Below are 288,358 nucleotides of genomic sequence, written 5' to 3' on the forward strand. Positions count from 1 at the left end.
TAACTCTCTGATATGGGCTACTTAGAGGCATAAACCAGCCTTGTGTTTAGGCTCTGCCAGAATAATAAAAATGGCTTTCCTTTATTATTTTTGCTTCAAGGGTCTAATCTAATCAACTGAGACCAACAGATCAGAATATGTAATGAGGAGGAGAGCAAGAATTTTACCAAGCTCACCTGTTCCAACATCATGGCTGCCCCTTGTTGAAACTGCACTCTGTGACACTGCAAAGACCACTCTAATGGTCCTGGCTCACCTGTGTGGCAGTTTCCCTTGGGAGACCTCAAACATAATGTTTTAATCCATGGGTCCTTGCAGCTTTTATGACCAAGTTTTTTCTGGCATTTGTCTCACCCTCTCTTCCCTGCACCACTGAGGCCTTTTGACCCCATCACGCAACTTGCACAATTTATTTGCCATTATATCACCAATGTGCTATAGGAAAATTGCAGATAATTTGGACCAGAGGTAAGATTTATATGTTAAGTTCTCCTGATTCACCTTAAAACAACCTGGAACCATTAATTTAATCATAGAACCATAGAATGCTTTGGGTTGGAGGGACTTCCAAAATCATCTACTTCCAAGCCCCCTGCCATGGGCAGGGACACATCTATATGGATGTTATGTCTTGAGTGTTGGGACTCTGAAGTCGTGGTTATCTACCAAGTTCACCTAAATTGTTTTGGTCCCTCTCCCAACTGCCTGCACCCTGACTCCACCAGCCAAAGCTACAAGTGCCATGTCCTTCCTGGGAGAGACTGTGGACTGCCTGTGCAGACCAGCAAGGGGAAAACAAAGAGCCCAGGAAAGCAGCCCCAGAATGGATCCCTCCTCACAACTGCACTGCTTGCATGTGCTCCCTCCCTGATGCTTGCTAGGTTAGTGCAGGGCTGCTGCTACACAGCAGTTCCTGACAGTGCTTAAACTACTTACCTCTCTGAGGGGAGGGCACAATGGGGGACACGGCTGAGGACACAGTCCAAGCTGTCTGAAGAGGACATTTGCTAGATTATCAGATAGTGAAAAGGATACTGTGAACTCCAGACCCTTCAGACATGGTTGATTCCCAACAGACTTTCACAGGTTCTTCCTGGGATGACAGACTCTGAGGAGGACTACATCAATTTTTTGGTCCTGTGAAGAATATATTCAGACAACAAAAATCATGCAGAAATAAAAAGAAATTTTTCTTACTTTCTTCCTAGGATGGTAATCTCTGTAATGATGAGATTACAGAGTGCTGTAATAATGTTTGGGCTAAGAAAGCAACACTTGGACCTGGAAATGATCCATCTTCTAAGAACAGCAGAACAGGTTCATGTAAAGTCCAGCAGAGATTACACAGTATGGATATGACTGTTCTGCTCCATCAGGATCCTCCTGGCCAGTGGTAGGACCCTGGTGTAGTCCAGCAAAAAGTCAAGACACACCATGGATGGCCCACTCCAACACATACAGAAGTGCACTATCCCCTATTGCTGCAGCAGCAGGAAATTTGTTATATGATATTTACATAAGAAACTGCACGCTGCTTGTTTGCTGACTGGTAAGAATTTCCTCAGAGAAGAATGTTCTTTCATCCATTTTCTGTGAGTAAAGGGGTGGGGGCAGAGCACACTGTCTGTAGCACAGCACATGGGAGATAGGTGAAGTGAGTGCCAGAGGTAGACATGAACAGCAGTGGCTGGAAATTCAAACTGCAGCATGTAATCAAAAGGCTGTGACTAAAATGGTACCAACCACATCCCCTGTGTTAAGCAGGAAAGAGGAGGATCACAGACTAGACAGAGTTTCCGTGGGCTTTGTACCCTCTGCATCATCTTAGGGAGAACTACTGAGGTTTTCCTTGAAAAGGTTTTTCATCAGAAGCAGCAGAACCATCAAACCCCAAAAGTGATGTGGACTCACAGTGTGTGCAGACACTTCACTTTGTGCAAAAAGTCCCCAAACTAAATTGACAGAAGGTCTTGATCTTACATCTCAAATAAACTTTCTGGTTAGTGGGCCATCAGTATTTCCAGTAAGTACTGTTTAATAGTTGATGTGTGAAGAGAAAACATCTTCAGCAGGGCAGATGAATGCACACTCACCAAAACATAAGTGGATGTGCAATTCTTTGACCTATACTGAAGGTTGAGATCTAGATCCTTGTTTAAGTCAATGTGAGAAAACACTGAAACAGTAAGTTCTCCTCTCCAGACTCAGTAAGAATCCATGAAGGGTTGCCATGTTCCCAGGCAGTTAGAACATGTCTATGAACGTGTAAGTGTAATTTTCCAATGAATGGAATTAGAATAAGGGATTGCATTGTGCCTAGGACAAGAGTACTGTTTGAGGTGTAGTACATTGAATTACAGAAAAAAACTAAAAAATTAGCATCCATGTTATTGAATATATCTAGAAGCTTCCTAAACATTGTTAGAAGACTAACTTTTTACTCAGAGATCTGCATTTAAATAGAATAAATAATTACAGTAAATTCACGAATACAAGCCGCACTGACTATAAGCCGCATCTCTGGGTGTTGGCAAATATTTTGGTTTTTGTCCATAGATAAGCCGCACACGAATATAAGCCGCTCTGTCGTTCGCAGCGAGGACCCGCGTGCAATTATTAACAGAACCGCGGGAGGGCGGGGTTTAGTGGCTGAGCTAAGGCTGTGCAGGCTCGGCCCGCTAGGGGCCGCTGACGGGGCCAGGTGGCCCAGCATGGTGCTGCAGCTCGGGGCTGGCCGCCGCTGCCACTGGGCTCGGTCACCCCGGGTCGGCGCTGCCCCGCGGTGGCAGGCAGGGACGGAGCTTCCCCTGCTCCTACGGCAGCGGCGGCGGGCGGGGACGGAGCTTTCCCGCGCCCGTGGCGCCGGCGGCGGGCAGGGACGGAGTTTCCCCGCTCCTGCCGCGGCGGCGGCGGGCGGGGACAAAGCACCCCGTCGGCTCCCCGAGCCACGGCAATGGCTGCGCGGGGCTCCCGTCGGCTCCCCGGGCCACAGCAATGGCGGCGCGCGCTTCCCCCCCACTCCCTGGGCCGCAGCAATGGCGGCGCCGGCTTCCCCCCCCCTCCCCGGGCCGCAGCAATGGCGGCGCCGGCTTCCCCCCCCCCCTCCCCGGGCCGCAGCAATGGCGGCGCCGGCTTCCCCCCCCCTCCCCGGGCCGCAGCAATGGCGGCGCCGGCTTCCCCCCCCTCCCCGGGCCGCGGTAGGGCCGGCCCGGGTCCCCCCTCTCCTCCCCGAGCTGCAGCAATGGCGGCGCCGGCCCCCCCCCCCCCCCCCCCCCCCCCCGTCTCTCCCCTGGGCTGTGGCAGAGGAGGAAAGAGAGCTCTCCCGCCTCTCTCCCCGCCCCCCGTTCTGCCTACACGGAGCCAGGCTCCACCCGCGGTGCAACAAAGTAGCGATTTGTAACAATCGCAAAATGCCGACTTTGCAGCTGCTCGGCTCAGCACTCTGGCAGGCACTTCTGAGGTTGTATTAGCCGCTCCTGATTATTAGCCGCATTTCCGGTTTAGGAGCAAAATCTTAGTCAAATTGGTGCGGCTTGTATTCGTGAAATTACTGTACATTCTATTAATTAGTGTTAGGGTTTTTTATGTCTTCACATAATGTGAAGAATTCACTGTAGTTATTTGGGGCTTCCTCACCCACGACCATATTTTTAATTCTGTGCAGAACCTCTAAGAAGCAAAGCTGTCACTGCCATCTAGTGTCTTCAGAGTAGGTTTCTGGAGATTATGCTAAGGAAAAAAAACCCATTCTCGTAACTTTGAATTCCTTCTCAAGTTTCTCTGCTACTAGTAGATCTCATGTAGTTCATGTAAACTCTTACTATGTTGCTGTAGTTTCTCACTTTGGAAAATTTAAATTATGTTTGCTTATTTTTCTCTCACCTGGAATACATATTTGCATCCTCTAAGTCCTACTTGTTCAGGATCATGTAACCAGTACAGAAAACTCTCTGAGGAGAATCTGACAGATTCCTTTTCTTGCCTTATCCTTTCTCCCCTTACAAATGATCATTTCTAGCAGACATCAATATGGATGTAAAAGATACGTTAACCAATAACTGTTCATGTGCTGGTCACAGAATCATAGAATCAATCAGAGAGTCACAGAATCAATCAGAGAGTCACAGAATCACAGGGTGACTAGATGCTGAGTAGGAAAGGACAAGGATCGAGTCCAGCTCCTGTCCCTGCACAGGATACCCCAAGAGTGCCTGAGAGCATTGTCCAAATGCTCCTTGAACTCTGTTAGGCTTGGTGCAGTGACGACTTCTTGGGTCCAGTGCCCAGTCACCCTCTGGGTGAAGAAACTTTTTTTAATATCCAACCTAAACTTCCCTGACACAATTCCCTACTATTAGGCAGGGACTATTCCATCCATCCCTATGATTAGGTGGATTTGTGTAGTTCCACATGAAAAACTAGCAACCTGGTGGGGAGTTATGAGTTCTGCTTGTATTACATCCTTGGAGACAGCTACTTCAGCCTCCTTGTGGTCCTTTCTTCACTCACATCCCAGGGAAACCAGTCAGTTGAGCCTCTGCCTCAGGAAAAAGATTTGTTTATTTTCAATTCTTGACAGTCTTGGGCAACATCCCATCGTGTCCTCACCAGTCACCCATGCAATGTTATTCTTGTGTGGTGACAGTGGGTCCCAGGGTACTGTGGAGAGTTTTCCTTTCTGGCTGACAGCAGCAAGAGAGTCCCTTTGGCTCTGTTCTCAGCCTTCCGCTTCCACAGCAGAAGACATTTTTTCCTTTTTTTTAATTTTTCATCAACCAGATGCCAGGAATTGGCAGCCTGGTACTCCTCTCAGCTGAGGCAGAGCTAACCAAGAACAACTCCCATCTCTCACTGGGGGTGCGGGACACAGAAGCTGGAGCAGTGCTTGGACTTGTGCCAAAGGCTGCTTCCAGGCAGCCCAGCAGCTAACAGGAATCTGCCTGTTTGGGCTGGATAGCAGCTGGATATGATCATTCTGAAGGCTTTTGGAGGTCCAGCTTCCTCTGCAGTACCTTTTCCCCCTGCCGAGTATTCAATGTTAACAGAAATTCACATAGATATGAATGACATTCATTGACGTCTCCCTGCTTCCCTGTCTGTATTTGCATTCCCTTATCCGATGCAGCTCATGTCAGGGCTTTGAAACAAGACACAGACTCAACAACTAGCCCTTACAGAAGATTCATTATTCTTTGGATACAATTTTTCACCAAGTCTTTTTACTGAGAAAAACGAGAAGTAAGTTTATATGTCCAGAGCCTTATTTCACTGCAAAAGTAATTAAATGAAACTTCAACCCAATATCAAACATTATTTTTTTCAGGCACATTCTGTCTCTGAAAAGTTTTTATATGAAATTGAACCAAATTGTGTTTGTTATGCTTAGAGAATTGCACTGACTTTTTTCCCAGCAGTTTTCTCAATATTTTATCATAAAACAGAACTTTGAATTTTGTTCATTTTAAGTTTTCATTTTGTAAAGGTTTTTTCCAGTTCTATTTCCATGCATTTCTTTTAAGCATAAGTCTGGAATTCATTAGTTCATAATTTTATGTTCAGAAGAGACCTTTCAATTTGTTAGGTTATCTGAACCAACCATCAGTATTGTATTAGCTACAGAATTAACTACACCTATCTCACCACTAAGTAAACCTGGCTATTTAGGTGTGTTTAAAGATATTAATTTTTGGTGAGTTTTGCTTGGCAGGTCTGGCTGATTGGTTGACTTAGAGGTTGTTATTGAGAAGTGAGAACAGGACAATGTAGTTTTCATTAATTGTTAATATTTAACATTCAAACTAATGTGTAACTGTTTTTTCCAGTGTTTCTTAATAAATTATTTCTGTAATGATATGGACTAATTTCAACCTAATTATTATTTTGCAGATTTGAGAGATCTTTCAATTTTTCATTCTTCTTTCTGCCTCCCCTTCTCTTTTCTATAAAATTATTTTTCTTGAAGGGACAAAAAATAAATAATATTTTTAAACAGAGGTGAAAAACTTAATGGATAAAATGTAGAAGCTAGGGATCTTGATTTCTTTTATCCGATAGCTCTGTATTGCTTCTGTGACAAGCAGCATAAAAAAATTCATTTAAGTAATTTCACAATGTCAATTTATTCTTCCAGTTTATTTAATATTACTTTTTAAAATCAAAGTAATCACAGTCCCACATCATTTGCATTGATTAAAACAAAACAAAACAAAATCTTACTATATACTGAAAAAAACTGATATAGATATTAAAAGAGTGGCCAACATGAAAAATATATTATTTTTAATATTTTGCTTTGAGTGTTCAGGTTCTCTTCTGGCACAGGCATAACCTCTATAAATGTCACTTCAGTTAACACCAGCTGAAAACATCTGGGTTGTGATACCAGATGTAGCATCATGCATGGTTGCAACTTGCATGATTCTCTTGTTGCTGCTTCCTTCTGGTTTCCCCATTATCATACAGGCTTATGATTTCTCCAGGGAGTACTTTTCCCTTTTCCTGCTTTCCTGTCTCTGCTTTGGAATGACATCTCACTGCTTCTGTACCTTCTCCTTGTTCTAAAGATGACATGGGCATCTGCTTTTAGGGGAACATTCCCATTCAATACAGTCAAATACTTTTGAATTCCCAAACCTCATCACTGCTGCTTGCTCAGGGAGTCACCATGGAATGCTCACTCATTCATTTCACATCTGAATCCCCAATACGTTAAAAGGAATTTCAAAAAGGGAAGAAAGATTAGTTTTAAAATATAAAGGTCATGTCATGGATTCAGCAGGTCTATTTCTTGGGACATGCTAGGAGATCCTTGAAATGTGCTAGGTGTACTCAGAATACTGGGAATCATTAGTGTTCATGTAAGTATGTGATGTATCCAGCATCACTTCAATACTAGACAAACTTCAAATGGTGTAATGCATCTTGAAATCCTAATGACTTCTTTTCTCCTTTCCTTTTAAGTCAAATCAATTCCAGACTGACATGCAGCTGTGTAAGTCCATATATACAGTGTACATTTGGTGGTAGGTAGCCTAGTACCTGTTCATAGAACCTTGCTGTCCTCTGGTAAACCTAAATGCCCACTTTATTAACATTCCTATGAGCTACAAGCTGCTCTGCAGCCTATGACATGGCACTCAGCTGTAATTAGCACCAAAATAGGGAGTTAGTATGCAGGACACGGACAATTCTTTGACTCCAGATGCTGTATTCAAACTGCAGTGGTCCATTGAAGAAGTAGAGGTAACCTAAGGAAAAAGAAAATTAAAAAGAATTAACACTAAGAAAGTGTGTTGTCATATCAAAATCATTCCTAAAATAGTAATTATCTTGTTTTTGGTTTTAATAATCCAAATGAAAAATTTTCATATTTAGACTGCTGAGCGAAATTTTTCAAAGATCTTAATTCCATTTGCTAGAGCTGGATCAGAGTTTTAAAATGACCAATATTCTTCAATCTTTTGTCAAATTCTTACTGCACTTTATCAGGAAAATACAGGGTTGACATTTTAATTTTTAAGACACTGACTCAGAAACATTCCCTGAAAAACTGGATTATTGCATTATAATACTTCTACATTAAGCATGTCACTTTAGGTTCCCTAAGCAAGGAGCTCTTTTTTTGACCAGAGCACAATTTAGGTCAGAAAACTGATTCAGTCAAGAACAGAAGTGTTGATGTGAAGAAATTAAAACTACAAATGCAGAATTTTCTACAATTCCAAGTTTCAAGGGCAATTAATTATCAGATTATGTACCATTTCTTTCATAGACTGCATCCACTTTATCACCAATTCCTGGGAATTCTTCCTCTATCAGCTTGGGGTAGCCTTCTTCCATAACTTCTGCCTCTTCATCATAACTATATTAAACACAAAAGAAAAAAAATCAGGGGATTTTAGCAGCCTGGGAGTTTGGCCTGTGCCCTTTCTATGTTTGAAATTAACCACCCCCAAAACAAGCCATCAGCCTTTCGGTGCTTTCTCTCTAGTGCAATGGCAAAATGCAGGGTGATAAACAGGGCACACTTCCACCAGAAATGGAACAAACACAAAGCAAATAGAGCTACATTTTCAGAACTGATCTATTAAGTATATATTTTATGGAGGTTATTGCACCTGGGGTATTGGTACTACAAACCTATCCTCAGGCTGCTTGGCCCAGCGATAGTGGGAAGGGATGGTAATGTTTTAATTATGCATGAGACCTGATTGTGAGACCTACTCGTGGACAGTAAAAAAGAGACACCCTAGGGTGAGGACAGATTTCATACTCACAGCATTGATAGCATTTCATGTCACATGAGCAGCTCAAGAAAGCGGGATGGGATATTTGTCTAGCAGGCATGGTCATATTAGAAATCCTCCCAGATTAGAGCACTTTGTTCTCATTCCTTACACTCATTCAGTTTTTATCATCTGTGCCCACATTTTTATAAAAGCTTTGCACACACCTTTACAACATGTTGCACACAGCTATAGCACCAATGAAAACCACAGACTGGATTGGCCAAATGCCTGGTTTGAACCAAGCTGCTGATCTTTCCATACGTCTGGACAGGTTATGATGGGGACACCAAACCTGACCTGTCTCCAGCTTACCTCCAGTACTTATTTCCAGTAAAAAAGAGAGTCTTGCCGGTGTCTTTGACATGTACGGCTGCATCTATTCTTTTCATTTCTTTTGGGAATCCCATTTCATATATCTTTTTAGGGAAGTCTTCAACTATGTCATAGCCATTCAAAGCCCAGACTTTCTTTCCTGAAAATATAAAAAAAGTATGAGTGAGTCTTTTGTAAGGACTCAGCTTTGAGAGAATAAAATGAGGAAACCATGATCCCTATTTTCATACAACAAGCAGATTCTTAGGTCACATACTCAGTAGGTATTAGACTATTTGTACTAGGATTCTGAGCATCCTAACTAAATTGTACATCTCCTAATTCACTGAAAATTTTATAGATGTGCATTAGATTAAACTTTATTTTTCAAGAGAGGAAGGTAGGATGTTTTATTCTTCTATTGATTACCTTTAAGCCACCTGTTGAGTTTGATTAAATATGTGTATTTTTCTGTCAACAACAAAATTGAAAACTCACCTTTAAACATGAACACAAGATCCTTGATGGGATTTTCATAAGCTGCATCTATTTTATTTGGAAGCTCTGGCCAAAAGGACTTAAGTAACACCAGTTCTGCCTCAACCATCTGAGGGTGAAGTCGCCAGAAAAACCTAGTTCAGAAAAGGAAGATATATTTCTTGTCATGCTGTAGAGTAGCAGTATTTTTCATGTGCTGTAAAATGTTGGATAGACAAAGCCCCTCTCAGACCTTTCCTTTCCTCACAGCTATCAGCTGCAAAACATTTCTGTCACAGTGATAATCTCAACCAATAACAAATTTTAAGTTTCTTTCATTTAGAGAAACACTGCTGTCCCATGTGAAGCTCTTGAATGCAGTACAACTTCACCCAAATGAAAGTAGATTTATCTTTGTTGAAGAAAGTCCCATGAATTTAAAAATGTGTATAAAAATGTCAGTCTTCAGCCATTTTACATTCACATAATATTACTGGGCAATCAAGTCTGTGATTGCATTATAAATCCTGCCTAAAAAGATATTTGATTCAGTTTCTTAAGAAATATCTATATTGATTTGTGCTCTTTTAAATGCACATTTACCCCAATCTTTAGCAAAAAACTGAAATTATGTTTTTGCTTGATTAAACTTTACCCAGTACCCACCATCCTTGACATGGAAGTGTCTTTACCTGTCCTTGAAGACCAGCATTTCTCCACGAAGTTCTGTTATTGCATCAAGTGATAATTCTACATCACATTTATCGGGTGTTTTGGGATGTTTTGGGTTGGGATCTTTGTCTCCAGCACCTGGGATGATAGCATATGATGTAAGCTTGACAATGTTAACCTTCTTTCTGTTAGTCATGATATTGAAAATCTCACAAGAGCGTGATGAATTACAAATAAAATGGGTACAAAATTTTTACTCCGAAAATCTGTTCTCTCTTTTCACTAGCTAAATGCATTCATGAACTTTGCAGTTCAAATGTGCTGCAAAGTGTTAAATGAACTTGCTTTCTTTATCCCAAGTTTTGAAGGTCTCCAAAGACTTTATGCTTTTCATAACGAAACATGGATAGTTCTGTTTCTACCTTTAGACTCTGTTTTACCATCTCTTTTCAGGCAGGTCAAAAAGTAGAAGGACTCTGGTCCCCATCATCTGCACTGAAGGAGGCAGGGCAGTGAACAACTGTGCTCTGAAGTGTTATTTTTTTTCCCTCTGAACTACTAAACCTAAGCATCTCCTGTTCCAGTGAATCATTCCTCATCAGTCATGACTGTTGTTACTGAACATCTGCAGCTCACAGTACATGTGCAGTGCATCTGCAGCAGGCTAAAATGATACAGGAGGTAAATATTACATATTATACAGACTTACCATAGAGCTCTTGGATCCCTTGCACATCGTCATCAGGAAGCACAAAACCAGTTTTTCCGGTGTATGTGTAGATTGGGAACATCAAAGCTCCAGGGTCTCTAGAGTGTTCAAGTCCCAGTGAATGACCAAATTCATGGGCAGCAACAAGAAACAAGTTATAGCCTATAACAAATCACAGCAAGAGTAAATGTGTATCTCCTTGCATCACCAGGCTTGACACTGTGCTTTAACATATGGGACAATGAAATGAGGCAACTGAATACATGGAAAAATTCTGCATAATTTGTAAAATCACAGAAGGGTTTGGGACCTTAAAGACCACCAACTCCAAACCCCCTGCCTTAAGCAGGGACACCTTCCACGAAATATAACTGCTTGTCATTTTTCAACTATGATGAGTTTTGCATTAATAAGCAAACTTTTACGTGGTACTTTTATTGAGTAGGGAGACTTCAATTTCTTGAAGTTTCTTTCAAAATGGGAAAGCTGTAGGGTGAAGTCTTGGTCCTACTCAAACCAAGAACATTTTGTGTTGAGAAATCACTTGCAGTAGAGAGTCCATATTATTTTCAGTATTGCAGAAATTAGCATTAATGCCAGGAGGGGGACCTAATCCAGTGCTGAAAAAAATTGTGTTTTGTTCTATTAAACTCTGTCCTGAATAGGCAAGGTGATAAATTTTGAAATTAAATGCGATCAGACCATGTGCAGTTATGTTTGCTATAGGTTTCAGTAAGCAATTCCAATCAGTCTGTGATCAGAACTAATTGCCCTTAGTGAAATGCCAAAATGACAAAATCTTGTTTGTGTCATTTTTTTTAAATCACTTCCCGTAGGAGTGTTATATCTTAAAATTAACGCTACACACATGTTAAACTTCCATTTTTGACTGGAGGTTAAACTCAGTGTTCTATGTGTGAACAGTGAACATAATGATGAACAAACAATAAACAGGTAAAACACACTACAGATATCAAATAGGGATAAATTTTCCATGTATCACAATTTCAAATAATCCCAGAGCTCCTGCTACCTTTAGAATCATCTGACCAAACTTCATCATCATCAAAATGAGCATCTCCTCCATAGTCTGGGCCGGGGGGAAAAGCATGTGCCAGTAATCCAGAGGGTCCATCAAAAGGGTAAAAGTCACCATGTTCTACGAAGCAAAATTCAAACCAGTTAAATTGCTCCATCTTATGTATATTACATTATAGTTTATTTATAAAATAAAAACAATTGTTTCTGCATTACCTTTGGTGCCAAAGGAGATCATGATATCAGCTACACCACTTCGTATTCTGGTGAAGTTCAGTGGCGTCACATCAGACCAAACTTTAAATGCTTTTTTGAAAGCTCTGTCTACTTCATTGCGTCTCAGATCTGAAGTGTAATTCATAATTCTGTCCAACAAATTAATATCTCCAGTTAAATTGTGTGAATTGAAGAAATATGCAATGCACTTTTATCTTACTGCACATCTCATTAAAAGTTTTTGCTCTTGTCCTATGAACTTATCACATAACAAGGAGCTTAGTAGCTGCATACAATATTAAATAAATAAATAAATATTTCTAGCATCACTAAAATAATTCAGAGGTATCTGAAATGATCCAACAGCTTTCTGTAATTGTTTTTCTATGCACCAGAAGATTTAGAAATTGACAGATATATTTAGTATTAAGTAACATCATATCAGTAACTTCAAAATTTTTTATGTCATATAAAATATCTCATGATTCTCACTTCCTGGAGAAGCAAAATATTATCCAAGATGATTTTCATAGGCTATAACAGTCCATATTAAAGCAACATTTATCATTAGCAATGGAACAAAGAGATTTTAGTGATTTCATATTTGGAATCTGCTAAATAAAGTCATTAATTGTAGTTAATTATAGCTGTTAAAAAATAAAGTCAGTCTGTAGATGTTGAAAACCCTATATATATGACCTTGCAGAATTAAAGGATAAAGTATCTACCCTGTGAATTGTCAGCCCTTCACCTCCCAAGGTCAACTTTCTTGAGGTCACGGTACAGGGATTTGTCTGACCAAACACAGATATCTGTATCTGGGATGTGAGATGGAAGAGCCTCTCCCACAGTCACAATACACGGACTGGTTTGCATCTACACCACTCTGTCCAGGACAAGACGGAAGCAAACACTAAACCAGGACCAAACAGAGCTAGGGAGTGACCCAGAGAAGTGCATGATCTGAGTCCCCAGCCCTCCTTCATTTGGCACCATGGGTGTGCCCTGAGTGTCTATATGGAGGCCAAATGGGAGCTGCCAGTTTACAGCACACCAGGTTTCCTTTCCCATGACAAAGTGCAATGCATAAAAATCATGTTTACTTCCATGGGCTGCAATGTACGATGGGAATACCCTTTCAAAAGTGGCGCTATAAGGATTTTAAACCTCATTTATTAAATTGACAACATTAGGTTTGTCAAACTCAAATGCACCCTTCCCCCATCAACCTCATGTACTGAGAAACCCACTGGACAATGCACCTGGAAAGAAGGTAATAACAGTAATAACACTCAAAGTACCAGCCATTTACCTGTACGTCAAATTCATTTTTGACCATTTGAGTTTTCTAGGGAAAAAGTTATATTCCCCCACATCTGGGACACCACATCTTGGTTTCTGCATCAGCTCATATGTTTCTTCATCTAGTTTGCCTGTCACCTCCAAGCCAAAAAAAGCTTGCATTTCCCGAAGTTTAGCTGCCATTGTGTTTCCACTCTTCCTCATTATGCCGGCAGGATTCGGATGGAGATCATAGTGAGTCCTGAGATAGCGCTAAGAAGGAGAAAAGGAATGATAAGCCAAAATTCCAAGCAGTTTTAACAGCACAGCTGGAACATGCAAATGAATTATTTTGCACTGTACCTCTGCAAACTGAAGGTCCTTTTCTGTGAATTCATGGCTGTCTTCAAGGGGAATAGGGATTGTCAGGCAAAATGACAAACCCAACAAGAAAAGGAAAACAGCTGAAAGTCCTGATTGGATCATGTTGGATTTCTGAAGTCTGAATCCCTGATGTTTCAGAGGGCAGCTACCTTTACTTTTATAGTCCCAACCCACTGAGTCACCACTTAGGGACAAGTTAAAACTTCCTTGTTGCTGGAAGTAAACATGCTTAGATGGCTGGTTTGTTTCTCCTCCCCTACACTGTGGTTTAGGCATCCGTTCTCCAGCTGAGGGCTCTGAAACTGTATCCTCGTATAAACATGAGGTCTCTGAATATTGACATAGTCTGCGGGAAGAAACGGGCAGAAGAAAACCACACTTTTTGATTGTTTTGCAGTAACTTCCACTGGCAATAACCGGCAACAATGCTGCAATAATTTACTTTTCTTTGCTAGAAAAATTGTTTTTTACCATTTGATAACCAATAAAAATACATAACAAGGATCATCATTTCTAAAGTAAATTCTGCAACTTTTCAGTTGTTACACTAGTTCAACAGCAATTTTTAGTGAAATAATATTATAGAGTATACAATATGATATTGTTTCTTTGTTTCTGTAAAGAACTATGACTCCATAGCATTAAAAGAATTTTACTTCAGAGATCCTTAAAGAGAATTTCTATCTATATTATAGGATAGTTTACTGTCTGGCATATTCAAAAACAGAAATGCTAAATACCAGAGAATTAGTTAAAAATATTTAAAAGCATTTTTTGTTAGTAATAAAGCAGGTCTTGTAGAGTGACTAATTCATACAAATTATCTTCAAAAAACCTGAATTCAATTTACTGTATGAGAGGATGAAAACCACAGATCAATGAGAGAGCTAATACTTTGAGAGAAGTGATCTACCAGCTACAGGAAGGCAATGTGTGTGTCTCAAATAACAAAAACTGTGATTTTTTCTTATGAGGTGGATAGTAGGATAAATCTGACATTATGACAGAGATGGTCATTACTACTACACCTCAAAAATAAAGGTTATTTCTATCTCCCCAGGATTGCCACAATCTCAGCTCCTGCTATAATTCGTGTCATGTCACCTACTGACAGGGGAGATGAGGTTTCTGCTGAATTTACCTGGCTCTTTCATGGATAATTTCTTTTGCCTGTATGGAAAACCTCAGGCAGCTTTCTGGTAGACACTGGTACAGGCATCCTGGAATACATTACCCTGAATGTTCCCTTGTTGACAAAACAGGAAAAGGACAAAAATCAGTGAAGCTGAATGTGTAAAAGCTCTGTTACTCAGACAATGATAGCTGTGTGTTTAATGGTGACAAATAGCAAAAGCAAATAAAGCTGAGAAGAATTTGTTATGTAGGCTGTTTCTGCCTCTCTGCCCATCTCAGCCACTGCTAAATATGGTTACACCACTTAGGAACAGACAACAGCTGTTAAAGCAGTTTGTATATTCTCCTTTACATTGCCAGTCAGCAGCGCTGAGACTTGCTCAGCAATGGACATAAAGTCTGTGAAAGAGTTATCCCACCTTCTTGAGAAATGCTGTCCCCTGAAGTGCTTCAGGCCAAGCACTGAATCCGTACTGCTGATGTCTCACTGCACTGCACTCCTTGCTAGTGCAGACTGACAAATGATGTGTGTATCCCTTTCCCTACCCTTCAATATTTCTGTATTGATATTTACAGCAGTGCTTTTAGTAATGTTGGGGTACCCAGATAAGCAGTGTTTACAGTGTGTTTCGCTTGCTATGCGTGGAGATTGGGAGCAGTGGTGTTGCTTTGTCATGTTTTTTGTGTCTGTAAGGAGTGCTCTCCTGGAGACCATGAAGCTGTGAATTGTCCTGCTCTTCACAGCAGTATCAGATATAGCTGAGGAATCAATGAGCAAAATGTACAGTTTAAAACTCCACAGGTAACATTCCTGTGAATTCTAAATTCTCTGGAATTAGGTTTCTTATACACAAAGAAGCACTTGTGTATCACTGTCCCTTACAAGATTTAGTTAAAAGTTGTTTATTCTGTGTCCAGTCCTTATATGGCTACTCTTTTTCAGCTCAGACATTGGACTCTTTGCCTCTGGAACGGGAGAAATTAATTTCTTGACCAACAGTTGCTGAAAAAATGTGATCAGTCCATTACATTTGAGGAGCGGATGATCCCAAATTATTCCTCAGTGGTTTCAGGTTTACCTTAATAAACACAGGTTACTTAACTACCAATTAAAGGCAAAACCAAATATTCAGAGACAATATTTTAATGATATAAATGTAGAAATGAAAAAAAAAATCTAGGTTGGCTCAAGAGTAAAATTTAAAAAGTCTTGGCTTACCCAAAAATGCTCCAAGGAGATGTGGAGCCTTGCTCTTAAAAATGCTTAAGCTGCAGTCAACAAAGCAGTAGTAATTATAATTGTCTTGCATGGAGAGAATGATTTATTAGGCACGAAAGAATGATTTTCCACTTTCTGTGATTTTTTTTTTCACAAATGGTCTGAAGTTCTTTGAAGTTCACTATGAAAGCTTTGCTTTTGGAACCTTCAGAGAGCTGCCCTGAGGCATTTTCAAGAAATATTTTAAAAACTGGGCAAAGTAATTAGAGGAAAAAACTAGAACAGGCAGCTTTTCTGAAAACAACTTCTCTTTGTGTAAGGAAAGATGAGTGAAGCCAGATCTTTGCTACAGCAGGACAATGAAATCAAATGAACAAGTGAAGAGTTAGTCCACTGTAGTGAACAGGTTCTGGTGTGAGTAGAAATCATACAAAGAGAAAAAAAAAGAAAAGCAGGGAGTCTGTAGTTGTTTTGTCACAGAGAGTAAATCAAAATGCTAAACCTGAAGCTGGTTTCTGAAAGGCTGTGCAGTGAGCCATGTGAGAGCATATTATGGCTGAAACACGTTTTCAGAACATTCAGTTAAATCCTTTGAGAGTCCTGGCAATGTAAAAATACAGAATCCAATATGTTTTCTTACACATTTTATTGCTTTTTATGCTACTTCAGTAGCCAGAAGCCTATATTGAGGCATGGATTTTTGTCTTCTGTAGACAGAGTGAAGAAACAATGGTGAAAAGGCCATGCAAACAAGTAAATAAAAGGCCCAAAGAAAATGAGCTGTATTACCCCTTTTTCTGAAACAGTGTCACAGATGTAGTGTATGATGGTATTTTTAAGGGAGATAAATTCTTGACTGAGCTGGGAACTAAGTAGAGACATCTGAAGTTGTTACTACTTTTATACGTAGTGACTCTTTAAAACCTCAAACAGAGGAGGTTTTATAAGTTGGTACTGATAAATGATAATGTCAAAGACAGTCAATGTTGGGCATTGTAAGATGTAAAATCTATGGATTGGGTGATGCTACTGTCCAAGTCAGAAAATTAATTTAAAACTATGAAGAAAGGTGTAAATGAAGTAAAAGCAGAAAAGCAGTCACCAGTGGTTCATGGACCTTGTGCTGACCCCAGCACAACCAAGCTAACCTGGAAATTTTTATTTTAAAAGCTCTGAAGCCCACAAAACTGCTGAATAGTAAGATTTCAACAAGCACTGCAAAATTTCTGCAATTCTGTCATCTTGTGGGTGTGGGTAAAGTTAGCTGGGTTGATGGTAATTTACACAGGCACAGCAGAGACTGGAATAATCATGACAGTCTTCCCCCCCAAGGAAAAATAGAAAATGGATGGAAGATGTGTCGAGAAGAATTGAAGTGCCTTAGGTACTATTTATTTGAAAACAAGAATTGTGCCAACCGTGTGATTTCAGCATACATTTTGCTAACATACATAATTGAAAGGTGTCTTGTTTTGATTTACAGTCTGTGTTTGGTGCCCAAAATAACAGTATGTAGTGAGTGTGGTGAATGATCAGTGACCCTGAAACAGTAGACACTTCACTTAAGAAAAATAAGCAAAAGTCAATGGTCCCGTTTCTTAACATTTCTTACCACAAGGCAGTTGTGTTTCAAGTGGAACATTTCCAGTGCCTGGGGCTGTGCCATCACATTCAGATGAGCTTCCTCTGAGAAAAAGGGATGTTATTCTGAGGCCCATTGTGCAGATGGTAAATGGAGTCTCAGAGTAGTTCCAAACACATGGAAAGAGTCTGTCTCTGCTTCTCCAGGTGGGACTCCATCTCTAGGACCAAGACAACTGAGCTGGGATGGCAGGGGATGTTACAGCAACCTGACTCCTTTTAATATTAAATGGCAGCAGCCCTGTGCCATTTGCTGGCAAAAAGATGTAACTGGGATGCTCAGAGATGTTCAATATGGTCCAGTGCTGGAAGGAAGAACCATATAAATCTGTTCTCAAGAGGCAATGACTCTTCTTTGACTCTTGTCTGCAGACTCTTGTCTGCAGACCCCATGGAGCAGAGGTGAAGGGCACCAGAGATGGCACACTGCTTTTTTGTCTGCAGAACTAAATTTGGACACCCTCCTGCATGTTGTGTCTAAAATCTCATTATAATCAGTGAAGTCAAAGCACTCTCTAATCCCTAGACAGCAGTAATTACACCGAGGTAGGCACTTTGGGATTATTTCAGCTGCTCCCAGATAGATTTCTAATGTTGCTTGAAGGACAGAGAGTTCTCTTCAGTCCTGTGTCACATCTGACTGTCTCATGCAGATGCCTTGGGTTCCCCCCTGCATCTCAACTGGCATTAGATGCCTTTCTTTAGGCTATTGTGCTGAGTCCCTCACAGCTCATAGAGGTACATGAAACCAAAATTTCTTTGTCCAAACAAAGTGACTGCCCAGATCAAGTACAAAATATCTAGTTATCTCTATTGCTAGAAAACTGTAGGCAAACTATGAGTTTGTGTCTAGCCAACATAATTTTGCTGCTCAGGGGAAGGAGCCGGTCAACAGTACAACAAAAACTAAGGGAAAATGAAACCTCAGGAAAAGAGATCCAACGTAAAAACATAATTTTGTATTTTTTTTAATTTTACATACATCATATTATTCCTATTTTTTAATTCTGATACATTTAAAGATCATCTTGGTGGCTCTGTGGATCTCTGACACCCACAAGTAGGTCTTAGTAGGTTTTGATGTATTTTATTTCTTATGTCAGCCCCAAAATACATATATTAGGTCTTTAAAGTATTTTTGTTTTAACTCTTCCATCATGGTAAAACATTCTCTGTCTTGTCAATTTACTGTTTAAGTACTTTGCTGTAACAATTTTAGCCTTAAAACTTAAGACCTTCACTATGAACGGATAATAGCCACTGTTCATAGGAGCAATGTTAATGGTAGTTAATTGCAACTGTTAAAAAATCTGCATTAGGAAGAAAAATGCATTTGATGATTTATCTATAAAGTGATTCAACATTTCTTTTTAAAATTTTGGGACTCAAGAGTTTGAATAAATTGCCCAGAGAAAACAGAAATTTTCCATGTAAAATGTTTAAGTAGAGTTTGAACTTTAAATCTGTGGATTCTGCACCTCCAGGAGGGACAAATAGCTCAAATTAATGTAATGTCCTCTGAAACATTTAGGTTCATTCAGTGTACTTACTATTTTTGAAAATTTGGGCCTAGGAAAAGAAGCCTAAAAGAAATACCCAAGTCTCCCTGGCCTCCATAAGCTCTTTTCTTTGGTATATATTAACATATTGATAATGAAGACTTGAAATTTCTGATTTGAATTTCTCTTGGTCACTTCTCAAGAGCACTATATGTTCTACACCCCTTAAGTAATAAGAAACCATAGCTGTCTCCACTGGATTTAGACATGTCGAACCAGTGCTGGCTGTAGTACCTAAAGCCTTGAAGGCCTTTGTTTTTCTAGGCATTGTAGGAATTCATAGAATTCACAGAATGACTAGGTTGGAAGAAACCTTCAAGATCAAGTACAACCCATGCCCTAGCACCTCAACTAGACCGTGGCACCAAGTGCCACATCCAGTCTTTTCTTAAACACATCCAGGGATGGTGACTCCACCACCTCCCCAGGCAGACCATTCCAGTACTTTATCACTCTTGCTAATATCCAACCTGTATCTCCCCTGGTGCAGTTTGAGACTGTGTCCTCTGGTTCTGTCAGCGCTGCCTGGAGAAAGAGACCAACCCCACCTGACCACAGCCACCTTTCAGGGAGCTGTAGAGAGTGATAAAGTCACTCCTGAGTCTCCTTTTCCCCAGGTTGAACAACCCCAGCTCTCTCAGCCGTTCCTCACAGGGTTTGTGTTCCCAGCCCCTCCCCAGCCTCGTTGCCTCCTCTGGACACGCTCAAGCATTTCCATGTCCTCCCTGAACTGAGGGGCCAGAACTGGACACAGCACTCAAGGCATGGCCTCACCGGTGCTGAGTACAGGGGAATAATGACCTCCCTGCTCCTGCTGGCCACACTATTCCCGACACAGGCCAGGATGCCCTTGGCCTTCTTGGCTATGTAGGCACACTGCTGGCTCATGTTCAGTCGGCTGTACCAGCACCCCCGGGTCCCTTTCTGCCTGGGTACTGTCCAGCCACACCATCCCCAGCCTATAACTCTGCAGGGGGCTATTGTGGCCAAAATGCAGGACTCAAAACTTGGACTTATTAAACTTTATCCCATTGGACTCTGCCCATCCATCCAACTGGTCCAAGTCTCTCTGCAGAGCCATCGTACCTTCCAATAGACACATGCTCCCAGCTTAGTGTCTTCTGCAAATTTACTAATGAAGGACTCAGTACCCTCATCCATGTCACCAGCAGAAATATTGAACAGAACAGGCCCCAGCACAGACCCCTGAGGGACACCACTGGCGACAGATTCCCAGCTGGATGCAGCACCGTTCACCAGCACTCTCTGGGCCCGGCCATCCAGCCAGTTCTTAACCCAGCACAGAGTGCTCCTGTCCAAGCCATGGGTTGCCAGCTTTTCCAGGAGTGTGTTGTGGGAGACAGTGCCAAAGGCTTTGCTGAAATCCAGGTACACAACATCCACAGCCTTTCCTGCATCCAACAGGTGGGTCACCTGGTCATAAAAGGAGACCAAGTCCATCAAACACGACCTGCCCCTCCTAAACCCCTGCTGACTGAGTCTGATCCCCTCGCCATCCTGTAAGGGCTGTGTGATGGCACTCAGTATGAACTGTTCCATGACCTTACCAGCTACTGAGGTCAGGTTAACTGGCCTATAGTTACCAGGATCCTCCTTCCCACCTTTTTTATAAATGGGTGTCACATTGGCAAGCTTCCAGTCATCTGGTACCTCCCCAGTGTCCCAGGACTGCTGGTAAATGATGGAGAGAGGCTTTGCAAGCTCATCTGCCAGCTCCCTCATCACCCTGGGCTGGATCCCATCTGGGCCCATAGACTTATGAACATCCAAGCAGCTCAGCAGTTCTCTGACTGCCTCCTCCTGTATAACACGGGGACCATTTTGCTCCCTGACACCATCTACCATCCCTTGTCCTGAGGACAAGCTGTCTTCCCACTAAAGACAGAGGCGAAGAAGGCGTTAACCACTTCTGCCTTCTCCTCATCTGCAGTTACTAAGTTCCCTTTCTCAACCAGTAAAGAACAAAGGCTGGACCTACCCTTCCTTTTACCATTAATACATTTGTAAAAACATTTCTTATTATCTTTTACAGAAGTTGCCATTTTTAGTTCAAACAGAACTTTGGCCTCCCTAACATTTTTCCCTACATGCTCTAGCAGCTCCTTTAAACACTTCGTGACAGACCTGACCCTCCTTCCAAAGATGATACATCCTCTTTTTATTCCTAAGTTCCTCCAAAACCTCCTTGCCCATCCAGGCTGGATGTTTGCCTCGTCGACTCGCCTTTTGGCACACAGGGACAGAAGAAATGCAGCTGAGGAACAGGACAGGTTTGGTGTGCGTTTCAAGGGTGAGAGAAAGCCTCTCTTCAGCACCAATGAAAAATCTGAGAGTTGTGTCCATTGTTCATAAGACATGTTTATATGTACTGAATGAGATATTACCTGACTCTTTCCAGAGGTATTAATCATTAAAGGTACAGGCTAACTGAACTGTATTCCTGATTCCTTATATTTTTGCAAGCCAATATCTATTGGAATTTCTGCCTGAGTGCCTTTTCAAGATCAGAGCATCTCATATATGCGCACAAATTTTCAGAATGACATCAAATGAATTTAAAAAGTTGCATTGACATTATGTGAAAGAGACAACATCGCAAATCTTTTGGAAAGGTGATTGTCCTTCACAGAAATACATGGAAGTAAAGTTTACTGTAGATTTTTGATTTGCAATGAGTTTTGTAACTAAAATCATACATTTTGAAAACATTAAGGAAAGGAAGTGTAATGTTTAAAGCCATGGGTTTTGTTTGCCAACCACATTCATGTTGTTTATACAGCTGGGCTTTTTACAGAGCAGTTTCTCAACCCCATTGAAAAAGCTCTTGAGGGTATGGAGGGGGGTATAAACTAGAAGACTGATGCATACGGTTTTATAAAAAGTACAACAAGCAAGTGGTAAGCTTAAAATTAAGGTTTGGATAAGCCGTGATGGATTACTAAAGGTGAGTTTAAGAAAACTCCTGGTCCTACCTAGCAAAGTGCATATTTTCAACTGTAAAGTGATGTGACACAGAAATAAATGTCTAATTTTTTTCACTACAAAGAAATATAATCAAAAGAGTGTTCTACATTCAATCAGAAATGTCACTTCCCCATCAAGTTCAAGGTGGGCCACCAACATGATGGGGATGGAGCACATTCACTGTGAGGAGGGGCTGGACAGATGGACTTGTTCTGTTCTGCCAGGAGCTGAGACAGCTTCCAGAGGACCTAACAGCAGCTCCCAGTGCCTGTGGTGAGGTTTCCTTAATACCAGTAACCAAACATAAAACTTAGGTATTTTGAAAACATCTTAGTGAATATGCTTATGTGACAATTTAGACATACTCAAGCTCCAACCATTACAGATTTTTGAGTGAGAATTAGTAAAAATCCCAGTAAACCAGGGCTCCAAATGTTGACTGTCACTTCAGAAATTTTCAGATTTCTCATGTTTAAATTTATCAGTCAATATCTACATGATATCAGCGAATTTTCAGTTACTGTGAAATATTGCTCAGAAAGTGATCTAGAAAAAGTAACTAGCCAATACAGTTTGCAAATGCAAATCAATGTCACTCAGACTCAGTTCTCAAAATAAGTATTTGCAATATTTTGAACATTTTACTAGCCTATCTAATGCCTTAACACTATCTTGCACACTAACACTCCTCTATATGAATAATATTAAAAGAGTATTTTCAGACATTACTCCAAATTTCTCTGCATTCTCCGATGTTCTATCCTTTTCATCCTGGCCTCTGCCATATAAATATCCTTCTGTATTCGCTTTCAGAAGAAGACAGCAGCTTCCATTCTTCTTTTTCACATGGTAGCTGTGGGGTGGAATGACAACAAAAGGAAGGAATTTCTGCAGTGTTTCTGATAAGTCATTAGAAATGAATTTTTCATCACGCTAACTCTGCTCCTACATCAGCTGAAAAATTCCATTCATGTGTCACCTAGCCTTGAGATTCAGCATTTTATCCTCTGTACTAGCAGATAGCAAGAAGGGCTTCTTTCACTTACTACTTCCTCTTTCCTCATCAGGTAGTGTGCTCTGATTCACTTCAGTGATAAAGACCAACTGTTAGCAATTCAAACTGGATATTGGGGGGTTAAAGGATTACAGAATAATAAAATTATAAGTATTATTGGTTCAGAGAAGAAGATTTGCAAAAACTCTGATGCTAGAAATGCTCATTCATATTCATGCTGAAAAACCAAGTTCAATATCTTTGGTGTTGCTGAGGTCATGGAGATAGTGCCTGGAGATCATGGTTCAACTAGAGTTACCTAGAGCCAGCTGCCCAAACCAAAAACGATCAGAGGGATGGAGCAGCTCTCCTGCAAAGAATGGAATCCACTGAGCAGTGCACCATCAAATCAATCTCTCTCTAGTTTAGAGAGCAGGGATTGTGGGGGTCTGTGTCAAAGGCTTTACAGAAGCCCAGACCAATGACACCTGTAGCCCTTCCCTTGTCCACTGCTGCAGCCACTGTACCATAGAAGGCCACTGGGTTGGTCAGGCAGGACCTGCCCAGTGTGAAGCTGTGCTGGCTGTTTTGAACCACTCCCACATCCTCAATGTGCCTTAGCTAGGAGTACCACACAAAACACAAGCAATATTCATCTCATTTTTGAGAATTGCTCTATGGCAGTTCATAGTTGCAGATTCATAGACATTAAAAATTACATAGGGCTTAAATCAGAACAGATTCTATCCCTGTTTCATTTTAAAATGGTTGGAGCATCTTCAGCTTTCATTATCATGATATTGGCAAGGCCACGAGACCGTCAGACCAAGGTCTTGGGAAAATTTCCAGCCACATGCTCCTGAACCTTCAGCATCTTCATTTGTTTATTCCATTTTTCTCTAGCCAGATGTGAAGTGGAATTTATTATATAAACAAATTAGGAGATATCTGTGCTTAGTGGTGCTGGAATCTTTCAAGTTAGTAAAAAATCTGGTGTCATATGTGGTTTGGTTTTTTTAGCATATAAAATTCCTGTCTGAAAGTGAACCATAACAAATGTTCAGTGAAAGTTTCACAGAGTTTATACATTAAGTTGAGCTATTGCTTTATGTCCTTTCAATGAAAAATAATTTATAAAACCTGTTCAAAGTTGACATAGAAAATTCTGGCTGTGAAAAAGTCTTCTATTACTGTCCAATAATGAGATCATTAAAATGTCAACAAAAGGTTTGTATATTCTTGTTTTTCTTTATTTCTGGATGAGGAAAGAGGAAGATTGAAGAAATAATTTTTAGCTTTATCTAAAGATGTAACAAAATGTGATAAAATATTAAGGTTTTCTCTGAAGGTTTCTTATCTAGAAATAATAACTTGAAACTATTGAAATAACTAGGAATTCACTTTTTTATCACTTATGTTTAGGAAACGTCACATGTAACAATTCCTGTCTTGTACCTGAACAAAAAGAACAAGTGTGGTTTCTATGCAATAATCCACTTGTCTTCCAGAAACTGAAAGTCTTCAGACGGATGATGTTACATGACAAATCTGCTTTTGGTTGTTAGGGAATTTGACTAAGAGACAAAATTTTACATCCATAAATAATAATAAATATTATAAATAATATTGCTAATAAAGTAGGAACTTGAGGTTCACTCATATCCCACACACATCACTCATATCTCTTGATTATGTAGTAAAGGGCTGAACCGGTTTCTCCTGCCTTTGTGTAAAAAGGGATCAATCTAGTTTTTAATCCTTTTTCACAGGTGGCAAAACAAAAACTCTAGAAGAGCACACTCTCTTCTGATTTAATCACAACATAAGGATTGTTTTACCTTATGGTGCATTTTTAGCTGCTATGCTTCGTTATCATTTACAGGAAAAGAATAAATAACAGGAAGAAAAGATCAATTTCCCATTCAAAGCTGACATGGCCAAAAAACCCCATGCGGCTAAACAAACTGTAAAATAAATTATAGGATATATAATGTGCTGTGCACCAGACAAATGTGTGGTTTTTTTCTAAAAGTGTGTGAATAACTGATGGTTTTCTTCAGTCAGAATAAAAAAAAATTAAAACCCCCAATGATTTCATGTGAAGTATTTTGTGTTTATCTTTCTTGTCAGAAGGAAAAAACCACCAATATTTTATGTTTCCTTAATGAGAGCTAAGGCTTAAACAAACCCAGTTTAAAACCCATGGGTAGTAAGTACAGCTATAAGATTCAGGGAAGTGATCACCCTCTCTGCTTGGCACATGTGAGACCACATCTGGAGTAGTGTGTTTGGATCTGGACTCTTTAGTGCACAGAAGATGCTACCAAGAGATTCAGGGGCTGGAGCACAGGGCATAAGAGGAAAGGCTGAGAAAGTTGGGTCTGTTCATGCTGGAGATCAGAAGGCGAAGGGGAAACCTTGCTGATATCTTCAGTTACCTGACAAGAAAATGCAGAGAAGATGGTGGCAGGTTTTCCTTGGATGTGCACAGAGAAAGGCAGGGAAACAGTGCACAGAGGAGGCAATGGAAACAAAATTGAACACTGGAAAATCTACTTGGGTGTTAGGAAAATTTTGTTTGCCGTGAGAGATGTAAAATGTTTGAAAGGGATGAGTTTTGGTTCTTTGTCCTTGGAGGTGTTTGAAATTCATATAGTCAAATCTATGAGTAACATGGTCTAATTAAATTTGAGGCAGTGGTAGCTTGTATGACCTCCCAAGGACCTTTCCAAACCAAAGCGTTCTATATTTCTGCATTTCTTCGAATGATGGTTGTTACTGATCCAGTAGATTGTTGGCAAATCTTTCGGAAGGCACCTGAGTATATCTGAGCTGCTGAGAAACAACATTCAGCACATTGCTGTTGGTTTGCTGCCTTTTATCTAGGCTGGATCATGCTTCTTCCGCCCAGTTCAGGTTTGTGACTATTATCAGGTCCACTGAAATTGTATTTTGTTGTGAAAAACATATTGGTTTTAAGCTTTAAATTTTCTCAGATTTCACAGTAGTTAGTCAACAATAAAATTCTAAAAACTAATCTTCCAACTTTGGAATGTTTCACAAGCATTAGATGATTAATTCTCATATATATCTATTACTCAACTAAGCATTTTTATGCAGGGTATATAGTAAAATTGGGAAAGATTGGTCCCTAACTTCAAAGTAATCTGTCAGTTCCATAATTTCTGACAGTTTGTTAAGTATCTTACTTTGGTCCTCAAATCCAGGTCAAGAAAATTCACTAGTAGGTGTAAAATAGATGATCCCAAAGCTATTAGTGAAATCCTCAATAAATATGAATTTACAGACCAATAATATCAGCAAACTCACTAATGACAGTCACAGTGCAAATTCTAGTGCATGATGCTCAAATGAGGTTTACAAATTAACTCTTCAACAAATAAATACAACAGAAGGGTATCCACTGCTAATGGTCTCCCAATGCAATCCCCATGTAATCACAGTGTGTTGGTATTCCAGCTCCAAATAAATATAAACTTAACAACCCAAAATACAGATATGTCTTTGGCAGGTTTCTCCCTTTAAATTCTGTGCCAGGCTCTCTATTGATTCGTACGCTTAGCACATTCATTTAAGGAAAAAAGTCAAAGCAACTGGCTCAAAAATTATTGAAAATGCTGTCTACAAATGCTTTGTAAGAGGATGAAGTGTTCAATATGGGCTACTCTTAATTCTTTTAGTCTGAAATGTACATGAGTGGGTGAGCACCATGTATATAAGTGTTAGGAAATGACTGGGAGTATAAAATGAGTAGGTAGGTTGCCAAAGCCAACATGCTGTTGTTATTGTGCCCACTTTAACTCAAGACAATTGAAACAGTTCTGTGATTTGATAAGACTTGATTAATGGTTCTATGAGTCGCCTAAAACTATGACTCAAGTCTAAGCCTGAAACTCAGTGAGTATTTTTAGATTATTAAAAAATGGGGAGAAAATTGAGGCAGGGAACTCCTTTGCCTTGTTTAGCGAAGGAATGAAGAGAAAGGTGTTTTTCACAGACACTTGAAAGCAGAGGTCTGTTCTGTGAGTCACTAGTGGATTTTCCACAATTACTATTAAAAAATAACTAGAAGAATAACAACAAACAACTCAATTGCTAAATGACTTGCAAGTTAAAGAAGGTTCAAATTAATCTCTTCTAAATATTAATTCTTTCTCTTTAAAGCAATAAAGGCTTAAACTCTGTCCAAGCACAACGGTGTTGTCATTTTCTCAAATACTTTAGCTGAATGATCCATTTGACATGATATTATTTTTAGTGCTTTTTTTTAAGTCTATAATTGTAGACAGACACTGCTCTAAACAACTTCTAAATATTTTGCAAAGAGGCAAAAAATGGTGTTAAAATGTTTGAAAGATATAGTTAATTTATTCACACTGTATTTGTAGGCAACTTACATTGGATGTATATGGTAATATGCAACCAACTTTCTCATTTTATCAGAATTGTTCCATAGTTCCAGGGGTCTGGTAAATTGAAAATTTTAAGATTAAATAAAAGGTGTGTTTTCTAACACAGTAATATGCAGACAGTAAGAACAAAGTGATATTTATGCAGATATGTAGATACTCAGTTATTTAGATATTACTTGAGAACTATTTTCTGAACAATCTGGATCTCTCTCCATATCATTTGACTTGTCTATGCAGACACTGAATATGTGTCATGGGGAAAATCCTGTTCAGTTTGCCCCAAATGCCTTTTATCTGGGAACATTCTGTTCAGAGTAATCATCTGTTTCTCTTAACATGTTCCAGTGATTCAGCCAAGACATTATTGATAACAGAAGCTGCAAAATACTTTAATAAGGGCATTCTTTGCTGATAGCAATGAAGCTACAGAGATGTTGATTTCTCTGAGGAGGTGCTAAATACCAGGGGCTTTTTGTTTGGTGTTTGAGTATTGTCTGACTCAGACTGAAACCAAACCAAAACAAACCATCACAAGGGGTAACATTACTGTCAGTCAACTTTATAAAGTAAGTGGTTAAATTCCAATGCAATGACCCCTGTCTTGATCAACAAGGGGCAGACTTCCAGTGGTAAAATGTTGTGCCTGTTCAGCTCAAGGCTAAACCCCAAACCTGTGATGGTAGAAGTGATACACATACTATTAGAATGGGCATGGCACCGAGGAGAATGAATAACATTCACTACAATTATTTACTCCTACTCAACCTGAGTTAATGAAATTTTTGACAGCAGTATTGGAAATAGAGGTTCAGTCATGCATTGCCCTGAATAAAAGCCAGTAACACAACAATTATGAATAACAGTGATTGCAGTCTTTCTACTGTAATATCTGATTAAACAGTTAGTTGAGGGTACTTTCCTAAAATGTATTCATTTGCTTTCCAGACTGTATTTATAAACATATGAAATTCTCTAATGCAGAAGGAGAGTTCTCAAAATTACCTCATTTTAGATAAACTTGGATTTTAGACAGGCCTGGGGTCTGAAAAATACACAGAGATGCAATAGGAAAGACCATATTTGCAAACCAGACAACACTTTATCATTTAGGCATTAAGAACGCAGGGCATTCAGATGAAACAGAGAAAAGTAGAAGATAGCTGTGTACACTGTTCATAAAGGGACATAGATTCCAAAATTAATTAGTCTAAATAATTTGTGTGGTTTATTTGGATGATTGCCATGGCACCAAGGGAGAAAGATTGAATGGAATTGCTTTCTCTTTGTCCTGTGAAAGATTCTGCATGTTGTTCCAGCTACAGTCCCAGACTCAAGTAGAGTTAATCAAGCAGCAGCCTTGTTAGTCAATTTATTTATTTTTATCCAGAAAAAGAAGATATAGAAGAAAAACTGATACCTGGATTTAAACATTTTCCTCATATATTTCCTGTTAATTTCTCTTGAAGGACTAGCTCTTTTTATATGATATTATGTTCAAACCTGTTCTTAGATGTAATTCGCTCCTGATAAGCATGTTGAAAACTAATTTTTTTGAGAAAGATATGGCTCAAGAAATTTTGCTTCATTAGATATCTAGAGGTAACTTCATAATTAACTATTTCCTGGTAGAAACCCCTTCCTAAATAAACTTAAATCTAATAATAGCAAAAGACAGTATAATTGTGCTCCTTGTCTGAAGCCGCTATCAAGAATAATTAATAAGTTTATTAGTATGAAATTATTAAAATTAAAGAGGGAACAAAGTGAAGGCAGAAGGAAACTATGGCCCAAAATTTGGCTTAATTCCAGTAATCCTAGGTGTCCAGGAGCTGATGGTCTGTATTATATCAGGAAATTAATTTGAAACAGAAGGTCCAGTAAACACAACACATGATTCACATCTTGCTACTGAAATCAAAGCATCTAGATATAAATAGAATAAGAAAAAATATTTAATGAAGCAGCAGATCCTGATTTCCAATGTACCTTGAACTTGTTTTGTTTTGTCCTCAATTGGAATGACTTTTTGCATTCCAGGGAAATGTTTATTTCCTATTACAAACCAAGATATTTAAAAACATCGGATATGAAAAACCCTGAATCTTACATGCGGCACTAGTCATCACAAATTAATGATAAAGAAAGGAAATACAACAGTCATTTTTATAGCAGCAGAGCAGCTGTTAAACACTGCTTGGCAGTTCCTACATTGTAAAACCAGAGATGTACTTACTGGAGCATAAGTTATGAGGGGCTGTAAATGTAAGAGGTTCTCTCTCTCTCTCTCTTTCTCTGGGTCTGTAGCTCATGAAGAAGCTTGAAAACTTCAGAAATGTGGATTCATATTTAGCATGTAGGGCCCATAGTTAATATCCAAGTGGATGAAATTGGATGCCCATTGAAAAACACTACTTGTAAATAAAGGGATTTGAGTCATGCAAACAGTGTCATCAAGGGTGAGTTTTTGTGGCCCAAGGGAATTCAAAACGACTGAGGTGGAATGCTGTGTTCAGCCTGTGGTATCTGGGACACAAGTACAGGTTAATTATCCTGTAGTTGTTTTGGCTAATAGAGTTGGACATTTTAGGTAAATTTGAAGTTCTTGTCAGAGGTTGGAAATGTTCCAGGACAGATCCTCAGGGACATTTTACCAAATCAAGGCAATGATGTCTCAAACATCTACTTGGTGATACAGAAACTGGAGTGTGGTGGAATTGAAAAAATGCATTGAATATTAATGACATTGTCAATGCTTTAGAACTAATGTTACTAGCAGTAATAGAGATTTCAAATATTTTTATTCAATTAACAGATGATTTTAAAAATATAGGTTATATTTTGAGTTTCTGGGCTGGATTAATGATGGATGTAGAGGACATTTAATTGTTCTAGATAAAACTGGCACATACTACCACTGGTACTTATGTTGTTCTACATCAGGTATTAACAGAAGCCCAAAAAGAATTTAAGACACCCAGTCTTAAAACTGGTGCTCCTGTCCATGTGAGTTACAGGACAAGATCTTGGATAACTTCAATGTGTATCATATGAAAACTTGGAGGTGAAAAAGGGATGATAGTCTGAAATAGGAGGGAGATTTTTCAGAGTGACAAAATTCTACAGAGAGTTAGTCTCAACAGTTGCACAAGAGAAACTTTAGTGATTATTAAATAATTTCTCTTTAGATCAGTATTTTGCCTGTTGGACTTCAGTAAAAATATTTTTGGTACATATATGATCCTATAATTTTCTAATATCACATCTCTCTGCTGTAAGGAGCCAACAAAGAATTTTAAGATATATATACAGTAATTTCATGACTATAAGGCGCACCCTTTTCACTAAAATTTTCCTCTGAACCCGGAAATGCGCCTTATATAACGTACAAAGTTGCAAAATTTGCCAACCCGGAAGTGCGAGTCTGCAACTGTCCCAAGCCAAGCAGAGCCCGCCCCGTGGCGGCATCGGGGCAGCGCCAGCGCTGGGGGAAGGCTGGCGGCGGCAGAGCAGCCCAGGTGTGGGGATGAAAGCCCAGCGGCGCAGCCCGGGTGGTGGGGGGAAAGCCTCTGGCATTGGGGCTGTGCTGGCGTGGGGGAAAAGCCCAGGGGAGCACGGGGCTCCCGGTGTGGTACGGGGCACCCGGACTGCCGGGGCAGTGCGGAGTACCCGGACCGCTGGGGGGCAGTGCGGGGTTCCTGGAGCGCCAGGGAGGCACAGGGCTCCTGGAGCGCCAGAGGGGCATGGGGAGGGAGGGAGTAGGCTGCCACAGAAGCCGCGAGCCGTGGCCGCTCCGAGCCCCGGCGCTGTGGGAGCCCCGTGCCACGAGGGGGAGGAGGCACCACGGCACCGCGGAGCTGCGAGGGGGAACGGCATGACGGCACCGCGGAGCCGCGAGGGGGAACGGCATGGTGGCAGTGCTGAGCCGCGGGGGACAGGCAGCATGGTAGTGGCGTCGAGCCAAGCGAGGGACAGGCGGCACGGCAGGAGCGCCGAGCCGAGCGAGGGAACGGCATGGCAGCTCCGCAGAGCTGCAAGGGGGAACAGCACCGCAGCAGCACAGAGCCACAAGGGGGAGGTGGCCCCACAGCTGCGCCGAGCTGCGCCAGCCAGCACCGGGGGCAGGCGGGAGTGCCAGGATCCACTGCACGAGGAGGGCGCCTGGGGCTGCGTTTAAAGGCTACGCTGATCTGTGAAAAATGTTTGCAAATTGAGCACCTGCCAGTAAACTCCATGATCGCGGGATTGCGTACTACTTTGTTACTTTGATGTGCATGGCACGGATCCTCGCTGCAAAAAAAAAGTGCACCTTATAGTCCGGTGCGTCTAATGGTTGTGAAATTACTGTAATTTTTCCTGGTTAACATTGTCTTTTTATCTTTAGTCTCCCTTTTGTAATTGCAGTATTTGAAGTGAGGTTGAGAACTATGTTTTCATATCTGTATTTTGGAAAAAGATATTGGAAAAAGATATTAGAAAAAGAACAGATGATTTGCAAACTCTTCTTTTGTCTGCTACAATAAAAGACAATTATTCCACCAATCTTCTTTTTTTTTTTTTTTTTTTTTTTAAATTTCCACAGATTTATTTATAGTAACTTCTTTGGGGTCCTATCAGGATAGCATCTTCCCCATCATAGACTGAGGACTTATTTTTCTGGAACAAAACAAAAAACAGTGAGAGTACAGTCTGAAAAAAAAGAGATTTTAAGAATTTTAGGGCAAATTACCTCCCAATGTCATTCCAGCAGTAGCTGAAAAACAGCACTACTGTTGGTTTCCTCCTGCCTGTGGATGATTTTGTGATGTGCAGTTGTGGAGTGCGATGGGAAAGAGAAGCTATTTGTGACTTTCCCATTAATTCAGTCCTGATTTTGGGAAGTAAGGAATCAGCAAACTTTATCTTGTTTTCATTGGGACCAAAGAAGGAAGAGAATGTTATTAGGCACTTTGGTAAATTTTTCCTTTATTCTAGCTCTGTTTTTTCCCCTGAATTGCTGCACTGGTATTGGCAAAAATATGCAGAGCGAATTGAAATGATTGAGAAAGCCACCGTGCCTGAACATCCCTGTCATGCCCCTGTGTTGCCCTCAGGAAATGGAAATTACAGAAGTATTACCATGTCAGTTGTAAATAAAATGTTTGCCTTGAAATAATCAGCCAGTGAAATGAAAATAATTCATCTTGCAACAGTGGGAAGACAATTGGGCAGCTGTGTAATCTTAGCAGAAAATAAGGCTAAAGTCATGGCCAGCTATACCAAACTCAGCCCCAGAAGAAGAGGTTCGGAGCAGCTCAGCTCCATTTGAGCCCAGCATGGGCTGGCAGAAGCTTCCAGAGGGTGCTTCTTTTGTTGGGCATGTCACAGGGAGCCTGCAGCCTGAGCCAAACCACAGTTCTGGGAATGGCTCAAATGGCTACCAGACAGCCTATGTGGAAGTCTGTGACCCACTTCTTGCAACACTGCAGTGCATAAACATACCTCCCTACCTGAACTCCAGGGTAGTTTCCAAGAATAATTTTTTGATACTTTTATCTTGATTTCCCCTTTTCTGTCCTTTTTCCTGCTGCCTGGCCTCTCCCCAACCCTGTTTCTCAATTGTCTCATCATTAAAAGTGAGAGGAATATATACCTGTCATTCATCCTAATGCTCTAAGATATTCATACACTTCTCTCCAAGGTACTTTCCCCACGAGAGCAAAAGCCTTTTTAAATTCCCTTTCTTTATGGAAGGCCTCAATGTTCTCCTTGTCACACCCAGAGGACTGAGAGGCAGCCCTGTTCCTGGAAAGCCTGAGATGGAGAGAGAGAAACCTGGAAAGAGGGGAACCGTGCCAGAGCATGCAGCAAATCCCTGTCTTCTGGCAGGCATCTCCATCATGGCCACAGGGCAGGATGCTCAACAATGGGAGCAGAAAAGCAGCTCACTCTCATTTTATTATTAAGGTGTTGTACTAGAAGGAAATCAGCTAATACAGGTTTCTGTACACCAAGCTTGTGGGTTTGATCCCTGGCTGGGCCATTCACTTAAGAGTTGGACTTGAACATCCTTATGGGTCCCTTCCAACTCAGAATTTTCTAGGAGTCTGAGAGTAGGGAAATATAATAATATATATAATTATATATATAATAAATATATAATTTGTATAATAAAAACACAAACCAAAGAACACCATTTTTTCTTGTAAGGAACCATGGCAAATGAACTAAATAAGGAAAATTAATTTCCCATGGAGTCTTTGTATGTTAGCTTTTATTTTTTTTATTTTAATATCTCTAGGATGTTATTTTTCTTAGTTTTAATCTACTGTTGAACATGGGTTGCTTTCTCTAATCTCTGAGGGAGTTCCAATCTCTTATGAGGGTTTCTCCAACTTCCTCTGAGAGTATCATATTTTTGCTGAGACATCTACTTCTGTTTATGACTTCTGAGCATGGTTTGTTTCTCATTAGCTGTATCTGGACTTCCAACTGGATTTCTGATTATGAATCTTACCAGAAAATTAACTTGAATAAATTAGTTATAAAAATTGCCTTGAAGCAGCCTCACAGCCCCAGAATCACAGTTACAGTTAAGCCCTGCAGAATGTGGATTAACCCTTAGCAAAGGCTGAAACATCACCATGTCGAGGTGAAGGTGCTGGACTATGAGGTACGGGACAGGTGGTGTGGGCACATCTGTGCTGTGTCCTGGTTGGGGAGGAGCCCCAGACACTCCATTCCTGTCCGTTTAATGGAGCAGTGTGGCTCTGCTGCATTTTCTGTACCCTTTGGGAACAGCCTGATACATGAGGCCGCACAGTCAATATGTAACAGCTATGCAATGGAGTGATGTTTTCTGGGCATACCCACAGGTATGATGTACAGCAGGGCTGTGGATCCTGTTGCAATTTACTTGGCAACCCTGAGACGTGTTGGACCTTTCCAAGGAAAAATCTACTATAATTCCTTCCCACGTTCTTCCATTTCTCACTTTGAATTGACATCTCAAATCTTGTCCCACTCACTATCCTGCTGCAAGATAAATGCCTAGTATGTATAGGGTAGTTAAAAACTCAGTTTGCATGCTGAGCTAGCATAGGGGTGTGGAGCAGAGCCCTGAAATCAGGTCCTGTAAGTCTTACTCTTAAGCATTGTGTAACTCAGCAGGTTTTTGAGTAACAGCATTGGTTTCTAGTCCATTTAGTATGGGTGCTGTAATACAGACTTCTGAGTGGCCCTTGCAGCTTTTCCTGTTTTCCAAACACAGGGATTTTCTTTCCTAGAAGCACGACTTTTGCCAAGAATGGTAACCACAAAAATTGCTGTTTACATCAGGAATTCAGAGGCACAGACAGCAAGTCTCCTTCTTGTCAGGCTAGGGAAGAGAAGTTTGAGGCTCTGGGATACCTTAGTGGGGAGGTTTGGGTTAGCGTGGGAAGAGCCCACCACAAGGAACACAACGCTAACACTGGTTTTTCTGCTGCCAGTAAGGACCACAGACTGCCACAGAACAGAGCGTTTCTTGGCCTGCTTTTGTTGTAACATACTAAGGTTTAAATGAAAAATGCACCTTCCTCCTCCAAATAAACTTTTCCCAGTTTGAGAATCCTGGTGGCTATAAACAGCAGGACTGACAGTAGCTGCTGACGGTAATCTGAACTAATAACAAAGAAATCAGCTTTGTGGAAAAGAGGAAAAACATGCCAACACACAAAGCAGTAAAGGGCAGGAGGAAACTGAGTGTGCTTCTAAATAGTTCCTCAGATTTGTGTCATTTGCTCTCCCATTTAAGTTCCATAATTCTGCTGTGAGAAAGCAGGTTTGCACAAATACAAACAAGTACATTGTGGGTTCAATCCTGCCAGGGTGCTCAGGAGCAGAGCTTTCAGGGTGGCAGCAGACCTTCAGAGCTGAGCCCTGGAATTCTAGGAATAACTCTCTGACTGTTCTAAAGAGACTAATTTCAAGTAATTGTAATTCTTCATGCATTGTATTAAAGCCAAAGGATCCAGTACATCTATATCCTATACTCAGCACCTTTGTATTCCTTAATCCACAAAGCACATTCTAGCCCTTCAGCTTTTCATGACATGTGAATTGTAACCTTTGTAATTTCTTCTTTGTTTAGTTCAGATCTTCGTAACTGAAGTTGCCTCTAATCTTTAAATGTTCTGTGAAAACCTTCATAAGAACACAGTTTACTTCTGGATTTCTTGCCTGACATATTTCCTCCCTTTCTTTTAATGTTCATCACTCAGATAATGAACCTGACTGCTAAATTCCAATAAGTTCTGCTAAGACTACTAAGTTCTAGTAAATTCCAATACCATTTAGATTTCATGCCTTTCAAGCATTTATTCTGCTATTTAGTGCTATAATAGCACTACCATCCTATTAAAGGCATTCAGTTATTTAATATAAATCATAAGTTGCTTATCAAATGAGGTATAAATTATCCCTCTGTGGTGTTTTTACAAGAATTTAAGTAAATACTTATTTACCTACATCTCAAATGTATTCTTTTGGTTTCTTCCTAATAAGTTTTACAAAGTTCTTCTGTATACCTTTAAATGTTTTAGAGATCTTTGGAAGTGAAAAGAAACATGATATAATTGTCAAGAGAAATGAATTGTGATATAATGTTTCATCCACTTATGCATAAGTGAAAATTAATGTGAAACAGATGCTTTAGATTAAAATAAAGCTAAAAATTACTCTCAGGTATTATCAACAATCTAGGTCATTATCTAGCAACTGTAACTGCTCTGTACTTTTTGTCACAGTTTTCTTTTCTCTGCTGTATAGATTATAAAATTGGTTTTGGAAAAAAAGAAGGAGAGTATGAGAATAATTGGTTTCAGAAAAGGAGACCACAAGAAAATCAGGGAAGTGGTAGATGCAATTTTTTGAGAAAATAATCCAAGTCTAATAAAATAATCTAAGAGTGTAGGACAGAGTTACCTCTAAAAGAAGCAAGAAAAATAAACTGTGCAAAGGTAAACTCTTCTGAAGTAAGACAAAGGTGAAAAGAGGTACCATTATAGTTGAAGATAGCTGAGAATAAGAAGGAATTGAATAAAAACACAAACACTCTTAACTATGAATTTAGACCAGTAGCAGTAGCATATGGGCATAAAATGAAAAATATTAATAGACTAAGGTATAAAATATTGTTGGGGGCCACATAAAGCAGTAAGTGTAAATTATACAGTTTAATTAGAAATTAAAGAAAGACAAAGTTCATTCTGTTGCTTAGCAGGTGAAAGAGGCATGTGGGAAAGTGAATCATCAATATATGTACATCACCATATGGGAGCACGAGGGGTTGCCAGTGAGACCAGGAATTCCATGTCTTTTTATTCAAATATAAATATTTTTATTCCAAAAGGTGGATAGAAGAATGGGGATTATGACAGCATATGTTACCACGTCTTTATACGTGTCCTGGGTGGCTTTCTTTGTCAATGAATTTGACCCTCTTTTGCAGACTTTTTTTGGGGGTCATTTGTCAATTTACTCATTCTGTTTTGGGGTTTGTTTGTTTGTGACTTCTTATTTGTTTTTTTTTTTTTTTTTTTTTTTAATATGTTTCTTTACTGCTGAAGGTTCAGGGGCAATGTATAGTAAATACTTGAGGTGCTGCAGGATTAGGCAAAATCATGAGCACCTTTGTGTCTAAGCTTCCACATAACTATGCACAGATGAACAGGCTATAACAGTTATGCTGTTCCAGCTACTCCTGGAACATGCTTTGTGTTTCTGTGATAGAACCTAAAACAGTAACAAGGCAGTACACTATTTCTGGGAAATTACAGAATCATTAAGGTTGGAAAAGACTTCCAAGACCATCAAGTCTGGTTTTTCACTGAACAACACCTCATCAACCAAACCATGGCTTCCTCAGCTGCTCCTCAAAGGACTTGGTCTCTAGACCCTTCACCAGCTATACCAATAAATGGCATTACATAACTAAAAAAAGCAATCATAAAGCAAGTTCTAGTTTTACCTGTGACTGTATGCTTCAAATACCGGTTATTCCCAATCAGGTTCATAAAATACATGCATTCAGATGAGACAGAATGATCTAGATTCAGAGTATAGAGCTGTTGAACTGAAAGCAGGCCTGTTTTAGGTGACCCAGGTTAGCGGCAATACTGGAAGAATGACCACAGGCTGCTGGACCAGACATCTGAAGGCAAAGTTGGAGTCATAGGCAAAGGAGAAATATTTCTGCATCCTCTTACTACGAGTTTTGTTTCACTTGTGAGTAGCTGCGGTTTCCTGTCCTGTCAATCATAGATGCTGAAAATTCCCTTATTTCACAACTTATGAATATTCCCAAAGGTATTTTGATGAGCTTTAAATCATTGTATTTCTTACATTTTTACCTGCCTAGATTGTTGTACACCAGCTCTAAGATCATAACCTCTCACTTCACTCAGGAACGTGTGGCTACCTGTTGTGCCAGCATAAACTAATGACGACATGAAATGGTTCCTCTCAGAAACTCCCAGTCTTAGTGAAATGAAGCCCTTTTGGATCCAGGACCTTTCTATTTATAAAAACAGCTTCTGGTTTCTGTTTTCTGGCATGCTGAGTAAAACTTGCAAGTCAGTTCTATTTAAAAATTACAGTAATTTCATGAATACAAGCCGCACAGACTATAAGCCACATCTCCGGGTGTTGGCAAACATTTCGTTCTTTGTCCATAAATAAGCCGTACCTGATTATAAGCCGCTCTGTCGTTTGCAGCGAGGACCCGCATGGAAAAAAGTTGCCAATTAGTAACAGAATCGTGGCTCGGCTCGGGCTGTGCAGGCTCGACCTGCTCAGGGCTGCTGACGGGGCCAGGTGGCCCAGCTCGGTGGGGTTGCTCGGCGGGACCGCCTGGGGCCGGCCGCCACTGCCACTGGGCTCGGTCACCACAGCCCGGCACTGCACCGGGGTGGCAGGCAGGGACGGAGCCCGCCGGCATCCGCGGCGGCAGTGGCGGGCGGGGACGGAGCCTCCCCCCACTCCCGTGGTGGTGAAGGCAGGAGGGGAAGGAGCACCCCTGCTCCTGCCGCGGCAGGTGGGGGCAGGAGCCCCCGCTCACTCCACAGGCCGTGGGGATGGCAGGAGGGAGGCCCCACCTCCTCCCTGAGCCGTGGGGATGTCAGCACAGAGCCCCCTGCCTCTCCCTTGCCTGAAGGAGGGAGCTCCCCTGCCTCCCGCCCTGTCCCTCGCGCTGCTGGCACTGAGCTGGCCCCACCCACCACACAACACAGTAACCAATTTGTAACAATCGCTAAATCCTGGGTTTTACTGGCAGGTGCTCGGCCTGCCACCCTGGCTGGCACTTCCGTGGTTGTAAATGTCAGAAAATTATTCACATATTAGCCTCTCCTGAGTATAAGACGCATTTCCGGGGTGGGAGCAAAATTTTAGTCAAAGTGATGTGGCTTGTATTCGTGAAATTACTGTACTTCAGTAGTCTCTTAGTGTACTGTGGAAGCTGCCAGTGCTTAATATTTTTAAAAGAATTATATAGAACCTACAGTATGGCTAATATACTGTCAAAAAGTACTAACACTTTATTTATGGATAAATACCTTTGCTCAGATGGCAGAGAAAACCCAAATATTTATACAAATTAAAATAGTAATGCTAACAATCTGATTTTGTCAATGGTTTTGAGTAAAAAATGTACCAGTATTGAAAACAGTAAATATTTGGTCATCATAGGATTTCAGATTTCAGGATTTCATTTGCCTGTCACAACGCATAGATGCTGATTCAGAATTGTGAGATAATGAAGCTGGCAGCCACACTGCTGAGAGAAGGGATTGCTAAGGAACAGGGTTTTGGGTTATAGCTTTACCTTTTATCCTTTTGGTGTATTTTATAATGAATATTGCATATTGGATATAATGTTGAGTCCCATGGTCACCCCTTAATTCATCTTCTTAAATGCACTAGAATTCAACGCAATTAACACAAAGAACAGAATTATAAGAGGAATGTTTTCTCCTCAGTTGTCAATATACAAAATTATTCAATAATTGAGAGCCATGCTGAACACTTAATGCTTAGAAGTGGGTATTGCAAATAGATTTTACCTGAACTTTAGCTTATATGGGCTGAAAACTTTTGTTGTTCTGCTCTTACCCTGAAACTCATTGTTATCACATACTTTTGAAGCAAGTTCAGGAGTTGTATTAACAAACCAAACATTTGCTAAATTTTGATCTAAGAATAACTGCAAAAAATACTATATTATGTGTTTATTGACGCCCTTAGAGCTTTCCCACATTTGTGCTATCGACTAAATCTTTTCTGCTTTGGGAAACCATCAGTGGGAGCCCAGAAGGATCTAATGTACTTTATTTGCGGGATCCACTTCTTTGGCCATAAGTACTTCCAGACGGAAGAAAAGAATACTATTTTTTACTCAGCTGCTCCGGGAATTAAGGGGTAAGGTTGGTAGCAATTTGAGTGTGATCACAGCAATATAGTCATTCAAGAGTGAAGGATCCCTCTCTGAGCTTCATAAATTCAATCTAGTCCTGTCCTTCACAGTACTTGGTGTACTGTGATATCATCAATATAATTTGTAGCCCCAAGTCCCAGAAAAAATGAATGAGGAGACTGGATATAATACTAGTATAATAGTATAAAACTAGTATAAAACTAGCAAAATGGCGACAGAAGTAGATACTTTATATATTCCATTCAAGTAATAAGAAAAATTATGATACATCTCACAAAACAAAACAAAACAAGATAAAACAGTAATGTGTAGTAAAATGAGCACTAAATCTTGATTTCTGACTTTATACCTGAACAGCTGTGACTTCACTACTCTCTGGAATTCAGAAGAAAAGGGTTTTTCCAACTCAAAATAGACAACCAAACCAGTCATTAAATACAGCTATAAACACACTATAAACACTCATAAAAATGGGCTGCCAAGCAGAGACTTACATTGAAACTGAGGGGCTGTAGCATGCCTTTGCATTGAGACAGGAGACACAAAGCAATCAAAGGAGCACTGATTAGTGCCAATTACTTAACACATAAATGTAACCGTAAAATAAGTAAAATATAACTGTAGTCCGTTCACAATATAGAACTAATTTTGTCTGTTCATTGCTTTGGTTTGTGCACCAGATTACAGTAGTTTCATGAATACAAGCCGCACGGATTATAAGCCGCACCCCCGGTGCCTCGACAATGTTGCTGTCTTTGTCAATAGATAAGCCGCACCCCGAATATTAGCCGCACTTTCGTTCGTAGCGAGAATCCGTGCGCAGCTTTCACAAATTGGCCAATTAGTAACAGGATCGCGGCATAGCGGGCTTTACTGGCTCGGGGCGGGGCCAGGCAGGCTCGGCCCGCTCATGGTTGCCGATAGGGGTGGATGGCCCGGCTCGGCGCTACGGCTTGGCTGGGCCGGCCGGGCGCTGTTGCTGCCGCCGCCGCCGCCAGGCTCCCTGCTCCCGTCTGCACTGCCACTGCTGCGTTTGCTTGCCCTGTGGGCGGTGCTGCTGCCGCCGCCGCTGCCAGACTCCCTGGCTCCCCGCTCCCGTCTGCACCGCCGCTGCCATGTTGGCTCGCCCTGGCCGGCACTGCTGGCCGCCGCACCGCCGGGCTCCCCCACGCTGCTAGCCCTGGTTCCCCTGGGCTCCCGTGCACTGCCAGCCCTGCTTCTAGGGGGCTTTTCCCTGCCGCCGGGCAGCCCCGCGCCGCCGGGCTTCCTGCTTCTACTATCCTATCCTATGCAATGTGGCTCCCGTGCACTGCCAGCCCTGCTTCTAGGGGGCTTTTCCCCGCCGCCGGGCTTCCTGCTTCTGCTATCTTCCCCTATGCAGTCGGGCTCCCCTGCACTGCTAGCCCCAGTTCTCCCGGGCTTCCCCGCCCTGCTGGCCCGGGCTCTGCCGCCCTCCCTGCCCCGCCCTGCTGGCTCAGGCTCTGCCGCCCGCCCCCCACACTGCTGGCCCCGCCTCTGCCAGGCTTTCCCACCTCAGCCGGGGCCGGCCGGGCTCCAGCTTGGCTTGGGGCTGCCGCGGGCTCTCACTTCCGTGTTGGCAGCTTTTAGAATTTTGTTAATGTATTAGCCGCCCCGGAATATTGGCCGCACGTCCGGGTTTCCACCAAAATTTTGGTCAAATTGGTGCGGCTTGTATTCGTGAAATTACTGTACTCCTGGATTACTGTAAAATGCAAAAAGGAAAAACGGACTGTGGCGCTTGCAGTTCTGGAGAGCTCATGGTTGAGTGACTGAATGGTAAAAACGGGGCTAGACAGAAACTCCCTGCCTGCAAACCAGTGCCCAGTCCAGCCACCCACCAATAGGGAGCAGGTGGCTTTACTTCACTTTGTTTTTGCCAATGTATTCTCTCCATAAAGAGTACCTGGAGATACAAAAACTTGGGTCTCATATTCTGCAGCTGAGCCAGTGTGCTCCTGTACCAACGAAGAGGTAGTCCTCTGCTTGAATTATAATGTAAATCATAAAAATAAGAGATGGGAAAGAATAATGTGATGAGTCATCTGATCATCCTCCTTGCCAACATAGGATTACTACCTACTGTGCCCAAATTAGAGTTTTGTGCCAAGTAAATTTCAGGAAACCTGAGTTTTGTAGAATTTTCTCTGGAAAAAATGTCATACTTCTTTCTTTTCCTTTTGAGATTAAATTTTCAGCTGTGTAATGCCACTGTCAATTACGACTATGCCAATCACTAAAAAATGTCCAAGCATCTTCACTCTTCTCAATGGTTTGAAAATAAACTGATTATCCAGCTTTGATCAAAAGTTGTACTTGTGGCTGTATGTTCCATGCTCCAAGATATAGAGATGATAAGAACAACTGAGAACTGATCTATGAACTAAGCTCTTTTTTTTTTTTTTTTAATTGTGAGAATTCATGGACACAGACCTATTTCCTACTGATATTTTTTTTCTGATACAGGTTTATGAGCCATCTTGTCAAAGGTATCTGGATTTTTAAAAATGCAAAGGCAGCAATGAGAGCTAGGTGCTAAGGTTCTCTATACATTTAACACCCACTTGCAAGGAAAACACTGGTGTGTTTTCGACACCAGTCATGCTCACCAATTCAGTTATCAAGTTAAGTGAAATGCTGAATAGAAACTTCCAGGAAGGACTGGTGTGTGTAGCTGGAATGTTTTAAAATAATTCGATTCTAATTGGTGTTTGCTAGTAATTATCTAGAATGCTTCAAATAGCTACTTTTGTGCTTCAAATTTATTTCTGGAATATTTATTCTCTATAATAAGATTTTCAATCACCTTAGCTCTTGCAAACGTATTCTGTGTTTTCTTAAGCCTTGAGCCAAAAGCTATATGTATATAAAGGTATTCCCAAGCTAAAATCCTTAGTGCACCAAGTCTGTTTATTCTATTATACTCTCTATGTATGCTATCCAAACACTTTATAAGCATATACATATAAAGTATTTATATACAAAAGTCAGGGAAAGGGAATTATGCTCAAGAAAGACAACTTCAGGATTAATTATCTGGAAGGCCTATTCCCAGACTCTGAACCCTGCTCAGGGCAGCAAGGTGTGAGCTCACTTTCCATGCACAGAGACAGCAGACCTCGAGGTAACACAACTGGGATTAAAATAAATGCCCAGTGCCTTTTCCCCAGGTCTTTCCTGTGCACCACTATTGTGCATCTCCACAGGGTACTGTGCTGTGACACAGCCCAGGTGGCACCTGGTCTGTGTGTCAATCATCTCAGTGGTTTCCTGGGGCTGAGGCACCACCTTGACTTGTTTGCACTCTAATTTTGAGCTCCACCACACTCTGCCATCCAGATGTAAGACAGTAACTCTGCTTATTGTTTGGAAACTTCCCTGAATCACAAAAACGATGCAGTTTTCCTATCTGTTTCTAATTTCCATTAGGAATCACTTGCATATTCATCACAAGATGCCTATCTCAGCAGTTGAATCAGCAGGGGAAAGAACTGTATTCCATTTCCTATGAAATTGTCTACTGCAGCATAGTTTGACCACTTAAATCAGTTCACAAGTCAGTATATTATGGAATGTTTTCTAAAACAATAAAATCCTTACATGTCATCTCCACTTTGCTAGGGAGTTTGCAGAATCATTAGAATTTTAAAGTAGCCAGATGATTGTTGACTATATTTTGATTATATTCTTGCAACAGACATGCCATAGGAAAAAGTGCAGGATGAAAGTCAACAGGAAAATGTGGTTGCATGAACAGGAACAGAAGAGTGGTTTAACTGGCTGGTCAAACTGGGTTCATGATTTATTTCTAATTACAATAGTGGCATATAAAAATAGTGACAGTGGCACATGTAGCCTACTATATGTAGCTATGCAGTAAGTGTTCAAATTTCCAGGTTGTTTAAAATTCTTATTTTATTGTAGCAGTCAGGGCAGAGTTTCACTTGAATCTTAGGAACTTAACATTAGACATTTTACATCGCTGAGTGGGAGAATTTATTTATAAAAGTCTAGCACATATCAATACTCCACATTTTAAAAAAGTGTTGAAAAATAGGAATATTTTAATTTCTTTTTCTCCGTGTACCAAAATGAGGCAAGGCAGAGCCCCCTCTCGGTGCGGCAGCGCTGCCTGCCCCGCACGGAGGATCGCGCAAAGGCTCCGTTCCCCTTGTCCCGTGTGCCTGCGCCGGATGCTGGCGGCAGCTGGAACACCGACGGCAGCTGGAACACCGATGGCAGCTGGAACACCGATGGCACATCGCTGGGGACACGGCCCCACCTCGCGGCGCTCCGCCGGCATCGCGCGGCTCTTACAGCGCAACACGCGGCTTGTTTCAGCCTCTACAGCAAAACGCGCTCCAGCGCTGCTCCGACACACAGCATCTGCTCAGCACCGGATCTGCTCTAAAAACGTCCAGAGCTGGAACTGCGAGGCAAAGATCTATCGCAGTGCTACCTCTAATCAATTAGTTAATTTTGGTTGCTCCTGTCCTAAAATGCATCTCTCCCGCGTACAGAAGCCAATGACATGCACAAATGAAGAAATCATGAGTAAAAGAAGAAAGGCATGAAGTTCGTGGTTTTCCAGCAGAAAATATTTAGCGAAAGCTCTTATAGTTTCAGTGTTTGCCAGTACGGCCATTTTTGTGGTTAAACAAAATTCTGGAATTATACAAGTTCACTAACTCATCACTGCCGCCTGAATTCTTTGGGACCAATGAAGGAGTTTCACTTTGGACAACATTCTCAGGCACACAGTGTGATTCCTGGGGGTCCTGCTCAAGGCCATGAATAGGACTCAATAATCCTGATGGATTGTCCCTTCCAACTCAGCATATTCCACAGCTCTGTGATTCATACAAAGTTTTAGCACAGAAAATGGGCATGTACCATGATAGATGAATTTACTTGGCTTCAGCTGTCTTGATTAGAAGAGGGATGGAATAGCAGACAAAAGCTGGGACAGGAAAGAGGCACATACACTTGGTGGGAAAGAGGAGAACTGGTAAGGCCAAGATTTTGGTGGTACAGGATATGAATCAACTTTGTACTTTGGAATAAAACTACCAAATGGATATAAAATATTTCTATATTTGTTTATTACTTGCAACTACAGTAATCATTAAAACAACAAGAAACTCCTGATTTATAATCCATGACAGGATAATAGAATAACTGAATACAGAACACAGCTTGGTACTAATAGCAAATTGACATGTTTAACTGGGCTTTCTTTAAAAAACACTATTGTAACCAAGTTGTATACAGACATCATCCACTTCTGAACTGAAAAAATTGGCATTTACCCCAAGAATACTTAATAAAATTGTGCAGCACCCAAGTAGGTCAAGCCCACAGTACTACTGTATTCATAGATGCATGGTTTTCAAAGAGAGGGTGGAATGAATGTGGTTCCAGACTATTTCTAAATTTCTTGGGTCACATGATACTATTCAGTAACTTCTGAATCAGTGGCCAGTTTACAAAAGAAGTAATAGAAAAGTATGATGATGTGCATATGAGTAATAAAGAATACAGATTAGAAAATCAATACAGCACATCATTAAATGATATACATTTTACAGCATTTGCTTCCTCCAAAATTTCTCAAGGAACCACAGACTTCTGAGTTTTTTGGGCTTGCCCATCACAGAACTGACGCATTATAAATAATGTTTCACATGACATTATAAATAGTTAAAACAAAGACTGATGAGTTACATCAGTGACATGTCAAGGGTAGGAAAAACATAAAATATTTGCCAGCAAGCATCTCCCTAAGATGTATAAATTTTAAAAGAGACTGCATTGCTTACTTAAAATATAACTGATAACTGTTATGACTTTACTGTCACCAAGTCCACTTCAGATGATATCATGAGTATGACTTCCACAGGAACAAAAAGATACAGAAACAGAGGGGGGAAAATGCCTTCAGAACCTATCCAAGACCTCAAGAACTAACAGTTTCACTGCCTTTATCCTATAGCTGGAACAATAATACTGGCCCAAACAGTCTATGCAGAAATGCTGATCTACCTGGTCTGCGTTCAGTTTAATAAAAAAACCTCACCTCATAAAGAGAAAAATAAGGAACTTCCTGAAAATGTTACTTTAGAAAGAAAAATCAGCATGAGATAAAGGAACTACTGTTATTTTACAGGAGAAGAATTTATTCAAAGTTTCTATTCACTGAGAAGGTTCACAAGTGAAATGGTCCTTAAATTTTTCAAGTTATATATGGACAAACAAAATAAAATCAGAGTTTTCTTTGAAATGAGCTCTTTCTATAGATATCAGATCAAGCCATAGGAACACTTAACACTTCATCCTAATTGGACAGCAAGTAAAATTCACACTTAAGCAACATTCATTATGCAGCAGTGTTAAGAAAGCCAACCTAGCCAGAATAGGTTGATCTGAATAGCAGAAGTAGGCTGTGTAGATGTGATTCTTCAAGTGAAGTAATTTCACCTGATTTTGTTTGTTCTTTCCAGTTTTCAACAAACCATAGAGAAAAAAAAAAGGTACAAGTTCTTAAAAGTTTGTCTAGGTCTGCATGTCTCTTAAAATAGAACAAAATCACAAAAGACAAAACAGAAATTATGAACAGAAATATGTTTGAGCACACTCTTTTCACTGCTGTGAAAACCATAATGTCTTTCCTCCTGGTGGCCTGGCCTCTCAGTTAATTCTTGTACCTGTGACACTGCCTTAAATCTGTTAATTCCATTTTTATTACACCTTCTGAATTTCTGCAGGCCATTTGTTTAATGAAAACCATTAAACTGAGATGGACTGGATGAGATCTTCAAGGAAGTTCCAAGTGCTGAACAAAGTAGTTTTAGACGGTTTTTCTTCTGTACAGGGTTGATCCGGTGTCCCCTGCTTTGTTTTGGTTACAGGAGAGCTAGTGATGCCGTCGCCCATGGGAACTGGCTTGTGACCCATCTGCTCTAATTTCCAAGAATGTGATGAACTCACCCAGTCCTTCTGATTCACTGTTTAATCAGCTGACAGATTATGCTGCATATATTCAGTTATAAACCTTATTTCTTCTGTTGAACTGGACTTAGAGTAGAAAGTGATATTCAGAGAATTTGGAGAGCAAACTTAGAGTGTGCCTAAACTCTCTTTGGTAGAGAGTGCACTCATCAGAAATCCAAGCCCTACTAAAATGAAAATTCAAGTTTATAACATTCACCTGAATTTCCCTGAAAGCCACAAAAGCTTACTAGGCTACTGGACAAAAAGAAGACTGTTCTCTGTCCCTGTTTGTGACTGTTGTTCCTGAGTGGCTCTAACAATTAGGTATATTCTGGGATACCTCATCTGTTTTGCCCTGAAACAGACATGACTCAGGCATCTACTGGCTCCTGCACATCAAAAGCAGCAGTTCTGGGGACCCCCATCAGCAGGTACTTGGACACCTGTGGAAGCAAAAGAAAGAACCTGGGGCTATTAGAGCTATAGTCACCTCTGTGGCTGGATATTGCATAGGTGCTCAAGATCTGCCTGAAGCCCTAGGAGGATCTGATGCTGGCTCTGAACCTCGCTCCAGAGGGAAGTGTCTGTTGAGGGAATGGTGCTCTAGGACCTCCTCAACACACCTTGCACACCAATGACTACTGGGAAAAAAAAAGCTTCATTTTACAGATGCACAGAGAGCTTCAGGGTCCAATTCAGGAACATGGGGAAACTATAGCCTTTATGTTACCAGAGCACTCTGCAAACCCACTTCCATCCACTACCTGAAGTTCTACAGGACACAATAATGACATCAATATACATACCTAAAACGATAGAAAGAGGTATTAAAATCACATGGTTGTAGAAGTTGCAAATATAATGAAGCAGTATTTCTTCTCTTTTTTTTTTGTAAAGGATTGTATGTGGGTATACCCTAACATTTATGCAAAGCTACTTTTTATCCACAGTAACCTCACTCTACAAAACTTCCCCCAGCCTCTACACTTTCTCACATTAATTGCACAGTTGGTTGTGCTTTGTGCATGTATTGCATTAACACATTTATGAGTGGACTTGAATAATATTGCCCCAAGTGTATTCCTTTATCTGGGATCAAAGGTGCATCCCTATGACACTCTAAAGATAGCCTTTCTAGGTCTCTTTTGAAAACAGTATTTTAAAGTCTTAGTCCTACTGATAAGTCTCTGATACTGGCTTCTTGGTGTACGTAGCAGGAGTCTTGTCTTACTTTGCTCATTTTCTAGCATGTATTTTGCAAGGAGACAGCCCTGAAGACTGATGGGTTCTGGTACCATTAAAAGATTCTGTGGAGCAAAATTTAGGTGTGGATTTACTTGTTAATGAAATCAATCTCAGTTTAAAAAACAAATGGCCTTTAAAAAAAGCAGCATATGCAAGATGTTAGTTAAATCCTTTAATCAACAGATGAGTGTTCACTGATTCTTTTCTAGTTATGTTTACCTAAAAGTCAACTTGCTCAGCTACACTGTTAAAAGCTCCAAATCATCTCTCTGTGTTAAAACTGAGAATAACCTGTTCCATTTCAGTATTCCAAAATATGATCCATTTTCCTTGAAGCCAAAAATAGAAAGTAAGGAGATGTTTACTTCTATGTTAGTCACAACAGTGGGTTGCACTGATGGCAAACATAAAAAAGGTCCATTGGATAAGGTAACATAGTTCTATTAACCTAATTAATTTCATTTAAAAAAAATAAAATTTGAAATGACTGTTCAGTCAGTGCCGCTGCTGAAAGCCTGAAATACTGTAACACATTCATAACACAGAGTCTGAGATCAAAATTTTTGGTGGAATTTTTTTTTAACTTGCTCTAGCTAGAAATCAATGTTTTCAATATTCAGTATTCTTCCAAAATCAAAATTATTCCTACTCCCTCTGCTCTCAGTCTCTTGCATTAGAAATACTGCTATAAAACTAGCAGATTTTCAGAGTTAGGTGTACTCATGTTACCTAAGTAAGAAACCACTACTTTCTTCTTGCTTTGTACCATTGGATTCTTTATGTAGAGAAAGACTAAGAACAATTAGATGGAAGGTGTAATTCTGACAAAACAGAGACATTTAACTTTGACAGTCAACAGTAACAGTCACATCTAAGTATTTCCTTGAATGGCCATAAAGCCTCTATTGTCTTTTATTGAAGCTAGGAAGAAAACCACAATTACAACTATAGAAGCATGACTTCTCCAAGATATTTACAAAACTCATTGACACTATGCACTGAAATATTGTAATTTTAATTCACTACATTTTATGAAGCTTAGCTTCCAACTCCATTATTTTCTGATCAATTTATTCAGTAAAATGATAACTAAAATAAAACTCTTACCTCTAAACCTAGTTTCTTGTGATTTAACTGTTTTGAAAATTTTCTTCAGGATTTTTCCGTTCATGTACTGGAAAGATACACATTACAGAGAAAGGGAGCAGGGTAGCAAGCTAAGGAGGGACAGTTTCTTGGTTGTGGGTGTCATTTCTACTTGGTCTACAAACTTGTGTTGTGTTTGCATAAAGCAAAGCTGTAAATTTACTTTTTTAGCATACTGCTAATTCACTAGTTTGGTCCTAAGCATCAAACACGGGCAATGTTTGTACCAATAAAGAACATCTAGTAACAACAGAAAGCACATACCATTAGGGGGCAAGATATACTTGTAAACATGTAAGATGTAAAGCTGTCCTCTGCTTCTTGAAGAGGTAGGCCAATAAACATAAATTCCTAGCCAAAATTACCCTTCCATGCTTAGATAAAATAACATTGAATGGTGAGGAGGGCTACTGAACAGTAGATGTACATGCAGCACCAATCCTAGTCATACAACTGAATCCAAGTCCTTTAATTTCTAGTTCTGAAGGCATGAAACTCCTAGAAGCTTCATCAGGAGTTCACTGGTCTTGTCTCCTGTGGACTCTGTTAGTGGAAACATCCAGGCATTAAATGGTTTCCTCTTCCTAGCAGTCACTAGAACACTATAAGGAGTTACATTGCTGCAAAAGAGAAATTATATTTTTGGATATTCAAATCTTAAAAGCAGGCCCTCTCATGCTAAGCATCTGCATAAACAAACATCCAAAGCCTGAAAATCCAGAGCAGGTAACTTCGTTTACATAAAGCAGTATATCTGCCAAAAGCTAACTATGCCAGAAACTGCCTGAAAACGTCCATTTCCCTGTACCTTACTGTGTCCCATTTCTGATCCTGTGAATATGTGGCATAATGTAGTGTGATAATCTTTATTTCTCACTGCCATATAACAAAGAAATACTTCCAACCTCACTGAAAACACCCGTTTCAAACTGTAACCCAAATGATGGACACAGGTCTGGCCTGCAATCCAATCCAAAAGTCAGCACTTCCTCTGTCTTCCGCCTGGAACTGTTCAGCAGCAAAAGCGTAGCAGTTTGTGTGCACTAATGACTGCACATAGAAAATTAATTTTAAAATATGTATTAAAATCTAAGACAGAAGGGCATAAAATAAATGTCTGTTCAATCATTAGGAATCTAATTTCTGGACAGTTGAAATCTTAAACTATTTGGAGAACTGAGTCCCTGTTATTTACTTCCATTATTTACATAACCAAAATAATTGTACAACTCAATTGGAATAATCATTGGTGAATTCAACTATGCTAGTATATACAAAATCTTTGAGTTAAAAAAGGCAAAAATATTCAATAAACATATAAACTAAACAAGACACGAGAATAAGAATTTTTCTCTCTGGAATTTGATACCATCAAGACTAGAACACAAGTTCTTTGTTTAATAATGTTTTTCATGAATATTGAGCAACTATAGATGATGTACTTAAATGGAAAAAATAATATTTCAATTGCAGAAATAGTCTAGTTAAAAGACAAGCACTATGCAAAGCAGAAGCACAGTGTTAGTAGAACAGTAGTATGATTCAATTGGAACAAAAGTTTTATTAACAACAAAGTACCCAGCACAATGAAATTGAAGCCTTACATGCTAGTGCATTAGCTGTCCAGCAAACTCTCAAATCAATAGAAAAATTTTATTCTGTTATTAAACAAAGACTATGAAAATGTTCCCTGATGAACATTGACCTTTTAAGGAAAATACAATGAGCATCAAAAAATAAAACAGCAAATAAAGGTTGTTTTGAAGCTTATTCCCTGCTTCAAACAGCTCCTAACACTTCAGATGCTTCCCCATGACTTCAGAAACCAGTGTTTTTTCATTGAGCAAAGCAGCATACTCACTATGCTGCAAATTTATGTGAAGAAGTCCTATACACTACATTACTAAAGCCATAAGCTATGCATTGAAGAAGTACACATTGCAATGAACTTCAGCACAGCATAGACTCAGTTGTACAGCACAGGCACAGCGAATATCCTCGTGGGACTTAACACATGACCTAAAATCGAGGGCCCATGAACAATTTAGAAATAAAGGAAAGTCAGAAACATTGGCAAAGGGTGGGCCTTGGCACATAAATATCGCAGTGATTCACTCAAGTGTCAGTAATAATTACTGTCTTCCCATAAACACTGTGATCTTCAATTCTACAAAGACATTTTTCCACATTAGAATACTCATTCTCTAAGCCAGTAATCACCATACCAAGGAAAAAAAGCCCAACAATCAACCCCAAACCATAAAAAGTCAGTCACTGGCTCTGGAATCAGGTTACTGAAGATTCAGGAAGGAAATAGAATTTCACTATCAGAACTTTTAACAGACTTCCTCCTTGGAAGAACCACTCCAAGGTAGAAAAAACACCATCAAGGGGTAGATTTGCATAGGACAGAAAGGTGACCAGCCACTTCCACAGTTCCAAAGAAGTACATATGATTTAGGAAAGCTGAGCAGAAGAGACTCTCCTTTCTAATTCTCCTTACAGCTTCAAAATCTTTCTGGGCAGTTTCCATCACATTGAACGCTAGATGGGAAATATTTATCTATTTATTTTTATGTATAAAACTGTGTGTGCATGTATTGAGGCTACGAGTCTGAAACAGAGAGAAAGCATACCCCTGGTTACACCAAGAGCCATGAAAATACAGGGGAAAGTGCCAGGATAGTAATGGATTTTATTTTGAGATATATTTCCTACTCTTTCCCCTACATACCATCAATATTTCCACTTCCCATCTTGGCAGTAGCACCATGTCATGACCCAGGACCAGTCCTCAGAGCTCAAACAGTGGCCTGTGCTTTGTAGTACTACTCAATCCTGATGCAAAATCCCGACATGCATGAGGGAATAAACCATTTCTTTTGTTTAGTAGATAGAACCAGTATCTGTAACTGTGACACAAAACATCACTCTGATGCAAGTGTCAGGTATGCAGAGAACCTATTCTTCATATAACAAATGTTCCCTTTCCTACTGTTGTAATATGAAAAGAATTAAAGCTATTACATTTCTCATGGATTAATGACGATTTTTTTCAGATGCGTCCTGACTAAAGTTTTGTCTATGTTCAAATTGACATATGTTGAGCAGTTACATGAGGATGAACTATATAGCTATTAATCATATTTCTTTTGTAAGTTTTAATTATTGAGAGACATTACATTATAGGATACTAGTTTTTTTTTAAATTAGAAAAACTGTTTTATAATTAACTGATTTTGAATGCTAAAATAATTTCACATTAAGCCTTTGGTAGTTAGAAGGCTAGATGCCACATCTACCACTTCATTTTATGGTAATTTAATTATTATAATAGGCACAACAAACCTTTCTGAAATATCCTAATATTTAAAAGAATAAAAAATACCTCAGTGCTATTACCAGAAAAAAAATTAGCTAGCTAGCAGTTCTGTGTTCTAGCCCTTTAATATACTATCATAAAATGAATAGTGGAAGCAAACAAAGTAATTCTGGAAACACTAAGGCAAAATTTAAGATGTATATTAGCTAGAATTGAAATCAAACAAAAATACCTTTATTTTATAAACAGCACTAATTCATGACTGAGCTGACAAAAATACATACATGGACAAACCCCTGAAACATAAGAGTGATTCTTTTTTAAATTGTCATTATTTGGGAAGAAGTTTAATTTAAGAAGCTAAAGAACTTCATGTGTTGAAAGCAACTTTATCAACACGCAGTTTCTAGAGAAACAGGACACAACCATTACTAATTTATAAATTATGAAAATGTAAGTCATTCAATAGAAACACACTGGAATCAACTTGGATTAAAGAAACAGTACTTAGCTCATCAAGACAAACGTGTCCACTCTAAGGCCTATAAAACAAATTCACTAACTTTCTTCTTCTGTCACTGTTATGGTCACTACTCAGGGGAAGAAGCTAAGGAGATCCAAATATGTAGACAGTGTCATACTCTGATTAAATAGGACAAAAACAGGAACAAGATTAAAGTTTAGAATCCAGATGATGTGATATACTGATTTCATTTTGGTGATGCACCTGGCAGTGGTTTGAAATTAAAATAGAAGTTAAGGTAACACAGGCTACATAACCTTGCAGAGCATGTTCAGGCTTTAATGCACATATCCATCAATTCAGTGCCCATTCTCACAGAGACAGAAAGAGATACAGGAAGAATGATAATCCAGATGAGATGGGTAAAGAAGTAACAAAACTCTTGCCATCACTTGTAAATATGAGATGCCTGCTGTGCATATACCACTAAACTTCTACTGGCTCAGGAAGGCATCATTGTCAAAAACAATATAAAGCAGAACCATGGAGGCAATAAACAGGCATTGCCTTAGGTCTGAAAGAGACTGAGGGAAGACAGTCCTGATGCAGGTATAACATCAGACCTCCACAACTAGGAAGTGTCAAGAGTGGAATAAGCTGCATCTACAAGAAAAGTAGTATTATTAACTCAAACATATGACAGGATGTCGTCTTTGATCCTTTCTGTAACGGACTCTGAAAGACCCTATGGAAGAATGCATTAGGAAACACCAAGTCCTTTCCTAAAAGCAGACACCTGACCCAAGAGATACACTGGGGAAGAGGCTGGGAGGGAAGGCAGCTGGGGAAGAGAGAAAAGCTCATTCCCTCTTCATTCACATGCACTGCAACAGGTTGTTGGAACTGTGTTTGTTCAATGAATAATTAATAGCAGTTAATTTCCAAGATCATGATGTTCTATCAGCATCTATTAATGTGGGATATAACCAAGAATAGCATTTGCTGTTACTCACAGTTACAATAAAGTCCTATTTCCTACATCTACACACAGAAGCAAAGAAAAAAGGTTAACTTAACAATGAGACTGATCCGTCTTGCTGGAATTAAGTTACCTCAGTGATTTTTTAAACAATTACACATACACAAAAACACATAAGGAAAAACAAAGAGGCAGCATAACAAAAAAAATTTCTGCCCTATTACACACCATTTTATTCATCATACTTAACAAAGCTAAGCCTGCAAAAATTGAAAATATCAGAAACATTAAATTTCTGGTCCCTTTTGCACTTTTTGTGCAGTCAGTATCAATGTATTAGCACAAAGCTTTTGACAGATACAAAAAAAAAACCCCTGGACAGAGGCCAGGGCCCTCATTTGGGCTACCCAAGATAGGTACCAGGCAGATATCTGTGGTCATCTCAAAAGCCATATTCAAAGTCTGCTATATAGAAAATTGAAATTATAGCCATTAGTAGAATTTAAAAAGCTAATTTCAACAGTAAAGATAAACTCGATCAAAACTACATATACAGTTAAAGACATAGGTAAACATACACAACTGTTTAATTCAAGATCACATTTTTACACAGGAGAAATACTACATTCTGATTCACCAGTATGGCTTTTTCCATAAATAGGTGGGTATTTTCAGACTTTAAACTGAAAACTGTTAGTTGTCTAAGAAAATTAGAAGTGATTAATTGTGTTAGGAAGAATTAATGCCAAGAAATGAAAGCGAGATTAATGTGAAATTTATAGGATTAAGACAGAAACCACTATGATTTAATTTCGGAAGACATTTCACCTTCAATTTAACTATTTGTCACACTGTGGCAGCATATTTCATCTGTGAACTTGCATCTTACAACACTGAATGATAAGGACTAACATTTAAAAAAAAATTCAATAGACTGAAATGCACCTGAGCAAAACAAAAATTAAAGTCCAAAGACTAAAGAAAGCATTTAGCAGAAGTCAAGTTTTGGCTCGTGGATATGCACAAAATTTAAACAAAACAAAACGAAACCAAGTTAACAGCTATTGGCACTTATCCACAATAAGCTGCAAGGTGATGTAATAAAACGCAGCTAATAAACATGATTGGTTCACAATGAAACTGTACAAGCCATTAATTCACATTGAAACAATACACCTGATTGCAGTTTTGAGCAAAGAACCCATAACTTAAAATTGTGTTTTATTCGAATTTGAAAAACTAGTTTAAATACATTAATCCCCAAAGTTTTACAGTAACTGATGATTTTCAATCACTCACACAACCACACTGTAAATCCCTGAAACATGGATTTATTATAGGAATACTGATAAAACCTTAACAGATACAAATGATACATCACATAGTGTCTTACACCTTAATGGCAAGTACTTGACCACCTAAGATTGGTAGGTGCATCACTCCTACTTTTATACTCTAATACGATCATCTAGGACCAAATGGTTTAAATGGAATTCACAACAGTTCACAGTTATCTAAAAGCAATGATCTTTTAAAATCAACCTATAAAAGATTCTCTTCTGACCAGTATTTCAAACTTTTGGAAAGAGAACAGCCTAGTGGGGACTAAACACAGTATGTGAGTCATTGCAGTGAACTTGAAAGTCATTTCAGAATCCGCATCCCTGAAGAGATTTAGCATACAGCAGGACATCCCTTGACATCAGTTACATGGTGCAGGTTTATCTGTGCATCTTAAGACCTCATTGTACCAGCAGGTCTCAGACTGTTGAAATTAATCTCATTCTGGCAGAAGCTTTCTGTGGGGTAGGGCAATTCCCAAATGAAAGGCACTCTGTTACGAGTGAAATCAGAATTATCAGCAATGCAAATGGACAACTTGTAACATATCGAAGGGAAACTGCAGCTTACATGAGGTCTAAAATTAGGTACTTTCTGTAAAACAGGTGAAAAAATATTCAGAGCAGCTGTAGTGCATCTGTTTACATGCACACAGACACTAGCCATTGTACAAGCAGAGATCTTCCCAGTATCTCAACAGTTGTTTATTTCCTCCAGTGCTTTTTTCACTTGGGTGCAACCAAGCTCCTAGAGTTCAAGGTGACTCACAGCCCACAGCCCACCACTGCAGTGTGTCCTGCAGCCCTCAGCAAGCAGACCTGGAGAGAAGTTGCAAGGGTGGTCCTCAGTAGTAGAACAAGAGCACAGGCACACACCACTAGTTGGTACCCCTTATTTCTCCTCACACCTTTTCTTTTTTTTTTGACAGCCTCCTTCTTAAAAAAAAAAAAAAAAAACACCTTGGGAATACAGCTTTCCTTAAGGACAGGAAAGCTCATACTTGTTAGTTTGACTAAGGGATGTGCAAAACAGAAGTAATTTCCCTGAGGCAAAGATCTCCAAGTCATGCCTAGTTTACATTGTCTAGTCTATTTCACTTGTTGAAATATTTGGCACACTGAGGCCTTTCTGAGTCTCCCAGTATAATCACAGTCTGTATTATACATTTATATAACAAAGCAGAAGTTGCAAATGCTTCATTCTCTCATTCTGGTTTGGTTTTTCACGTTTACTGATTAAAATCCCTTTCCTTCTCAAAGGTGCCATTGGGTCTCCTGGGCAGGGAGGTAGAGTGAGAAACTTCTACTGTATTTAAAGGCTGTCATGAATACTGAATGCCTAAAAGGGCAACCACAGTAGTTATTGTACTCAAAACACAGAGTAACAGGGTGACAATTAATACCCCGTTACACACAGCCTATTACTTGGTCAAAAGTAGGTGATAAAATAGTTGCTTCTTGATTTACATTATGAAAACCATCCAGAGAGGAAAAAAAAGTCATGTTATGAGTGCCTCCAGTCTAAAACACGTAAGAAGCAAAGCTTGAAACCAAGTCTTCCCAGTTTTCCCTTTTAAAATATAAATTGCACTTTTATACAAAGCAATCCAAAGAGCCCAAACAGCAGTAAAAATTGGAAGCTGCCTTGCTGTACCAAGGAGTATCTGTGTTCAGCATCTGAAATATAGGTAAATAGTTTTCAGCCATTCTGCACATAGAACCATCTGCTCCACACCTTTTTGCCTTGAAAGGGCCTGCTATTAAATGCCATGCCACTGGGTGGGGAAGAAACAAAGAAATAAAAAACAATAGTAGGAGTTTAAGGCCTTTGTCTCCACAAGGAGCTGAAAACTCTGGCACAACCCATGACCAATACTTACTATGAAAATTACCACACTTCCACACCCAGGGCTTCCAAAATCAGTCATTCTTTCTAACATTTGCCACACAAGACAATCACACCAACAGCAAGCAACAGCGCCAATTAAGCATTTTTAAGGTCTTCAAAAATTCATAGCAAAGGGCACTTCTGAGAAAGATATCTTATAGATTTGGTTTTAAAAATAGACACCACACTCACATTCAAGGGACATCCTTCACTTTTAGGCCTTTGTCACAAATCTGAATCTTTATTGTTCTGAAATAAATGCTATAAACATAAGACTCAAAACAAGAACTCCAACTTTCAGTCTCAGAAGAGGTGTGGTTCAATGCCCATATCACATGTAACAAGAAAGTCTCCTTAAAAAAGGAAAAAAAAATTACGGTAAAGTCTTTCTTATGAATGAAAATGCAATCCTTAGTTTTTCTCATTACTTTGTGTACAGGCAGGCACCAAAAAAAACTTTTGCATTTTCTTTTGAATTCTTGCTATGACGCTTGACGAACTTTCTGCCATTCAACAAATTCATCCAAAAGTACGGGCCCTGCAAACGGAAAAAACTTGGAATTATAACTGGCAATGTCTTTCAAACACCTTCTTTTGAAGAGGGTTCAAACTATTGGTCTAGGAAACATCCATGTCAATCCTATGGCAAAATATTCAGATTAGTACAAACATTCCAATCCAAGGTTAAGAAGTGCACAAAAACACTATATAGCGTTATGGAAAAACTGTTCCTGATATCTGACAGGTGGAGTGAATTGAATGGAAAGCATAAAAATAATCTTATAAATCTTGCAAATCAGAACAACTAATTCCTTCTTCCTAAAGTTTTCAAAATTGTGAATTAGAACATGGACCAAAATGGGACTTAGGCAATTCAGTCATGGCATGACTGACTACCAGCCAGGTGAAGACTTCAGCCCCAAGTACCAGCAGGTAGGCAAAAATTGTTAAGCTAGAGTTTATTATACTAGTACAAAATGAGAGTTTGCTGTTTATATTTCTACTTGCAAGTCTACAGTTGCATGCAGGAAGTACCTTCACTAGAACCTCACTGAATACAAGCTGGTTCAAGTAAACCATCATACTATTGAAATACTACACCCCTGACATACAATTAAGAGCAATTCATATCTGCAGCTTGAAGATGGATGGTTACCAGGGCTGTTTTTCTACACATTGTTGGGAAAAAAAATTTATACCTTACAGTATTGTTTCTTTAACAGAAATTTGTTTTGTGCAATTAAAAAATTCTCTGCTAATATTTGAATAAGCAAAACATTAAGAATACTTACATGCGCCATCTTCATCATAGTTGCTAAGATCTGCATGGACAGTTCTGCTGAACTCTAGTACATTGTACCACTGATCCTTGTTCATAACTCTATACTTCGATTGCTAGGAAAAGTAATTTCAAAATATTAAAACATCAAGTGGAATTTGGTATTCTGGCATCTCATTTATCTCATTTTATCTTCAATGAGTTCCTAACAGACAATTTAATGGGTAACAATGGTTATTACTTACTTGATTTTTAATTTAAAAAAATACTACACATGAACATATTTCATAATTATGAAACCACATAAAATGATTTCTTGGAAGATCAGAGCAGAATCAAATTTCCCAAAACCTGGAAATCAGTAAGTCACCACTCTAAGCTTCAAAAACTGATGTATTTTTGCCTTGCCCTGAAGCAAGGCGTATCTAGCTCAGATGTATTTCCAGAATGAATTATTAAAAAAAAATAAATCTTTTCTTCAGGGTACAATACATTATGAACATAAGGATATCTACTTTACAGTCTTAGTACTGTTTTGAAGCCAGGGAATAGTCTTGAGCCTAATGTATTCCACAACCTACACCCATTCACTTTAATCGCTCGTGGGCAGCTGAGCTGACCAAAATCTTCCAGATAGAGTCAGAGATCAAGGTACCTACACACTTTATCTGCACAAAGCACACTTGAAATGCATTGCACATGTAGCTGAAGAGACTAGTGGAGCTCTACTACTTACTTTTAAATTTGTATTTACAGCACAACCAAGATGGAATTTTAGTTGCCTTTGATAAGAAAAAGGGCTGGGGCACAGGGAGGAAGATAAGGATCTGTGATGTATACAAGAACATCAGTGTTTCATAAGAGAATTGGGAATGGAAAGGGAGTAATATGGACACATTCTTGAAAAAAATTAACAATAGTCTCACAGAGCAGTCCAACTACTATGCCAACATTCACAAAGTCAAGGAAACTTGTACCTCCAGGTATTGATAAAATACTGAAAACAGTGGCCAAGTTCTTCCAAGCAGAAGAGCTAACATGGACTTCGCAGTATCAATATCAAGACTTCGCTGGTCTTTTTCCTAATGTTGAATAAAGAAAGCACAGAAACCAATCAAGTACAAGCTTGTTGAATAAATTAATGAAAGAACTTTCCTAACATTTCAGCAGTCTTACCCTTGCAAAATCAAAGGCGTATCTGTAGATATTCTTAAAGGATGAAATGTCATTCAACTGTGACCGTAAGAAGTCAAATTTACTCTGTAATTTTTCTGTACAGTCACACCTTAAAAAAAACCAAAAAAAAGCCAAAGCATTAGGAGTTCAAAACACAACATTTAAGCAATGAAAAAAATGCCAGCAAGCATAAAAAATTAAAATCATGAAAACAGAATCATTAGATATCCAGGAGCTATACTGTAAAACTGACTTAATATTGAACATGCTCAACATTTGCAGCTTACTGAAATGATGAATGCTGGCTTCTGTAAGCAAGTTTTTTGTTTTAAATATATCTGCAACATAACACAAATAACCACATCTCAAATAATAGTCTTAATTCCAATCTCTGCAATCTATATTCATACACAGCAGTATCATATCTTCCAATCACTATGAAAGTTTGAAGAAAACATCATTCAGTGTGCATTAAGGGGTAAAATCTAGCTATAATGGGAAAACGCAAAACCTAAACATGTAGTTTTGAAGTGTGTGTTTACAAATGGCAGGATTGAGCAGGCACTCTGCAAACCATATTAGTCTGCTCATGTTTTATGACTGATAAATGCAAGCTCTGATAAAACCTTAATCATCTGAATTAGTCAGCAGCTATTCAACTGAAAAATCAAAGGCTGTATGAGAATGTACAGGCCTCCTAGACAACAGGATAAGGCTTTGGTAAAAATAACCCTTTGGCAGGAAGATCTTGTATTTTACTCAGCAAGGATTTTTGTTTCCAAGTAGAAAATGGGTCGGATTCACCAACAACGGGAAAGGAAAATGCAATTTAACCTTGCTAATCCTCCAGAAAACATTAACTCAATGGAACAGTTATAACAGGACATTTTATTCCTATAGAAAAGCTGCCATGACTAAAAAAGAATAAATTAAAAAAATCTACCTTGCCTTGTATCCTTCGTGAAGAAGCATACTTTCAGAAATGCAGCTGTACATAAATACTTCCTTTGGTCACGTGTCCCCCTTTTGGCAGCCTGCCTCTCAGAGAATACATTTGCACCTCTAACAGCTCCACATGGACTTGTCACACAGGCCCCCAGCAAGGGCCCTTCGGGGGTACTGTAGGTTGCTGAGATGCTGTGCTTTGATGCTGTACTTTGCCCACAGCTGATACTTCCTGTTCCTCAGATCTGCCAGCCTGTGTGTGCACAGCTGTCTGTCAGTCTGTCTCTCTCAGACTGTGACAAGAGAAATGTAGCAATTCCAACTGATGCAACCTTTTGTTATTTCTTGTCTCTAGCAGAATCTACCTAAAGCAGCACTGAATCCTACCCAATACTGGTGTTAGATAAATAAAGCTATTAGCTAATTAAGCTACATATTCAGATGACAGCTAATACATTCTGTGATAAACCATATAACAAATTGAAAAGAACTCTTGTTAAATTAACTTCGGTAAATTTAACTTATGTTAAAATTACTTTTGTCTTCAGCCACCTAGTTGGTCTGTATTCTACTATTTAACCCTTAAACCAGCATTATGCTATGCTAGAAAGGTATCATATTTTTTATTCATATCTCTTCTATGTTCAAAACTTCATACTGCCAACAATATTCTACACATTTGAAGACAAATCTAACTATTTAATCTACCTAAATGGTCAAGTTTTTAGTGTACTAGTAACATATATAAGCTATTTATAGTGGGTTTACCACACATTTTGCTAAATATAATTTGACTGAGATTATTTACCATATCATGGGTAAACAAAAATTTCGGTGTTCAAATTTCTTACAAACTACTTTGCTAAAATTGTTCAAATAATCATAAATCTAAGTGCAAAGTAAAATGCCAGCTATCCTCTACCATACTATTGGCAATGTGCATTTTAATACACAACTGATTATTTTGAAAAAGTTGGTATGAAAATGAGCAATTATTAAGTGTCAAGACTCCTAAGCAATTTATTATCAGTGCATTTATAATCAAACCGATCATGCTCAGACCAGCAACACTCTCTGGATCCTGACACATAGACATGTCTCTGTTAAAGCTGTTCAGGGCATTTCTGTACCTAGCCACTGACTTTTCTCCCAGAAAGAGACAAGGAGTTGTCAAACTCCGGTTGTATGGAGATACAGCTGCTTGTGTGGCTGCACCATAAAACAGATGACTGAGGTCACCCACACTAAGAATAATCTTCCTAATAACCAGAACAACCTTCACTAGCACAAGGGAATTAACACTAAACTCCTGTACAGACACTAGAAAAAGATGCAATTTCTCAGCGTCTTTACTGAAAAACAGCATTAAACAATGCTACCTCAAGATCAACAAAATTAGACATTAGCTTACTAAATTATCTTCTCATCCCTACATCATTTTTAACAGAACTCAAATTAGCATCAAAAAGTGGTTGTATTTTAATTTCTGTTGAGGTAGACAGATCATCCAAGGCATAGCTAACATGGACAAAGTGATGATTCATTTACTCCTAACTCAGATATTTCAATATATTATATTTCATAGCTATTCACATATGCTTGTCTTTTATAAAAAGAAAAATCCGTAAGATGTATACAAACATTAAACCAAAAGCATTTAATGTTAGTATATATATTTCTTCCTAAGGAGCTATTTAAAGTAGCTGAAATAAACTGCCTAGCAGAGGTACTTGATTCTCTCTGCTATGAAGAGAGCTTGCATACACACTCAAACACATATATGTATGTGGCAGAATTCACCCTACCTACACAATGTACTGGAAACCTCCCAGTCTAAGTTGCTTAGGTCTTACAGAGTCTATTTAGGGCTCAATTTACCTTCATTTTGACAGTATCTACAACCATCACACATTTATCTTTCTCATCTCTTAACAGCAAACTTCACCAGTGTATTACAAAACAACATGCAGAGAGACTGTCAGGCATCCAAATGCTGCCACCTAACAGTAAATTAGAGATAGATGTCCTAAGCTTCAAGTGTTGCCACTCATAAAGGACTAGCCAAGCAACCTCTAAGAGCAATTCAGGTGACCAGTCATTAGGTCTTAGGGCAAACTGGATACCTCCCTAGGCTCCATTACACTGCCTGGATCACCAAAGATTGCAATAAGAGTTTAAGAAATCCTGCTCTTGCATACAAATCAAACATTTAGGTATCTTACTATTGAGTTGAATTCCACCCAAGCCTGTTCATTAACTTGTGTGACATTTCATGTATTTTGATACAAGGATTCTACAACAGAAGTCTGGTTAGAATACACTGAGGTTTTAATGCATTTCAATCTCATTTCTTCATGCAAAAATCAAAAGAAAAAAATAGGCTGTACAAGTATGCAGTAATATTTTACAGTTTTAAGTGCAAAATCCTTTTCCTTCAAACCTCTGTCAAACCTTTCAAGAGAAAATAGATAACCCCATTCCAGATGGAATCCCATAATACGATCCTCCCTTCCTAGTAAGCAACAACAGTACAAGTTTACAGGTTTGTATCTTCTTTCATCATGGTTTAATCACAGCCAGCCACTAAGCGCCACGGAGCTGCTCACTCACTCACAGCCAAAACCCAAACATATTTTTTGGCCAATGGATCTTGAGCTGTGTTATGTGAGCATCTCTCCTTCAACCAGCTGCTTAGCCAGCTTATTAGAGAACAACAGGGGAAGTAAAACATACACATTAACTGCTTTAGGCTTAGGCAAGTGCTCTCAGCAGAACTCTGTTTCTATGAAAATGCACAGCAGCACTCTATTTTCAGTCTTAAACACATTTAGACTATAGCACAGCCAGCTCTGTTCTGAAAAGAAGCAGAAGATTTCCAGTCACAGCAAATTATTAGAAACAAAGTCTAAAACATCAGCTCTGAACAGCTGCTGATTTTATGTATCTTTGCGCTTGCATTCTGTGAGATTGGCTAACTCCTAAAATCTTCTATTTGGGAATAAAAACTAAGTCCTTCACATAAATGACCAATACCCATTCACTGCATATGAAAAATCACGCACCCAGAATTTAATCTGTCATCCTGAATTCCAGGCAGTTTAATCCTTCCAGCCCCTAATTTAATTTCTGGTGATAGTTACAAAATAATCATGCCATGTATCAGAAGCCTGATCCAAAATCAATTAAGAGTTAAGAGAGCCAGTCCAGAGTCACTTACTCCATAGTTTTGAATAATCAGAGGGTATCTGCCTGATACAATTTCCCAAACCCATCCACAACTAACAGTGCAAGGGTAAAATCAACACCTCTTTCCCCAGTATGCTCCAGCTGCAAGAGTAGCTCCCTACTTGTAAGACCGAATGCAGTGTCATAATAAGACACCCTTAAAACACTAGGATACCACAAGTAGTTACACAGGGAACAAACAAAAAATACCATCAGAACTAAGCCTTGCTAAAAGCTGATTACTTTAATGTAAGAAACAATCTCTTTAGGCAGGGCATTAACTTACCAAAAATTCAAATGCAAACAGAAAGAGCAAGAAGCTAATTTATAAATTGAAAAGGTGTTACTTAATCTAAGCATTAAGCATGGCTTCTGACATCCATCTAACAAATAATACTAAAAAGCCAAATTATCCATGCAGTCCTCATCTATAAAGCTCAGAAATCAGTAAAATCTTTCCAAAATATTAGTGCTGAGAAATGCTTATGTGCAAGTCCAGATCTACTTATTTACATCTGCTAAATAGAATGATATTTTAATGTATTTTTGTAAGAAAAGGAAGCCACCGAAACCTGTCTTAACTAGGTTTGGACAGTAACTTAATCCTTTGAATGAACTCATCAGACTAATTTCACAGTTGTGGACCAAAGTAAGACCGAAAAGCCAGCTTTTTTGTGTCTTATTTCCAACATATATGAAACAGAGCAAGAATAGTTAAGTTATAGGTACAAGCATAAACATAGAACATGGTATTAGATATATAAAAACACTCTTACTGTAATGAGGTCATTCCTTTTAACCATTCTTCCTTGGTAAAAAATCCCATGCTTTCAGCCTCTAGTTTCCAGGCTAAAACTAACATAATAATCTAGGAGAAACAAAATAAAAATAAGGGGAGGAAAAGGAGTCAGTACTTAAGAAAAAGCTGATTTACTAATGTACAAGAATAAAATTCTAATGCATTCAAACACTCTAGCAATTTTGGTACATGCTTGATTTTTGTATTTGTTACCATTAAAAAATTCAGCTATATACAAATTTTCCCTATTTCCAATTTTTGATATTTAAGTATTACTATACCCCACCCCGCCCCCCAAAAAAAAGGTTCCACACTAGACAAGTATAACTGATGTATTCAGCTGAAATGTCTTAGAGCAGCTCCTACAAGCAGGAAGATGAAAAACTCTGCTTAGTGGAGTTGAGTTTTACACAGAACTTAACCTTATCTAATATCCTCTTAGGTGTTATTAGCACTATGAAAGAAACTTACATTTTCAGGTTCAACACCGATGTCTTCACAGAATTTTTCCATTCCTTCAGGGCCTACAACTTCATCAGGACCTTCAAAGCAAAAACCACATCAGAGTGGAGTCTAAGTAACATTCACTGCTCACAAGGGTTATGCACAATAACTAGTCTATACTGCACCCAAAGTATGTCTAAAAACATCGAATTATGCCATTAAGTAGCTTTTAAGCTAAAACTACCTTATCAAGTGCAATTGTGTAGCCACGTATGGTATGTGCTACACCAGAATGTTTGTGCTGGGCACTGCCTCCCTATGACAGCAGATGAGCCATTTTAGTTTTTTATCTGAGTTTTCAAGACTCCATTGAATTTCCTACTGATGCAGTTCAACTCCAATAACTGTGGGAGTCAATTGTTTTAAGAATTTGGGTACTGCTACTCTCTGCTGAAGTTACTTTATGAATAATGTTCTTGAAAAAATTATTTTATCAACAATAAAAAACATTGATTTTGTCTGAGCTATTACAGATATTCTTCTTTTCAATGGTGCCAACATTATGGGTTTACATTAACAGAGGAGGGTGAATCTGCAAATAACGTAAGATTAGTTTTATGATGCTGAGTAATATAAACAAAGTGGTAAAAATAAATTGAAAAAATCCTGAGCATGTTAGCCATATACAAAGCAGAAAAAGGTCAAGAACTGCAATGAGAACAGCTTGATTAGAAACACAACAGTTAGTGTTATGCTGTAATTTCTCCATTTTAACACAAGTCTTTAAAATGCAGCAAAACAGTGCATTTAGAGAGTGCATACAGACACACTCTAGAGTGTTTTGTTCCTCTGATCTCTCTCTGGTTTCAGTTATTTTGACTAAGCCTGTTCCAAAAAGGACTCCTACTGGACAGCCAAATATTATTAAAGGGCCTGTCAACACACTATTTGATGTGTCTTGGATCATTACATTAACATTTAGTGAGTATGAACTCATGTAAAAGGCAAAAGTTTTAGCATCCAAAACAACATGCCACTTTACAACTTTTTAGCAAATTTTGCTACTTATAATAGGCAGAGTCCTTGATGATACCTGTTTTCACTTTATCTGCTGCCCGTGTAAGCAGAAGCCTCTTCAAGAGTTTGGATAATGTGCTTTGAATCACTACTCACTGCGAGATTGACAATAAAAACTATAGAGAATGGCTACTTTCACAGGAAAATAAAATGCAACTGACATTTAAGATCATGAACCCCTACCTCTTTAAAAATATTGTAAAAGATATTTTGCCTAGGTAAGTAAGGTCAAACAGTGTTAGACACAGAATGTAAAAAAAAAAAAAAAGCAAGTTATGAAGAGAAACACATACAAGGGTACACAGGTAATGACAAGAAATCATAGGTACAACTTATAGACAAAATTATACACACACGTACATGTTTATCTTTCAGTGGAAACATTTTATCTCCTATTGTACATAATTTAACTGGAATTCTATCTCCTGCTGGAAATGTGGCCTTTTTTGATTACTGGTTAACTAAATGTTGAACCTCTCACATTCAATTCTTGACTCAAAGACAAAATTTACAGACATTTAATTCTGAAGAATGTGCAAACACATGTATCACAAGAAAATTAATTTTGAATTAATATTTCCCTAGAAATGACTCTACTCCAGAAAAGTATGCCTCAAACCTAAAGTAGAAAGCCAATGACTAAACAAGAGTAGTTCATTGGTATGAAAAGACTGCAAGGAAATATCAGTCCTGATAAATAGACTCAAATCAATTGCTGGCAGATAAATCAGCAGCTCTCTCCATACTAAGATCTGGCAATTAACAAGTTTTTATCACCAACCATTTACAATGGACTTTTAGATGGGATTAGCTAAGAAATTTACAACAATTTAGAAATCCAGAGTTCGGAAACCATACAATTGGTAAATAAATAGCAGCAATAGTGTGATAAATGCTGCAAAATACGCTGCATATTCACTGAAAGCAGCTATTTGATGGCAATTGTGAGTTATTTGAAAGAAGCTACTTCAAATATTTTTGGAATGACACACTTGTTATTTAAAATATCAAAAATGTTAATACAACTTCTCAGATGGAAAAACAGTATAAACCTCTATTATTTTGTTTTGTGAAAGTGAAATCCAAGGAGCTTAAACCATGACCTACGTCATTAGCTTTCCAATATGATCACAGAAGATATAGTTAGATACATAAGTATCATTCTGATTATCTCTCAATGTCTTGACTTCTACTCGACAATTTCAAAGCAAGACGCAGAATCACTCAGTATATCCTGGTTCAACATTGCTGAACATCTATTATTTCATTTTAAAGTTATAAAGCATAAAGAAAAATAAGTCAAAAAGAACAAATACCAAGAAGGTGATAGCAAAAGCTATACTAAGTCTAGTACATGTTATAAGGACGGAAATACAGACATAGTTTCATGTCTACGTCAGCATAAAAAAAGCAAAATGCAAGCAGTATTTGATACATTGCTTTATTTAAAGCAAAACAATTTAGTTTAAAACATGAACGCATTGCATATTACCTGCATATTCATAAAACCAAGCCAGGCACTTTTTGCTTGAAAAATGTTCCTCTCCACTTATTACTTTACCAGATGCTTGTGATCTGCAGTAGCAAATGAAAACACAGGAATGAATAGTGTTATTTTGATGAGCATGTGAAACACAGGAAAAATTAAATTACACCACATTTATTATTAATCCTTTTAAATTGTTTTGTGAGGTCAATATACATCTACAGTTACACTGAATTTCATAAAAGGCAACTGTCTGTCATCCTCAATTCCAGTTGGAACATAAAACTACCTTTAGAATACAACCATCTCATAGCCCAAATTATTGCAACCATTACCTTTTTTGAAATGCAGAAGTACTGCTATCTCGTAGATATTAAACAAAAAAAACCCCCACACAGATGGCCAAAATATCACTCCTCAGTAATTCAAATGCCTCATTATCTACTTATATTTATACGTACAGGCATTTAATGTTAGGTCTCTAATAAGCAGCATGATCTTCAAGAGTGCTGAATATGCACAGATCCCATTAAGGTCAACAGAAGCTGCAGAGTTTGACATATTTAAAAGTCAGGTTATTTATAGTTAACCATCCAAATCTGGGAAAAAAAAACTCAGTCAATTCGTTTACATTATACATGTAAGTAAGAACCTGCAAATTCTATAGGTATTTGGTAAGTATACCAGAATAGTAGTGTGCAATCTGTGGCAAGACTGAAGCTGCTCAGCACACGCAGCTTCCCCCATCATTGTCTTCATTATGTAACACATAACCCAGTTTGCCTAGCAAGTGAATTCTGTAATTCATCACTCATTAAAACAATGCACAGAATTTCTTCCAGTAAAAACACTGACTACACAAAGGCATCTTCAGTCAGTAAGGAGTTGCAGCACCTTTTCAATGCATCCTCCTTTCAAACATAAATTACAGACTTTTAGAACAAGCTAATGTTATTTCTAACAATGAGGTGAAAGCTAATCATATGAGAAGATTTAAAATTATGCAGCTCCCACATTGCAATTTTAAAATTAAAACGTCAAGCAGGAGAAGAATGGTTCAATTCTGAGAGGGGTGAACAACTTTAACTCCCAATGTATCATTTTTAGCTTCGCTGGAAAAGAATGTAGCAGTCTAAGAAGCAGCCTTCTGTGCTGAAAGCTAGAATTAAAGGTGTCCTACGAACATTCATCCATCCATCCAACTGGCATTAGGAATGCAAGCCACCAGAAAGAGGCAGAGTCATATGGTATGCTATTGCTTATTGGCTTTATCCAGATTAACATAGATCTATTTGTAATCACTGCTTTTACTAAAGAATATTACCAATAAATTGTTGTGTAAGAACATGATGCCAAAAATGCTTGTGTATCTAACATTTTCTGGTCACCTAGCATGAACTCTCATATCATAGCTTTTGCCCAACAACTAGCTCCCTGTAGAATCTTTTTTTTTTTTAAGCTATGAAAACACTTTAAGTAAAAGAAATTAACATCATACAATTTTGATTAACAGTGTTCCAGAAAGACAAACTGAAACTGAATACATGCAAACAAGAGCTAAGATGAGCAAGGAAACTGAAAGCTGGCATTACAAACCAGAATAACTTAGCTTTTTTAAGTATAGAAAATAAATTATGAGAAAACAAAAGCATTCCCTCTAAATCTACTTTGAGGCAGAACCATGAGGGAGCAGAATGGTATAGAGGGTACTGCTGGCACAAGAACAGTTATTTATAGGCAATGAATAAACTGACTGAAACTAAAAGGTCATCAATGACCACAGAAAGCGAGCTCTGGAATAGCTACCCACACTGAACAGTCATAACAAAATAAGAGCCTGGGTACTTCTAAGCTCAAGCTGGGCCAGCCTATGAGAAAGGCCAAACGCCACAATTTTTTGCAACAGCCATTCCCGCAGTGTTGATTTCGCAAGTCTTTTGTATCCTCATGTCCCCAGGACGTTAGTCGTAACTACTGCTTTACTGGCATGCTTGGCAAGGCCTAACAGATGAAGCAGGCAGTTACTTCGGGGAAGGCACGCTACGCTCCTGCTGCACCGCACTAATGGCTTATCATTCTAACATCTATCATTCTAGCAGCATCTTTCGGGTATCACGGCAGAAAGTGGTCTTCTTATTGTAGTTAATGAACAAGATGCCTATAGTTATAAGAGAAACCTTTTCTGCTCTTGTTTTCCAGTGTGTTGACCAAGCCTTCCAATCCACCAAAAAAAAAAAAAAAAAAAAAAAGAGAAAAAAAAAAGAAAGAAAGAGGGGGAAGAAAAGAAAAGAGGAAACGACGACGATTTAGCACAGACACTGAGTACTGGCAACCTTCAAGTGAGGAGAGCCGCCTACCCCAGGGAGATAGAACGAATATGGGGACAAACGCCAGAGCTGGCCCTGCAGGCAGAGCCAAAGGCAAAGGCAGCCGGGAATAGGAGCCGTTCCGCGGCGTTTCCCCCGAGGCGTGACCGCGCCGCACGCCGCCGCACCTGCACCGGACGTGCCCGCCGGCACGGCCTGGCCCTGCCGGGCCGCACACGGCCTCACCGCGCCCGCCGCCCCGGGAAGCCCCGCGGCTGCCGCAGCCGAGGGCCCGCGGAGGAGCGGCCCGGGACGTGACCGCCGGCACCGGCCGCCGCCCCGCGAGACGGTACCTGCCGAGTTTACATTTCTTGAGGCCGGTGTCGTCCGCCGCCGCCGCCCCCGAGGACTTCCTCTTCTTCTTCACCGGCATCGTCCTGCCTCGGGGCGGGGCCGCCCCGCTGCCGGGGCCCGCAGCCGAGGCCCCCCCGGGCTCGCTTCCCCTGGCCGCCGCTGCGTCCCGAGACCGGCGGTGAGGAAACGAGAGGAGACCCCGATCCTGCTGGTCCTCCCCAGCCCCACCGGGCGCTGCCGCCCCCCGCTCGCCACAGGCAGACGGCGCCGCCGCCCCGTTCCCAGAAGCGGGTGTCGCGCCGGGGGCGGGAGCGAGCGCGGGCGGTATCGGCTGCGGAGGGAACGGCGAGAACGACCCGGACACAGACGGCGCCGGGCCGGAAGTGGAAGCGCCGCCGGGGCGGGGCCGCGCCGGGACCCGCCCCCGGGAGGGCGGGGCTGCCGCGCGTGTTTCCCGGCCGGAGCGGGAGCCGCGTGTGCGGGCAGGGGCCGCGGTGCCGGGTACAGCTCAGCGCTTGCAGTGAAATGAACGGGGAAGCGCCAAGGCTTCCGGTCCTTCCCGGTCCGCGCGGTCACACCTCACACCCGGGGGGAACTGAGTGTCCTGCCAGCGCCGGAGGCGAGCCTGGGGCTGGGACGGCCGCCTGCTGAGAGGCCGAGTTCTAGGGCAGCTGCTGGACGGGACGGGCGGTGCTCTGTCCCTTTAGAGAGCCGCGGGGCGCGGATCGCTACGCCCGCACTGACCCGCGAAACCACGGGCAGCTCCAAGCTTGTGGTCCCGGTGGGCGGTCGGAGCACTCGCCCAGCGCTCCCCGGGGCCGGACCGCAGTCCGCCTTGCTGTACCACGAGCTCCCTAGCGGAGTGGGGTGCGGACGAGGGAAGCGCCCCAAGTACTGCGGCGGCCGTGACACCGTGACGCAGCTGATGGCAGGAGAGATGCTCCGGTGAACCCGGGGGAAGCCTGGCAGCGTGTGGGGCCGGCCGAGCGCCGGGTGACTGCCGCCATCTCCGCCCCGCCCGCCGGGCCAGTCCCGCCCCGTTCCGCTGCTTTCCGAGCCGCCCCCTTGCCCAGCTTGCCCGGAGCTAAGCCGCCTGCGCGCCGGGCCGCCATCTCCGGTCACCATAGTGACGGGTCCGGCGACGCCGGGACGGCTCCGGGCCTCTCCCGCTGTGCCCCGGAGCGACCCGCCATCCTGCCCGCCGGGAGCCCTTTGCGTCTTCTCCCGCCAGCGCCTGCATGTGCTCCCGTGGCGTTCTGGATCCCGCCCCGCCTTGATCCTGCCTGGCGAGGTGCAAGCCGCCAGCATGGCCGGGGAGGAAGACAGGAGGAAGCGCTTTATTTCGGCCACGGCTGCCAACTACTTCGGGCTGGACCCAGCGGGCGGTGCCGCTGCCCTGGCCGCGGGGCTGCATTCCCGTCCGGAGCTGAGCCGCTTCCTCGACGACGGCAATGAGTTCCTGCTGGTGGTGCAGCACTCGGGCGCGCAGCTCAGCGCCTCCAACAAGGTACCGTAGTGCCCGGCGCCTGCGGGTCCCGCGCGTCCCCGGGCTCGGTGGCCGTAAAGAGTGGTGCGACATTTGGGACACATGTCCCTCCTGCGAATGACTGTGCAGGGCTCTGTGTCTGCTGCAAGCTACTGGCGGCTGCCGTGGTTTAACCCCAGCCGGCAAATCAGTGCCACTCACTGCCCCCGCACTTCCCGCCATGGGGAGAAGAATCGGAAAGAAAAGAACGCCGTGGGTTCAGATAAGAACAGTTTAATAAATTAAACGAAATGAAATATAATAATAAAGAATTACTAACACACTAATATAATAATGTTAATAACTATAGTAAAAAGGGGCGAGAGAGGGTAACAAACCCCAAGAGAAGGCAGTGATGCACAGTGCTGTTGTTCACCCCCCTCTGACTGATGCCCAGCCCGTCCCCCAGCAGCGATCGGTGCCTCCCGACCAACTCCCCCCGGTTTGTGCACCGAGCAGGATGCTCTGTGCTACGGAATATCCTTCTGGACACTTCGGGGCAGCTGTCCCGGCCATGCTCCCTCCCAGCCTCTTGTGCCCTTCTCACTGGCAGAGCATGAAGCTCTCAAAAATCCTTGACTTTGGGTAGTCACTGCTCATTAACAACCAACGTGTCAGTGTGATGTTAACATTATTCTCATACTAAACCCAAAATACAGCACCGTAGCAGCTATTAAGAAGAAAATTAACTCTGTCCCTGGTGCAAGAGGAACACTGTCCTCAGAGTCCATGAAGACCATATGGTCAGCTGACGATATGTTTGTTAGCAGATTGTGCTCCTGTTGATGCAGTTTCAGTGTGCTGTATATTGTCTCTATGTGAACATAATGCAGCCCGGGGCATGGAGTTGGATGTGTGATTTCTTCCTGGGCATGGCTGCAGGCAGGTGACCAGAGGGTTGCGTGGGCAATGTCCATGCAGGGAATTGGACCCAATGTGTGGCACATTTATATTTGATTAATCCAAGGTGGGTGTTTGTCCAAAGCATGCATTTTTCAGGCTGATGTGTCCAGCTGTGAGCAAATCTGAGGTTCATTGTGTGGAATGTCCTGCCTCGAGTCCTGTGTTCAGCGAGTGACACTTTGGACTGCTACCATGGGGTGTGATGTGCGCTCAGTGTCACCATGTAGGGAGGGCAGGCAGGATGTGGTGCCAGCCACACAGAGTGTACAGGCAAGGTGTGGGTCTTGACGTGTTGTTCTGCAGTGAGAGCAGGGACTTGGTGTCTGTTATGTCAGGGCTTCACACACGGCAGATGCATGTAAGGAGTCCTCAACATGGGGAATGTGGACTAGTGGCTTGTGTAACTCCTTGGTTAATCCTCTGCATGCATGCTATATTCAGGCTAGAATGAGCATATATGTGTAGCAGTTTTTGGGGTGCTGCTGAGCCTCTGTCTAAAATACCAAGCAGCTTTCAGCAGCTGTGGAAGATCAGATGCATATTGGTGCTATACTCTTTACTTGTCTCAGGGAAGCTATGTCTCTAAGTGTTGGGCTAAAGACTTAATAAAAAAGCACAACTGATACTGTCCAATAAAAGTGCCAGCTGTTCTTACTACTCTTTGTCTCTTTTAACAGAAAAATAGTATGCAAATATTTGCAATTGCACAGAACCTGGGATTTCACTTAGCACATCTTTTTGCTATTAATTTATCAAACGTTTAATAAATTTTCCTGGTCTATGAATTCTTCTCATCCACAAATAATTCCGTACTTTGTGGCAATTTTTGGAACTTTACCCGTAAGTTGGGCTGTGGATGGAACATTAGTCATGTTGGAATTATGATTTTACTGATGAAGGGTCATGCCTTTCTCTGTTCTTGAGAAATCTATGAATAATAATAATAATATAATAATATAAATAAAATAATATTAATAATATAATAATAATATAATAATAATAATAATAATATGTTTGTGTTTACAAACTCAGGAAAACCATAGAGAGTATTTAGAATATATAGAAAAATATTCCCAAAGTTTTATAGCATAAAAATACAATTTAAAAATAAGCTTCATGCTTAGTTTCTTTAGGCACAAGACAGAGTTTTTGTTTTGTCCAGAGCAAGTGGTAAGGAGAGTTTTCAAAATATAGTAAGAAATGATAGTATTTACAGACATTATATGTTGTAGAAGGCTTTATATATTTGATGTTGGAAGTCAGGTTCCTATAGACTCAGAAATGACCATCATAGAAATTTTTCCTGTGCAAATCAGATACTACCAGAATTTTATCAGAGCTCAGAGGGAGTAATATGGCTTTTTTTTTTTTCTTGATGCAAATTGTTTGTGTAAATGGTGTATTTAGTTTAGCAGTCAGTAAAAGCTTTCTAAACAAATCCTGTTTTCTTGATTATTACAGATTGAAGCTACTGATTCAGAGAATAATGTGTTGGTGTTCTTTAAGCTGAGACCTGACGTAATTACTGAAGATAATCTTCACAGTAATATTCTTGTGTCATCTATGCTAGATTCACCAATCAACACCCTTTATCAAGCTGTGCGACAAGTTTTTGCACCAGTACTACTGAAGGTGAGCAACATACTAGTTTAAATGTTCTCTAGATTTGTATTGGGACACTGGAATTCAATAGCATGTTACCTAATTCTGAGCTAAGTATTTGATGTTATGAAACCAGAATATTTCAGGAGATTAAGCAATGGGTGATAGTTATAATTGCTGAGTTAAAGAAAGTGCTTAAGCTCCTATAGTAAGGATGAGAGGAAGATTCTGGACATGCATATACCTGACTGGAAATGTGGAATACACTGGCCATTGGTGGTTAATGTGGAAAAACAGCTCACACACTTACAGGGTGCCTTTATAAACCTGACAACTGACTTTTGATTTTGTGATAAAAATGTTTTTTATAGTATTATTCTGAATTGTTAAATGAGAAGAATGAGGTGCTTTTTCTTGACTTCAAGGGGAAAAAAAAACTACATTGTCCCATGATGTGGTTGGTACTTAATGTGAATTTTATATGTTTTTAAAGATTAATGGGAAGAAAATAATAATAATAATAATAATAGTCACTCTGTCATGTGAGTCATAATTTTTGAAATTTTCATTACAGGATGAGAAGTGGAGTAGAGCATTTGATCCCAAGCTGCAGAAACTTTTAAGTGAGCTTGAAGCTGGCTTGAGTACTGCTCTCAGAAGACCACTTCCCAGTTACACAGGAACAAAAGTCAGTGAAGATGATGTGCGAGGTTTGTTTTGCAATTATGTCTTTTATAGTTAATTTTGAATTGGGAATAAATAATTTATTTAAAAGTTGGGTGTTTATGTTTTCCAGTGATTGCACAGTGTGAAATATAACTAGTTGTTGTTAGCAGACTGGAATTACTTTTGATCATGCCAGAAGACCAGAGTTGACTTTTATACAGGATCTAGTCAGGATCAGAAGTTAAAGGATATTTTCATAACTATATGTAAAAATTTTCTTTAGAAAGTATGTTATGACTGAACATTATAAACATTCATTTATTTCATATATAAATATTTTCTATTTTATTTGCAGCTATACTGACACCGACAGATGAATTTCAGTTCTGGAGAGAATGTGCTCATCATGGAAATAAAGGGTGTAGTAAAGAGAGAGCTTCATATTTTAGAGATCTGTTTGAGGACATTGCAAAAGTATGTTTTGTGTGATCAGTGATATGTTTCTAGACTTAGCAAAAACCCCTCTTCCTATGAAGTGTATGTCAATATATGTACACTCTTCCCAAATATATGAATATATATTTCATTATTTTTTCTAAGGCAAAATTGTACTTTAAATGATATTCGTATAGTTTGTAGTGACAGTGATGCATGGGACATTTAACTAGGAGTGGATTTTATCTTTGAATACTAGGAGCTGCTGTAGAAATACAGCTGGAGTTTGTGAACTGGGGATTGGGTCAAGAGATGAAAAGGACAGTTAATGCTGTTATGCAACACTTTCGGCACCCACAAAGCACTTTGTTAAATAGTGCTTCAGTTTGCAATGGATACTTCACATAAATAAACTTCCACACATGCATGGTTTTTTGAGAGGATTATAGCATATTCTACTGTGCAGTAAACCTCAGGAAACTACACCACTTGCCAGCTTCAGCAAAGTGTAAATGTTCTGACAGTTTTGAGTGTTTGTAAAGGAACCATATTAAGGATCTTTTTTTTTCTAGGATTATTACAACTTGGATACTCTCTCATTATTTGAAGTTGTGGATTTGGTGGAGGCTACTAAGGATACTGTTGATAGTGTGTGGAGACAAACAGAACATGATCCTTATCCACAGTCTCGCATGCATAATCTCTTGGATGTGATAGGTAAACCATTATGCAGTCTTTATTAAATAAACAATTGAGAAAAGTAAAATGATTCCTTGAGCAGTGACCTTCTTCCTTGTAAAGGCACCAGTAACACCCCATAGCATGAATGTGCTTGCTTCTTTTAATTATGATGCAAGAATATTATTTCCCTTCTAGGATGTGGTAATTCAGCCCGTTTTGGTAGATGCCTTCACACAAGCTTGGGAAGGTGATAGGTAGAAGATGGAATGGGATACCTTTCAGCCTGTGGGCTGGATTTATTGTGCTTCTGTTTGACTCCCTGTCTTTCTCTCAGAGGGGAAAAATTTATTTACAAGAACTCCCATTAAAGGTCAGTTCAGTCTCTGCAGGTGAGAGCAGGATGTGCAGAAGGTTCTTCTCTCATTCCGTTGTCAGCAGCCCCGTGTTTGGGGACAGGCATAGGACAGTGAGTTTGTGTGCTCCTGCCAGATACGTGTGTGTGCGTGTGTGTGTGTGTGTGTGTGTGTGAGAGAGAGAGAGGAAGAGTTGTGTGGAACAGCCAGATACAGCCATTGCTGCTGATAGACAGGTGCTTGTGTGTCGACTCCAGAATCCAAGTCCATCAGCTTTGCATGTTGGACCAACTTCTGTTTGCCTTGGTTTTATTGAATCTGAAACAAAATAATCAGTTATTGCTGCATTTGTGTGGTTTGAATTCAAGGCACTACACTGTTTTTTTTTTTAATATGATCGGAGTGTGGTGTAGCTTTAAAGGAATTATTTGAAACAAACATGGCATCTTTTTTCTTTTTATACTTGTCTTCTAGGTGGCTCACTAGGTAGATTTGTTCAGAGAAAATTAGCAGCTTTGAATTTGTGGGAGGATACTTTTCACACTGTTAAAGAAAATATACAGGCTGGCATCTTGGTTTGTGAACAGTGGGTGTCGGCTTGTGAATACCTAACTGGACAACTGTGGCAACGTTACACTCTACATCCATGGAAAAATGAGAAATATTTCCCTGAATTGATAGCCAAACTTGGTCAACGTCTTGATGAGGTAGAGATTTGAATTATGCATATTAGTGCCATTAGACTCAGAATTAAACAGCATGGTTTCAGGTTAAAAAAGGGAATTAAAATACTTTCATAATATTTTCAGAGTCAGATATTCCATAATGTTTGTTTGAGCCTTTCAAAAGTTTCTTGTAAAAAGGAGAGAGATATGTACTTGTAAATATAAATTTTATGCATAAATAATTAGTTATATCAAATACTTTTTTTCTGTCATAGGTGCTTACTGTTAGAACACTGCATGAAAAACTTACGTTCTTTTTGCCATCTGGAGAACAAAATTCTTTACATCTTTCCAATGTTTTTGAACCCTTTGCTGGCCTGAATCCTGTACACTATAATCCTTACACGGAGGTATAATGCTTATTTTTAATTTATTCACATTCTTTCTGTGTTTTTCTGCAATGTATGTAGTATATAACACATGAACTCATTCTCTCTAGCCATTATGGAAAGCAGCAGTCTCTCAGTATGAAAGAATCATTGCACCAGCGGAACAGAAAATAGCAAGCAAATTGAAGAAAGTTATTTCAGAAATTCTGGACAGCCCACAGCAGGTATGGGTAATTCTGTAGTCTGAAAACTTTCCTGATGATGAAGTTATTTAATTCCTAAGTAGTCAGTTTAGGAGATAGGAGTAAGTATGTAGAACCAAAGACAGCGCTACTGCGTGGTGTCACACTATGTTTAATTTTTTCATGAGAAAGTGATAGCTTTTTAAAATCTTCATATTCCAGCTTCTTCAAATATTTCAGAAGCATAAGGAACTGATAAAGCACCCAAATATAAGCAAAGAATTGCTTTTTGAAAGGGAAACATTACTGGCAGCGCTTCAAGATTACGTCAAAGGTATTTAATTGCATTAGTTTTTTTGTGAATGCTAGAATCTGTATTTACTTCTAGAATTATGTCAGTTTTCCTAGTATATTTTTATAAGTGCAATAGAGATCTAAAGTTGTTCTATTAGATTTCTGGTCTAATGAATCTTTTGCATATGCTAGACTATGAGACAGACTTTGAAACTCGATGCCATGGTGTTCCTGGTGATGTTTCTGGACCACTGTCAGGCAAGAACCTTTCTGAAGTTGTCAATAATATTGTTTGGGTACAGCAGCTGGAACTGAAGGTAACAGAATCTGTTGCTCTTTAAACACGATTTATCATAAAACACGGTATTTGACATTTCTGGGGAGAATTCAACACAGAAAAATGGTGGGCTTCCCAAGAGTTATATAATAAAGGCTCCTTATCAGTGGTGCTGCTTGCTAAGTTGAATTTTATTAGTAGACCCAGAATGTAGTCTTTTTGTAGTAAAATGACCTTTTTTTTTATTTTTAAAAATACCAAAATTCATACAGTAGGTGTTTTTGTTAAATTTTATCCTCCAGCTTGTATTTTAAAATTGTATTTAGGATTCACAGATATCCAGATTCTGAAATCCTAATTCTTACCTGTTATTACTAACCTTTGTAACGACTTCTTGAAATCAAAGAGTAGTACATTTTGAGCTTGTGCCTGCCAGGGAATGTACAGTAGTAAAAGTAAATGTAAACCATTCTGTTTTAATTTATCTTGTTTTTGTAAGTTAGTATTTACACTTTACTAGGAAACTTTGTTGAACAACATTGACCAGTGAAAACTAAAACGTTTTTTGTGTTGTGAATGTAAGTGCCCTCTACAATAACTATGGATTTGAATGAGAATAGAAGTTACTTATCCCAGAATAACTATTAGCCTGGTTCAGCTGATGTATGTCAGTTTTATGTCTGCTTTTTTTTTTAATTGCTCTCAAATCTCCTCTGATTGTATGGACTAGGGCTTTAATTTGTCCACACTTAGATGTGAAATTCCATTTCAAACACCTTTGAGTATTGTCATGGACCTTATAGATACAACAGAAGACTTATGAGAGATCTCAACCTTTACAGAGAGTTAATTAAACACCAAGTGGGATATCCTGGGGTATCTTAATAGGGGTGGATGCCATTGTTAACATTATCAGTGGACAGCTTATCCCAGTAAACTCAATTTACTGTGAAGAAAATTCAAACATCTGGGACATATTTCAGAATTCACTTATTTTTCCTAATCAGCTTTTGAATCCCACTTGGGTATTTTGTAATAGTGATTTTTATTGTTGCAATTTTTCTTTTCTATTTGAATACCAGGAAGTTAAGCTTCTTTTTTTTTTGTTATTGTGTTTAAGGTGGATGATTCTATCAAGCTGGCAGAGGCTCTTCTGTCTGACTTGGCTGGATTTCAAACTTTTCATCAAAGTGCAAATTGTTTTCTGGAACAGTTAAAAGTATATGAGCAAGAACAATTTGATGATTGGTCTAGGAATATCCAGTCAGAATTATCAAATCCCAAGTCAGGACTTTGGTAAATACACTCTTGTTTAAATAATGTTTATTAAATAATGAAATCTGTAGTATGGTGTAATTCATTAGAACTCGACAAAGGAAATGTAAAGAAAATTACGGGATTGAGTGAGACAAAATAGAGCAATTTATCGCACTTTTATCGTCCTTGGTAAGATGATGTATACAGGACGATATTATTCATGACTAATTAAGAGTTAATATTGCACATTAATTACTGGTCTTGACATTTCTGTTAGCATCTGGAATGAAAGACATTTGGTTTGTTTGTTGTTTTTACTTGTTACCCACTGTATTCCTTATAGTGATAATATATAGAAACTAGATGAGAGTATAGCTCTGATATACAGATGACACATGTGGAGTAACAAATTAATTGTTATTTACAAGAATTTCTGCAGTCTACATAAGGCAGATGAAAGAAGGCTAAGCATATACATTTAAACTTCATAAATTTTTTTCCAAAAATAATAAAATTTCTTTATGGGATACTGAAATGTATTTTAACAATTTTTGTTTTAGTTGATTGGCCACATAGCTTCTGTTGTCAACTCTGAGTGTTGCAAAATTCCTTTGAAAAGAATTTGTCCACATTTACAGAGGATACAGGACTTGATACTCAAGTGAAAACCATTATTTTAAAATATATAATAGCCTTCTAATTTATTAGTACCATAAAATTTTGTTATTGTAAGAGTTTAAAAGATGTGAAGTGATTAATTAAAAGAACAAGAAAAGAAGTAGCTCCCTACAAATGGGAATGCAATGGATATGGGAACTAGAAAAAAACATGAGAAAATAAAAGAGTAAGGCTGAAGTGTTTATGGAAGGATGGCAGTAGAAGCATTTCTAAAGTAGAAAAAACAGATGGATTAAAGTCTGAAGATAGGCTGATGTTGTCATTAGCATCTGGCTGAATATACCAGAATGCTCCATTGGTACAAGTTGTGGTTCTTAGATCAGTTCCCTCATTATTTTCTCTCCTCTTTGCAGTTCTGTAACCTGGGGCAGGTAAAGGCACCTGCTTGAGAGACTATGATGGATACAGTGTAATTTAGAATAGGGTCTAGCTGTGAGTTACATGTTAGCTATCTCACAAACCTGAAAAATTTTGTTTTACCTTCGTTTGCTTTGATTTAAAGGAAAGTTTATTGGAATCATTTTGGAGTACAGTAATTTCACGATTATAAGCCGCACTGAGTATAAGCCGCACTTCTGGGTTTCAGCAACTTTTTGTTTTTTTGTCCATACATAAGCCGCACCTGATTATAAGCCGCACGTTACAATAGAGAGTGTGATAAAAGGTATCTGTTCTATCACCATCTGTTGAGGGTGGGGACAGTGATCCTTATCTCAATGGCAGATAATCTGCTAATGGGCCATCCATTGAAACCAGGTTGGGCATTGTTCTTTATCTTTTCACAACCCATCCTTCCTCCAGCCAGTCATTTTCTGCTAATGGCCCATTGAGTCCCACTGTGTGACTGATAAAATTACTGCATCCCATTGGAAGTTGCTCCAGACAGGGGGAAGAGCCCAACATTTCTTACCAAGATAAAAACAGAGGTTTTGGGACACTAAGGTAACCCCTTTCTCCACTGGACTCCCGGGGAAAACCGGATTTCTCCACATCACCACTGGACCTCCAGAGGGAAACTGCACCTTGTAGAGGAGCACTGCTCCAACTGAACCACATCTATCACTGCAGGAGGATGCAGCCACCATTTACTGGGACTGCTGCCAACACCCTGCCTGACAGGGTGTCAGGTTGTACTCTGACTTTGTCAGGGTTTGGAGTTTGTTTCTTTGTAGTACTGTATTTCTATTTTGATTTCCCTAGAAAAGAACTGTTATTCCTAATTCCCATATTTTTGCCTGAGAGCCCCTTGATTTCAAAATTATAATAATTTGGAGAGAGGGGGTTTACATTCTCCATTTCAAAGAGAAGTTCCTGCCTTTCTCAGCAGACACCTGTCCTCCAAACTAGAACAGCAACTTTTTGTTCTTTGTCCATATATAAGCCGCACCTGATTATAAGCCGCACTTTGGGTTCGGACCAAAATTTTAGTCAAAATGGTGCGGCTTATAATCGTGAAATTACTGTAAATTGAAGTGTTAATAAGCATAGAAAAACAAAATAGAATGACATCAAGCTGTTTAGAGTAGGCTGTTGTATCGTGGTAAAATGCATCTAAGAAAGGATAAATATCAAATTATATTCAGTAATGTGGTTGATTTTGGTTCAGTATCCAAGCTAATAGCCCTGTGATGGAGTTGGATCCCATTTCTGGAGCATTAAATATACTTTACTCAGATCGTTTGGTGACTCTGCTAAGAGAAGTACGTCAGCTATCAGCACTTGGGTTTGCCATACCAGCTAAAATACAGCATGTTGCAAACACTGCACAGAAGTTCTGCAAGCAAGCAGTCATCCTGAAGCAGGTATTAGATTATGCCATAATAATTTCCTGTTCTGACTCCCCAGCTTGAACTTTTCTACACTGCTGTCTTTTCTGTCTGTGTGGTTAAGCTTTTCACTGTGCTGGACTGTATGAAAGTGATTGCTTTCTTGAACAAATAAGCTAAATCCATAAAAAAAAACAAAAGTAAAGATACGCTTCAAAATTTCAGAATGTGTCTTCTTTTGAAATGTAGTATTAAAGTCATATGAAGTTACTGTATGAATATACAAAAATGAGACAAGTAATTAGTTGATTACCTGCTTTTAGTTTCAGATTTTTATAATTATGACTAAAGGTAATTGTCATAAAATATAGCAACTTGTTCTCACCATTGCTAGTTTTCAACTGAAAATATGGTAGCAAGTGTTTTAATGGAAGTATGTGTGGGGTTTTTGAGGTGGGTGTTGTATTTATTTGATTGTACTCAATGTCACATGTTTTTGTTTGGCTTATATTTCAATGCAAATTCACATGAAGTATGGGATATCTGATATACCCCTACAGCTAAGGCAAAGATGACATAAGACTTTTTATTTTTTTCTTTTAAATTTAAGCTCTTCTTTTTTTACAGGTGGCACATTTCTATAATTCTATTGATCAACAAATGATTGGGAGTCAAAAGCCAATGATGTTACAATCTGCTCTAGCATTTGAACAGATAATTAAGGTGAAAGAATTCCCCTCTCTGTCTTTTTAATGTCAGTGATATCTGTGCATATTCTGTGCTGCTTTTTCTACATTTGTTGCGTTGTAATTTAAAAAATTATTTCTTGATGAACAGGTGAAGTTTATTAGCAAATATTAATGTCACAGTTTTGGTTTTGATCTGTGCAGAACAAAGACCAAGAGAGGTGTTTAAGGTGTCCTCTCATCTTCAGATGTCTGCTTGTGTTTGTGGAGCAGCAGTCTTAACATCAATCTATTTCAAACTCTGTTAGGAGTCTGTCATTAACCCTTCTCCAGTGCAGTGATGTAACTCTAGTGCTATGCCCCTGAACGTCTGTGATTTGCTGGATTATTTTGTCTTTAGTGCAGCTAGGGAAAGGAAGATCCTCCATTTTTTCGCTAGAAATTAAACCGTCTTTTTTATATTATCACTTCTGTATGCTAGCTGGTAGACTGTTTTTGTCATTAAAAGTTACAAAGTTTGTGTGTTTTTGAAGCATTCAAAATCTCGTCCTGGAGGAAAAGCCCAAATAACATGGGATAATCCCAAAGAACTGGAGGCTTATATCCAAAAACTCCAAGCTGCTGCTGAACGTCTTTCCACTGAAAATAGAAAACTAAGAAAGTGGCACACGAACTTCATTCAAAAGGTAAATTTTCCAGATGAAATTGAAATAGAATACCTTAACCCTTCTTTAATTTACATGATGATGAGTATGTTTATTATTCCTTAAAATTCTTTTAACAGGTCATATCACTTATGAATATTGATCTTCTTCGGCAGCAGCAGCGTTGGAAAGAGGGACTTCAGGAGCTCAGAACTGGTTTTGCCAGCCTCGAGTCACAGGCAGGGTTTGATTTTCCTTCTGCAAACTGAACATTTGACTTTTCAACACTAATCAAGATTTAAGACTCAAACATAGCGTGATAGAATTAATTTTGATTAAGGAGCTGCTAGTTGTCTTAGGAAAACATCTGTGTCCTATTAATACCAGATGTGAGGTAAAATCTCAGATGAGGAGGATGGAGATAATTTTTTTATGACACACTAGCAATGGGAGAACTTTTGTTCAATGACAGGTGTTTGATGAGGAGATGGGAAAACCTTGGATTATGTAGATCAGTTGTGTGAGCCATTAATGCAAGGTAATATGAAGAAATTGGTACAGATAATGAGTGATCCACACAGAGAATAAAACAAATGTTTAAAATTTGAAATTAAAATGCACTTCTACTTGAAATAATGAGAAAAATATTTTTGTTACTTCACTTATCAACCGACAGGTTTTAAGAGTAGAATCATAGAATTGTTAAGGTTGGAAAAGACTCTTAATATCATTGAGTAAGATGCTAAAGATTTTGATTAAAAATATCATATTATCAAAGTAAGGTATTTTGAGTTATTATTCAAGTAAGGTTAGTTTTTCCTATAGCTTTCAGCAATCAGAGGACTATATTCTTAGATGGATATGTTATTACTATCCTTTATAAAGCAAATGCAGATTACTTTTGTTGGTGTTTGCCAGTCAAATAAATGCAGTGTCTTTACAGTATTTTACTTCTAATTTTGTTTTTATTCTCTCAAGATAATATGAAAAATAATCTGGCTTGATTTCTTTTGAAGTTTAATATGCAGATTTTTAAGTCCGTATGTTTTATGAAAAGAATCTAGATTTCCTTTAGGATCTGTTTGAAAATTATTTTGGTATTACACAACGCTTTTAGATGAAAAATTACTTAAACTGTATTCACTCTTTAAAAATCTTTGAGTAGAAGTAATGACACCTAACCAAATATATGTATTTTTCCCATTCCATAAATTATGAAATGGTATAGTCAGTATGTCACATATTTCTTTAAAAACCCTATTATAATTGTCTTAAGGCTTAATTAGGACAATTTCAGGTTTTCTTAATCTCTGGAATCTTTCTGTTGGAAGAGCTCCTATGAGCAACTTTGAATTCTAGGGCAGACCTTAACTGTGTAGCTTCCTGCAGCAACCCTGGACTGCCTCCAAAGCCCTATCTGAAAATCTCCAATTAAACAAGAGAACCTTTTAAGCTGGAAGGAGTTTCTAATTTATTTGTCCTTCTGCAAATTCCACCATGACTTGCAAATGACCATTTAGCTCAGTTGGTCACAGTGCTAATGCCCCATATGGACAATTCACTTAAGAGTTGGACTTGATGACCCTTGTGTGTCCCTTCCAGCTCAGAATATTCTGTGATTTACAGAACTTGACTGTATGATGAGGTTTTACATGTTCTTACAGTGCAGTGTGGCAGATTTTGATGAAAAACTGGATTATTTGAGCTAAAATTGTCCATTAATTAATTAGTTAACATTGTTCTGTGGAAACACACAGAAGAATTTTTATAAATAGTGTTTAAAAGGTAGCTTACATATTATAAGAAATTAGAAGGTGTGGTACAGGTTTAAATGTCTTATTCAGCCAGCTCTTTGTGTTATTTCCAGCAGAGTCCTGTGTATTTTAGAGTAACCTTGAAGAATGTTCTGGTAAATGGGTAATGAACCTCAGTGAAGTTCCTGTGTTGATCTCCACAGAGTCTGTTTGATTTAGATGGTTTTTTTTTTGTTCCTTTATTAATTTGAAATAAATGCAATTACTGGTCACAAATCAAAAAGTAATCTCTTGAGTTAGAAGGGGCCCATCCGGACTATCAAATTCAACTCCCTGCTCCTCAAAGGCCTATCTAAAATTAAGCACTGTGTCTTAAGTATGTTGTCCAGGTGGTCCTTAAACTCTGACCAGCTTGGTGCCTTGACCCAGTCAGTTCTAGCTGTGTGATTACCGAATTCTGCTAAGATCCTGGTCTTCAGATTTTATACCACATGCAATTTCATCTTACAATTATGTTTTGAGGAATAAAATAAAAATAAATATTGTTCAATTTTAGGGTTTCAGATCGAGTGATATGAAAGCTTGGAGACAACACTGGAATCATCAACTTTACAAAGCCCTGGAGCATCAGTATCAAATGGGCTTAGAAGCACTCAATGAGAATTTACCAGAGATAATTGTTGATCTAACATTCAAGTAAGACTTTTTTTGACCTTAAAAGAAAATATTCGGGTACAGATTACAGTAATTTCATGACTATAAGGCGTACCCTTTTGACTAAAATTTTGATGGAAACCCAGAAGTGCGCCTTATAATCCGGTACGCCTTATATATGGACAAAGTTCGGAAATTTGCCAATATGGAAGTGCGAACTGCGAGCTGTGGGGGGAGCCGGCAGGGCCGCGGCCGGCTGGTGCAGGCAGGGCTGCGGCTGCCGGGTGGAGATGGGGCCACAGTGCCGCGGCTACCGGGTGGAGGTGGGGCCGTGGGGCTGCGGCAGCAGGGTGGAGGCAGGGCTGCGGCCAGCAACCACGCGGGGGGAGCCGGCAGTGGATCCTTGCTGCAAAAAAAAGTCTACCTTATAGTCCGGTGCACCTTATATATGGGCAAAAGTTCAGAAATTTGCCGACACCAGGAAGTGCACCTTGTAATCCGGTGCACCTTATAGTTGTGAAATTACTGTACATTAAAATATTAGTTTTTCTATTATTTGTTTCACTTTTTAGGCAAGGTCGCTTGCAATTCAGACCTCCATTTGAAGAAGTACGAGCTAGATATTATAGAGAAATGAAGAGATTCATCTCTATTCCAAATCAGTTTAGGGGAGTAAGTGAGGCAGAAGATGAGTCCATATTCACTGTTATGACCGAAAGAAATGCAAATGGATTTCTGACTGCTTTCAGTAAAGCAGAGGATTTGTTCAGAAGGCTGACAGAGGTTTCTAATCAATTCAAGGTATTTTCAATAATGCACAGACTCATGCCTTTTTTCCCTTAGATTTGTATCATTTTATGTTTTGGACATTCTACAAGTGGCTGAACAATGGCATTTGTGCATTGTTGTCCTTTTCTTCAAGGCATATAAGCAAAAGCTTAGCAAGTCCATCTGTGTTAACCAATCCTTTAAGCGCATGCCTGACTTGAAATATATGTGTAGTTCTTTGAAAGCTCTGTATTATAGCTGACTTTTCATTCTTTCTGTTTTGAGTATCCTTCCATGTGTGAACATGTCAAACCATTGTTTACCTCCTGATTTTTGCACTAAGCGAACCTATAGGTAATTGAAGAAGCACAAAGATTAGAGAGAATGTAATTTGAAAATATTATTGAAGTATTTTAATGTTACTGAGAAACAGTATTTTAATCTGTGAAATATTTCTTTTCCATGGAATAAAAAATTATGTTGGAAAGGAATGGGTTGTAATTGGCCAAGTAGATATGGAACCTTTGGTGAAGACACATCTTTCTAGCAAACAGGACTGGGAAAAAAACTTCAAGGCATTAAAAGTGAGAGGGAAAGAAGCAGAACGTCTTCCAAGGTATAGTGTAACTCTGGTCTCTTGTTTGAATAATGTGTTCTATCAGATATTTTAAAGGTAATAGTAAAATAGAGATGAAGAAGTAAATAGAATTTCAGGTGTTTTTAAAATGTTGATATAGTTTTTAAATGTTTCGATTTTAATTTTTCATTTTTATTTTTAGATACTCTCTTCTATCCGTGCCACCTTCTCTGAAAACTTTTAATTACTTCCTCTTGATATGATGGGAAACTTCCTCAGAATTCAGGGCTAATTCTGAAATATTGCAAAACATAATATTTTAACAAACCTTTTAGCTAAGTCCTGTACATGTGAAACATATATGGCAGTTAGATGTAGCAAATATTTTAATGAAATGAAGTAATTACTGTATTGAAGCGTTTGATTGCCTCTTATAACTTAGAGTTTAAAATATGCTAGGGTAGGCTTTTATTCTTACCTTTATTCACATGAACTTCATGTGCTGTATGCTTGGAGTTCTAAAGTAAAACTGGTAGGTATTATGTTTAGAACAAGAAAAGAGATGTGACATTTCATGCTGGAGAATGGGCTGGTAGAACTTGCTGGCTAGTGATACTTTGAGTAGTAAAGATTTCCATGAGTTTATGGACAGACTGAGGTGAATAGAAGAGAAACTGGTGATGTGCCTTATGGCCAGAAGCAACATGTTACTAAGAAATCCATGAGTTGAAAATATTACTGTAGAGGGAGCATAGTTAGGAAGATATAAGGTAGACCTTTTTCTTACTGTTCTATAGGTCTCTACTTATGATCATTGATATATTAGATATGGGGCCTTGAAATGACTCTCTATGGCTTTTCTTCTGTTCTTATTACTACTGAAGGCTGAGTTAGTTAAATGTCATGGAAATTAGTGAATTAAAGACGTGAATATACAAATAATGGAAGTATTTTTCTTTTGAGTGTGGTAATAGCCTTTCAGAATTTTATGGCACTGGTTGTATAAAATAAGGCCATTTTATAACTATTTGGAGAAGCAGAACATTGGACCTCAGTCCCCATAAAACTGAAAGTATATATGCATAATTGTTATCAATATTTCAATACTATGAGTAATTTTCCCAATAAGCTATGACTTTCATTTGTTGAATTATAAGGGAAATTTTTCATTAAACTACAGAGTTAGGATAAGCTGTACATGTGCATAGATGTAGAGATACCAACATGACCCTATGATACTATGCTACTGAATATTTGCTGTCTTTTAATCTCTTTTTTCTTAAAGCACGATCCGAATTGATTGTTTAACTGTTAATTGCAACCCTGTGAAAACTGCAATCGATGATTTCATCCAGAAGTTGTATGACATTCTAGTTGTTTCTTTGAGAAAATCTATTCAAGGTAAATAACTTCAATGAACAGGTGTTTATTTTTTTCTGTTGTACTTGGGCACACCTGTGTTAATGTAAATACTAATTTAAAGAAATATTTTCATTTCAGGCACAGTGAACTGCAGAAATCACAATGCAAAGAAAGTAATCTGTACATCTGTGTATTCCTCAATATTACTTTTTCACTACAGACTTAACCTAGGACTCTGATGTCAATTGTGTATCTTCCTTGTTATCTTGTTTGGGACACATCTGTTACAGGTGTAAAATTATACATGTGAACATTATTTTGCTTGTATTTTTTTATTTGAAGGAAAATTTTGTTGCTTCAGAGAGGCAAATTCATTTAATGTTTAAGGGAGGAAAATTTTCTAGGTGTTTGAGAATGTGTCATAAAGTGTAATAAAAATGCTATTAGATTCTTCTTTTACAAATCGAAATACTTTGTGAAGAGTCTAAAATAATCTAGACTTACTCCATAGAATTACTTGATGGTTAGATTGTCAAAACTGTTAGAACTGTGTTGAAGAACCCAAAACATTTTCCTGTTTGGTGGTCGACCTATATCTAGAACAGCAGAACAAAATGGAATAAAGTGTAGATGATGAGGGACAGCTGTGCTTTGTGCTTTAAATCTAACGGTTGTCACAGGAAACATAGAACAGGTATTGTGCAAGAAAGTGAATTGTTTCCATAAACTGAAAGGTGAATCTTTCCTGGAACATTTCCTGGAACTGTACAGCTCCTTTCTCAGTATCAAAAGAGATTTTCCTTGGTAGGTAAATACAACATTATAGCTTATTCAGGTGTTTTTTGTGAGTCTTTTCAATGTGTAAAGCAAGCTGGCTTTAGTTAGTTAACTTCTTTAAATGACCCAAACCAAAACAAAAAAAAAACAAACCCAAAAAACCTAAAAGCAATTTTAACATCTATTTTTATATGTTTACCTAAAAAAGACCTATACAGCCTTTGAAAGTATATAAATAAATACCTGAAGTTTTTATGTTTAATGTTCAGAAGGGACTCTGATACTTATGGTCTAAGTCATACACTGCACGCCGCGAATCACATTTGAAAAGCTATGTGTAAACATAAATGTGCAATTTTTGTTCAGGTAGTAGACAAGACTGGAGTCTGCAGCTTTTAAACAAATACTTTGCACACTTATGACTAATGCTATATCCTTGTGCATTTGTCTGACTTGGGTATTTAAAACTACAAAATTGTCTCCATGATAACTTTGTTTTCCATCTTTATGTAGCTCACCTATGTGATGTTTCTACTTTTCTCACTGATGCCATGGAAACACTGGTGATTAGGCCCCAAACTGTCGAGGAAATAGCAGAAGACAATTTAAAATATTTAAGCCTAAATGAACGAAAAGAAGGGGTAAGATACTGTTTTATTCAATCCAGAACAACAGCTATAAAACTGTCTCTTTCTAGTATGGAAACTTACATTTAATAATAACTAATAAGGATCGTGCAGAGGTCACATAGGTCAGGGCAGTAGTCCATGTAGCACAGTAATTTGTGTCCAGCAGTGGAACGATTTACATCGGGGAAAATATAAAATCAGAGCAGCATATTTGATACTTTTTACTTCTAACCTTCAACCTGAACCTTGCTGATTTTTATGTGGTATTTATGAGCACATAGTAACACTTACTGGATTTCTTTTCCACATCCTTACCTCATTTTCTCTTGAGAGCAAATACACGTTTGACATCCAAAATATTCTATGGTGAAGTGTAGATCAATTACCCATTACATGAAGGACCCCTCTTTCTATTTTTTTTCCATCTGGCACCTGTTGGTGTCATAATATTTATGTCTTATACTGGAAGAGATATGGACTAAACAGTTCCTATTTGTCCTTTTCATGGCACATGACTCTCTTCTTTGTTGTGTCTGGTATCAGCGATCTCTGATTGAAGAGTGTTAGTTAATCTAATCTTTTATTATGCGTAAGCCCACTCATAACTTTGATCATCCTTGTTACCTTTTGATAAGTCTTTTCTTTCTGTTTCATTTTTCTGTGTGACCAACCGTTTTTTCTCAGTTTTTAAGATCTGAAAAAAACATGGTTTACATGATGAAATAGTAATATTACCTCTTGTTATCTTTTTGGTCTCTGTGAATCGTAACATTTGTTTTGCTTCCTATTCCTTAGATTAAGCTCCCATTTTGGTAAAACTAGCTGCCATAACGCCAAGATACCAGTCTGAACTGCAGTTTTTTATCTTAGGACTCAACTTGTACAAGTGAAATTTATTTTTTCACATTTATGTCACTTCATGGTTATCTGCTTGAATTTTGCTTGTCACCAGTACCATCAGTCATTATTTATTCTATATTCATTTTGCAGTTCTTCACAGATGAAATATTTTAATGCTTGAAGTAATATAATACCATCAGTTAACTTTATAATTTCACAGGCTGGTCTCCTTTTCCAGTTGTTTTATAAGCACTTTGGGCAGTCCAGAACAGGTATCTAGAGAACTTCATGGGCAATATTTTTTGATTGCAGGAACTAGCCATTTCCTCCTAACACTGTTTTCTTTTTCCCAATTAATTATCTGTACAAGGACTTTTGTTCTTATGTCAGGGCTAGTAGTTTTCCCTAAATGCCTTGGATAAAGGTTTGTGTTAAAAAGTTTTTAGAAACTCAACTGGAATATAAGATTTAACCCTTCTTCATCTGTATCATTACTGATGCCTTTAAAGAGCTCTGGTTCTACAAGATTGTGGAATTCTACAAAACACATATTGGCTCTTCCCAACTGGATGGTATTTATCCTTTGAAGGATTCAGTTCTGAATGAGTGCATCTGAATTTAGGTGTTTATATGCAGGTGTCTGCAGTGCATGTGCTGTTAATATACTCAGCAGAAGTCTGGTCCAGTTGCCCGAAAGTGCAGTTCTAGAGTTACTGAGATGCATTTCCAACATCCCAACGAGGCTGGCAAACATAACATACAAGTTCTGGGAGGTCTTTGCCTTTTTGTAGTTGCAGCTGGAGGCATGCAAGTGCCACAGGACATCCGGGATGGCCTGAAAAATGTGTTTGTGAGGAACTGAATCAAGTCCCAGTAGTATAGTGAGCAGCCTGGAGCAATCCTTGTTGCCCTGGGGTAGGCACCTTGTGGCTCATCGTCCTTAATTTCTTAACTCCACTGAGAGCTCAATGCAGTTATTGATGAATAGGTGCCTACTGTTTGAGGCATGTCCTGCATGTCAGAGATCCATACAAGGCTCAAGGTAGATAACACAGGGTGTAGAGGAAGCCCCATAATTTTGGGGCTGTGGATGTAAGGCAGATGCGATAGAGGATCTTAAATGGGAAGGGGAAGGGGAAGGGGAAGGGGAAGGGGAAGGGGAAGGGGAAGGGGAAGGGGAAAGAAAATTTCAGGAAAGGAAATTCCAGGAAATTCCAGGAAAGGAAATTCCAGGAAAGGAAATTCCAAGAAATTCCATGAAAGGGAAAGGGAAAGGGAAAGGGAAAGGAAAGGAAAGGAAAGGAAAGGAAAGGAAAGGAAAGGAAAGGAAAGGAAAGGAAAGGAAAGGAAAGGAAAGGAAAGGAAAGGAAAGGAAAGGAAAGGAAAGGAAAGGAAAGGAAAGGAAAGGAAAGGAAAGGAAAGGAGAAAGGAAAAGGGAAAAGAGGGGAAAGGGAAAGGAAGGGAAAAGGGAAAGGAAGGGAAAAGGAAAGGAAGCAATATTATATGGCATGGAATGTCTCTGTCTGGCTGTGTCTCATGGGTTGAGATAAAGACAGCGTAAGAGGTAAAGCAAAAGCTGCACAAAATCAAAGCAAACAAGGAATGAATTTACCACTTCCCTTGGGCAGGCAGGTGTTCAGCCATCTCCAGGAGACCAAGGCTCCATCATGTATGACAATGACTTGGGAAGACGAGCATCTTTCTGGATGCCCCCTTCCTTCTTCCCCCACCTTTTATGCTGAGCTTGGTGCTATAAAGTCTGGAATGTCCCTTGGATCAGCTGGGGCCTGCTGTCCTGGCTGTGTCCCCTCCCAACCCTGTGTGCACCCCCAGTCTCCTCACTGGTGGCGTTGGGTGAGGAGCAGAAAAGGCTTTGGCTCTGTGTAAACCCTGCTCAGCAGTGACTGAAACATTCCTGTGTTATTGACATCATTTTCATGACAAGTCCAAAACACAACTCCATACCAGCTACTAAAAAAAAAATTAACTACACCCCAGCCAAAGGCAACAAACATTCACACAGATTTATCAAATTCTCTTCCTCTTCTGCTGTTCTCCAATTTTATTCAGTTGATCTCGGCAATATATAAGGTGGCACTTACCTCTTTTATAGTTTACATTCACTTCTGTATATCTCATGTTAGGATTCAGGTTTAGAATTTCTCTAAATACCTCAGATACTATTTTTTCAAATATTTTAATATTATTCTATAAGCAGCATTAAAAAAGCAGCTGTATATAAGCTTATTATCTGTGCATACAGAATTGGCAATTCATATGTATTTGCTTTAGATAAAAGGATTTACTGAATTTTTACATGCACACCTATTTTTGATCTTTCTGATTTTAGATTTTTCTCCTGTTTCATGAGGCTGAAGATAAAAACAAACTTCTGCGAACTGTGGCTGGTGCAGGTTTGGACAGTATCAGTAACCTAAGAGCTACATGGGATAAATTTGAATTAATGATGGAAAGCCACCAGCTTATGATTGCTGAACAGGTAGCAATGAAAGCTTAATATTTTAGCTGAAAACATTGAAATTATTTTGAATATGTCTGGAACAGTACTTTTTTCTTAGATTGAATCCATCAATATTGTCCATTCAATAATAACATGGGCTTTACTGAGTTGAGGGAGAACTGTGTAAAGAAGAATACTTAGACTCTTAAGCAGTAACTGTATACTCTGAAGCAGTAACTAGGACAAACTTCCCTTGAACTGATGCTGAAATAAATGTTGTATTGCTGTAGTTCTGTCTCAAAACAACTTCCTGGTGACAAAATGGCTCAATGAATGCAATGGTTAATAGAGGAAAAGAGTATAACAGTTTAAAGATAGCATTTTTATTTTTTTATCATGTTTTTAGTATTGAAGCTTTTTATTTTCTTTTCATTTAACTTTGCTGACCTATGCACAGTCCTGTAATTCCAATCCATAGGCAAACTACATAACTCATTTGAAGTTGTACTGAACATATAAATTTGTTATATAAATATAGCAATTCTTCTATGTGCTAAAAGAGGAAAGCAAACCTAAGTAGGTAGCATACACTGAATTAATAGGTCTCAAGTACAAGCATAATAAAAAAAGTAGTTCCCCATTTAAAAGAAAAGCAAAACAAGGGGAATAAAGTTGAACTATTTATTTGGGTATTATACAAGAAGTTTTTTTAGTTCAATTTTTGATCAAGTTGTTGTTAACAGGTTTTGAAGTTGATGCTTTGATTTTGATCATAGCTGTATATACAATACATTAAAGAATGTAATTTTTCTTATTGCTTTGCAGGTGGAAATGATGAAAGGAAATGTGCTTTCACGTATCACTATATATCTTCAAGACCTGGAAAAATTTAAAGCTCGCTGGGATCAGCTAAAGCCAAGTGATGATGTCATTGAAACAGGTGGTCAGGATGTACTCGAGAAGAGCGCTCAGCTGATAAAGGAAAAAAAATTAGAATTTGATGAACTTAAAACCGTGAAAGAAAAACTCATGTATGTATGTATGTTTGTTTCCCTGGATGTCTTATTCATTAATGTATTGATCTTTTGCAGCGATAGGGTCTCAGAAAATGTTCACTAATTTTTATCACAACAGATATTGTAAGTAATTTAATTTGTATTACATGTTTTTCGTTAGCTTTTCAGGGTCCTTTTTGTTGATTTTACCTAACATGAATTTCTTAAGCTAAGTTTTTCTAGATGTTTTTTGGATAAATAAATTTTGAAGTCTCCTAAGGTCTTGCAAAAATAAGTTTGTACACTAAAAGCTTAATTCTGGCTTTTAAAATTCTCACTAAGAGAAGGTTTGTGATATTGGTCCAAAAAGTATCTCTTGTAACTTAAGTGCACAGGAGCTCACCTCTCCCTGTAAGTGTAAGTGCTTATTATTGCAGATCTTGAGGATGCAGTTTTCTATTTAACTTTTTACTTTGGATATAAATGATTACCAGCAAATTCTTTTTACCACCAGGAAGAAACAATAAATTCAAAATTATTTTCTTTCCAGCGTTTATTTTGAGGGCACAAATTAATTCACCTTTCTCATAAATAAAAAATAAATGAAATTTTATGGAAAATAATTGAGAATATGGGGGAAGGTTGTTGTGTAAAAGAGTTATCGCTCATATTTCTTTATTATTTCTATTCAAGAAGGAGATTATAAGGAAATTGCAGTTGGCAGCAATATTCTTCAACAAAGACAATGACTTTTCTTGAAAAAGTATGATGATTTCTGTGTGGTACCATTTCTTGATCCATAAAAGTACAGTAGAATAATGTAATGCGTAATGCAATGGTCTTTTTATGCAGTGAAGAATGCCATCATTTTAAATTGGAAGAGCCTGACTTATCATTGTCAGAAGCTGTAAGTCAAGATATTCAGAGTTGTTCAGAAATCTGGGCACTGTATGAAGAGTTTTATCAAGGTTTTCAGGATATAGCCAAAGAAGACTGGATTACTTTTAGGTAACATTTTGTTACTTTATTTTTAGTGTGCATACAAGTGTGGTTGTAGTACTGTGTTGTTAAGACCTTTTTATGTTTGATTTTCATGCAGAAGTAAGATATACCTATTTGAAGAATTTTTGTTTAACTGGCATGACAGACTGAGGAAGATGGAAGAACATACTGTAATGACAGTAAAGCTGCAAAAAGAAGTGGACAAATATAAAGTAAGATGCTAATTACCCTGGAAATGTTTAAGGCCCGGTTGGTTGCTGCTTTGAGCAACATGGAGTAGTGGAAGGTGTCCCTGCCCACAGCAGGGGGCTTGGGACCAGGTGATCTCTAAAATAATTTTCAACCCAAATAATTCTGTGATTCTGTGAATTTCAAAAAGGCCTGAGAAACAAGAAATGTTTTGGTATTACTAGGTAATGTACTCCATTCTATACCTCATTGTTAATTTTTTACCATAAACCCAGTTAATATTTAACAAAATGTCTTCTGATACTGTTTTGAACATTTCACTTACTTTTGGGAACCTTTAGTTCTCTACAGTAAACAGAATGATCATTACAGCTTACACACAGATTTACAATGAGTTGTCTTTAGAATCATACTCCCAAATTTTAAATTCAGGAACAAGAAAAATTGTACCTCAGTTTAAGAATTTAAATTTTATTTTTGTTGGAATATCATGTCACTCCATAATCAAACAGATGCAATTTTCATAATGACTAGATGGATTTACATGTGCATTTTTTCTGTAGATGATAGTTCCACTCCTAAAATATGTAAGAGGAGAACATCTTTCCCCAGACCATTGGTTGGATCTCTTTCGTCTTCTGGGTCTTCCCCGAGGCACTACACTTGAGGGTTTGCTATTTGGAGATCTATTAAAAGTGACAGACGCCATTATAGAAAAAGCAATGGAACTTAAGGTATGAATAATTTTAAATGCAGGATGTATAGTTTTTTTTATGGTTTATTTTATGTAGTATATGTTGTTTCATATGCATAAATCTAATATTATAGAAGTAGAATTTGTGTTACATTTTTGAATGGAGAGTTTGTTGCAAGCTCTGTAGTTTTATATGAAATCTGTTCTTGCTTTTGAATAGGATTTGAATTGTCGAGCTCAAGGTGAAATCACAATCAGAGAAGCATTACGTGAGCTTGAGCTCTGGGGAGTCGGAGCTGTCTTTATGTTAACAGATTATGAAGATAGCCAAGGCAAGACTATCAGGCTTATTAAAGACTGGAAGGACACAGTCAATCAAGTTGGAGATCATCGCTGTCTTCTACAGTCTCTTAAGGACTCTCCATATTACAAAGGTTTTGAAGACAAAGTGTCTGTCTGGGAAAAAAAGCTAGCTGACTTGGATGAGTACCTGCAGAATTTAAACCAAATTCAAAGGAAATGGGTCTATTTGGAACCGATATTTGGTCGTGGAGCTCTACCCAAAGAACAAGCTCGTTTTAACAGGGTTGATGAAAACTTTAGGTTGGTGTTATGGAATGCAACTTACCTTTTGTAATGTCTTTGACTTGTAGTCTAGAACATTCTTCATGGTGGAAATATATGGAATGAGTGGCATATGTATGGAGAAGAAGGTCAGTGACAGGAATTCCTAAGATATATATGTGTGATAGCAGCATATATCTGTATAAGGGTGGTAATGTTTTCATTTAGTGGGCACATGTGAAGAAAGGAATCATGTGAAGTGTCAAAGATTGTTGTCAAGGCAGACAAACACAAGATCAGTCTTAGCAGCAGAAGTAGAGTTGATGTAATTATTTTTTCAAGAATCTTGTTGAAGGCTATCACTTTGTTCACTAAGAAAGTACACACAGAGTTTTGGGAGACATAGATAGTTTATTTGTTCCAAACAAATCAAAAAATCAAAAATGGAGTAGGTTTTAGAAATATGGAAAGCTTTGTGCCATTATCTGTCTTGGCTTGAGTTGAAATTACTTAAATGGAAATAAAAGTCAAGAACTGAATTTTCTTGGGTCTAGGTAGAGAAATTTTAGCAAGAAACCATTGTTAAATTACATTGGTGAGATGTTGAGGTAAATTCTGAAATGTTTCATTCTTAGTACTGAAACCTAAAATTTATATATTAGCTGTTTATATTACTTGCCTGTGTGTTAATTTTTATTTACTTAACTTTATGTATGTCATATTTGAATAAAAATTCTAATGGATTTATGAATTTGGGGTTTTTTTTCTGTCAAGATCCATTATGTCAGATATTAAGAGTGACAATAGGATAACATCCCTGAATGCCCGGGCAGGAATAAAAAATACTTTAACTACCATACTTGACCAGCTTCAAAGATGTCAGAAATCTCTGAATGAGTTTTTGGAGGTACAGTGAACATTAATACATTTTTTAACAAAGAAAGTCAGTAAACTTGGGTTGAAATAAAAAAAACATGATTTATTCTGTTTTTATATAGGAAAAGCGTTCAGCATTTCCAAGATTCTATTTCGTTGGAGATGATGACTTATTAGAAATTTTAGGACAGTCCACGAATCCTCTGGTTATCCAGTCTCATCTTAAGAAACTTTTTGCTGGTAATGTATTAATCTTTATTTGTGAAATTTACTTATTGAGAGATAAGCTTCTTTGAAGCCAAGTAATATGTTGCAGTTCCTCTCTTTCTGTGACTAGACACTTAGTAATATATGTTTGATTTTAAGTATATATAACTTTCTTGCTGTTTTCTGATTAATAGGCATTAATAGTGTGAGCTTTGATGAAGAATTTAAATACATAACTGCCATGAAATCTGTAGAAGGAGAAACTGTGCCACTTAGAAATAAAGTCCTTCTATCAAATGATGTGGAGGTAAGAAAATCACATCCTAGTGTAGTTCAAACATCTTTGAGAAAATAACTTGTAATGTAATTTTTGAGTTTATTTGTCTCTTTGTCAGGTGTGGCTAAACAGTTTGGCTTTGGAGATGAAAGAGACTCTGAAGAAAATGTTAATTGACTGTGTTGATGCTGGAAAAAAATCACAAGGTTCAATCGATCCATCACTCTTTCCTTGCCAGGTATTTCCTTGCCTTGGTCCAGTAATGCCACTGCGTAGTCTTAGAATTACCAAATAAAGTTTGTTTTGTTTTATGAAGAACTGTACATTTAGATTTGGAAGAAAACAACCCAAATCAAATCCATTTTACTCATTTATCATATAGACAAGTTCTTAAAAATATGTGGACTTACTAAATTCCCTTGCAAACATTTGAAATATTCAAGTCTTTTACATGGCAATCTGACATACCACTTAATGGAAAAGACTTGCTGTATTAGATAACATTGCAAGTTTTGGCAAAATTTTGTGCTTAGGATCATAGCAAATGTTTAAAATTTATACAATAAAATATTAAAAATATCAGACATAATAAACAATTGCGAATTAATTGAAAAACTGATTAGTTTTTGTATGTGTTCGGTATTTACAAAATACATCTTAACTTTCTCTTCCAAAGATTCTTTCCTTGGCAGAACAAATTCTGTTCACTGAAGATGTTGAAAGTGCTATCAAAAACCATAACCTGCAACAATTAGAATCAGAACTCACAGCTAAACTGGACCGTTATACTAGTGTTGGTAGTGCCATAGAAGATACTGGGAGTACAGGTATACAAATGATGATTAATATATAATTCTTTATTATTACTGCAGTTGTGTAGTATTTTACATTGTTTGTTTAAACAGGAAATTACATAAATCTGTCTCAATTTGAATTCATAAAGCTGAGTTGCATAAAGTCACTCGCTTATTTACAGCCAAGATTAGCGTCATTAATATTTCAAAGTAAACGAAAGGATTTTTATATATATTAGAAATTATCTTGGGGAATTTGTGTATTTGGAGACCTATTTTCTTAATTTTTTTAGTAAATTTCTGTCTTTTAGCTTATGCATCTACTGTTTCACAGGAAGTGGGCAAACAGCAGTGAAGGCACATTATGTCAAGCCAGTATATTCTGGTGGTTCTCTTTTGCTATGTTAGACATACGCATCTGCCTCTGAACTAATAATTCTTGAGTACCTTTGAGGCAAAATAAGCTAGTTATTCTCAAGTAATGTTTGTTCTGAATCTTACATAGTCTGAATGGGTTAGTATAGTTATGCCTCTGGGTGCTTTTTCCTCCTTTTTGACAAGAGGTGGGGCTTTTAGTGACTACTTCAGATGAGAGGTCTACACTGTAGGTTAGGTGAGATGGCTTTTATCTGAAGTATAAAAAGACTCAGTATGTAGTTGATAATCTTCCACCACATTTGTATAGCTGCTTACTGCATTAAATTCTGGTTTACAATTTGTGAACTTTAAACATCTGATATATCAATTAGATGTAGGATTCGTATCACCTACCTCCAGAAGTCCGTAAGTGTGGTTCTTTATCTGAGCTTCCTTTCTGTGCTCTTTCTATAGCTGTTTGAGAAATTTAATCAGTTACAGAGAAGTGTTAATTTCATCTGTTGTATAGTCCATTACATTAATGTTTTAGTTTGGAAAATAGGTGGGATTATGAAGTGAGTTGTGATTATTCTTACTTTGCTTTAATTAATTTCTTTCAATGAAACTAAATTAAACAATATGCTCTAAGAGTACACTTAATGCACCAAATCTTTTAATGAACTTTCTCTCCGCATCACCATAATTAATCTGAATAAAATCTCCAGTATGGTTTTCAGGTGTTGAACAGATCACCCAGTAGGTTGGTCTAAACTGATTGACAAAGTGGACGTGGCTTTTAACACTTCTTGGCATTAATTACTTTGCAGAAAAGCCTCTCCCTCCTCTTTTTCCTTTCCCCCTTTCTCTGTCTCCCTCTCCTTCTGTTTAAGCTTGCCCCCCACCCACCATGTTGAGGCACACAAAATAACTTAAAAATGACTGAAGTTACATGATTTACATTGTTTGTCAGGGTCTTGTTTTATGCTGCTTGCTTTAGAAAATAAAAAACCTTATATAATTCAATCAAGATCTAAATAAAATCTGCTGGTAATACAAAGCAGCACAATTAAATTGTGAATGGTTAACATGTGTCTTCCTTGTTAGACTGGTGTGATTTTTCTTTGGTGTGATTATTTGCAGAATCTGGAATCCTTGAGCTCAAGCTTAAAGCTCTCATCCTCGATATCATTCATAACATTGATGTGGTGAAGCAGCTGAATCAAGCTGAGGTTCACAGTGTTGAAAACTGGGCTTGGAAGAAGCAGCTGAGATTTTATATGAATGACCAAAAATGTTATGTTCAGATGGTAGATGCTGAACTCCAATATACTTATGAATATCAGGTATGGTATTTTTACAGAGTGGCTTTTATATGTGAGTCAAACACTTTCTCATTTCATTTCATTGTCTCCTAATTGTTATTATTTTTCTAACTTTGTTATGTCCTTAACATGCTATTTCATAGATCATATTAAAAGATAGGGTAATAATTTTAATTCCTCATGCTGATGAGGTAAATATAAGTTGTATCAAAGTTGCTGCATTATCATATAAATATTTTTAATATGCTTGTTTTTTTATATATCCATGTGCAGTTTCCTCTGTAGCTGTAAAAAATTTGAACAATACACTGGCATTTGATATAAAACCAGGACAGCTTTGTAGACAAATACATATTTTTAATGATACAGAAATTTTTGGCTGTTGCTTTGTATTAGCAAATTAATTACTTATGAATAAATTGCTGGTATTTTCTGTCTACCAATCAATACAATTTGTTTCATTTCTGCAGGGGATTGCCCCAAAACTTGTTTATACACCTTTGACAGATAAGTGTTACCTAACTCTTACTCAGGCCATGAAGATGGGCCTTGGAGGAAATCCCTATGGTCCAGCTGGAACTGGGAAGACAGAATCAGTAAAGGCCTTGGGTGGGATTCTTGGAAGACAAGTATTAGTCTTTAATTGTGATGAGGTGAATATGGTTTTGTTTAATTTAGGAAATAGATATCTATACCCATACTTCATAAAGCAATTTTATTCCAGAAATAATATTAACATTATAATACCAAGTTACTAAGTTTTATTATTATTAATAATAATAATATTAATATTATTATTATTAGTTGTAGTTGTAGTTGCATTGAAATTTTTTTGGAAATTATTCTGATAATTTTTCAGCTGTCATGGGAAATTTGTGGATATTTTCAAGGACCTGCTTTATAGTGGATGGGAAGACTTTAAGACTTTATTTTGTGTTTCCTTGTTATTTTAATTTTGACAACATTCTTTTCAATTTCAAGGGCATTGATGTGAAGTCAATGGGACGCATATTTGTGGGTTTAGTGAAGTGTGGTGCCTGGGGCTGTTTTGATGAATTCAATAGACTTGAGGAAGCTGTATTGTCTGCAGTATCCATGCAGGTTCAGACAATTCAACATGCACTGAAGAAACACAGTCCTGTATGTGAGATGCTTGGCAAAAAGGTACAGCAAAACTTAATTATCTTTTTCACATCGGCCGCACTTAGAAACTGACTACTGTAACTAAACGTAGTCCACCCAACATTTTTTAATACTGTTTCATCTGATAATATATCATTACAATGCACTTCTAATGCTAGGTTGAAATGGATCCTAATTCTGGAATTTTTATCACTCTGAATCCTGCGGGAAAAGGTTATGGAGGAAGACAAAAACTGCCTGATAACCTCAAGCAACTTTTCAGGCCAGTTGCTATGACTCATCCAGACAATGAACTCATTGCAGAAGTTATTTTGTATTCAGAAGGCTTTAAGGATGCTAAAATACTGGGTAGAAAATTAGTGGCTATTTTTAATCTAGCAAGGTAAGATATCACCACCCCACATCTCCCCTCCTTAGTAGAGTTACCTTTCTAATCTCTGCACTTGTTGCTTAGCATTTACCATGCAAATCTCTGTACTGATACTTTTAACTTACAGAGTTAAAACAGTTCAATATATTGGGAGGTCGAGATATGAAAATATCTTGAATTCAGTTACAATTGCAAGGGAGCAAATTGCTGCTCCCCTAGTATTTCACTAAATGAATGCTCACATTGTGTTGTATTGAGCTCTTAAAATTGTTGAAGTGCAAAAGACTATTTGGTTGAAACTATGTGCATTAGAGAGTACAATGATCAGAAGTTAGAGTGAATGCTGTTAGGGTCAGTAACAAATATATGTTGACTATAACCCCTCTGAAAATTTCTGTGTGTCATTACTGTATTTCTGAAATGCATTTCAGATGACGCTACAAATACGTGCCAGTTTCTCTTTTGACCAAACCCGTATTAGAAGTATGTTTATTCACCAGCCAAAATTTCAGATGCTGTCGCCTAGATCTTATCACAATATTAATGTTTTTAAATTTAGGGAGCTTCTGACACCACAGCAACACTATGATTGGGGTTTACGAGCACTGAAGACTGTTTTGAGAGGCTGTGGCAGTCTTCTTCATCAGCTGAAGAAAAGTGATGCAAAACAAGAAAGTAAGATTGACCATATCAAACTTCTGATTCTTCAGGATCTTGTAAAAGGATTATTCACTCCAGCTTTCTTGTTCACTGGAGTTTTAAAAATCAGGTTTTTTTACAGCTTGTATCTATAGGCAATTTAGAAAAGAGAATATGAAAGCCCACCTTCACTAGGAGATCACAAAACATTTGTCTTATTCTAGATTGAGCTTTTATATGATGATAAGAACGCAGATTACAGGACTTCATTTAGAAATCATTTAAAATGATTGTCAAAGACTTGTTTTCACTTACCTTAGGACAGGAAAGTTGATCCTCTGATGCTGTCAGTATTCATTAGTTATCAGACCATTTTGCAAAATTTGTCACATGGCACTAGGTTCAGATTGGCAGTTGGAGACACGTATAAGGATAGGTAGGAGTGATAGAAATATATTGGACTAGAATGAGTCACTGCATTTTTAAAATGTTTTTTGAAGTTATTGTTGTTTAGGTTAAATGAGAGGGAATTAAAGAGTGTGGAATGGATGAGCTTTTAACATCTTTGGGAGACAACTACTGGTTCCTGTTTACTTAAACAGCATATATCAGAAAGTTTGCAAATTTTGACATAACAAATGGTCTGCATCTGACCAGCATCATAACCACCTCTTATCTGTATAGAACGCGTTTGTGGCCATGGATCATACTTACAGTAAGTATGCCTGGCTTCCGGGTAGAATGGTACATGAACTGGAATTCTGGAATCTATGCTCCAATTCTACTTTCAATATCTGAGCAGTGTTAACACAGCTTAAATTGATCTGTTGCCTTTGTTTTTCTTTCCAGTTAATGAAAGTCACATAGTGGTTCAAGCTTTGCGCCTGAACACCACATCAAAGCTTACATTTTCAGACTGTACACGTTTTGATGAGCTGGTTAAGGATGTATTTCCTGGCACTGATTCTAAAGATGTGGAATACGCTGAGTTAACTGCAGCTTTACATCAAGTCTTTGAAGAAGCAAACTTGGAAATCATAAGTACACAGGTGAAAACAGTTGTTGCATTAAGTACAGCAACAAAACAGTATTATTCTGAGTTAGAACTGATAATATTACATTCATTTGACTAACTTCTGTTTTCTTTTGAGAAATATTTTATTAAAAAGTGAGATAAGTGGTAGGTAGATTCTAACTACATATACATGAAAATTCAGATGTGTGTTTGAAGCATGGTACATCAGTTATGTAATTGAAAGAAAAATAGTGCCAGGAAAATTAAGATGTGAACGTGTGACACACAGTTTCATTCAAGCCAGGTGCAAATGCCAATGAATATTTTGGACAGTGAAAGAGTGAAATCTGTGAATATTTGATTTTCACAAGCAATTCTCTGCCTTGTTTTTCTTTATTTGTTGTAGAACTGGATGAAGTTTTGTGACTGAAGATTTGGTAAATTTTCATTAAAAATATGTCCAGAGATGGCTATTATTTTTATATTAGTAATTTAGTGAAATGCTTCTAACATGTAAAATAAATTTCTTAATAAAATTTAGTATCATAATTTTAAATATACCTGCTAATATCTATTGTTTAAAAAAACAAAATTATAGAAATTGTCTGCATGCAAAGTAAATCTTGGAAATACTATAAAAGAACATGTTTGATTTAGCTTTACAGTTTCATGTAGCCATTATCTCTTTCATTGTCTAGATCAAGAAGGCTTTGGAGTTGTATGAACAGCTGCGTCAGAGAATGGGTGTAGTTATCGTAGGTCCAAGCGGTGGAGGTAAATCAACACTCTGGCGGATGTTGAAGACAGCCCTTGGTAAAACTGGCAAAGTAGTGAAGCAGTACACCATGAATCCCAAAGCCATGCCTCGGCATCAGCTGCTGGGCCGCATTGACATGGATACCAGGGAATGGTCTGATGGAGTGCTTACCAACAGTGCTCGGCAAGTGGTGCGAGAGCCCCGAGGTATGGCTGAGAGGGGCTCGCAGGCTGTTACTCTGAAATTGCTGAAATTGCCTGTTTTCAAGTACAGTAATTTCACAACTATAAGACGCACTGGATTATAAGGGCACTTTTGGGTTGTCGGCAATTTTCTCAACTTTGTTGATATATAAGGCGCACCGGACTATAAGGCGCACTTTTTGTTTTGCAGCAAAGATCTGCACACAACAAAGTAACAAATTAGTAATGGAATCGCATGATCGCGGAGTTTACTGGCAGATGCTCAATTTGCAAACATTTTTCACAGATTGGTGTAGCCTTTAAATGCAGTCCCAGGCGCCCTCCCCATGCCGCAGCCCCCAGCACTCCCACCCACCCCCGGCGCCGACTGGCACGGCTTGGCTCATGGCTGGCGTGGCTCTCATGGCTTGGGTGGCTTTTGGGTGGCGTGTGCCGCTCTCGCGGCGCACAGCTCTTGCAGCTGGTGTGACTCAGGCAGCTCGCTTGGCTCACGCAGCTAGCGCGGCTCTCGCGGCTCGGCTCGCGGCTCACACTTCCGGGTTGGCAAATTTCTGAATTTTGTCCATATATAAGGTGCACCAGATTATAAGGCGCATTTCCGGGTTTCGATCAAAATTTTAGGCTTTAAGGTGCGCCTTATAATCATGAAATTACTGTACTTCTTTATATTGTGTTGTTACTTGTGGATAGCATAAGGCAAGAAAAACTTCTGGAAACAATTGTAGCCAAAAGTCTTGGTACATTCTTTACAAATTTTGTGATAAGAAAGCAAAAATAGGCAGCAGAAGGTAAAACATGTGAGGAGGACCTTCATAGAACTGTAAGTCACAATGAAGGAAGAGTAATAAATAACATTAAGATAGCAAGGGGTGATATTTTTGAACTGTTTTTCTTGGATTTGATAGTTTATTTTTGTGTCTGGAAATAGATGTTACTTCATGGATAATTTGTGATGGTGATATTGATCCTGAATGGATTGAATCTTTGAATTCTGTTTTGGATGACAACAAGTTGTTGACTATGCCCAGTGGAGAAAGGATCCAGTTTGGTTCAAATGTCAACTTTATATTTGAAACTCATGACCTCAGCTGTGCCTCTCCTGCTACAATATCTCGAATGGGAATGATCTTCTTGAGGTAAGACACAGGAGTATTACATACTTGTAAATAAGCAAATACATACTTATTTTTCTTGAAAGGTATTCTCAAGTGAAGGGAGCAGTTGGTTAGTTGCTTGCACTTAGGAAACCAACCACTGGAGAAGTTTCTTTAGGTTAGGAAGTGTCTTTAGGTTGCATATCCCTCTGTGGTGTTTGTTATAACCTTTTGACTAAAATACTTCAGATTTTTTTCTGAAAGACATTGTGAATTCTTTACTGGAGAGCCCAAATATTGGTTAAAAATTGTTAAAGTATTTTACAAGACTTTTTTTGGAATTTTGTTGTTCCTTTAAAACAGTCTATTTAAAGAGGTTGGTGTCTTGTATTTATCTGAATCTTGTTTTGTTTTCACTTAGTGATGAAAATACAGATCTTAATGCTCTAATAAAGTCTTGGATAAGAAATCAGCCTGAAGAATGCAGATCCAACCTTGAAAATTGGATTGGGGATTATTTTGAAAAGGCTTTAAACTGGGTTGTAAAGAAGGTTAGTAAATGAATACTTAATCAAATTTCAGCTTCTGTTAAGTATTATCCATTTTTCTAGCTCAGCACTGAATAGATCAATAGATTAATTTTTGAACTGTAATTAAAAAAAAAAAAAAAAGCTTAGTGCTTTTTTGACAGAATTGTAGAATTGTAGAATATTCTGAATTGAAAGGGACCCACAGAGTTCATTGAAGTCCAATTCCTGGTCCTGCACAGGACCACCCCAAGAATCAAACCATACACCTACGAGAGTTGTCCAAGCCCTTCTTGTACTCTGGCAGGTGTGGTGCTATGACCATGTTAATGGTGCTTCCCAGACTCCCCTTCTGGAGGAGCTGGATTTGCATTGATCAAGTAGCTTATGTGCTGAAAATATATTTTAGGAGACTTCCCCACTGCTGTGGCCAGTGTGCTAGTGTTTAAGAGATGTGCATTATCTCCTCCTGGGGAATATACACGGTCATTTTGTATTCTTCTAATTATTTTTCCTCCTAGTTCTTTTACCCATGGCATTTTTTAGACTTTCAAAGTCTCAAATGAAAACCATGGTGTTGTTCCTGAGGCTGCAAATTCTCTTTGGTACCAAAGAGCAAAATCCATAAAGCATCTGTTAAAAAGGAAAATTTCCAGTGTACAGTTATGTTTATTTCTTATAGATTCTGAAAATCTGTGAGAAAAATTCTGATTGCTTATCCTAAATTACATGAACTCATACTCTGGAATTAAAACCTATGAATCAATGCTTAGAAATAATTTAACATCAAGTGAATTTTCTAGAGCAATAGCAGTGTTGAGATCTTTCCTCAGTTGTGTAAATGTCAAAAAGCAATGAGTAATAGCAGCATGTTTATATTGAGGAATATATTTAAATCTAGTACAACTTTCAATTTACAGAATGACTTTGTAGTAGAAACAAGTTTAGTTGGAACTGTGATGAATGGACTGTCTCATCTTCATGGAAGTACTGATCGTGGACAGTTTATTATTAACTTGTTGCGTGGTCTTGGTGGCAATCTCAACATGAAGTCACGACAAGAATTTGCAAAAGAGGTAATTTCTGTGCTCTAATTTGATTTTGATTTGTGTTATCTGTAGGAAAATAGCTGAGAAGGGAAGGAATGTTTTATGTGCCACTGATAGATTGCATCCATCCCAGATAGCAATCCTTTGGTCCTGCACCAAGAGATAGGGAAGTGCCTTTGTCCATACTTCTTAGTGCAAGGACCCACTGTAGCAGACTGTGTTTGTCTATATTGTATATGTAATTCTGATTTATTTTTGTGGAGTTTTTTCCTATTCAGAATACTTAAAATAGTAACAGGACATTGCACCTCATCAGGGAGGTATTCTTAGGTATTCTTCTTATTAGGATCCTAATATAAAAAAAAATGGAAGCTTTTCTAAGTACAATTTAATTTAATTTCTTTATATTATGAAAAGTGGAAGAGTAATGTATTGTTTAGGTAAGGACTTAATCATAAAGCTTATGCATGATATGATTGAATTCTCAAAGGCAGCCTCAAACTATCAAATTGAAGAATTATATGTTTGATTTTACGTAAGTATTCTTTGTATGTTCTTTAGACTAGCTTGAAATGATAGATCTTGTTGTTAGGAGTATGGAGTTAACAGAAGCTTTATTTTTATTTTTTTTTAAGGTCTTCTCTTGGGCACAAGAGTCTCCTCCTGATCCAAGGAAACCCCTGGACACATATTATGACACAGACACTGGAGAGCTAATGCTGTATCAGCTGAAAAAACCTGAAAATCTAACAGCTGATGACTTCAGTAATCTCCAAACACTTCCTGTCATCCAAACCCCTGACATGCAGAGAGGTTTAGATTACTTTAGACCATGGCTAGATATTAATAACAAGCAGCCATTTCTTCTTGTGGGTCCTGAAGGATGTGGAAAGGGGTAAAAAATAATTCCTGCTTTAAGTGAAATATACTTCTAGTTGTTTGACAGAATTTGTAAATTTTTTAAATAATGGTTTTATCATATGACTTTCAGATATAATATGACTTGTTTAGGTTATTAATTAAACAAACCTTATGTAATGGTAAATAAGTAAATTCTTGCAAAGTTCTGCTGGGACAGTTCAGACTGTCACTATGCATCTAAGACATCTGAATGTGGCTATTAGATACGAAACAGGATCTTTGGCAAACCTACTGTCATGGAGCAACAGCTTAGAGGCACGTGAGATCCAGTCTCATTTCAAGAGGCTCTAGATCCCTTGTGCAGGCAACTTGATTTAGCACATCCTGTTCCCTTTATTGGATTCCTTATTTAGATGATTTGGGTTGCTATAATCAAGATATTAAATTAGCTGTTTGTTTTGTGTAGCTGTATACACTACACTTTCATTGAATTTTTGAATTGAAAATGTTAAAGGCAAGAATGTTGAATTCAGCAAACCTTATGCTCCATCCAATTCAATTAATATAGGATATAGGATATATTAATATATGTGTTTTAAGTAAAAAACTATAAAATATCTTTGGATGCACAGCATTTTAATTTATTTATATCTACATGTATGTACATGCTTGGTTTTCTAGGATGCTGCTTCACTATGCATTTTCTCAGCTGCGCTCCACTCAGATTGCTACTGTTCACTGCAGTGCACAGACTACTTCTCAACATCTTCTACAGAAATTAAGTCAAACTTGCATTGTAATCAGCACAAACACTGGACGAGTGTACAGACCAAAGGACTGTGAAAGGCTTGTTTTGTACTTAAAAGACATCAATCTACCCAAACCTGATAAATGGGGAACAAGCACTCTCGTGGCTTTTCTGCAGCAGGTGAACACTTAAATCTATTATTTATAAAGAGACTCAAATATACTGGATATAATTTAGTGTATTTATTAAATACCTACATTGATTAATTTTGGTGTTAAAATCCTGCATCCCGTATTAGCATTAGTTTTGTTTGTTGTTTAATAGACTATGTGGATGTCAGCCTGAAATAAGATACCATTTTTATTTGGCTGATATTTATAAATAGATAAAGAGTGCTTGTCTCAATGAGTTACAGTGCAGTAGACACATGAATGACAAGAAGATTGCCAGGAGCAGTCCGCATGGATTCACCAGGGCCAAGTCATGCTTGATGAGGGGTAGAGAATGAATATAGTCTGCCTGGGCTTCACTAAGACCATTGATACTGTCTCCCAAAAGATCCTCACAAGAAAAGCAGTTGATACAGGCTGCATAAGCGCACAGTGTAGTGGGTTGAAAGTTGACTGAAGAGCCAGGCCCAGAGGGTGATCATCAGTGGAACAGAGTCTACTTGGAAGCCGTGATCTGTTTTAACATCTTCATTAGTGATTGGGACAATGGAGGCCTGCAAATCTGCAGATGACAAAATTGGGAGGAGTAAGACACCTCAGGCAATTAAGAAAGCAGAAATAATTGTGTACTTCTCACTATTTATTATATTTTATTTTGCATGATACTCTGTTGACTTTAATGAAGTATTTCTTTAATTATTGAAGGTTCTTACATATCAAGGATTTTATGATGAAAATCTGGAATGGGTTGGTTTAGAAAACATCCAAATTGTGGCTTCCATGTCAGCTGGAGGAACATTAGGAAGACATAAACTTACCTCCAGGTTTACTTCTATTGTTCGTCTCTGTGCAATTGAGTAAGTATATGTAAATTAGTATAACTCTCAGAACATGGATTCAGCCTGTCTTTATACAGACCTCTTGTCAATTCAGTATTTACAAAGATGTGTCTGTTCTAGTCTTTAATCTTTTCTCACAGTTTGTGATTGTCAGATTTGGTGCTGTTTGGTACTTCTTTGTGGATGATACAATTCCTCCAAAGCCGCCTGCTCCTGGCCCTTGGAACTTGCTATAATAGATAAGATATCCTAGATACCAAGGTTGAGCCAAATTCCTTAAGAATTTGGTCACTCTCCTAACACTTTGGAAGATAATTGGTTAGAAATTAAGATGTTTAATTGGTCAGTTTACCTTTTGAACTTCTCACTTAGATTGGATGCTGTTCTTTGTATAAACTCTTATTGGTTGTAGTTTGAATCCTCCCTGAACCTATAAATATAGCTACCTGCCCTTTGTTCGGTGAGAATCCCTGCTTGACCACCCTTGGCATGAAATAAACTCTTGTGGAAAATCGTCAAGTGTGGCCTCCGGTCTTTCTCAGCTGATGAAATGTAGGTTTTCTGAGAGTTAGCTACATGTTAGCACTCTGGTCCCGCTGAAATCCACCAGGTACCGAAAGAGAAAACTGCACTTCTTGGCATTGAAGTCCAACTAAGACAAATCTGCAGCTGCCTGTTGGTAGTGAAGTGTTTGAAATGTGTTTCTTATTGGATAATTTTGCTTGCAGTAAGCTGCTTTCTGCAGCTTTATGTTAAGGTGCTATTTGGTTAAAAAGTTAGGGAAATTGAAGTTTATTATTTGTTTTTAAGCTTGACCATATCAAAAGATTTATTTAGAAAATTTCTCAGAGTGGCCTAAAGCAATAAAATGATAATTTTACTTAGCTGCTGGATGGAAATGCTGTTCAATGAAATTTCTTGGTAATTGTGTCTATAACTTTAACTCAGTTTTAATTAAATAGAAGAAGTCCATAATGATTAAGGTTTTTTCCTTTTTTAGCTATCCAGAAAGAGAACAACTGCAAATTATTTACAGTGCCTACTTGGAGCCCGTACTACAGAAGAACCTAAAGAATCATCCTGTTTGGGGCTCTTTAGCAAAAATACATCAGCTAGCAGGATCTATGGTTCAGATCTATGAACAGGTATGGAAACCTTTTTTCTTTTTCCAAGGAGATGGAGATTTCAGATATTTTCTTACACATAATTAGCTTTTGATATTAACACATGAGTGGAAAGGTTTATCAGTATTAAAATCTAAGTTTATATCTTTTTAATAAAGTGACCTCAATTTTGGAACTTCTTATTTTCAGAGAGTCTTAGGTATTAGAAGCAAGCAGAATAAGTAGCAAGTGCTCTTGCTTTCCCACAGATCTGTTTCAGGATTTTGGAATGCATCTTAACAGTTCCATACTTTCAGTTCCTGATATAGAAAATGTGGACAGTAGTGTTTTCCTGCTTAATGGATGAGGAGACAGTGCAACAGATGATTGTGTGCCCAGTAGATATGGATGCTGTTGTGAACACAGAAGGAGATATGAGGGTGGAGTCCTTTACAAACATCAAAGACTACCTATTAAAATTGTACACTGTTAAAAGCAGGTGTTTAGGACTGGATAAAAGTTCATTTTTGCCTCCCATTTGAAATTTTATGAACTTCTATCTAGCAAAACACTTTACTTACTTGCTTTTCCTGATCAGTACGTAGCTTTACTGGAGAAGGTACTGGTGCTTGCTGTAGAATGTGTCAATGTTCCTATCCAGGCAGAAGTATGATAGAGACTTGATCCTTATGACTACAGTGTGGGTTTAGTCACTGGCTGACATGCACCTTTAGCAGGAGTTTCATATGACCTTATCAATGTATTTCAAGAAGTATGAGTTTAACTCTCATTACACCAATGAAAGCAGTTATCCCTTGAATTAAAGATGTAGTTGTAAATTTAAGTATCCTCCCTGAGAGATGAATAAGTATGAAGTATTTTATAGTGAGAAAGCATTACTAATTTAGGTAGGTTTTAGTGAGAAAATGTTAATAATTTAGGTAGGTTTTTATTACATTTCAGTATTGCTTTTGTGTTTCATATTTGGTATTTTTAAAAATATTTTTAAAAAAAATATATATTTTGTCTAATAATACTGCTATAACAGTCCTAGGTGAAATGTGCAGATGTTTCCATCAAAAATATACAGAAAAAATGTTCTGAAAAAATCTTTCGTGGTCAGAAAGCAAGATTTAAACAAAGACTGCTTTCATAAAATACCTAAATGTTCACCAACTAGAAAACTAATCTATCTGGTACCTTAGAAAAAGTGCTTTATATTTTACAATATCACTTCTGTTTCCTTTCCTTAACTCCCATTTTTAGGTACGAGCAAAATTCACAGTTGATGATCACAGTCATTACCTTTTTACACCATGTATTCTTACTCAGTGGGTTCTTGGTTTATTCAGATACAATTTAGAAGGTGGTAAGTCATTTACTTAGTTTTCATTAATAAAGTAGTTCTAAAATAGCTTAGATTATTATTGATGTCAGTCTTTCTGTTGGCTCCACATTGATCTTTTTAAACTATGAATTGTCTGTAACTCAATAGAGGGAAAAAATGCCTGACAGTTAATTCCATAAGAGTAAACAAGTTTTAAAAAATCCAGTTATGTTTTAAAATATGTGTGCCAGCTATTTATGGTTTAAGGGAAGTTAGTAGATTGAGACTGTTTTCTTACTATGGGAACTTGAACTGTGCCTCCTAGTCTTCACTTTTTTATTCTGTGGGTTTTTTTTGTTTTGTATTGGGTTTTTTTTGAACATATGTGTTGTTTTCTGGATTCCCAGAGCCTTGCCTCTCATGCTTGTCATGCTGTACCTGGTTGTAAAAAACTGGTTTATACACATACTTTATTGCCTGCTTTCTAATATTGTTTTGTCTCTGAATTTAGTATTATTACTATATCATGAGCAATTACTCATTATGTTTTAGTTCTTACATTAATTAGAAGGTTGCATAGAGGGCTGCTTAAAGAGAATAAAAGATATAAGAATGCTGTGCTCCCTTCGCACTTATTTTCTGGGACCATGAGATGGTAAATGCAGCTTGAATGATGTCAGAAAAGCTGCACTGACAATCAGTGAATGGGTAATCTCAGCTCATTTAAGGACTTCTTACTGTTGAAATATGCATGTGCTTTTCCAGTGATAAACAACAAAACTCATTATTTACACACCTTCCTTTTTACTTTTGTGAGGAATATTTAAGATTTGGAGTCTCTAGTGGCGTTTTCTAATACAGACTGTTTTGGAGATTTATTGTTATTTTAGTATATTTGTTATCAGTCTTTCTCTTCCCATTTAAAAATGTCTTCTGGATTTTTTTGGTTTCATTGCCTGGAAAACTGACTTTTAATTTTAACTTTGTGTGCAATACCTTGTTCATTTTTGTTAGAAGCTGACATTTGTTTTAACAGAGAGAACTTACTTTAATAGAATATATAATTTTATCCTGTCTCGATCCATAAAGAAATTATTAAGAAGCACTTCATAATGTTTACTTTTTCTCTTATTTCTTCCTTACCGATGCTCTCCTGATGGTATGTAATTTCTCTTGCTCATTTTCAATTTCATATTTTAAAGTGGAAATTTTAAAATTTATTGTAAATATATAAAATTAATTCTCTCCTTAAATTTTGTAGATTCATTGATACAAACTCCAGACTTTGTATTGGAAGTTCTTGCTTATGAAGCACGTCGCTTGTTCCGTGACAGGATTGTTGGCATGAAGGAACTTCAAGTATTTGATAACATTTTGAGCAAAGTGTTTCAAGGTGACTGGGGCTCAGATGTTCTGGACAATATGGCAGGTAAGCCATTTGAAGCATATCACACAAATTTGAAATACTTGTTTAAGAAGTGCCTAGTCAAGTTAGATAGCATGAGTTGAACACCTAAAGTTTCAATTTTTTCCTTTTTTTTCCACAGATGCTTTTTATGTAACCTGGGGAGCTTGTCAAGAGGCATTCATCAGACCAGGCCAGGCACTACCAGCACATGGGAGGCCACTTGGCAGACTAAACTCAACAGATCTGAAAGATGTTATTCAAAAAGTGAGACATGAATAAAGAATATACATAGCAAGGGTTTACAGCAATGATTCTAGACAGTTTTGGCAAAGAGCAACATGCAAGCAACCAGATTTATGGTGGGGGCTGCCTCTTGTTCAGAGAATCACCTTTTGCATTTGGTGAAGCACGAGAAGACTTGTGATGTTATATGGCAGGCAGTAGGAAGTATCATGTAACAAGGTTATGTTAATGAAAGGACATCAGTGCAGTTGCTGCTGATTTACAACATTTTGATGAACCAACATTTTGAGAAACATTTATGTCCACGTATATTTGTGTATTGTTCGAGTACCTAAGGTTTTTTAAAAAATTATTTGTTTTTCAATTTGCAATAAGGTAACATAGTTTTTGTTTGAAGAAATGCAAATGGACTATTTGGAGATTTGGCATGCTTTTAAGAATAAAGTACAAAAAGTGAGCTTGATGAGGAAATGCAAACATTTTAACTCTTTTAGGCTATCTGATTTTTAGGATTAGAGTTTTGAGACTGTCACCCTTAGTCATAGTATTTGATGGATTGCCCTTGCAGATGGGAATTTACTCCCTCTCTTTAAGTGCCAACTTGTGACCGATACACTGTATGGGAAATGGTGAAATTCAATGGCCTCAGTAAGCAGGGAGTTTGTTGGTTTTGTTTTTTTTTTCTGATTGCACGATTACATTGGGCTTCCAAGATGAGGTTTTAAGAAGCATAACAAGGTCATAATTTAATCATAAGATCTTTTGTTGTGAATGTTTCACTAAGAACTTCCATAATCTGCAATTATGCAGCAATTAGGTGCCTAAAATACTCTCCTGAGTTATTAATTAATCTGTAGTCAGAGACACAGCTCAGACTTTGTTCTGGTCCATTATTCAATTTTAATTAGTTCAGTGGTAGATTCCTATTTCAATATATCAAAGACTTCCAGGGTATTCTGGTGCTGGGCTTAGTGGGGTATGTTCATTGCTGATAGATTTGTTACTCATAAAGGGTATGTGAGGTATCTAAATTCTGTTACAAAAATAATTTTTTTTGAATACCAGTGTGGTCTGTTAAGCTTTTAAGCCCTTCTTTTCTAGACATTTAAATATTGGATGTTTGTATATCTCACTGCTTTTATTTATTATTAGTGATCAGATTATTTTTTCTTTAATAGGGTATCATTCATTATGGACGGGATAAAAAAGAGATAGATATTTTACTGTTCCACGAAGTCCTCAGTTCTATGTCCAAAGTGGACAGAGTGCTGAGTTTTCCTGGAGGATCACTTCTTTTGGCAGGACGGAGTGGTGTAGGTCGTCGGACTGTTACCTCTTTAGTTAGTCATATGCATGGAGCTGTGCTGATTACTCCCAAAATTTCCAGAGGCTATCAGCTGAAGCAGTTCAAAAGTGATCTAAAATATGTAAGTCATTCAGTTTCTTCTATTTTGTAATGCTGTAGGTGTATGTTAAAGGAAAAAAAAAGAATATGAGAATTTTGAAGGACACAAAAGGTTGTGTAAAAGAGGTGTTTTAAGAGAAGAAAAATGACAGTGTAAATAAAACAAATGATTTTTTAGAAGTTCTCACTTTAGATGTGTATACTGTTCTTTACAGCAACTAACTGAAACTCCACTTTCTGGAAAACCAGAGCTCTTTTTGATTGTTGTAGAACTTATAAATATGAAGTTTATGTGAATATTGGAAAAGCTTTTTCATGTATATATTTCCATTTTCATGTATAGTTTCTCATTACCTTCAGCAATGCTAAAGAAAATTCTAGATCTATGCGTACACAGAAGTGATACAGTTCTATCATTGAGCCATATACCTAAATATACCCTATGAAGGAGTCAGTTTTAATTATTTTTTCATTGTTAAGCTGTATATCTAGGTAAATTGTTCTTTACATTCTGCATATCTAGGTAAAATGTTCTTTGTATTTGGTATCTCTTTTAACTGAATCACCTGGAAATCTTTTGTAAGTATATAATAGTGTAGATGCTGTGGAGAAAATACGTATGTAATATGTAGTCAAGGTAAGATTATGATCCTTGTTGGTCCCTTCCAGCTCAGGATATTGTATGATTATCGTTCTCTTCTCAGCAATACACTGAGATTTGAATGTATCCCTGCTTCTAGGTGATGGAGCTTGCAGGCATTGAAGCACAGCAGGTGGTGTTGCTGCTTGAAGACTATCAGTTTGTTCATTCCACTTTTCTGGAGATGGTGAACAGTTTACTGTCTTCAGGTGAGTCAAGTCCAAAGAGATCATGGTACTACTTTTACTACACAGACTTAGCTCAATGAGGCAGAATTAGATGATGTTTTCTAACGTTATGTCTCTATCAGAAGGTTTGGTTAGCTTTCTAAGCTGTTTTAATTGGAGTACTTGTATGTAAGAACCTGACTCAGGTTTCACTTAGTTGTCCTTTAATTAATCCTATAGTACAGGTGCTTTCACTTCCTCTAATTCATTTCAAAACAGTTCTTAATAGCAGTGTAATAGCAAAATGAAAATGCATTCTACTCTACAACTTTCCTTTTATAATAAAACCAAAAATTGAGGGGTTTCCAATGCTTTACTGGGTTGTATAGACTGAGTCCTTTAATTAAATGGTCACCATTGAGCAAAGCTCACTGTTCTGAAGGTAGTGAGATAATAAATAACAATAAAAAATAACAAAAGTCACTTTATTTTACTCTCCAGCTTTGTTCCTGGATCAGAGAGAGGATCATTGAAGGACTGAGTCAAAGTTGCTAAATGATTTTTTTGGAACTGCTGTAGTTTAAGAGCTGATTAATAAGAGCACCAGATTTTCCTGTCTCTCAGGTGCTACCCCAAATCTACTTACAGCATCAGATTTTCATCATCAAGTGTTAAAACTTAATGTCTGAGTATCTAGACAACTACTCACTGTCATGTTCCTGAGTCCTGGTGTATGACAGTTTGTTTTGATTTGTTTTGTATGCAGTACTGGGTCACTGTCTTTGGGTAGATTTGAAAGAGCTTTTTTCAAAGATATTTCAGCAATATAACAGTAGACTGTTAAATAGAATCATTGTTATTTTTTTGTTTTCATGATGTCATGAAAAGAATGATTAAGTATGTGGGATGATACAGAAGTATAGAGGTGAATACTATGAAATTTGAATTCTCTATACAGAGGATTCAAGGAAAGCCATCAAATTAATTGAAAGAATTATAGTGTATTTTATCTGACTTAAATTCATTCTTGAAATAGGAGAAGTTCCTGGGCTGTATAAAATAGAAGAATTAGAACCATTGCTATCTCCTCTGAAGGATCAAGCTTCACAAGATGGATTTACAGGACCAATTTTCAACTATTTCACATACCGTATGTCAACAGAGTTATAATTTATAATTTACTATGAAGTTTAAAAAGTGGTATAATAATGGAAAAATAATTTCTAACATGGTCTTTTTATTGTGTGCAGTTTTAACTATGAGTTAGCTATTAAATAGCAGGCAGGAATAATATTTGTGATATTTGAGGGCACAGAATCCTCAACTTAAAATTTATTTTTCTGCCTGAAATTTTGAATTAATGAATGTTTTAAAAATTTTATGAAATCTGCTGTTGAAATTAATTAGAAGGAAGAAAGCTTTAGTTTGTATTATTTTCTGGTTGGTATAGGTTTATATATATCTATTAACAGAGATTTCTTCTATTTGTCAATTATACCAAAAAATCACTTTGGATTCTGAGTAATTATAAGCAAGTACTAAATAAGGTTCTACTTAGAAACATTCCTGTCCTAGTGTGATTTGATGTTATAGGCTCTTTTTGTTCTGAAATAACCTTGTGATTAGTATTTGAAAGAGAGTAAATTATGTTGTATTTACAATAAATCTATCATAATGTAGTCAGATTGTTATGTATTAAAAATTGTTACATTTTCTTAGGGATCCAACAAAATCTGCATGTTGTCTTGATCATGGATTCTACCAATTCAAATTTTACGATAAACTGTGAAAGTAATCCAGCACTGTATAAGAAATGTCAGGTTTTATGGATGGAAACCTGGTCAGAAGACAGTATGAAAAAGGTAAGTTGCATTAATTGTGAGTTACTTAAATTAGTATCTCTAAATATAACTGAGCTCTGGTGAGTAAGGTCAAGATATTTAAAGTTGTGAAGGAATAATTATCACTGTACTTATTTAATCCCTTTGTACTACAAAGATGGAAAATTCTGCAGAACAGTTAAGTATTATTAGCATTGTTATTTTACCAGTAACACTATGTTTTGTTCTCTCTGTGGGCTGACTTGAACAATATGCTGACTACTACGACTCTGATCAAACACAGCATTTAAGAGCAAAATACAGACTGAAAGCAAAATGTTAAAGGCAATTGTTTGGGGTTTTGGTGTCAGGCTGGCCTGAAGGGGTGACTTCTGTGAGAGGCTGCCAGAAGCTTCCCCCATGTCAGGTGGAATTAGGGCCAGCTGGCTGCAAGAGGGATGTGCTACTGGCCAAGGCTGAGCCCAACAGCATTGGTGGCACTGCCTCTGGGATAACATTTAACAAGTGGAAAGAAGTTACTGTGCAGGAGCAACTGCAGCCAGAGAGAGGAGTGATAAAACATGAGAGAAACAGCCCTGCAGACTCCAGGGTCAGTGCAGAAGGAGGGGCAGGAGGTGCTCTGGGTGAGATTCAGAGCTGAGATTCCCCTGCAGCCTGTGGTGCAGAACATGGGGAAGCAGCGGTGTCCCTACAGCTCATGGAAGTCCATAGTGGAGCAGAGATCCACCTGCAGCTTTTGGAGAGCCCCGTGCTGAAGCAGGTAGAAGCACCTGAAGGAATCTGTGACCCCATGGGAAGCCCATGCACTTATATGCATGTGATTATCACACAGAGAAACACAAATAGAACCCCTAAGCACTAACACAGCACCAGCACAGCATTGCCATCATCTCGTTCTGCTCTCTGAGTGATCTCAGTGAAGGTCAATTAGTGGGTAATATGTACATGGGCAGAATGTGCATTAAGACTGTCTTATTTCCTCTTGAATTATATATGCTTTTAAAGCTTCTACATTTGTGCTATTGTTAGGTCCTGTGTGAATTACTTGCTCCTTCTTACACTTCTTCACTTGAGAGAATAGGAAGTAATCAATGACAATGGAAAGCAGAATTTATTTTTCTAATGGTAGAAGTATCCTGTAGATTCCTTATTCTGACTAAGTGTATCATTTTCAGTCTTTTCAGAAGAGAAACTAGATTGAAGGTTTGTATTTTTTTATTTTAACTCAAATTGTCATTGTTTGTAATTTTCATGCAAAAAACCATGTTGTTGTTTTAGATACCTGAAATGCTTCTGTGTGATTTAGATGAACAAGAAAAGACAGGAAAAACACATAAAGAAGTTAAGAAAAAACATTCAGGTAATATTTAGGTAGACCTACTAGTTATTATTCTTGTTATTAAACACTTTATCCTGTGTTGGGCATAGATACTTTTGAGTATGTGTTTATTAACATATTCATAGACTTTGGTGTTGTTCACGTGGCAGGCATTTTGCACAAGGGAGCATTAGTTTGGAACATACATCCTGGTTGATCAAGTAGTCTCTTCTGTCACAAGCAGTCACTGTGTATTTTCAATTTTATAAGCTGATTTAGCTGTATCTTGTTTTGGTCAGTGTCTTCCTTCTGTGTGGATCTTATTTCACAGCCTGACAATCTGATGTTTTGAAAGTTTTTCAGTTTATATATTTAAATATTCTTTTCATAGAACTGCATTTAACTTTATTAATTTCAAAAACTTCTTTCTTTTAAGTAATGCCCCTTTTTCAGAATAATTAGTTTTTATCATAAAACTTCAAATTTAGTCATGTTCAAAATAGTGTCTCAAATATGATCTAGGAGACCAGTGCCAGCACTCAGTTGCAGAATACTACTTTTAGGCACTTTCTGTAAAAGCAGCACTTAGAGGTCACGGAACCAACAGAATATGAAATGGTAAGTGGATCACTTGGAGTTTCTTGTTTTCCATAGATTTTTAATAGGCCAGTCAGAATACTGGCCAAAAAATAGTACTTGGTGTTCACATTACCATCCCTCTTTATTCTACATTATCGTAATTAATTTAGGCTGCAGTACTTATTAGAGGCATTCATTTAAATGTCGATATGCTCTAGCAATTTTTTTTCTTTTGTAGGGTAATGCAGTTTATTTTACAGTATCTTTGGGCTTCTTTTGAGGAACTGTTCAACAAACTGAATGGCAGAAGAACGTTTTAGTTTGCCTGTTGTCAGAGATAAGGGAGAAGACAAAAACACATGAGCTTTATTTCTAAAACAGTCCAAGTATTTTAAAATTCATTTTTTGTGGAGTTAGTTTCTTATATGATTATCCCTCAGTAGTCTGCAATTAATTTTGCTGGCTTTTCTAAACATCAAACAATTTCAGTGTACTTCTTTCTGAGAAATAGGCATTTCAAAGGTAATTACATGTTGTTTCCCTGAGAGTACTTTATAAAAGCATAGTCTTTGTGCTGTTTTGAATACTCTTAATTCACATCTTGAAAAGCAAGCACATTCTGTTGCTTTTTCTTAGTTATTTTAATGTGAGATAAAATTCAGTATAATTTTATCTGTGTAACAAATGGTATCGTGCAGGTGAGACTGATTTTCTGAAGTCATTTTTGGCAATCCACGAATCGTGTAAAATATACGGAGCAACACCTAGCAGGTATATGACATTCCTTCATGTTTACAGTACCATCAATAACAGTAAAAGAAGAGAGCTAATAAAAAGGCAGAACCACTTGCAGGTATGTGTTCAAAACACTTAACATATGGCTTTTCAGTATATTCTTGTGTTAATGAGCTGTAGCTAACATGGCTATGTGATGTGTCCTCTACTGCTCATGCTGTGGTTTCGGGAGAGAAATAGTATCAATCTTAATGCTCTTCTCTGTTCAAGTGCCTGAAAGAATGAAAAGTGGTTTTCTTTTTTTTGTTAATTTTTTATTTTTATTAATTTTTGTTAATGTTTTTCAAATATATCTTGAAATATTGGTATTATATAATTAGCATAAAGTAAACAATGTAGAAAGTGTGAGTAAAGAAAATAATTAATCCGAAACATAAATGAGACTTTATTTTATATATCTATATTTTTTAGAGAGCATAAAATATGTAGAAGTCAGATAATCTATTTTGTTTCATTTAGTTTCATTTTTATTGATTTGCTTTTAGGGGAGATTTAGTTACATTGAGTTAATATCAGTTAACTGAAATGCTATTGAATTTTTGGGAAAAAAGATTATTTGCTAGTTGTTGTTTCATTTAATGTTTATTATTTTGAGAATTTTTTAAAATCTTCTTGAGGTAGTAATAGATCTTAGAATGACACTTCTACAACTGCCTGATCTCATTTTTAGCGTAAATAATATCAAGAAATTGTGAAAATTAAAAAATAAAAAGGAAAATTAGTCTAAATTACTCATAGTTTGTCCATACTATTTGTAGCAAACTTTCATTTAAATTCACTTAAAATTTGTTGCTAAATATCTCCTTCCTGTAAACTTTTATAGGCAGGTGTTTCAAAGCTGAATGAAGCAAAAGCTCTGGTAGATGAGCTGAACAAGAAAGCTGGAGAACAAAGCATTTTACTCAAAATGAAGCAGGATGAAGCTGATGCTGCTCTTCAAGAAATTACAGTGTCTATGCAGGTGGTGTATACAATCACATCAGAAGTGAGGGGGAGGGAAAAAAAAGCTGTTTTTCTGTCTTTGGTCTCTGTAACTGCCTGTGTTTTGTATTCTTTTCAACGTTACAAAACCTGATGCGTTTACAAGAACTTGCCTGAGGGAAGGTGTGAACCCAGATGCTTGAATAAAGTTGCAACAGGACAGAAGTCTGTGCAATTTAAATCAGAGTAGAACTGGTTGATTAAGAAGAGATCAGTGCCAAGATTTGTACCTGAGTAGTATTCACTGTTGTAGTTTAAGTCTGTCTGAAAGTTTTCCTAGAACTTTGTAAATCCAAACGGATCAGTTTTATGTTTATCCCAAACAGGCTATTTCAACCACATACATAGAAGTAGCGCTATTTTAGGTAACAAATACCAAAAATTAAATTTTTCATCTATTAGAAAGTATGTATTTCATGAGGTCTTGTTCTCAGAAGTTAACCTCAGAGAAGGTTTGATACCTCTACATTCATCACTCTTTAAATTTTTATTCTTCAGCTCAGAAATAGGCTTTTTTTTCAAAATTCTGTTTTTATTTAGTAGTGTTTTCTCAGTCAAGTAAAATAATTGTGTAGACAATAAGTCTCTACATTGATACTTCCTGGAATTATAAATGTAGGATAAGCTGTAAGGAGTCTGCTGTCAGTGCACTACTGTTTTTCTTGTTACTGGTTTAATCTGGTCTGTCTGAAGCTCGATGTCAAAGATATTCTCTGTATGCAGTAGAGTACATGTCTGCTCTTCCAAACAATTTATTTCACAGGGCTTTAAAGGTGCTTAGCTTCCCATCTTCATAAGTGTATTCCTGTTGGCAGCTTTTAGGACTTTTAGGCTCTCTCTGTCTGTAGTACATAGATTTGAATAACGAAGATTGGCTTGGGGTGTTGATGATTTCAGTTTTAAATCTGTGTCTACTGTTTTCCAGTAGAGTTACAGGTATGTGGCTAGCACATATTACACTGCAGGAGAAAATCAAAGACTATACCAAAAGCAATGACATACCATGGCCACACTGACCCCAGAAAAATTACAGTGGAAGTCTGATTATTTAGATTAGCATAAAGTATTGGTGCCCTCTAACATTTTAATGTCACTTCAGGTGATCTAGCTTATATAACAGAAGGAGCTCTAATACATACAGACTCTTTTAATCTCCTTTTAGAGAAAAGCTTTTGACCTACAACTGAATGTTAAGGTTTTCTTATTCAGAACAATCATTCAGTACATGTTCATTTACATGAAATGTCTAATCTAGTTTTATGTAGCTAACGTTTTATGAATTTGAATGTAATCTTCAATAGTATGCTGATCTGTAACTTGGGTTAAGTGCTCAGAGGATTATTGTTATTTTAAGATTTTCTCCACTTTTATGCATGTGTTACCATCTGCTACAACTTCAACTCAGCTTGACGATTGCTGGTGATGATAATGTGTTATATACTGGAAAAACACAAACTCTGTGCTCCGTTGTCTTGTATCTTTTAGGTGATCTGAGCCTAAAATATTAGTATTTTATTTTATACATTTATCCTGAATGGATAAAAGACATGTATGGTCCTTTCTACTGTGGTGTTTTATGCTAGATATTAATTGTTGTACTGAAGTGTTTAGGATTCCTGGAGATGGCTGATAGCTACTGTCTGCCTGTAGGTACAGGTACAAATCCAGAAAAAAACAAAACAAACCCAAACAATTTACAATATACATGTAGGACACAAGACATTTATCCTTACAGACAGATTGGTACAAAATTACAAGAAACCATACCATAATTAGTAATTTTAGGCTAATAAGCTGTAATTCCAATACAACTTCTGCTTTTATGAGTATGATAGAAAAAGAATGTTTTAATGGTGTTGTGAAGGGAATTGAAATAGAAATGTGATCAGGACAATGACAGGAAAATGGTACTTTAAAATATAGTAAGAATGTTACAGAGGCTGTCACTTATGCTTTTAGAGAAAGGCTGACATCTTGATAAGGAATGGAAAATCCAAGCAAAGGGAAAAAAAAGTCATAATGAGCCTCAAAGATAGAGGTACAGATCTGGTCTGTGGTAAAGAAAAAGAATGACACAGAGTAAAAGTAAATTATGCTTATTCCATATAGTCTATTTACTTAACCAACGTGCTTAATATCAAATAGACTCAGCTATTTTATTGTAATTGGTATTGTGCAAATTATAGTGAAGAACAAAAGAAATAAGAGACCTAAAGGAATAAAATCTGTGTAAATTTGCAAACTAAAGGAATTAATTTTTTTTTTCAGAATGCTAGTGAGCAAAAAGCAGAAATGGAAAAAATAAAGCACCGAATAGCAGAAGAGGCTGCAGAAATAGAACAAAGGAAAAAAAAAATTGAAGATGAACTGAAAGAGGTTCAGGTAAGAGCTGATAAGGAGAAGTAATATTCTGCAGTCTGATTTTATCTGACTTGCATCCTGCTGTGCAAAATGGTTTTGCAGAATTTATTCCTGCAATTCTTAAATTTTACTCTAAATTATTTTGATATCAAAGCTTTTATGCATTACAAAGCAGTATTCCATGTGGCAAATGTAAATTCTGGCATTTGTGTTCTGTTAGATAGTAGTTAGTAGAGAAAGAATTTCCAAGCCAAATCTTGCCTTCACCTGCTATTTCTATGCTACCATGCTCTACAGCTGAGTTCTGCTGATTTTATGTAATATTTTTCAATTACTGATATCTTACGCAGACCAACTACATTACTTTGCCTTGATCAAGGTGGTAATATAGGGCTTGGTACTGTCAGCTGAATGGAAATAGTTTAGTGAGAGATAATTTACAGTCATTACTAAATCCTGAAAAGTGTATAGCCTGATGATGCTACAGTGAACTGCTTGTTCAAGAGATTTTACAGCTCTTAAGCATCAGTTTTTTTGGGAGGTATGTCTGTTCAGTCATTCCTTTTAGTCTGTATTTTTCATACTATGCATTTTAAGTTTACACTAAAGACTAAGAAAACAGTACGCCAGCTTATTTTTTTCCTTTTAAATGTCATAGGTATCAAGGAATTACGTCATTGTATTGAAAGTGACATAGAACCACAGGATTAAATTCTGTGGTCTTTGATAAATATGAAGTATGTGCAAGGTGTGCACAGTCTTTAATGATAATCTGTTACTTTCTTTCGTTTTCTGGCTATTTTGTTGCTTGGTTGATAAGGGTGAAGGATTTGTTTAACTACTGGAAATAGAAAGCTTTTGTGACCTGTGCTTTTATGGATGTTTGTTTACAAAGAGTTCCCCAGTCATCCCTAAAATAGTATTTATCATCACTATTAAAAGATACCTGTATCACAATGTTAGGATTATATTATGCTGTTTTATGTAGAAGCATACTTATTATCACTTAGTAAATACAAAGGCAATTTTTTAGTAACTTGTAAATATGAATCTGCATCAATGGTAGTTTTTTAGGTAATAAAAAGAAAAAGAAATTGTATGAAAACTGGAACGGGAAATACTCAATTTCTCATATCCTCATCTCTCTTTTTAATGTGTTTTCATGTTTTAAGCCATTGGTTAATGAAGCTAAATTAGCTGTTGGCAATATAAAACCAGAGGCTTTGTTAGAAATCCGGTCCCTACGAATGCCCCCTGACATAATCAGAGACATTCTAGAGGGAGTTCTGCGGCTGATGGGGATTTTTGATACATCATGGGTGAGCATGAAGAGGTGAGAATTTTATTTAACCTTTAAAATTAAACATTAATTTGCAATATGAATTACTTTCTGTTGTATTCAGAAATCTTGAGCTCAGAATTCCTTGGTTTCATATGGAAATAACCTTTTTAACCTTTTTTAACCTTCCTCTTTACTTAGTTATTTAATTCTTTTTACAGTTTCTTGGCCAAAAGAAGTGTAAGGGAGGACATAGGATCATTTGATGCCCGTAATATTCCAAAAGAAATACGAGAGAGTGTTGAAGAGCTTCTTTCTAAAAACAGAGCATCTTTTGATCCAAAGGTAATTCCTGATTGTGTTACGTAAAATGAAAACAAAAAAAGACCAAAAGAAAAGATGTGATTACCTGGTTTGCCAGCATAATTTTTAAGATGAAACTTAAGTTAGAGGAAAAGTGATGAATTCTGCTTACAGAATTTGTCAGTGTGAACAGATCAAGCTGTAGCAGACATTACTCTGTTGCATACTGCCTCCTAAAGTGAGAATTCGATTGGTGAGTGAGAAGGGGTGTGGGGTAAGAACTCATTATGGAGTTGAGTAATTAAGATTTTTCTACTCCTATGAAGTAAAACTCAGACCAAGGAATTATAACTGGCTCCTTTGGTGTCCTCGTAGCAGTAAGAGCCTTATAAATCATTCATTGATTTAAAACTTGTTAATTTCAGTTTAGCTTCACAGTTGTAAAAATACCCACTGTGGTTTTTATACATGGATTGATGACTTTCAGTATAATCTTGGTAACAATTTAAAAGATTAGTTCATTAGAAGAGTTGGCTCATTAGCATGTTTAAGTTGATAACTAGAATATCTGTTGCGGTTACTTATCTTGTGTTTATCTCTTCTATATTATACTTCAAGGACTTTCTTGTAACAACTTTTCTTGTACTGAATTTTTCAGAATGCTAAACGAGCCAGTGCTGCAGCTGCTCCATTAGCAGCTTGGGTGAATGCCAACATCCAGTATTCCCATGTCCTAGAACGAATTCAGCCTTTGGAAAAAGAAAAGGCTGACTTGGAAGCGTAAGTTGGACTCAATTACAAAATCAGTGTTTTTAATTCCAATGGTGTGGGTGAAACTGAATCTGCCAAGGAGGAATCTGAGTATGAGGAAAGGCTTCTTTACTTGAGGGTGACAGAGTGCTAGAAAAAGCTGCCAGAGAGGTTGAGGACTCTTCTCTTCTGATATCAAAACTGTGCCTGGACACACGATCCTGCTTTAGCTGAAGGGTTGGACTAGATGATCTCCAGAGGTAATTTCCAACCCTAACCCTTCTGTGATTCTATGTGAATTGAAGTTTATTAAAAATAGAAAAGAAGTAACATTTAGAGGTCATAAAACTACATACTGAGACAGAAAAAGTAAGTGTACAATAGTTTATTTTTCCTGGGAGCTGCGCCTTGGGTGTTTTTTTGACAATCGTGAGTTTCCTGTCTCAGCTGAATACTGTCAGGGAGAAATTAGCATCACAGGTATCCTTAAAATGTATTCTCCCAGTGAAACCCATGGTATTTTATGAGATATACAGTTCCTCTTTTTCAGTCATGTACCAAGCATTATCAGTTTCTCCTTAGGATCAGAAAGATAACACAATGTCCTATGACCATCCATAACCATAGGAATCTGTACTGATTGTTTTTCCAGGTCTTAAATTTCTGTATTAGAAGAATGGGGTGTTTGATTTCCATTTAACAAACTATGTGAAGAGAACTACTCAAAGCTTTTACCTGTGAAAATATATATTTCAATATAAAACACAACAAAGAACATCTTTGAACTATCTCTATGTAAATTACTTTCCTGTTATATTTACTCTTTTTTTTGTCCTTTGGGTCCATAATCTTAAAATAAATGTTACATTTTTATAGTAATCTCAAGAAAACTGAAGACAGGAAACAGAGGTTAGAGGATCTTCTGAACTCTGTTGGTCAAAAAGTATTGGAACTGAAAGACAAGTAAGTTACATTTGTTTATTGCAAGATATAAATAAAAAACATTGATGATTTTACAGTAAGAATAATGAATTTTATCTAAGGAAATGTAACTTCCTGTGCTGCAAGATATTTGCGTCAGAATTAGTGATGCTTAGGCTGTCTGTACTCTCAGTGGAGATAAATACTATTAGATTACAGTTCATCCCCTTGATCAGATGAAATAAATGCTCCTTAAAAGTACGTGTTTCTCACTACTGGCTGTGCTGGTGGCCTTTTTTATAGACATTGTAGATGTCAAAGGTAAACAGTATGTTTATCACCTTCTGAATCAGAGAGGACTTCAACGACTCCTTAGGACTTTGGAAGCATTCCTATGCAAAACTTCTACTGATCACAGCTTGAAGAGAGGCAGTTCTATTTCTTTTAGGGTGGCCTACTTTTCTGGCAGTTAGCTAGTTAGCTATCTCCTTTTTTCTTAGCCTCTTATCAAGTACATGACTCACAGAGGCATAAAAGTAGGCCTGGTAAACGTTTTTACTTTCTCCAAATTCTGTTTAATACAAGTTTTTTAGTTTACCGTTGTTATTATGCACTTAGTATAGGAGATACTTTGCAACCTGACCTATGTACATATTACTAAAAGTCTAAATCTTGAATTCTTGTAAATCAACTATACAGTGATTTCCTAGATTAATTAAATGCTACATACTGGAGTTAAATATAGTAATTTATGTACCATATATTATATATTTCTAAAGTAGTATATTATTTTGAATTGGTGGTTTAAATGTATTAATTATTTTAAATATTAATCAAACTACTTAGATATTGAACAGTATGAAATAACACTAAAACCATGCCTGTTTTTTTGGGCATGTTCTTCCTTCATATTAGTTTACAAAATAGACTACTGTGAATTGGAGTCATCCATGTAAATAATAATATTCTTTTTAAAACATTTAATAGATAAAATTTGCCAAATAGTTACAAATGTATGGTGTGGCATTGAGCCTGCTCTTGTCCTGACTAGGTGCATAGCAAAACTCCACACAATCACCAAAATTGTCAGGCTGTTTAAGTAGAGGAAGGAATGATTTTCAGACATTATAGTCTTCATTTCAAATCGGTTTTTAAATCTCACCTGTTCATCTATCTAAATTTTGTTGGCTAAAAGTCTAACAAGCCCATCTGCCACTTAGAAGCAGAAGGTGTGAAAAGAACTACTGCAGTTGTCTTCTTTGTTAAAAAAAAGGCGAAGCATTCATTACAAATTCAATCAATTAAACTTTCTTAAAAATAGTTGTTCCTAAGTTTTGTAGTTCATGATAGCAATTACAAAGAGTATTTGGTTTACAGGTTCCAGAACAGAACAACAGAAGCAGCAAAACTTGAAGCAGAGCTAAGTAAAGCTCAGAAAACATTGAAAGCTGCAGAGGTACTGATAAATCAACTCGATAGAGAGCACAAAAGATGGAGTGCTCAGGTTAGTGAAATTTTTTATAAGTACATCTTATAGCTGAGAATTTGAAAATAGTTTTTGCATTGCATGAAGAATGTGAGTTACTGCCATTCTGCATGTCTCCCAGTGCACATTTTTAAATTTATCATTAGGAAATAAAGCTTTCTTTTTTTCTGAAACTTCATTTTACTTCACTGTACTTATAACCTTGCTACCAAATATGTAAAAATCCCCCAGTATTTAATAGAAAACATACAAAATTCTGTGCTGGTATTCATCCTAAGAATATAATTCTTATGATGGCTCGACATGTCAGCAGTTGGACTCTCCAACCTGCGATACAACCAAAAGGGACAGATTTTAAACAATTACAGTCTGTAATTAAAATAAAAGGTCGATATAGGTATACCCAAAATGTTGGGTTGCTTTTGAAGTCTTCACTTAAATGCTTGAAACTTTTCTGCTACTGAAGTAGGGAAGGTAAGCATATCTTATTTGCTCAAATGATATATTTGAGAGAAACTGGCAAGTCTTTGGAGACACAGGCCCTTCTAGAGTCTGAAAAAAAATGAAAATCTGAAGATACATATAAGCTGAAAATAACTGTCACCTCCAGAAAGTACTAAGTAACTTTCATAGGTATCATAAGTCAGAAGAAATCTTCATGCAGGAATACATGATTCTGTGTCTCCACTGATACTGGAAAAAACCTCAACAATTAGACTAAGTTCCTGCATTTTGGAGAAGCAAAGTTAAGGTTAGGTGAATCCTTCTTGTAGGTGGACCACCATGTGTAGGTGGAAAATATTGGAAGATTTTTCTCTGAAAGTAGCTTTACAGCTTTTCCATCTGCTGTGGTAAGGATTTGATATATTTGAACCCCAGTGTTTGAATGCCTCTAAAAGTGATTCCTCACAGTTTTTCATCTCGGTACATTAGAAAATTTAGACTATCTACTATTGGTGTGTTTTAGACTAAACTGGCAGATAGATTAATTAGGAACTCACCCCATAATGAAGACAGTAAAAAGGCAGTATTTGTCTCCCTTTAAAGTAAGGAGGAAGCAATAAAATGTTGCCTTTATTTTGTGTATCAGCATTTCTTTTTAATATCAATTTGATTAAAGTAAAAGTGACAGCACTTTGAAAGTCACGTATAATGTTGACACCCTGTACTTTTCTTCAAAATACTGGAAAATTTCAAAACAGAGATGATTTAGTACAGCTAAATTATTTTAAGATATTTGATGAATTTATTATATCATGTAAATGTGCAGTGAATAACAGTAGGTATAATAGTTGCATATAGTATTTATTATCTGTGTACATATTTTAAGTTATACTTACAGCCAAACTGTGATTAGGAACAAGTATTTCTTACCTTTCTTACTGTAATACCATTTATCCATTTGCTTATAAGTTGAACTGTTCATCAAATTCATGGATTTGTATCAGCTACATTATCAGAAATATCTGCATACTCTAGCCCAGAGCTGAAAGGAATTTTTCCCATACCTCTGTGTGTCTTAGCTAGGCATAAATACCTGAAATGCAAGAAGAGAAACTGTCTCAACTGTGTTACCAATGGCCGACAAACTTAATTCTGAAATTTTAGTAACTGATGAGATGTATTAATGCAGTTTTTGTTTGCAAAACACCTATACATGCTGTACTTCTTTTTTTGAAGGTGTCAGAGATAACAGATGACCTGGCTAGATTGCCTAAAAGAGCTCAGTTAGCAGCTGCATTTATTACATATCTGTCTGCTGCTCCTGAGGATCAGAGGAAAAACAGCTTGGATGAATGGACCAAATCAGCAGGCCTTGAAAGTAATTTTGTGTGTGTGTATATGTCAGTGTCTGTGTCAAAGTAATTAAGCTTGATTGAAGAAGTGAGAAATGCCAGTGAGTTCTAATGAACAGTCTCAATTGTCTTTGTACTCTCAAATGAGCAGAGACATTTTCTTACTCAATAAATATTTCTACATACCGACAGACAATTTCTTAGATCCATTCTATGATATTATTAAGATGATAAATATTTATAAATAATTGTATCTTTACAGTCCTTGCTTAAAAAAAAAAGTTTACAAACATGAATGTCTTCACATTAAGGGTTGTAAATTTGCCAGTACTTTCTGAATGCTTCTGCATTTTCAGTAATCATTTTTATCTGTGTGTTGGCAAAACTATAAAATATTTCTGTGACATCAGCTACTTATTAATACTAAGTTCAATAAAAACATACAATAATAGATTAAAGGGAAATGTACAGACTTGCACGCTATTAATACACAAAGTTTGTGTTCTGTATAGGCTGGTAAATGCTTTTAGATTATGCAGACTGTAAATTTTTACACTTTCATTTGTCAGACTTCGATTTACGGCGGTTCCTGTGTACAGAAAGTGAGGAGTTAATCTGGAAAAGTGAAGGTTTGCCTTCAGATGACCTTTCAATAGAAAATGCTCTTGTCATCTTGCAGGTAAATTTGCTTTTTTGTCTTGGATGTATTTAAATTTTTACAAATTTCAATAACATGGCAACTTGAAATATTTCATTTGTGTTTTTTATTGACATCACAGAGCACACACACACACACTCAGAAATAAATACATATGTAACAATGGATTTTTTGTAGCAGAAGGAAAAAAACCACTGTTGAAGAAATTACATTTTTTCACTTTTGCTCTTACTGTTTTATTCCATATCAGTCTATTCAGGCTTAAAGTGTAAATAGTCATTAACACCAATACAACTAGTAGAAGATTATATCCTATACATGTTCACTTTGGCATATAATTGCTATTACTTTTTTTTCTCAGAAAAAGGAAAAGGCTATATGCAGATAACTTTCAAGACATATATCTATATATATTTATGTATATAACTATCTAATAATACTTGACAGAAGAAAAGATTCAGTTTTTTCATATATATAGATATGTATAATACATAACATATGATTATGTATGTCATATTCTATTCATTTATTAGATCTACTAACAAATAAATATTTAATGGCATGAGGAGAATCTACATTTACTACAAATTATTTACTTAAATGATTTATTGATTCAAATTAGTTACTGATTTTTCTCAGTTTGATTAAAAAGCTTTTAAATAAACCCTCTTGTACCGTTAAAACTGCTTATATGCTACAATAAAACCTTTTAAAAATCTTTTTCATTAATTTAATAGATTGAGCTCTTAAAAATCTTGTGGTGTGCAAAGAGCTTTTTGAAGCATTCAATCAGGTCAAATAATTTTCCTTGTGTACGTCCTGATAAAGCTGAAATTGGACATGGTATTTTACTAGTGCGATCTGCAGTTCTCAGCCTTCTGTGCTGAACATCTTATGATGCTGTAACTCAATCTAATAAAAGCCCCAACCTTGGAAATTCTTTTCTATCAGACTGAACCAGAGAATTATTAAAAATATATGTTTAAGCCTTCAGCAAGTTCACTGATACAAACTGAGAGACCTGGCTACTGCACCAAGAAGATCTGATGGCTGGAGCATGTCTGCTGTTAGGATTGGCTGGGAGAGCTGGGGTTGTACAGCCTGGAGAAGAGAAGGCTTTGGGGATATCTCACTGTGGCCTTTCAGAACTTAAAGAGGACTTAGAGAAAAGAGGGAGAACAAGACTCTGCATGGGCAGATAGTAAGAGGAGAAGGAAGAATGGTTATAAACTAAACAAGGAAAGATTTAGATTATATGTTAGGAAACAATTCTTTACTTGGAATGTAGTGAGGCACTGACACAAGCTGTCTAGAGAAGCCATGGATACCCCATCCCTGGAAGTGCTCAAAGTCAGGTTGGATGGGACTATGGGCAACCTGATCTAGTGAGTAACATCCCTGCCCTTTGCAGGGGTGTGGGAACTAGATGATATTTAAGGGACTTTCCACCCCAAGCAATTCTATGACTCTCTGTCATAGACATGAGTCTCTCTCATGACTGTGAGTCTGATACCCAAGAGGGTAAAGTGTCCTTGACAGACTGGAGAAATGGGCTGACAGGAGCCTCATGAAGTTCAGGAAGGGGAATTACACAGTCCTGCACCTGGGTACTATCAACCATGTACCAACACATGCTGAGGACCAGCCATTTGCAAAGCAGATTTGCAGGTCCTGATGGACACCAGGGAGTTCATGAGACAATATGGCCTTTGCCAAGGAGAAGGCCAGTGGTATCCTGGACAGCTCTGGTATTGGCAGCAGGTCAAAGGAGGTCATTCCTCCCCTTCCCTTAGCAGTGGAGAGGCCACACATGGAATCCTGGATCCAGTTGTGTGATCCTCAGCACAAAAGAGATGTGGATGTACTGGAGAGAGTTGAGAGTAGCTTTGGGCCTGCAAAGTACAGTAATTTTACGACTATAAGGCGCACACTTTTGACTAAAATTTTGGTCCGAACCTGGAAGTGTGCCTTATAGCCGGTGCACCTTATATAATGTACAAAGTTGCGAAATTTGGCAAGCCGGCAGTGCGAGCCGTGAGGGGAGGTGGTGCCATGGGAGCGCTGAGCCGCGAGAGGGGGCGGGAGCGGGCAGCTGCGGCCAGCAGGAGCCGGAGAGGGAGAAAGGGAGCAGGCAACCCTGTGCCACCCTGAGCGACCCCGAGCCACCCCGAGCCTCCGGCGGCCCTGAGCCGCCCTGAACCTCAGCAACCGCTCACCCCGAGCCGTGGCTGCCTGAAACTGTGACAACCGCAAGCTGCGGCCGCCTCAAGCCCCACCTCGCCAGCCGGGGGCGGGTGGGAGTGCCGGGCCCCGCAGACAGGGAGGGCGTTTGGGGCTGCGTTTAGAGGCTACACCAATCTGTGAAAAATGTTTGCAAATTGAACACCTGCCAGTAAACTCCACGATTGCGGGATTCTGTTACTAATTCGTTACTTTGTTGCGCGCGGCACAGATCTTTGCAGCAAAAAAAAAGTGCGCCTTATAGTCTGGTGTACCTTATATAATGTACAAAGTTGCGAAATTTGCTGACTCCCGGAGGTGCGCCTTATAGTCCGGTGCGCCTTATGGGCATGAAATTACTGTACTTGTATTCACGATTGTTTCTAAAATGCCTTGAGGTCCAACCCCGGAGGTATTGTACCTTTGCCCACCAGAGGAAGAAAAAGGAAAACTAATAACTCTTCTAAGTTTAACAGTTGTGAATAACAAAAGCTGTAGATTATACTCTTTGAATAGAGGCTCCTATTCTTAAGAGAAGGTGAAGAAATGCCTAACGTCAGCAGGACAAACATCTGAGAATTTTGGATTTGGATACTCTCCTTTTTTTTTAAAGAAGAGATAAAATGAAAGACACAAATTTCCTAGTCTGTTATTCTCTAAACAGTTTGTTAATTGAAAAGGATTTAAAAATATATATTTTATTAGTTTGGGGAAATAAAATGTATTGCAGTTTTATTCTTAAAATAGATTTTAGTAAATATCTTCGTATTTTTTTTTTCCTAGAGTAAAGTTTGCCCATTTTTGATAGACCCTTCTTTCCGGGCTACTGAATGGTTGAAGACACATTTGAAGGAATCACGTTTGGAAGTTATTAATCAACAGGTGCAGTAGTTGCTCTTGGTCTTTTATGTTTGAACTTTCTTTATTCTAATTATACAAAGTAGTTTTCAAAGGTGTGGGGGGTCTTCTGTGTACTTGCAGTTGCAGTTCACTGGACTTCAGGAATATATTTACACTTAATTCCCTGTGATTGGTGTGTTGTATTATCTACATTGGAAAGAGTAAATCTCATTTCAGTTTGAGATTAAGGTACCAGAATTCATTGTGTTCCCGTAACTGTTTACCTGAGTAGCAAGGTGCGGCTCAGTTGCGCACACACAGGCAGGCATCTGGTGCTACTCAGAAGTCCCTTATTGAATTCCACATGGCCTCATAAGATTGCTTCAACAGCATGTAGGTCTTGCACAGGTCCCTGCTGGCTCTGTGGAACCCTTGTAGGTAACATATCTTTGGGTCATTGATTGTCCTGCTAGCTGATTGTCCTGATTATCTTTTAGCCTCTTGTCAATATTGTCCAGGATCTCTATTGCCTAATGGGATTGTAAGCATCACATGCTTGTTTAAATACCTGTTTGCAACAAAAGACTGCATGTGGACCTCATAATAATGTGAATCCTCTGCTTGGCTCAGTTTTGAGACATAGCTATATATTAAAATTTGAGATATGAGACATGGCCAGGACTTCCAGGTGCACCTGGCGGACATAACAGTGAACCTGCTCTCTTCTGACGCAGCACTTGAAGATCGAGGCATGTTAAATAGGTATTTTTGATCAGTAGATCAAGTTTATTTAAACTAAACATTTGTGGCTAAATCCTGAAATATCATATACCTCTAATAGGATTTTTCATCTATACTACTGATTTTTAGATTTGGACTATATAGGTGTAATGCCTTCCTACTCATTGTGAAGTGATTGAATTTTTCACAAAAAGCATGAATCAAAGTAATGTATTTCTATTTATCCAGGACACCAATTTTCTAACTTCTCTTGAGCTGGCAGTGAGATTTGGGAAGACACTTATTATACAAGAAATGGATGGAGTGGAACCTGTACTTTACCCATTGCTAAGAAAAGATCTTATTGCTCAAGGTAAATCACCATGATCTTTGCAAATGCATACTCATAACTTTTGTAGTTTAGATCTATTTGTATAAAATTTGATTTTTCTGAAAGCATGAATATCGTGTAGTTTTTTTCCTCTGTAGTATTAACCTGCTCCTAACACTTCAGTGCATGAAATATGTTGGAAATACTTTCTTATTTAGTAAGTGGAAAACTATTGAAAGTATTACTTTTTTAAATTGAAGTTAAAATAACATGCTTTTGTACTCTTAAAAAATTAAATTTTAAGTTAATTTGTGATGATTTCTAATACATAGTTTTAATTGGAAACTTGGGCCTTAAAAAAACCAGAAGTTACACAACTGTTAGTGGAGTTAGAAATCAAAGGTTTCAAATGTTGGAGTTCCTGGTTAAAGAGATCAGCAAAATTGTGGATTTTGGTGGAGTCCCTTAACCAGTGCAAGAAAAGCAAAAAACCACAATCTTTAGGTTTTTCAAAATAGTATCTCTGTTTTGGACAGATAACGTGTTCTACCTAACATTTGTCTGACTGCTTTGGACTTGATTACTTTAATTTTTTTTTTATTATGAAAAGTTGTGATAAATGAATTATAATTATGCAAGTATCTCAACATGAATTCTGTTGAATTATGTTACATATTTTGAAGTTATATCAAGAGAACTTGGTGAATTAAAAAATACAGCAATGTGTGTTTTAAGTACTTTATAAATTACAGAAACTAAAATAGATTTGCATTATCCTTTGTAATTGTATTTCTACCTCAAGTGATAATTCCTCAGCATGTACCATGATCTATGCCTGTAATTTACTGTATGAACTTTGGGTACTGAAAATAGCTCAAGACTTTTTTTTTGCTGTCTTTTCTTCTACTATTGAATCTAATAATGTGTAGGATAGCAGTAATTATTCAAATGTAAGTACATGCTAAAAAAAATCAAATACCCTAGGATTCATATATACATTTATCACCAATATAAGAAAGATCTGTTTAGGGAAAAGAAAGTGTTATTTTAAATCAGTCTTCTATTACAGATGCAGTTGCTTGTTTATTCTCATTAAAAGAATGGCACCAAAGGGATTTCAGGGATCTGTGGAGGGTCAGGTAGAACACTCTAACAACTTTTTTTTTGGCCCTCTAGCTTCAGCTGAATTTTGGAGAGCTAATGAGATATGGTATGAAAGATGAGTGTGTCTGCAGACCTGTGGAGAAAGCAGATTAAATTTAAATATACTAGTTTGTTCAGAAAAATTGCTCATAACACTCAGACATCCTCTTTTGCTTTTTAATGAGCTATGCTAATGCTAGGTCTGTGCAGGTCCAGACTAAAGAGCTGTTGTTGGAAAAGGAAGAATGGGTCACTATTTAAATCTTTTTCATCATTTTCCAAGCAGGCATGCACTCCTTCTTTTTGTCAAAATGTGGGTGTGGGGATCTGTCTGCATTATTTTGCTTGTGATGACTGTGCATCTCTTCATTACTTGGAATGAAATGCTAAGAAAAAATGTGAGCATATATACTGCAGTAAATTTGCCTTTGTACAGCTTCCATTTTCTGTTTGACTTTTTTACAACATAGTCTTAAAATTTATTCTGATCTTTGGCATAGAAGCAAAATTGGTATGTGATTTTCATCTTTACCAATGTTTTAACAAGAGATTTATGTTTCTGATCTGCATTCAATACTAAAAATAGAGAAGCACCTAAGTATGCCATCTTCCAAGTTTTCTGGAATGGAAATTTTCACTTTTCATCTTATCATTCTGTTTTTATTTGTTTTTCAGTATCAGGGGGCAAAATCTCGCTCTAATCATGTCATTGTCTGAGTCCATTCTTTTCTAACCCTGCTAGACTGGAAACCTGTTATGGAAGAGGGGTTGGGGGAGGGGGCTGTACATGTAGTTTTCTTCTGTAGCAGGCATATTGAGAAATATTAGGAGTTTAAATACAACTGAAACCATGACATCAGTTATATAATAAATCTCTTATTTCTTTCACAATATGATTAAGTTAAATGTATTTATTATATTTATTTTATTTATTTTATATTCATCTTCTGTGGTGTTTTTTCTCCTATTCGTGGTCTGAAGATTCAAAAAGTTGATAGTATTACTTTTACTTCAAGTGCATTTTTTGTCCTTTATGCTTTGTGTTCTGGGTAAGGATAAATAAACTTACTATTCTTACTATGTAATTTCCTATATTATTTCAGTGCTAGTACTTTTTTATCTCTAACAATGCAGGTTAGGACGTGCTCTTCAAATTTTTTGAATTTGTATTTTTTTCCAATCAATTTATAAATAAATATTGTAAAATATATTTTGATCTATTGGTTATAAAGTATTAGAATATTCCAATCACAATGAGTATAGCATCTGCTTGTTATTTACAGGACCCCGTTACGCCGTACAAATAGGTGAAAAAATGATCGATTATAATGAAGAGTTCCGTCTTTTTCTATCAACAAGGAACCCAAATCCCTTCATTCCACCTGATGCTTCTTCTATTGTTACAGAAGTAAACTTTACCACGACAGCAAGTGGCTTAAGAGGACAGGTAGGCATTTAGAATAAAACCAGTGTATGTACAGAGAACGTGCATAGCTGCATGTAGCATCTGGAATAAGCCCTATGGTGCAGTTTGCCTTAATGGTTATGGAGGTATTTTTGAGCTCACAAATATAAATAGTAAATTTTTTTGGAACCAAGGAGTGAGTCTGGTAGAGAAAATGAAAATGTCCTCATTGACTTCAGTTGCAACAGATTAATTACTAAGCTTTTGCTTTCTGTTCAAGATGCATTTATGGTACCATGGAAACATTTCTGTTATAGCTGTCCAGTGTCCTACTTAGAGAGCAATGTTGGTATCATCAAGATACTTTGTGCACAGAAAAAATGTAATGAAACCAAAATACTGTGTATTTTATTTCCTTTAAAATGATAGTAGCTTTTGAGGTTTTCTCTATAGTCTAGGAATCAAAATGTAACATACAAGTGAAAGAAAGAAAAAAAAGAAGAGAGATCAATTAAAGGGAGATAATCCCCTCTTTATTTGGTATGAAACTAGTTTTTCTATGCTAACAAGAGGCTTAGAATGGGATGTAGGTAAGAAAGATGTAATTCAAAATGTCAAGCATAAATAACCATATGGATTTCCTCCTTCCTCTGGAGATATGGAATTGGCATCATACCATGTACCCATGAAAACTGATCCATCTTGAGGTGGAAATGCAGAAAAAACTTTGTTTTCTCTCTTGGTTTTTATAGCTTTTGGCTTTAACAATTCAGCATGAAAAGCCTGATTTGGAAGAGCAGAAAACGAAGCTGTTACAACAGGAAGAAGATAAGAAGATACAGTTAGCTAAACTGGAGGATTCTCTTTTGGAGGTAAAACAAATTTACCTCTTTAATATCTGTTAGACCAATAAGATGATAATCACATTATTGTGTGTTTGGATGAAGATGCTGGAAGTGTTGGAATAATGAGCTGTCAGGATTTTTGATTAGAAAATATAAAGGCATTATTTGCCTGGACCTGTTGGAAGAGTAGAGTAGATAAGAAAGTACATCTGTTATGAAACTTCGGTGTTTCAGTACATTGAGCACTTTCATAGTTAAATTTATTAATTTGGTGAGCTAGATTTAGGCTGATTTAGATTGATTAGAAATTTAAATAATTTTAACACATGAAGAAAACTTTATTAAAAATTATACTATTTCATTTGGAAATTACGAGTTTTAAAAAAAGCCACATTTTTAAGCCTGTGAATCATGTCAAATGACTCTTTCTCAAGTTGAGAAATGATCCTGTGTTGTGAAAAAATTAAAAACTCTCACTACAAAATGGAAAGATTGCTGAGAGAGACATTTAAAATTTTAAACCTCCACAATTGTTTCCTCTTAGCAATGAGCTGTAATATTCTTTACAGTTGGCATTCCCTGTCTTGCATTTAAAATTAATGTTCTCAATTTTAAGTTAATCTTTTTATTTTATTCAAAGTAATTATGCTCAGAAACATCTGTTCATCTCTATTAAAAAAGGTAACTTCCAAGGAAGGACTGTTTTATTTTCTGTTTGTGTCTTGCCATGGATTTCACATAAATTGTACTTCATGCTTGTAAGAATGGATGCTCGAATCCTGTCTTTCTGAAAGGTCAGAGATGCAGGTAGATTGACCTGGTGCCCTAAACCCCTCAGTCTGAGCTAAGTCACAGAACTTCGCAGTATTGAGTGCAATGGATTAGCAGAAAATAATAATTTTTGCAGATTAGATTGGCTATTTATTACACTGGCCCACAAGAGAGCTGACAGGGACTTATTACAAGGACATGCATTGACAGGACAAGGGAGGAATGGCTTTTAAACTGCATGAAGGTGGGTTTAGATTAGATATTACAAGGAAATTCTCTGCTGTGAGGATGGTAAGGTACCAGTTCCTCTGGGAACCTTTGGGAACAGGTTCCCCAGGGAACTTGCAGATGCCTCATCCCTGGAAGTGTTCAAGACCAGTTTGGATGGAGCTCTGAGCAGCCTTATGCAATGCATCTCACCCATCAAGGGGTTGGAACTAGATGATCCCTTCCAATCCAAACCATTTTAGATTCTGTTCTATGATTCTATGATTAATAGTTCAGTTTTAGAATTTTGCATGTAGTTATTTGATGTGATTGGAATTTCCACATTTGCTGTCCGTGTTGAACTCCCTGTTAATTCTCAAATACTAAGATCAGCCCTTTTCTAAAACTCTGTTGGAGCAGATTTCTCTTACAGGAAGAGGGAAACTTGCTCTCTAATAAAATGCCGTATCCAGATTTGACCATTTTAACATCTTATTGTCTACCGGAAGCTAAGGGTTCAGAGATGCAACAAAACAAATTCCACTTGGATCTTGGAACTCAGAACTCAAAAATCTTTTTCATTTGTCAGTCTGAATTATGAAGTACAAAACTTAAAGAAGTTGATTCCTAAGACACCTGCAAAAAAAAATGCGTCTGAGTAATAACAGCAAGGTTGATTTCAATTTTGAATTCTTGTTAGCAAGTTATCCTGAAATCAGGATACTTCCTGACCCTGAAAAAAGAAACCTAAAGCTCAGTGAAAACTGTCAGGTACTACCTGGACTTTGTCAATGAAGAAGTCAATGTTGGATGTGGTCTAGATAAATTTAAGTTAAGCTTAAGGCAACATTGCCATTCTATCTGAAGTACCGTAGGGATTTCCTTCTAAAAGCCTTGGAGTAAAGCCATAGGTGCTGTCCCATAGCTCACAGTATGATTCCTCATGGATTAATTGAACTATTTTAAAAAGCAGGTGATCTTATCCTAAACTTGTTTCAGGTAGAGAAGTAAGTGCATTCTACTACTCTAACTGGTGAATCTCTACCTCCATATCTTCTGAAATGCTGTCCTACAGGTTGCTCAGAACTGATTTGACCAACAAACAACCAAATTTCTGTCTGACTAAAATAAATATATTAATGTGTATTTAATAAAGGTTAGTAGAAAAGCTTAGATAAAGTGAACTATTCAAGTGTTTCCCACTTCTTAGAAATGAAATTAATTGCTTAATTGCTTAATTTAATGAGGAGAATTCAGGGAAAATATGGGACAATCTCAAGGATTTTGAAGTGATCTTTGATTATGAAACTTAAATTGTTGTAATGTGAATATTCATCTCACTTGGAAATGAGAACTAGATTGTATAGGAGGTATTGGAATGCTTTTGAAGGAAAATTGATTTATGAACGAGTACAGGAAGTTGTTACAAGTAGCCAACTTCATGTTAAATGGGAAGTTAAACACAAGAAAGAAATACCCTAATCTGTATTTACCAGGGCGATTGCAGTGAATAAGACTCTGATCATAGAAATCATTCTTAAAAGCCTGCTGATGACCTATGTTTCAGAATCTGGCAGCTGGATTTTTGGAATATGTTCTTGAGCTATATTTTTCATACTTCTTTAAAAAACGTCTTGAGTTTTTGGAGTAACCACCAGTTTTCTAGAACTCTTGAGATTCGTTCAATGATTCAGAAATCATTGTACAGATCAGAAAGACAGACAGCTTCCAAAATGGTTACTTTACAGAATTTTTTTTTTTTTAATGTACCACAGATCACTTTCTTTTTTCCAGACACTTGCCACATCACAGGGCAATATACTAGAAAATAAGGATCTGATTGAATCTTTGAATCAAACCAAAGCAAGCAGTGCACTCATCCAAGAATCACTGGCTGAATCTTTCAGACTTCAGAGTTTCCTTGATAAGGTAGAAGAATATTTTAATCTTTAAACTACTGTTTTTTTTCTGCTAAAAATATTCATCTATTATCTAGAGAAGATACATACATCCATGGGGTTATGAGTAACAAATTATTTCTTTCTGACTAAATTACATTTGGGATATGCAAGTACATACAGTATTTTCAGTAATTAAAATGCTTTGTTTTGTAACTGAATAGTTACACTATTTAAAGACTGCCAATTTTAATTTAATTTTGGCAAGTAATGAGTTTTGACCTTATTTTTGCCATCCACTATTGTTATAAATGTTATAGTTCATATAGATGTTTTTGTTTAATATACCCCTTGCTATTGAAAAAGTTTAGATCATTGGTGATGCTATTCATCTGACATCCTCTTTTTTGACAGATTGCAGAGTTTTCTTCTCTGTTCTATTTGTTTTGTTTAAAAATCCCCATTGAATTTTGGAGTGTGTTCTGTGGTGGGAAAAGACCTTAGTGCCCTGAGGATTACAGTAATTTCACGACCATAAGGCACACTGGACTATAAGGTGCACCCCCTGGGAACCGGCACATTTCGCAACTTTGTAGATCAGATAAGGCGCACCGGACTATAAGGCGCACTTTTTTTTTTTTGCAGCGAGGAACCGCACAACGCGCAACAAAGTAACAAATTAGTGGCAGGTGCTCAATTTGCAAACACTTTTCAAAGATCAATGTAGCCTTTAAATGCAGCCCCAGGCACGCTCCCTGTGCAGCGGGTTCCGGCATTCCCGCCCGCCCCCGGTGCCGACTGGCATGGCTCATGGCACCCGGCTCCCACCGCGCGGCCGCGCTGCGTCCCAGCTTGCTGGCGGCGGTGGCGCTTCTCGTCGCTTCCCCGGGGCTGCGCCACTTGTCACTGCTTTTCGGTGGCCACAGGGGCGGCCCCGCCGTCACCGTGGCTTTTTGGCGGCCGCAGGGGCTTGGCCGCCGCCGCAATTCAACGGCCACAGGGGCTTCCCCACCGCCGCTTTTCTGCAGCCGCAGGAACTCGGCTGGCGCCGCCTTCTGGCGGCCGCAAGGGCTTTGCCGCCGCTGCTCCGATGCTGCCGCCGGGCGGGCTCTGCTTGGGGCTGTTGTGGGCTCGCACTTCTTGTTCCCCCCGCGCCCAGGTCGGGGCCGGCACCGCCCAGCTTCTCATTCCCCCCGTGCCCGTGGTGGCGCCGCCCGGCTTCTTGTTCCACCCGGGCTGGGGCTGGCGCTGGCTGCCTCCCTCCCCTCGTGGCTCCTGCCGGCCGTGGTTGCCCACTCCCTCCCCCGCCTCGCGACTTGGCGCTCCGGTGGCACCGCCCCCCATTGCGGCTCGCACTTCCAGTTTGGCAAATGTCGCAACTTTGTCCATCAGATAAGGCGCACCGGACTATAAGGCACACTTCCGGGTTCGGAGAAAAAAATTTAGTCAAAAAGGTGCACCTTATAGTCTTGAAATTACTGTAATTTCCAACATGTTCTTCATAATTTAAAGGATTTTTTGTTAAAAATGTTTTCTTCCAATTTTTAAATCTTAATACAGTGTTGAAGTCTGGAGTGCTGATCCCTCAATTTGAAGGCTTGGAAAGGATTTGGTTTTCTAGAGCAGTGGGAGTCATAGGAATGTTTTCTCAGTGGGATGAGTAAATGTTTATGCAATAATCAGTAGGTGGCAGTAATGCACCTGGATTTTTTATGTGCATGTTGTTTTTCTCCACAGGAGAGGGATGCCTATCTCCCTTTGGCTGAGAGTGCTAGCAAAATGTACTTCATTATCTCTGACTTGTCTAAAATTAATAATATGTACCGCTTCAGTTTGGCGGCATTCCTGCGGCTTTTCCAAAGGGCTCTGCAAAGTGAGCAGGTATTTGCTTTTCTCCCGAAGCTGCTAATGCTGCAGAAGAATCCATCTGCTTTGATCTTTAACATTTATTAGTCACTCTGGACATTTTTTTAAAAAAACTTTGAATAACGGATGATGAAGTGTATAATAAGTAGTGATGCTTACCTGTTGTGCTTTAGATGTTCAGAATATAGACATGTGGACTTCTAAAGTATCTCATGTTGTATGCAAATCACAGAATTTCGCCACCATCTGAAAGCAAAGTAACTCTTTGTGATTTTAGGCTTGTTCTTTGTCTACAGTGAATTAGGAAAACAAAGGCTGGTCATAACTTTATTGAAGGCTTTATTTAAATAAATTAATGATTTAAAATGCTAGCAAAGCTAATTTTATCAACAAGGGGTAGAATAAGAAAATACCTATATTTCTACAAAGTTCATTTACCCGAAGGAAAGTCGTAACTTTATCTACTTTTATACAGTTTGTAAGCATGCCTGCAGCCTGTCCTGTTTAAAATATAGTTTTTATTCTTCTGTATTCTTAGGCCAGTATACTCTTATTGAAGCAAATAATGAATTTATCCCATGTGACCTTACTCTTTAGATCTAAATACCCACACTGAGTAATAGTGCATTTTCTTTTTATTAAGCATCTCCAAAATTCTTTGTATTTCTCTTTGTTTCTACTTAGAAAGTCATTCACCAACCTTTCATCATGTTTCCTTTGGATTCCCCTTTATTCTGGCACCTGTGATTGCAACTGTCCTTCAGCTCCAGTCATTACTAGGAGCACATTTCTGACTGTGAACTGACCCTCTTTGAAGTTCCTCTTACTTCATTTCCACAACATGATGTTTTAACTTCTTGTTCTTACTCTCACACTCCTTCGTATTTTTTTTTCTTTCTGCCTATGATGCTACCTGTTTAAAGCTCAGCTTCTGGTTTTGCCTTTGTTGCTTGCTTTCTTTTTTCCTTCTTCTCTATTGAATTCTTCATGCCAAATGATGTGTTAGACATAGGAAAGATATTAGGCAAATCAACTGCCCAATTGCTCTTCTTAAACTCATCTCTTCAAATTCCAGCATGGTATAAACAAAGTCATACTACCTGAGAGGATCCCCTGGTCCTTTTCTTCTTCTGTTCTATCTTTCAAATTTTTTCCTGTTAAAATTAGTCTTTCAATCAATGAACTTTGAAGGACAGTGTACACTTACTATTTTCTACAGTGTTCATTTCAGTTAGGCCAAATTTGACCAGAAATTTAATAACTACACTTAAGATCAACATGCTTATTTAGTAGTATTAAATATAGCAATTCAATGAATAAGAAATTTTTTAGATCAACTGAAAACGATGAAATTTCAATGATATTATTGTTAGGAGAAGAAAATATACTCTCATTCTCATGTATTTCACCTTATACACAAAGTTGTATCATGTTCGTAGTCAAAATATTGAATGCCAAAATATTTATTTCTTAATACTTCAGCATGAATTTCCCATTTAATCGTGGATAGCTGCAGTTGAATTTAATATTTTTTAGAACTAGTGTCACATAGATTGTTGTCAGAATTTTTGTGTCATTTTGTTGAAATCTGCAAAGTGCATGAAAAGTTTTTAACTTTGACAGGAATTTTTGAAATCTGAAATTTCTTTTTTAGGATTCAGGTAATACTGAGGAAAGAATCACGTTGCTTATTGGCTCATTGAAACATACAGTATATGAATATGTTTGTCATTGTTTGTTTAAGGTAAGATTGTATTTTTTTCTGGGTTTTTATTCTGCATTGCTTTGAAAGTATTCTTTCAGCAGCCAACACTTGATCTACTTCAAATAAACAGTATTGTGTAGTAGATGCAAAACATTACACCAGCAATAATTAACATGCTAAATGGAGACTTAAAATCAGCATATGACCAAATGAATATTTCTGATGCACATTTCTCTACAGAACTCTACCTCTCTGCCTCATTCTGGCTTCAGAGTCAGTCAGGGGCTTTGCAGTCTTCTGAACACTAATTTTTCATTTGCCCTTATTTCTTGCATTCCTTAATGAAAGGTTTCATTGTGATTATTTGGGAGGTTTTTTTTATTTGGGTTTGGGTTTTTTTAAAAGGAAACAAAAATGTGTGTGTTAGTTTGTTGTTTGAACTTGGTTATCTTAAAATTCTCTTCCAACCAAGATGATTCTGTGTTTCTAAAAGTCCTACATTGTGAAATTCACCTTTTTCTTTTCACAGCCTGTCCCAAATGCCTGTGTGCTACCTTGTTTGTTTCTGTCAGCTCCAAAATATGTTTTTAGTGTATTTCTTCTTTATTTCAATCAGGTGTCTTTTCAGTTCTTGCTTTCTGACTGAAAACCTAAGGAAGCTGTGCCTTTCATTTCCAAATTTAATTTTTACTTTCACATGAAACTGTCATAACAAGAGTACTAGGCGGAGGAAAGCATAGTAGATCTGCATGTATGGTTTGAGCACTACAAACCATGCAAGTCTGTAGTTTGATCTGTGAGAATGGAGAGATGTTGAAAATTTTACTCCACCTCCACCCTCTCCCCCAATCTAGCCATGCTGTACGGAGAATATAGGGGTAGCAGTTCTTTCTAAGGGATTTTGTTTATCAAAGTCCAAGTGGATTCTCATGAAATAGTCTCATAATAATTAATGTTTGTCTTTGAAGTCATGAGTATGTGAAACCTCCCAAGTCATTACATCTTTTGAATATGGAAGGCAGCAATTTTTATATGTAAGAAAAGAGTAGAGAGTTCAAATGCAAGCCAGAGAAGAGATTTCTACTAGGAAAGATTTTAAGTGTGATCAGACTGGAGTTTTGAAAATACTGAAAATGTGTTGACTGTGCAGTTTCAATCTAATGGTCCATCCAGTTTATTGTTGTGTTCTAATAATGGAGAAAACAAATAAACTCTTCACACCATCAACAATTTACTCCTAATTCTTCCTTTTATCCATGAAGATTTTTAAAGACTAACACTGAGGGTTTAGTAGTGTCTTCATAATTGGTATAGCTGATATGAGTTCAAACCCTTTGAAGCATCTTAGAATCAAGAAGAATGATTTTGTCTGTCTGTGGTTATTATTTATGTGTACATAGGCTTCATGAATGCTACTAAATGAAGTGGTGCCAAGAAATTTACCTGAGCACTCGAACTGGCCCATCTTTCCTCTTTAATTTGTCAAAGCAGGTTTGGTCTGGGCCAGTTAGTGTTCTTCCAAACAATTCTCGTTGAAATTTTGGATGCTAGATCATCCAGGGAGCATCCTAATATGCATTTCTGATATGGATTTGCTTGCAGACTTGTCTGAGAAGATGAAAAAGTTTAATGATGTGATTTGTTCTCGGTGTCATATGATGTCCATGTTTTTCAGTAAAATGAAAACTTCAGTGCCTTGCAAAACTTGATTCTAATTCCTAGTAAGGGCCTCTTTGCCCTCCACTCCATAGCCCACTTTGAGTTTGTTTTAGTCTCTTACTTGCAAAGCTATGTAGCAATTTTGCATTAGGATATATGTCACTAAGTCATTACTATGGAATTGTAGGTGTTTTTTTAAACAAATGTTACTTTTTAAAAAGAACCAGAAGTATGACGTTTCCTGAGTATATAAATACATTTCTACTGCTTTTGTTTCAGGCTGATCAGCTAATGTTTGCTTTACATTTTGTACGAGGAATGCACCCTGAGCTTTTTCAAGAGAATGTAAGTGCTAAAGAAGAAAATCCCTATGTATTTTACTCAAAGTTGATATGAAGAGTAAATAAGTAGATAAAAAATATTTTTCAGTAAGTGTAGGACTTAGTTGTAGTTGTCTGTAGTATAATCAGACTAATCCTATGAAGTTTGCCTGCAGTGAAGCAGTATGCATAATTGACTTAATACAATTGCTTTAATATGGCTGATTATCCTGAGTCAAGGCACATTCAATTATCTAAAGTACCTCCATGAAATGGAGAGACAAAACTATGGCTTTCTATACTAGAAACTGGAGACAGAAGGGAGATCAAATTATGGTAGATGTCAGTTTAATAGAGGAGAGTCCATTACAGAGGTAAAGGTAAAACTCAGATAATACATTTGAAGGAAGTAATGGAACTTGATTATATGAAAGACGTGAGCTTAAGGCACAAGGTTCTAAAAAGTTGATTGGAGCCTTCCAATGGAGGAGCAGTTTTATTGTAGACATATGGATTGACAAAGTGAAATCCCAGTCTTTCAGCAATTGTCTGGCCTTGTAAAAATAACTCTTCTTGTTAGCAGAAGTATATCCTGGCTGCTCTGCATTATCCAAATTTCCCTATTTAATATTTTTTACTTTATTTGAGCTTCTGAAAATACCTTGATTTATCTTTCTTGAGTTTCTAAAGTCATAAAAGCAGCAATGTCCCAACAGTTTATTGACTAAATTAAATCCTGGCTTCTTAAGTGTCTGTAAGTGTCTGTTCTTAAGTGCAACCCTATGTGTTGGTTACTGTGGTTTAGCATGCATTTCTATCAGCTATTAGAGCTCTTAGACAGCTTAATTTAGGTTATGTATAATGCATATTTCTACAGTATCTGAATATTCAAGAGAGAAAACAGGCAAATAATATCAATAATTTTTTTACTTCACTGAAAGATAGGAGTTATTTTAATTAAATTGTTAAGAGAAAAGTACAGTAATTTCGGGATTATAAGCCGCACCTGATTATAAGATGCATTTCGGGTTTGGAGCAAAATGTTAGTCAAAATGGTGCGGCTTATAATCGTGAAATTACTTTACTTGTACAAAATATTTAGTGAAGAAAATGAAGCTGAAGTGGTTATTCTGTAAAAATTATTTCTTCTAAAGCTTTTAATGTGATGAGACTAGAAGTTACTTAATATGCTGCTAGAGAATCTTGTATTCTAAGTTGCTGTCCCAAAAGAATGGAACCTTCTGCACTTAAATATCTTTTGCTTAGCTATATGAAATCTATAGTATAATGTCAACAATATACTATAAAATACCTTGGTTCTTAGTAGGGACATTCTCTTTCTGAATCAATATGTATAGATTTTTTCTGAGGTAGTTTTATATTCTCTATATATTGTACTTCTTCTTCATAACAATATTGCCCAAACCAAAAAATACTCCATGCATTTTTGTGTGCAGAAGCATTTTCTTGTAACTGGGAGATGAGCACCAGTATATAACTGAAAGAGGGAGTTGTTTCAAGACTCAGTGAGACTGATGGGTGCAAAAAACTGTAGTCGGGTTTGTATCAGCAGTATTAGTCTTAGTCAATTGACTTTTAAATTTCTAATGTTACTATTGTCTTTAATTAAAAAAAAATCTTTATCATAGAATATAGATCTTAATTATGCAAAATTTCACTACTTATGAAGAATTTTTGGTCTGTTTCTTGCCACCTCCAAATGCAGGATTATGTAATTTCTAGTGATTTTAAATAATTGTGTAATTTATCTTAAAACTATTCAAGATTGTCTTCCTGTATATAGATATGAAGTCTAAAAGTTGTAATCATATATAAATTCAATCATATAGTTTCCTGTTCTGTGTAAGCTGCTGATGCCCCACCATGCAGGATATGTTTCCTTGCCAGCCACATTTGTTGCTTCCTGATTATCTATTGATGGGCAGTCTGGGTAGGAACTGTGGGTGCTGAGAAAGTATAGAACCTGCCCTTTGCTTCTTTTTCTTGTAAAGCACTGCAACCACTTAGCTTGGATTATGCAAAAGGAATTACATTCTGGTAGCATCACCTAGCATTTAAAAAATGTCTTGTAACTTTTTCAGAATCTAGGATTTAATTTGTTTATCTTCCTGCTCTGCCTACATGCTACTACATATTAATCTTTGTTCTTAAGGGTGTCTTGTGACTTATCTGACTCATTAATTTATTCCCCCAGGAATGGGAGACTTTTACAGGTGTGATCATTGGAGACACCATCAGAAAATCAGTAAGCTGCATTTATTTTCATATTTTAAAAAAAGGAACATTTACTTTAATCCTGAAAAGTTAAAGGTGTTTTCTTATGATGCTGTTTAATTGTATTCATACAATAAAAAATATAGTAACTCTATACATAGTAATATAAATAGATAAATTTATTTAAAAATTTTTGAACATGCCGAGTAGTTTTCTAATTTGAATAACCTTTTAACTTTGTTGTGTACTTTCTTTTCTTTTTCTGTTACCAGGATGACAATTTGAAATTGCATGTTTGAGGAGGTTTTCAGCCCTCCTCTGTAACTAAAATTAGTATTTTTGAATCCCTCCGTCTCCCAGAGTCATGTATGAATTGTGCTTTTTGTATGGATTAATGAAATTGCCCACACACTTTGCTAGCTCTGAGTTACTTCTTTCCTCAGTATCAAGTGTTCTACATCTGGTGTTATTTTTGTTTTCCTAGGTAACTGAGCAAGCTTGTGAAACTTTCTTAGCATGCCTGACCAAGCATGCTGTAGTTTACTAAGTGTCTTTCTGTATACTGCATCTGTATACTGTTAATATAACATTCCAGTAGGAAAGGGTAGAGAAAATAGTTAAGCTTTCCACAATCTTGCCCATTATAGCCCTTCTTTGAGCCAAATACTTTGGCAGAGGTTTTGAAAGGTGTCTTCAGGAAGCATGAGCACAAGCAGGAATCATGAACTCAGACTTTGCCTTCTGTTTTGCTTTTCTGCTCTCTTCCTCTTTCGGGCTCAGCTGCATTTTTCATCATTCATGATGGCTTTTAACCTATAGCCTTGTTCAAATATCTATCAGGGTATCTTGTACATTGAGTGGTACAAGACAATGACCCCTGCGAGTAGCTTGATTTTAGAATATCCATGAGAGCAACTGTGTTCCCATGCATGCTGGTAGAAGTGGCAAGTCATTTAAAATACAATGTTTTCTCAGGCAAGTGATTGCTAAAATGATCCTTGAAATCCCGTTTCTCTAGTCATTAGATGGGTCAGCTACAGGCTTTGCATTTCAGTGTGACTGCAGAAGTCCCCCTTCATCTCTCTGTAATTCTATTAAATACCTGTGAAGTGAGTGATTGTCAAGTATATCTTACTGTGGGCCGTTTTCAAGGAATGTGGGATCAGATTGTATAATGGAATTTAATACCAGTCTTACCTCTACCCACCTAACACACAAACCATAGATTTTGGAAAGATTGTGCATGTGCGTCCAAATGGAATGTATACTGCAGACCCACGTCAAATTTATTCCTACAATCGCTTCCAAATTCCTAGTTTTGTTCTTTCTCAGATTTTGTAACTCATGGCTGAGATACCCTTTCACAAGAAAGCTTCTTTCTTTCTCTTCAGAGCATTTAAAATTACTCTTGAAGTTGCTCACTCCTTGAGAGATTCAAATACATTTCCATGCAGAGACTTGTCAGACTGGTTACTGTGTTCTGTAAGATCTTTTAATAACAAAGGATGTAGTGAATACAGAAATTCCATGGGAGCTTGAACAGTGTTGTTCATCCTTAGAATTTCCTCCATACCAAACATCTAAAGAGCAGAAAACAAGAACTGTGGCCAAATTGCCAGTGCAGAGATGTTCAGAAGTGATGTTTTGCCCTTTGTGTCAAGAAATGACTTCATGATTGCAAATATGTGCAATGGAGTTGTTTTTGAAGTCATTTTCTCAGAGTGCCTACGCAGCTAGCCAATCATTTGTGTCACTTGTTTTTAGTAAAAAATTATTTAGAATTGGGTGTGTTATAAGGATTCTCTAAATGATAAAGTATTTTTGGGCTCAAGTAGGTAAGCAAGTGTTAGTGTGAACAGTATGTCTCATATTTAAGTATTTTGTTATAACTTTTTTGTTATGCCATTTATGAACTTAGCAAAAGACCACAGAAAGATTGCGGTTGTGAATGTTTTTATTAAAAATACATGGGTTTCACAACCTTATTACTGAATATTGTGTTTCATAAAAATTTGTGTAAATGACGTGTGATTTAACTTGCTTCCATAAGGATTCACAAAGAACTGCTCGTGACCAGATTCCCTCTTGGATAGAACAGGACCGAGTCTGGGCTGTAGCATCTTTGAAGGTATGCATCATGTGGTCTGTTGAATTCAAATTTAGAGAGCTTCAGTTTGGGCAGATAGCAATTTGGACTTGAATACTTGGATGTGTATTTGTCGGATCAAAAGATTTTGTTGTTTTAAGCTGTTTGCTCCCTCTTCCAGAAATCATGGCTTAATATATGGTCACCTAAAAAAGTTGGTTTTTTATTTTTATTTTTATTTTACTCTCATTTTTGGAGCCTTTTTCAATAATGTTTCTACCCCATCTAACAATGAATTTCAGTTCGTGTGAGTGAACCTGTCATCTTACTGAGATTAGAAAACACTAAATAGTGTTTTAAATAGTAGATCTATCCAAGTTCTGCAACTTTTATAGGTAGGAAGATAGAAGAAAAATTGCAAACAATATTTAGTTTAGATTTCACTTATGTAATGACTTTAGCAAATCACTTCATATTGTATTAGAAACCATAAACTGTTAGTTCGGAAATTAATATTCTCCTCATCAGATTTCTGTGTACATCTTTATAGCTGTTTCAGAGTTTGTGATTGCTCAGATTGAACTACAATAAAAACTCTTTTTTGCATTGGTTCGTTCTACCACAGTCAATGTTGAAGTCCTCTGCTCCCAAAGGGAACTAAAGGAAAATACTGGTCCTGAAATTCTGTCTTATCCTCTTCTCCTGCATGTATCTCAGCAGCAAGAAAAAAGTCCTTAACTGGTCTTTGGCAAGGACTTTTTTGCTAAACCCAGGGTTCATTATTTAATTTCTTTTCAACCAGGAATCAGAAGCAATCACAGTAATGGTGTGGGAAGCATGATAGATGTTTAAACAAACAAACAAACAAACAGAAATTGAGTAACTGAGTGAATCAGTAGCATGCACTGATAGCAAACCATTACTGATAGCAGATAGCAGATTATTGTTAGAGGAAAGGACTTAAAGGTAAAGCCCAAAGTTTAAAATCAAAGGACCTTAAGGTTTAAAACTAAAATTGTAGTACAAGTATGGATTTAGTCTTTCCAGGGAGTGGGCAAACAAGTGGTTGATTTTAAAATGTACTCTTTTCTTCTCTAATTCCAAGGATAAAATTGAATTTTGTGATTTACACAGTAGTGATATTTGGAAATAAATTAAAATGTACAATGTCCAAATGACTATTCTTCTTTACAGTTAAATCTGCTCTATTTGTTTTGTAGGTTTCCCTCCCAGATCTCTATCAGACACTTTGCTTTGAGGATGAAAGTCTGTGGCGCACTTTTTCTCAGAGCTCTGTATGTGAACAAGATTTTCCATCTCCTGTTGTAAAAAGAATTTCCTTGTTTCAGCAGGTAATCTTTCCATTTGTAATATTAATTATGAGTTCAGCAGTGAAAGTAAATTTTACATCCAGGCCTGGTTGAATTTTATGCAGTGACAGTATCTATACTGTCTTACTATTTACCTATTTTTTTAAATCTAAGAATTATGCATTTTTTTACTATAGTGCCTATTATTTCTCTGCTATCTGAGTCTTTTTAGTGTTGATATATTAGCTACAACTGAGTCTACCCTCTAAGGTAAGAAGTTCTTAGAAATATACACAGAATTAATTTTATGAATAGGTATCAAAATTCTGTCATGGTTACTTTGTTACTGCTGGATGTGTCAGGTTGTTGAGCATCTTCATCACTGAGTGTGCAAGCACACATCTGACACAAAATGCAGTAGCAGCCTCTGCTTCTTTTGAATACAAGTCATGAAAAATGGCTTCTAAAAACCTGGTGATAAAGAATTCACCAAGAATATGGGACAGGCGAGTTCCTTCCTCAACCTGAGGGTTATTTTCCACTGGTGTAATCACTTTTGGCTTCATGGAAAAAAAGATGTTGTTACTTGCTTTCAAATTATGCTATGATTTTTCTTTTGAAGTTACTTTGCAGGAAAACATCCAGAGAAAGGATAGAGTATTAGACAATGTAGTTTCATGTTGATTGGCTCTTAGCTACTGTCTATTTGGAGTTTCTTGTGGAGGAGGAAAATTTCTGAAACAGCATTCATAGAATTTAGGAACAAACCATTTTGGAAAGGAATTTGTCTGGGTCATATTTGATTCAATGAAGTGCAGTGTGTTGTCTGAAAATGCCTGCATTTATAGGAAAGTGAATCTGGAATGATCAATGCATCTTGTTTCTTGTACAGAAAGTATTAAGAATGTTTCTCTTTATGAAATATATTGAAACAACGTTGTTAGATTGATGTGCCACTCATAAATTAGTTTGAACTGAAACCAAAAATATTACTGTTCCGAGTAGATCATTGCTGCCTATATATATGCACAGAATTTAAATACTGGTGTAAAGCTAAGTGTGCTTTCTGTCATTCTACCTACCCACATAGCTACTTTTCTTCTAAAACACTGTAGAGAAGTTTGTAGCAAATAAGTAGATATTAGGTATAGATCTATCTTCTGATTCTACTGATAGAACAAATCTACTTACAAAAGAACAATTACAGTCAATTATCTTGGAAAGGAATGATCAGATAGCTCTATATACTCAGCAAAAATAACTTTATTCTGAAGATAAATTTAAAGAATTCATCCTTCTTAGAAGTGTCTTGCATTTTAAATTGTCACTATATACTTTTATCTCCCCTGAATATATTTTATTTTAAGGTACTTGTGGTCCAGGCTGTCAGACCAGATAGATTGCAGAGTGCCATGGCTCTTTTTGCATGTAAAACCCTAGGTAAGTTAATTTTTCACCAGGGTATTTCTGCACAACAATTAAATAGCCTCTTTTATTTTTATGCTTCTTATAGTATCCCTAAAACACAGGAAAATATGCTCTAAATGGGTTTGCTGATTTTGTTTTTGTAAGATATTATTCAAACTACTTTTAAAATGGTTTATTAAAATGGTATTTTTATTCTACACAGTACTTGAAAATAAAATTAAAAGATCTTTCAGATTCTTGAACACTGGAGTAATTAAGAAAGAAAGATAACTGGTTTTCTGCAAGTTTTACACTGCAGCACGCTCCTTTAAGACTCAGATTTTCCATAAATATTATTTTATGTCATTTATAACTTAAAGACTGTTAGGTTTGGGATTTTATAATTGAGTCTCAAAATATTATTTAATTGATATTCATCATTTTTGTCTTACTCTTGGTTTGTAATACTTTTAACTGTCTATTTGAAAATACACATAATTTAGAGTGGTCCAATGCTATCATTGTCTAAATCTTCTAGTCAGTCAGTTTCCTCTCTCAAATCTATTATATCCAAAGTTTGAAGCCTATATGCCAAATAATCTTAATATTGCAGTACAGCACACAAAAACCTTCCTTCAGTTTTTAGCAGTTTTGAGTATCTCACTGGGGTAGACATGGTAAGTTTTAAAAGTCACTTCATCTTACTCTCTTATGCTGTCTCTGGACATTATTTGTTGCTCAAAATTGGGTCCATGTCTGCCACTCAGACTGGTATTTTCAGCATTAAGGTATAGCTTCCCTGTCAAACATTATTAGATAGAGAGGGTACTTTGGTCATGGTGACATGGCCCATGCTAATAATGTCCCTGTCTGTTGGGCTCAGATGACAAGGGTGATCTGCAGTGTGTGTGCCTCAAAAAACCAGCAGAGACCTGAATGCAGAGTAAATTTATTTGCTTGCTTACTGTCTTCCAAATCTTAATGTATGACATAAATTACTTGTATTGAGATCAGTTCCTTGGAGGAGCACTGCGCAAGGGAATGTTTTTGGTGAATTGAGCTACAGCCTCACTGAGGAAGGCAGAACACCGTTGACTGCATTTGGGTTTTCAAAACCAGTAAATCATCCACAAATCATGCACAGATTTTCCATGTCTATCAGTGATATTGGCGAAATCCTAACTAGCACTTTTTAGCTAATAAAAGATGTTAAGCTTGTATGAATAATTTTTCAATTTTTGGCCCACCATGTCTTTTTCAGTGTCCTTGTCCTGAAACAACTTAAAGAAACTGTTTCACATAGTTCTAAAGGAAGTCATTAAGGTTCTAATCTCATTTGGCTGCTTTCCTGTAAGAAAAAAGTGAATTCCAAAGGAGCTGTAATAACCTGCAATAACCTCAATTCTGTTTTATCGAGACATTTTTTTTCCCTTTCTCACCTTTTACCTATATTTTGAAATTTATGGATGAAGAGGGAACAAAATAATTTCTTTTGGAGATAAGGTTCATAAGACTTTTCTATGAATGTATTTTTTATGACATGAAGCATGCTTATTTCTTTATTTTATATGCTATACAGAAATGTGTCATGTTAACAACCTTTCAGTACTTAAAGGGGCCCACAAGAAAAGTGGAGGTGGACTTTTTACAAGAGCATGTAGTAACAGGACAAGGGGAACGACTTCAAACTGAAAGGAAGTAGATTTAGATTTGATATTAGGATGAAATTCTTTTCTGTGAGGGTAGTAAGACACTGGAACGGATTGCTTAGAGAAATTGTGAATTCCCCATCCCTACAAGTGTTCAAGGCCAGGCTAGATACAGCTCTGAGCAGCTTGGTCTAGTGGAAAGTGCCCCTGCCCATGGCAGGGTGTTGGAATGAGATGATTTTTGAGGTCCCAATACAAACCGTTCCATGATTCTATGGTACAAATTATATAGCATTTTTTGCTCTATGTGCAACACACAGTAGCTCAAGTCTGAAAACAGACTGCAAGGAAGTGTGTATTGCAACTTTCAGTAGTTGTGGCATAGATGTCACTGATTTGGGCTCTTCTGTCTTACTGTATGTTGTGATTTCGTATTGTATCCAGTGCTTCATTGGTTAAATGCTGGTCTAAAGATGCATGAAAATATGTGATTAACACGATCTAATTTATGACACACTTGTACATGTATCTTTGGCCTCATGTATAAATACCTTGCCTATACTAGGTCAAGATTCTAGACATCTAAGTTGTATATTAAAACAAATAATAAATGTAAGTAATCATAGTACCAAGAACTGTGTAAGTCAAATAATTAAGATTCACAGGGCGGTATGGAGAGAAATTCTGCATGTGGACATACACACTACAATTAGTTTTAGCAAATAGCATAGTTTCTCATTCCACTCCTCTCTTTTTGTATGTTTTCCTCAAGACTACGCTTTAAAGACTGCAGTTTGTCAAGCTGAAAATCCAGAAATACTTTCCTTCTCAATATGGGGTGCCTTATACCTATGTGCATCTTGTAAGGATTTTTTTTCTTCATTTTAAAACCAGTTTTGTGGTGTTAGCTGAACAGAACTCTTGACAGCCAGATGTACTCTGAAGTGGATAATGAAGCACTCCATCATATGTAGTCTCTTTATTTCCATAATAATTCTAGTTATAATTATAGGAATAAAAGAATTATCTCCACCACCTCTGAATATGAAACGTCTGTACAAAGAGACTCTGGAAATTGAGCCCATCTTGATAATAATTTCTCCTGGTGCTGATCCTTCTCAAGAATTACAGGAACTTGCCAGCATTGAAAGAAATACTGAGTGCTACCATCAGGTCAGTCTCAGATAAGTATAGTGATTAGAAACCACAATATGTAAAATTTTGCTGTAGTAATATCTGTTTTACTTCATTTTCCAAGGAAATTGATAAGTAAAATATTAGTTTTGTGTCTGTGGCATTTTGTTGTTCCCACCTGTCTTGACACTAACTTCCCATTCCATTGGCAAAATGGGCTGGAGGAGACATACACAATTAGTCATGCTCACAGAAGCAGAATCCTAACAAGAGACATTCCTTCAGTGTGGAAAAGGGAAAAATGAGAAGATGGATGGAAAAGAACAAAAGAGGCAGAGAATTGTTATACATGCTGCAGCATTATCTTATTTAGTGTGAAGTAATTGAAACAAGCAAAACCCACTGAAAAATCATTTCCTCTGCCTATAGGATTTGCACATTTTTTTCTTCAAAGGAAACATAAGTTTGTGTTCAATGTTTGTGAATACCTTAGGTATTTTGTGAAATTCTGTAAAATATTTTGAGAAATTTTACATCCTTGAAGTTTCCCAAGAATCCACTGGATAAAGCCCTTAGCTCTTCATTTGATCTTTCATAAGTGGCCCTACTTTGAGCAGGAGATTGGACTAGATACCTTCCACAATCCATTCCAATTCAAATTATTATATGAATTAAGTGGTTTCCTAATATTCCCAATACATAGTACCAATAGGCTTTATAACTTTCTGTAAAATACTATTTCCTCCTGTCATTTGACATATTGATGGGAGGGTAGTTGTTATCTAGCTGATCTCTGGTTAGCATAGAAATGGAAAGTGTCAAGTTTAATGTTACTTTTAAATAGTCCTTGAAATTGTTCCTTTCCTGGAACATAAACTGATATATTTTTCTCATCAAACTGTAAATATTCAGATCCTACTGCCATCTTATCTAGCTGTGAACATTGCAGAACGCATATTTCTTACTCTGCCACATAGGTTTTCATGTTTATCTCTAAATATCTTTACATGTTGGACTTTCAAAATGCAGCATAGTATGATACTCAATTAAGGATCAAGACTCCAAGCTAAATAATCTGAAAGTTGTTCCACTAATGAGAATATTTTTTTGTTATTTTTTCCTATTCTTTCTCATGTAATTTGAATAGAACATAAAATACAGAATTTTCCTCTCTGTTGATTTATTTCTCACATGGTATAAAGAACAGAGTGCTGAATTTATATTGCTGGTGACTTTCAGTTGTCTTCTTTTAGCTATTTTCTATTATTTTAAGATACTATGTTCTGTTCTGCTTGGTCAGAGAATCATAATGCCAAGACAGGACTTTTCACATTGCCTAATACTTCTTTATTTTCCACTTGTTTCGTTCAGGATTTTTTTAATGTCTATCTTCCAATTAGATGGTAAGGTAGTACTAATATGGTACTATAAAAAGCAAAGAAAGGAGTATATGTTAAACTATTCATATATCCCTGCTGAAAAGAGAGCAGCCTTAGTTTTTCACTCATGTTAATATAAAATTGAGTATTTCTCTCTAAAGGAAGTACTCCTAACTTCCAGTCAAAAGAAACAGTTCTCATTTATGTCTTATTTTTGCAGTTCTGCAGTAATGCAGTTTAGTCATTGATATTTAAATTACTGTTTGACATCCAGGGAATACAATCACTGTCACCAAGTGATGTATGTTTTTTTCCATTAAAAGACTAGGTAATGTTGTTTGTGCAGAAAGTTGTTAGATAAATTGCAAAGAAAAACTTGTTTCCCTTAATCCTTTCTGTACTTTAGTAACCTATCACATTAGAGAAAATTCTGGTTATCTTTAGCACTCTTTTTTTAAACTAATATATCCTAACTTGGAAACACAATTTTGTATTTAACTGTTAAATGAGGTATGAGAGATACTTGATACGACTGTGTCTGCCATTTCAGATTGCCATGGGCCAGGGCCAAGCTGACCTGGCTATTCAAACTCTAAGAGAATGTGCTCGGAATGGAGAATGGCTGTGTTTGAAGAACCTGCATCTCGTTACATCTTGGCTTCCTGTGTTAGAGAAGGTGAGGGTAAATAGAAATGATGATACGAGACAAAATTAGTATGCAACATTTCTGAAGCATTTCAAGCATTTCCATGGTGATGTTTAAAACCGCAGTTTGAAGATATACTTTTGCAGTTTTCTCAGTCATGAATAAGGTGAATTGCTTCTGATCTAAGCAGCTCCCGTCTTTATGTTAGTGTTCATTAATTAATTTTTGTACAATGTAGAGTATATCTACCACAATGAGTGAGCAAATGCTCCAGTTAGTACTTCTGGTATTTTATGGGATACTGCCCATGTTTTTCCATGAACTATGAATCTATGTATGCTTGAATTTAATTTTGTTCCTCTTTGTTCTAGGACTTTCTTTTTAGTTGTTCTTTTTTTTTTTAAGTGCAGACTCAGACTGAGTCACTAGGAGGTTTTTGCTAATTTGAAATTAAAATGTCTCATATTTTATAGAAACACGCACTTACGATGTGTAACTTGTTAACTAAAATTGATTTTATGTGAACTACTTTTCATGTACATCACCATTAAATCATCAAAACAAAGTCAGAAGGAAATAATGGAATTCCTTCAACAGTTACTAGTTATAGTTTTCTAGTTTTCAATGATTTTTGTTAAGTGTAGTCCGTGGATGTGAGCTTGGAGTCTGTCATCTGTCTAGCAGTAACCATGTGGAATGTACCTTCAGCATTCCTATAATCCATTCTGAAAAATGGGAAGGCAAAGCAAGATAACACTGATGTGTGTCATGTAGTCTGAACAAGACAGTCAACAGTAATGAAATGTTTGTAAGCTCCTTGCTGAATACAAAATTTCAGATCTTGTAAGTATTAAAATATGGATATGTGTCAGAAGGGTCTTATTCTTTCCACATGAACGTAATACTGAATGTGTTAAACTTCTTGTTGAGCTTAATATAGACCAAGATTTGCTGATGTTTGACTCTGCACATCCCCTTGCCTGTTTTGCATACCATTAGCAAGTGTGAGGTTATGTAATTCTTACATTTGAACATGCTCTTTAGAGACTGCTGCATATTCATAAGTCAGTTCCATCCAGGTACAGAAATTCACTTCTCACGGTCTTTGAATATTGACCCAAGTGTACCACAGTCAGGTAGATTGAAAACTGGCTTAATTGTGCTACTCAGAGAGTTACTTTCAGCATCAAAAAATCCAATTGGAGGCCAGTCATCAGTATTATGCTCTAGACATTAATAATTGACCAGCATTGTTTAACGTCTTAATTAATGAGGTGAATAGTGGCACAAAGTGCATCCTCAGCAAGCAGAGATGATAAAAAAACTGAGGAAAATGATTGATGTAACAGACGAGTGTAGTTTTCATTCAAAAGAATCTTGATAGACTGGAGAAGTACACTGACAAGAACCTTGTGAATTTCAGCAAAGGGAAATGGCAAGTGTTTCCCATGAGAAGGAGGAACTTCAACCACTCAGACTGTCTGGGTTCAAACTGGCTGAAAAGCAACTTGTCAGAAAAGATCTGTGAGTCCTGGTGCATAAGAAGGGGACCATGAGCCAGCAAAGTGACTTTGCAGCAAAGACTACTGGCATCCTGGGTCCTTTAGGCACATTGTTGCCAGCAGGTGTTAAGAGGTCATCCTTCCCCTCTACGCAGCACTGGTGAGACACACGTGGAGTTGGGTGTCCACTGCTTGGCTAGCCAATGCAAGAGAGACATGGGCATATTGGAACCAGTTCAGTAAAGGGCTACGAAGGTGATGAAGGAGCTGGAGCATGCATCATACAAGGAGAAATTGAGAGAACTGGGATTGTTCAGCCTGGGAAAGAGAAGCCTCAGGGGAGAAGCTTAATATTTTGTATATTGGCTGATGTGAAAGAGTAAAGAAGACTGAGTCAGATTCTTTTCAGTGGTGTCCCATGACAGAACAGGAAGCCATGGGAACAAACTAAATTATGGAATTACTATTTAAATATATGATAAAATTTATTTTAATGTGAGGATGGTCAAACACTGGATCAGGTTGCCCAGAGAAACTTCAGAGTCTCCATCCTTAGAGATACTGAAAACCTGACTGGCTACAGGTCTGGGTAACTTGTATTTGGCCCTGGTTTGAGCACAGAGTTGGACTAGGCAGTCTCTGGTGGTTCCTTCAAGCTTCATAATTCCATTATACTATGTAGCAGTTATAGTTGTCATTTTGCTTAAATAGTTGAACAAGTAATGGTTTTTCAAATTTTTTTCCTTACTAAAAATATTGTAAACAAAATGAAAACAATTATGCACTAGAGATTATCAGAATGAATGGATTGTGAGAAAATCTTTTAAGAGGTTTCTGAGCTATGTTTCTTCTAACATATGTACACAGAACTGTTGACTTTGTTCTGAAACCACTTGTCAGGCAACTTTGGTGTCTTTGATGGCAAATGTGTGGGTTTCAGCGGAGTGTAAAGCACTAGCAGTGTATTTCCATATATTCAATAATTACATATTTTTGTGAAGCCTTTATATTTGAAATAACTGTTGACAGTATTTCTCTTAGAACTCAATTTTCCAATCTTCAGTCTTCTGTGAATCATGATACATGAAGGGTTCATGCAACATATACTTGAAGAAAAAGGAATTAATACAGCTATAGTGGTGTTGAAAGTCATTGAAATCTGTTGTTGATATGCAGCCCACATTGCATGATTTTTGATGTAGCCTTCTGGTGTTATTGTACTTAAAACAACTGCTCTATATTTTTATGTCCTGAATTTAGTATCTAAGAGAAAGGTGCAAATATTTTGACACAGCTAGGATGAACTTCAAATTTGAGCTCACCAATGTTACAGGATGTGCAGAGGCAACATATCTTGAACTATAACCTTCTATGTATAAGCTACTGTCGATCTTTTAGATAAATCTAACATTCTAATCCAGGATATTATAATTTTGTAAATACTGTTCTATGAATAAAAACCCCAATCACCTCAAAGCCTATTTCAATATATAACATGTCTTTAATAGGAGCTGAATACATTACATCCTCAACCGAACTTTCGTCTTTGGCTTACTACAGAAGTTCATCCAAAATTTACTCCAATTTTGCTTCAATCAAGTCTGAAAATAACTTATGAAGTAAGATCTATGTGGAAAGCTTTTATTAGATATTCTTACATTGAATGAACCTTGATGTGCAGCAAACTATATGTTTAGATGGAATAACTGGTCTTACCTTATATTTCAGTTATGTGTAAAACAAAAAACACAAGTTTATCTTGAAAGATGATTTTTTCCTAGATGATTTTTCCAATTGAAAATACAGTAATTTCACGAATACAAGCCGCACCAATTTGACTAAGATTTTGCTCCTAAACCGGAAATGCGGCTAATAATCAGGAGCGGCTAATACAACCTCAGAAGTGCCTGCCAGAGTGCTGAGCCGAGCAGCTGCAAAGTCGGCATTTTGCGATTGTTACAAATCGCTACTTTGTTGCACCGCGGGTGGAGCCTGGCTCCCTGTAGGCAGCACGGGGGGCGGGGAGAGAGGCGGGAGAGCTCTCTTTCCTCCTCTGCCACAGCCCAGGGGAGAGACAGGGGGGGCCCGGCGCCGCCATTGCCGCGGCCCGGGGAGGAGAGGGGGGACCCGGGCCGCCCCTACCGCGGCCCGGGGAGGGGGAGGGAAGCCCGCGCCGCCATTGCTGCGGCCCGGGGAGGGGGGGGAAGCGCGCGCCGCCATTGCTGCGGCCCGGGGAGAGGGGGGGAAGCGCGCGCCGCCATTGCTGCGGCTCGGGGAGCCGACGGGAGCCCCGCGCAGCCATTGCCGCGGCTCAAGGAGCCGACGGGGTGCTTTGTCCCCGCCCGCCGCCGCGGCAGGAGCGGGGAAACTCCGTCCCTGCCCGCTGCCGGCGCCACGGGCGCGGGAAAGCTCCCTCCCCGCCCGCCGCCGCTGCCGTAGGAGCGGGGGAAGCTCCGTCCCTGCCTGCCACCGCGAGGCAGCGCCGACCCGGGGTGACCGAGCCCAGGGGCAGCGGCGGTCGGCCCCAAGCTGCAGCACCGTGCTGGACCACCTGGCCCCGTCAGCGGCCCCTAGCGGGCCGAGCCTGCATAGCCTTAGCTCAGCCAGTAAACCCCGCCCTCCCGTGGTTCTGTTACTAATTGCACGCAGGTCCTCGCTGCGAACGACAAAGCGGCTTATATTCGTGTGCGGCTTATCTATGGACAAAAACCGAAATATTTGCCAACACCCAGAGATGCGGCTTATAGTCAGTGCGGCTTGTATTCGTGAATTTACTGTAACTGAAAATAAGTTTACACAGCAGAAGTAGTTCTGTTTTGTGCTCCAAGTTCTTTCGTGCATTTAATCAGTTTTTCTTAAAAATTTACGCAGATGTTGTTACATGGATGGAAAACAAGGAGTTTCTCCTTGATGAATATCCTCATCTGAAGATCACAGAATCCCACTTTCTCTTCCTTATTTTCCCTTTTTGTCCTGTAGCTTTATATTCACCAGACTCTTTCAACAAAAATGGCTCTCCTCCCATACAGCAGAACGTAGTTAAAAAGCCTTTACTCAGAATGGAGAGCTTTGCATTTGAAATGGCTCAGCTTAAGGAATAACTGGGACTGTGTTTCTCCACCTGGTTGGAAAGTAGTCCAATCACGAGCACACTTAAGCCGTAATGTCCAATATGGAAATCATTAGTAGGAGTGCTTCTAAGTCTTCCATTCATAATGGAGTGTGGACATTTTGCCAGCAGCTAATCCAGGAAAGTGGAGATTTTGCCTGCAGCTAATACAGGAAACCTTTCAGAGTCCAATGTTGCTCACTTTCAAGAAGCTGAAATAGTTACACTTTTAGATTGCCTCCAGGTATTTTAAAGTTTTTGCAGTACCTTCTTGCTTATATTGAGGTCCTCAATGGTACAAAAACCGCAGGACCGTGTTACTCATTCCACTGTCTTTGGCATAATCAGAATTTTGCACAAATGCAATATTCTAAATTGTTTTGTTTCCCTTCCAATTGCAGTAAATATTTTGGTACCATGAAAGAACAATGATAGGCAATTTTTAGAAACACAAAATTGTAATTTAAATATCTTTAAAATTTGTGTTTGCCTATGAACTGAAAATAATTTGAGAATGCCTGAGTATCCAGCTGTTTTTACTTTTAAGCACTGTAGTTTCAGTTACTGCCTACACCTTAAATGCAGTTATTTCTATGGTTGTAAACATTACCTACCACTAAATCTGAGAACTGGCATTTTATCATACAAAAATGCCATGTTTATATGCTAGCAAACAGAGTGTGAGGATGGCATAAGGCAATTTGCCATTCATCACATCACAGAATTAATTGGTAGTTGGGGTTGTAAAATAAAAAAAAAAGTTCTTTTGGTTGAAAACAATTGAATTTAGTTTATGCTGATGTATTTTGATAGAGTACTATACTTTCACTAAGTTCTTTTAATGTAGTGCAGTCCTATAAGTTGATCCTGGTTATGTGGTTATGATTTCCTTCAGTGTGTTGAAGTTATTTTCACTACAGAATCATTCTGTTGTTAGGCCATTTATTGCAAACATTTTTTCTTGTTAAATTTTATTTCATTAAGTACCATTTGTCATTTCATTAAGTTGCAAATTCCAGATTATGATCAAGAAATTAGCCATAAAAATGCCAGCTTTTCTGTCTATAACAGTGTTCTTCCTTTCAATGCAGGCACCTCCAGGCCTCAAAAAAAATCTCCTGCGAACTTATGAATCTTGGACACCAGAGCAAATCAACAAAAAGGGAAATTTGTCTAGAGCACATTCTCTCTTTTGTTTAGCATGGTTTCATGCTGTATGCCAAGAAAGAAGAAATTATATCCCTCAGGTAATATTTTATTTTATATCTTTTAAAAAATATGCACCATTTATTAGCTTTTATACTTGGGAGTATTTTTCATCATATATATGTTGGGTCATATTCAGAAATGAGAATAACTTGGATATTTCTGGTGCCTGCCTGTATTGTCTCTAAATTAATTGCAAAATAAGATCCTGGTAACCTTAGTTCCTGTCCCTCTGAAAATTGCTTCAGCCTGCATGGGGTTGTTTTATGATTCATGTGCTAAGTGATACTGCTGCAGAAGTGTGGAAAAGATTCTGTGAATCCTGTTTGCTTGGGACAGGCAAAAATATTATGGAAACACAGTAGAATGGAAGACATGAGAAAAGAGACACTGGAGGGAAGGAAGAGATGGCATTGTCTGCACTTTCTTCATACAAACTCCTTCAAGGAGTAAGAAGAACAAGGGAAATCATTAATTTCTTGTGAGGATTATAATGATTTTCAGAGATGTGTTTTTTCTTAGCTGATTCTTTATTGTAGTGAACATTTTTTTCTGGCTGCAAGATGGTTAAATTAAACAGACAAAAAAACCAAGCAAACAGCAACTGCTTTACGTCTTGTTTATTTTATTCTGTTTAGACTAGATATGAAATTACTCTGTCATCTGAAGGGTTTGATCTGGCATAGTCTGTAATGTTTGAGAGCTTTTTGCTAGTTTTGACTTTGTGATTTTTTTAGGGTTGTTCACCTTTTGCTGTAATGGGCTTTTGAAGAAGTACAATAGGTGAAAATAATTTAAGTATTAAAATGACACATGAATTCTCCTTTATTCTTGTTCAAATTCTCATTCATTTGGCACCAGTTTTTCAAGCAACACAAGATAGGATTGATGCTGTCTTTATTTCCACTGCAAAAATGTGCAGACAGCAATGGGTTTATATTTCAAGATTACCAGTTTCTAACATGGATAGACTGTAGTTAATCTCAGGTAGTTCTTGTATTTTGTAATGAATTTTGAGTTGTTTTGGGCTCTTTGTACAGATCTGTCCAAAAATCCCAACATGGATACTGTTGAGAGCATCTTTCCAGAATATGACCTTCAGGGTGGCTGACTGATATTTTCTGTGATCAGTAGAGCAGCTGCAGTCTTGACCTCAGGCTGTATTCATCTCACTGGACATGTGCATGTTGCTGACACATTTGCATTTCTCATCACAAATCACATGCACTATTGCTATGATATCATCCATATGCAAAGTACACTGTAAAAGGATAGAGCAAAAGGACATACCTTCGAGATCTGGATTTCCTAAATGATTTGTCATATATCAGTATTTATTTATACTTGTCCATTTACACTGAAAGCCTTTTCTGAGAATTACATACACAGTACACATTCCTGCTACATAAAGAGTAATGCCCCAAGAACAAAAAGGAGGTCCAAACTACAAATGATTAAAATATGCATATGGTGGTTAGCATTTTTTAGGTAATAGTAGCAGTAATTGATAATTTTTTTGGTCAGATGAGAAGTGACGTGAATTAAAGAGTAAGGTGGTGAGAGTATATTAAAGACTATATTTGAAGAATCAGTCCTATTTATGAAAATACTGTCTGTATACCAAAATACAAAAAGGCTCTCAGAAATAAAAAATTGCAATTCAACACATGATTTAGTCACAGATGTCAGCAAGTTTTAGTTTAAGTAAATATTGATAGAAAATAAAATAACCTTAAGTTTATATTTTTCATACTTAATGGATTCTGGTTTTTGCAAGTATGTAAAATTAAATGCACTGTTGCAACTGAATTTTTTTACCTCTATTGAATGTTTCAAAAAATACACTTTAGAGGACACAGGTAGTTTCTTTTTTCATTAAGTGTGCACTTAAGTTACTTAGTATTTAGTTACTGCACTAAGTAACCACATGATACTGATATTTTACTTCATGATCATTGTGTGACTAATTAAATTCTTTTGATTTCTTTTTATGGTAGGGTTGGACCAAGTTTTATGAATTTTCTTTGTCTGATCTCCGTGCTGGTTTTGACATTATTGATAGACTCTTTGAGGGTAAGTCACTTCTTAAGCAAAGTTCCATTAGTTGGGATTTTCCATGAAGAGCTTTATCTTTCTATAACACCCATTGTCCTAGTTTAGGGCAAATTTAGGGAAAACCTTTGGAAGGAGCCCCCAGAAAACAAAACCCCCACGACTCCTCCCCCCACCACTGGGTTCGGGAAGAATTTCCTCAGAGGAAAAGTGGAAAAAGCCTGTTTATTAATAAAAAAACCCACTTCCCAACACAAGAAAAGAAAATGAACAGCCCCAGATGACAAAAAAACTCTTTCACCGGTGTGAGAGGGTGATAAACTCAGAACATCTCTCCTGCGAGTGGTATCAGTCTCTGGCGCTGGGGATGACTGCTGCAGATCACAAATTGCAGACTCCCGTTGTTCCTTGGTGTTTCCCAGGTCCCAGTCCAGAACAGGTTCAGATGGTATGTAGAAAGGGAAAGAAAGAAAGAACAACAACAAAAAAAAAAACAGTCCAGGGAAAGAGATTAGACTGCCTAACTAAACTAACTAATAAGCAAAAGCCAGCAAAACTAAAGCAAGCAAACAAGCAAGCAAGCCAGAGCCAGCAAAGCCTGCAAACGTAGCCTCCCCTAAGCACAGACGATGGGGGAGGGGAGCCAACTGATAAGTAGACAAAAAAAACCTTCACTTAAACAGAACACATGACTCGGGATACAAGCACCATAACATCACCCCAGGACACCCATATAAGTGGAGATGTTGTAGAGCTCACCATCGGTAAGCAAAGCTAGAAAAACAAGGTGAATCATAAATCCATTTTTGGGTGATTGGATAAACCAATAATTCTTGGTGCCCAGGATTGTATGCTGCTCAGTTTCTTGAGTCCAGAGGAAGAAACAGGAAATACAGAGCTTGCCTGTAAGATGAAATCTTGTGTCTCCATTCCTTCCCTGTGTGAGTTCCCCTAAATACTGGATAAATGAATTGAATATGAAAGAATTCTTTGTATTGACACTCAGTATGCGATTGACCCCACTTCATTGTTCTGTTAACCAGTATAGGAATATCTAATATTAATTAATATGATAAAGGTAATTTTTTTTAACTCCTTGCATTTTGTACAAGTTCAAAATAAAGTTAGGAACTGGTATGTAGAGATAATTTACGATTGTTGACTTAAATGGGATTTGTGGATGGTTACTACTTCTGAAATGAGACCTTTTAGTTGTACAGACTTGAGCCACACAACAAGGTAAAAAGATTTTATTATTAACTGTCAATGATAATCATTAATTATTACTGTGAAAATTTATTTTCTTATAAAGGAATGATTGAAGCATTAGGAAACAACAAGGTAGCATCTCTAAACCCCCACTTAAATTGCCACTTCCCTCTTTCAGGGGACTTTAGGGAATACCTTTCTGATCAAACTTTCACCTTCACATGAAAGCTATAGGAAGCAAGCAGATCATTGTGCCATGTAGTTATTTTGGGTAACTATGATAGAATGGAGAAAAAATAAGTTATTTTGAACTTGTGGGATATAGCTGGGTCAGACTAATCTAATGCAACATCAATCTGACCAGGAAATTATTATTAAGATTTTAAATTTATGTCCTATGTTGTGTGATTCATTGTATCTATTGTATCTATCCTGAACCTCTTTGTGTTTGAAAGATTTCCAGTAATCTTACCTATTTGGAGCATGATCTACTTTTGGTTTAATCAGTCAGTTTATATTATAAATATAAATATATAGTGTATAAAATTTTATTTATGACAAAGGAGCACAAAATTAAAGTCTGAATAGCATAATTTCTGAAATGCATATAACCAGTTAGTTCAAAAAGCACTTTGTCTAAAGCAAATTTTATAAGAATTCCTTTGCAACACACCAAGTGTTCTTTTTTTCCATGACAAATACTTACAAATTCAAGTTTCTGCAGCTTTTACTATTTGGTCATATAGAAGAACTATTAAAAATTAATTATTTGATGTGTTCATCTCTTTTTATTGCCCTGAAGAACTGCAGTGACAAGAAAAAATGCTTATAATGCAATGCTATTCAGTGATACAAAACTAATACTAATTAATTAATTCATAGGTTCCAAAGATTTTCAGTGGGAATTTGTTCATGGCTTGTTTGAAAATGCAATTTATGGAGGTCGTGTAGATAATTTCTTTGATATGAGGGTTCTTCGGTCCTACTTGGAGCAGCTTTTCAATTCACGAATCATTGGCAGTTTAAATGCCAGAGGCAAGAAGATGAGTACTTTCCCATGTTCCATCTCTTTACCGAATTCGTGCAGTATTTTGGTAGGTATATATCTTCTATCACCTAATAAATAATTTGTTTTCAAGAATTATTCTTGAAATATTTCCACAAAGTTACAATCCAAATGATACCACTGTTTCTTCAGAAAATTATCTTTTTTGTCTGAAGCATCAACTCTGTCAGTTCACTATTCTTTTTTATGATATCTGATTGGACTGTGGTGCAGAGCAGCCTAGCTATGAAGAGTTGAGTAAAAGAAATTGGGTTAATTTATGACAAAGATATACAGTAATTTCACGATTATAAGCCACACCTGATTGTAAGCTGCATGTCCGGGTGTCAGCAACGTTTAGGTCTTCGTCAATATATAAGCCACACCTGATTATAAGCTGCACTTTCGTTCACAGTGAAGTTTCACAAAGTTGCAAATTAGTAACAGAATCGCAGGATCGCGGGGTTTAATGGCAAGTGCCGACCTTGGAGACATTATTTCCAAGCGAAAAAAGATACAGACAATAGCTGTGGCAGTGTACGCTGCAAGTTTTATTAACAAGCGGAAAAAGATACGAACAATGGTGTGGTCATTTTACAAGCATTTCCAACAAATCCGCATTGCCTTTAAATAGCCATTCAGCTGGGCAACCCCACAGCTGTGCGGGCAGATGGGGAGTCGGGTGGCCGGAGAGCCGGGCAGCTGCACGGGCAGGCAGGGAACCGGGCAACCAGAGAGCCGGGCAGCCGCGTGGGTAGGCGGGGAGCCACGCGGGCAGGGAGCCAGGCGACCGGAGAGCCGGGCAGCCATGCGGGTGGGCAGGGAGCCACGTGGGCAGGCAGGCAGGGAACCAGGCAGCTGCTCGGGCAGGCGGGCAGGTGGGCAGGCGGGGAGCCGCGCAACCACACAAGACTGAAAACACTGAAAAAATACAGAGAACTATCATGGGCTCCGATTGGCGGCGCCACCCCACCGCCGGGGCTGTGCGGGCTCTGGCTCGGCTCAGGGCTGCTGCGGGCTCCCACTTCCGGGTTGGAAAATTCTGAACATTGTTCATATATAAGCTGCTCCAGAGTACAAGCCGCGCTTCTGGGTACGGACCAAAACTTTAGTCAAAATGGTGTGGCTTATAATCATGAAATGACTGTAATTTTGTTTTTATATAATTGGTATATTATCATAACAGTAATTTTTAAAAGACTCCTAAATATTCCGACAACTACTGGACGAAACAGAAAAACCTGAATATGCCTTCTTGTTTCCAAAATATATAAGCATTCTGACAGGTGAAGTCTTTTGACAGGTCATGAAGGATATATGACATTTTATTTGATGATAAATAGGGATTTTGATTCTCCTTTGGTATTTCTTTAGTGTAAAAGAGAAGGAATTCAACAGTCTAAACTGTCCTTTCACCATATAATTATTGTTGTTACTGTGATTAAGATTCAGTTGCATTCTAGTGAAGGACTCCATACTAGACCTCTAATATGAACAGATATAAATAGTATTATCTCAGTAAAAGTAAACTGCTGATTTGGCATTCTTTACCTGGATTCTGATTGCTCAGGTTTGGTTTGGGTGATTTTTATTACTTTGTTATGATCATTATTTTTTATTTTCTCTAGATGTGCTGAGTTAATACAATAAAAACAGAAGGGATAAACAAACCAGAGTGGTCTCTATTCTTGTAGACATTATGGTCAAGTAGATGAACCTATTTTTTCTATCCTGCACAACATTTAATATCTCTCGATATCTAATATGATTATGTATGTAATAATTTATAGTTTTGTATCTTCAAGTAGTATTTCCTCAGTGTTTGGTGTAGAGTTCTGCTGTTGTTGTTACCTCTGAAGTGAGATTCCATGTTGATGAGTTGTGCCTATCCTGCACATGCTCCTGCAAGCAAAGACAAAATGCATGTGGCGCATATGCAACATGGTACTGCCAGACTTTCAGACAGTAAATATTTTTGCCTTTAAATCACAATAAAAGAGATGTACAACACCATTAGTCTGCAAGGCCTCTGTCTGTTTTTTTGCAAGAGCATCGCTAGTGATTATTACACTGTAACCACTATTGATGCTATTCTGCATCTCCAGTGATTAGGCAAACCTATTTTTACCTAAACTACTTCACTTTCATTGAGTAAATATTTTAGTATATTTAAATAGAAGTGAATGCTCTTAATTTTATAAATATGTATTATACACTTATTAGAAATCCAAATACCAAAGAATTTTTTTTATGTATTATCTTACCTCTGAGTTTTTAACAGAAGTGTTGTGCCTACTTTTCAGGGACAGTCTTGGCATATTTTTGTTTTCATTTGATAGCATCACTGTAATCAGAATTGCTTTTTGCTCTGTTAGAGTGGAAATGTTATATAAAGGAAGATAGTTTCTGATAAATTAAATGAAGAAAACTATAAAAAGGATTGCCATAATATGTCACGTCTTATATACTTATTTTAATCTTTGTGTTGTGCTACGCACTTAATGAAATTCTTTTCAGCATATGCTATTAACTTTCATGAGCGGAATAAAGTTCGCTCTGTTTTGTCTATTCTTTTCTTCTTATGCAGGATTATCGTAATATTATTGAAAGCCTACCAGAAGATGATAAACCTGACTTTTTTGGCCTGCCAGCTAATATTGCTCGTTCATCACAGCGTATCATTAGTTCCCAGGTAAAGTTAGCATTTTTCGTTGACCTCTGAATCCTTTATGCAGCCATTTTAAGCTGAAGAACCCAACCACCTGCTCATAAATGCAGTTTCGATAAGAAAGTCAGAGTAAATTGATGTATTTTTTTATATGTTCAATTTTATCTGGAGAATATTTGAATATAATAACATTTAATCTTTAGTTACAAGAGTATTTATTTAGAACTTAAATAAAGAGATAATTATTGAGAAGGTTTCCAATAGTATAATTCACTTCATCTGGAAGAGTGGTATGATACTTTTACATGTAGAATATGGATAAGATTTTATGCTTTCGATGAAATAGAAATTCTGAAATAATTTTCCAAAAATTCCAGAATTCTTCCAATTATTAAAAATTTCCATTCCAATTAGAAATGTGATTTTTTAAGTGAAGTCTGGATTAGAGCACACACTGTATAAGTTCAGTTAAACAGTACAAATCTTTTAAATACTCATTAGCAGTTTATTTGGTTGGTAAATTAGTTGTGTCAGATAATGTGGAAGTGGATGGATTTGAGACTCTTAAATCAGAGCTGTGAAGTGAATTGGTCTGTGTATCAAGGCTCTCTTTAATTTTCTGCCCAGCCCTTGTGTGCTGTCTTATGTATGAGCAAGTTAAAGAAGGTGGAAAAATTATAAAATCATAGGTTAGAGGAAACTTCAGTGATTTTCTGGTCCAACCTTTCTTGGCAAAATCAGTTGGAATTTCTCCATAACTGGAATTTCCTATGAATTCAAGACTAAGAATTACATTTCTTTTAAAAAGTATCTAATTGTTTGCTCACAGTCACTTAAAAAGGGCTCCAAGCAGAAATTTCCTATTGCTGTAAGACCTCTGATCTAGTGGGAAAAAAAAAAAAAGCCTTAAAGCATTGCATTTGTTGCCTATCATATATGGTACTGGTAAATTTATTTAAATATTTCTGCTCACTTAAACCCATATCTGTATTGCCAAACTATACGTGATTTCTTTAGAACATGAAAACATTAAGATATGTAAGGAAAGTCAGTAGTATGAAGGTGCATAAGCTATTAGGATGAACTCAAGAAGTTGTCTATTACAAAGCTAATACATGCTCTGAGATTCAACGTAGCTCTCTTTGATTTTGTCTTAAAATCATTTACATAAACACCTATTTAGATACTTTTGTTTCTCTCTGATTCACTGTAGACTGCTGATTATTTTTTTATTTCAGCTGTACTTGCATAACTTATTAAAATCTGCAGTTGTTAAAAATGCTAATATTTGAAAATCAGAATAGACTCAGAGTTCCCATGTGAAGGGAAATAGATGATGAGTGCATTTACATGCAAACTCACGCTCTGCTGAACTGGTCTGCTATGGCATTGATTATAAGCTATGGGTTATAATCTTGAAAATGTGAGACTGCTCTAGTTGCAGTTCTGTGAGATGATATTTTTATCATATGAGATATTTTTTCATCCTTCCAATAGTATTTTGCAGTATTTCTTTTAAGTCTTAGGCAATTTAAGTAGCAAAAATGTGAGATATTCCTTAAACCACATTTCTCCCTCATTGTGAATCCTACTCCTTTTCCATTTCCAACAGTTTGGCAGCTGTTTTAGATCCATAGGTGGTCTCATAGTTCACAACTGAAAATTCAATGGTTATTTTTTAACAGGACTGTTTCTCAGAAATCCATTACCAAGCTAAAGCAAAGAAAAGGTGAATGAACAAGGGTAGTCAGAAATGAGTTGCTACCAGCTCAGCCACCATGTCTAGCATCAGAAAGGTGAAATGTCCACTGCTTTGCTGATTCTCTAGACTTTCAATGAATATTGTTAATTTTTCATGCCTAGAAGTGATAGCTTGTGTTGCTGCAGCAATACACTAATCTAGTAGAAACAGGCTGCAGCACAGTGCAGCATTTTGAAATCATGCAGATATCTCTTCTGTAACCTATGGATTGCTAGTGTTTGGGCAAACCTAAAACATCAATAAAAAGAAAGGGTCTTCTTTCATTTTACAAGTGTTGAGTATGTCCACAGCTTCTTATCACTTTTCCAATTTAAAAACTAAATATTGCTAGCAGTATTATTTTTACATTGGCAATTGCTGATTGATTTATTAGAAATTATGTCTTGAAATGTTCTGTAGTGTAGTTCAGAGAGAATTAATATTGAATGCATACTGATAAAATCCTTCTTTAAAAAACTACTTAAAAAGACATTATATTTTTAGTAATATGATGTAAATATTTTTTTCTGAATTATGTACTTAGTTGGTCTAAGTAGGTAAAGATAAGTACATTTTTACAGCTTGGATTTCTAGAGTTCACCGTGTCTCTCTCTCTGTGCCTCACCTGATGTTAGAACAAGCCTTTGACACATCTCTTATGTTGAATATGGTCGTGAATAATCTCACATCTCTTGCTATGTTCTCTTTGCAGAACAGTGCATTAAAATAGAAAAAAAACTCCACTGACAGTGCAGCTTCAGGAGTCAGTATACCTCATCTTACCTTTGTTACATCAGTAGAGATTTTCTGTACTGCATCTCAGTTACCTCATACTCAACAGCAGTCCTCACCACTTAGTTACAATCATGCCCCTTTCTCCTGATCTGATAAACACTGTATTTTGCCTGCATATTGGCCCATATTCAGGTGGTCCAGTCTCCCAGTCTAAGTTATAACCAATGGTTAGAACAATCAGAATATGTGGAGGTTTGCCTTAGACTTCCTGTGCAATGAGTCTCAAATTTGGATATCTCTCCAGTGACCTCCTTGCAAATTGGGCTTTTGGTGCCAGTGGACTCATCTCTTATTCTTAGTTCTGTGCTTTTATGAATTCTTATCAACAAATCTCATCCTTCATTATAATTGTAATAGAACTATACATGTCTTCATCAAAATAAAATTTATTGCATGTGATAAATGGAATTTTGACAGACTAAAAGAGACAGACATGCTTATGTATTTTTAAACCTTGAGAAAACAATAGGAGCTATGCTGTTCTGTGCAAGATTTACCATACCTGCAACTAATATGACTTATTGCTAGTAACCACCCTAGGAGGATCAAATGAAAATGCAGAGGCATTGTTTTGTCTCCTTCCTTTGCACAGCAGACATACTCACTGCAGGCACTCTAGAGAGTGTAGCGTGTATTGAGTGATCTCAACAAATCCTGCTGAACAGAAATGACTGCAGCCTGTAAGTAGCAGCTTTATATGATCACTGACTGGGTAATCTAAGCATTCTTCAATAATACAGGAAATTATTTTGAGAAAAAAGACTATCAGTAACAGGCAAGTTGCACATGAGTCTTCAAATATGACTGCCAATGATAATGAATATGGCTAGCACGTGGTTTGCTCGTTGCTGGTTTCTGTATACAATACTGTGTTTATTGATTCTTGCCTCAGAAATTCAGCATTCTTTTACGCATTATAATGCTTCACAGAGAGTATCATATGGGACAGGTTAAGTCTCAGCAAGGATGAAGAATAGGTTGTTTCTGATATTTTAATAAATGAATGAGTACTCTCTCACATTATCATGCAAAGATGAAGGGTAGTTACAATCTCTCTATACTTGGACAGCATTTGATTCTTTTATGCCCAGCATCCCAGTGATGGCAGAAGTGGAGGGCAAGTCTGTGGATTTGCAGTAACTTTTCATGACCTCCTGAGACTGATGGTGCATGCATAATTGAAATTTGCTTTTTAAAGTTCATGGAGTAACTGAATGGGACCCCTTGCTGGAGCAGGGAAAGAGAGTGAAGAGGCAGAGACAATGTGTGATGAAGTGACCACAGCCCCCATTCTCTTGCTCTGCACTGCTCAGATTGGAGGAGGTAGATATTTCAGGAATGAAAATGAGCCCTGGAAGAAATGAGGGATGGTGAGAAGGTGTTTGAGGATTAATTTCTCATTATCCCAATCTGATTTGATTAGCAATAAATTAAATTAATTTCCACAATTGAAGTCTGCTTTGCCTGTGATGGTAATTCACAGAATTCACAGAATGACCGGATTGGAAGAGACCTTCAAGATCATCGAGTCCAACCCATGCCCTAACATCTCAACTAGACCATGGCACTGAGTGCCACATCCAGTCTTTTTTTAAACACATCCAGGGATGGTGACTCCACCACCTCCCTGGGCAGACCATTCCAGTACTTTATCACTGTTTCATGAAAACGTTTTTCCTAATATCCAACCTACATTTTCCTTGTCACAGCTTGAGACTGTGTCCTCTGGTTCTGTCAGTGCTGCGTGGAGAAAGAGCCCAACCCCACCTGACTGCAAACACCTTTCAGGGAGCTGTAGAGAGTGATAAGGTCACCCCTGAGTCTCCTTTTCTCCAGGCTGAACAACCTCACCTCCCTCAGCCGTTCCTCACAGGGTTTGTGTTCCAAGCCCTACACCAGCCTCGTTGCCTCCTCTGGACAACTGGTGATTGATCTCTCCCTCTCCTTAGCTGGACCCATGAACCTTTCCTTACATTTTCTTTTCCCTGTCCAGCTGGGAAGGGGAGTAATAGAACAGCTTTGATGGGCACCTGGTGGCCAGCCAAGGTCAACCCAATACAGCTTCAAAATGCTTAAGGACATCAGTGATGTAAAATAATTCTTTGGGATTTGTTGCTGAAGGGTCCACAGACTGTAGCTTCTCACCAAATTTTTGAAGAAATACTACAAAAATTATTTATTTGTAGATTTTATATATGAAGTAAAAAATTTGAGCTCTGAATACTCATAACCTAAATATTAAGTGGGTTTCAATTCACTTCAACTGAACTTGCTGGAAGTATTTCTCCTCCTATGTTTTGTCCTTTGGAATTTTATTTGCTTTTCAACCAGGCCAGTGATACTCTGCAGTTTAGGTGAGGTTCAGATTTTTCAACAAAATTACTTGCTTTAAGAATCTTTTTAATACTATTTTTATAGTCTCAAATAGAATCCAAATCTGTCTATCATTTTCTGTGACAGGGTGGAGATATAATACCTTATATTTATTTTTCTCAGATTTAATTTTTAAAATTTTCCTTCTTTCTGGAAGTCACAAACTTCCCCTTTTATTTACCAGAACAGGCATATTTTTTTGGACAGTCACTACACATTGACAGAAAAACTAATATAACAGAATAAATATTTTTTAAGGGTGATAGTTATCTAACAAAGCTTTATTTTTCTCACAGGGAAGTACCTGATCTAATGGTTATCTAGGCTCTCTGTGTATTACAGTCCAGCTCCAAGATACCGTATTCATACCTGCCATGGAGTGAATTACGTAGATGTGTGAAATCCTGTTTCCTTCACTGATACTATCTTCAGTTAGTGTTTTAATGTTTCTTAGAATAACTCCTGTGTTAACACCAAGTATTTTATTTAGACGTTATTCTACCATTTCCCTCAAGTCAATGGTATTTTAAAAACAGATATAGTGGAATTAGAGTTTATCTTCGAAATACACAGAGGGGTTCTGTCAGATTTTTAGTTCAGCTCTTAGAGGATATTTTGTTTAAATCCTGCTAGAAAAGACTTGTGATGTATTTATTGATTCAAGACACTTCAAATTTCCCTGACTGATATTGGAATAATTTCTTATGAGTTTGTTTTTCTTTTAAATGTTTAGGTACTGTGATAGAACCATATAAGCCAAATTCAAAGCCAATTGAAATTAAAACGAAGAAACTCCAGTGTAATACCTCTCAACTAGCTTCAATCATACGAATATTATCCACTTCTTTTTAGCTAGTCATCCATTTTATGTTTTGTTACTATGGAAAGACAAGCAGCTACAGGGAATAATTTGTGCCAGGCTTGGATAGGCATCTAAAATAAAGGAGTGAATCACCTTTTGGAATTACTTATTTCTTTCCATTGAACTTTGAATCAAGCTTTTTTATAATGTCAACTGCATTTCTAAAACTCATATAGTGAACATTTTAATGATCATAAAAGAGATTAGAGAAAATAGTCATAACTGTGAGGATGTTACTTACTCAGAATACAGGAGGGTTTCTGTTCTTCTGAAAACTGGGCTGTTTGAAAAATTAGATTTCTATTAGAACAGAATTTTGAAAATAGTTGGTTTTGCCATTACTGTATTGAGTATTGTAACAATGTAAATATAATTGTCACACTTGCATTTCATATCTAAGTATTCAATTTCAAATTAGAAAGTCCAGGAGGAGGAAGTGAAATTTAAAACATCCTAAAGTATGGAAGTTACAGTGCTTGTCTCAAAGACAAAAAAGGGATTTTATATATTAGTAGACTTTTTTTATTTTTTGCTTGTTTTATTTTCCAGGGCAGTGAAAGACCAACACATTTCAAATTTCATTTGTTTGTTACGAGTCTTATTTTATTCAACTGCTAAAGCAAGTGAATGTTCATTATGCATCCTCAGGCAGGGCTATCATTCACATTAAAGGAAGAGAGTCTGCTTGTGAGACTGACCTTGGGAGACTTGCCCCGTCTGCCAGTGTGCTGAGAGTGCACTCAGTCTCATGGTTGAGGTCATTGATAAAGATACAAAAGAGAATTGGCCGCATTGCTGGTGACCAACAGCTGGATTGAAGTCCCTGTTAGTGTCTGAGTGCGCTCATGTTCTTTGCGTGGGCTGTTTTTTCCCTAATGTTATCTGCTCCTTTGCTTGCTACACCATGCATAGATGCCTTAGAATACTTCAGGTTTTATGTACCATGTCTCATTTATGTTCTCTTTCATTCGGCCAATGCCCCATGTTTCCTTTGAACTTTTTCATATGTGTTGAAACACATTTCACAACTAATTGTTTCCTGCTGGTCTTATCTCCAGCTGAGCTTTAGCTTTTCTAATTTCATCTTTAATTGCCCAAGCAGTTCTTTCGCTGTCCTTGATTTTTTTTCTTATATGTTCCTTTCTTTTTTCAATTCAATCCACAGAGATACTTGTGCTTACTCAGTCATTTTGCTAAAATCTTGGCCTCTCTGCACAATGAGGGGACTTGTTCTGAAGCTCATTCAAAATGAGTCTTTTATTCCCCTTTTTAATTAATTGACATGAATTTGCTGTCCACTCTACTGCCTCAAATTTTCCCTCTCCTTACTATACTGTATCATATTTTCCCTTTCCCTTACGGCCATTAAACTAGTGTCTTATTTCCTTAAGTCCAAAATCTTAATTCTGCAGTTACTTCACGGTTATCCTCAACATATATATAAATATAAACAATAATTTCTGTCTGCATTTGCAATGTGGGCTGTTAACCAGTACTTCAGAAATTCCCTTCAGTGGAGTCATCATTAATAATACAGCTTTTTCAGATATATTTTGAAATATGAAGATGCAGAGTTGCAAATAATGGTATTTAAAGGGTTTCTGTGACTAAAAGGTAACTCTTAATTTAAGGTTTTGCAAGCTCTAATTCCCATGAAAAATGTTTTGAAGCAGTTCTTTAACATAGTATAATGCTTGTATGATTTTTTCTTATTCTGAGTAAAAGGCTCATCTTGTAGATCACTGCTATAGTTATAAATTTGTTTTTGTACAGAACTCCAGTGCACAGTGTTACAGAGTGTATTTTAAAATGCCTGGAAATTGCCTGTGCCTGTATTCATATAATTTTCATGTTGGAGGAGTGACCAATACCCCAGCGGGCTGTGCTGACATTCAGTGAGACCTGGACAGGCTGGGAAGTTGGGTAGAGGGAAAGCTAAAGCATTTCAGCAAAGGCAAGTGCAGGGTGGGGCACCTGGAGAGGAATAACCCCAGGCACCAGCACAGGCTGGGGGTGACCTGCTGGAAAGCAGCTCTGTAGAGAAGGACCTCCAGAGGGGGTCCCTGAGCCAGCAGTGTGCCCTGGGGGCCAATAACACCAATGGGATCCTGGGGGGCACTAGGAAGAGCAGTGCCTGCAGGTCAGGGAGGTGATCCTGCCCCTCTGCCCAACCCTGGTGAGGCACATCTGGAGTGCTGTGTCCAGCTCTTGGCTCCCCAGTTCAAGAAAGATGAGGAGCTACTGGAGGGGGTCCAGGGAGGACTATGATGATTGAGGGACTGGAGCATGTGTCTTACAAGGAATGGCTGAGAGAGTTAGGTCTGTTTCACCTGGAAAAGGGACTACTGAGGGATTTTATCAATGTTTACAGATATCTTAAGGGTGGATATCAAGAAGATGGGCCAGAGTCTCTTCAGTCGTGCCCAGTGACAGGACAAGGGGCAGTGGGCACAAACTTAATCATAGGATGTTCCGCCTGAGGAAAAACTTCCTACATATGAGGGTGACAGAAAACGGGAACGGGCTGCCAGAGAGAATGTGGTTGAATATCTCCTCTTCTGGGGATACTGAAAACCTGTCTGGAAGTGGTGCTGTGTGGTCTGCTCTGGGTGAGCCTGCTTGCGTGAGGGAGTTGGACTATATGGTCTCTAGAGGTCCCTTCCAACCCCAACCATTTTGTCATTATGTGATTCATACCATGACATTTCATGCTCATCATGAATGGCAGCTGAATCATTTGAAAACTTGAGAGATTGTTCTTGACATAGAGAATTAATATTCACACGTTACATCAGCATGACTTAGGAAAATAAGGGTATTTGAACAATGTCAAGTTTACAAAAGGGATGTTGCTGGATTGAGTACTCCACAGGAATTAATACTAGTACAGAAATTTCAAATGGAATAATTCTTTTTATAGATGAGATTGCTTAAAGAGAAGCAATTTCTTTAATGAAATCCATCAGAAATCAAAAGGGATAGCTAACTCAACCTTATTGTAGCTACTAAATACAATATTTACTTAAAATAAATACTCTTGCTCTTCTGTCTATACTTGAAAATGAAAAAATTTGTAGGAAAAAAATTACCTTTTTGTAACCATTTTTTTGTTATGGAATGGATATTTCTCAAGTTAAAATTAATATTAAACTAAAAATGAAGAACATTGTAGAGCGATCTAGTAAAGCAGACAAGGTGCAAACCAGGGTCACGAAACATAAAGCAAATTTTGCCTCATTAAATGTAATTGCAATGATCTCAGTAAAACAGCATTTTATCATTCGGTTCTTCTTTTTTTCCTTTTACTTAGTTTCTGATGTGCTCTCATTTTCATTAAGTTATTGGCTGATTCTGTACTGCTTCCTACTATTCCTTGCATATCCTTTTGCTTAGGTTAAAACTACTCTCTGTCTTACTAAAACTGTGGTCAGATATATGGTTCCAGTGCTGCTTTTTGCCTTGTTTCTGAGAGCAGCAGAAACAGAAGGTGTAGGGGAGGGTGTATGAGGACACTGGTGACTCTTAAATTGCTGAAGCATGCCTGAGTTTGTACACCAAATCTCCATGGTTGTTATTACCCAAGTAAAATAAAAAAATGTTAGATTATGTCCACCCAATATTGCAGTCATACATCTGACTGCAGTATTTCTACTGTATGTAGAATAGGTGGGCTGTGGTGTGTGGTTATTTTTCAAGGTGCAGTTGTAATGATAGTTGTAGCTTCTTGAGTGTTTGTCAGCAGACACAAATTTTTCTTTCAGCATCCAGTTCAACAGGAATTAGAGCATGCATTTTACATTTACTGTTCCTCCATTATTCTAATCATGCCACATAGAGTAATATATGTATAATTATTGAAAATTATTTTAATTATTGAAAAGCAATTTATATTATTCTTGAAATTCTTATGTTATTACTATAGATTCCAGATGAACATAAGTTTATTTTCCTGAAATAATTTGACAATTATATAACCTTTCAATTATTCAGAGCATTTAATTACTGACATTTACTACATCCCACATCACAAATACATGACTAACAGTCTCTAGTAGAAATTGATGAGTAATGTCAACCTATATTTATTACCCTATGACTGAGAGATGTGAGTACTTAAAAGGAGTTTTTTGAAATATGGGGAGTATTTTGAATACACCTGTGGTGATGCATGAAAGAAATGTACTGTTCCATTAATGGAGTGGAAACTGCAGTACTGTGCTCTAAAAGAGCTAGAAAACATCTCTTTACTAATTTAGTAACATAATGCTTCAGATAACCTTATTAATTCTCATAGGACTGGTGCTGTGTATATGAAAATATATTGGTGATGCTCTGCATACGAGAAGTTGCTTCTCTTCTAAAAACAGGCTGCCATTTTCCAGTCTCCTTAAATTTTGACAGTATGCAATTAATTACAGTCAACCACCTCTTCTGGCATTCCTTTTAGCTTCATGGTCTCAATGTAATGTGTATCCTGTGGACCTCTATGAAGTAAAACTCTTACTTATTCTTTAGGAGAAGGTTCGAGTAGGGCTTGTGCTGTCCATCTACAGCATGCTGCTGACTTTCCTCCCGTAAACACAGGGAGGGGCTTTACAGAGGGTTTTCCTGTTGTCAGAGGGATATGATACATGATCCACTTTTGTGTAAAGGAAGGTGCAGGTGCAATCAGTGTCTTTGCCACATTGAGTCTGTATCTGGTTGAGGAGGTATGAATCTCTCTATGGAGTACAGCCCTACTTCAAATCCCTCATGAGTGAAAATGCAACTTTGAGGTGCCTTGATGGAACAAGGAAAGAGCAAGCACAGACCTAAACTCTCTCTTACTGATCCACATGCAGTAGGAATGGTTTGCTTACAAGTGCCATTAAAGTACCTTCATCCTGACAGCATCCATGGATCCTACTCTTGCAGGGAGGGTAAGGGCCACAGTCGAGGACTGAAAATCAGAGAGGTTTCAGTGCCAGCTCAGTCTCAACAGTGAGGGAACAGCAGCCAAGCTAAATTGAGAAACAGTATGGAAGCATGTTCTGGCAGAAGGGATGTCACACAGAAACCTGCTCCTTCTTGTGACACAGGAAAAACACAGTTGCATTGCACTGGGTTAGTACTTCCACAATATTTACCAAAGTAATTAAGCTACAGGTTCATATTGTAGTTTGAGCTGTAAAGTCTTGTAAAACCAGAAATATCTCCTTGAACAGCTCTGTAAAGGAATATATTGTTTCATTCAGAGAAAGGGAGCATAGAAGTGGTTTCTGTGCTAAGACTACTACATCCTTTTAAAACTGGTAGATGGCAGTAGAGTACCTGCTTTGACATCTGTAGATTTACTGAGAGGACTTTGCTAGATTTTTGTACAAAAATAAAAATTCTTTTTTATATGTTCCATAATATTGAAAAAAATACCAGTTATCTGACTAGCAAATCTTTCCAGCTTTGCATTTTTAGAACAGTAATCATATTGAGTTCAGAAATTACTGATCTGAGATTTTTTAAATTCAATTCACTGACAAAATTTCACAAGATATTGCTTTGCTATTTTCAAGTCTTAATACTGCATATAAAATTTGATTCTGAAATGAATACAAGACTTATATGTAAGTCTGTGTTTATTATATATTGTATTTGTAAAGTAGCATTTTTTGCAGTAGTTGTGAATAACTGAAAGCATGACTTAATCCTATGCATGAATAAAGAACAAAAATAGATTTTGTGTTCCTAGAAATCTATCTTGTCTAAGTTTCAGAGAAGGAAAAGTTTAAATCTTGACATTTCCTATTTTTATTTTTTCCATTACTTTAATTTTCAGGTAAAACATGGCTTTTTAGTAGTTCCATAGGAAGTCGCTTGGAAACATTAATTGTCTTTTTAGCTTTCCATTTTGTTAATTATCTCTCGTAATTTCTCTAGATGCATGTGTTTTCTACTCTAATGTGCTGGTCAATACCATAGCAGCATATGTCTGTAGATGCACCCAAATACGCAATAAAAAAAGCTGAGATGCACAAGTAATTTAATAACAAGGTAAATAAATATTGACATTCTTAGTTTGACCACCCCACCTTTCTTAATATATGCAATTTGTGTTTTTTCTGTGCTGATAATTCAGAAAAAAACAAGCAGTGCATGAATTTTCCACTAAGAATAGAGAAAATACTTGGTAGCAGTTTCTCTAGGCTGTTCATCAGTATTAGATGAATTGTTCACAAATAAATTGCTCTGTTGAATTTTTAGTATCAGTGTTGTTATGATTAGTTAATCTTACTTAAAACAGACAGATTCTACAAAGAATTCTGATTCTGAATACTCTTTTTGCCCCTCTTTAAACAGACCATTATTGGTGAATGCTTTTATATTTGTATTACCTCTTTTTCTATCCCTCTCATATTTTTAATGAAGGTACTGTTTTTCTGCTTAATGGTAGACTTTTTCACTCTTCTCAATTTCACTTTCTCTCTTTCACTATTCTATCCAGTCAGAATATTTAGATTTGCATTTGGTGTGAACTAGCACAATATATAAGAGCTTTTAGTGTATAATATATAAAAAGAATACATTGCAATAACAAAGGAGAACATTCAAATGTTACGTATTGTAAAAGTACTCTTACTCTGAGTACCCTGTATTATATATCTGTAATTAAATTTTTAGTTTCCTTAGTACTGGGTTAGAGTGCAAAGGATGTGATGATTCCACAGACCAAGATGTATGCATCTGTGCTGGTCACTTCTGATCTTGCTGTGTTTTTGTAGAACCACCTTTAAAGCGAGCTTAGTATAGAGTACAGTAATTTCACAACTATAAGGCGCACCCTTTTGACAAAAATTTTGGCCCAAACCCGGAAGTGCGCCTTATAGTCTGGTGCGCCTTATATAATGGACAAAGTTCGGAAATTTGCCAACCCGGAAGTGCGAGCTGTGAGCCACGGGGGGAGCTGGCAGGGCCGCAGCTACCAGGTGGAGGCGGGGCCATGGGGCTGGGACTGCTGGGTGCCTGCGGGGCCGGGGCTGCTGGGTTGAGGCGGGACCTCGGCCAGCAACCACGCGGGGGGAACTGGGGGCAGATCCTCACTGCATAAAAAAAAGCGCGCCTTATAGTCCGGTGCTCATTATATGATCTACAAAGTTGCGAAATTTGCCGACTCCCGGAGGGTGCACCTTATAGTCCGGTGCACCTTATGGTCGTGAAATTACTGTAAGTTTTGAAGTTGATTATAGGTTGGCCTGATGGTATTGTATATATAGTACATTGAGAGAAATTGAATTATTCTCAGGCTTTGCAGCTAGGTTTCCAGAAAATTAAATTAAAATCCTCATTCTAATTTCCACAGCATAGACCTATCTGTACCTATGTAAGGAACTTTGTTTTCCTTTGTGCTCAATAAAGAGAACCTTCCAAATGCAAGTTATTCCACTTAAGATCTGTCTGTTGATTATTTAGGGACACTAACTTGATTATATTTTTGAGTAAGTTTAAAGTAAACTTTAAATAAGTGCCTAGGGATAGGTAAGGATGAATTTGTGCTTGCCTTAAATGACTGTGTACAGTGCCCTCTTTCAACCCAAGCTGGTGTTTTATCTTCTTAAATACGGATTTCTAATCATACTCTCTTTGTCAGCTGAACCAAGGTCTCCTTCCTTCTAGGTACTTTTCCAGTCTGTGTGTTCTTTCCTGTCCTGTTGCTTTGGTTTTCATGTGATCCCCAGAAATCTATTCCTGATAGCTGAACCAAGGTCTCCTTCCTTCTAGGTACTTTTCCAGTCTGTGTGTTCTTTCCTGTCCTGTTGCTTTGGTTTTCATGTGATCCCCAGAAATCTATTCCTGATAGTCCTTATTCTTTTAAATCCAGTTTCCCTTCCAACTCAAAACTTATTTCTCTTGCCTGGAGGTGAAAACACTTACGTGGAGCAACTGCAAACATACCACAATTCCTTGGACACTTCTGTGGTACACCTGAGAATTCTAATAGGGTGATATATCCCACTTGTGGTTTTATTCAGTTCCTTCCTAATCTTAACAGATTCTTTGTCACAGTCCATTCATTTGACTCTTATTTTAACAGAACATAAACTGAAATAAGAAAGGTCCAGATTTGTTATTACAAGAAACCTTTTTATTATTAGGGCAGTAAAGCAGGGGAAGAGGTTGTTCAGTCTCTGTACTTAAGATTTTTTCAAAACCAGATAAAACCCTGAGCAGCCTTGTCTGATTTTAAAGCTCATCATACTTCCAAACGTAGAGACCTCCTTACGTTCTTTCTAGCATTAATTGTTCGATGATCCTATCTAAAAAAATAAATTTCCCTTCTCGTTTTCCTAACATCCAAAAAGAGACTGATTGGAGAGTACTAAGTAAACATTTTCTCAAGCTTTAACTGATCCAAAGTAGCATAGACTAGTCAATACTGTAAGGAACTTCAATGAGATTTGTGAGAATTAGATACTTACACCATTCAATTTCTAATATCAAACATGTAATCATACTTAAATAGTAATATGTGTTAGTATTCTACCATTTTCCTAAATTCAGACAGATGTCATGCCATCAAATTTGCAGTCCATTAGCAAAAGTTTCGGGTGTTGAAGCAGTTCAAAGGTTAGGTTAACCTGAGCATTTTGACATGAATCAAATGTATTTTCATCTGTGTCTTGAAAGTGAATAACTGTTCTAGGTAAAAATTTTGAAAAGATATTCAGGCTGAAAGAACCAGCAGTACAGAAAGTTTCAGCTCAACCATTAATTAAAAAAAAAAAATTACAGTGAGTTGAAAATTGTGCTGTCATGGAAACCTTAGAAATAAATCATGCTACCATCATACCTGCTATACCTGAGAAGAGAAATGGGATGAACTGTAAGGAGTTAAAGATTTTCCATGAACGTTTGATGAAGATCATTGTAAGTTATAGTACTGTAGAATGTGGAGACTTAAAACTTGATTTCTTTTGATTCTGTACTTTTAATTTAAATGCTTAAGTTTTGATAATGATAATCCAATATTTTTAAACTACTTTGATCAAATACACAAAGCAGAAACACCTACAGGCACACCGAAGGAAAAAAAATATAAATAAAGGATATATATTGTGTTTCTTATTTAACTATATTGACAAGTTTTATAATTAGATAATAAGAAAAAGACAGCTAACCCCATACAGTACAGTTAGAAAAATACTTTGATTACTTTATCTTGCAGTCACAACTTTTTAAAATCATTTCAGCTATATGGAGATACATGCTTATACCTCTAAAGGCGCTTTGAAAATGAATACCAGAGTTAATGTTTTCAATCCCCCATATTCACAAAGCAATCATATAAACATTTTTCAGCTTTATAGTATGCACTATATGCAAGTTTATATGAAGTACTGCATACTGAATTACCAGTTAAAGTGTATCTGATATAAATGTTTTATTGCTTAGCAAATGATAGCAGGCAACTACCCAAAAACAAATTAAAAGATACAAAAGTATAGCTAAAAGAATTATATCTGGAAGGCACAAATGTGCATTTATTATCTGTATTGCTTGTCAGAACATTTGCATATGTGCAGAGTGAAAATGAGGAAGAATAGCAGGAATGATAAAGATACTATGATCAAAACATTCATCAGAGAAATTAATTTTTCGCTAAATTAAACAAGAATCTTTTTTGATATACACAATAGCTGGGGCACACAAAAGATTATGAAAGTTTAAAATTAAGTTATGAGAATGAGAGAGTGAAATGTTATTTTATATAACAGAAGCTATAAAGAACAGTAGCTCATATTTTCTTTTCATTTCAGCTACCAGAATACTGCCAGAAGCCCTTTTAGGCCTTTGCACACACTGCTGTTTTTAAACCAGATGAGATTTGGCTTTCCTTATTGGACCCCAACACAACTGAACAATGTCATTCTACCCTGCTGGATAGTCCATCCTTGTGCCCATCTTCTGTAGGAGACCTCACTGCAGTCTGCAGCTTCCTCATGAGGGGAAGCAGAGCGGCAGGCACCGATCTCTTCACTCTCAAGACCAGTGACAGGACCCAAGGGAATGGTCTGAAGCTGTGTCAGGGGAGGTTTAGGTTGGATATTGGGGAAAGGTTCTTCACCCAGAGAGTGTTTGGGCACTGGAACAGGCTTCCCAGGGAAGTGGTCACAGCACCAGCCAGCCAGAGTTCAGAAAACACTTGGACAATGTTCTCAGATGGATGGTGTGGCTCTTGGGGATGTCCCAGACTTCAGTGATCCCTATAAATCCCTTCCAACTCAGCATATTCTAGGATCTGAGGTCACTAGCGTCCTTTACATCCATGATGATCTTCTGTCATGATTGTTCTTTCACTTGCTCATTATTCTTGTTTCCTCTGCATCAGAGGAAACAAGCTTTGTTAATATTTTTGCTTTGAGAATATTTTTCTTGAGGATGGACCAGCTGCCTTGGCCCCTCTTTGCCCTCCAAAACATTTGCCAGCTACTTCCTGCTAAAAACATCCCCAACTAAGCTGAAATCTACTCTCCTATGTACTAAGATTCTGATTCTACTACTGGCCTTACAATCTTCTCTCAGGATTTTAAACCACAGTCTCATGGTCAGTGCTTGTTATAGAAGTTTAAGTGATGGTGGGCTGTGCTATCATCTTCTAGTCCATCATAGTCCCTATAAGGCTGATAAATAAGAAGTAGAGGTTTGCTTCAGTGAAAGGAAATGAAAAACAGAAGAAAGCACTTCATCATTGCACATCTTTCAAGACTAGAAAATAAGTCAAATCCCAGCAGAAACAACTTGACTTTCTTCCTCAGTCTGTTATAATTCAATAGTCCAGACCTTCTGAATGATTAATACATTTTTACTATGAAACTTAATTCTTTATTGTCAAGCAAAAGAGAAGAGGATTAATAAGTTGTTCTCTAAAATGCCTTGCGAAAAATACATTGTGAAAAATAACTAAAATTTAACAAAAATGCCTTAGAAATACCAGGGGTTTTATATACAGTTTAAGGGACAGACTGCAATATCACTGAAGAATTTTAATTTCAGTGGCCTTTGTTCCAAATGTATGTATGTATGTATTTTATCAGTTGATTTGTGAACTTACTAGGGTTGCTAGCAATAAAAGGCAGTTGGGCCTAATGAACTAGAAGCTCCCCTTCTTTCTGGAAGGTTTGCAGTTATTTTTTATAATTTCATGCTTTCTGTTTTTAATACTTGTGCATTTAAATAGGTTTACATGCATATGTAAATAAGAGATACTGATCAGATCAGATTGAATTTCCTATAATTGAGTTTTGGTCCCTGATAGTTATTGTATGTATTTAGTAACATGTTTTGGGAGTTTGTTTCCTTTAAATTTTTAATTACAGATGGAGCCTAGTTAAAGGCAGAGCTTGAGCCTAGTTAAAGTCAAAGCTCGAGTTTTGTCTCTAAATTATGTGGAAAAGAGGCTTTTTACTTAATTATGCACCTCATTAGTTTTTAAATTATAATTGAACAAAGACAATTACTGTAATAATAAAATGTGCAGGGGTTTTTTTGTGGTTTAATATGAATGAAGTTCAAGTATGTTTTGTACTTGAATATGAATATTGTTTGTGTTTTGATCAGATCACAGTCAGTAATTAAGTATGCAGGAAAGGATAGTTCGTAGATAAATGGAACAGTATTTGATAGGGCATGGCATTTTTGTACTATAAGAAGTTTGTTTACCCTTCTTCAAGAGTGCATTTGTATTCTCATCACTCAGGTCATTTCACAGCTTCGGATCCTGAGTAGGTCAGTAACTGCTGGCTGCAAATTTGACAGAGAAATATGGTCTACAGAACTTTCTCCTGTTCTCAACTTATGGAAGAAACTAAATCAGGTAGGAATGTACCTAATTTGAAGACAACTTTTATTTCTGGTAAATACATGAAAAATATAGTCTAAGGAATTATCTCAAGTATTGAAACATAAGAAGAGAAAGACCAAATTAAATGCATTTGAGGTGGAAACTAAAATGCTAGGTGTATAATTAGCTATGAAGTCTGTATGTGATATAACAGGCTATTACCTTTTTTCCCCATATGGAGGTGAGACCACACGCAAAACATAAGACTAACATCCTTTATGTTTTTCCAAGAAAAACAGTAATGTACTTTAGATTTTTATTTAGCCTCTTCATTTATCTAATATTCATAAGGTAATGCTTAATGATTTCAAATTCAATGAAGTTTTTCCTTTATAGTGTTGAAATATGGTATTATATTTAGTTCATGAAAATCCCCTCTGCAGTATCCAGTATCACTCCCTTTATGTTCCTTTGTTAGTCTAGCTTGGTTCAGTTTGGTGGGGTTTCTTAACTTTAGTTATAAAGCTTGGTTTCCAACCACTGAATTCTTATTCCAGGCATACATTTAGATATGGTGGGTAGTGAATGCAGACACTATGCGCACTTGGGAAGGATTTCTCCCACCTCAAGTGACATGAGGTGCACATTAGAATTTACCGTTACATTTTGAAATATCTCATTAAATTCTCATCTAATCCATGCTAAGTGTATGATACATCACATTTGTATGTCAAAACAGTCTTCTGGTGCTACATAATTTCATGTTGAAATCTGTGGCCTCTGTAAATGGACTTTCTGTTAACCAGATGTGATCCTGTAAGAAAAAGTATACTTCATTGGGACACTGTAATTTTTCTTTGAGAAAGCTCACATGAAACTATTACATATACGTGCACATAAACAATAACAAAAATAGAGATTTTCATTGTAGTCTTTGGAAGATGGGTAAATGAGGCCAATTTTAAACGGTTAAATCTGTACTACATTAATACTCATTAAAATCACACGTTGCCAATGTCTAGTTCTTTATAGTTGTTTCTCATTAGCACTGCAAATTCAAAGTACAGTAATTTCACGACTATAAGGCGCACCGAATTATAAGGTGCACTTCTGGGTGTCGGCAAATTTCTGAACTTTTGCCGATATATAAGGTGCACCAGACAGTAAGGCGCACTTTTTTTTTGCAGCGAGGATCCGCCGCCGGCTCCCCCCGTGTGGTTGCTGGCTGAGGCCCCGCCTCAACCCAGCAACTGCGGCACCATGGGCCCCCCTGCACCCAGCAGCCGTGGCACCATGGTCCCACCCCCACCCAGCAGCTGCGACTCTGCTGGCTCCCCCCACGGCTCGCAACCCACACTTCCGGGTTGGCAAATTTCCGAACTTTGTCCATATATAAGGCACACTGGACTATAAGGCGCACTTCCAGGTTCAGGCCAAAATTTTAGTCAAAAGGGTGCGCTTTATAGTTGTGAAATTACTGTATATACTCTTTAAAACTTGGGTCACAAATTATCTGTGAGCATGCAATACCATGAAGCTAAAGACACATAGCTGGTACTGGTAGTTGAGGTTCTTGATAGTCACCTACATGGATGTAATCAAGAATTCCTGAGAGCTCTTTGACAAAGAGAGCTGGACCTGATGAAGGCCTCTTCTTTCACCTCTACCATTGCCCTCAGATGTGAGATCTCCCTTCATATGATTTTTTAGCCCTCTACCTCAAATCCTGACCTACAGGCTGCGTGACACTTAGGTGGGCTTATTTTTCAGACTGTGTTTTTCAGACCTTATTGTTTCTCTTGGCTGTTTTTCTTTGTTGCATGATTGCCTCTTGCCTAAGAGCACAAGTAGAGAGGGAGACTTTACTGTGGCCTTCCAGCTCCAGAGAGCTGGAGAGGGATGTTTTACAAGTGTGTGTAGGGACAGGGCAGAGGGGAATGACGTCAGACTGAAAGAGGGTAGGTCTAGGTTAGATATTGGGAAATTCTTTCCTGAGAGGGTGGTGAGACTCTGGCACAGGTTTCCGAGAGAACTAGTGGATACTCCATTACTGAAATATTCAAAACCAGGTTAAGTGGGGCTTTGAGCAGCCTGTCTATGGAAGGTATCCTTACCAGTCCAGGAGGGTTGAAACTAGATTATCTTTAAGGTACCTTTCAACCCAAACCATTCAAGGATTCTGTATTATCTTGAAGTTTCTTTAAACTATTAGCAGATAATGAAATTAATCTTTTGAATATATCCTTTAGAATAGGATGGCTTATGACCTTTCATAGGGGTGTTTGTGCGTGGGACATTTTCTTGAGTGTTTCAAAAATTTTAAATAATAATATTTATTATCAAAATTAGTTTTCATGGTCTGTTAAACCAGTAATTGCTTCAAGCTTTGAAAAGACTTAGGCATCTTTAATATTTCACAGACATTGCATACAGTTCTGCAGTCTCATTCTAGATTGGTAGTTCAATGAAGGCATCATGTTTGTCTGCAGAATTTTTAAAGACCTGGAAATTGGAATGAAGAAGATAGTTGAATTGCTGCTTAAGTTAACAATCATGAATTATTTTATTTATGCATGAATGGGCAGAGAACATGAAACTAAAACAGTTTCCCACATACGAAGACGTAAAATTTTTAAAAAAGTATTCCTGTAGTCTGTAAAAAAAATTATTCCAGACACAAAAAAACTCAAAAGTTTGTTAATATGTAGACAAAGATTAAGTTGTTTTAAATGTTTTTATTCCCATGTTGAGTATGTAAGTCAAAGATTAATTAAAAAAGGATTATCTTAAAAATACCTTGAAAACAGTTGTTGTACATCTATGTACTGACAATTCTGAAATTCAACAAAATTCACCACTTGACATAAGTATGTCCTGTAGAATTTACATCTCAATGATTGATCATAATCTCTTAGTGTCAACATATCTTTTTCTCTGTGCTCTTAATGAAACTGCAAAGCCAACTAAACCTGATCCACACAGAAGCACCAGGAGGAAATGGTAAGGAAAAGTAGTGAGCAATTCCCTGCAGCTGGGAGAAGGATGTTCCCATTTTCTGACCTCATCTGTTGTTTAGGGAGTTTTGCTGCCTTCCAGGGGCTCAGATGTGGGACATTGTGGAAGGAGTGCCAAGGCTTGTCTGGCCCTCAGACTGTGACCCCTTGGAGCTTTTCTATGTAGACTCCAGCCAGCTGCCAGGGGTAGGGTGGAGCATATGAGGCTCCAAGGGGCCATATCCTTGGATGGAGACTGGATACAGGTCTAGGCAACATGCTGTAGCTTTGAGCACCTGACAATCTCCAGGGGTTTCTTCTCACCTTGGCTGTTTTGTGGTTCTGTGAATAATTCTTGTGTAGTTTTCAGAGCCTATCATGTTCTTTGTGGCCAAACAGCAAAAATGGCAGATACGCCTTGGAAATTTTAGCTTTTTTCATTTTAGACATTTCAAAATGGGAAATAATTCTTATGCATTAATACAGTAGCGACGACTTACATGTTCTTACTCTTTCAGAAATATTTCTGGTAATTTACAGGGCTTCCTTTTTTCTCTCAGCCCATACATGATGCGAAACCCTGTTAAATGTTGCTACCAGTTATTCAGATATCTTGAAATTGTTGAACGGGAAGTTTATTATTCTTTATCTGCCCATAAGAATAGAATCATGGCAGTTGCTTCTCCTTCATCCACTGATTATTAGTCTAGTCAGAATCAGACTGTGAAATTTTTAATTGAATTTTACTTTAAATGAAATAGATACTTAAAATGTGCTTGAAAATCAGTGTGCATCTGTGTTGAAATTACACAAGTGAACTTCTCTTTTTTATTGAGCCTAATAAAATGAGTGTTCTGAACTAATACAGAATGTCTTGACATTTTCACTTGTATTAACCTCATTTGGAAACATACATGTTAATTCTTGCCATTGAAAACATCCTTGTAACGAATACTGTCCTAAAACTGCTTCTACAATGTTTTGCAGCATGATTTAATGACTTGACATTTACCAAATTAAGTAAACTCTGATGAACCTGCCATTTAGTTAGAAAAAACCACATACATGCTCAGTATTGGCTTGCATGAAAGACTTGTTGATATATAAAATCTTCACTGAATAAGTTGCCAAATATTACATGAATTTTGAAAACCCTTTCTTAATGTGGAAGGGTGGCTACGGATAGGAGGCAAGGGCTGGGTCCCTGAGTTAATCAGAGTTAATTGAAGCAGTCTGTGTCCTGGTGTCTGTTCTATTTCCACACAGCCTTCTGCCCTGGCAGACTGTGGCTTAGGACTGTGGTATAAGCACTCATTGTCACATAACTGGATCAGCTGGAAGTCACTGTCCTGTGGAACTCAGGAATCTCCTATAATGTAATAGTTGTAAAACTGTTTTGGAGCTGCACAAAAGTATGAAGACATGGGGGGAATGCATAAGTGTTTCATCATGTCCAAATGGCTCTCTCTCATGAGGAGAGAGAAGAGAGAAGAATCAGTGCTCTATTTTTGTTGTAAAGCTGGTTGCGTTTTCTGCTGTGTTTCAGGAAAATCCTGTATCAGTTCTATGAAAGTTAGAATACTCACCCGTAAAAATTTCAGCAGCAACTTCTTCAAAGTTGTTAACTGAGTATATGATGATATTTTTTATGTTTGTAAATTGTAGCTAATTACTTTCATAAAGTTGCATAATGTTGCAAGAATATTGTAGAAGTAGTTTTGAAAATTCATGAGTTGCTGCTCTTTTATCTAAACCATTATAGAATCATAGAATCGCAGAATATCCTGAATTGAAATGAAACAGAAATACAGTGTCATTCTTTATTTTGTTTTCAACAATGAAAAGCATGTAAAAACCAGTGATAGGCTAATATTTAAACAAATAGGCAGAGAGGCTTGAAGGAGGAGGCAAAATAGGTGCATCAAAAGGGCAATGGAGATTTCTAAAACCTATCACCACCACCACCTCCACCAAAATTGCATTTTGAATCAAATACAGAACTAGTAAAGGTATATAAGTTTATTTTCATTATATTTGTTACATTTCTGAGGAGGCAGTTTTCAGAACATACTGAAGTTGGCAAAAGCTTGAGTATAAGAAGGTAACAAAATAAAGCTCTGGGACAATTTAGGTGAGACTTTATGAAGTCTTATACTAAGATAGCAACACATACAGAACTGAGAGAGGGAAAGTTATCAAAGTCTCAAAGTACACCTGATAATATTAGTACCAAATGCAGTATTTAATATTAAAGATTAGAATCTACCTTCAGTTTCTTATGATTAGGAAAAGCACTCAGTACTTCAGCAGCTCTTCGTCTTAATTCCCAAGCAGGTCATGAGCATGCACGTATTTTAAAAGCTGATGTGAGTTACATACGTAATGAATTTTGGGACAATGTAATAGGACATTAAATATATAAGCTGATATTGGTGTTCATGTTTAACTTTCCTATGGAATGACACATGGGTTGTTTCAACAAATTCTCAGGGGAAAACATTAGAAAGAGTGATGAAATTAATCTGAAATTTATAGGAGACTCTTATGTAAAGGATGATGTTGAAGAACTTAGAGGACTTCTCTTTCAATAAGCTTTTGTGAATTAAGACGGTGTCAAAGATTGAGAAAAGCCTTCATGGTGCAATGTCTTGGGTTTTTCTTTATTTTTTTTTCTTTATTTTTAAACACCTCAGTAATAAATTATCAGCTAGTTTATGCTAGTTTTGTATTACAGTTTACGTATACTCAGCAAATTATGGTCTCAGAAAAACTGATGTGAAACTGGTACTGTGATTTTTGAATCCATGCAAAGAAAAAATGCAATGCATAGCAATTGTAAATACTGTATGCTTTGGCTCTTTGATCAGTAACTTTGTTGTATACCTTTTCTACAATGTTGAAACACTTTATTGTTCTTTCTTCTCTTTGTCAGTCATAAGCCAAAGTATTGCTCATTCATTTAGCTTCTCTCATATTTTAGCTTGGTAACTGAGTGCAGTATGAGCTTGAAATTAAAAATGTAAAAGTTCAAATGCATGGTGCCTGGGAAAGATTATAGAGGTAAATATCCTGTGTGTTCTGGAAAGCAAGATCCCATGTGACAATTCAGAAATTTATTTAACCTGAAAAATAATAATTTTTTTTATTTCAAGATGACATATTTCAGAGAAAGTAAAATCAGATTTTATCTTTACTAAATTACTAGATGTTGAAATAGAAAAACATTATTTCCCATAGGCCAGGGTTTAATTTTTGCATGTGTGACTTACAGAATTTTACAAAAAGTTTTTAATTCTATAATTGGAATTCGTTGCAGCATCTTGCCACATTACAGGTTGGCAGCCTCTGAGCACACACAAAAATATATTAATGTAAGAAGTTGCACATGAATTAAGATTTTCAAAATTGCACCATCTCTTGAAATTATTGAATAAATTTGGATTTTCAGTGACTTTAATGGAAGGGAAGTAAGTATTAAAAATGCCAATCTGAGAGCAGCTGTACCTCTCAGAGTCTGAGTTACTCAAGATTCATGCATCAAATTATATTTATTTTGTATTTATTGTATTTAATTCAATTCCATGTTGATCTAGTTTCATGAAGCAGGAGCTGGCAGCATAGTTTACAGTACCCAGTAAAATCTCATTGTGCTGAGTACACCACTGCTTTTTATATTAACACATTAACATGAATACTAAAAGCAGTGATTCAGCTAAGTGAAGATTTTTCAGCAATTCAATACTTTGGAAGTAACTGGGTAGGCAGACTTGTCTCAGAAGAGTGGTGCCTTTATTGAACATGTCAGAGACAGTACTGGAAGTATCATCATACTTTAAATCCGGTGTCAGAAAAGGGATTACATCACTACTACTTCAAAGCTAAGAGGGTCATATGAAGTATTACAAATTAAACAAATAATATGTTGTGGAACATCATTGTTTCCCTGAGTTTGTTAAGTGGATATCACATGTTCTTTCTTAGAATTCTAACCTGATCCATCAGAAGGTGTCTCCTCCTGCAGAGCAGCAAGGATCTCCAATCTTATCATTCATTACTCTGGAGCAATTCAATGCCATTCGCCTTGTGCAGAGTGTCCATCAGTCGCTTGCTTCTTTAAGTAAAGTCATCAGAGGTACCTCACTTCTGAGTTCTGAAGTACAAAGACTAGCAAGTGCTCTGTTAAACCAGAAGGTAAGTAATTTTGTAATGAATATACATTATAATAAGCATTGACAAAACCCAAGGAAACTGAACTAACATTTTCATGTTCTATTTTTTTTTATGGATAAAGACTCTAAAATGGAGTTCTTTTAAGGATAGAAACTCTAAAACAAAACCAGTTTTTCTCTGGAAGATTTTTCATATCTACCTCTGAATGTATTACTCTCTTACCAATCTTTCTCTTAGACAAAATCCAATACAGTTAGAAATTGTGGAATACTATTTCAATTTCAAATACCAAATCATCCTAGAAAAGTCAAATATATTAGCCAGTAGAATATGTAAATCTGTCCTTTACTTAGTTTTTGCATTTTCTTAAAATTTAGGTTGTAATAACAGTTCTCTTTGCATTTATTCGATTTGGGTCATTGCCCTACCTCACCAGACAAGCTGTGCCTATCACACCAACCTATCATCTCACCCTATATTCTTGATATACAAGAAAAGCAGTCAAAATTTGTGTATGTACTTTGTCCAAGTTTTTTTGGCATCAAACTGGGCATGTTTAATAAACTGGTACAATTAGTGGCAGCAAGTCTACATGCTCTGTCATTAATATCTAGATAATTGAGTTGAAAGATAGTCAAAAATTGATGTGACATGAAACTCTGGTTTTGTTTCACCTCCACCAACTGATAAATTCTGTCGATCCTAATGTGTAGATATTGAGATTGCTTCTGCGATGTACAATAATTCCTGTTAACATCCTGCTTATCTTCATGTGAAAAGTATTGTTGAAAAGATTGTTATGCATGTATTGATCTCTCAAATCCTAATCAAAACAATAATTAAATTTGTTGTCTGTTTAGATTCACAAGACAGCATTTGTTAGCAAAATGGCTGTAAAGTTAGAATAAATTACATTTTCTTGTTAGCAATATCATTGCTTTTTAAATAATGTTTTGACTATGTGGTAGAAACTGGCAATAAGTCATAGTGAATGGAAATGATACATCTGATGGCCATTCTTTAGTTCATTTCTTGTTACTGAGCAAGAGAGCATGGCTTGCTTGTGTGCTTAAGGTGCATGCTTCTATGGGAACTGGCAGGAGCTGTGAAGCTGATCACTGATGCAAAAAGTTTCTTAAAAATTCTATGCATTTTAACCTCTCACAAGCATCAGTTCAGTGCTTCCTGATGTATTGACCAGTGCCTCTGTCATTTCATCTGCTTGCTTACCCACTTTCCTTGACATGGACCACTTCACTGGATTGTGACCGTATAGCAGTTTTTTCAGCAACCTTCCAGAGAAGGCTGCATGCCACGTTCTTGGCATGGCAACTAAGCTTCACTGTATTTATCATCCTGAAGTGATTTTCTTCATGTGTTTTCTATACACTCTTCTTGTTTAGTGTTTTCATGTGCTGTGTAGCAAAGAATTATTTTTCAAAAGCTATATTTTAAACCCACTAAGATTGTAGTTCTTTTAAGATTATGACACCTGAATAAAGTGCTGGACTACTAATATAAATGTATAAGTCAATAAATGTATGACTTATAAAGGTTTCAGCAATGTGTTGTATTTGTAAAATGTAAAATTGGTATGTTAGCTCCATACTAGTCACTGTGAAGGAAATTAACTCCACCCAAGCGAAAATGAGCATAAGCACATCTGAGATGTACTTACATAATAACAATTAGCTAAGCTATTTCTTTAAAGTAATTTAGAATGATGTATTAGCAACATTAGGCTAATGCCTTGTAAGTGATAGATTGATGAGCTGCCTGTAAATGCATATCTAGTAGAAGAGGCTGCAAAAATGCAATTTTTCAAATAAAAAGTTTCAAAAAATCCTAATTAGGAAAAAAACCCCATGCAGTTAACTGTACTTTATTTATTGTCTTGTATATATTTTAGTTTATTGAATTAATTTTTAATTAGTATCCTTGAATCTAGTTACATCCTGCTTTTTATCCATAAAAGGTAAACATAGAGAATTTACTTTGAAAGATACTTTTTTTTTACAAACTTCTGTGATCAGATTTTGAATACCTGTTCAGTACCTATGCTATTAGAACTGGAACTTCCTGGAAAATGCAGCTGTAAATATTAAATAGTATAAACTTTTATTCTACTCAGCATCTTCAGCAGTCTGCAATATTCCACAGATACTGATTACATTGATTCTCATTCTCAGGAGAATCTTGCAGTCACTTTACATTCCTGTGGAGTAGTTAAAATTAGTGTTTCCATCTTTGTTTTATAGGGAGAAAGTTTAACAGATGCTCTTTTAAGCTTGTCTTTTTGAAGTCAATGAGAAATTTATGTGAGGAAGTCTTGCAGGACTTTTTTTCTCAGGTATTGCTCTACAAAACTGTAAGATGAGAAAATAATAATGCAGAGGAATTGTACCAGATTCTCTTCACCACAGAGCCACACAACTGCATTTTGAAGTCTGAGGAGGCTGCAGCAAAAGACTGGGGAGCTGTGGCTGCAGTTGAAAGATATTGTAACTTTCCAAGAAATTATGCTCTTAGATCTATTGGAAATAGATTATTTATTTTCATTCAAGTTGCCAACTTAAAATGTAATGATGATGGATTTGAAATTGATACTTTCAGTAAATATATTTTTATTTCAGTGTCCTGTCACATGGCAAAGCATGTGGGAAGGTCCAGAAGATCCTTTGCAATATCTTAGAAGTCTTGTTGCTCGAGCACTTGCTATACAGGTAATTTTAAAGAGTCCTCTACCTCATGTGCTGGTATTCAGTGACACAGTATGTTATGTGAATTCCACTGCCTTTACAAACACAGGTCCCAAAGAGTTTTAGATGTTTGAAAAGGTATATAAAATTCTAAGAAATAATGTGGTAATATTGTTAGTTACTTCACAACAGGTTTACATCTTAGTCATTAGTTTTTATGGTGAACTGTGGGGGGAAAAGACTTTTTTTACTCAGATGAAATTTTACATTTAAATCAAGACACACTCTTTAATATGGTAGACAGATGCCTGTCAAGACATAAAGGAGGCACTTCTAAAAAGGATAATCTAGAAATTCATAGATGACTAGTTTTGGAAGAGAATAGTGGGAAGATCTGCATTCTCCAGGTTTAGAAGGGACCATAAGAGAAGGTGCAGAGCCTGACAACAGCTCTGTCTATCCATAGTCTGATGATAAAGAGGTTAATTTTAGTTAAGGTAAATTTATATATACTTTGATTGACAGAAGTGATGTATTTAGGATAATAAACAGACAAATAAAAATAACTTTATCTAAATTAATTAGTATTTAAGGAAACAGATTCCTTAGCTATGTTGGATACATAGAGAGAAACCTGAGAACCTGCAAAAGAGGAAGACTACTTTAAAAAGGACAGATCTTTGTTACCTCCAGGCAATAAAGCTGTTGGTTTTGAACTTGATTAACACATCTTCTCCAATGGGATACCAAGATTTTTGTCGACATTTATGTTGACTGTCAGATTCAGAAGAAAGATTTGAGGACCATGTATCTTCTAGACATTACTTTTTCTAAAGAAACAGTCAAAAAAATGTTTCCAAAGTATTAATAAGATTCTTGTTATGCAAGCAATTTATTTTGGCTAATGCTTAAGTTTTCTTCATCCTTTCCTTCAAAAGAAGTTTAAAGTACAAGGCAGAAAGAAATATATATATATGTATAGCAACAAGTGATAATGCATGTTCAAATGTTATTTGATCATAATGAATGGCATTGAACCTAGTCCCACCTGTCATTTTGCCGACTATTATAGTCTTTAGTATTAAAAGAAATATCATCTGTGGTGAGTCAGCTTGTTTGTAAACTTCAAGAATGCATTACTGTTTGCAACTTCTACTTTCATTTGGTTGTGACCAAACTGCATGCAATTTTCCTTACTTATTTATTTAATGGAAGTCTGAGATTAGAATTTGAGCTTCTATGTGGAGTTCACCTCCCATACAAAGTCACTATGCTGAGGTATGAACAGGATGAAATAACAGGATGAAATTAGTGTTAGTAATAATAGATGATTTTCAACCCCACATATCCCAAAAGTTTTTATTTCTGTATATTACTGCTGTTGACTAATGTGCTGCATTATACTTGCTGCATTACCATGATAGTAATCTTCCTTTCTCATTGCCCAAACTACTGACAAAATGGGACATTTGGATTAGTCATTTTCATGAAAGTTATTGTGAAAGAATCATTTACAGTTTTTAACAGTTATTTATTGTAAAAGAGAGAAAGATTATTAAGGCATAGCCTTACAGTAGATACTTGACTGTGTCCATAAGCAGTAAATTATGTTAAATTTTTATTTGAGATAACAGCTGCTGGTTGTCTCATTTTATTTCTTTAATGTCAAATATGTAATATAGTTGTGTTTGGAGAAATTCTTAATAATACAGTATCAGTCTGTTTTGCATCTCAAGCTTCTAGTCAAATCACATCTGAAATACAATTTCTATATTTCTATACTGTATATTACTAGAAAAATGTTGATTGTTTCTAATTGGACATTTTGGTTGAATCATCTTTTTTCCTTTAATGTGATTCCAAATCATGATTGTGACCATTACACTTTCCTGATTAGTCCTGATCATTTTTTAATTAGATTTTCTATTTGTGACTTTTCATTATTGATTTTATAAATGTAATTAATCAGTATTTAATTCTAGATTTATTATTCAGAAATTCAATAAAGGTTTCAATAAAGATACCTTATAACTCTGAAAATTATCCTCTGATTTATATTTCAATAAATGCCATATTTTGGATTAGTTTAGTTTTATATGACCAACTTTATAAGCGTTTTTTTATAGTAACTCTTATGTCCCTCTGTTTCATTGACTGTAAGATATTGACTTATACTTTACTGTTTGAGACAGGTTTGATTTAGGCATTTTTAAGGTGAAATAGGAGATGTTGAAAGATCAAAGTTGTACTGAAGGATTACATTTATTAAGGATGGGTTAAGTTTCTACCTAGGTTATTAGTTAAAGGCTGCCTTGTCAAGAGGTTTGCTACCAGTGGAGAAAACAATGAAAGCAACTGCAATTTAATGGGAATGGGGAGGAACACAAAATATAGGCCAGATGGTAAAATATTTATAGCTGAATTTATGGAAGTGTAAAGATGTTCTGAGAGCATTACACAACAACAGGCAGGAAAACAACAGGTGTTGCATTTTTTAGGTCTGAATTCACTCAGTAAATAGCAAAAATTAAAAAAAAAAAAAGAAAACTGCCTTTTGAAAGTGTGAAGAAATTTGTATATGCAAAATGCAGTAGAGGCATGTACTGCTGTGTACTATGTTATGGTGACAGATGTGATGTAAATAAGTAATTTCTTCCCAGGTAAAAATTCTGATACCTGGATGATAGCTTTTAATTTAAATTGAAACAAAATTTATGTATTGAACACTCTTCTAAGATGGCGTTTTGAATACTTCAATTAGCAGTGCTGACATTGAACTTTATAACAGTGTGTTTCAGCTTGTCTCTCTACAGTGATATATTTGTTATCAGCATTAAGATATGAAATGTATGAATCATCAGTGATCATTGTATAAATTTTAATTCTTGGTCCTTATACTGTCAGTTTCTTCGTGATGGCACCCTAAATGTTTTCTGTGGTTTATCACCATAGCTCAGCAACAGTGGTGTTAAGAGCATCCCAGTCTCTAGATAATTGTTTTCTCATGGCTATGGATACCTGCAGGAAAGAAGGAGAGAGAGGAGACTCAGAACTGCAGCTATTAAGAGGCAAAACAGCAGCCCAGGCAAATGTCAGCTGAATAGCAACCTTAAAAAATTGTTTCAGGTCAACAAATTGGAAATTGATTTTTGTTTCCACAGAAAAAAATAAATAGAGCTTAACTTCACCTTTTCAGAAAAGAACTCTAAACCCTCCTTATTCCACAAAGACCTTTTATTTCATTCTTTTGGACTCTGCTGGTTTTAAGTCATTTACAAAAACAGCTCTTCCTTTGGATGACTGCTTGGTTAGAGAGCTGCTAAAAGTCCCACCATGTACATTCTGACCTCAGAATCATAAGCACCAGTTTCAGAGTTCTAATCAAGGAAATGTTTATGAATACTGAAAGTTTTTAGTTGCATAATTTATGAAAGGTTGTTGTTGAAATTGTGCATTTATCTATAAAGTACTCCTAGTATATAAAGAAGTTCAATTTCATATTTTTTCAAGAGACTTTTATTAATCTTCTGGGATGCTGTTCTCTTGTCCCTTCCCATTCTGAGTAAAATCTAAGGTAGTAATGTTTAACTTCAATACCAGTTTGATCACCTAGTGTAAGATTTTTACTATTTTAATGGTCTTTTACTATTTAAGAAAGAATGACTTTGTTCCTGTTTTGGAACCCTATTCCTCTCTTTCAACAATTAGATCCCCAGAAAGGTGGGTTGGATGCCCAAGGTATATGAGGTTTGAACTCTTGGAAATTGCCTGCTGAATATGCTATAAAACCTTCTGGGAATAGGAAGTCCAGAATTTCTCCTTCACACCCCAGTATCCAGGCAGATATATTAAATTTTCATTCACTGATAACAGGCAGAAAGGCTGCTCTTAGAAAACCAAGGGAATCAAGTCCTCTCGATTTTCACCAGGTTAAAGAATTCACATAATAAATCTTGTACAAATCCAGAATAGTCATGCTCAGTCCCACTATTCATCCACTTGGGCACTCCATTACAAGGCCTGTCCCAGTCCAAGTAATCCCACTTACTTTCCAGAGTGTTTTCTAATACTTGTCTTAGCAGAGTTTGCAGCAGGGCCAGTAGCTTAGTGGCTTGTCTTTTACCATTTTAGGAGAGACTGATTCAGATGGATTAGGTTGGCTGGTTCCCTACCTTGTCATTGTTCCTCTCATGACTCTCTGTTTGAACAGATGTTACCTAGGTATCTGTGGAGTGCAGAATACTCCAGATTTAGGATTCTAATATTGAAGCACAAAAATTCATAAAAGTAATGTGTTTTAAATCCACCTATTCCATTATTTTAGTTCCATATTATTCTGAAGAATTAGCATTTTTCTGCTACTTTTCTTGGCTTCTCTTCTTTAGCTGTCATGAATATCAAAACAAAAATAAAACTGCAGCCTAACATTCTAAGGAACTGATCCTCAGTTGGCTCCCTCAGTTCTCATCATGTTGCAGCATAATTTCACTTTGTTCCAAATTTATCAGCCAGGACATGTCTTTTAAGACCTTTTATCTAATTGATAATTGCTTGGTAAAATTTGGAAATTTGCGAGTAGTGCTAAAAGATATGTTTTATTTGTCTCTAATAGGCAAATGTGAAGCTCTTAGCAGCTGTTTTATCATGTCCCTTTTAACCACTGTCTCAGTTAGATTGCATTGATGAGGTAATGGCTGATACAGAGCAGCAGTGCTTTGTAAAGATGCACCATCCAAACAAGGGACCAAACAGAATGTGAGATGAAATTTTTGGACATGGGCGGATAATAGGAGTTATCCATTGAAGTAAGAGCTAATATCCAAGGAAATTAAAGCAGAAGCTGAAGCATATTTTGTGCTCTTACAGGAACCTGTGTACATGCATTGATGCAGTTTCCCCTCCAGGCCCTTCACCATATTTACAGTCCTCCTTGCGACACTCTCTAATAACGTAATGTCTTTCATATATTGTGATGCCCAAAACTAAGAATAACTTTTTTTTTTTGGTGGTGGTGAAATGTTTGTTTTCCTCCAAAATACAGTGGGTTTTAACACTAAATCTGCAAACTGTGCTATTTCAAAGGTAAATAATTTCAGTTGAGCAAGACTCACGTCAAGTTTTGGAAAAACATCCTGTGTTTTGCAAAAAAAAACAGTTGCACAAAAAACTGGAAAAACAGTTTTTAAAAAGCAGCATTGGAGAAGGGAAAGTATTGCTACCTGCATTTCTTTTGGTTTCATTGAGAACTGTTGAAGCTTATTCCCAGTGAGTGTTAGATGCTCTGTTAAACTGAGGCATCCACAAATTATGGGCTTTTTAATAAAAGTCAGGCTTAAGTGTTGAGAACAGTAAGCTGTTTCAACAGAATTTGGTGTCTGTTCATTGCACTCTTGAAATTCTAAGCATGTTTTGTGAGAATAGCTGTTCTGTTGAAATTATGAAATTCTACCTTGTAACCAGAAGTTTGAGCAGCACCCCTTGTCATACCACTAACCAATTATTCAGCTCTTTGATTATAAAATATTTATTGCAGGAGATAATTACTCATAAAAATATTTTTGTAAGTGTTGAAGGAGACAAACCCAGGTCATTGTCTCTGAAAACATTATGTCGCTGAGAAATTACCATATTGTAAAGAAAATTCTATTATTTTGCTAACTTAGGTTTAGATTTAAAAAACCCTAGATTTAGTATTCTGTATTTCTTCAATGGATGCAAAATAATATTTATTTACTTAGTAGATTACAAAAAGCTGTACTATATATAAAATATAAAGCTGTAGTTGATATCCTTTATTTAAACTAATAAAATAATCATCATTCATTGATTTTTCTCTTTCAGCTACAAGTTATATTTTCACAATACAAGAATAAATCTGAAACAATGAAATGATAAAATATTACTCAATTTTATGCATTTAATCTGTCTAAATTAAAATGTAGATTGTTCTGTTTCTAATAACTTGTTTTTCACTCTATCTCCTTTATCATGGGCAGAGCTGTCTTCAAAAGAGAAATCAGAGTAAAATGGATAGTCTTGTCTGACAAAATCTCAAGCAAGAAAGGTTAATTTTAGTACAAGTGGTAGAAAATGATGTTATTATCATTCACATATGAAAATGAGTCCTTATGTTATTCTGTCAAAGACTGGTAATTTTAAATTCCATCCATTAATAAATGAGAAGACTGCAGCACATTCTAATGCACCAGTTTGTAGGTTCATCCCATCAATCTGCTTTGATTTTTCTAGACAACTTAGAATCAGAGAGAGGTTTGGGTTGGAAGGGACCTTAGAGACCATCTGGTTCCAACCCCCTGCCGTGGGCAGGGACACCTTTCACTAGATCAGATTGCTCAGAGCCCCATCCAGCCTGGCCTTGAACACTTCCAGGAGTGGGGCATCCACAGCTTCTCTGGGCAATCTGTTCCAAAACCTCATCCCCTCACAGGGAAAAATCTCTTCCCTAATAGCTAATCTAAATCTACTCTCTTTGAGTTTGAAGCCATTACCCCTAGTCCTGTCACTACATACCCTTGTAAATAGTCTCTCTACATCATTGTTGTAGGGTTCCCATCAGGTACTGGGAGGTTGCAGTTAGGTCTCCCTGAAGCCTTCTCTTTTCCAGAATGAGCAATCCCAATTCTCTCAGCCATTCCTCATAGGAGGAATCCAATGATCCCTCTGATAATCCTGGTGTCCCTCCTCTGGACTCTGTCCAGCAGGTCCCTGTCCTCCCTGTGCTGGGCCCCCAGAGCTGGATGCAGCACTGCAGGTGGGGTCTCACAGAGCAGAGGGGCAGAATCCCCTCCCTGTCCCTGCTGCCCACCATTGGATGCAGTCCAGGACACCTTTGGCTTTCTGGGCTGTGAGTGCTCATTGACAGCTCATGTCCAGCCTTTCATCCACCCCCAAGTCCTTCTCAACAGGCTGTTCTGCATCTGCTCATCTCCAGCCTGTGCTGGTACCAGGGGGTGCCCTGACCCAGGTGCAGCACCTTGTAGCTGGTCTTGCTAAACCTCAAGAGATTCACTGGGACTCTGAGTCATTGATGACCACTCTCTGGATGTGACCATCCAGCCAATTTGTTACCCATCTCACAATCTACCCATGACATCCATCTATCTCCAGCTTAAAGAGAATGATGTTGTGAGAGACCATATCAAAGGCTTTGCAAAGAAATCCAGAGAGATGCCCATAAATCCAGATTCTTGGCCCTTCTCTCTCCCTGTGCTCCAAACACTCCATCATAAAAGTCCATAGTTTGGTTAGGCAGGACTTGCCCTTGGTTACAGTAACTTGCTGTTCTGATCACGACTATACTGACAGAAATATTCTACTAAAAGTAAGCAATCTATGAAAAATCCTTTATTGTTTTATTTGTAATTCTGATTTCATAGTTAGAAGCTCATACGTAGAAATAAATTGCATAGAGCAGTAAGACAGCTTTGTAACTAAAAGGTAGTGTGATTGTGGCTCTTTTTTAACCTCTAGATCGTTGCTGGGAACTGGTTTGGTGTAACAGTTTGGAAAATAATTCATCTCCTGTTTTGAGATTTTAATTGGTCAAAATCAATGGTAGCATGCAATGGTAACTATTTCTCAAATATAATTGGCAGATATATATTTTAAAAAGCCCATTTTTTATAAGAAGCAGATTTCTATTGCACAAGCGAGCATCATCTCTAATTAGCAGATTTTTTGGCATTTCTTTGGGGGAAGACAGAAATCTAGCCACATCTTGACCTATCTTTCTCTCTTTGAAGGAGATGCCGTATTACTGAATTTGAAATTATAACAGTTTCATATTGTATCCCTTTGAAAATACATTAAAAATATTTAACATTTCAGAGCCTTTTAAGTTTCAAGGCTGTCACCATAAATTTAGTTTGTGAAGGAAAATAGTCATAAGAATAATTATTAACTGAACTCTTCTTTATCTGTTGAGTGTGCAGTAGTTTTACTATTGGGAATTCACAGTAAATAAAACAATCAGAGCAGGATAAAAATGCACTCAGCAATTCTGTAAAGAGACATGACTGCATTTTAAAACTACAGTCAACAAAAAAGGCATTCAGATTTGGGGTTTTGTTCATTTTGTTGTCCTGGTAGAGTTCTTTTTGTGTGGTCTTTGTCTCTAAATATTCAGGAAGGTACATAATAGAAGAAAAAAGAAACCAAAGGAGAATGTGCAAAAGCATATTGATATATTTGTGTCCACACAATCACTCTGAACTAAGAGAGTTATGATCCAATGAGCAATCTGTTCTCTATATCTGAACTTGAATTTCAAAATTCCTGTCAGGTTTATACTGTTGCACAGTGTTGTATGTGCTTTTCCTTATATATACAGTGTGTTTTCTTATAGGTTCTCTATCATTAATATTTTCAGTCTTAAGTCTAATATTTTATTATCCTTTGTGATAAATTAAGCAATTTAAATTGCCTATATATCAGGCAAAAGGCAGTAAATAATTTAGAACTTAACCAAATATTGTTCATTCTTCAGATATGCAGATTACAAAGCTATGAAAAAGATTTATTCTGTCATGTGTATCCATGTATTTTATCACCCTGAGGAAGCAAAAAGTAATGATTTGAATATATCAACAGAAGAATCCATCAAATAAGAAGCATGTTAAGATATTGTTAGAATAATAAAACTGAAAAAAAATGTGTGTATCCAAAGATGCCATAGAAATGCAAAATTCCTATGACCTTACCAAAGGCCAAAGGGAGTTATTATTTCTTCTATACTTTTGAGGCCACATCTGAAACACTTGCCCAGTTTTTGGCTTCTAAATTGAAAAATATTGCACATATTGTCCAGAGAGGTTTGTGGAAATAGATGATTTGTGGAGGTATCTTTGGAGAGACAGAACTAGAGCTACCTAAATTGGTGTTGAATTTGGAGCTACTCTGAATTGCAATTGGATTGGGCGCCAAAATGTTTAATTTAATGAATAAATTATTTCTATAATGGAAGTAATTTTAAAACTAAAGCCATTAGAGCTTAAAAAAAAAGAAAAACAAATTAATTTGAAAAAATGACCCAGAAAAAAGTGTACTGTTTAACAAAATGTGTAATATTTTTTCCTTAGATTCCTCCCTAATGTATGCTTTTCTGGGTTGCTTCCTGAGAACAGGTGTGAATGAAGCTTTATGCGTTCTATTAGCTCTCAAGCGTGACAGGACATCTGAAAGAGACCTACAGCCTTTATGATGAGCTGTTCTTTTGGGATTGACCACAACAAAAGAAATTTGCTTTTGGGTTTAATAAAAGGCTTTATGAGCTTCAGAGAGCTGATATGCTGCACTTGAGGTACCTTTATGCTAACTACCTTAGCTTCGTAATGTCAGAGCAAACAACAATCCATACCATCTTACTGCATCAATTTAAAGAAACAATTATACTCTACACAAAGTTGTTCTTTTTTGAACAAACTATTTGCTAGTCTGAGCAGTAATTCTGTGTTGGAGTGTTCTGTCTAATGGAGTGTAAGCAGCTTTAGCATGAGCTGGCATGGTGTGCCAGCATGGTGTGCCAGGATGCCACATCACAGACTAGCCATGACATCATTTACTTCCTTTGTTTAAATAGAATTGCATCAACTACTGTTTCCATTCTGTGATCCCTTTTTCTCATGTAAAAAAACCAAAAAACAAAAAAACAACAGATTTCCTTTTTTACCTTTAAATTGTAGTATCTTTTAGATATTTGGGATATAGACCCCACAGAGTTAAACAATTTCTGATTAGTTTGCTTTATTCTGATTAACATTCTTACTTATCTGAGAGTTAGGTTAAACCTCAATAGTTACTTATATAGTAGAGTTCTGTGACACAGGCATGGGTGAGAGATTTTCTCTGTATTTTACCAGCCTTAAGAGAGGATGTTAACAAAAAATAAATGACAGGTAAACAAGAAAGAAAAAAAAAAAAAAAGAGAGAGACCTCTGACTGCTGTTCAAGGGGTCATTGTTTCAGTGGAGGACAAGGACTGTGAGGGAGATGCTAGTGGAAAATCTGTATCTCATGGGGTGTCACCAGGGAAAACGAACCTTAGCAAAGGAAACAGTTCTCTGTTGGCTCTATTCATTGGAACATAGCCTTCAAGCTGGTACTGTAAAGCAAATTACTGCAGTGCCTCCCATTATTACCAGTGGCTAATATACTGAGTATTCTGTACCCCTGTTTAGTCACACTAGCACTATTGCAATATAGATTTCAGCATCCCAGCTCCAGAGCTCCGTGAAGGATTTATGTCTGATGTAGTCCTGACTTTGTCCGAGTATTATTGTAGGCAGTCTAGTCTGTTATCTACAAAGTAATACTGCATGCCACTGTTTTCAATCCCCTGGAACTTATTTTTGGAGATGGGGAGTTGGTTCCGCCAAGGAGTAGTTGCAGTTCTTAGACTTCCTTACCCAGTTAAACTCTGCTGTGTAGCTGCAAATGCAGTCCAGTGCCTGGTGACTGATGTACTTGGGAAAGAAGAGACTAGAAGGCATGAAGCATAAGAGTATTGCCCAACTGGATTCTGTGTTTGGTGATCATACAGGAAGTATCTGAAAGTAGGTATTTTTGATATACATCAATCATGAACTTGTCAGTATGTTGTTCCAGTTCTTATGCATCATTCTGATGTCTGTATTAAATGTAGGAAACAGAAATTCAGGGGAAGTTAGGTTCCTGTTTTGATAAAAATGAACTAATACAGTAACCAGAATGAGATCACAATTGCTAATGTTTCTGTCAACTGTGCCTTACTGTGTATCTGCTTCTAGCACATGGTTAGCCAGCATGCTGCTGCTAAGGGACCTGGAACATTCGTGCTGCAACAGTGTGCTGTTGTGCTATTGTTCAGATTTCCTCAACAGACAGGGGGGCTCTGAGGTGTGCCACACTGAAATAAAGCTTTAATAGTATTTTGTTTAAAGCAGTAACCAGTGGTTTTTGTCTGAGGAAAGGAAAGGAAAGGAAAGGAAAGGAAAGGAAAGGAAAGGAAAGGAAAGGAAAGGAAAGGAAAGGAAAGGAAAGGAAAGGAAAGGAAAGGAAAGGAAAGGAAAGGAAAGGAAAGGAAAGGAAAGGAAAGGAAAGGAAAGGAAAGGAAAGGAAAGGAAAGGAAAGGAAAGGAAAGGAAAGGAAAGGAAAGGAAAGGAAAGGAAAGGAAAGGAAAGGAAATTTTAAAACCAAACATAAACTCCAAATTAAATTACTGTGTTATTTATCATTAATAAGTATGGGGCAACACCTTACCATATACCTGAAATACTGCAGTATTCACATGTTCATTTAATAAAGGATAACTACCTCAAGAATAATGGCTTGAGGATTTCACATACAAACAATTACCACAAGGGAGCGAATTGTACACCAGTTGTTCCTCAGAACCCTAGGTATTACCCCCTCTGGGCTCAATGCCTGGAAAATTCCCTCTATTTCATTTCTTTGAGCTGTAATACTGTCACTCCTGCTAGTGTTTGCCACTGAATGCCTGCACTTAGGAGCATACCTGTAGAACAGCTGCTGTACCGTGAGGAAAATGGGACTGCTTGTTGGAGCTTTGCTCAGTCTAAACTCCAGTTAACTGAGTACTTACAGCCTAGCAGTGCTACTCACCATCTGCTCTCAGACTTAGCCAAAGTTCTGCATTGCTTTCCCTAGTAATGTAGAAAACTTCTAAAACTAGTAGAAAAACACAATTATACTGTGTGGTTCCGGCTATGTATATACATGTAACACTGAATACAATTTTCCATCTAGGCACAAAATTGAAATCATTTCTGTGATGATTTATATGATTTTCAGTATAAGTTCTTTTTGGGGACCACAGCAATAGAAAAATGCAGTAGAAGAATCTGCATTTGGAATTAATTAAAACTAGTGAAACTTCATTTTAGACGAGTTCTGTGATCCTAAAGCTGTATAAATAATAATGTAAAAATCTGGCATCCTCCTTATTCTTTCCACTCTTCAGTGAGGCGCTCATTTTGCTTTGGGATTATAAGGAAGATTTCTCTCAGAAAGTGGAATTTATTGGATGTAAAGATGCATGAAAAAATATTTGAACCCCTGAGACCATGATTGTAGAATTGTTTTTGTAAGGGGGAAAAAAAAAACCAAGAAATTGTTTTTTATTATGGCAAACAGAGCCCCAAATTAATGGAAGTTCTGCAATATCTTGCCAAGAATTGCTTTGCAAGCATTTTGGGTATGGCTGGTAGGTTCTGATAGTGTATTTATAATCATAATTTCTAAATTAATGTATCATATACAGTTAAATTTCTAGTGTAATTGTAATAATAAATATTCAGAAAATATGGAAATAATGAAATTTTGAAAAACAGTTTAAAGAAGAGTGTGTAATAGATGTTGGGGTGGGTTTTTTTTTTGGTTTTTTTTTTTTTTTTTTAGATTTTGAAATCAATATGTTTTCAGGGTTTGGATATTTGGACTTGTAGACCACATTGTTGGTACAACAGTTATATAGTTATATGAGTTGGTGATGGAAAAAATCCCTTCAGACTGAAATGCTGCATGGCCATCCAAGATGAATAAGAAGTAAACAACTTTTCATCACTTCAACAAATGCAGTCAATACATTTTTCTATCAGAGCTGGATGGGGGGGTGGGATGTTATCTGTTACCGGATTTCTCCCTTTAATGAAACATCTCTTCAGTCTTTCTGCAGCTTAGCTTAAATTTCCTTCCCATCAACAACTGATCTGTTCCAGCCTTATGGCAGTGGCAGTGGGACTACCAGTGGCAAATGATCTGTTAATAGAGTGGTGTTGTCTTTAGAGACTGTAGCATTTCCCTAATAGTCTGTCATGTGGTCTTATAGGACTAAAATAAGCATAAAGATATTTTTTACAGTTGGGTTGTAAAATATATTTGATTACATCAAAAATTATTTATTTAAATGGATGTAAATCAGCTACATATTCAGCTTTATATAGAGCAGTACAAGCCATTACAATTTTGCTTTTGTGATCTAATGAAAGTTTTTCTTGTTGTGTACATCCTAGTGCTACTTAATTATATGTGTTCAGAATTAATATCACTCATACTGGTCTTTTAATTGGGTGGAATAAAAACATCTGTGTTCCTGACAGTGGTTCTCTTTAGCAGTTACATTAAAAGTTTATTTGATGACAGCAATATTAAATACAAGTTGAAATGATGTTTACTTTTATTACACAAAGCAATTTACAAAACCTCTCCTAACCAGAATACAGTTACTGCTATATGATAAAAGAAATTAAAGTCATAAGTTATATAAAGTTATATAAAGTCATTAAAAGAATCATGCAGACAAGATTCATTTAACTATGTACATTTACCTAATGAAAATGGAAGGCAAAAATCTCTGAACTGATTCATAATCATTTGGGTTGAGGGCTCATGATCAGGGATGTGGCAGATAAAAAAAAACAAACTGATTAAAGGCTTGAACATGGTGGAAACGTTATGAAGATGTGTGTGACACACTGCCAAAATAAAATAAGACTTACTGAGTGATACGTGCATTTTTTATGACTTTGTCACTTCCAAAATGGTTCTATGGAATTATTCATCTGTCAGCGGTTCAAACAATACAATAAAGTACTTTTAAAACATGATATGGGTGCTTGACAGGTACATTGTGTGATGAGACTGTAACTTCCAAGATTTTTCTATTCATTGACTACAGAATTTTATAATTTCCCGGGAGCTGGTATTTAGAAAGGAGTGGGGCTTTCTCTGTTTAGTGATAGCATGTGGAATCTTATTCTCTGATTAGTTTTTATCTTAGTATTTGTAGAATCACAGAGTGGTTTGGGTTGGAAGGTACCTTAAATATCATCTGGTTTCGACCCCCTGCCATGGGCAGGGACACCTTCCACTAGGCCAGGTTGTTCAGAACCACATCCAGCCTGGCCTTGAAGACTTGATCTGTCTGTGAGGAGCTTACTTGTAGGGTGGGTTATACAGTGGCTTCAGGTTCATACTACAGTGCCATAATAAGGACTGTGACTATATCTTATAAACAAATTGTACCAAAGAGATACATTGCAAAATTTTCAGAAGAGGATTTTGAGCCTGGACTGTTGCATAACCAGTCAGGTACCTAAATAACCAAAGAGAGCAAATGCTTTGTCTGAGCTGGTTGATGTCTTGAGGATCAAACTAAGATAGCAGTTCTCAGGATGCGTGATTTACAACTGGGAGGTGCAATGTGCGTCTCTTTTCTCATATGGGCACATGAGGTGTTGCAGTGGTGGCAAATTCCAAGCTTGCTGCTCCTAACAGGCTTCACAGCTGCTGGTGAGAAAGGGCGGAAGAAGGTTGGGGCAGGTGCTTTGTGAGGATAATTGAGTTATTCTCCCTAACTTTATTAGACTCATTTATTGCCAAGTATAACAGAGGCCAGTTTTTATGTTAGAATAAATTCTGTGAATTCACATGTCAAACTAATATACTAAAAATGGCAGCATCAACCTAGTAGTAGGAAATATTTTGAAAACCTGTTGGCAAGTACTTTTAAAAGCTATTACTGCAGATTGAGAGTCAAGTGTTTCATCCATATAATATGCCATTTATATGAAAAAATGGTCTTAAAGCATACCTAAGAGGAATGCAGTTATTTTCCTGAACTTATTAAAGCAAAGACAGAAATGGCAGCTATTTTGATGGAAAGCATAAACTCCCCGGTAAGTAAAGGTGAAATAGGGTTTCAACTATGATAAAATTGTTGAAATTATAATTTTCACTGTATGATGATAAGTTTTCACTGTACAAAGTAAGCTACAATGAACAAAGAATGAAACATGAGTTTATTTAGAATGGTTGAGTCATGTTACACATAAACTGCTGGTTTTCTTTATATTTTAAAAGGGTATTAATTTCCTTTTTACCAGTTTTAAATAATTGAAATTAATATTAAGCTTTGAGGTTACAGTATGTTTACACAAACATTTTTTATTAATCATAATAATTGACATACCTACATTAACTCAAAATGTTGAAAAATCAAATAATAATTTCAGTTGTTTCAGGATTTCTTTTTTTTATTATTTTTTTTATTCTCTCTTTTAGAATTGGGTAGAAAAAGCAGAGAAAGAGAAACTGTTGTCAGACACCCTTGACCTTTCCGAGCTGTTTCATCCAGACACATTTCTCAATGCCTTACGCCAGGAGACTGCAAGGTGAGGGGAAAATAATGTGCCTATTTGTGCTAATGTTCCTTACGTGTGAGGATGGTTATTTCATTTTCAGGACACAGATCCAAAAAGTTATGTCAATTGCTGTCATCAGTCATCTTATTTTTATTTCTTGCCTTGAAGCAAAATAGCTCTTACCCGTTTAAATGCTGATATATATTTTTTTTAAGTTAGAGATGTATTTTTCTTCAAAGTAAGACTTAGTATGAGATGATACACATTGAAAATACATTGGGTTTGGTTTTGTATTTGATATCCTGTTGTTACCCATCTGTAAGATTTACTGTTTGTGTGTTTCCATTGCAGAATAATGAGGTGTTCAGTGGACAGTCTCAAATTTACTGCTTCATGGAAAGGGCGAATACAGGAAGGCAAACTCCAAGTTAAGGTATTTTACTAGGATGTTTTACTAAAATTTTTAAGAGGATGTTTTATCAGTATAGTCCAAGTCATCTGTCCATAAGTTCCCTGGAAAAGTGAGCTATAAATAATTGGTGTACCTGAGATAAAAACACTGGTTAATGATGTACAGCTACAAAAATGGCAGTGCAAAATTACACAGAAATTAGAAAAGGAAAGCAGTTATCTTTTTTCTCCTCCCTGGTCAGTGTTCTGATTTTAAAATTAAACTTACTGCTCCATTCTCTTCAACCACTTCTTAGATGAAAACTGAAGCTGTAATTTCATGAGTTAAAATCTCACTCTTGTCAAGGTAGGTGAGTGGCTGGTAGCCAGAGGAAATGCACATGTAAATCTGTAAGTCTAAGGCCATGTGTTAGCATTTCCTTAATCACCCAAAGGAGACTACTAAGGACATAAACCAAAGTAAGCTATAAGTTGGCTAGTTTTTGATATGGTAAAAACACAACAATTTTTAAACGACCAGTTAAGCCTACACCCAGCAGCCATAAAGTCACCACTGATTGCTTTGACAGCAAAGTAGAGATGAATCCTCAAATAGTTTAATTTCACTTCTTAACATTCCAGGTAAAACTGCCACTTTAGTCAGCACAGACCTCTGTGCCCCGTTTTTTACTTAATTTTATAGGGAATTGACAAAACAAGTTTTCTGTGCTGTGTCTGCCTACAGGTATGTTGATCCCAAATTAATCCCACGTGGCTCCAAGTTCCATGGAGCAGAGCCCTTAGAACCACATCCTGACAGAGACACTTGTGCCCGATGCAGGGCAATCATCAGTGACTGTGGGCCACATGCAGCTAAAGCAGGGATTGCTGGATTAGGAGACAACAAGTAGCAGGGCACCTTCTCCAGTCTGATAATGCAGATACAAGGCTGTGGGAGATATTAAAGTTCTGGGCTGGCTCCTGGCACTTATAAAAATTATTAATACAGAATATGTAAGATTTCATATTCCTAAAATAATGATATGTTGTAAGGGCAGTAAAGATAACTGTAATCATCCAATCTGCCCAGTGCAGTTTTTTGAACTTTGTTGAATTAATTTCTGTTGGAACTAGAGAATGTAATTTTGCAAATACTTCAATCTTGATATTTAAGTAAGAGTAACAGTTGCCTGCTTCATTTCTTAAGAAACATGAGAAAACAGTAGTGCAGAACTTGGAGATAAATAAGCCAAGGGACTTTTAGGACTTGGAATAAACCTGGTATATGACAAACCTCAGAGCCTGTAAATCACATAGTCTGAGGTTACAGATTCAGCCAGGGTTTCTAAGGACATAGCATTAATTCAAAAGTGAGTTTCACATCTCAGACCAGTCATTCTAGTAGGCAAGCTATCAGCTGCAGACTGTAGAAACTTGAAGTTCTTTGAAACCATCTCAGCATTTTTGAAAAATGTCAGAAGTCAATGTCAAGTACCTCAGAAGTCAATGTCAAGTACCTCAGAAGTCAATGTCAAGTACCTCAGCTCCTAAATAACAATATTTCAGTATATTAATATATTAAATATTTAGTATTTATTTATGATTATATAATATCACTATATTTTACAGTTGCCAGATTGAAATAGCTGCTTGGCAAATAAAGAAAGTGAGAAAAGAGTTTTGTAACTACTCCAGTTTTTATTAAAATTCTAACTCAAGTTTAAAATGTTTTACTGTCTGAGACTGTCTACCACTATGGTTTGTGGTAGGTTTTTGGCAATACTAGTTAAAGTACAGTAATTTCACGAATACAAGCCGCAGCAATTTGACAAAAATTTTGGTGGAAACCCGGAAGTGCGGCTAATAGTCGGGGGCAGCTAATATGTGAATAATTTTCTGACATTTACAACCCCAGACGTGCCAGCCAGGGCGCCGAGCCAAGCACCTGCCAGTAAAAGCCGGCATTCCGTGATTGTTACAGTGTTACTGTGTTGCCCTGGCTCCCTGCAGGCAGCACGGGGGGCGGGGAGAGAGGCGGGAGAGCTCTCTTCTTCCCTCCTCTGCCACAGCCCAGGGGAGAGACGGGGGGACCCTGCGCCGCCATTGCCGCAACTCGGGGAGTACGGGGGGGGGGGGGGGGGGCGCGCCGCCATTGCCGCGGCTCGGGGAGCCGATGGGGGCCCTGCGCCGCCATTGCCGCGGCCTGGGGAGGACGGGGGGGGCGGCGCCACCATTGCCGCAGCTCAGGGAGGACGATGGGGGGGGGGCGCGCCGCCATTGCCGCAACCCGGGGAGGACGGGGGGGGTGCTCTGCCCCAGCCCTCTGCCGCCGTGGCAGGAGCAGGGGGTGCTCCGTGCCCAGCCGGCGCCGCGGTGTGAGCGGGGCGCTCTCTCCGTGCCCGGCCAGCGCCGCAGCGGGAGCGGGGCCGGGGCGAGCGAACCCAGAGGCAGCGGCCAGCCCCGAGTGGCAGCGCCGGGCTGGGCCACCTGGCCCCGTCAGCAGCCCCTAGCGGGCCGAGCCTGCACAGCCTTAGCTGAGCCAGTAAACCCCACCCTCCCGCGGTTCTGTTAGTATTTGGCAACTTTGTTGCATGCGGGTCCTCGCTGCGAACGACAGAGCGGCTTATATTCAGGTGCGGCTTATTTATGGACAAAAACCGAAATATTTGCCAACACCCAGAGATGCGGCTTATACTCAGTGCGGCTTGTATTCGTGAATTTACTGTACATTGTTAGCAGTCTATATTATGTATAGGCAAAAAGGTTAATGTATATAATCTATTGCTTTACAAGAATGTGTCATGTTCTAAGAGGAATTGAAAATCAAAAGAGAATCTTGTTTAAACAGAAATTGTCTGCCCCAGGAATAGTCCAAGAAATTAGGTGAGTGGTTATTTTTACCAAAACATAAAAATCCTGTCAAGTTTCTTCACTTAATTTGAATATTATCATTTTCTCTGTAAGATAAATACTCATTGATGCTCTATTAGTAAGAAATTACTAGTATTTTCACTGCTCCTTTTGATCTTTGATGAACAGAAAGGCTTTGGAACTCTTTGCAATGCTGAATATTTAGATTTATCTACCATGAGTCCTTCCTCATGCTCATGGAGAATTGAAGAGAAACTTTCCGACTAGTAAAACTATATACCACAGGGACTGTAAAAGTGTCATCGATTCAGAAAAACCAATCTCTAAAATATGTCTTATTTGATAAGGATCCTCTGATTGTACATTAAGGTTGGTTCACCTGAGCAGTACGAATTTTAATACTGTTTAAGTAAATATTGTATCTGCCGTTTCAAGAATTCAGGGTAACCTTGTTGAATGGGAAGCTATTCTGAGTGGGAGCTCAAAAAAAAAATTCAATCAGCAGAATAGATAAGTCCTTAAACACATACTGTGGTGAGATAGCTGGGACCTTGTTTTATCCCTCCTAAATCAGAAATTATAGCTTACCAGTCTCCTCTACAGGAACCAGACCATGATATAGGCTAATCTGACGTTTATCAGTCTCCATTGATGCTAATGTTTTTATTTCATTTTATGTAACTAACTCCACTAAGAGACTTGATTCTGTACTCACAATGTTGGGGGACTCTGTTTCAGGGTCTGGGTGAGTTGTGTTCAAGTCCCTGAATCGACAAATACTTAAAAATCTAACAGAATGTCTCTGTTCAAGGGTTGGCACAAATAGGAATGAATTTAAACCTGATAGTCACACATACATCATGTAATTTTCTTAATAAAATTGTGAGACATGGTTTTGAAGACATCTTTTACAAGATTTTTTTCTCGCCTTTAATTTTAAAAGGTTTTGATGGCTTTGAATTTGTTCTGTGGTAAGAAAAAGAAGGAGATCGCTTTATGATCTGTATGATGAAAATGCTATTTCAGTCTTGCCATGATTTTAAAAAATGGTATCAAGCTTCAGCAGTTGTAGATAGTTGATCTTTCTTTGCCTAAAAGTACAGACAATATACCCTGTGATCATCTGTAAGCTAGAGGCATGCAGTGCTAGAACTGTCAGTGAAACTACAAAGTAGGCAGAGGAACACTCAATCAGGCCAAGAACACACCTTACTCTTACATGAATTGTCAAATCAGATGTTAAATTATCAGTGTTAATTCAGGTGATGGTTTAGATGTATAATGTGGAGTGGATCTCTGCTAGTAGGATGTGATGAATATTTGATTTAGAATCAATCTGTACAAAATTACACCTTCTTCAATATCACTTAGAATCAATCTGTATGAAATTACACCTTCTTTAATATCACTCTGGATTGCTTTAACAAAAGGTACTGAAAATGTATGGCTTTGCAGTATAATCACATATTGATATGCAAATACATCTCTTCTGTTTGCTTTGTGCACTGATTGTGCTGTTGTACGAAAGCAGGTAGTCATTCTTTTTGGCATTCCATTTTCCTTATTGTAGAGAAAAAGTGAAAGAAAAAAAGAAACAAGGCAAAAGACTTGTTGGGTAGTAAGTAGTATGACCTTGGGTAGAGCTTAATATACATAGTGAAAAATAAAAAAATATTGAAAGTCTCAAATACACAATACAAGTATTAATATCAAAACTATACTCTTAGCAGCTGACAGATAAATTATTATAAGTCATCCAGAGAGGTCTTTTTTTGCAGTATACCTCCATCCTGAAATATCAATAAATTAATGATGGAGGCCTGGAGAGGTAATGAAGTGAAAATATGACTTCCTGAAGTCTGCTGCCATTTGCATTGTGTCATGGAAAATGATGGCATTAATTAGTAAGGGAAAATCTGTTGCAGAGAATTTGAAATTTGGAAACAGACATGCTGTGGACCATAGTATCAGCACACTTTCTACAAAGGTATTTTAAAGAAACATTGTCTGAAATGTGTAAAAATAACTTTTTTAAACCTAAACTAGTACCAATAGCTGTGAACTGCCAAATTCTTTGTAAGAATTAAAAATTATGGTCAACTCTGCCATTACTCTCTGCTGAATTTCAAAGGTACTGTGATTATATTACAGATGCTGTGAAATTAATGTCTTTCATAGTACTTGCAATTTCTCTGTACTGTTTTTTATAGAAATGAAAACAGGGCTATGGGCAAACTCAACGAAATGGTATTGGAAAGTACATTGTTTTAGTGTTGTTGGGTTTTTTTATTAATGTCTTTTCATATTGAATGAAAGTAAAAATTTGGTCTTAATCTTCAAAGGAGTTTCTGCCGTTAGTGGAAGTTTTCTAGGAGATCAAATGGTATTATTTTACAAAACTGTAATGTCAAAGGGACTGCCAATATCAAAAGAAGAAATGTGCAGTAAAAAGTTTTTTCAATAGGTGACCCACTTCTATAGAAATTTCTTTCAGAGATATTCAGGATGTCCAGAGCTTTGAACACCCTAGCTCCAACCAATCTTTGTGCAATAACTTTGCCAAGGTTATTTATTTAATTATATTCCCTAAAAATATTCCCTGAAGAAAGCAAGAAGGACAGAAAGAATAACATAGGAGATGAATCTTTCTGAAATTTGTGTGAAAGTTACACAAAAATTATACTCTGAACTTTCCATTTGGAGTTGTTTTGGGTCAGACTATCCAGAGTTTTGGTGGTTTCACTGTAAATCCTAATCTGTATGAAGCACAGATTGCGTCAAAGAACATTGTCACTTCTCTGGTCACTGTCTGTCCAAGGAGAAACACAGCTTTGTTCTATGTCTTTTTAAAATGTTTTATAACATTTTTTTTCCTATTAGAATATGTACATCTGCATCTTGCACACTGTAGGTAAGAGTCCCCAGCTCAGCATTAAAAGAGAAATATGAATTTAAAGAAGTGAGTTCTTGAAGACTGTAATGCCTGTCTACAATCAGAAGAATAATTAGATATTAAAAATGCAAAATGTAGTCTTAGCTAGTTTACAGTTAATATATTATTAATGAAAAGCTCTTAACACTGGGGAGGAAAGCATTGCTTTTCAAGTATGACAGTAACTCCCGTTGTGTTACTGTTTAATTCCATCTTTTTGTGTCAAATAAATAAATTTAGAATACTAAAATTGCCTAAGGAAATTATATCCATTATATCTTCTATGATACTGATCTTCATTGTAACATCATATTTTAACCCCTTTTTGCAATCTGATAGATATTTCAAAGTTTCTTGCAAGGGAAAATAGATTAGAAAATGACATTTTTCTCCATTTTGCTTGTGTGATCACTCATCCAATTTCCAGCAGCATTGTTCTTCCTAATTCCAGTACTGCTTTATGAACCTGGCATTTAGTAAAAACCAACCTCAGTATGATAAGTTTAATTTAGAGCTTTAGTATGATAGTATAGTAGACAGATGATTTTCAGATTGTTGCTTCTGTTAGAGATCTGCTGAAGCTGGAGAGTTTCATTATTGTTAAAACTGAAGTTCTCACTTCAGCAGGCCAAAATGACATTATTACTATTGTTGTTAGCAAACTACTAGTATTTGTACTGGGGAAAATAAAACCATCAGCAAACATTGGAATTTTTTTTTACTGAATGCAGAATAGATGTCACTAACTTATGGAAGACTCCAGAGAAGAAAAAAATAGAACATCTAATTCAGAGGCTGAAATTATTTAACTAAAAGAAAACACTTGAAGCATGTTGCACATAAAGCATTGCATAGTTATTTAAAAAAATATCTGTGATTCTTATTAAACTCTTTGCCAAACAACCAACCTTAGATACACTTTGCCAAAGTATATCTAAGAAATCTTGAGTTTGTTAAATAAAAATTTCTCTCATATTATTTCAATATATTTTGTTTGCCTCTGCTGAAGCTGTGCAGTTGCACATTCCAATCTTTGAAAGCTGTGCTCAGACTTCCAAGCAGGAAGTCATGCTTATTGCAGTGATTGTTCTTCTCTTCTTCTAGACATTGTAATGATTGTGAACTTGGCTGTTGCTATTATAGTTCCATTAATCTAATGCCAGGCAACTGCAGTTTCATAATTGATGACATTTACAGGTATTTTTCTCCGATGTTTCAAAGAATGTGAATCCAAATCAGAGGAAGTTCAAAGTGAAGTGTAGTCCAGATCTTGCTTTTAAATCATGTTTCCTATTCTCACAAAGAACATAACAGTAATTAATTTCCTGTTATTTAAAAATTTGGTCACAGTAACAACGTTCATCATTTCTTAAAGCACAGTGTAATCCTTATTGACATTTTAATTCTGTTATTTATGTTTGAATATTTTATGTTTCCATGGCAGATCAGTGGCTTACAACTGGAAGGCTGTCGTTTCGATGGAAATCGACTTTCAGAAAATCTGCATGATTCTCCCAGTGTGTCATCTGTTCTCCCTTGTTACATGGCCTGGATTCCACAGGTACTAAATTATTAAAAGCCCTAAACATTCAAGACCCATAATTTGATTTTTTCTGTGTGGTAGCTTTTCAGTATGATTTTGCTGACCTGTTTTCTTTTTGTTTCAAAATAAAAAATCCCAGTCTTTACTAGGAAAAGCAACTTACTTACTTTATTTAAAACAGAAACTTACTGTAATTTTGTTAATATTCTTTTGCTTATATTGCTTGGAAGAAGGCAAGGGCTTTATTTTAGTCATACCTTTTTTTTCTTTGTCTTTTAAAAACATTTGCATATTTTCAAACCTCTATTTAGTAAATGTATACATGCATTTGGGAGTTCATTCCTACAATATATTTTCTTTGCATTTTAAATATTAAAGTAAATTGAAGCAGCAATAAAAAAATACAGAATATGATGTGAGCTGTAAGCAAAGAAAACCTTTCTCCTACTTAAACTAATTTAAAAAAATGCCAGTGCTTGCAGATTTTAAGATGAAAGCAAAGTAATCCAAGCAGTAAAAACTGTTACTGCTCTGCCCTCCAATTGTCATAGCAATCACTGATAAATAACGCAAAAAGTCACATAGAATGTATTCACGGACGTGTCTTTTAACTAAAAAATTGCTTATTATAGAATCCATCCCATATATATTTAGGAAACCCATCCCATCAGAAGATAGCTGGGGTAACTGTGTCCAGGTGTGACTCTAGAGACAGCGTAGACCACTCTGATGGCTTTTGTATATTTTGATAGGTAGTGTGCAAGGATACTCCTGTATCCCAACTTTTTTTTTTTTATCTCATTGTTATTTCCTGCAGGGGAAATAAAGCATTATATTATGTGGAGGCTCTTGAACTTATCAGGGTGTTTTTCTCGGATAGGCAAACATTTGGCAGATAGATGAAGAATTTTTTATCCTCTGGGGAAGAACTTGCCATTGATACCTTTTTAGAAGGGGTTGTTTATTGATTAATGGGACGGAAAATGCAAATCTTGGGGCATCTCTGGGATGGAGAAGGATGTTAAAAAAGCAGTCTCTGCTGCCAGTTTCCAATCTCTTGGCTGCATTGTAGTACAGCATTAGAAGTGTAAAGGTCAACAGATTTAGACCTTGAACATAGAAGTAAATGTTAGCCACCGTCTGCACCATTGCTCCCAGCTTCATTAGGAAAGTACTGAAAATTTTTAAAAAAGGACAAAAAATGAAAACATCCCAAAACCTCTTAGAAAGTTGACCAGTGAAAGATTTTTCAGTTTTTCAGTATTTACAGGGTTTGGTTTTTTTCAGGTAAATAAAGAGATTTCTAATTTACGTGAGAGGTGGTGCATGGGATAAATACAGACTTGCCAGACATTCTAATACATTGGCTCAGTGGTGGATGGTGGAGGATGGTAATATGTGTGGTTTTCCATGGTAACATCAACTGAAAACACATTTTAAATAAGAACTCTACTTGTTCTGAAAGACATTCATATTGTGTTTGAAAGAAAACAGATTTTTTAGTATTTTTCTGGAAAAGACTATTTTTTAAACTCCAAAGGTAGGATCCAAAAGTTATATGAGAAATCAGCAGAGGGCTTTGTCTCTAAAATTTGAAAAATTAGATACTTCAATAATCAATGAATTAAACTTTTTCAAATGTACTTATAATTGAAATGAGTAACAACTGACATCTTTGTGTTGGAAAAAATTATAATTCTTATAAAATATAAGCTGTAACTTGTCAACTGCCCAGATTTTAAATACATAGTGTCTCTAAGGAGAGTTTTTATTAATTGGTCTACCCTTGAGTTGTTTTACAGTCACTCTAAAAATTGACTATAATCAAATTCTGTGCTCAGAAACCAAAGCAGAATTGGATATCATGCATATCTCTTAATTTCATTACCTTTTCTGAGGAGAAGAGTGCATAAAATTGAACATATTGTCTTAGAACACTTAGGTTTTGAATTTGGTTTTTTTTTCTCCATAAAAGCTTCTTTTGAAATCTAGTGAGCAAAAGTATATGTATAATGTAATGCTTTGAAGTAATTTGCAACCAAACTTAATGTAGCTTACAAGATTTTTCTGAGAGAACCCCTGAAAATCCTGCAGTGCTCTAAACAGAATGTTTTGAGCTATTAACATTATGCTTATTCTCATTAAACTGTGAAGGTCTTTTCCAGTTTTAATCCAGTGATAGATCCCATGCTGTGAAGGGTGTCACTAAAGGGGATGGAACTGTCTATGAAGCAGTCTCACAGAGAACTTTTGGACTGTACTTAAGCCAAGGACATAAGGATTTGTGACTCAAAAAGACTTCCACAGAATGTCTTTAACCCTCCAATAATAGGATTCCTTAAAACATCAATGGAATTGAGAAAGGCACAAGTACAGATATTTTGTCCCTAAAAAGTGTAAAAAAAAGGTCTTTGAAGGCAAACTGGCCAGCTTCTGGCTCCCAGGCTTGGCAAAACTTAAATTCTCTGGTTAACATTTTACTGTCTAGCCAGCATTTTGTCTTTTTCAGTAGTATGAACCAAAAGACAATTGGGGTAAGTACAATCCTTCTGAGAACAGCTGAGTTCCTGATTATTAAGTTACTCTGTAGAAATATTACCACACATAGATCTTGTGAGAGGATTGAAACACCATTGCCCAAAAGACAGGGGCAGTTGATTTTCAAAAGGAACAACAAAATTCTTCAGTTCTGGCTTTACACTCCACATGCAAGGCAAAATGCTTGAAACAGTTATTGCTCGCTTGCTTCCTTTTTCCTGTTTTTAGTTATTTTCTAATATTGGAGCATCACTAAGTCACATTTGATGTAATTTGAGTTAAAATGACACTCATTTTTATTTTAAACTCTTTTCTGACAAGTTTACTGCTTTTTTACTTGGTTCTTGAAAATCTGACATTTTCCTGTTGACAGGAAGGGACATTTTGAGTGTGATGGAAAACATGCTTGATATGTATCAGTTAAATCAAACCCTGAACTATTTGCAGTAACTAAATACATCATGGGTTGAAATTAAGTGCTGTAGGAAGTCTAGGCAGAGTCTTTGAGCTAATTCTGTGGTCACACATATGGACAGTGCTCCATGCAAAGCCCCAGGAGGAAACTCCATGCAAGGCACTTTGTAGCACAGACAGCAAGCAGAGAGGAGCAGTTCAATAAAGTAGCCTGGAACGTGTGGGGTAAGATTTTTATGGATTATATTTCCTGCAGTATGATGCTTGCAGGTATCTCAGCTCACAGCAGGGGCTATGCCACAGGAGGAGGGCAGGGTTTGCTGCAGGGATTGGAGGGGGCAGTAGGGCACAGCACTCCAACCTGCCAGGATAGCTGGGGCTCCTGAGCAGCTTTCTCCCTGCAGGAAACTGATCTGCACTTCCCTTAGCCTGGTTTGCAGAAACTTCGGATGTGTCATTTTTGGGAGGGTTTTAGCTGAAGGAAGATTTTTATATGTAGTTCATAGAACCACCCCTGTTATGTAGTTCTGGTGTTAGAGTTACGGAGTTATGGAGAGTTACGGAGTGAGCAACTTTTCTGAAGCCTCTGCTTCATTGGTAATCCTTCTCCTTAGTGTCCTGAGTGAAGACTTTCTTGTCCAAGGTTGCAGTGTCCAAACTGTATCTTAACTTTGCATACCATACCAGTGGAGATTTTTGCTTTCTCATGTTCTGTTGTCTTTTCATGTGATAACTGAGTGTTTGTTGACAGGATGCATATGGTCCATACTCTCCAGAGGAATGCATATCTTTGCCAGTCTACACTAGTGTGGAGAGAGACCGTGTGGTGACAAATATTGATGTACCTTGTGGAGGAAACCAAGACCAGTGGATTCAATGTGGTGCTGCTTTATTTTTAAAAAATCAGTAATCTGAAACTGCATTAACTTGTGAAGTTAAGAGATATTTAAACATCTAATTTCTTACTTAGAAAAAGAGAACTTTAGATTCATTACTTTTGTATTTTTAAAGCAATGGTTTATTAATTACTGTTTATTTTTTTAAGATGTATTCAGATAATTCTACTTGATAGAACTTTAGTGTATCTTTGTGGGATATTGTAAAAATTAATATCAGCAAACTGCTAATTTGGATTGTTTCTCTAGATTTTAATGTGCTGTATTTCTTTCTTGAAATTGTTGAAATCTCTTCTGGATTGCTCAGAAATATTGAATAAAAATTCAAAGTCAGCATTTTTTCTTTGATCTTTTTTCATTATCCTTTTGGAACTGTTATTCATATGCCTCTGTTATTTAATAAAATAAAATTTTAAAACTTACCTTTTGTCACTGAAATTTAATGTTTTACTTGAAGATAAGAATCAGAATAAATGTTTCAGTCTCTTTTAATGATGTTCTACTTATAATTTTATTTCTTTGTATAGGTAGTAAATAATATGACTTTGATGAACTTCATATGGAGTTACAAATTCATGTGTAGTTACAAAGTTAGATTACTGTCATGGATATTATCCAGAACAAATTGAAAAAAAATTATGAAACTGTACTAAGTTCCAGTAAAAACATGCACATAAAAGTCTGCAGTACCTAACAATTCCTTAAATGTAAAAAATAAAAAAAATTAAAAAAAAAAAAGAGAAAAAGATAAAAGATTTCCATAAAGATTTCCATCCAGTTTTTAAACGAAAAACAGAGGGATATAATAGGAAACCCAAATTTAATTTCACTGCTTCATGATGTCTTGGGATGCTGTCATAGTACTGGAGTGCAATTAGACAAAATCCTAAAATCCAGCAGGAAGCAGCATTACTGATGTCTCAACATAACAATTGAAACTGTCTGATTTTTAACTGGAATTGCACACCTCATGAAGGTATTTTTAAAAGCCGAAGGCAAAGCACTTTCTTGGTTTGCTTGGAAAACAAAATAGATGATTTGGCTCTGATACATCTGATAGATTTTATATTAATTCTAAAGTAGTATTTAAATTAAGACTGTATTTCACTTTCCTGACACTTTTCATTGGTGGTTTGAGAGAGAAAGAAGGAAAGCAGAGAAAAGATTGGCCCCATCTCCACATCAACTTCCTCAAGAAAGCATTTTTCTCTCTTCTGTATTGTTCATGCCATAAACTTGGTCTTTTGTCTCTATTTAGAAAGTTTTCCATTTTAGTTGTTCTAATTAAAAGCTGTCCTAAAATAATTTGATACAATTTAATGTACATTTTTAAAACTGAATCCTATGTAAAAGCAGAATAGACTTAATACTTTTCAGATAATTGCCTCATCTTTATATATTTCACTCTGATTCACTGAAGAGTAAAAGGGTAGCAAATTTGGGGAAAAAATTGTCTCTGAGGAAGATTTTGGGGAAAAATGACAAATTCTCCATCAGAGCAAAAGCACTCATGTAAATCTATGTAAAAGCTCTGTAAGCATTTAGAGGGTGACTTGTCCAGAGAAAATTTTCTGCTATTCTGGACTTTCTTGGAGATGAAAAGTTTTGCAGAGGACATGCTTTTAATTCCCATAGGTACCTGTTAAGAACATGATGCAACTTTCTGTTTTGGATCCAACATTTTCATAACCTAGACTGAATTTCAGCTCTCATATATCTCAGTCTGAGGGATCAGTATACTGGCTCTTAGGAATTTCAGCTTCTCTTTTGTGGGCAGGTAGAGAAATACAGATACTCAGCTGTTCAGTTAGGACCAAGATGTCTGGAAAATAATATATCTTTTAATCTACCTTGCACAGAAAGTAATGATCAGAGACATAGTAGGTGTCTTTGATGACCCATATTGCTTGTAATGAAAATAAAAGTCTGCTGTAGTGAGTAGTGTGAATCATTAGTAGAATATTCTGGGAGTTTCCATGTTTTGTTTTTTAATTTTTTTTTCTCCTCATTGTAAGCTTCAAAATGCCTTCCATATTGCCAAGAGAAATATGATTATTTAAAATTTCTCCTTTCAAGTCTCCTCTTGCTATGTATTTAGCCTTACTGATCCTACTAATGTACAGATATTGATCCTATCACAAAGAACAGATATAAAAGAGACTCCTCTAGACCTACCAGACTGTATTTCTATTTCAGGGCCAGAAACTGATTCAATTCCTTACTGATGGCTTGCCTGTATCCTAACCCCTCAGAACTGCCCTATCTCTGGAGGTTTGTAACCTCTTCTATCATCCACTTCTGCCATGGATTTAGAGCTGTGGACTGTTTCTCAGCTTACAGCATTAGGAGTTTTGTTCCCAGACATGCATTCATGCATTTCTGTCAGAGCCCTCTCTTAGCCAGCTTGATTAAATCTCATTTTGTTTGGTTGTCCTCTCAGTTTAGAGCCCCTTCACATTCCTAGAATTGTCTGTTTCCTTCTGCTCTTTCTAAGACCTTCCCCGAGTGTTATGGAAAAAACCCAATCTTCTTAATGTTCAGCTATAACTGGAGCATTGAGTTATATTTTTATTTGGACAGAGGTCCTGTGGGAGCCCATTGAGGCTGATCTTTGTTACAGATGTGAAAGGCTCTCTCTTCTGAGATGTCTTTGATGTCTTTATTTTTTTCAGCACAGGACAAAAACCTGATTTAAATGTGAAGCTAATTTTTCAGCTTGAAATCTAGATTTTTAAATTATGTAATATTTCATCACAAAAAGAACCCCAAATTTTTGGAGCTGTATATTACACTCACAGTGTATTAAGTAGTATGTTTGATACTTATTTTGTTTAAATGATTCACTAATCTTGCCTTCTCATGACTGGAGTTCAAACCCTAATATTTTAGATGGCTCCCAGATGACCTAAATCATGTGTTCCTTGATACATATTGTCTGTTTGCATTGTATAATGTGCTTTCTTTCTACCCAATGTTGTAATCTAAATGAAAGATACTATAGGTAACTGCTACTCTAGGCCATAGGAGTTATGTTTTTGGCAGTAAAAACAGAACTGTGGAGTTTTTATTACCACCAAAGTGCAGCTTTGTATCACATGCATAGGCCATTGAGAAGTATGAATCTGGAAACATAAGAAATAAAAACATCAGAAATGCCTTAATGGTCTGACTGGGGTTTGAAAGGGTCTGTTCTGCTATTCAGTTTCAAGGGTATAGGAACTTGTAAGACTAAAAAGAGATATATAAAGAGATCTTAGAAAACACACATTACTGCTCTGTAAACACTCTCTTTTGAAGACTTGAGAAAGGCAGATCTTCAGTAAGTGCAAATTTTATCAAAAGAAATCAAAGTGACAAAATGCAGAGTGAAAAAACCTTAAAAGAATATCAGAACCTTTGAAAATAATGAAGATTGCAATAATATTTGAATGTCTAAAACACAAATAATTTTTTACAAATACGTTCATTCTGAATTTGAAAAGTTTCTTCCTTTTACACCTGATAGCAATAAAGGTTCTGTGAGATATTGATGCTGTCACCCATTGGAAGGTGTGCTATTCGGTGCATTTAGTAAATTCACTGCAAATCTACTGACACAGAGCATGCTGTGTGCCCAAGCAGATGAGTACATGTTTGTTGAAGAGTCAGACTCACTTTTTGCTATTTGGGGTAAACAGCCTTTCAGAAATAAGACCTATGATGTTGATAGGATACCTCATGTTTTAGTGCCAAGTCAAATTGACTTGGATTTTTTTCCCCAGAAAATTTTTAGAATTTCACTAACATCCAAATGCTGCAGTGGAAAGCAAGTTATGCAAGTTATGCCGAGTATAAATAGCACTGGTGATGCAAATTGTCTTTCCCCTCTGTTTCTTTATTTCAGCTTTCAGACACCAGTACCTTGAACAGCAGTAATTTTTCCCCAAACAGCTATATCATTGTTAGAGTTGAAGAGGGAATTACCTGAACTCCATGCTCAAAAGCATCAAATATGAATTATATGAGTTCTTAAACTGATAGACTGTCTTTCAACAATAAAAATGGGTTTGCATAAATTATACTAAATATTGGCTACCATAATAAAAATGTGCTGCCTTTACCAGGACTAGAAATTTCCATATGAAGTTTTACGTAGACATTTTTAATTCCCTTTAATTTTTACATTTTTAATCCTTTGAAAATGAAAGATGTGAATAAGAAACTAGATGTGGGAGGGTCTGAAGACCAATAAAGAGTGCATCATGCTTGAGAAAACAAACCTCTGTGGGTTCTTATGCTGTGTTCTCCTTTGAAGGTGTGCAGCTTCACCAGTGCACTGGGCTTCTTCCCAGATGAGAAGCTTCCCTGGGAACCCATCTGCCTGGGAGGCCATCCTGCTCCACCTCAGCCCATGCCTCAACCAGTGAGGCTGCATAACTTGGCCCCATCTCCTGGACCTGTTTTTCATTTCGGATACTGAAGCTCCTTACAACAGAGCTCACCAAATGGATGTATTTTAACTGCCTGTCTTCAAGATCTCGATTTCTTACTTCTAGGTCTCTTAACCTTTATGTAAGATACCTAGAAAGCAACTGAAGAGGGTTTTTTGACTATGTACATTTGATGCAGAGAGAGACTTTTCACTGGCCTATTTTAGAAAATCAGGAAGCAAATTTGGTGTCACTTCTTTGAGCAGCTTCACAATAATTACTGCTAATGTGAGCTACAGCATGCCACAGGAATAGTTCTTAGGATATGATCTTTGTGGAAATTGAGGTGGTTATTTCCTTTTATTTTAAAGTTGAATTGATATGCTTAATTATAGCACAAAAATAATCACAATAGAATACACAGAGATCTTTGCACAGTCTAGTTCTAGAATGGGTGTGTAGGTATGACAGGCTAGTCCATGCAAGAGTCTGGGTATTCACCCTGTGTGAGAATATGCTGCAATTCTGCTTTTTCCTCATGAAAGCAATCTGCATTGCAGTGTCTTGTCCAACACATAAATTAACTGAGAGTACATGTCATTTGAGCACAGTGTAAATTCCCTGTCTGGTGTTCATTCCTGCTGGGTGATCCTGTAAAGGAAGTTGCCTGAACTGCAGTAAGCAGATGCCCTAGGTGGAAGTCAGATCTGTGAACTCTAACTGGGAGCAGATTCTTCAGAAGTGTCAGAATTGCTACTGCCTTTGCATCTCAGGAGAGAGCAAGCTGGCCCAGCTCTCTTTAGAAGTCTTAGATAGGTTTTCTGTCATTTTCTCCCAGTGTTAGATCCACTTAATTTTTCAGGGCAGCAAGTATGGATTCTTATTAACAGATCAGCCTCGGAAAACATAATTAGTAATCATGTTTATGAAATGTTTCAGGTAGGCAATTTCATTGTCAGAGCTGTCTGACTCGACTCAGCCCCTGGCAAGGTGAGTTCTCATGCAATCCCACATGGTAGCATTGCCATGCCTAAGAGGATTTTCCAACACTTTACCTACGGGATCGAGATCGGGAAGAAATGACAATGTCTTCAGAGCGCTTTTGGGATGGGCACAGTCATATCAGCATTTCCCACTAGGTGGTACTGTGGGCTAGACCCTGGTGAGAGCCTGGCACAGGGGACTGAGGTGGGTTTGGAAGGTAAAGACAATTTATGGTCTCTACAACATTGCATCCACAGTCCTTTCCAAAGGAAAATTCTTACAGCAGTGCTGAATAAGCAACTACATCTTAAAAAATGCTTCTAGTTAGTTGTGATGTAGTTCTTTTCAGAAGTAAGTGATTCAGCAAGTGAATTTCTCCTTCCTCCAAGACACCTGGCTTGTGCAAGCGGAAAAGGCACTGACTGACCACTCTGGCCAGCTTGCAGCTATTTCTGTACACCTTCAGTGTCTGCACAGGAAGAAGAAACAGTGAGGAGAAGGGTGCCCTTGCAGCATGGAAGCCACCAGGCTCCTGCTCTGTCAGGCAGAGTGTGTCCAGCAGGCTGAACAAGGTGATCCTTCCCTGCACACATCTGGCATTCTGGGCCCTGTGCTGGCCTCCCCAGTGGAGACACACACATATTGGAGCGAGTCCAAACATGACATTGGAAAACTTGAGATAATTCACCAAGATCCCCAGGGGGCTGGAGCACGTGACTTATAGGAAAAGGCTTAAGGAACCAGCCTGGATAGAGGTAACTTTTATGGGAAGGAATTATTGGCAGCTTGCCATTGCCTGCATGGAGGTTATCAAATTTCATGGCAGGAGGACAGGGGACAAGATGTTATAACTGCATACAGGGAAAAATATTCTTCCCCTGAGGACAATCAGGCACAGGTTTCCCAGAGAGTTTGTCCAGTCACCATGCTTGGAAGTATTGAAAATTGAACTGGATAAGACCCTGAGCAATCCATTCTGACCTCAGAGCTGACCCTGCTGTTGGGGACCTCCTGGTGTCTCCTCCAACCTGAAATGTATTATGCCTCTGTGTAGTTGATTTGTTACATGTTCATCATTTCAAGTACAGTGTATAAATTACAGTAAGAAAATAATGTCATTCTACTCTTTCTGCTTTCTGCTCCATACAGAAATGACCTGCAAGTCCTTCAGTTTTACTGCTGCCTCATAAGCTATCAGCAAGTTCAGGGGTTAGTCAATGGAAAATGAAGCAGTTCACAGAATAAATGGATGAATGAAATGTTAAACCATAATAGAGCAAGCCAAAAACAATTTAGAGGAACCTCACTTAAGGCATAAAACCAAAAATAAATGTTCTGAACACTTCAGAAGCAAGATGCCTGCTAGAGGAGTATTGGGTTATTAGATGAAGTGCAAAAAGAGTACTCAGAGAAAGCAAGAGCACAACAGAAACCTAAATTCTTTGCATCAGAATTGATTTCAGAGAACTGAGTGTGGCTGTCATACTGGCATTTCAGTCTGTAGTTTTTAAATAAGGGACAACCCTTAGAGATCATCTTAAGCTCACCTTTCAAAATAAAAAGTTTTAGAAGAAACTAGAAAATATTTATAAGAAATGAGTTATTACGTCCTCATCCAAGAGTCCTTAAGAAACTCAAGGAATTCCAGCACAATGCTGTTTCACTAGTCAATATAGGTGTCTAACCTATCATTTAAGTGAGCTGTGGTTCTGGGGAAAGGAAAAGTTCTCCTTTTTTAAACAGTCTTCTATAAAGACTTTCTTCTATGTAAAGCCTACTGAAATTGTAAACCAAAACAATGTGATACTCAACAATCTTAAAAACAAGGAAGGTCAGCATGGATTTTTTTGTAAGCCATTTTTTAGCCTTTAGAAAAGCTTGAATTTATTGATGGAGTCAGAAAAAATAATTTGATACAGTATACAGGGATTTGCACAATGTGGGAAAAGTTGGGGGAAAGGAACTAAACTGTACAACAAGAAAAAATGAGAGAGAGAGAGAAATGGAGAGAGTGAGTAGTGTTGTTCCATTTTACAACAGCTGAGGATCTCAATTTCTTATTTGATCTTTATGAAGGCAGGAATCCCAGGCCAGAATATTTGCTGTGGCTCTTCAATACAATGGCATACCTCTTTAAGGAGAAGTCTGCATTAATTTTACAGCTTTTACTACATGCTGTGCCCAAGGGTAGGTTATCTTTAACTTGTGTAACATTTATGCCTCTCTCTTAGATGATGTATGGTTAACCCTTCCTTCCTTCCTTCCTTCCTTCCTTCCTTCCTTCCTTCCTTCCTTCCTTCCTTCCTTCCTTCCTTCCTTCCTTCCTTCCTTCCTTCCTTCCTTCCTTCCTTCCTTCCTTCCTTCCTTCCTTCCTTCCTTCCTTCCTTCCTTCCTTCCTTCCTTCCTTCCTTCCTTCCTTCCTTCCTTCCTTCCTTCCTTCCTTCCTTCCTTCCTTCCTTCCTTCCTTCCTTCCTTCCTTCCTTCCTTCCTTCCAACTCATTTGATATGTGATTGGCCATTAAGGTAGATAAAATGAGGGAAAACTTCACTGAAATAGGTGTTAGGAGAGAATGAAGAGTTTTTATCACATCTTGGCAGTTATGATCCAGTTCATATCAAAGAATAGACTTTATCACACCTGCTTCTAGGATTGCCTGGAGCAGGAACAGCAGAATCACAGGAATTAATACAAATGAAAGTATCCTGACTGCACTTCCTGATCAACTCCTGAAGTAACAAGAAACAGGCCTGAAGGTTTCAAGCTGATCACTTCCTAGCACAAAACTGCTTCTAGGAGTGAACTGATGAGATGTGAAATTTGTGTTGCCACAACCAAGTCAAAATTACCCTGTCCTGTGTCTGTGATGTCATTGTAACTAATCCCTTAAATCTCATTTTTAAACATCTTAAGCTAGATGTTTGAAATACGCTTCATTCTACCATTATTGAGTTAATTGTTTTTCACTTGGTGGAAATGAAAAGGTCCAGACTGTTGAAACTGGAAACCAGCCTAAACTGAGGTAGTAGAAAACTGATGCAGATTTCAAAAAATGCAAGTGAAACATGGCAATTTCCTAAGGAATGGGAAGGTGAACAGAACAAAATTAAATAAAGCAAAAGCTAAAAATTAAGGAGTAAAAACCCCAAGAATTATTGAAGAATCCCAAATAATGGATTTGCCATGGTTGTTGAGGAATTGCAGAGTGCTTCACTACTGGAATGTGAAACAACTGCAGTCTGAAGAGCCAGCCACCCACTGGCATCATACCAGCTACCCTGAAGAGTTATCCACACTGAAAAATCTATCAACTTGATGGAGAATGGTAAGCCTTGTAATCCAGAAAATACTTGTGCAGGGGAATAATGCAAAGATGAGTTAAATTTAGCATCCAACTGGGTGCTGCTGTCATGAATGGAAGGTGACAATTGCTGGTTTAGATCAGGGCTATATGTCAATTGCTCCTGTATGCTGCCCCTCCAAATGGCTGGGGAAAAAGAAAAAAAAGCTAATGCACCCAGCAATGGCCAAAAGCTGTAAAGTAAAGGCATGTATATCCTACAAACTAAAGGTATTCATTTTTCCAAAGGGCAGATTTCATTCCCTTTCCAATAAAACGTGTGTTACCCAGACTATCCCTGAATGTTCCTGTGATATATATATATGTATGTATAGATCTTCTTCAAGTTGTCTGAAATTTTGAGCCTGAGACATACTTTTGAAAACTGGATTTTCTTTTGAGATTTTTTACTTTATACATGTTTATGATAGCTCCTCTTAATAATTTCCTCCCAAACAAAACAATCAGCCTTTCTGAGTCTGCTCATAGGAAAAAAAAGTTATTTTCCATCTAGCCATCTTCAACTGATTTTGCTAAGTTTTCTGAATTCTGAACTATCTTTTTCTTTCTTTTTTAATGATCAGGTGGTCACAAAGTTTCTGGTAACACCATGTAAAATTTTTGATTTTATTTGCTATCCATATACTACAGTAAATTGCTTCCCACAGGTTTTATATCCTGTTGAACAGCACTTTCTCAGTCCTTTTTCATGAACAAGACAAATATTACAATGTGAAGGGCTGCCCATCTCCTTTCATTAAATGATGGGAGCTAAGCCAAGATCCATTAAGCAAATATTTACTTATTCTTGCCATTTTAATTTAAAGGAATAGTAAATTTAAATAAATATTTACAAATTTGAATTTATCTTTTAATTTTAAAGTTATTTATGAATAGATCACGATTATTTCCCACCTACAGTTGGAACTGTTTCAGACGTAGGTGTTTTGCAGAGATTTTTTTTTTCTGAAGAAGTACTCAAGATAAAAGAAATATTAATTCTTAATTATTTTGCAACAGTACCAGTTTCTGGTGTAGCAGGGTCCCTGTACTCTGGTTTTTTTTGTTTTTCTACCTCTGTCCCAGGTGGAAGATTCCCTCTGTTCCCCAGAGGTTTCAGCTGCCCAGAGGAGGCACACATCCCTTCCCAGTGCATCCAGGCTCCAAACTTTTAACAGAACAAAAATGTATTAGTAAAGAATAAGAAAAGGCAAGAACTATATTTTCTTTCCAAATTGCAAACTGCTTTTATCTTAGCCTATTACAAACTTGTTTTAACATCAAGGAGGATATTTGCAAAATATAGGAAGAGCCTTGTGGTGCTTTTCTTGGAAAGCCAAGAAGGAAGTGACACATCTGTTGAAGGACTATCTCTGCACTGAGCTCAAAGCTTCTGCTACTGAATGTTGCATTGGATCCAATGAGTGGGTTGTTTAATCCAGGTGAGATTTTACAGTAGATCTCATATGATCAGCCCAGTTGGTTGGAGCATGGTGAAAATAATGAAAAAATTGTGGCTTTGACACCCAGACTCAGTCAGAGTTAGACATGAGGGTCCTTTGTGGGTCCCTTCCAATTCAGACTCAGACTCAGAGTATTCTGTGATATGAAAGAAGTTATTTGTTGACTGTATTCCATTATGACCACCTTGAAGACCTGTCGGGGCAGTGTCATTAACATAAATCATCAAAAGGAATAATGCTGTGGAAAACTTGGAAATTTCACATGAACGCTCTGAGCAGCTGTAAGTCAACATGTCTCTATTTTCTTCAGGGAAATTGTGCTGGTTCACATCAACTGATGAAATGTCTCACTGAGTTAATTTGACCTTAAACAATTCTGTGCAGTGGGGGCCATGGCTGTGGTGAGCAGCAGAACTTACTGGCTGGGGTTTTTTGTGGGCCTGTTAAGAAATTTATGCTGATTTCTTTTTCCTTTGGAAAATTATGATTCATTAGAACATGACTTCTGAGAAGGAAAGTATGTTGAAACCAGTCCTAAATAAGAGATTAAAAAAGAGGTTTTAACACTTAAGACTGTCCCTCTAGGATTGCTACAATACAGAAGTTTTTATCCTTCAATTCATAGGCATTTTCTGTTTTGAAATCTGAATATATTCCTCCATATCTAAAAGAATACCAGTATAAATGAAATACCAAAACCACCAATGGATACCAAAATAAATTAAATGATACATCGGAGATTTATCTAAATCAGTTTCTCTAAAAAATTATCCAATCACAAAATAAAATGTCTTCAAACACTTAGCACTAAAATGATATATCAAGACAATTAATTTGCTTTGCTAACAATGATTTGATTTAATCCAAGACACATGAGTGCATTTTTTGTCAACTGACAGTGACATTCCTGCGATGGTAAAATTTACTTTCAGAGTCTGGCCACTTTCAATGTACACACTGTAGCCTTTACTCCAAAAAATGTGACTATGATTTCAGATTCCTTCTGGATAAATTGTCTGCCAGCTTATGGCTCCAAAATATGTGGCACTGGAAATTCCACTCCCACACTATAATAGCATGAGCAGTTCAGATCTATGATAGAAGTTGCAGTCACTCTCTTAGAGAATGTGCCCTGGATTTTTATGCTGTTTTGTCCCTAAAGATTGCTGCAATATGTGGGGTTTTCTGGATACAGAAGTATAAAAAACATGTATTGCCAGACAAGCAAGAAGACTAACAAAAATTTCAAATTCAGTTAAAATAGCTGTTGCCCACAGTACAAAGTACAGAAAACAATCTGAAACCACAGACACCAATATTTCCTTTCAGAATTCAGAATATGGGATGTGATACTTTGATAATTATGGACAGGACTTTGGAAGTCCCTCAGGCTCATTAATCCTCTGGAGTTATGAACCTTATGAAAAATCCTTCATGAGCATTTGGTAGTCAGCAAACCCCAGGTCTCTCAGGTTTTTGCTGAAGTGTTGACACGGGCTTTTTACTTCGGAAAAATACCAAGGTGTTTTTCTCTACGCAAAACCACTCTCATTGGCATTTGAGAGTTTTCCAACCAAAAATGGTCCGAACTGGGAGCAGATATGTCTTTCATGTGGCCTGGCAAGTCATCCTCATCTGTTAAGATGTGACCTAAAATACTGGTGTAGTTGTGGGTCCCGAGAGCCTTGCCCCAGTTCCTTGCACCACCTGGGAGGGGTGGCAGGGCAGCTGGCTCTGGCACCAGCTGTTGTGGAACACTGGGCTTCGCTCACCATTATTTTGTAGCCCCCAATTTTTTTTCTTTTATTCTTTTTTTTTTTTAAGTGTAAACATAGCTGTCTTTTCATTATATGCTGAAATTAGTTTGTAAAATAGATGGAAGGAAACATCTGAAGGCAGGTAGGCTATACCATCAGGTGAACCAGGGAACTAGAACTCCTGTCAGCCTAACCTCAGTGCTGGGAAGGTCATGGAACAGATCACCCCGAGTGCCAACACACTCAGCACATGCAGGACAACCAGGGTATCAGGCCCAGCCAGCACAGGTTTGCGAAAGGTGGGTCCTGCTTGACCAACCTGATCTCTTTTTGTGCCCAGCTGGCCCTCTCAGTGGATGAGAGAAAGGCTGTGGCTTTCATCTACCTGGATGTCAGTAAAGCCTTTGAACCACGTCCCACAGCATTCTCCTGGAGAAGCTGGCTGCTCGTGGCTTGGGCAGGTGCACTGTCCAAGAGGGTGAAAAACGGGAGGCTGCGCTTTGAAGTGTGCGCGGTCACTCTGAAAGACAAATCAAAAGCCACTGAAGACTGGTAAATGTTAATGTTGCATTGTGCTCAAAAGAAGTGAAGTACAGCCTTTGTAACTCAAAATATGTGTGATTTTTCCTCCTTTTGCTTTTTTCACTGGCTTTTCTGTGTTCTTCAGTGGTTCAAACACCTTTCAGTAGCGATGGGATAACTTATCAAAAGCTAACAGGTCATGCATACAGAGCTTTGGTAGTAGGAGACAGACCTTTTAATGTTATCCAAACACAGATGAAATCAACTGGCTTTGGAATTCTTTTCCTCTAATTCCTCATGTCCAACTCAAAACCTGTAAGGTTCCCAAAAGAAGCACTTCAGCCACACACTTCATTGGTTTCTTCTGGTCCTGTTGGGCACAGAGGGGCATTCTGCCAGAAATAGTTGCAAATGGCACCATTCCTATAAAGGACAGTGAAAACTGTGTTTTCAAAACCCATCAATTGTGACCAATTCTTCCTAAAGATCTCTTGGGCTTTCGTGCAGGAAGAATAGTTGACAGGATATACAGAGGCAATAAAAACATTTAAACATTGTCAATGCATGAGGCTACAGAGCCATGCAAGCTGCAAAGCCCCAGTAGCACATCTAGACAGTGAATTTTGACTGGAGTCCTGCATGCTTAGAAACAGTAATGGGCACAGGAAAGGGTGGAGGCAGTAAGTGCTACCATTGTCCATCATAATGAAAATGAGTTAAAAGAGGCCGAGAGGCTTCTTTGAAACCTGTGCACCGAGGAATGCAAAACATGGCAGGAAAACCCAGTGCCTGCTATTTCTCCCTTGTCTCTTCCTTTTCAGGAGTTTCATACAATGGAGATGACTTACCTCAATAAATTGCTCTATTGTGAACTTTTATGTTGCATTGAATTAGATTTTGTATTCTGTTTAACAGAGCTAAAATAATAAATTAGAGGATAATTAAAAGAGATGTCTTCCTAAAACATAGCTGACACTGGCAGAAAGGTTTCAAGATAGATCAGCGAAGCAATATATTAAAATTACTGAATAATTGTAATATACAATAATTATTCAATAATGTAATGGTTAATTCTCCATAGTGATTTCTTTGGAAAAAATGGATAGTAGCAAGGGACAGTACAGAAGAATACAACAGATGAAGCCATATAATTCTTCATCAGGCAAGTGCTTTCCTGCCATCATAGTGACAAGGTGAGATCAAGTATGAGAAGAAACAAGTTCATGGGTCAGAGACAGGGTATGGCCTCACCTGCATTGTTGAAAACTGGATTAACTCCTATAGTCAACACAGATGTGCTGCAAAAATGAGGTCTGATGTTGGCTATGAGAAGTTTTGTCCCAAGGTATTGAGATGCATTCCAGCTAATTTGAAGCAGGAAAACATTTAGGCCAGGATGATTTGCACCAGACAGTCTGACATACTGACTGAATGGAAACTTGATTAAAAGCAAGGGCTATAAGAACATGTTCAATATTTAGGATAATAAAAAGACAAATTAATTAAAGTAAAACAAAAACCACAAGGCACCCTGGGGCTATATTACACCTTGCAATGCTGAGTATCTTTGTATTATTGTAGAATCATGAAGTGTCAGAATACGCTGAGCTGGAAAGGACTCACCAGGGTTATCAAAGTCCAACTCCTGGCCAAGACGACCACAAGAGTCACACCATGCATCTGAGAAGATTGACCCAATGCTTCCTGATCCCAGACAGGCTTGGTGCAGTGACCCCTTCCCTGGGGGGCCTGTTCCAGTGCCCAGCCACCTCTCTGGGTGAAGAACCTTTTCCTAATACCTAAACCTCCACTGACACAGCTTCAGGTCCTGTCACTGTCACCACAGAGAAGAGATCAGTGCCTGCCCCTCCTCTTCCCCTCATGAGGAAGCTGCAGACTGCAATGAGGTCTCCCCTCAGTCTCCTCCAGGCTGAGCAGAACAAGTGACTTCAGCTGCTTCTTGTATGGCTTTCCCTCCAGACCCTTTACCACTTTCATAGCCTTTCTTTGGATGTTTTCTAATAGCTTTCTATCCTTCTTACATTGTGTGTCTGTTTTTGTCCCTCAGCCTCACTTTACTTTCAGTCCAGAAGCAAAACAGATCAGAAATTGCATTACCTGTGATGTTTGTCCATGATGACAATAGTGGTTCCCCATCTTGGTGGCTGTCTAGGCACTGCTTTAGGAAGCAGCATTTTTACAAGAAAAGCAGGATGCACTATTTCTCTTCTCTTACAGGTTTGAAATACATAATTTTCTGTATGTTTGTTTGCCTTTCTCAGGATGCTTGTTGCAATATAATCTTGGTTCTTCCTAGTAATTTTTAAGGTTTCATTTGTGTCTAAATGATTCAGTTAGATCCAAGTTGCCCTTTAAAAAGCGTAAGTTAACTTCTATTTTTTACAGAAATTGAGGAATTTGATACCTAGAAAAAAAAATTCATGAGCACAATTACAGATGGATGTGCTTGGTGGAGAAATAGTTTTATCCTGTTAAGGAAAATGCATTAATGCAAATGTGAATACGAGAAGTTATTAACATGAAAGGTAATCCCATCTCAAAGCTACTTACAGAGACACAAATTATTACCCAGTCTTTATAATGCTGTAAATTGTGTCTGATTTGAACTTCATTTTAAACTCCATGGTGAAAATCAAAATTTTCAGTTAAATACAAAAGCTTAAATGAGCATTCAGCACAGAGGAGAGAGAAGACTGACAATATACAATTTCACTGAAGCTTGAGTGTGCATAGACTAGCACAGTTAATCAAAAACCCCACTCATCTGCCAACTCTTTATGAATTCATCAAAGCTCAGCAGAGAGTTATCAGCACAGAAGATTCATACATCAAGGCTTCAGCTCTGGCTTCCTTGACATCCCAAGCAGATTAGTCTGTGACAGATTTCTGTAGCCCAGCAAGCATCCCAAAGTGGAGCTACAATGGAGATGACAGGCAAATTCTTGGCATCTGATGTCACGTCCACTTGTTCCAGCAAAGCCAACAAGGTTTCACTAAGGTTACTGAAGTTGTGCAGGTTTAGGAGCTGTGTTTTTATTCACAACATGACAGGACAAGTCCTCAGCAGCTCGATGCAGGCAATAACCTTTCAGAGACCACATGAATAAATAAATCCCCTTCAGACTCCTTTCAAAACAGGCACGTGTCTCCCATGAAAACAGAACCAAAGGAGGGGCTGGATCGCACATAAATGCTCAAAAATGCTCTTTCTGTCCTCACAAGGCATCCCAAAGGACATCACGACATACTTCTCAGTGCCTCAAGGAAGCAACAGTGGAGCAATTATCTCCTCATGTGTGTGTGCCTCATGCAGCTGATTCTGGGCATGTACTGGCTGGATGCAGATGTTTTGGTCTGGGTTTGAAGCCAGGCATTAAGGGGCGTGCTGCCTGGAAAAATCCCATGGTATGCCTACATAGGAGGTCAGGCAGTCTTTTCTAGCACAGGACTAGGGCTGAGGTAGAAGAAAAGACCATCCCTCTATCTGGGGATCTCAGGACTAGGCTCTGGGCAGGAGTGAGTGTGCCCATCTTCCTCTGGAAGTGAAAATCCCCAGCCTATTCATTTTGCTTCTCTGTGTGAGACTGTAATGTCTCTGTCTGCAAAGATACCATCATACCCCATTTTTCTGTGGCATGGGTGCAAAGCCACCACTTCTGGGGTTGTTCGGCCTGGAGAAGGGAAGGCTCTGGATACACTTTATTGTGGCCTTTCAATATATAAAGGGCACCTATAAGAAAGATGGAAGGAGATCTTTTAACAGGACAAGGAACAACAGCTGCCTGAAAGAAGGTAGGTTTAGACTGGAAATAGAATTTTTGTGATGGTGGTGAGGCACTGGAACAGAGAAGGTGCAACATCACTGAAATTGCCCAAGGACAGGTTAAATGGGGTGCAGAGCAACCTAATGGAAAATGTTCCTGTCCACTCCAGGGGATTGGATTAGGTGAATGGTCCCTCCTGCTCCAAACCATTCTATGATTTTATGATCATTGAGAATTTGCAAATGGATCCAAGACTGTAAATTTACTAAAAAACCTCATAGGTCATGGTAATGGCAAGTTAATAGCTAAAGCAAAAGCCACGCACACAAGCAAAGCAAAACAAGAAATTGGTTCCCTACTTCCCATGGCAGGTGTTCAGCCATCCCTAGGAAAGCAAGGATCCATTACACATGTGGCTTGGTAAGAGAAACTCCATCACTCTAGATGTTCCTCTCTTTGCTTCTCCTTCCCCCAGCTTTCTATGCTGAGCATCATGCCATATGGTCCGGAATGTCCCTTGCGTCAGCTGTCCCGGCTCTGTGTAAGCCCCATTTGGCCATTATGAAAACATCCCTCAGTTATCAACAGTTACCAGCACAAATCCAAAACTTAGTCCAATACCAGCTAGTAAAAATAAAATAACCTCTACCCCAGCCCAAAGCAGCACACTTCCTTTTACCCTTCCAATTGTCTTCTGCATCCCACAGGTCAAGACTGGGAAAGAGTCTGTCTGGGGCTCAGCTGCCTGACAAGGCTGAACCACACTGGTTCATGGTGGTGTGATGCTGTTCACAGGATGAGGCAGCAGCCAGACTCATTTCAGTGTTACCTTGTAAGGCTCCTTCAGTGTAAGCTGTCAGGTATTAGAAAAGGATGATAGATCAAGGTGTTACAAGAATCTATGGAACGGTAACTTTCCTGTGCAGATGACTGACCAAGCATCTCCACATACAGAAAGGGAGAGAATTCCATGCCTTGTTACTTCCTCCAACACGCCAAGCAGTGTGAATTACATGGGTTGCATCAGTCATGTCACTCGCTCAACAGAAAGTAAATTCTCTGGAACCAATATACAACTTGTACTAAAGTCACACCACTCAAAGGAATATTTTAGTTACAGGGCGTTTTCCACTTCCCTCTGGTAAAAATAAAATCAATACATAAACAATTAATTTATCAATGCTTTTGTACATAAGCTTAGATTTACTGTACATGCTGGAATTATAAAGAGTAAAAATTCTTGAAAGAACAGGCATAAATCTGCAAGACATTCAGCAGAACTTTCTTCCACATTGATACTCCACAATGGACTGAATAGATTTTAAAGGTGTTTTTCCTCAGAGATTGCTGCACTTCAAAGGTCTCAGACTAGTGAAGCCCATTCAAAATGGAATTTAAATGCCCGTGTAAGTTTAATGCAGAGAAAATGGTTTTCAAATAGCGATGAGGATAGATACATGAAAAAAAGATTCCTTCTGGAACCATGTCTATTTGCAAAGAAAAGTCTAAATTGCTGCACATTTTAACAGGGTCACTAATTCAGTTAAAAATGAAAATGTAACAGGGTCTAGGATTATTTCGATCCCCTTTAGGAATCCAAAGTGCTTTAAGAACACATTTTGCTTCCCCAGTTGATAGTCAGTGCATCTTGAGAAGAGCGCCAACTGTTTAAACTAGCAATAAATTATGGAAGTCAAGATTTGAGTCAACTGGGCCAATAATCCATTTACCAGAAAGTAGCATTTAATGGTCATGTAAACATGCAAACACTGTGAACTCATGTAAATTTTCTCTTCATATTTTATTTCATGTGCATATAAACGCACATAATTTACTTGTTGTAAAGTATTTCTTTGATCTACCTGAAGGCTGTAAACCTCTTAGCATGCTTGACCTGCAACCCTGTTTGGGACCAGAGACTATTCAGGGTTATTACGGATGTGCCTCTGAGTAGTGTGAACCCCAAAATCCACTGTACAAAATGGGCTATACAGCTGGCAGTGATTCTCAGGCCTGTCTGAGACCAGGAGCAGGGAGGTGCCACCAGCAGGCTCCAGATGATATCTGGATAAAGAAAAGCAAGACCTTCTACAACAGGAAGTTCCTGACTAGCATCACATGCACATTAACAAGCTCATGAGGATCGAGTGTCCATCTCTCCCAAGGCAAGTGAAGCCCCAGGTGTAGCTGTGTTGCAGATGGAGTCAAGCACCTCACTTGTAAGAAGGAAGCCACAATATCCTTTATTGATCTAGACCAGGGAGCTAAAAATGTTCAATGGTAAATGCAACAGTGGTTTAACAAGATTGGATGACATGAAAAACTTGGTTATTAACTGAATACAGGGTCTGAACTACCAGGAAGACCCTCCTGTTGAGTTGTGGGACTCAGAAAGGACCCCCTACCTAAATAAAATATTCCAATCTCCTTTTCAGAGAGAAACCTAGCTTCAATCCTAGCTTGGTCAACAGCTTATGTCTGAAGGATTACATACAGACTATCTTTTGTATCACTTAGCTAAGATTTCAAAGTTTAACATGCTAAAGTTGCTAAAGATTTCAAAGTTTAGCATGTGATACTATAAGAGCTCTCCAAACACTGAGAAATAACCCTGATATCCCTACTCAAGGGGAGATGCTGGCATGCAGCCCTCTGCCATGTAGGATTGCTCAGTGGCTCCCGGTCTGCCCACTGCCTCTGGAGAAAGATGACTTATGGTTGCATACCAGCCAGGTGTTAGGGTGACCATTCCAGACCACCCTCAGCTATCCTGTTGACATCTGCTCCCCAGATTCCGGAGTGAACTGGATGCAGCCCTCACAGCCCTTACTGAGGGTTATGGCTTAACCCCGGGGTTGGGGGAGGACAATACCACAAGATGCTAATGTGATTTGGCTCCAAAAGCAAAGGGAAAAGCAGCCAGACTGAGCTGAGGAGAGCAGCATCACTGCAGACACAAAGGAGAGCTCCAAGTGCCTTTGGCAAGCTCAGGCAGGTTCTGGTAGCACCTGCTGTGCCTGCTTTGCCTTGGCTCCTCATGAGGCAGAGGTTGGATGCAGCTGAGGTGTGAAAACCCCCTGCACAGCTGTATCCAACCTCTGGGAAGCAACCTTTGTCTCAGGGAAGACCAAGCACTCCAGTAACACGTCAGCATCTGCTCTGTGCTCTTCAGGCGGCCATCGGGAGATAAATTCTTGCCTTGCATCCCCATTGGTGATCAACTGGTGCCTTCAAGCAAGGAATTTCATTACTCATATCTTGTCTTTACCTGCCCACTTGCAAATGCTGAACTGGTAAGATTTTTTAGCCTTTCTAAAAAGGAAGTCGCAGGTTTTGCCACTGTGAGTTCCTAAGAGCAGGCAAAGCATTTCCCTCACTCCTTTTCTGCCTCTGATTCATACCAGCACTGCCCTTTCAGCTAGGATGAGAGGGTCATGCTGCATGGCCAAGGTTTGCTTTAAGGGCACCTCCATGAAAAATGAGTGATTTAATTTTTATAATCATAAAATACTTCATCACTGAAAAATTCTGTCATTGGGAATATTAAAATATGATCAGAGATATTTTATGCAGCTGTTATTAAATAGTCATTAAACATTTCTGGAAACAATACTCCTCAGGGATTTGACATTGAAGAATAGACTGTCGAGGCCCAGTCTGAGCCATGACTTCGAAAAATATAAACCTACCAAATGCACTAAACTTGTCTTCATGATCAGTTATCTCTGAGTTCAGCAGTTTTCTATATAGCATGCAGAGTTTGGTCTGGGCTGTGTCAATGCACCCCTCACCCAGGACCGTGGTGTCTTATAGGCACCAGGGCATTGCAGTGCATGAGAGGAGAAGCACCATGAAAAGTCCACTTGTCTGAGGATCTCAAGGGTAATTTTTGGATTTAAGGATAAAGCGGCAATTGTCCCAACCAATTTTATACCTACAAAAGAGGTCATCAGGCCAGTGCTAGGAGGCAGTGTTTGGGATATATGGGGAGTGAAGTGGCACAAACTGATTTGGGGCACAGCTCCCAATTGCAGTCTGACCTGTCAGATGTACTTCATGGTGGTTTGACCCACGCTTTGATGATGACTGTTCCTTGACCAGTTGCGAAGGTAACTGTCTCAGGTGGTTGTTTCAGATGTCCAGACTTTGTGTCTACCAGGATCTCTCATTTAGAGATCCTGGTGCTGCTTCTTGTACCCCTCAAACCAATGACAAACTCCCAGCAGCAGCTCAAAGTTTCTTCCCTGAATGTCAGTGTTCTCACCTGGAGATTGATAAAGACAATAGGAGGTTTTGTAGCTCTTCCAAATCTGTTCTCTCCAGATGCAGAGATAACAGTCTCATGTTGCAGTGAGGGGAGCACACAGCAGATTTTTCTATTTTTACCTTATTTTTAGATGGTTTCACGAGAAAATGTAGTGCTTCCTGCTGTCCCTTTAAACTCTGCAGGGATTTTGTCTGCAGGGAAAATCCCCCCTTATTTACAGACTAGTCCAGATTCCCAGGGCATTCAAATTCTCATTCCATTACCAGAGATGTGGCTCAGTTATAACCAGGCAGTTCACCTGACTCTGCTGGAAGTTTTGGTCCTCTGCTCTCATGCAGATTGCTCTGCTAAGGAAAAACAATTCTCCTTTTTAATGAATATGCAAAAAACCAATTTCCACACTCATAAGTCTCTCAGCTGGTTAGTTAAAAGCCTCCACTGGTGGTATACAACAGCAAGAATAACAGCTTGATTAATCCCCATCTACTGGTCTGAACTAAAACCTGTGCCATTTTGTCACATTGCAGTGACAGAGTCATCATAAAACAATGTAGCTCAAAATGGCCCTCACAGATTCAGAAGGTTGTAATGGTATCCCCACTGACCCAAAATATCTGGGGGTATGCTAATTTTCCTTTGCTAAAATGAACAGGGGACTGATTTTGAGATTTCATTGTTATGAAAATATGTTCTGCTCATTTGACTTCCCCCACTCCCCTCCCCCTGAAGCACCAAGAATATTTAATATGCCACACTGATTAACAGTGTTAATCTCCTGTTTCAGGGATGATTTGTCTAGGTAATGTATGCATAGAGAATATGGCAGAGGAGAAACTGTGGTGTCTCACCATTGATCCTATTATCAGATTTGCCTGAAGAAGACCTACTTTTACACAGGGGGGATTTCAAAGCATTAATATCACTCCTTTTAGGGTTTTGCTGATTTTTCAGAGTTACCCCAGCCTGTGGAGACACCCATGCTAAGAGTGGATCTTGAACTGCTATGTGGGATATAGGCCTGGACATAAGTTATCTGTAGAAAATTTCAGGTATCTCCTCCCAGCCTGTGCGTGTTCTTGATTCTTATTCATCAGGATGCTACGGGAAAGAGATCTGGATTGCTATAAAAGCCATTATGCCTGGGACTGAATAGAGAACAGAGCAGTTACTTCCCCAGTTGCACATTTACAATTTTAACATGGTTTGGAGGGAGGTTGTGAAAAAACCCCAAATATCAGTGACTGCTTAGTCAGATCTGTCTATCTGAAGACACTGACAACTCTTTCTGTTTATATTGGGCCATCTGCTCCAGCAGTGCAGCTGGATTCTGCCAACTATACTGGAGCCACTGATGTACCTTGGCTTCAGGCTCATGCTCTGCCTTTCCTATTGATTTTAATGCGGTAGAAGTATCAGCACATATAAAAATATGCATATTATCTGCCCAAATTATTTTTATAATTTATTGTTTTGGGTAATATTTACTATCTTAGGGATAAGCATACAACCACAAAATGTGAATTAGTTTGCTTTTTGTGTGGTTTTGCAGATTCCATGTTGAGGCTGAATTCCAATTCTCTTTAGGAAGAAATGATAGCATTTTGAATCTCCTTTGTTTCTAAACAGCTTACCTAATTGTCTCCCTAAAACTGTTGATTATGGAGTGCATACCTATATAAGCATGTGTATATATTATTAATATTTGAACCTAAACTGCAGTTCAATGTATGCCTCCATATGCAATACAGAACTGCGTTTCCCAGCCTGAAACTGTGTATCTCATTGTGTTAACCATTAAATCATTTTGATTTCAAATATCTTCCCTGAAAACAAAAACCCACTGCACCTCCATTTACGAAAAAGGGAAAGCATAGCCTAAATATTCATATCTTCAACAATTACACATGAATAACACACAAAATTTTAAAAAAAATCCTGTTCTGACACATGGAGGTAGGGGTGAGATAGCGTAAAATGAAACTTGCAGTAACAGATGATGTCACAGTAGATTTTTTTCCACAAAACAACCTTAGGACTGATATTTCTTAGAGACAGTAGCAGGGAAGGATAAACAAGAACAGAGAAGATTTGTATGAACAAACAGAAACCTACATGGTTGTGAGTAACATCAGACAGAATAATGGGTGTGCTTCTGACTGCAAGAGCAAAAGAGCACTAGGATATATTTTCTTTCCAACAGGAACATCCTTCAGCATTTCATGATGGATTCTGCTTGTGTAAGGGCTGAGTTTACATTAGGTAGCCTGCAAACACTCTTGCCAGCTACAGCCAGTGACCCCACAGTCCACTCCAAGTCCTGTGCCACCATATCCTTAATCCCTCCTTTCCTGATCCTCTGACACCTACTGTCCTTCTGCATCCTGTGCCTCAGATATTGTGCTATGAATCATTCTGAGAGAATGATTCAGAAATATGTCCTCCATCCCATTTACTTGTGTATACCATGTACCTCCTGTTCATTTCTCTTAGCCAGACCAATGAAGAGTGATGGGATGATGGGAGAACAAGTCAGCCAAGATCTGGTCTGGTTCATCAGCTGAGGAATTTAAAAATTCTCTGGGCCTAGTGAAACATTATATACTCAACCATCCTCCCCAGGACATCTTGTGTTATTACAATGTGGGAAACCCACCTCAAACTAGAAACACCAGGAATCTTAGTGTTACCAGACATTCAGGAGTAGTGCAAACATTTCCTTCACTCTTTTAAAGGCACTCTTCCTTCCTAGAGCCTTTCATTACCATTATAATCACAGTATAATAGTTCTTGTTTATTCCTCCCTGTGGCAATGCAGATGTAAAGTAAATAGATTGAATAGGCAAATAGATGACAAATTGATGACTTCCTGTGCAGCCTGAAGTTTTTTGAAATGCATGATCCTGGTAGTCTGCTGGTTTTTACTCAAAAGCTGAAAATATCTACACTATCAAAAATACGTTCACAATGAAAGACTAAAGATCGTGTCCTTTCAGATCCACACATGTATTACTGCACCGATATTAATTCAGAAAAATAAATTTAATTTAATTTTCACTTTCAAAAAATACAGAGAAATATGAATTCTTTGTGAACACAACTCTGCATTTCTACGTTCCAAGATACTTTTTTGGCTGCTCTGAGTTCACACAATGTCTTCTGGGTAAAGTGCAAGCTAGTAAGGGTTAAAAGTACCATTGATGTTATTTCCATTAGACTAAAGGTGAACTTGTTGCCCCTTCTCCCTGTGTAGGGACAGGTGGCCTGTGACATCCAGATGGGTTTGTTCTGTTTGATAGTGAAACTCAAATACAGAACTTTGGCCTTTTTCTCCCTACTCTATTCTTCTCCTTTAACTTCTCATCCTCTGTGCCAATGAATTTTAAGCGTGATGAAGAAAGCAAACATGCTGGTGCATAAAGGGATGGATAGATAGATAGATAGATAGATAGATAGATAGATAGATAGATAGATAGATAGATAGATAGATAGATAGATAGGCTGTTTACCTGCAGTACCTGTGAGATACCAACCAGGTGCCTGCAGATGTACATTGGGTTACCCCATAGCTGTAGCACCAGCTACAACGTGCTAGTTGTTTTCTTAATCCTGGGAAAGGGGTGTTTTCTGCTTTGAGAGCTCACAGCTCTATGGACAGACAAAGGAGGAGAAAGAGGAGGCAGCAACTCCCAGAAGTTTATAAGCTGATTTCTCCTTTGTCTGAGGGAATTGTGAATGGCTTTGAAGCCAGTTCTGGTCTCAGCCATAGCTCTGGCCTGCTGTGCTCCCCTTCCTCTGCCCTTTTTTCTCCTCATTGCCCTATTTAGATCACAGGAATTTGTGGCTCTGCAGCTGCACAGCCAAGTGCACAATAGCTTGTGCAAAATGGAACTCCCTCAGAGTGGCCTGTCCAAAAGGAGCAGGGAGCTGCAGGCAGGGCCTCCACATGGCACAGGGTGTGTTGGGCAGCAGGAGAAGTGTGGGGAGAGCATGGCTGTGTGAGGGGCTGCTGCCAGGGCGTGCAGCACACGGGGCAGGGCTCTCAGCACAGACAGCTGAGGAAGGAAGGGTGCACACAGAACTGTGAGCCCAGGACAGACATGTCCTGCAAGGCCACCTCTTGCTGCCTTGATGGATGGCAATCCCTGTCAGCCCATGCATGGGCATTATTCTTTGCAGGACTCAAAGAGTCCAATTCATTATAGCAAAGCCTATTTTTTTTTTCCTTTTTCCACTCCAGTGGAGCATAAATGACCTGAATAAATCCTACTCCTTTGGCACATGTAATGCATGGAATGTGTTGCCGGCGCTGTAACAAGATTTATCTCTTGGCGCATGTTGTGAACACACATTTCTTTCCAGTCAGTAGAATTGTTATAGCTATGGAGCTTGATTATTGAAAGGGGAGCTGGTTGGTGGAAGGAAGATATATAAATGTGATATACACAGTACACGTCAGCCACACCAGCTGGAAAAATCCATTTATTTCCACTGACTGAATAACTCACTTTTGATTCCAGTTTATACAGGTAGGAACACGATTACTCAGTGCCTGTCTCCAATAACTCAGCTAGAGTTGAGCTTTGTTTAGTCTTTGTGGCCAGAGTCAGCTCCTCTCCAGAGCTCCATACCAGCAATTCCACAGATGTTCAGAACTGATACAGACCTGCCCTGCTACAGCTTTGACATACATCTCAGGGCAGGTGGCAGGATCTTATGTCCACATCTATGTTCATTGGCAGGGTAGTGAACACCTATGTAAAGGTAGAAGGAAAGGGACAGGAACACAAATGGATTTTTCTTGTACTTACAACCAGAAAAAAATATTATATGTTTGGTGGGATGGTGGTTGTGCCACAGACAGCAAGAAATGCCCTTTAAGGTGTTGGAAATGACAATCACTTCTGCAAAGGTCCATCATGAGTTCTCTTGCTTGAATAGGGGCTGTGAACACAACAATCTGGCATCACTAAGAAATAAAAAACCTCCACCACAATGCTTCAGTGACCCCAGCCTTCTTGGAGGAACAATTCTACTGTTTGCATGTGGATTTCAGGGGATGTGGCTCCAGCGCAGTTGCTGCCCTAGGCAGAGGTGGGCCACTCAAATGGCTGCAGGACACCAGGCTGGCTTCTCACCTCCAAAGAAGGGTGGTAACAGAGGTCATGTGGACTCACTGCTGCTGTGCCTCTATCCAGATGGTCTCTGATATGTCTGAAGTAGTTGCCACTTCTTTTCATCCTTTTCCCATTCTACCTTTCCTCTATGGCTAAGTAGTGATTTTCTCAGCCAAGACAGAGGTGCCTCCCAAATGCTGATAGCTCCAATTACAGCAATTTTCAGACAGCCAGTCTCATGTTGAGCCTAGAGAAGCAGTCAGGGCAAAGCATCTATGTTTTACCAATGAAAAAGCTGGCAAACAGCAGGTGAGCATCCTCATAAGTATTTCCAGCCCAGTAATCACCAAGCCAGGTGTCTCATTACTGTGTATAATGAAACAGTATCTGAAGAAGTGGGGGAAGATAAACATATGTCGTTCAGAAATCCCCTGGGTTATGGAAAGTGTCCACTAACACGGCACCAAATTAGCCTGTGCAGTTTTATATTTTGTCCATCTGTTATTACTAATCTAGCCTCAAGTGTGCATTTTAGTGCTGTACACCTTGGGTTGGGACTGTTTTATTAAACTCTGTGGCCTGCGGCATCTGCCTCAAGCTAGGAGAACTGTTTTGGAAACCTTCCAAATCACAAAACCAGTAGTAATATTTTCTGTGCTCCAAACACACCTCTGGCCTGGTTGGTGCTCAGTTTCAGGGAAATACATCCATATATCTGGGTCATGTCTTGGAAAGTGGGAGTCTGTGCTGCAGTTTTTATGCACTAGACTCTCCACCTGGCTGGGTCCCCCGCTTGTCTCTGCCCTCCACATGGGTGAGGAGCTGGAAGACCAGAGCCGCCACAACTCATGCCACACATGGTCTGCTCCAAGCACCACCACTCATCCTCCTGTGCATGCTTTGGCTGCAAGATAGGAGATCTTCCTGAGATCTCGGTGTTTCCTCTTCTTCAGTGACCTCCTTGTTGTAACCATGCCCAGAGTGGCCTCTGCTCCCAACCTAATGGCTAATCCTGGTCTCTCTGTGAATACTCGAGTGTCTTCTCTCCCTTCTTCCTCTACCACTCCCTGCTAAGTGAATGCAAATAATTTCTCAGTTCCCCCTTTTACTTTATTATCCAAGTCTTTTGGCTGTACATCAAGATAAACAGCGGCCTTCCCAGCAGTGTGGAAAGATGACTGGAAGCTAAACCAATGATCAGGAAACCAAAAGGGTAATGAAGAATGAGGGAAAAAAGAAGCACACCAAGTGCTAAGCCACATAAGGAAGAGGGTCCACGATGTGCTCAAGAGCACTTTGCCATGAAATGCTGAACTTCATATGTCAGTCAAGCAGTACTGGAGGAGCTGGTCATCAGCTGCCTCTGTGTCTCCAATAGCCACACAAGCTGCCGGGCCAGACTTTGTAAGTGAATTTACCCTTTTGCTTAGTGCTGTGCACAAGCCCAGAAGGTGATGAGGATCTGCACATGCAATCAAAGTTTAAGGTGTGATAGTGTTGCATGCACATAAGGAGCATAATGAGGTTGTGAAAGAATATTGACTGTAATGAACACTGCAAAAGCATGTCCAATGGGTTTGTTTTCTGTTCATCTCTGGGGAGCTTTTGGGAAGTTAATGCTGTGAGTTTTGAGACTGGTTTAAGGGAACTTTTTTTGTTATTTTGGGGGCATATTTGGAGAATGCTTGAAAGTGATTGTTGGGAGATCTAAAAGTTGAGAGATGGAGGTTGTTACCTGGGTCTTTCAGATGCAGAAACCAACTTCATGATATGAAGTACATTTTCTTATGTTTTTCTTTTCTTTCTGAGCTCATGTCCTGCAATAATAGTAATTCTTTGCTGTCAAAGTATCTAAGACAGACACTCCCACAGGCTTGTTATTTTGGCAAACTTAGAAGAAAATATTGCATTGCTTTAGATAATCAAGAGCTCCTTGCTTTGTTGCGGAAAACTCATCTAGCAGGAGCTCTCAGTTGCTGCTATGAGAGAGTTTGCTTTCAAATACAACGGGGATATCAGCTTTGACACGTTCATTGCAGTTAGCTATATTACAGAGATGCAATTGAAATCAATGTCCACTGCTGAAACCTCCTCAGTCAGAATAACTCTTTTTTGGGAGATGGAAAGCATTGGCCTAAGTGAAAAGTCTGATGCACAGTCAGATTTGTACAAGCTCTCAGTAAGCTTTGAAGCATTTGCATGTCTCCTCTCCCCCTTTTCAGTAATTTAATTTTTTATGATCTACTTGGTGAAACGTACTGTCACATAAAAGATTTAAAACGAAATGTATCTTTCTATCAGTGAGCATATTAGAAGGTATTTTCACATCTCTTTTTAAGGCATTGGGAAGAAGTTGGACGCAAATGCTGAAACCTACCCGGTGGTTTATAGGACAGGATGCTCCATTCATGATTTGCTTCAGACAGTAGCCCAGAGTAACAATTTGCCCTTCCTGGACTAAAACTTTGCACCAGGAAGGGACATGAGCCTTTGTCTATGCCACTTGTCAACCCTAACTCAGTGCCCAGCAGCAGCCACTGTGACAGCTGGCAGGAAGGCAGCATGTGTCAGTGAAGTGTTTTGTATGGATCCTATTGCTGATAGACAGCAGGAATGGAATAACCCCTAAATGGATGCTTGTGAAAAGCACTCTACAATATTTTCATGTTTCCAGCCTGGACACAGTTGTTAAGGACATAATTTTCCATGCTGAAATACTTCCCAGCACTCACAATAATCAGGGCAATAGGAAATACTTCTGCACAGAGCAAAGAGGATTATGCTTTATGGCATATATACGCATAACACATGTTCATATGCTTTTATTGGCTGTCACCCATGCTTAAGCCCAAATGAGGCATGCCATTTTGCTAATGGACACCTGTCTTGAGAGGGAATTGTTCATTCACTGCTCATGGATGTGAACAAACATCTTAGACCAGCATCTAGGAATTTAAGGAACGAGTTATGATAGTGCACCCAGACAGATGTCAACTTGAATTATTCAGCTGTACTTGTCTCAGAGACTATTACAGTCCTGCTGTGTTATACACACCAGAGAATCTCCATCAGATAACCTTTGTGACCAGTATCTACTAGAGAATTGATATAATGTACATTATTTCTTATGTAAGTTCATAGTTATTGAATTATTTTTGCTGTCCTGAACTCCTGATTATATGTTAAGAAAGATTTAGTTTTCTTCAATCAATACTTTGCATGATATTTTATGATAATAACTCACTTACTGGATAATAAATGTTCAAATTCTCTGTCAGTGTTGTCCTGGAGGGAAGAAAGGCATTCACAGTAAGAGAGATGACTCTAATAAGCACACCAACCATTTAACTAGAAAAGCAGCCTTTCTGCAAGTTGATCATGTTGCCCTAATAAAAGTTCACCATTCATGGTATGTTTATGGGAATAGCTGTTTGTCAGGAGATGTAAATCTGCAGAATCTGACAGCAGTCACAATCACACGATGTGGGATGGCATCCCTTCTGCCCAGGGCACTGGCATCCCAAACACAGGACTGAGAACGGAATTTATAATACCCCTGAATGCCCAAGTGGTACCTCTGCAGGCAGCAAAGAGGGATAAAACCATGGTACTTCCCACCAGAGGTTACATGACCAGTTTCCAAGCAGTGTAATTAAGACATGTTACCAATTGTAGAAACTCAACTATTACAGCAAGAGACACATAAAGAATCACAGAATCACAGAATTCTGAATTGGAAGAGACCCACAAGGATCATGGAGTCCATATGGGTGGGGGTCAAACTCATGACCTTGATGTTATTAGCACCATGTTCATACAAGAGCACAGATTATGAAACATGCTGATTTTTGCCAGCTTGGGAGAGAGGTGTCATAGCCAGGGCTGTGAATTTTTGTATGCCGTGGGCTCAGTTGTGTGAAAATATATTGTTGTGGTAGAAAGATGAGCTAAAAAAACAGTGATCACTTTGACCTTACTGCTGACAAGAAGCTCAGCCCACCTCTCTGGGGAGTCTCTCTAACCTTTGGATAGGCAACCAGCCTGCTTCTGAAAGGTTTCCTGTGCTTATAATTGTTTAGAGCAAGTGCTGCAGTGGAAAATAACTTTAGTGGCTGATGCTACATTCTTCTGCAACACCTGCAAATTGAGCAATCATTTAGCAAAATTGGAATGAACTGTTCAGGTCTTTTTGCTTTTTGCTGCTGTGGTACTGTGTTCTGTTTCAGAAGGAGAGATGCAGATTGTGATTACACAAATGTACTCTCCTACTGCTGATTTTAGTAAAAACTATTTATTAGTACAAAAGAATCATCCAACTGACCCTCTCTGGAATATTAGAGCACCATGTTAAAATGGCTAATTATTTTCCATGAAATAGGATGTCTCACTAAAAGGACAGCCAGGAACAAACATGTAAAACTGGGGTTTTTCTCAATGATAAACCTAGGCTTGAATTCCCTGTAAGACTCTCTGCTCTCGTTAGGACTCCTGAGAGTGACCACGAGGAAGATCCAAGATGTTCCATGGCATGATTGTTACACTCTACAATTAGAAATTAAAAGGCAATGCAAAGGTGTCTTTATAAGGCAAGAAACAAAGTATACACTTAAAAACCCCAACATGTCCATGTGCCCTTGGAACATATATGAATATTACTAAACTCAGGATGAGGTGAAATAAACTGAATTTATTATGGATTTTAGGTTTCTGACTGATACCTACATACTAATGAGATGGAGTCATTAAATGTGCATAGCTAGATAATTTACCTGGATATTTTGGAGGAGGAACCTATTCAAAGCAGAAATGATATTTTATTCAGAAAGGTTTGATGGTAAAATATTTTCTCCCAGTCAAATAAGATATGACTGAGAATTTTCTTTTAATTAATACAAGTAAAACTAGTGAACAGGGAAATTAAATTCCTCCAGAAGTAATTTTGCAGATTTTTTTAGCCTAAGGTTAAAGCTTCATTTGAGGGAAAGGGAGGAGTAGAGGATCTATTACTGTCCATGCTCTACTAGGATTCTAGTGGAATTACTATTTCATAATAGAAGATCTTTGTCTAGTTAGCCATGAGCTGGGGCTTGAGTCAGAATATTTCATGTGAGAACTGATATGAGTAGCAAGACAGAAACCAGAAAGTCCGAGGCCCCTGCTTGAAACACTCATACATGGATCATCAACAATCCTCTCACCTTTCATATTCAGAAAGCTATTCCAGAATTTCAAAGTGAATTATTCCATTCAATGCAAAATTTGTGTTGCAACTATTGTTTCATGTTATGCTGCTGGTTTGGACTGCTTCTTATTTACCTCCAGGACCCTGTTCTCCTGATTGACCATGACTTGCTGTATAAAAAATTTTTTGGAGAGTGGAAGAAATAGGTATGTAAAAACTGTGCATGCTTTGTCAGCTGGATGGTCCAGAGATTGTTCCCCCTGGCAGTATGGATGGGACAGCACGATGTCCTGATGCCTTGGCTCACAGTGGTATTTGAAGACTCCTCCAAAAAGCCTCTGCTTCCCACATGCCTTCAAACTCTGCTGTTTCACCACTTTTACACTGTAGGGGGAACAGATTCCCACAGAGTCAGTCCTCTCATTGCTTCACAATTCAATATGAACTCCAAAGCCTTTTAAATGGTGAACTGTCTGTGACTCAAAGGGCCTCAGAAGGGATGAAACATGCCCTTAGCTGTTGCTGAAGAGGGGCTCATGGTGGCTGGGGGTCTCATGGGCCCCTCAGTACACATGCGGGGGGCCTCATATGGGGAGTCTCAGGCACAGTCCCAAGTTTTGCTAAGACAAAAATCATCCTGACCATGTAGAACAGGTGTCAACATGCTTTTTGCAGTGTCACAGGCATGCATGACAACATTTAAATATGCCTGTGAACCTCTTCATAATCCTGGTCTACCTGCACTACTTTCCTGTGCCCAAGGCTAGGATTAGGAGAGCTCCATGGCTTTTGCATGGAAGAGCTCAAGCGTTAACACAGCTCAGTGCATAGAGACATCAGATCTGCACCAATCAAGCCACAGTGAAGCCTTCCTTAGCTTTTTCTAAATGGTGATCCTTGTGGGTCCCTTCCAACTCAGCATATTTTATGATCCTGTGATCTTGTAACCACCAAGTGGATGAGTTCAGCGCCTGACCTGCACACTGCAAGCCTGAGCAAACGAACACTGCATGTATGGACTCAGCAGGTGTAAAGTCACTATTCAGCCCAAGGATTACCTAGTGAAGTTTGCCACGACATGGGAAAAAGAGGCTGCCCAGGAGCCACTGGGGCAAGGTTTCATTTTGCACAGCCACGAATAGAGATCTGTCATTAGTGGTTGGGTTTGTCTTGTGTGCTGTGTAGATTTGCTGAGCATGCATGCAGTGTCTGAGAGAGAGATGCTGGCATGAATATGCAGTTCATAGTTGGTCTGTGTTCCCAGAGGTCACTCAGTTCAGGCTTTTGACCACCAAATGTAGCAGAGATGTGTCAGAATGCTACTAAACAAGAATGAACTGCTAAGCAAAGCAGTGGAGCAATAAAGTGTGTCAATGGTGAGCTCCCAGACCCTCCCTCCCTGTGTGGAAAGGTCATACCCTCTATGGACCACAACTTAGGGCATCTTAGCTGATGCGTCCATCATTTTGTCTGTAGATTACTCTATGACAATATTCAATTCCTGTCTTTTTTTCCCCTGTATTTATAGAATCACCGGTTGAAAAGTAACTGGACAATTTGTAGTCCTACCACCTGCTTGCTGTTAAACTGAGAATCCATGGATGATCGTTTCTGATTTTGTTTCTGCTACATTTGGAGTATATGCTGGGGTTTGGGGGATTTTTGGATTTTGTGCTTTTTTTGTTGGTTTGTTTTTGTTTGGGTTTTTTTGTTTGTTGGTTGTTTTTTTTTTTTTCTTTAAAATGTTTATATTGTATTCAAATGCTTACTTATCTGAGAGGCAACCAGAATTCAAGACTGATGTTGACATCGTTCTTTCAGTATTGGTCTATATTTTGGAAAAAATAGGACCATAAAGGAATTACATCATGCAAAAAAATATGTATAGTGTCAAATGTCAAAGCTCTCTGTGGCACCAAGGGTTTAAAAAACTTTGGACAGTCATGTCTGTAGCCTTTATTTTGTGTAAAGGTACAAAAGCCTTTTTTCAAAAAGCCTTTGTGAGGAAAGTGAACTTTGTTCTCCAGGGAGGAGACCAGTCAAAGGAAATGTATAGAATACAAGTTAAAATAAAAGGAAATTAATAGGGAACAGAGCTCAGTTACTTTTCTCCAAGGATCACATTCCTGATGGTATTGTTCCTAGAAATACAGTATTGTCCAAGTGAGGATATCTGCTATGTGAGTGTTTCCTAGGGCAGGTGCTCCACTGCTCCTTTCTTCTCTGCCTTTCCTCCTTGGAAAATCTGACAGCTCTGTCTCTAGCCAATCTGCTGACCCATATGAATCACAGCATCAGGCTTGTCTGTGTGAACTTGCCACATCCTGCCCTTGATGCCACCAACCCCCTTTTTTGGGAATACAGTAGTTTCACGAATACAAGCCGCACGGATTATAAGCCGCACCCCCGGTGCCTCGACAATGTTGCTGTCTTTGTCAATAGATAAGCCGCACCCCGAATATTAGCCGCACTTTCGTTCGTGCGCAGCTTTCACAAATTGGCCAATTAGTAACAGGATCGCGGCATAGCGAGCTTTACTGGCTCGGGGCGGGGCCAGGCAGGCTCGGCCCGCTCATGGTTGCCGACGGGGCCGGGTGGCCCAGCTCAGCGCCACGGCTCGGCGGGGCTGGCCGGGTGGTACTGCCGCCGCCGCCGGGCTCGCTGGCCCCCCTCTCCCGTCAGCACCGCCCCGCTGCCGCGTTCCCTAGCCCCGCCGCCGGGCTCGCCGGCCGCGGCGCGTTCCCTAGCCCCGCCGGCGGGCTCGCCGGCCGCGGCGCGCCGCGTTCCCCAGCCCCGCCGGCGGGCTCGCCGGCCGCGGCGCGCCGCGTTCCCTAGCCCCGCCGGCGGGTTCTCCGGCCGCGCCGCGCCGCGTTCGCTAGCCCCGCCGCCAGGCTTGCCGGCCGCGGCGCGCCGCGTTCCCCAGCCCCGCCGGCGGGCTCGCCGGCTGCGGCGCGCCGCGTTCCCTAGCCCCGCCGGCGGGCTCGCCGGCCGCGGCGCGTTCCCTAGCCCCGCCGGCGGGCTCGCCGGCCGCGGCGGGCCGCGTTCCCTAGCCCCGCCGGCGGGCTCGCCGGCTGCGGCGCGCCGCGTTCCCTAGCCCCGCCGCCGGGCTCGCCGGCCGCGGCGCGCCGCGTTCCCCAGCCCCGCCGGCGGGCTCGCCGGCCGCGCCGCGTTCCCCAGCCCCGCCGGCGGGCTCGCCGGCCGCGGCGCGTTCCCTAGCCCCGCCGGCGGGCTCGCCGGCCGCGGCGCGCCGCGTTCCCTAGCCCCGCCGCCGGGCTCGCCGGCCGCGCCGCGCCGCGTTCCCTAGCCCCCGCCGCCGGGCTCGCCGGCCGCGGCGGGTTCCCTAGCCCCGCCGGCGGGCTCGCCGGCCGCGGCGCGCCGCGTTCCCTAGCCCCGCCGGCGGGCTCGCCGGCCGCGGCGCGCCGCGTTCCCTAGCCCCGCCGCCGGGCTCGCCGGCCGCGCCGCGTTCCCTAGCCCCGCCGCCGGGCTCGCCGGCCGCGGCGCGCCGCGTTCCCTAGCCCCGCCGCCGGGCTCGCCGGCCGCCCCCTCCCGTCTGCACCGCCGCCGCGTTTCCTCGCCCTGGCCGGCACTGCAGGCCCCCGCACCGCCGGGCTCCCCCACGCTGCTGGCCCCGATTATGCTGGGCTTCCCCCGCCGCCAGGCAGCCCCACCCGCCGGCCTTCCTGCTTCTGCCATGCTCCCCTGCACTGCTAGCCCCAGTTCTCCCGGGCTCCCCCGCCATGCTGCCTCAGGCTCTGCCGCCCGCCCCCCACACTGCTGGCCCCGCCTCTGCCAGGCTTTCCCACCTCTGCCGGGGCCGGCCGGGCTCCAGCTTGGCTTGGGGCTGCCGCGGGCTCTCACTTCCGTGTTGGCAGCTTTTAGAATTTTGTTAATAGATTAGCCGCCCCGGAATATTAGCCGCACTTCCGGGTTTCCACCAAAATTTTGGTCAAATTGGTGCGGCTTGTATTCGTGAAATTACTGTAAGTCCATCTTTGTGCCTATTGTTGTATGCTGTCCCAAGCCAAAGTTCACACACTCCCAAGTCAAAGTCAGGCATCCCTTGTCGAGTCCCAAATTTTATTTGTTTGGGTGCTTCCCACATTGTCAGCTGCAATCTTCTCCTTGCCCAGCCTTCAAAGCATCTGCTTCATCACTGTCTGAGCCTGTGCAATGACCACAGGTAAACCAGTGAGCTGCATCATTCAGCTGTGAGTGTTGACCCAAAGGAGACTTCACCAGACTGAACTCATTGCAGTGTATGATTTGGGAGGAAATAATAAAGTGGCAATCTGTTAGAGAAAATTACAAGATTGACTGATGCTGATCCATCAGGCTGAAGGTTAATTGCCAGTGAAATTTTTTATCAACACTGCTGGTTTTTTTTAAACAAAATCTTGAGATTTAGAATCATTTACTAGTGAGGAATATAGAATATGTGTTTCATCAATTAATCTGTCATGTAATACTTTAAATAAAAAGTTTTCTTTTTAAAAATTCCTCGCTATGAACCCTTAGAAGATTTGACTAAGACCTTCTTCTGTGGCAGATCATGTGGTACACTTCTCCATTTATTTCCAAAGGGTGTGTACCTGAGAATATTTCTTTTCACAGACCTAGTAAGAAACTTTCCAAGCAAGAAACTTTCCTACAGTAAGCAAAGCTTTGGAGGCCTCAGCAGATGTAAAATAATGAGGTACTACATGCAAATTAGGCTTTGATGTGCACTGTAGCACTGTTCTCTTCGTGTCTTAAACAAAAGCATGTGGTTGCAGACGCTCAAGTTTTTAAAGTGAAGCATCCTTCTATGACAACAGATTGCATGAACTGTTGGAAAACACAGTTAATATTTTCTTGCAAGCCCAGCACTCTTACAGGTGACTTATGTTATTTGTTTTCATGTAAATCTTGCCAGGATAAAGTACCTGTGCTTTGAAATTTTTCTGCTGAAAAGGTGTTTTCAATGTAAATGGTTTGTATTAGTCTGTTCACATTCCTATGTGCATTCATCTTTTTCACTCAAAACTATAAACATAGAAAATTATGGACTTCAAAACCCAATTGATTTCACTTTGTTACCATTATTCAGTTTTTGCTGAAACCATGACTAGGATCCCTGGTTCACATGGAGGGCTGCACAGGAGCTTGAATTTTCTACATATCTGGAGTTTTGAAATGGGCCTGATGGTTTCAATGTGTCCTGTGCTATGCAGCAAATCTTGCTAATTCATCAGATCTCTCTTCTGACCTCTCAACTGTGCAGAAGTGATGACAATTCATTTATGGCTCATTAAAATAATGGATTTAAGGCTGTTGATTCTTACAATATTTGTTCTTCCATAAATCTGTGTCTTCTGTAGGAAATAGGCATGCATAAAGAGCTTCAGGATTATGACAGACCTTACAAAAGTCATGTTTAAATAGCAAGATACTAGCAAATCTTGTCTTGCAGGTGGTCAGGTCTTACCTTCAGAAGTACAGTATGTAGAAACAAGGTCTCTACTTTACGCAGGGCTTCTTCTGTATCATAAAATCTGCATAGTCCTACCATCCAAGTATTTATCTATCCAATATTATTAACTGTTGTATATAAAAAATACCATGGAAAATAAAGATATGCTATTTCTCTTTGACTGCATTTTTCCAAAAGAAAGTAATTACATTAGCATTTTTCCCTGCATTTGCTCTCAATGGAAATCAGTCTCTGATAGTCATAGATTAAACCGGCATTGTCTCCCTGTTCCATGGCTTTCCCAGTTTCATTGAAACACAATTGCAGTATGGTTATGCTGAAAAATGTTCATTTTTTTCCCCTTTGTACAAATATTCTGTCAGTGCATAATCAGGTATTTTTAACTTTTGTGCTCTTCAGTTTTCCTAATGGCTACTCCCCACTTTGTCTGCAAATGTGCTGTTAGGAAAAATTACTTTCTTTTTCTATTGTCATGATTGTTCAATTCATTTGGAAAAATATACTGATTGTCACTTAAGAGCTACCACTTTTAATGCTGAGTGGCTGATAGCAATTTTTCAGGAAAGTGAATTTGATCAGTTATACCTTAGGAAAAGGAAGGAGTGCAAGAGATAAATGAGTACTCACAGAGCATAGCTCTCCTGACTGTATAGAAACAGTGCTCACTAACTCTCTCACATTGCAGCCTGCAATGGGATCTTGGCACAGACCTGCTGAGAACCACCACTAGGCAGCAAGGTGGGGACACAGACGTGCAGGCTGCTCCCTGTCCCAGCTGAGCTGAGTCTCAGGAGACCAGGCAATGGCACAAGCAAAGCCAATGCTCAGCACCTGAGTGCTGTTTCAGTGCATATTCCCACTCATTACTAGGGGTAGCAATGGAAGGTCGTCAGAGATCTTCAGGTAATGGTGTCAGATTTGAAGTATCACGCACCAAGGGTAAGATTTGGATGTAACCCATTTCATTCAGAGACTTTCCTTCCAGGTATGTGTTTAGTTATCTTGTACAGGGAGATGTCCTGGTTTAGGGGACAGTATTGCCAGGATAAAGGCAGGAGCTTTTCCCAAAATGGAGAGTGAAAATCCCCTCCTTCCCAGTTTACAATAATTTGGAAATTAAGGGGCTCTCAGGCAAAGGTGTGGGTTTAGGAGTAGCAGTTCAAACAAGAACAACATCAGTTATGAAAAAAAAATCAGTGACAAAACAGAACGAAACTCAGTCTTTTGTCCAGTCAGGGGCTCTTTCTCCTCCGCACAGTCCTGGTGGAGCAGGGCGGGGCGTTCTTCTCTCAGTTGCAGCATCTGCAGGAACAGGCAGGTGGCAGCGGCAGGGTGTCCCAGGTGGGAGAAAGGTGAAGGAAAAAAAACTCTGCTCACCTCCTGGCTCAGCGCTGTTCTCAGAAGCAGGAAGCTTTAGCAGTGCCGGAGTGCAGGGCAGGCCCCACTGTGGAGAAAAAAACCCTCTCTCCTCCGAATTCGGGCCGCGAGAGTGAGTGTCCCCTTGGAAGGACAAAGCAACTCACGACCATCCATCCCCACCCCTCTCTTTTGTCATGGGCAATTAAAAGTGAAGGGAGTCACCCAGCCAGCTTTCTTAGCAGGATAATGGGAAAAATTTCTCCTCCGAGGGAAAGAGTAAAAACTCCCCAAACCCCAATAGGAGATAAGACTCATCTGTAACCTTTGCCATGTTCTGTCCTGATGTCACCTAAGAAATCACTTTTTTAGTACAGCTTATGTTAGTTTTATTTTGTAAATAATACTTTTTTTTCCTTTTTTTTCTTTTTTTTTCTTTGTTGTTTTTTCTCAGACTGTGGGTCTGGGATGTTGCTCTTATTTTATTTCTTTCTTCCAGCCCAACAAAATGGTACCTCCTCAGTGGGGAGCAGCATGTTATATGGTTCCAACAGTATTGACAATAATCCATATGATCTCCTCTACAGCATTCTGCCTTCTCATGACTCTGAAAAATCTCTATCATTTTCTGCTCAAGTGCCACAATTCTAAAAAGCAATGTGTTCCTGTGTCACCCCTGGGATGTGCATTTGAAACAAGCTCTATCTTGGAGCTGTCATAACCTGAGACCACAGCTGGTCAGGCAGAAGGAGTGAGGCAGGTATGCACTGAACATTTTTACTGTTTTGCTGTAGAACTCCAGGATATTGTCACCTGCTTCCTAATTCACTAATCCATTCACTCAGTTCAAGCCTTTGATGTATTATAAACTATTGTACCTAAACACTGTGAGCAGTGATGATAAACACCAGCCTGAAAATAACCATTAGCCCTGATGTCTGTGGCCAGCATGCTCTCATGCTTCCAGAGCCTGAAGGTTAAATATAACCCTCTGCAGTGCCAGCCCATCTCTCATGCAACTGATGCAATTCTCCATAGCCTATTAATTTCAGTCTTTCATTTTGTTTTTGCATTATGAGATAGTTTAAAAAACTGTTGCTCATATCAGATTTTTAAAATGGAACCTAATCAAAGCACTCTGTGTTCTGCATCCAGCGCCACAGTCAAGATGCTTTAGCAGCGTGGTGACTCAAGGTAAAAGCTGACATTTGAAAAATATTCACATCGTTCTAATGGTGAGCTTGAGCAAACAGGAGAAAGTTAACTATAGAAGGGCATGAAGGGAATTTAAATTGACAAAATCTTCTTTGAAAAAGCCAAGGGCAAATCTGACTACAAAGTGTTTCCTGTAGCTTTTGGGTGTAGAGGAAAGCGGGGCTCTTTCTGTTTTGTGGTTTTTTTTGTTTTGTTGTTCGGGAGCAGGAGAGAGGTTGTATGTTGCAGAGGCTGTGCTGACTAGCTTGGTCCAAAGAACAGTGCAGAAATTAGGAAAATTGTTATCTTGATTGCAATAACCCTCCACTGGGAGACAAAGAGAAAGAAATGTTTCTCCTTTGATTATTATTTCACAGTTGAACTTTTCAGTTACTTAGATTTGCTTTTGCTTGTGCTCTTTGCCTTGCACAAACAAGAAGCCAAACAAAACAAATCCCAATGCATATAGCGTTGCATCTCCCAGGCAGATGTAATTTACAGAAACAGTAGGCACACTTCAGGAGTTCGCTGTGCTTTTAGAAGCATTTCCAATTCCAGCTATATTTCCCATGCTTAAATTGGGGCTCCAGTAGTCAGAATTGACTTTGCAAGTGCATACATACTGCAGAGCAGCAAAGCTTAACACGAGCAGTAAATCTGCTACAGTGAGGTGGAGAAACCCTGCTGGGAGCCTGACACAGCGGAAGCTGAAGCCTTTTTTTCTAAGAATTGGGGATTTTACTTGGATCTCCAGGAAAAAATAGGGTGCATGTGCTTGGAAATGTGCAAGTACATGCCACGCATGCCACACACTGTAGTCAGTGCTTCTTAAAACTACTGATGCAGGCCAATTCCCTTCAGAAAATATGATTTTTTTAAACACAGATAAATAACTTCTTGGATCAAATATTGCTTTTTATTATTAAACTAACAAATCTGATGGTAAAAAAGAAAGGTGAAAATTGGAGTCTACATTTCATAAGTGAGCAAGTCACAAGAACACAGCATCCATTTGTCAGGTTAAAATTGATTTTCTTTCAGCAAATGGAATATTTTCATTTGTATTGAAAATGCCAAGAGTTTTAGTTGGCATTTCCCATTTTTAGCAGCGGCATTCTTCTTTTCATAGATTTTAGCATTCATGAACAATTGAATTCAGTGAAGAAATTAATTTCAAAATGCTGCCATTTCTCACACAATGAAAATCATATTTTTCTGAGCTACCCAGCACTAAATATTCTTCCTGGTTTCTGTAGGATGAGAAATATTTTGTTCTAGTGGCACACCAGAGATACCTTGTCTGATTCAAGGTTTAAGTGCCCTTACTAAGAAGACCCTCCCAGAACCAGTTACCGCTGCTCTTCTGCGGAAATTTCTGTTCTCTTACTGAAGATAACAGGAACCTGACTTTCTTACAGGGCTCAAACAGAGATAAAATCCCATAATCTCTGCCCTGTTGTTTGCATTAACCAATCTCCCATGGTCCATTTTCAGTTTTCAGATATTAAGGAGAAATGTCAACCCCTTGCCCTGTGCCAACTTGGAGGATGTCCCAGGTCAAGAAAACAGAGGAACAGTGGCCTGGCTTAGACAAATCAATGACCATCTTTGGGCAGCTCAAGGGGGAAATACAGAGGATATGAGGATGTGTGTAATGGTGTGCACCTTCCTGTAAGCTTGGAACCAATGCCTGCAACTACCTTCAGTTGTTTTCAAAATACAGTAATTTCACGACTATAAGGCGCACCCTTTTGACTAAAATTTTTGCCCGAACGCAGAAGTGCACAAAAGGGCAAAAGTTCGGAAATTTGCCAACCCGGAAGTGTGAGCCACGAGCCGCGGGGGGAGCCGGCAGGGCCGTGGCTGCTGGGTACAGGCAGGCCCGGGACCCTGTGGTTGCTGGGTACAGGCATAGCTCGGGGGCCCGCGGCACCCCGGTAGGCATGCCCCGTCCCAGGGAGGCGGCACCAAGCAGCGGCGGGCATAGCTCGGCCCCAGGGAGATGGCACGGAGCGGCGGCGGGCATAGCCTGGCCTTGGGGAGGCGGCATGGAGCAGCGGCGGACGCAGCCTGGCCCCAGGGAAGCAGCACCGAGCGGCGGCTGGCATGCCCCGGCCCCGCCGGGTACAGGCGGTCCTGGAGGTCCATGGCTACCGGGTTGAGGTGGGGCTTCGGCTAGCAACTGTGTGGGGGGAGCTGGGGGCGGATCCTCGCTGCAAAAAAACAAGTACGCCTTAGAGTCTGGTGCGCCTTATAGTCTGGTGCGCCTTATGGTCGTGAAATTACCGTAACTCAGCAGGATCTCATGGAGTAGGTTCATGCTCCCCAAATGCCTCTGCAACTGAGAGCCTCAAGGGTTGGTCATGGGCCTGTGTGTAGCCCCTCAGAGCATGTTTCTGCATGTTGACATCATGCAAAGATGAAGATGTTGGCAGCACTGTCCTACTCAAGTGCTTTGCCCATGGGTAAGGCTGGAGAAAATTTCAATAAGCAGAGATTGACAGGAATCTTCTGAAAACAGTAATTGTATTGTTTGTACATGTATTTATATTTAATATGTTCATTGTTGATAAATGGCCACTCTTCATTGCTAAGGAAGTTGCCTTGTTCTGACAGCTCATCAGATCAAAGGCATAGCAGAATCTTAGGGTGTCACTGAGAGTCAGTGCCTGGAAGCAAACATGAGTGTCAGTCTTCAATGTTTAGATGATGGTTCTTCACTGAATATTAGGGAGAGCTTGAAGATTAAGTGTTTTCCGGGGTACAGAGAGGAGTGGTTGAAGATTGTGGTTTATCTGGCAAAAAGTTGGATAGTCCTAGACTGCAGCTTGATGGTGAATTCGAAATATTGTATCTCAAAGCTGCATGTCCATACTCACTTTCCCTTTTAAAGTTTATGTTCTTTCAACCACTTTGTGGTGGAACATTGTTTTCTCCTCCTGAGACGTGTGTTGAGGGGAGGAAAGATAATGTTCAACATGGTCTCATAAACATGTTATGGATTTTACAACCACCTTTTCTTGAGTGCAAAAGAGTTAATTATTCAAGAGTTAAGTAGAAGGTAGAATAAAACCAGGAATTTAGATTAATGGAAATGTAGTTATTAAGTATATACTGTATAATCCAATTTCCAACAGAAATTATCACCGACGTGCTGCAAAATGCAAAAGTGCTACAAACACATCAGCAATTAAGTTTTATACCATGAAACTGGCTATCTCCTTTATTCTTTTAATTTGGAAATGAAAATCTGGATTTTCATGAAGAACAGAATAGTAGAACAAAATATTCATTGTCTGAAGTAAAATCAACTCGTGAAATAATTCCAGACATTATTGCCCCCAGATCGTACGTGATGGAGATGGGTGGTGTTTCATATCTATGTTTCTGTCTCTCAAGAGAAATAGCACTTGATACAGCAGCCAACCTTCCAAGAGTGCTAAAATGATCAACTGATACCAAAACAAGAAATGTACAGCATCTTTGTCTGTGCTGGGGGGCACAGAGTGTGACAAAACAGTAACTTTGCATTCCAACTCCCATCTTTGGGGGAAGTTTGCTGTCATGCTCCTAAAGAAAGAATGCCATATGAGTATCAGTCTTGGTGATCTGCAGAGACTAGGTCTTTTTTTCTACATGTGATGTATTTAAACCTCCTGCAGAAGTTCATAGGTTACCCACCCTAGCAATCCATTCTTGCTGTTCACCTGTGATTCATGCAGTTTGTCGTAGGGAGAGTCTGCCAAAGGATCAGCAGGCTGGCGGGGAGCTCCAAAGCATGAGTCCTTTCTCTTTGGCAGCAGGGAATGCTATTGAGCTGGCTGAAATCTTACTCTCTCACAGTGAATATCAACCTGATGGACAACATTTTCTCTTCAGCTGTATCACAAAACACCCCTGTTGTCTTTGCTGGGAAAATGCAAGATTCTGCTAAGTGTATTTATGACATTGTTAAAATTTTCTCATTGCTACTCAAGTATTTTCAATGTTATTGGGATAACATCAGAAGTGTTTAATGAAGAAAAATGTTCCATGATTTGAAGCAATAAGTGGGAATACCTACATGGTGGTGTTTGTTGGATGCAGGAATACTTAGGCTGTCCCTAAAAATGCAATGCCTTACTACATTTGGTAGTTGTTTCTGGGCTGGACAAGGTGAGTTCTCTTCCTCAGGGCATCGTTTACCAACTGGACTTTCAAGCTGGCCGAAGTACATGAAGTTCATGGAGTACAAAATGCAAAGCAGGATTTGATTTAACAAAGACGGATTGGTTTGATTCCAGTGGAAAATGAAAGGCTGCTCAGTGATTAAAATAGTTAAAAACTCTCTAGTCAGGGTTCAGTTCCTGGTTTGATCATGAACATTTAGTAGTCTGAAAGATAATGTCGATTTATTTTGTATGATTATGGTCAAATCACTCAGGAACTAAAACCAAAAGACGGTATCTGTCTATGTGATATCAGGGTCAACATCTTCTCTCTGAAAACCAGGGTCTTTTTAAGGTTTCTGAAACTAGCCATCTCCAAAATGAAGGAAACAATAATACTTAACCATACTTGAGAGTTTTTTGTAGCATTTTTCCTAGAGATTGGAGTTGGAGACTTAATAAAATAATACTGTTTTAAAATTCTTTTATACTGGGGATGTAGCTCTGAACATACCCCAGTGCCAAGAAGAAGCAGGACAGAGTACTTCTAAAGCAGGTGAACATGACAGTTTTAAGAAAACTAAAACATAATTTGAGTTTATGTTTAATTTGTGACATATGTTAAGAACCAACTGGTTTAATACAACAGTTCCTGCAGCTCCCACATTATCAACACACAAAGGCACAGGTATTTTTCTTTCAACTAAGCAGGCAACACAAATTAGTCTTAAAGCTTTCAGGAAGAAAAATGGTAAAAATAGCTAATTTACCTGATTTATGTGAGCCATTAACAACGTATTGCTTTGTTCGTGTTGAACTTGGATTGTAAATTTCACATGACAAAGAAGACACTTAAGGAAAAAACAGGTAAGAAAATGAACAAATCGTTATTTTACTAATTTCTACTTAGCAAAGATTTTACCACCACCACCTTTTCTTTCAAGGCATCTCAAATTGTTACCTGAGTGTGTACATCTATGTATCTCTTTCTTCAGCTGATAGAGTCAGGATTTCTAGCCACTCAAGGGATTTTAAATTTCCTTCTTATGATACAAAATACCTTTTCCTGGTCTATCTACCTATTTTTGCACCAGATTAGCCTGACTTACATATGATCAAGTTAGTTTCTTGTTATAATTTAAAATAAAAATCTCAATTTTCTCCCTCTGTTTCTTGACTGCTGGTCCTTCATTAATCAGAAGCTATTATCCTGTATCTTTGGGAAGGCACCACGTACCTTTTGCAATGCTCTCTAAGAAAGAGCAAGCTAGAACTGAGGGGGAAAAATCTGGCATATACTCAGCTCATGCAGGTAACCAGAACAGGGATTTAAACTCCAACATGTAAGTGGAGTCCTCCAATGATGAGGAGATTTAGGGTGCTCAGCTGATGCCATGATGCTGTGCTTCTGCCTTCTGAGACCTTCTGAGAAGTGCCAACACCCACAAGAAGAGCAGTAGCCAAGGCCTGCAGCAATTTGTTTATTCTGGATGGGTGAAATGACATCTAGCCGGATGAGTCAGTGCTGAATGCAACAAACATTCACCGCAACAACATCTGGTCTTTCTCTGCCCAGTCAACAGAAACATTTACAAGACTCCAATTCCAGATGTAGCAGCTCATCCCTGTGGTAAGGAGAGATTTTCTGACCCTTCCCAGACACCACAAGCACCATGCATGGAGACAGAACAGCAAGCAGGCCTAATCAGTGTCTACGATCTTTTCTGTGCTCCTGAGTAGCCTCCTCCTCGGCCTTTTCATTCTGAAAAAGTCAAGGCTGGGAGTTCATAAATTCCTACACTTTCATGCCATGCCTGTATCTCAAGTGAGATTTGACACTTTCATAAACTCAAAGTTTTATAAAAGAGAGCCCTCTCACCTTGCCCTTTTCTTTCCATCAAAACCAAGTGCATATTTGCACTTGTCAGTGTGCCTTCCTTGGATCTCTAAATTAGAATTGTGCTCAAGAAATTTAAATGAGGCAATAGTGCATCAGTTTAATTTTTGGTCACAAGGGTCATTGCTAGTCCTCATTCACTTCTTAGGCAGATAATCCTAAATACCACCAAAGGAAATCTGATTAAGAGCATATTTTTCTTGTTCATTATTGTTATAGACTTTTTATAATATATTTTATTCTATGAACATTCAATGAGAGAGCAAATAAGAGATGGTAGCAAACATTCTAGCAATCTTGTCAAGAGAAAGCCTTTCTCTGTAATAACATTCCTGCAATGATTACTGAACCCTTTGGGGTTCAGGCTCAGGAGAAGAGTGTACAGAATAGAACATGAAAGAAGATAATAAAATTACTTCTGCACAAGGTGCACTATCAAGCTATATGTTACTTTTTTATATGCTACTTACATACCATTTTTCCTTTTGTCCTATTCTTCCAGAATTCTGAAAGAAATTTCTCTGCAGGCACAAAGCCTTTTCTCCACAGACCTTCCCTTCAACTGTAAATTCTTTTTGAATCGTGGTATATGTGAAGTGATAAGAGAGAACAGAAGGTATGACATTCTTTTCCAAGAGAAGCTTTAAAGGATGATAAATATTTATCCAAGCACGGTATTCAAGCCATATGCAAATTTGCATAATGGCACTCCAGGTGATGTGACGCATGGTAATTACTTGCAACCTGATAAAATGGAGAAATTCAGGAGCGTGCTGCTGAATGCAGACATTCATCTGTGAAAAACAACACTACCTTGTCACTCCTTAATAAGGGTGTTATGAAGAAAAGGCATTCCTTTAGGGAAGGGCATGAAGGATATGTCTAGCTGGACATGGAGGGCATCTCCCTGCCTCCCTCCACGAGTGTGACCACTGTATGACCAGTTCCTGATCCTTTTGATTTTTTGACTTGCATTGATTCCTTAAAAGCTTAAAGATTCTCATCATTCCCCAGAACTGCACATATTGGCCTGACTTTGGCTTGTGCTGTAATCACTCTCAATTAACAGCACAAGAAGAAGAACACATTGGACTTACTTGCCCGTGGGCAATTAAATCGAACATACAGCACGTTGACGCTTGAGACACGACAGAAGAAGGTCAATGGTTCAGAGGAGATAAATAGTAGATTGTAGCACTGCAAAAAGGTATAATTAAATGTCCATTTATCATGTATATAAAATCCATGATAGAACGGTGTGTCAGATTGAATGTGATGAGATTTTTTGACATTGGCTTTGCTTAGTTGCCAGAGTTTCACTCTGGGACACATTTTTACCTATTGGGATACTTTTTTTCTTAATCCATCTGAGTGAAGTAAGGAAGCATTTAAAATATGCAACACAATTGTCTTCACTTTGAATTTTCTTTACATGGAAGAAATACATCAAGATAGAAGAAAAGGAGTCCTGCAAATGGTTTTCATGTCCTCGACATGGTGGCTCTATGGTGGTCCAGAATGGGCTGTGCCTGAAGGAACAGTTGCACAAGATGAGAGAATCTGCTGAGCATTGAAGGAGAGCTCCTGGCCAGGGCAAACAACACATTGTGTGCTTCAAAGTGAGAAGGTTCAAGAAGGTCAAGCCAGTCCTGCTCATTTTTTCCCCCCTAACTTTTCACTACTCAAAAGCATAAAAATGTGCAAATTTCTCAGTGCTTAAACAATACAGGGCATTGCCTTGCACACTGATGCAGCCACTGGAATTTGGGTAAGGGAAGCCATGCTGTACCCGCTTAGGGAAGGTACCTAAAAGAGTGATGTTGTCAGAGCCTGAAGTCTTTTTCTCCACAGTGTGCTCTGTGCATCCTCTTTGTAACATGGCTTTTAAGTGGGATTAATGGATTCCTCAGAGCTACAGCACAATAGAAAGTTCTGAGCATTCATTTTATATCCGTGAAGGAAGAACACAGCTAGAGCAAATATTAACATTGCTAATATGAAAATATGATCTAAAAGCACAGAAAAAACCAGTTACCTGGCTGTAACTATGGAAAATGAACTAAGGTTTTTGCTGATGTGGACAGACAGAAGCTGATGGGCTACACAGCTTTTAAAACTCAAGTGAAAACAGAGAAGTACAAACAGAAAAGGAAACAGCAAAATTAGCAACTTGGGGGAAGTTATCATTCTAGAGAAAATAACCTGAAATTCAAATAATCATTAGGAATTACTATTCTGGGTAAAATATATATGTAAAATGTGAGTAATCTAAATATTTTTTATTTCTATAATGTAAGGAGGTCTGACAGTGATTTGTGTACCTAAAAATTTCTGGTTTAAAAATATTTGTAAGAAATTTCATAACTTCATTCATTTTTTTAAATGAAGAGCAGGCGTAAGACAGAGAATGTGTTGGGGACCAAGAAAGTGCTTTTATTTGTTTACTGTTTGAATTTTTGTTGTACAAATCCATGTGCTTTCTTTTTCTTTCCTTTACATTTTTTGCCCCAGGATTAGAAGTGGGCTGTCTTGTGTTGTTCTAAACACAGTAAGTACAGAACTCCCTTTGAAACTCCCTTTTGCTAAAAATTATGTAAAAATTACATTCACTGAGTTGGATTTGCTGTTATGTGGGGTATGGCAGAAGACAACATGTTCTGGAAAGTAGAATCTTGTAGCCATTCTTTGACTTCTTTGAAAACAGCAGCATTCTTGGCACACTTAAAGTTTGCCTAGGAGATAGCAGGACATTTGAAGTTCATATACAATATCAGTTTTCCTAGGTATTCTGTTGTGTAACCTGAGTAGCCAGAATGCATCACACCTTCCTTTCCTAGTTGCAACAACAATCATTGTATTGAAAAAGAAATTTATACTTCTCTCTTAGCTTTTCTTTCTCAAATTAATATTTGAACTCTCCCTGTCTTATATTTTTCTTCCTTGTTTTGCCTTTATATTGGATGTGAGAACATATCTGTTCAATAAAGGGTTTCCTAGTTTGATACCCACTGGGAACTCTCCATCTAAGCCGGTCAGCTAGTGGATGTCACTCAATCCACTACAGAATTGTACTATCTTCTGTGTAAGGCTAGCAAAGAATTAATTTCAGACTGTGGTTGAAATATATATTTATTCTTCTCATACAATAGGCATCTAAACAAATATTTAAGATGTAAAAGTGATTAACAAATATTAAAGGAGTGTCAGGATAAAAAATAATATCAGGGATTGCCAGAGATAGCTGAAAAAGGGAAATAATGGGAAATCCCATCACTTCACTATCAGTGACTCACCATTTTTGTGCTTCAAAAAAGGTCTCTAGATAGGGACCTGATGCTGGAAGTGACAGAATAGATCCAGCTGATCTTTCTGCTTTCTGTTTCATATCTATGTGCTATAAAAATTCTGATTGAGAAGCAGAAATTATTTTGTAAAATTTTTTTATAACATAGCCCTCACTAAAATCTGAGATTTCCAAACAGAAGTTGCTTGATCTCCTTTAAGTTTTAGCCATCTGACTTGCCTATTCCTTTAACTACCTGCCGTGCAATTGCCCAGGTGGCTCCGCCTGAGTATGCTATTTCCTGCTGATCCAGTAATTGATGGAAAACAGGAAGTGTCTGAACATGGATGTTAAATTTTATTCACTGTAGGAATAGATTGCATTGCCACCACTGTTGCTATATTTATTTTAAACCAGTAATCACTGTTGCCATTTTATGTGCCCTCAGGAATTGGATGCTGCTGTGTTTTCCCAGCACATCTCTTTTTCCAACGATGTAACACATGGAAGGGACAATGGATTGAGGCAATTTCACCAAGAGAGGACTTCAGGATTTACTCACTGTTTACATCATGTAAGCCATGAATAGACTGGCCAAGATGCTCATTTTGACAAGGAAGAAAACAGCACCAAGCCTTTGAAATGGAACAAATTAGTACTGACCTCTGCTTTCAAACTGAGATTGGACCTGACTGGCAGGATGGCACACTACTTGCCAAACCTACCACTGTCTTTTGCTCTTGAAGTTGGTTTTACAAGTCTCATAGTTTTTGCAATTCTGACCAATAGAAAAAAAAATTTCTATAGCTGAACATTTTTGGTGGGGAGGGGTCAAGGACCTGACCATGGATCTTGGATAGGTCTTTTTGGGAGGGAATGACTGAGCAAGGGAGATATTAGGGACTATTTTTCTTATCATTCTTACTCAAGTCTCTGTAAATCTCTACCTTGCAAACCACATGGGCTCTGTGATATGTGTGTGGGGTTGATTTCTCAGTTATGGACAACCTTACAATTGTGTTAACCACAAGGCTAGCAAAAGCATAATTTACTTCTGCATATGCCAGTAGAAGCTAATCAGAGAAGGATGGCAAGTATAATCAGGGCTTTAAAATAGCATGGCTATAAAAAGAGATAGAACTGACAAGTAGCTTTTAGTTTGAAATAGAGATGACTATTGTAGACATATAAAAATATAAAGGGCATAAAAAGAACTAGAAGTGATTGGTATTTGAGTGAAAACACGCTCAGGAATGAAAGAAGGCTCCCCTCTCCACTGCCTTGAAGCACAAAGGAACAGAGGATACCCCTTGCTCTGAAAAAGTCTCCAAACTTAAGTGAGAGAATATATCAAGTGAAAGATAACTTGGTACTGATCCTGCTTTTATATTCCTGCTGTGCTTACTGGCCTTTCGCAGGCATGGTGCCAGGCTGGCTAGCCCTCTCTGTATGGCCCTGGCTATGATTTAAGAGGCATCACCTTTCCATAGCACTTCTTGCAAGTACAAGTAATGTTAGCTATAACTAGGCCAATCTTTTCCATATCCTTTTATGTGCTGCTGGGATTTCAAACAGACACACACACACACATTTAGAGTATATTATGCAGTACTACTACCTCATACACATTAAAGGTGTACAGCTGGCACAGTATTCATGTTCCTGCTCAAACTAATAGGAGTCTGAATTTCAAGGTGAGTGTACACACAGTGACACTGCTTAAAAGATTTCAATATAGGAAATTACATAATTAAAAGCTATTACCCCAGACGTAGGAACAGAATAGAAATATCCTGTATTATTAAATACTTATGTTTTGTGAGAATGAATTGTGTTAGGAGTGTTTGTAAACTGATTAGAGAGCTAATTATATAAAAAATATGAATAAAACATAAACGGAGTCTCTCACAGGAGTTTCCCACATGTACAAAGGGTCCATAATCTGTTTCTCTCTGGCCTTGCTACTGCATGGAAGACTTGGAATATAATATTAACCCTGAAATGACCTTTAATTGGGACAGGACTGGATTTCCTCTGTAATAGTGGTTCATCCTGTGGGTGATTAGTAGTTGTCATGGGAAAATATTCCATATATATTTCTAAAGACATTTGTTTTCCAGGTCAACACTTTGCAGGCAGATCAGTCTGAGTAGGAAAACAGACTCTTATATCCCGCCAAAATTCTCAGGCAAGATGAGGAAGACTATTTGTCAAGAGTCCAAATCCAAACTATGGAATTTTCAGATCTTTTCATAGTTAATAAAATCAGTTGTCAGAAATTATTCACCTCAATGGTCTTAGTTGCGGTATTAATTCACTTAATTATTGTGTAGATTTATATCAATATTTTTTTATAAAATTTCCACTATGACTCTTTGTTTATCCTATCACAGGTTAAAATGTCCTATTTGCTTATTTTCCATGCTTAATTAAAGCAAAAATAAGGGTAAAAATAAATGTAAACTTAAAAACAAAAATAGGAGTAAATTGATGCCACACTGTGATCCCATGAGCAAGCTCTGATGACGGTGTCAACCCCCATCTCAGAGAACAAAATCTCAATTCCTTATATACCTATTTGCTCTGAGTTCTGTTTGTTTCCCAGAGAAATAAAAGGTTTGAGGCTCTAAGGGGACAGACACTGATATGTTGTCCTGTTCTCCTTTTATCACTGGGGACTCAGTTACTGAAAACTGCTCCTGATGCTCTTTGGTCCTTATTGATGAACACCTTTTGTAATGCATCACTAAACTGCTTTGTCAGCTTCAGGGCTGGGTATTTAATTTTTCAGAAACATGCAGCTACTCTTTTAACACAGCTATTAGTTCACTGCTCTTTGCTGACAAGGGAAAAATAATTTCACATCAGCATTTTAGAATTATGTCACTGAGAAGATGGACTTGTCCCCGGATTTCTCACCCCAAATTCCTCCGTGGAAAAGGATGGCTATAGTCTGCATATGTGCTATATATTAACTAGCGATGTGGTTAAATTATTGAGTGAAAACAAAAGAACATTTACTGAAGCTGGCTATAAGTTTGCAATGATGAATATCTCCCATGAGCTCTATTATTTTTGGCATGCACCCCTAATCAGAGCTACATTTGCTTAGACTCCTCAGCTCAGTGACAGAGTTCAGATATGTGACTCTTACAATTGTGTGCATGTCAACCAAAGTCACTGTCATGGCTCACTGCTGACCTGTCTCTTTATTGGTATTCATTTTATCAACTTGAAAATTCTATGATGTGTATATTCAACTTGTGACTTTGAGGTGCCCAGGGGTATTTACAATGTACACAGATGACCATATCCTTTAAGGCTAGCAGCTGCAGGCCGGGTAGAATGTACTAAGGCACCCCAATGTCACAAGACACCCAGATGTGGGCAACTGGATCAAGCTTCCAAAATCTGGTAAAATGAATTGTGCCTGCGTTGTCTGCATTGTGGAGCTTGGATGTACTCTTGTTTCTGAGCTGATGGGCTCAAAGTGTTCACACATAATACAAGTGTTCAGTGGGAAGAGGGCTTGTTTGCAGTTAAAACAAAGATGAACTGAATACATAAATCTCTGTTTATCTCTTGAAGGCTCTTGCATTAACCCCTTTCATTCCCAGAAATCTTCTCATATTAAAATCCTTTCCTGGCCCACCACCAATATGTGTAAATTGCCAGTGTCTTGGGAATGGCTGAGATGGAGTTAATTTTCCCCATGGCAGCCCCCATAGTACTGTGCTTTGAACTGGTAGCTGGAAAGTTGTGGATAACAAAGCAGTGTTGTGGCTACTGCTGAACAATGATGGCACAGCATTGAACATTCTCCCCATCAAGGCACTAAGAATAGGCAAGATCCTGGGAGGGCACACAATCACGCCCAAATTAACCAAAGGGGTATCCCATATCATATGACATCAGCTCAGATATAGAAGGTAAGAAAAGGAGAAAGAAAATGGGGCACACATTATTTTCAGCATTTGCCTTCTGGAGCAATTGCTAGGTGTGCTGAAGCCCTGCCTCCCAGGCAATGGCCATACATTGCTCACTGGTGGGAATTAGAGAATATGATCTTTTTTTTTTTGTCTTTGTCTGTGCGTGCACAGCCTTTTGCTCATACTTTAGCATACTGTTTTATCTCAACCTAATAGTTGTTTTCCATTCTATTTTCTCTCCCCTGTCCACTGGGAAGGGAAAGTGATAGAGAGGCTTGGTGGGTATCCGGCCAAAATCAAACTGTAGCTAAGGAAACTGCCCTGTCTGACCATCCAGGGGCCACTCTGGCAGTCACACTCATACCACCTGAACTAGAATGAAGTTCCTTCACAGTGACACACCCCACACTCAGATCTCCTTACCAGTTTGACCCTAGATTTCCCGTAGCAGAGTCTCTGACATTCAGATCCTTTAAGTAATTTAATCATGATGCAATAACTAAATAACAAAGTCACAGCTTGAGCTGGATGCCTTCGAGGAGGAACTAAGGAATCTCTTTCATTTATATCTGTATACACACAAACACACACATATGCACATATATATTTATATACAAACACACATACATACACACATATGTATTTGTATATATATATACAGTAATTTCATTATTATAAGCTGCACCATTTTGACTAAAATTTTGCTCCCAACCCAGAAATGCGGTTTACACTCAGGAGCAGCCAATATATGAAAAAAGTTCTGAAATTTCCCGACCCAGAAGTGCAAGCCAGGGTGCCGAGCCGAGCACCTGCCAGTAAAACCTGGGATTGCGTGATTGTTACAAATTGGTTACTCTGTTGCACGGCAGGTGGAAGTGGGCTCCGTGCCGGGCTCCATGCTGGCAGCATGGTGGGGGAGGTGGGGGCTCCATGCTGCCGCCCTGCACCCTGGGGTGGGGGGGGGACGACTCCATGCCTCACTTCCACTGTGGGTGAAGGCGGGCTCTGTGCCTCCCTCCTGCCGCCGCCACAGGTGCAAGCGGACTCCGTGCCTCCCACCCGCTGTCGCTGCAGGTGCAAGCGGGCTCCTTGCCTCCCCCTCCCGCTGCTGCCGCGGGTGTGAGCGGACTCCTGCTGGCACCGCAGGGCAGCGCTGGGCTAGGGTGAGCGTTCCCGCGATTCCATTACTAATTCGTTACTTTGTTGCATGAGGGTCCTCCCTGCGAACGAAAGTGTGGCCTATAATCTGGTGCGGCTTATACATGGACAAAGACCTAAACATTGCCAACACCCGGACGTGTGGCTTACAATCAGGTGCGGCTTGTAATCGTGAAATTACTGTACATTATATTTTTTAAAAATATGTATATGCCCTTACAGTCGAAGGGTGGGAAAGAAAGTCTGGGATTGTTGGCTGCTGCTGAGTCTCTGAGAGGCAATCATCCATCTGTGTCACAAGTCCCCCTGCCCCTTGTTATGCAAAGAGTTAGCAACTCATGGCCTTTTGCCTTGGCCTTGGGCTCCTGCTCTCCAGAGCTCAGCCTGCAGCTCAAGTGCATCTGCACACCCAGCTACCTGCACTGAATGTATTCCTCAAAACTCACCATAGCCTGATAACAGGAAATTAGTTTTCTGCTTTGGTTTCTCTTGGAATTTGCTACTAGAAATGTAGTGTTGAATTTTTCTTTAAATTATATATATATTTTTTTAAATGATGTAATTTTTAAATTAAAGAAGATTCCCTCAGTTCAACAGTGCAGAATTTCATCCAGTGCTGACAGATGAGAATATCTCGTTGTGTGTCTAGTAATCATCAAAGACTTTCTCACAGTGACACAAGTTTGCAAAGTCCATGGGTATGCACTTCAGGCCTTCATCTCAGTTTTCCCTGTCCTTAACAGAACCTTTCAAGACCCATGTTTCTCCCACAAGGATCTGAGTGGACTGTCTGGGTTTATGGGCTTCCTGTCATCAGCTGTGGAGACAGAGCCTTGCCATGCTTTATGCTGTGCAAACAGATAAGACCCATCTCTTCACCAGGCAGTGAGTGGAACTGTGGGGACAGAGACACAGCTTGGGAGCTGCAGGTCCTGTGAATCACCTCCAGGACCTGGCACTCCAGGACAGGCCATTTAACAAAGAAGGAACAGCTTCATTTTGAAAATGGCTGGTTGACTAAAATGGATCCAGGAGTGACAGTTATTTTTCCACCTTTCCCAAAAACTAGTACTATGCAGTGCAGTGCTCACCTATTTAGATGACTGGTCTCCGGACTGAATTTGTAAAAAGATGTTGACTGAACTGAACTGAAACCGAATTTGGAGAGACTAAAATTTTTCATAAACTGAAAAACTTGCTCTTCATTGAGATTTTTTTTTTTTTAAACGATTAAACTCATAAATAAAATCATAGAAGTAGAACAAACATGATTTTTGGATTAATGTAAAGAGATACTTAGGGTCCTATTCAGTCACAAAGCCAGAATCCATTAGCATAATTCTTTTGGTAAAAGGCCTGGAAGGTGATGGGAATTGTATTAAAGCCTGTCCCTAAATTCAGCAGACCTCTGCATGAATTTAGCATATTCTGTCTACATAGTAGATCTCCCTTTTAAATTCTAAGATAGAAAAAATCTAGGTAATCGTTAATACATGCTGTATTCATTGCTCTAGCCAAAGTGATGGTTTTACTCCAAGAGATTTGCCTGTTTGTATGACATTGGAAGCATGCAAAAAAATTATTCTGCTCCGTTCTTACTGAAATATCTCCTAGACTTTCCTTATCTTTTTTTGGACTTCATTAAATCAGCTACATCTCTGTATTAAATCAACCATACTCCAATCATTGCCAACAAGAGGAACTCTACCCTTTGCTATTAAAGCATATGGGCTGCAATCTGTTAGTATTATTATATCTGACAAATATAAATTTGTTAAATCAGAGAGCATGAGTTTTTGTCTTCCTAAATAATCTTATAGTCTCTCTATTGCTACTTTCCATTTCTTTCAACAGCAGTCAAATTATCTTTGCCTTGCAGTAAAGTATGGCATTTATTTGTCTAAAATAATAACATACTCTCCAAATTACTTTTCCTCTGAAGATCATGAAGTGCTTTACTTCATGAAGCTTGCATAATCTCACCACCTAGAGACAGAAAAAAGGAGAACTGGAAAGGACCTCAAGAAGTGACTATTCGATTCGACCAGCCCAAAACATCCTCTGTTTTGACACAGAACCAAAGTGATGTAGTGAGAACAGTGCAGTCAATTTTCCACTGCTTTTATTTTCCTCCTAATGATATTTTGAACTGCAATAATTAGACATACATAGTTACATCAGCTTAGACTAAAGTTATTCTTAATCGGTTGCTTTGGATTATGAGATTTCAGCTACATATTTGCCCCTAGGTAGCTGGGGTAGATAGAATAACAGAAGTGCAATTGCAGCTTGATTTTCATTCTGCTTTTTGGAAGAAATTTTTATCCCTCATTAACATATCAAGCTTGTTTGGTGTAGCCAGTGGGGTCATAGGGAATATTGCTAAAAGCAGAATTTGGTTTGTTGCATTCACAGCAGCCTTTCAACAAATATTTGGTATGACAAGATGCATAGCTGTTCCTGGTCTTATCCATGACAAAGCAGAAGAACCTCCAGACAGAATTGCTTCAGACTTATGAAATCCTTCTGCCTGAAATGTGCAGAGCTCTGCCTGTTGCATTTGCAGAGTCAGGGCTAAAAAAAGTGTATTTTGAAGCTTTTTACTGTTTATATGGTTTTATGCTACAACTATAAAATCTGTTTTTGTTTTATTTGCTGATCTGTTTTATTAAGTGCCTTCTGATTAAGAACAAGATGCATATAATGAAACCCACCTGCAGTATGGTGGCAACTTCTTTCTTCTCTCAGTCAGAGACCTTAAACCAGTCCCTGGTGTGCTGCTATACACAATTCTGCCTTGTTTCTAATACTTGTTACTGAAATGTTCATCTGGTCCTTGCTGGCGTTTTTGACTGAACTTAGATTGTGCTGCTATTAGAAGAGACTCTTTCCTGGGAACATTTTTGTAGCTCTTTTGTAATCTCTTCAACAGCATACTCCAGTGGATAGGTCCTCACTGGAGTAAATATTGAAGCCAGATAAATGCATGAAGAACTGAAGAACAAGATAGTTTGCATTTGGTTTGAATCCTTCCCTTATCTAATCACAGCAGATGTTGAAGTTCTGATTTTCCTCGCTCAGCACCTGTGTACCACATGCAGTGTTTTATTACACAGTCATGGCCCATTTGGTCATAGCCCTCCCCCTTGCTGGAAAATTATCTTCTAACAGTGTGCTATGCAGACAAATTTTAAATAACTTCCATGAGAACTCCTACCAAGTCTAATCCGAGAGGACCCACTGTGCCTCCCCTATTTATTCTGGCTGAGATGAAGCACCACAAGTGCTTGTTCATCCTTTAGGCAGTGTTGTGCTGATGTCTGGGTGTTAGGGAGTGCATTCAGCCAGGCTGCCCAAAGACCTGCTGCTCCATGGGATTTGGTCTTCTGGGAAAGGAGCTGTCCTTTCATGAGACACCATGAGTGAGGTAAAGTGTACAGGACTCAGCCAGGACAGTGCCCAGACTTCTTGAAGATTGCTTTTTCTTTCTAACTATTGTCAGCAGAGCAGGCAATGCCTTCCCTGACACTCCAAGGAAATTCACACTTCTTGCCAGTGCAAAACATATCCCCAAAGACACCATCAACATTGATGGACACAATCTCTTAGGGAAGAGAACTGAATATGCAGGAACCTTCAGTTGGAGGTTTTTAAAACAGGCAGTGTAATTTAAAAGCCAGACTCTGAGGACTGAGAATTTACAAGGGTTTAAAATTTTGATGAAAAATGATGTAAATTATCCTGGCTGCTGTAAATGATCCATTTCCTTTACAGTACCTTCATGAGATTGACCTTGCTTTCTGGTTCAAACTTTATTTCAACTAAATATCAGGATAATGAATGAGATGGTAGTCTATTACAGTTCAAAATTATCTAAATTCATAATGCTAGGTTATGCAGTTAGGTCTTAGCCTATATTTTTTGCTTCTTTTTCAGAAACTTTGAGAAGCTCCCAGCGGCTCCAGCAATCTAAATATCAAACGATGACATTTAAAGTTTGGAAGAAAAAGAAATATACTGATGCTTGCCATAAATGCCCATTAATTTTCTTTCTCTTTCACATTTAATAGGACTTTATCCCCTGTAAACCGCTCCCAGAGGCTGGATTGAGTCTTAACATTATTTAAGTGTGGAATTTGAACCATTATCACATCTTAATGTTATCACATTCATAACAAGAAATTATTCCCTGTTTATTTGATCCTAAAAATTTTCCTTTGCACAATAGTGAAACATGACACTCTATTTGAGAGCCTCACATCCTTTTAGTATATTACATAGCTCTAGTCTGTGTTTTGCTGCAAACAACTCCAGAAAGTTAATGAAAAGTCATCTTGCTTATGTAGCAACTACTGGGAGGAGTAACTAACTCCTTTTTGCTGTGAGCTGAAAGCATCCAAAATTATGTAATGCAATTACAGCTGTTTAGGACTGACTCCTTTTCTCTTAATTTAATGACAGCAGTAAATCAAATTAATCTTTTGAACATTTAAGTTTTGAAACATCTGGATCAGTTTTAATTTTAATATTTGCATCACTTATAATTATATTAACTAATTTCTGCCCTAAACAGCGAAAAGAGATACATGTGAGAAAATATCTGTATTTAATAAGTATGTTTAACCATAACAGATTCTTTCAACGTAAGTCTACATCAGAATTAGTGGTTTAGATCTGAGTCAGGTCCTTCTTCTTCTGTGAAGAAAAAGCATTTGAGTCTAATGACTTCTACCAATGTGCATTTGTCCATATACTTCCAAAAAAAATCCACTAGTCAGGATGACTATGTTAGCTCTATTTCTTGTAAATATTGGGTGTATATACACCATGGAGCCAAAAGGTTTTGAGCTCAGCATAGTAGCACTGATCCCTGAAGTGATGGCACACCAAATGGAGAATTGGGTCTTGATGGGAGACAGCCCAAATGCAGGAGTGTGCCTTAACAAGGCAGTAGCAGAGCTAACATGGCTGGACTTCCTCAAGGCTCAAGCCTCAATCAGCAGTGACTCTCACACCTCTACTGGTTTGGGCATCCTTGTTCTGGAGCTAGATTTGAAATTAAAACTCTCTACAACTACTTCTCATCTATGGCCACTAACCAAAGAGGTTGTAGATACTTTTTCACACTCTTTCAGTTCTTATCTCTCTTAGGAACTGTTCATTTTTTTCCATCTTTCTCACAATTGGAAATGACTGTTCAGAGTTGACTTTATCTTTCTTTTTGCCTTTGTGTGTGATTTAAATCTTCAAAGCTGATAAAAATAAAGATCTTTTGCTTGCTGCTCTCATCGCAGTGAATGTTTTTACTTTTTGGCACAACTACTTTCTGTTTACCAATTCCTTCTTTTCTTTCTCCAAAGTAAAAAAAAAAAAAAATTAAAAAATCTAGCTACTCTTACTTTTGAATGTCAACTGTAATTCTGTAATTGTTTCAGAAAATTAGGACTGTTGCTGGAAGAAAATCAGAGCTGTAAGAAATACCTCTTTATATCTTATATCCAGACCCATGTCTTTTACAAGTTAGGTACTTGACAGATTCCAACACCCCTCTGCTTCCCAGCAAACAAGTCTTAGGAACTCCCTGGTGTGAGTTGTCCTCAGCATTATGGTTACTGCAACCACACATTGCACGTGTCTTCAGGTCCCCTATGCTTCTTACCTGCTCTACCTATTCAACCAGGGAATGGAAATAGCTTTGGATATATGGTGGTTAATACAAATTCTAAGATAAAAGATATTTCTATATTTTAGAAACTTATTTCACACCACCGGAGTCCTTAAATTCTGCTTATAACTACTGGTATGAACCTGAGGGGTTGTTTTTACAAGCTAAGTTCTGAGGTTCAGATGGAAACAAAAAACCCTCCTGGTGTTGATTGGAAGAGACTTCAATGGTCATATTGTCCCTCCTCCCAGTGAAACTGTCACCATCACTGGACCAGGTCAGTAAAGCCTGTAACAAGGACCCTCTAGCACTTTGGAAAATCTGCTTCATTGCTCAGCTACCAACCAGTGAAAAGGTTGACCTTAAGGTAGAAGTTAAGCCTTTCAATTCACAATGTGTGACTATTACTCTGTTCACATGTATAACATATATTATGACAAACAGGAATTTGACTCTGCTCCCTTATGATTCCCAAGTGCACATTTGCAGACAGCATGTAAACCACCCCTTTACCAGCCTAAACAAGCCAATGCCTCTTAGCATTTTCTCACACACCCTGTGCTGACTTTCTCCGTGGTCCTGCAGTGAACCTGGAACCCAGAATTCTGAACACCTGACTCAAAACTGCTGTGTTTGTGGTTCTATATTAATAAAGTTTCTGAGTCAGGCACTGAAATGTCCTACATGTAGTTCATGGCCTGCCAGTGGGGTGCAAACCACTTAGAAATGTGCCCAAACTCTTTACACAGTCAGCACAGAGACACATGCATGACCCCTCCATGACTCTTGGCAAAAAGTGCAGCTTTACTTGTCTCTGCTGGCTGTGCTGGGAGCATTCACACTTCAGTGGAGCCATCCAGCACTCTCAGGTGGAGCAGGGAGCCAGCTGCCAGGAGGACACACACCGGACACACAACACACACAAGGTGTCTGGCTCTGAGGTGCAGAGCAGATCTCCTGGGAGCTGGGATACCACGCCAGCCTCAGAGAGCAGGGGTCTGACTGGAGAGGATGTGTGTGGCTCAGAACTGCTCAACATAGGGCTCTCAGATTTACCGGAATAAAAATACTCCAATAATTATAAAGTGGGTTGGTTTGGTTTTTATTGAAGCTGATAGAATTTCTTAGTAATTCTATGAAGTATAAGCGGCCAAGACTTTGAGGCTACCCCCTTCTCCCATGGATTCACAAGACATGTTCTTGTTCTCAGCGTTTCTGAGCTAATACAATAATGAAAATAGCCTCCGAGTATATTGCATTTCTTCTTTGTTCAGTGTTTTGGGGCATGTTTCACAGAGTGTTGGAAAATACTGACAATTTTCAAGCCTAAACATTTCCCTCCTTTCCACCAGGTCAACAATATTCTGGTTTGCAAGTATTAGATACGGGAATCAGTAATTTGAAATTTTCCTGGACAGGTTCACTCTAGAAAAAAAAGAAATTGCAGCCATCCAAATATAAAGGATAGGCTTTATTCAAATAAATCTAGTCTTCTCCAGCTGTACTTAAGTTAGATGATCCTTCAACTTCTTAACTGGTAGTGTACCCCTTAGGAAAAACTGTTACTTCATGCATTTTTAAATAGAAAAAATATGAAAAAAAAATTATTTATTTATTTTTGATGAGCTGCTAAAAAATATTACTCAAATTCTTTTGGAGTAATTAATTAAAATATTTTAAAGGTGAAAGTGCTTTACTCATGCTGAATAGCAAATCACAATGCAAATAAAAATTAGAGGTATATTATACAAACAGAGAAAAAAGATGTGGGCTGAAAGGATTTCAGGAAAGGTTGGAATTGGAGATAATTTGATATATGTGCTCCATAAACCACATAATTTTTATTTATGAATATGTAATATGGAAAAGGCTAGGAAAAGAGTGAGAAACTCTTTCAGAAATATATTTGAAGATTACATTGTTTCAGTTCTCATTGACTAAATTAAGCCCTGTAACAGAATTTTTCTTTCCAGAACTGGTTATATACATGTTCATCTATCATTGACCCATGACAGATTTGCTTTTCTTGGTGCCTTCTGTACTTCTGTAGGTCTCTTAAAGCTATGAGAAAAATTGTACAGTATAATATTAACCTACATCTCCTATGAATAATCTGACAAAAATTGAAAATCCAAAGTAATAACAACTGAATAGAGGTATTTCATCATCAAACGTGCAGCAGTAGAATTATGATTTACCTGCCTTACAAATATTCCCATCTGCACTAATATTTCTTTTTAGGTGTTTAAAATATTTTCAGTTGCATCAAACAAAATTCACATATTTTAAACTTCAGTCAAAATATTGTGGAACCACATGTGATCTTTTCTAGACCAGATAATGAGAGGCAATTAATGGTGTCTGATTAGACAAACCTCCAATGTCATCTGAAGCTGGATGTCTCCCTGTTCCTGGACCATATGGAGATGTGCTGTAGCTGCACTGTCATGTACATGGCTTCAGAAGAGTCTCTCTGGGGGTACCTCTTTTTTCCCTTTCTTTAACAAGTTCCATATTACTTCCAATGTTTTTTAAACTTATCTATCTCAGCCTTAAGAGCAGGCTTATTTTAGTCCTGAGCTACTCCCATAAAAATTCCCTTTTAGATCCTTGCTGTTGTCATGCTTATCTTATTTTCTTCCTAATTTCAAGCCAAAATTTATTCATAGTCAATTTATACCCATTTATTCTTGTGTCAGCATGGCCTTTAGCTTAAACAGTTGTTTTCCCTGCCTGATATTTACATCCCTGAAATGCTTACAAAGAATGGGAGAGAAGACAGATGGCTATCGCTTAACCTGTAATTTGTATTAATTATGATAATTAGTCATGTTATTTTGAGTTCAATATGGTGTGATTCAGCAGAATTTGCTAAAATTCCTTATCAGAAAAGCTGATGGAAGATTTTGAGTTTGTGAGTAAATAGTATATCCTAGTAGTAAATGTTTGTTAACAACACCTATTACTGAGCGGAGCCACAATTGTACCAAGAGAAAAAAGTGATAAAGTTGCTGTGCTTTACAGTCTGCTGCAAGGAAAGCCCTGTGGGCCACAGAGGGGTCATTCAGGAAATCCTTTTGGGCTGTACCTGTGTTGCCACATTGGCTTGGACTCTGCAGTAGAAATCTCCTGATAGTCCGTGTTATCGGTGTTCTGGGTCCAGGATGGAGCAGCTCCAGAAGGATGAATTGCAATCCTTGGAGACAGGGCAGAATGGTTCCAAGGGTCTCTATTGTCTCTGTTTTACTCTGTATGGAACCAAGTGCAATTTTTTAAACACAGGAAAAGTATTTTGCACATATTTATACAACACCAAGCAAACAAGGGCTACCAAGTCCTTGCCCTTCCCAGGACTACAGCTACTCTTCAGAGAGCTGGCACAAGCATTTTTCCTAGTCTTCAACAACCTGCTTAAAATAGCCAAGGTTGATTGTGTGTTGATTGTCCTTAAAACTTTTACAGCCATTTAGGTTAAACATTTTTACATCCTAGCTATGTTGATTTATTCATTACATTACTTCTGCTTTATGTCA

General features: G+C 38.1%; 3 protein-coding genes across 5 annotated transcripts; 1 reads left to right on the top strand and 2 right to left on the bottom strand.

Annotated features, from left to right (window-relative positions):
- Positions 1 to 6,799: 6,799 nt before the first annotated feature.
- On the bottom strand, positions 6,800 to 14,538 carry LOC116992489 (collagenase 3-like). The gene is made up of 11 exons (XM_033052168.1): positions 14,519 to 14,538; positions 13,357 to 13,723; positions 13,025 to 13,266; positions 11,713 to 11,861; positions 11,492 to 11,617; positions 10,459 to 10,620; positions 9,770 to 9,887; positions 9,099 to 9,232; positions 8,601 to 8,760; positions 7,758 to 7,861; positions 6,800 to 7,247 (listed from the first exon to the last, which is right to left on the bottom strand). The coding sequence occupies exons 2-11, from the start codon at positions 13,651 to 13,653 to the stop codon at positions 7,147 to 7,149; spliced, it is 1,593 nt and encodes a 530-aa protein (XP_032908059.1). The 5' UTR covers positions 13,654 to 13,723; positions 14,519 to 14,538; the 3' UTR covers positions 6,800 to 7,146.
- A 40,730-nt stretch (positions 14,539 to 55,268) lies between these two features.
- Positions 55,269 to 70,650, bottom strand: DCUN1D5 (defective in cullin neddylation 1 domain containing 5). 2 transcript variants are annotated; one of them, XM_033051762.2, is made up of 8 exons: positions 70,272 to 70,650; positions 67,619 to 67,701; positions 65,077 to 65,147; positions 64,583 to 64,674; positions 59,637 to 59,745; positions 59,438 to 59,542; positions 58,474 to 58,576; positions 55,269 to 57,719 (listed from the first exon to the last, which is right to left on the bottom strand). In XM_033051762.2, the coding sequence occupies exons 1-8, from the start codon at positions 70,349 to 70,351 to the stop codon at positions 57,664 to 57,666; spliced, it is 699 nt and encodes a 232-aa protein (XP_032907653.1). In that variant the 5' UTR covers positions 70,352 to 70,650; the 3' UTR covers positions 55,269 to 57,663. The 2 variants fall into 2 exon arrangements, with proteins under 2 accessions (XP_032907653.1, XP_032907654.1); XM_033051763.2 differs by lacking the exon at positions 70,272 to 70,650 and adding an exon at positions 68,074 to 68,144.
- Positions 70,651 to 71,396: 746 nt separating this feature from the next.
- On the top strand, positions 71,397 to 226,326 carry DYNC2H1 (dynein cytoplasmic 2 heavy chain 1). 2 transcript variants are annotated; one of them, XM_033051487.2, is made up of 89 exons: positions 71,397 to 71,779; positions 74,162 to 74,332; positions 74,877 to 75,012; positions 75,324 to 75,442; positions 75,976 to 76,120; positions 76,912 to 77,144; positions 77,378 to 77,512; positions 77,602 to 77,715; positions 77,896 to 78,007; positions 78,160 to 78,284; positions 79,365 to 79,540; positions 81,786 to 81,981; positions 82,573 to 82,668; positions 83,165 to 83,317; positions 83,416 to 83,514; positions 85,586 to 85,725; positions 86,256 to 86,484; positions 86,940 to 87,067; positions 88,314 to 88,429; positions 89,681 to 89,808; positions 92,987 to 93,136; positions 93,923 to 94,128; positions 94,945 to 95,100; positions 95,192 to 95,306; positions 95,847 to 96,017; positions 96,198 to 96,580; positions 97,316 to 97,448; positions 97,540 to 97,657; positions 97,819 to 97,931; positions 98,020 to 98,139; positions 98,578 to 98,728; positions 100,193 to 100,395; positions 100,845 to 101,027; positions 101,356 to 101,538; positions 101,676 to 101,899; positions 102,447 to 102,562; positions 103,376 to 103,575; positions 104,240 to 104,504; positions 105,430 to 105,637; positions 106,017 to 106,146; positions 107,043 to 107,198; positions 107,807 to 108,066; positions 108,714 to 108,960; positions 109,656 to 109,807; positions 110,790 to 110,934; positions 112,159 to 112,261; positions 113,481 to 113,648; positions 113,767 to 113,891; positions 115,049 to 115,297; positions 116,016 to 116,124; positions 117,119 to 117,232; positions 117,802 to 117,944; positions 119,202 to 119,283; positions 120,519 to 120,673; positions 121,439 to 121,576; positions 123,865 to 123,978; positions 125,130 to 125,290; positions 125,458 to 125,581; positions 126,198 to 126,319; positions 127,166 to 127,252; positions 128,588 to 128,714; positions 130,377 to 130,518; positions 131,062 to 131,171; positions 134,154 to 134,252; positions 135,180 to 135,303; positions 137,688 to 137,851; positions 138,562 to 138,681; positions 141,427 to 141,561; positions 143,268 to 143,411; positions 145,051 to 145,140; positions 147,040 to 147,105; positions 149,296 to 149,346; positions 151,366 to 151,443; positions 152,622 to 152,753; positions 154,079 to 154,151; positions 156,780 to 156,940; positions 158,831 to 158,956; positions 161,937 to 162,047; positions 164,629 to 164,784; positions 166,741 to 166,816; positions 168,887 to 169,098; positions 171,637 to 171,741; positions 189,217 to 189,333; positions 196,275 to 196,484; positions 199,097 to 199,186; positions 214,241 to 214,350; positions 214,672 to 214,753; positions 221,958 to 222,074; positions 225,760 to 226,326. In XM_033051487.2, the coding sequence occupies exons 1-89, from the start codon at positions 71,579 to 71,581 to the stop codon at positions 225,916 to 225,918; spliced, it is 12,921 nt and encodes a 4,306-aa protein (XP_032907378.1). In that variant the 5' UTR covers positions 71,397 to 71,578; the 3' UTR covers positions 225,919 to 226,326. The 2 variants fall into 2 exon arrangements, with proteins under 2 accessions (XP_032907378.1, XP_032907379.1); XM_033051488.2 differs by having other exon boundaries at positions 71,398 to 71,779; positions 113,502 to 113,648.
- The last annotated feature ends 62,032 nt before the right edge of the window (positions 226,327 to 288,358 follow it).

This window comes from Catharus ustulatus, chromosome 2 (assembly GCF_009819885.2).
Source record: "Catharus ustulatus isolate bCatUst1 chromosome 2, bCatUst1.pri.v2, whole genome shotgun sequence".
Lineage (NCBI taxonomy): Eukaryota > Metazoa > Chordata > Aves > Passeriformes > Turdidae > Catharus > Catharus ustulatus.

Coding starts and splice junctions, on each gene's coding strand:
- DYNC2H1 (XM_033051487.2), top strand. CDS start 71,579: ATGGCCGGGGAGGAAGACAGGAGGAAGCGCTTTATTTCGGCCACGGCT. Junction 109,808..110,789: donor GTTCGTCTCTGTGCAATTGA/GTAAGTATATGT, acceptor TTCCTTTTTTAG/CTATCCAGAAAGAGAACAAC. Junction 117,945..119,201: donor CAGAAGACAGTATGAAAAAG/GTAAGTTGCATT, acceptor TTGTTGTTTTAG/ATACCTGAAATGCTTCTGTG.
- DCUN1D5 (XM_033051762.2), bottom strand. CDS start 70,351: ATGCCGGTGAAGAAGAAGAGGAAGTCCTCGGGGGCGGCGGCGGCGGAC. Junction 67,702..70,271: donor AAGAAATGTAAACTCGGCAG/GTACCGTCTCGC, acceptor TTGCTACTGCAG/ATCACAAGCATCTGGTAAAG. Junction 58,577..59,437: donor TATTTTATCAATACCTGGAG/GTACAAGTTTCC, acceptor TACTTTTCCTAG/CAATCGAAGTATAGAGTTAT.
- LOC116992489 (XM_033052168.1), bottom strand. CDS start 13,653: ATGCCTAAACCACAGTGTAGGGGAGGAGAAACAAACCAGCCATCTAAG. Junction 9,233..9,769: donor ATGCTGGTCTTCAAGGACAG/GTAAAGACACTT, acceptor TTTCTGAACTAG/GTTTTTCTGGCGACTTCACC. Junction 8,761..9,098: donor TCTTGTGTTCATGTTTAAAG/GTGAGTTTTCAA, acceptor TTATATTTTCAG/GAAAGAAAGTCTGGGCTTTG.